Source organism: Cibotium barometz, chromosome 14 (genome assembly GCF_041138505.1).
Source record: "Cibotium barometz isolate CiBa-2024 chromosome 14, ASM4113850v1, whole genome shotgun sequence".
Taxonomy (NCBI): domain Eukaryota; kingdom Viridiplantae; phylum Streptophyta; class Polypodiopsida; order Cyatheales; family Cibotiaceae; genus Cibotium; species Cibotium barometz.
This window is the reverse complement of record NC_141059.1, coordinates 31,944,431-32,232,788: the sequence shown is the minus strand read 5'-3', so window position 1 is coordinate 32,232,788 and position 288,358 is coordinate 31,944,431. Positions and strand designations below refer to the sequence as shown.

The window sequence follows — 288,358 nt, the reverse complement described above, 5'->3', positions numbered from 1 at the left end:
ATCCAGATGCTTGCCTAGCCCCCCTTTTGCTAATGCATCTGTAGCTTGATTTAGCTCCGTCTTCACATACTGATTTTGTACTTCCTAGAATATATGTAACATCTTCCTTATCTCAAAATTCCATTCCTTCAATTTAGGATTTTTGGCTTTCCAAACAGCTTGAAGTTGCGTAATGACTAACAAGCTATCCCCTTTGATGATCAGCCTTCTGATTCCCGTCTTAATGCATTGCTGAAGCCCATACTCTAAGGTAGCATACTTAGCTTCATTGTTGGTTTTCACTTGCAATTTAATCCCTTCTTTAAATACTTCTTTACCCTCTAGATACAATAAGAGTATACCTCCACTTGCCACTTTTGAGATCCTCTTGAAAGCCCCATCAAAGAACAGAGTAAAATCATTTGACAGCCCTGCTTTCTGGTCCTATCTAGGCACTTTCTTCTCTACCACTGTTTCCTCCTTCAACACCACAGGATTCTACCTATATGTCAGAATATCAGCCATGTAGCTCTAGTGTTGTCCTCCACCATACAAGTAAACTCAAATTCTTGCAATTCCAGCAAATCACTTGGACAATATCTTGGGAGGAATGTTAGAAAGGTTCAGATGAGGAAGCAGGTAATAATGGGTTAGAATAGTAAAAGGCTTTGGGAGTAGGCAGCACCTAAATTTTCTAAGAGATACGACAGCCACCACCATCACCTACTCTGCCTTAGAATATGCCATCTCCCCTTGTCTATTTAGTTATGTTGACAAAATAAATAGGCCTCATATAAGTATGTTCCTTCCCTTGTTGCTAACAACATTGCACCCACAACGTCCTCACCCACACTAGGGTTCACAAAACATTATGTGCTCTATTTAGGAGAGGCATGACCACCGGTAAAGTGCTCAAAATTTATTTCACTCGCATGAAGGCCTCTTCCTCTTTGTCTTGCCAACTAAAAGGATCCCTTTGGGATGCCTGCTGCAATGGATATAAAGCCTAAGATAAAAGAAAGATAAATTTGGCAAGATATCTTACCTCGTGAGTAAAATTCAGCAAAGCAAAGCTTTCACCTTTTTAGGATCCATTTCAATCCATTTTCAAAAACCACATGACCAAGAAGAGTCACCTTGGCTTGAGCCAAATGACATTTATTTGGATTCAACTGACCACCCAAATCATCAGGTCTCTTTAAAGATAATCTAAGCTTCTCACAATGGATCCATCTACCACTATAGATACAAAATCATCAATAAACACTCTGATGAAGGACCCTAGATAGGGCTCAAACACCAGATTCATAAACCTTTGAAAGGTTACAGGGGCATTTATTAGCCCAAAGGGCATAAACCTATAAGAAAAACATCCCCAAGGGGTAATAAAAGTGGTTTTCCTCTAGTCCTCTAGAGCAATTAAGATAGGAAAATATCATGAATATCCATCACACACACTATATCTTTCATGTCCAGCCACACTATCCAAAATCTCATCGTAGGGAGGCAATCGGTAATGATCTCTTTTAGTTTACAACATTCAGGGGCTTAAAATCAACACATACTTTCCATTTACCATTCTTCTTTGGAGTGATCATCACCACTGGTGAAGCCCATTCAAAGTTATCAAAACTGGGAATATAAACCCTACTTTCAATAGTTTATCCACTTCCTCTCTCAACACCTGTTGTTGTACAATTCCCAATCTTCTCAACCTCTGTACAATTGGCTTAGCTCTTGGCTTCAATTAGATATGATGCTGCACTGCAAACACTCCCCTAACCTATGTGTAAGAAGAGATGAACATGTCTAGATATTTCTACAACAACATACCTTTATACTTCTTTCTCTCAGCCTCAGTAGAATCTTTGGCCAGCATCTTTTGTAAAACTTCTTCCCCACTTGGCTGTACTTCAACTTCATACTTCAGCTTCTTCCCTTCCTCTACGCATAGTTGTATAGACAAACACACAAGGTCAGAATCAAGCTCGAGTAGTTGAACCTCTTCCCCATCATCTTCTAAGCTAACTTCTTCTATATCTGAATCCTCTACAGAGTTGGTCTTCTCATCTTCTTCTATTGTGTACTACTCTCCAGAATCTATTCCCTTCCCTTAGCCATATCATATATGACTTGTCTTCTCACAGGCTGGTCTAGCCCCAAAATTAGATGTCCGTTGCACCAGTCTCTCCACTAGTCTTGTCTTGCCCTCATAGCAATCAGCCATGGTTTCCCAAGAATTAGTGGATATGCTTCAGACTTTGCCGGCATCACATGTACATCTATTTCTACTTCCAGTCCCAAAACATTCACCAACAGCTTCTTTACAATTCCCAAACATCTGACTTTTGCACTATTTGACATTCTGACTCTAAATTTAGATGGGGCTCCGACCTTCAGTCTCAAAGCTTCCATTGTCTACTGGGTCATTACGCATACCTATGCACCACCATCAATATATACTTTGGGGACTCTATGCTTGTTCACCCAGGCATCCATAATTGGAAAATAATCTTTATCTCCTTTTACCTGCACTACATTAATTTGACCTCCCTTCTTATCTTTCTTGGAGCTTCTTGTGCTGACCAGCTTACTCCATGTCCTCAGTCTAGGGCATAGCTGCAAGACTTGGGGGCAGACTAGGTCCCTTCTGGGCTGAAGGTCTTTCATTAGGTCATCTCTTCCTCATGGGGACACTTAAGGGAAAATCTTGCATGCCAATGTGTCTTCTGGTCCTGGTCTTCTTCTTACCTTCCTTGTGCTGGTCCTGGTCTTCTTCTTACCTTCCTTGTGCTGATCTTCCACCTGCTTTCCTTACTTCCTCTTGGATGGCCCTGGTTCATCCTCTACCTTTGTACCTCTAGTCCTTTTATTGGTTAAAATTTTTGCTTCTTCATTCACTCAAATCAAGTTTACCTCTCCTTGTATAGGCCTATTTCTCAGTTGTCTATTGAACCTGTGGCACCTGCCTACTGATTTGGCATCTCCTCTGCCCTCTTGACATCCTGCCTTTCTTCTGTCCTAGGTGCCAAAGGATAAACATCACCTCCCATCCTCCTAGGGTAAGGGCACTGAGAAGGTATATGACCCCTCTCCATATAGTTGAAACACTAAACATTCATGTTGGGTTCTACTCCCCTCCTCCTCTTCCCCTACCTCTAAAACCATCTCTGCCTCCTACAAAAGGTTCAGATTCAAATTTTCCATCTGCTGAGTCAGATGATTAATATCCTGCATGAGTTGATCAATAACCTTTGGGACTACTGGAGCAACTCCTTCTGCTCTTCTCTCCCCAGGCACAACTGGCCTTCCTTTACCTTGAAATTCCCTTTACTTCTAAGCCATTCTTTGTAGATTCCACTCCTCTCTAGCAATTCTCAAGGCTTCTTCAAAATTTCTAGGCCTCTTTATCTCCACTTTCTCCCTTAGATCTGCATGAAGGGACTGGATAAACATGTCCTTCTTGAAAAGAACATGCGGGTGCTCTGATCCCAAGGAAGTGTCCTATCTTCCTCATAGATCTTCAAAATGGTCCACAAATCTGTCAAACATATCAGATAGATTATGCTTTAAATTTTAAATCTCTTGCCATCATAGAGAATCTGGGGATTCACTTTTCTTATAATGTTTCACCAAAGACACTTTGATGTCTTCATATGCCTGACCCTGATTTAACTGGGTCTCCATGTCTGCAACCACCTTTTGGCATCTCCCTTCAACAACATAGACAACAATGTCAACTTATCTTCATCTCTATCCTTACCAAGGTAAAGGCTGCCAGTTCCATTCCTGCCACCACAAACTCCTCTGGATCTTCACTAGCATGACCATGGAACATCGGATATGTCATCATGGTCTCCATCTGCTCTACTAAAATCTTTCAGACCTGCAAATAGATTGAAGGGTGCTTCAAAGCCCTTCTCAGTGGGTGGGGGGAAAACTACCTCTATATCTTGTCCAAACACACCACCGTGAGGAGGGAACAACCACCTAGCACCACAATCCTAGTAAAACACCAAATCAAAGTGCCAATCCACTTAGCTGATGTCCTCAGTCCTCTAGCTACTGACACAGCCGGACACCTGAATACTCTCCAAACCCCTCAAGTTGATACAATTGACTCCCTCAGCTATCCTCCTAAGTTCGTCTCCAATGGCCCTAGTCACTGCATTTTAGCAAAAAATTGGTAGAATATTGATATCATCTTCACGGGAAAACCCACCAAAAATGCATAAAAAATACATTTTAACCATAAAAATGATTTAAAAATTTCTTAAAAATTAGAAAAAATTCTTAAAAATTATTAAAATTCAGGGAATTCACTCTACCACAAATATCCACAATAAAATGTGTGGTATTTTGGTAAAAATTCCATAAATGCTTATTTTAAACCAATTTGTTTAGGAAAAAACAGCATCGAACTCATGGAATTTTCCCACAACATTGATTCGTCCATTGAATAGAAGAAACACGCGTTCCAATCACCATATCGATGATCCACGTATTAATCATCAAAACAAATAAACAAAATAACATTTTTATTTAGTAAATATTAAAATTTACTTTAAAAAATGCTTAAATTTGGAATAAGAGAGGAAAAATAACAACAATTAACTAGAGATTTCTCTGATACCACTGTTAAAACCTAAGATCTCTCTAGATAATTGTCATGCATAAACACACATAAATCAAGCATAATCTCAGCCACACCCAACCACCCCCGCATCCAAGGAATGCACACATGAATTACAATGAAGTATCTCATACCTTTACCTTGATGTCCCATATTACCAAGAGGTATGACTCCAATCCAGCAGTCTGTAGCTGTAGTGTGAAATGGTATGAGAGCAGATGCAATCCTCTACATAACACAAGAGAACATAACATCACCTAGCCTCCCCCCTTGAGTGTGCCCCATGCCCCTATTATATAGAGGGCCCTCACGTGACTCTTGACTCTTCATTTCCCATGTGTGACCCTTGGATGCTTGACCCTAATCTCAACCCTTAAGGTTAGTCCTAACCCATGCTCCACTAGATCTTATTCCCATGCTCCCATGTTCACAAGCCTAATGTGGGTTAGTCTCCTAGTATATGCACATAACAAGCTAGCAATTGATGCCACCCTTTCTTGCAAAACTAGTACTATGCAAGAGAAACCACACCTAGTTTCACAAAAGTGGTTTTAGCAAATTTAGGATGGCTTGGAGATTCTTCTTTATGGATGTATGGAGCAAGGCATGAGAATCATTATCCTACTCTAAGATTTCAGGACAGAGGGCTAGAGGAGGAATTGTATAATGGAGGGTTCAAATTTTTTCTTCTTCTCCCCTTCTCCATAAATCGTTGTTGCGTTGGTGGATTTTCCCTTATTATTATTATTTTCCTAAATTAAATCATCCTCCAACTGCCGGTGGAAAATCGGGAGCACCCTTTCTTTCCTCTTTTTCCTCCACTACACGATGTGGCTGGTAGACCTTTTGTTACTCTTCGATTGCACTACGTGGGGGTGGACTTTTTTGTAGGGTGGATTCCCTTGAGTGCTGGTCGTCAGCTAGTTGTTTACTGCAAGTTACTAAGCTTTTTTCAAAACTTTAATAAGCTTTGGACAAGATTGGTTTGGATTTCGGTCTATGATGGTGTTTGTACGGATTTTGACCAATTATAAGGATCTCAAAATATTTAAAATAAAGGTTTTATATACCTTCCAAATGATCTCCAAGAGTAGATTGTGGGTTTGTTTTATAATTAAAAAAAGATTTCCAAGTTCCTCTTTGCAACACTATTTGTACAAGAGTTTTTGCAATCTTCATCAAAGCCTAAATCCCTCTTTAACCTACAAAAAGAAAAAGAAAGAAGAAGCTTTACCAATGCAAAAACTTAGCAATTGCCACAAGGGTGCCTTTACAAAGTTTTCAGAGACCCTTTTCAACATTTCTTCAACCCATTATTATTGGCATTATTTCGACATCAAGAAATTATTATCCTTCTTCTTCAATATTTTTGAACTCTTTTGAAAAATTCTTCAACGAGTTATTACTTTGAATGTTTCGGTGGCAAAAGGAGTTATCTTCTACATTGGATGTGTTTCTTGTGCAATATTCTCGAGCTTTTGAAGATTTTCGGATCAATGGTTATTAGTTGATTTTTCAACATCAAAAAATATTATTTTTTCCACTTACTCTTTGACATACGAGCTTCCAACTTCTTACAAATTGCGGGTGAAAGCTAAGTATTGTTATTATTTCAGCAAATTTTTCACTTCTACATTTAAAAATTTGCAACCTTTATCTTTCCACATCTCTCTTTCATCATGAATCCTCTACCCCCAACTATTCAAGAATAACTTTAGTCACTTCAAAATCATATTCTTGTTGAGAAGAAGTTGAGTATGGATCTAAAAGATAGGTTATCCTGTAGAAAGAGGCATAGACATGTCAGTGATACATCTTTTGACTCCGATGGTGATCAAATTCAGAGAACTGTACAAGCTACTCTTCGAGCTCAAGATTCTACAAAAGAAAAGATGATTAGCTGTAAATCTTTTACTTTTTAGAATTTTGATCGCAAGAAGAATGCTCGCACCATACTTGCTCGGCTCAGTCAACTAGATGATTATTTTTTGGGGGATAAATTCTCTGAGAGAAGGACAAAAGCAAATGTGCTACCAATCACTCGGTGGGCAATGCAACATTATAGTGGAATGTCATTAGAACTAACAAGTGCAAACCAAAATCTTGGAAGAGATTTCAGAAACTCATCAAGAAAGATTTCCTACGTTCACAATACAAAGTTAAGGCTCTACAACGATGGTCTATATTCAGTGAACTTATCGGAGAGAATATATCAGCTTATGTGGATAGGTTTTGGCAAACCTTCGCAATAAGGATCAAAGAAGGAAGTTCATAGTAGGTTTGAAACATACAATTCGATGAGAGGTGAATATGTTTCGATTACATTCCCTTAGCTTGGCTATTTCATTAGCCTTTAATTATGAAAAGAAAATGGTTTTCCCAAGAAACCAATGACACCCCAAACCTCGACATCAACTTTTTTGAAGCCTAAAACCTCTCCAAAATATTTTGATACATCTCTTAATGACCATAACACATGTATTGACACCAAGGCAGATGATTCACAAAAAGATAATAAACATGATTCAAAGAAGTTTTATAGGTGTAAAGATATTGGAAATGTTGCATAAAATTATCCACAAAAGTCAAAGTTTATTTCACTTGGACTCAATAGGATCGATGATGAAGAAGAAGAAGAATACCACCACGAAGACTACTTCAACCCTTGAGGTAATGTATTTATTTCATTTTATTATTCTTACAATAATTTTTATTTAAGACATTTTTGTAAGTTTCAAGGAGATTTTTTATGCATCAAAAGTAGAACTTCTTGAAGGAATTGGCCCTTCCATATTGAACTATACTTTATGAATTTTTTGTTATGTATTAGTCTTGTGGTATGGGACGACATGAGATTAATCCTATGTGAAGGATTCCGATGCATACTTATCTCTAGATTTATGTGGGATAATTTCTGGTGGTATGGGACACTAGAATTTATTACACATAGATGTGTATTTGTTATAATTAGAGAAGATACTTGAATTTATATATTATACAACAATTGATCTCCTTTGATCGCAATAAGAAAACACGCAACTAAGGTTAATTGCGTATCCAAGTAGGAGGGATGTTACATAATGTCCACCCTTTAGTTGTACGAGAATGCTTGGACACTAGTGTGCCATCCTAGTGAATTGGTATCGTGGGTGATCCACCATATTAAATTCTGGTTACCTAGTGTTAATGTTATAGCTTGAGGCCATGCTTGACGGGTGTATGTTGTTGAGGTGCAAAAACAAGTAGTGCCATGGTTGACAACTATATTGTGGTTAAAGTGAAACAAGTGGACTATGCTAGATAAGTGCACATTGTCGAAGTGAAATAAGTGGACTATGCTAGATAAGTGCACAAAACAAGTAGTGCCATGGTTGACAACTATATTGCGGTTAAACTGAAACAAGTGGAATATGCTAGATAAGTGCACATTGTCGAAGTGAAATAAGTGGACTATACTAGACTACTGCACATGGTCAAAGTGTAACAAGTGGTTTATGTGCCATGCTGATTGAAAGTGTAACAAGTGGAAATACACTCCAAGCTAGATGATGTGTATAATGATACTCTCATTGTAGTGAAACAAGTGGTAAGTGTATGTTGTGTTTGTGCCTATCAATGTTTCATATTGGGATTAATTGTAGAGAAGGGCAATTAATTGAAAACAACTAATGTGTTTGCGTTTGTGAGATAGGCGATGAACAATGCACGTGTGTTGCACATGGAGGATCTTGTCTATATCATGTCGTCAAAACAATATTATTTCGTATTATTTTATTTGGCCACATGCCAAATATTTTTACATAATATTTATACATGATTGTGCATATTCCTAGCACATATGTTATTAGAGTTTTGATTATTTACACTTAGTGTGTGAACAAGCTCTAGTACTTGAGCTATTTTTGTAAAAGTGGAAAAGCAATCCCAATTTTGTACACACAACTATTGATAGCTCCTTAGGTTATTTATTGAATAGAATTCTCAAAATACTCATGTCGTGGAAGCGCAGCTATATGCATGAGGGGGGAGATTTCACCCTTGATGGTGACGATCTATTTCTCTTGTTTATGCTATGCTATGCTCTATCATTTCAATTTGATTCAAGTCTATGCTTTAATCTTTGATGTATTTGTGAGTTTTTAACTATTTTATCAAGAAGTACATAAGGTCCCGTGGTTGTTGGTTGTTTGCGCTCAGCCACATTAGCTATCGTCTCCTCATCCATAAGGCTGCTTTATCTCCTTCCCACCCAACCTTTCATAGGTTGGCCTTGGGGTTCTAGCATGTTATAAAATAATCCTCCAACAAGACCTTCTTCTATGCTCGGTGCGGTTAAAACACCTAAGTTGTGGCATGTGCATTGTAACTAGCCATGGAGGTCATCATAAACGACATTGTAAAATGGTCATCGTAACTGGCATTGTAAACCCCTAAGTTGGCATCATAACATTGTCTAAAAGTTCACTTGTTAGGGAGGGTTTTGGAATGCTGGCTCATGGAAATTATTCCACATACAAGATAGAGTACCTTGGACCTCGCTACTATAAAGAGTAGTTCATCCTAAAATGCCTCCCCTAACCCTCCAACGCCCTTTATCATTGAGTGGATATGGGGATGGAGGTGAGGGGGGCTTGTTGGCTGCATGTCTGCCTGAGATTTCTCTTCCTTCAAGATTTTTTACTCGCTCTTGTGCTTGAGATAGTTTGATTGTTTATAGCATATTGTTGTTATTTGAGATTTATTTGTTCATTTTGAAGCATTATAAGTTCTTGTGTCAGTTGAGATGATTTTTTATGCTTTGTAAGATAGGCTTCTTGGGTGCACCCAAGTTGAACTTATATTTGTTAGAGACAATATTGCACATTCAAAAATTGAGCTTATAAGTTTTTCCATTCTAGAGTTCCAAGTCTTTTGTAATATCCCCCGCCTCTCCACCATCACCAATGTATCTTTTGTAATATCTTTTGGATGGAAGGGTTATATTTTCTTGAGAAAAAATGGATTTGTCCCATTAAAAGAGTAATTATGATTGTATTTACTATAAGAATGAGATATAAGCAATTTAAAATTGATTTTTAGTGATATGTAGGTTCAACACTAGTTTGGTTAATAGGTCATAAAAGTGTCCATGGACATAGTTATGTCCTCTTTACTGAACAACTTTATGGAATTATTTAGAACACATGGCTAGTGAAAATCTCATGAAAATAAAAGGTTTCCTGTCATCATATCATCAGGTACATAGTGAAGAAAAATTGGGATTTTCTAGGATCACATTGGTTACCTCTAGGATTTTCAATTCCATAAGAATTCATAGGCCAAATTACAATCATAATATAGAGCTGTTTGGAATATATTTGAATCAATGGATTTAATTAGCCGATTTTTCATTGCTTTCCATATGCATTGCTTCAAAAACATATATATGGTGTAAAACAATCCATCTTAGGCTCAAAAGTCACTTAGAACTCCAAATTTTAGGTCTTAATGAAAATTATAAGGTATTTAGATGTCTCAAAAAAATAAACTTTAAGGATTTTTATAGCTAGTAAAAAAATCATCGACTTGGGACCAAATCTTATACACATTTTCTGTAGAATGTTATGCTTTGCTTGTGCATTTTGTGAGAGCCAATCACATATATACCTATCCTTTTAGGCACTTTGTTTTAGATAAAAGCTTACAAATTTTGAACTATATTCATTACTATGGAATAAGAGACTACTTCATGCATTTTTAAATGTCATAAGGCTTTAGGTGGAATATCTAGTCATTTATTGTAGTGTAGGAGTGGTAGAGTAGGAAAGTGATCATGATTACACTTATAAAAGGTATAGTTGTAAATGGTTAGTCAATAGGAAAGAGATATAAGGAATATAAAATTGATTTTTGGTATTGTATGTAGTTAGAGAGTTCATTTTTTATTTTGAGATTTTTTGAAAAAGTGAAATTTTAAGGTTTAGGGTTACCTACGTGAGTGAGTTGGTTTGGTAGGAATGGTGGGGGTTGCTACTTCTACTAATGTGGAAAGGAGTTATGGAATTTATTGTAGTATAGAAATGGTGGAGTAGGAAAGTGTAGGGTCTAAAAGGTGGTGGAGTAGGAAAGTGTAGGGGCTAATCGGTGGTGGTGGAGTAGGAATTTGTAGGGTCTAATAAGTGGTGGAGTGGGAATGTGTAGGGGCTAAAGTGGAAGAATATAATAGTTTGGGGAAATAAAAAGTAAGCAATCATTAGGTTTTTCTATACATGTGTCCAAGTTTAATCACTTTATACACTAACCCATTTCTTAGAGGGGCCTTTTTGAGTCTAAATTTTTCCTAATGGCCTTCATCAACAAGCACATCATTGATGACATCTATATTGAATGTCTTTCTTTGTAAAATATTTTGTTATAGACTTGTTAAAAAACATGGCCAAATGAGCATGCATGAAATGAGAGTGTTAATGTGACAGCAAAGAAAGAGCTCTTAGGAAAGTAGGTCTAGGTACACAACCACTAAGTTCTTTTGTAAATAAGAAGAGAAAGCTCAAAGCATCTACGTCTAAATCAAAGAACAAGCAAATAAACCTAGCAAAGTAAATAGTATGTGAAGCATGATTTCTCACCCCTAGTTGTAACCCCATCCTCCCATGTATAAAGTGTCAAGTCAAAGCCAACATTGTAGCCTACAAGGCGAGCTGAGATGGACCACTCAAGCATATAGCTAGAAGTGTAGGTCAATGTAGCATGTTAGGTGATATAACCTCATCAAATTTAGGGGGAGTGTTGAAATGGAAATGTATGAGGGTGCAACAAGTGTAGAGAAAGGGGGAGAGAATGCACAAAGGAAGAAGGAAAACTAAGGGTCCTATCTCAAAGGTTGATTTGTATAGTCACTTGTAAAAGATGTAATCAATGGTGAAAAAGATAGCACATGGAAAGAACAAGGTGGTCACTTGTAAAAGATGAAGTCAATGGTCAAAAAGATAGCGCATGGAAAGAATAAGGTGGCACATGGAGTGTGAGCATTTATTGACACATGGATACCACAAAGGTGCATGTATCTTATGGATGAGAGATCCTTGAGAGCCATAAAATGTAATACTTAGATGAGTTTTAAGAGCTTGATTAATGCAATCATCTTGTTTTAGTTAATCCTTATTTAAGTGGTTTAATTAGTCTTAAATCATGGAGTTTATCGCTTGCTATGACCTTCCCTAGCAATGCTAAATTTCAATTAATAGTCTAGATAGTATATAAGTGAACTCTCACTATTATATTGGAGACTCTTAGCTCAACTCATGTGTGAAGGAGAGAGAGAGAGAGAACTTGAGTGTGATTAGGTTATGCATTGTGCCTCTTGCTTGAGAGTGAGAGCCTAGAGATTAACCATCTATTGAAGTAAAACAACCATGATGAGTGACACATCTTGCGGAGGAGAGGAGCGACCAAATAGAAGGAGCACTTTGCAGCTTAAGTCGAATGACAATTGTATAACTATTCTAGCCTAGATTAGGGTGGGGTGGGAAATAACATTATCTAAGTATTATCTACACCATATGGTCTCCTAGACCACATCCCATATGAGGATGTTGGGTGCTCAATTAGCTTAAGCGTGGCTACTTCTCATAATGGGGCCTTACAAAACATGAGCTAGCTAGTGCTTAGACATTCTTGGGGGGTTCACCTCAAAAAACTTTAGTGTACCACGTGCGATCAAAAGGAGGGGCATTTTAATTCAAACTTTAGAAAAAATTTAACAAGATTACAATAACAAGAGGGGTATTTTAATTCAACTTCAAAAAAGGTTCCGTTAGTTCATAAGTAAAGAGGGGTGGTTTTATTGGGGAGAAAATTTTAGTTAAGGGGTTTTTTAAATGCTCCTTGAACGCACATGATACATATGATTTTTTAGAAGTGCACCCCCCAAGTAGACATTACAATATAAGGGTGATACATTGATATCCAATAACATTTTAGCTTCATTTTATTTCTCACACCTACAAGAGTAGCTTGAATTAGGCTAGCCCTTAAGAATATATATCTTGCCCTTGAGAATGCTTTTAAGTAAGAATTAAACTATAATTAAATTTCTAACCAATTGGGATATCGAATCAAGGGTCATGGCAATAATGAGAAGCTCTAGAGTCCTTAAGATTTTGTTACAAAGTGGTCACATTGTCAAAGATGACCATGGCAATAAATTGCAATCTCTCTCTCTCTCTCTCTCTCTCTCTCTCTCTCTCTCTTTTCGTAATAGAAGATATATTACCAAAATTACTTTACAAATGGCCACATGGCCACCATGTGATGTACACAGGCCCTATCTCGGAGTACCCTCATCCAATTTATAGCCGTGTACATCACATGGCCACCATGTGATGTACACAGGCCCTATCTCGGAGTACCCTCATCCAATATATAGCCGTGTCATTCTCCACCAAATGAGCTGACCAAGAAAGAGGCTTGCCACAATAGTAGCCCTTACTTGAATTAGGCTAGCCCTTAAGAATATATATCTTGCCCTTAAGAATGCTTTTAAGTAAGAATTAAACTATAATTAAATTTCTAACCAATTGGGATATCGAATCAAGGGTCATGGCAATAATGAGAAGCTCTAGAGTCCTTAAGATTTTGTTGCAAAGTGGTCACATTGTCAAAGATGACCATGGAAATAAATTGCAATCTCTCTCTCTCTCTCTCTCTCTCTCTCTCTCTCTCTCTCTCTCTCACCCAATGTGTGGTAGATCGGTTAGCTCATGGAGTTGTTATTCAACACGTCTTGTGTTCGAATCTCACTCCTGTCGACGGATAGATCTTCTTGGGTCTCTTGGGATTGTTCCTACGACATTAAAACAACGTTCTCTCTCTCTCTCTCTCTCTCTCTCTTCGTAATAGAAGATATATTACCAAAATTACTTTACAAATGGCCACATGGCCACCATGTGATGTACACAGGCCCTATCTCGGAGTACCCTCATCCAATATATACCCGTGTCATTCTCCACCAAATGAGCTGACCAAGAAAGAGGCTTGCCACAATAGTAGCCCTTTTATACAACCTATGTGAGTTGTAATATTAACTTTTACATCAAATATGAAGGCATTCCTAGTTATCCAGATATGATATATTACCAAAATTACTTTACAAATGGCCACATGGCCACCATGTGATGTACTAGCTTTCCCTCACTCTGAACCACAGGTGTAGCTCGGAGTACCCGCATCCAATATATAGTCGTGTAATTCTCCACCAAATGCGCTGACCCTGCAAGGAAGAGGCTTGCCACAATAGTAGCCCTTTTATACAACCTATGTGAGCTGTAATACCAAATTTTGCATCAAATATGAAGGCATTCCTAGTTAACCAGATATGATATATTACCAAAATTATTTTACAAATGGCCACATGGCCGCCATGTGATGTACTAGCTTTCCTTCACTAATTACTCTAAACCATAGGTGTAGCTCGGAGTACCCTCATCTAATATATAGCCATGTCATTCTCCACCAAATGAGCTAACCGCGCAAGGAAGAGACTTGCCACAATAGTAGCCCTAGCCCTTTTATAGTACCTATGTGAGATGTAATACCAACTTTTGCATCAAATATGAAGCCATTCCTAGTTAACCAGATATGCCACAAACCTATCCTCCTGAAAAATAAAAGAAAATTGAATGTTCTAGGTTATTTGGCCCATTCGAAATCTTGTCGAAACTCCAATCTTTAACTTGTACTCTTTAACTTGTACAGGCCTATCTGTCAACGGAGTCCATATGTGAGAAAGGAAATATGACACCTTCTTTGCCAACCAAACATGAAATGAAAAGATGCGGGCATGTTTCCAAGCATGTTGCACAAAACACACAATTTTTAGAAGCAATCCGTTGCTTTCACCCCCAATGGTAGGCCTCGAACTACCATGTGCCATAGGAACACCTTCCCTTGATATGGAATTGTAGACCACCAACCCTATAAGATTACTTCCTTCCACCACCAGGCCCTACTCTTCCTGATGTTCCATACCCTATTAGCCTTCTCATTGATCCAATGCTTATTTTCTACCATCATATGGTACACTTGATTTATTATACGATGGAAAATTTCATGAGGCTTTCTAAATGCCCAATCTAACCAAGGTTGCTGATCCTCTAACTGAGGAATATCACCAAACGGTGTAAGTGTTGCCCTCACCTTCTCCCATAACTGTACATATCCATGTGGAACCCGAAAACATTAATGGATTTTTCAACTTGTACTCTTTAACTTGTACATATGTCGAAGTAGCCCATGGCTTCAGTTACAAAAATATATATACAACCACATCCTCAATATGGAATGTGATACTATAAGTCTGAGTACTACTCAGACCCAGATGATGACTCGCTGCTCCCTCCATGATCAGATGAGCTCACATCGGTCGGAATGTCCGATGAGTAGTGCTCACGTCCACCCTCTGCAGTGGCGGCAAGTGGATCATCAGTGGGACAAGATCATCAGCAGGTGCAGCAGCAGCTTGTGCCTGTTCAAGTAATATATAGTATATAAGTATATATATATGTAATTCAATAAACCAAAATCATTCGTTTAGAGTTTTCAAGTACACCTGTCGACCGTATGGTCTCATGGCCATCTCAAACTGCGCGTCCATAATACGTCCCTCGGCTCTGAAGAGGGCCCACGTGTCACGTCTGCTATGCCGGCGAGCATACCCCCAGTATCAGGGCTATGGGCTTCCTCCCCATAACCCGTCGCTGTATCATAATCAACACAATTTGTAAGATTAAAATAATCATAGAATCAATGAATTAAGTAAACAATCAAATAATCATAGAATCAATGAATTAAGTAAACAATCAAATAAAGTGGCAAGATACTTACGAACTCTGCCTCCCATGACTCGACGCCGCCAGATCCGAAATGCGAAGATCCAATGGTCTCCATCTTGGATCCGTCGTGCCTCCACATGCTGCCTGCTCTTCACGCCACCCTCTGCTCGTCTCTTTGCCTCCTTCCACTCGCGTTTGTGCACAGTGGCAGGTTTCTCGGCAGGATAGCCCGCAGCTACATTTAGCCCATCATCATACGCGAGTTTCATAAGGTGAGATCTTTTATTACTTAATATCTCCCTTATTCGCGTCCTTCCCCATACATCCGAGAATGTCGCATGTGGGGGATTGGGGTACCGACTATGTACAGCATCTATCACCTCCCCAACTAATCAGATATTTTGATCTTTAAATCTAATAAAATAATTTCTATACAAGTTTGAAACTACCCCACACATGTACTCCATTACCTCTTTCCCCTCGCATCCATCACTACCCTGCCCCTATCCATCACATCATAGCAGATCACTCCCTCCACCTCTCTCACCTCCTCCTCATCCTCACTGTCTCCTCTAACTCTTCTCCCTCTATCTCCTCTCTCACCGCGTGCCCTACTACCTCCCCCACCAAAGCGCTCACCGCATCCTCCACTCCCACTCTTCCTACTGCGGCGTTTGCTCTCCTCTGTACTGCGGGTGGAGTCACGATTGGGGGATTGTCTACGTGACTGTGGCTATGAGGGAGTACACGATGGTGGCTGTGAGCCCTGACGTGATGATGCCTAGGAGGGTGTGCGTGAGTGTGTCTGGGACGGGGTATGTCTCCTCGGTGGGCGTGGAAGAGGAGAAGCTGCATGCCGTCTCGTCGGACTCGCAAGCATAGACGGCAGTGGTGGAGTGACATGGATACTCGGGGACGGGGTATAGATACCAAGCAATCCAGGAGGGGGATGGGCATACATGTACTCTATAAGCTCAACTGGACCAGGATGGCTCCCAAAATGATTTAGCATCTCCATCATCCAAGTGCCATATGCAAATGGATCGGATGAAGAACTTGGATCCATGAAGAATCTGCAAAAATAAAAGTATATACATGATTGCATCAAAGCACAAATGCAAGCTAGCACAAATGCATAGTCGCGTGTATACACCCGTCCAAAAACGCGTGTATATGTGCGTGAACGATTGTGCAAACAGGATACACGCAGACATACACGCGTTCCTACAAGCGGCCTACGCAAAAAAAAATTTGAAAGCGACCGACCTTCGACAAATCGTCCTTATTATAAAAAAAGCCCACTGTCACAATCGTTCACAAAAGTACTACCAGAGAAGGACGGAGACAATCGCATAAAGAAAAGAGACAATAGCATAAACAAATGGAAGGAAAGAGACAGGACAAAGGACAAACTGACTCACCTCTGAAAAAGTGAGTCTTTTTTTTGGCTGGTTTCCTTCACCCGTGTGTGCTCCTTGTCTACTCCTTGCACTTAGGTTTAGTGCTCTGTTGGAAGAGGCGGCGATGAAGGAGAGGAAATCTTAGTTTGAAAATATTTATTTGGAGAAGGCGGGTTATTTTAGGTATAGACAGGTTGTCGCGTGTAACAACACGTGTATTTTTGTGTGTATAATAAATCAGCCGCATTTATACACGCAATTTTAAGGATGTAGCCGCGTTTATACACGCGATTTTTAGGATGTAGCCGCGTTTATACACGCAATTTTTAGGATATAGCCGCGTTTATACACGCAATTTTAAGGATGTAGACATGCTGATACACGCAATTTTAAGGATATAGACGCGCTGTTACACGCGATTTATAGAAATTCTGATACTTTCATTAAAAACTGATTATTATGATTTTGTGTTTGCTCTTTTGTACATAGGATGTCATCAACCTCCTCAAGCAGTTCTGGTGAGGATGAGACAATGCGTCATCATAATCGCGATGTGTGGTTGGGACAAAGGATCAAGTGTATGTGTAATCGATGTCAAGGATGCATTGTACGAGCACGTTGAATTACCTTGAATCACATCTCCATGTATGGAGAATGGAATCAAACAGGTTTAGAGGTGAGTAGATTCTGGTAGACACGTTTCTAAAACTTCAATACACGCAAATTTAGATGCCAATATACACGCGCCCGATACTACTCATATACATACGTGACCATACACGTGCCCGTTATCGCGTGTATTGAACGCGTGTATGGCAGCAGTGTCTTGTAGTGATCCAAAATTCTCAGTAGTCCCAACTGAGCCATTCTATTGAATTTTGGCCACTCAACAAGTTTGTCAAGCCACTCCAAAAGTCGTGAAGTAGCCAACACCTCACTTGCTAGAATTCAATTGCAACTACTGATCTGAAGGCTTCTATTTAGTGTGTGCCAACACCTCCTGCCATATTGTCCACAATGCTAGAAAGTAGTCCACGTGAAGAATAAATACCCGAAGGTGGTATATCATTGCAGAATCCAAGCAAAAATCCAGAATGTCTTTCCAAAAAATTGAGCTCCTGGGAATAGCATATGTAAAGATGCTCTGAGAGTCTGTCCAAGAGGGCACGAGAGAAATCACAATACCATAGCAAATGGGGTACTGTCTCATCGCGTGTAGCATGAAACAGAGACGTCTTGCCATAACAATGTGCCACTTTTTCAAGAATAACAGAGGTAGAACTCACGGCCGCAATGCATCTCCAAAGGGAACAATCTTTCTTTTAGTGGCAAACCATTTTTCCATATTCTCCTCAAACAACCACCCCACCATCTATCTCTTTTGTGTATTGTTCAAAGTGCATTAGCATGATCTGTGATCCAAGGAAGAGCAACCAATTTGATGTTGACCCTTTTCATGTAATTGTGTAGCTTGTGGTGGAGTGATCTTCTAGTCCTTCAAATGTTCCTCATGATTCAGTGGAGGTACTACTGAAGAGGCTACATGTAAGAGGGCACATCCACCACGAAACGTACACCATTTTGTGATAGGAAGAAAGCTTTCCATGGCTCAAGAAGGCTTAACAGAGCACGAAACAACCTACTCCAATGTATTCTTTCCAGCCACATGGTGTTTCCAACCGCGGGTGGTCTTCCATGCCATTCTAGTTTCTCTATGAGTAATTTCCAGTCCATGAGTAGCCTAGAGCTGTAGGGACAGCTTGGAATTCTCCCTCTAAAGTGCTTGAAACCACCTCCTAGTAATCTATAGTCCATGCACTAAATGTGGGGGATTGCAAAGTGTTGCACATGGCTGCTAAGATCTGTGCCGCGCCTAAGGCTATTTTTGAGCCACAAAATTAGTAAGCAAAGTGGCTTTCCTTGTAATAACATGGGTATGAAGGCTGAGGATGTTGACACCCCCATGATTTCTTCGCTTACATAGCTTTTTCTTTTGCAAAAATCTGAGGCCTTTAGTATTGTGCATAGCTTGTAATAACATGAGTATGAAGGTCTGACGCCTCCATGATTTCTTGGTGTACATAGCTTTTCTTTCGTAGCAATCTGAGGCCTTTAGTATTGTGCTTAGTTTTCCAAATTACTTTGTTATAGTAGACATGTCCTCATCCAAGTGCTTCTTTGTCCAAGTAAGCAACGGCAAGAAGAATTGTATATATGCAATGAGAATGGACTACACAATACAGAGTCGAACATCACGTAAGGCCATGTTCCAGTACTGCAATTTAGCATTTATTCTTTGCAAAAACCAATCAGCCTCGAGTTTGAATGACGTGTGCCATGCAAGTGGGTAACCCAAATGTCTAACTAGCTGATTAGGGAGAAACAAGGTCCCCTAGCCATAAGACATTGTGTTAAGCTTGTGGCTTGAGAGCAATAAGCTTGGATTTACGAAAATTAATTCGCAGTCCTACAGACAGTTGTACCAAACATATCCGAGGTATCCATTACAACTCGGAGATCATGAGGATTATCCTATGGTATGAAGAAGGAATCATATGCATAAGCCTGTGCCACAAAATGCTTGCCAAATGGCAATTGAAGACCACCAAATTCACCTTGTTGAGTAAGACAATCCATGTGTAGAACTCGAGGGGGTGGGGGTGGGAGGGGGGGGGTCACTCATAAATATGTAAGTGTAGCACGTGGGCTCAACATAAGGGATTTTTAAAATCTCCTTTTTATACATTTTTTACATTCAAAAAGGGTACCATTTAAAGGGGGTATTCACAGGTTAAATAGAAAAAGGGTGTGTTTTATTTATGAAAAATTCATAGACAAGGGATTTTATAAGTAGGCCTTGAATGCATGTGATACAAAGGGTTTACATATAGTGAACCCTTTGAGGTGTAGAAGAAGAGGATGAGTTGCTATGGCATATAACAAGGCACCCAAAGGGCATCCTTGTCACACCGACTTACCCAAAGACCACGAGTTAGAGAGTTCACCACCATCAAGAATACATGATGCCTTATTGCCCTGATACAACCAAAACACAAGATTGGACATCTAATTAGTTTCAAATCCCATCTTGCACATGGTCTCCACAATAAAGTCCCATTGCATTGTGTGAAAGGATTTCTCTATGTCCACTTGCAAAATAAGCACATCTTGTTTTGTATATTTGCATATTCAATCCCAATGTAGGCATTTGAAATGGTACCCGTTATGTGTGTGCGTGGAGCAAAACCATATTGTACCGTGTGTAAGCTTGCATAAAGTACCCCTTTTACCCTATTGACCAACATTTTGGTGGCCAATTTTTATACGATGGGCATTAGGATTATTGGCCCCGCCAATCAATGGTCTCACAAACGCTCTTTTTTGGGAGTATGCCAAGCATCATTAAGCATGAAAAACAACGCATGTTTGCGGTCATCCCAAAAGTGCAAGAATAATTCCATAGTTAAACCATCCCAACCTAGAGATTTCCAAGTGCCCAATTGTTTTATTGCCTCTTACAATTCTAGGCTCCGTGAAGCATTGTTCCATAGAGAGTGCCTCTTCTAGTGATACTATGCATGATACATGAGAGAGTATAGCTGATCCCTAGCTGCCTGAACTTGTGCATTTGCAGGACCTGAGCAGCCAAAACATGCACATACTGGGACACACATTCATTAGCCAATTGTTGTTTGGAACATGCCCAAGCTTGCGTCGAGGTCGTGATGCGTTTAATGGTGTCTTTTTGTCATTCAAAGTGTAAGATTTTGAATAAATCCTTGGAAAAGAATCCCTTCTCCTTGAATGGTCGTTGCCTAGCCTTGACTTGCCATTTTTCTAGCCTACGTCTGTCGTTTTCAGTAAGAACGTGTTTTGCATTGTACAAATCCTCCTCTTCAAATGCCGAAAGATTCCTCATGTAAGCAAGCTCCTTGAGAGACTAACGAGTTGCTTTGTCATCAATCATGGACCCTTTGTTTTTATTCATGCATCCATACACACATACACACTCACAGATTCAAATAGAAAACCAACGATCCAAACGGTCAATTTAAGATGGTAGTGAGTACTACAATTTATTAGTTTACTTTATTTTGATCTAGTAGTTCGATTTAGAGTTATAGTCTTTACAAAAACACAAATTTTAGTTTATAACATTTAGATTTTGAACCATGAAAATGAAAATAGTTGTCATTTTGAAAAATTGATGAAAATTTGGATTCTAGAATCCACTTTGTTGACAAAGTAGATTTTGGAATTCAAAAGATTGACGTTTCTATCATGATAGTGAAATTTCCATCTAAAAAAGAGAAATTTTGGTCCATTATGAACAAAAATTTCACTTTTATAAGACGAAATATTTAGTTCGTCAACGACGGTAAAAATTTTCATCGATGAAAAAAAGCTGTCGATGGGAAAAAAAATTCCGTCAATGAGAATTTGGATTCTAGAATCCAAATTTCTGTCGACAAAAACTTCAATTGGACGATGTAAATTTCAATTTGTTTACGAAAATTTGGATTCTAGAATCCAAATTCTCATTGACGGATTTTTTTTATCGACGATGGAAAAAATTTTCGTAATTTGGATTCTAGAATCCAAATTTTCATCGATGCAAATTTTTCCATCGATGAAATAAATTTCCATTGACGGAAATTTTTTCCAAAAAAAAATATCAATGAGAATTTGGATTTCCTCGACAGAATTTTTTTTCTCTCGACGGATTTTTTGACAAAATTTTTTTCGTTGATGGAATTTTTTTGTCAAAAAAAAATTCGTCAACAAAAATTTCAATCCATCGACGGAATTCAGATTCCACAATCCAAGTGGATTCTGGAATCCAAATTCTCATCGACTGAAATTTTTTCCATCAACGGAAAAAATTATGTCCATGAAAATGTTTTCCACCGACGGATTAAATTTTTCATCTAATAAAAATAAAATTATTATGGACCAAAATTTTTCTTTTTTTGGACGAAAATTTCACTATCACGATAGAAACGCCAGTTTGTCACGAATTTTGGATTCTAGAATCAACAAAGTGGATTCTAGAATCCAAATTTTTATCAATTTTTTAAAACAACAACTATTGTCATTTTCATGGCTCAAAATTCAATTGTTATAAACTAAAAACTGTGTTTTTGCAAAGACTATAACTCACAATCGAACTATTAGATCAAAATAAAGTAAAGTGATAAATTATAGTACTCACTACCGTCTAAAATTAGACCCTTTTCCCTTATCTGCCATGCTATCTACTGAGCCCTCAAAGGAATCCAATATCCAAAGAAAGATCTCGTAATCTTTCTCACCTGTAATCAGTTGTACCTCTCTGTGTGTGTCTCTTGTTCACCCAATGCAATCCGTGTCCAGGCTCTTGCAGAAAAGAGGACCCTGTCCCGGCAAAACGGAACCATGAAACCGGGCTATGGACACATAACGCAGTAATTCTTTCAATTAAATACCTGGACTTTATGACACACACACAAACATAATCCTCGCTCCCTCGCTCAACACCAGATTGGCCCCGAAGTCCGGCGCCCCTTTCGGTATTTATTTATCAATTAATTCAAGGGAAATTACAAGGGTATGGTATCTGTAGTTACAAGAGCAATTCACAGCCAAGAATCCCCTGTTTTAAGGGAATTTCGACAGCATTTCGGTACATAAACCTTCCCTGAACAAAATCCCAAGTCCCTGGTCCTCTTCCTTGGCCTTCTACCACTGAAATAAGCCCAAAACAGTGAATTTCAGCTTGCTGTATTTTCTGTGCAGACCTGTTTTCAGCTCTGTACAACCACCACACTGTCTTGGTAGACCCTAGCAAGGTCCCTCTGCAATCTGGCATCAACTGGGCCTTGGAACAGCCCCTGAACAGTTCAAAAACAGCACTGATCTAGTGCTGAATTGGTCACCTGCGTGGTGAGGTAACTACCCTCACCTGTTCCTGCTTTAGAGCAGCAGTTAGCTGCTCCTGTTCCTGTCAAAGGAGGCTCTTTCCTCGGCCAAAAAGCATATTCCCCACACAGCTGTACATAATTCATGAGAGTAGCCCACTACAGGGGCATTTCCATAGCTGAATATAGGTTAAGAGAGGCTGTGGGGAGCAAGCTCAACCCTCAGTGCATAGAGAACAGGGAAGGGGAAGCTCCAATAGCTCTTAACCTGCAACAATCCACCTACAAAAATGAGCCCAGAGGGCAGATAAGCAAGCGCCCAATTTCCTGTACTTAGAAACTGGCCTAAAAGCTGCCACATGGCAGTCATGCAGCTCATTTCCCGTTCCAGCCTTCCGGTCTAAAAATCTCCCAATCTGCTAACATTTTGACATCAGTCCTTTGGTGATTATTGATCCTTGCAACATTCCGGAGAGATTGACACAAAGAGATTTCAAATCTAATGATTGTCCAAAAATAGCAGTTTTCCTAAATTTTAGGAGATATGCCCAAAGCATTCCTTCAGGTCATCTGACCAACATTCTCTTTCGTGACCACATCAGAAAACGTAATGTGGTCATAACATAGTGACTTTTTCATTTCATGGACATTCACAAATGTGTATCTACATTTATGGCCAGGCACACTGTCCTGCACCATTCTCAGTGGCCAAGTACACTGTCCTAGTCCACTGTTCGTCAAGTCTTCAGTGCCCAATCTTCTGGGATTTCAGGGTCTCAAGGCTCAAGTAAACCATCAATCGCACGAAGTCCCAATGGTCCACCTTCTCTCGTCATGCAATGTCGAAGCTTGATCCAAGAGATATCTGAGGGTAGAAATCAACAGCAACTAAAGAACAAAAAAAAAAGAAAATATATGTATTTACTTAGGTAAATACAAGGAAAGCAACTGCAAAAGTTCACCACCTGGTGACATACCCCCCTCTTGAAAGAATCAAGCGACCTCGATTGCATACCACACATGCTAACGGATGACATAGGACGATAACAAGATTCCCCATGTTATTAATGCCATTGCATGTATCACTTGCTAGCGGATGACACAGGGCGATGATAGGAATTCCCCACTACCATTAGTGCCATCGCAAGTCGAGCCTTTCAATATACATGTTTCCGGATGCAACACAGGGCGATAGCACGTGTCCCCGCACTATTAGTGTCACAACACGTATAATCATTCATTGAAGTGTAACAGATACAACTTCAAAGCACTGAAAGTCCATTCATTCATTTATTGACAACAAATGTCAAAACTGTACATTGCCAAACATATGATACAAGTGTACAGGTCATTCAAAATTCAGGTTCAAACTCTCCTTTCAGCTTCACATCCAGAACATGAGTCTTGTCCCTATGTACAATTGTGATTTTCCTGTTGAAAGCATCCAACATTGCATGTTTCCTATGAGACCATGGAATTCCCAAGAGGACATCACATCCTTCCAAGGGCATGATATGAAACTCCCTGTGTCCACATAACTCTGTATATGCATGGGAAGTTTGCCAAGTATAGGAGTGACAAGAACTGAATGCCCAGGGCATGCCAAATCAGCCTGTCCAACTGGTTTATCCTCCGCATCTTTTGCTGGCTGTTGTGGACATTTTGCAGCCATATGCCCTTTCTGTTCACAGATGAAACATTTCCCAGCTTGCATCAATGCCTTTCTCTCTTCAAATGATTTCCATACAGTGGCCTCTTCTGTCCTTTGCCTTGTCAATGAGGTTCCTTCTTCACTGTGCTCTTGAAACCACCTGAACCTCCCTGAAGCAGTGCATTAGCCATGTTTGCATTCTCAATTAGTTGAGTCATGTTGGAAACATTGGTCTTATTACAGTAATCCCTGATCTCTTTGGGCAAACCACAGCAGTACTTCTCTATTTGCTCTGACAATGGCACTGTCCTGTAAGAAGTTACTGGCAAGAGTGCATCCCAAAACTTCTTATTGTACTCTTCCAGATTTGCACAATTAGCTGCATCCAGTTTGTGCCATGCTGTCATCACATCCACTTCAAAAGTGTTTGTCAGCCATGCAAAAGAGAACTGCTGCTTGAATTGGACCCATGTAGCAGGTGCCTGTCCTTGCATCAACAGTGAGGTCCACCACTACAATGCGTTAGCTTTCAAGAAAGTAGCAGCCTTCCGCACCTTAGAAGACTCTGTGAAGTTGCCTCCCAGTGAATGCTGTATCAAACTGCTGAATGAAAGTCAGCGCTTTCAATTTGTCCTGCATCCCACTGAAAGTCTCAAACTTCACTACTTGACCGCCTTCTTTGTAATCCTTTTGCTTACTGTTGTTGGGGGTCAAGTAATTATAGACTGGTGGCTGTAAGAATGGTAAATCCTTGTGCACTTTCTTTGCACCAATCCTTGCTTCCCTTTGTCCATGTGGCTGAGAAAATTCAGCCACACTAACAGGTGCTGCAGGCATCAAAACTGGGCTGAAATGTGTCTGAAGTCCAGGCTGCACACCTATGTTGGCATAAAGAGGGTTCACATATTCTGTAGGCATCAGCCCTGGTGACGCTCTTGGCATCAAACCTGGCAAAGCTGTGGGCGGTCTAGCCATGGCCTAGAAAACAGACCCACCACCAAAATAACCGGGCTGGGCAGCAACCAAAGGAGGAATGGTCGGCAGAACCATTTGTGCATTACTGCCCTGACCATTAACTGCCTGATCCTGTGCCTGTGTAACATGCCGCACTGGATTAGCAGCCACTGCTGGTGTCTGCTCTACATGCTGTGGCATCCTTGGCACTTGTTCCTGTGCCCTCTCAACTGCATGCTAAGATGATTCAGCCTGGGAATCCCTCGTCCTTGACTGCAAATATCTCTTCATTCTGGGATTCTTCACCAGCTATTCAAAGGTACCAACCATGCTCAGGAGCTGCGCATGAAATAAATCCTCTTGTTCCTGTTCTTCTAAATCCTGCACTCGGCATTGTCTTATTCTTGGGTGGCCCTTCTTTATCCTCCGCATCTTTTGCTGGCTGTTGTGGACATTTTGTAGCCATATGCCCTTTCTGTTCACAGATGAAACATTTCCCAGCTTGCATCAATGCCTTTCTCTCTTCAAATGACTTGCCATACAGTGGCCTCTTCTGTCCTTTGCCTTGAGGTTCCTTCTTCACTGTGCTCTTGAAACCACCTGAACCTCCCTGAAGTAGTGCATTAGCCATGTTTGCATTCTCAATTAGTTGAGTCATGTTGGAAACATTGGTCTTATTACAGTAATCCCTGATCTCTTTGGGCAAACCACAGCAGTACTTCTCTATTTGCTCTGACAATGGCACTGTCCTGTAAGAAGTTACTGGCAAGAGTGCATCCCAAAACTTCTTATTGTACTCTTCCAGATTTGCACAATTAGCTGCATCCAGTTTGTGCCATGCTGTCATCACATAAGTGTTTGTCAGCCATGCAAAAGAGAACTGCTGCTTGAATTGGACCCATGTAGCAGGTGCCTGTCCTTGCTTCAACAGTGAGGTCCACCACTACAATGCGTTAGCTTTCAAGAAAGTAGCATCCTTTCGCACCTTAGAAGACTCTGTGAAGTTGCCTCCAGTGAATGCTGCATCAAACTGCTGAATGAAAGTCAGCGCTTTCAATTTGTCCTCCATCCCACTGAAAGTCTCAAACTTCACTGCTTGACCGCCTTCTTTGTAATCCTTTTGCTTACTGCTGTTGGGGGTCAAGTAATTATAGACTGGCGGCTGTAAGAGTAGTAAATCCTTGTGCACTTTCTCTGCACCAATCCTTGCTTCCCTTTGTCCATGTGGCTGAGAAAATTCAGCCACACTAACAGGTGCTGCAGGCATCAAAACTGGGCTGAAATGTGTCTGAAGTCTAGGCTGCACACCTATGTTGGCATAAAGAGGGTTCACATATTCTGTAGGCATCAGCCTTGGTGACGCTCTTGGCATCAAACCTGGCAAAGCTGTGGATGGTCTAGCCATGGCCTGGAAAACAGACCCACCACCAAAATAACCGGGCTGGGCAGCAACTAAAGGAGGAATGGTCGGTAGAACCATTTGTGCATTACTGCCCTGACCCTGTGCCTGTGTAACATGCCGCACTGGATTAGCTGCCACTGCTGGTGTCTGCTCTACATGCTGTGGCATCCTTGGCGCTTGTTCCTGTGCCCTCTCAACTGCATGCTAAGATGATTCAGCCTGGGAATCCCTCGTCCTTGACTGCAAATATCTCTTCATTCTGGGATTCTTCACCAGCTATTCAAAGGTACCAACCATGCTCACGAGCTGCGCATGAAATAAATCCTCTTGTTCCTGTTCTTCTACTGACATGGCTGGCTGTGACAATGGCTGTGTCCGCTCAGATGCTGACACTCTAGCACCTGTCATCTCTCTACGGTGTCGGCGGGTAGAAGAGGAACTCTCTTTTGCCGGGAGCTTAATATCTGCCATGCTGTCTACGATTTCCATGCTGTCTACTTAATATCATGGACTCTATATACCTACCTACCTTAATATCAAAATATGCTTAAATTCAACCATTGGATCAACTTTGTATACAAAGAAAATTTATTTTCTTAGATAATGCACTAGTCCCATGTAAGAGAGTTTTATCAAATTATATTAGGTCTAAAAGTAACGTCAATTTTACCACCTATCAGTTTGTAGATAACACGCTACATACATGTAGTCTAGAAATGTGTATTGGTACAAAACTTATCCGTGCTCAAGAGAAAGTATGATCTAGAGATATGCTTAAACAAAGCAAAAAAAGGAAAGAAAAGCGTAATTTGTCAACATGTGGACATGCTTAATTTGTATGATATAGAAATTCTTGTGTATGGATTTAAGTTAAAAAATTATGGACACTTACGCTAGAAAACAATTGATTTTTTTAAGCAAAAGGTCCAATGGCTCTTCTAGTTTATTGGAAGAGTTTCTTCTCCTTTGTAATTCTTTTTTCAAATTGGACGTTTTTGGGTTTAGAGTAAAATGTAAGTAATGTTTTATGCATTTTTTTCCACAAAAGTAGTGGTTTTTCTAAAATGTTTGACATGAAAGTATGTCTTTTGTCTCCATAAATTTGAAAAAGCTACATTTTTTGGTTTTTTTTCCAAAAATGGAGTTGAGTGAATGTTTGCACAATTTTGTGAACATTTTTCATGACTCGCTTTTATCTTCATATTTGCGTTGAAGTGAATCTTCAGGCACGTCTTCAAGTATGCGAAGGAGTAAGAGGCATTGCCAAAAATGCTCAGTATATTGACTGACGTTTTCACCTTCAATCCATGAGAAATTTGACCATGCGCGACGCACGTGAAGATAAAACTAAGGTGGTAAGAATGATTCTTTGACCTTCTCTTGGAATGATACCTAAGTGGTAGGGAGATCAATACTATTACGGAGCACGTTCCATCAGAACGCAACTTTATAATTCATGGGGTTGGTTACGCACTTAATTTTGTCACGCTCGGAAAAACTTTCTTCGGCAAAGTAGTCAACAAATTGACTCAACCATGACAAAAAATGTTTTTCCATCTTTGCGACCATCGAAGCAAGAAAAAATAAAGGAGGGACGACTTAGCTTTTGTTCTTTGTGGGTTTGTTGAGCGTCGAACGCGGCTCATAAAATTTTAGCGATTCGATCATCCTCAGCATTCATGTCCCTTACTGGTCGTGGTGTTGTAATTGGCGTTTAGCATCATGAAGTTGCTGCAACAAATAAATTTATTGTTCCAGAGTGGCATCAGGAAAAAGGGTATCCATGTTAGAGTTGTGTTGCAATGATTTGTCGCGCTTGATGATAGCATGATGAAGTAAAGAAAATTGAAAGCAAAAAGCTTTTTAATTAAAGGCTTTAGATACCACACTTGAGCCTTGACAAGCCTTCTTTGGAAGAGGAAAGATGTTGGGAAAAGCCTCCTGTAACTATGGAGAAGAGCCCTTAATTCTCTGGATTGAATCCAACCAACCATTATAGAAATGTTGGATTGCAGACGAAACACTTCAAGACAGGTATACATTTAGATTTTTTGGACGAGCCGAGTTCATTCGTACGATCAGATTACTGTATGGTGTAGTAGATGAGGAGCAAGGTTGCTAGCAAAAGCCCATGCAAGAGGCGTACGTTGCTGTCTAAGAGAGAAAATAAAGCAAAGCTTTTTTTTTTGCTGCAGAGAGAACTTTGTCACCTGTATGCTACGTTGTTGCCAGTGTCGTGTACCGCCATCAAATCGCCTTGTGCACAAGAGAGAGAGAGAGCTCTCCTTGTTGCTTCTCACCTCCCTCCTCATCACGGGCATCATCGGCGCGAGCTTTGTGCATTGTTGTTCACTAATGGACTGCCGATTGTTTGTGTGATTGTACTTGGCGCACGGTGTTGCGCCTGTTATGCACTTACTCTCCTCACGCAGCTTTGTATTGCCGATCGTTGTTTGTGACTCTATGTTGATTGTTGATGGCCGCTGCACGCAGGGGTTGTGGATTGCCCACTGGTTAATAGTTTCTACTTGAGAGTAGAGGAAGAGACCACTCCATCAATTGACCTCCATGATGAGATGTGGGTGAAGATGCATGGGCATGAGGAGGCTTTGTACGATGTGACAAACTAGCCAATATAATCTAAGCTCTGATACCAATGCTGTTTAATTCACCTCCATAGCCTTAACATAACCTGGCAAATAAAAGCAAAGTATGTACGACCAAGAGAATGGGTTCAATCTCCGCCCATGTTTGAGTGAGCACGCTTCCCTCGGGAGGTTCACCTAAAAATATGAAAGCATACCATGTGAGTTCAAATGAAGGGGTTTCTTAATTCAAAATTTTAAGGTAAATTTACAGAAATACATTTATATAAGGGGTTTTTTGATCGATTTTGAAAAAAAACTCATAAGTCCATAAAAAAAAAGAGTCATTTTATTCATGGAAAATTCACAAGTAAGGGGTTTTTTGAATACCTCTTGAATGCACATGATACATAGAGTTTCTTAGTAGTGCATCCCCCGAGACGCTTTCTCATGCATGTATTTATTTATTAGCAAAAAGCAAGTGCTCAAAAATAGCCTGATCATTGGGCTATTAATATCAAAAAGTAACTTGGTCCCCAAGCTTGGCTATTTACATTAAATTTGTAGCAATTTAATTAAATGAAACTATGGGTGGGCGACCATCGGCGCACACCAAAATCTAACAGACGTGCACCGGCCAAAATCCATCTCGCCCACACTACTTCGTGCACTGATCTGCTCACCAAAAACACAACACATTAAATCTCCCTTATCTGCCACAATGCGACCATTGCTCCATGCTCTCATGCTTAGCCACTCACGACCGTGCGGCAAATGAGCGTACCATAAATATCACATAAAATATCAAATAATTCCATAATTAATTTCACAATTCACATTTCCATAATAGTTTCATGCTCATTCAATCATATAAAAAATAAACCTAATGATCTCATTTTCTAAATTGACAGCAAGCACATTCCCGACAGACAGACGAGGGACCTTCAGGCAGCGTCACTATCTTGGAAGATGGACAATTTGCAGGACGATTGTGTTGGATGTGGTTCATGGCAGACAAGACAAGGTGAATGTACACCAAGCATCGTATTAGCTACATCATGCAAAGGAAACCTTTTAAGAGCCATCCATACAAGCACACGACAAAGGAGAACGACACCATCGTTAATAAATAATGGCAGTCAAGACGCCTGAAAAAGAAACAGTAGATAGAAGGCTACCACACCTGCCTGTTGTAGGGCACATGATTGGCATGTTGTAAAACCCTCTACCGACCCTCTTCTGCTCCCTCTCTAACTGAACCTGTCCAAATTCTGCCTCAGACCTGAGACTGACTCAGAACTTTTATCGGACTCAGAATCTTCTCCAAAAGTCCTCAGGCCCTCAGACTCCTCCTGTTGTAGGGCACATGATTGGCATGTTGTAAAACATTCAACATCATTCACACAGCAGTAAAACGGGATAGCGATCCATATAGAATCAGATGGCCATCCTTGGGAAAGCGGTCACATACAACCCTTGAGAATCGGACGGCCTGTGCAGCATCGTGTAGAAGCTTCACATGGCCATTGCGTCACGGAGAGCAGCATCAAAACCGAAACCATGCAGCAGCACGTCATCCTTTGTGCAGCAAGGTAATAGAGTGGGGTAACAGTACACACCTTCTGAGAGAAGAAAGAGACAATGGGTGCATCGCATGACTTTCTTTCCGAAGCATGCTCATCCCTAAAGAATTGCATGACCACTGCAGGGAAGGCGGGACCGAAACCGAAACCGAAACCGAAACCCTGCTTATCAGGTTATCCTCTTTGCGTCAAGGTCCATCGTTGCAGAATCGCATGTTCCATAGCCAGGGAAAGGCGGGCACATGCAAAGCACCAAAAGCGAAACCATGTACAGCACGTTATCCTCTGTGTGTCAAGGTGACAGAGTGAGGCGAGAAAGTGTGCGCCTTCTTAGAGAAGATAGAGACGACACGTGCACATCGCATGCACTTACGTAGACACTTGATAACGTTAAATCTTCAATTCAAACCCAAAGGTTTGCGTTTTGACGTAATCATTTCAAAAAACGTTGGGGTGCCTTATTTTAGCACGCCGGCTTTGGACGCCCTCCAATTAGCTAAGCTTGCCTAATTTAGGCTATACACTAAGTTTTTAAAGGGAAACAAAAAAGCAGAACGCTTTTAAATTCTTAACAGAAGAACGCTATTGTTGTAATCGCACCTCTCACGAAGAAGAGAACATGAGTCAGCCACAGCGCCCCAATCAGGCTGCAAGTACCTTTCCAAACATGCAACGCGCAGGAGACGTTAAAGAGACTGAGCCTGCAGGTGGATCACGAGATCTGTTAACAGCCGAGAAGAGGGTTTCAGACATTCAAAACTATCTCCGTCAACGTGAGTGGCTTTCCTTTTTGCTTCTGCGTGCGTGCCTGTGTATATGTGTAATGGTGGGTGGGGGTGGTCTTGATAAGCAGGGGTGGGGGTGGCGGTGGGCGGTAGGTGGTGGGTGGCTTTCACAGACTGTAACATGGTTTGCTTTTCTTTTGACAGTTTGGAATGAAGCTCTTGAATCTCCGGATGTTGTCGACCTGGATACGTATGAGAGAATGCACAAATTAGATCCATCTCTTGAAAAAAAGAGCTAGCCCCCTTAGTTCCACTAAGGATAGATTTCAGGCTCTCACTTTGTCTTATTCACACATGTAGGGTTGGGTTGAGATCACTTTTAAAAATGCCCCTTGCAGGTGTCTTGGTCTCACCCTCACGTGTGTCAATAAGACAAAGTGACCTCAGGTTGTCTTTTTTGGAAAACAGGCTGTGTGTTGAAGAAGATTTATGGTTGAATAAGACAAACCAATGTTTTTTTGGCACCTTTAATAATTATAGATCTGATTTTTTTAAATTGTTGGCATACTCACACACCCCCCTCTTTTTTAATAAGAAAACGACCATCGCAAGGGCAATTCGAACCCTCATCACTTGTTGCTAGATACTCGACTGCTTTGTCTAACTGAGCTAGTGCTGGCATCAATCCGATTTTAGGGTTTTGGTATCAATTGATTTTAATACACTATATCTTTTGCTCTATCTGATTTTAGGGTTTTGGTATCAATTGATTTTAATACACTATATCTTTTGCTCTGGACTATGTGCCATGCAGTTTTGCTCTGGTCTATGTGCCATGCAGTTTTGACCATACAATAAACTAGGGTTTCAGCATCAGTTGATTTTAATAAAATGTATCTTCTATGTCAGTATATGTGCCACCATGCAGCCTAACATTGTACCTTAGAAAATTAATGGACAAACAAAATTAGAGATTGTTTAAGTGGGCTTTGAAGACGTTTGAGAGTAGTGATCCTTGCAATACCTTTGATTTATGAAAGAGGGCAGGATTGGCCTAGAGCTAGAAATAAGCTTTTTTCTGGTAATCGGGGAATACCCTTGCTCTAAAAATTGCAAAGGTAAAATCGTACCTTTGTTTTTAAATTTTGAAGATATTTCAAAAGTGAAATCACACTCTATATACAAAAAAGGACAATAACAAATTATTATTAATTTAATCTTGAGTTACTATTAACTTGATTTAATCTTGAGGCTATTTTTTATGTAAATGTTGAGAAAAACAATGTGTGAGGGTGCAACATGTGTTGAGCAAGAAGAGGAGCATGTACATTAGAAAAAGAAATAAGCTAAGGGTCCAATGTCAAAGGTTGATTTGTATAGTAATTTGTAAAAGGTGAAGTCAAAGGAAGCACATGGAAAGTACAAGGTGGCACATGGAGTATGCACATTTATTGACACATGGAAGGCACAACACACAAAGCATGGATTGGGGCTCCATGGAGAGCTATATAATGATATACTTGGATCATTATAAGAAAGGTGATTATGTTATTTGTTTATCTTCCTATTTTCTTTAATCCTTTGTTAATTACATCATTTATCAAGCCTTCTAGCTCTCTTAATCACTTGACTATGGGGTTGATTAGTTTTGATCCTCCATAGCCTAGCCTAGATCCATGTTTTCCAACATGGTATCAGAGCCATGGTGGCTAGGATGTAGTGTGGATCTAGTTTAGTCTAGGATTGATTAGGAGTGTTTTTTGTGTGTGTTAAGAGTGATAAATTAGAGAGAGAGAGAGAGAGATAGATAGAGAGAGAGAGAGAGAGAGAGAGAGAGAGAGAGAGCATAGCTAGGTGCAATAGCTTAGGAAGAAGGTAACACTTCCCAGCCCAGTATTGTATTCAACAATGAAGTAGACTTGAAACAACACTCCCATTATTGAGAAAAAGGAAGAGGCATATAGCCACAAAGAGCATATGTAGGTGATTGTCAAAATTATGGGGAGTATGTACAATGGAAACAATAGTTGATGGCAAGATAGAGCAACATATATGAGAGAGAGAAAGAACACAAGATGTATAGAAAGCTTCTATATTACGTTCTATTTCAGCCACACCAAAGTTGGCTTAACCAGGCCTTCACCTTTAAGTGTTATGTTACTTGTATTGTGTTACAAAAAGTGAGGCCTCCTGCCCTTTATATAGGATCCACCAAGGGTTGGGCCAACCCTAGATCCCTTTTCCACCCATATGCCCACTTTATTTGGGGTGTGTTCACACCTACATGACCTCTTTCTCTCACCCTTTACCACTTGTACATCATATATTTCAACACCCCCTCTCAATGCCACCATGAGACAATGCCAAACATGGACAAGGTAAGCATTGGACATACAAGAACAAAATGACCCCCTCTCAACCATAGGATAGATTACAAGGTAGGTAGCCTTTATAAATTAGGCTTTTATAAAAGTGATGAGTTATAGAGATATGTGGTTCACTCCTAGTTCTAGCAAACGTGCTTCACTCCTCAACTAGAAGAGTTGCTTATCTGGAACGTTTAAGGAATCTACATAATTCTCCTCAACTTTAGCAACATGTTTGGTACCATCTCTTCCATAGTGGCTTCATGCACCATTCTTGTTGATCCTTTGCTTTGATGAAACCATCTTCTTGCAAAAGATACATTTCAAGTTGGATTTGGATGTACCATGTTTCATCACAAAGGCTTGAGTTTTTGATGTAGATGTAGATCCACCCTTTGCTTTGACCTTTAGCATATATCTTACTTGAACTTTCCAAGTATGGAAGCCCTCGCCATCAAACTTCTCAATCAAGGCTCCCATCTCCTTCGTCATATTTGATAGGGGTAGGAGAGGTCTTACCACTTTGCAATAAACAAAGACAGTTTCTAACTCCATTTTTTACAAGGTGAAAATTAATTCAACTTTTGAAGAGTGATGTGCTTGAAGCAGGTTCAAAGATAAAAAAAATACCTCTTGATTTTTTATGAACAAGAGCAAGTGCATCCTTTGGCTTTGTAAGCCTTAGAGAAAAAGGGTTGAAAAACTTTAAAGATAAAGGTTTAAAGAAAAACTTATAGAAAGGTTTTTAAAGAACCTCCAAAGGGTTTATAAAACCTTAGAGAAAGGTTTTTTTTTTAACGTAAAGAAAAAAACCTTTGACCATTTTTATGATGATTTTTTTATTTTATTTTTTTGAAAAAACGTACATGGCGATTGTTGACGATTTGTTGCACTGTAGAAGCTTGAGTTTTCTGTGTTGCTCAACGTCGTTGCCGTTGTCGACATATGTTGCTTACAGAGATGGTGTTGGTTGTGCTTGTATGTAGAAGGGAATTGTTACCTGATGCTTGTTATGCAGAAGGGAATCGTTACCTGCTGATGCTTGCAAAAACAGACAAAGCAGTCGATGGAGCTGCCGTGGCTGCAAGTTACTTGCGCTGCAGAGCTGCTGTCCTTTTGGCCACACTCGTCAACCTTGAATGATGGTGGTGTTTTCTGTGCACAATGGGCATGAGGTTAGGCTTGCTGCAATGAGATGAGGTTGGACGACCGGAATGATGACACAACTGACAGAAATTCCGAGACGAATGGTGTGATAGAAAAAAACAAGGCTACAATTTCTTTTTCTTTTTCTCTGTTGAAAATCACCATTAGGAAATTTTGGAGGTCATTTCTAGGGCCTTGTAAGAAATTCACAAACATGTATTTTCTCTTTCTAGATTTTTTTTTAAAGATACCCTCATTAAATGTGTACTTGACAAGAAACTGTTGCAAGTTATAAAAAAATGGACCTGATAAGGTATTGAAATATGTGCACTAGCTACAAGTCGCTCTTAACTTTTTGGGCTTGCAAAAGGCACTTACGTAATCATATGGCACCTTTTCCAAAAATTTGACGCTACTCTCCTAAAAAAAATCTACACTTACTGGAAGTTTGGTGTAGAACTTGGTGCTTTTGGCATCACCATTGCGTCCAGAGTGGCCAAAAACCCCCTAAAGGACTTTTGAATCACTTAAATCGAACACTTGGAGAGGCAGAAACGACCAAAAGAAAGGGAGAAGAGGCTTATGCAATTTGGCGTGCATAGAGGCCTCCATTTGGAAGGGAGCTTCCAAATGGAGGCCTCTATATGCACCAAATTGCATAAGCCTCCATTTGGAAGGGAACTTCCAAATGGAGGCCTCTATGCATGCCAAATTGCATAAGCCTCTTCTCCCCTTCTTTTGGTTGTTTCTGCCTCTCCAAGTGTCCGATTTAAGTGATTCAAAAGTTATTTTGGGAGTTTTTGGCCGCTATGGATACAATGGTGATGTCAAAAGCACCAAATTCTACATCAAAATACCATCAAAAGAAATGTATAGACTCAAGTGTCTACAAATTTTAGCTTCGAAGTGTTTTTTCTTATCCAATGATGACGTAAGCCGTATTTAATAAAGTAACTCTACCTCATTTGAAAAAGATACCCACATTGAATGTGTACTCGATCATTCTTTAAAAAGATACCCTCATTGAATGTGAACGTGACTATTTTTTGAAATTTTTCAATGAATTAAGCTATTTTTCAACGTTACGTTTGCTTCTTCCTCATTGGTTGCGCTCTATTTTCTCTCTCCTCTAAAAGGCCCTCCAAATGACCTCTGAAATTTCCTAATGGTTGCAGAGCTTGGTTTTGATGTTTTGCTTTGCTTGTGGTATAGCAAGCAAGGCTTCCCATGACCTCATTGCTTTGCTTTGCTTGTGGTATAGCAAGCAAGGCTTCCCATGACCTCGTTGCTTTGCTTTGCTTGTGGTATAGCAAGCAAGGCTTGCCAAAGCACTTGGTTAGCCATCATACAAGGTGGCACTCACCATACTAGCCAACGATGGCAACGAAATGTTGGACGACGAGATGAAAAATGTTGCAGTTGACGGATGGCAAACAGACGAAAAACCAGGAAAACCTGAGATGGCATGATGCATTTTTTGGATGCGCCTTTTGATGATGTTGCCCTCTTTGATTAAGAGAACATATGTAGCACACCTTCCACTCCTTCAAATGATCACAAAAGAAACTCCCATGCACCTTTGAAGAAGATCCATGACGGAAAAATATTGATGGAATTTCTTGACGGAAAAAAACAAAAATTTACCAATTTGCTTGCATTTTCTTCTTCTTTCTCCTCTTCTTCTTCTTCTTCTTCTTGTTGATGATGAGGATCGTCTTCTTCTTCTTCCAAGCTTCAAAAACTTGTTTGATGATGGAAGCTCTTTTGTTGCCTTCCTTCTTGATGCCTTTTTACTTCTCACCTTCTTCTGCCACCGTCCTTCTTGATGAGGATGTGAATGGCTTATTATAGTGGGAGAGAAAGAAAAGGGGATAGAAGGGGAACTTAGCCTTTGCAAGGCTCTTATACCATGTCAAAATTATGGGGAGTATGCACAACGGAAGCAATTAGTTGGATGGCAAGATAGAGCAACATATATGAGAGAGAGCAAGAACACAAGATGTATAGAAAGCTTCTATATTACCTTCTATTTTAGCCACTCCAAAGTTGGCTTAACCTTCACCTTCAAGTGTTGTGTTACTTATGTTGCAATAAGTGAGGCCTCCTGTGCCCTTTATATGGGGTGGGTCCACCAAGGGTTAGGTTTGGGCCAACCCTAGATCCCTTTTCCACCCACATGCCCACTTTATTTGGGTTGTGTTCACACTTGCATGACCTTTTTCTCTCACCCGTTACCAATTGTATATCATATATTTCAATAGTGATCTCATCAGCACAAATAGCTGAACGACACCTTCAATAATAAGAATCATCCCTAGTCCGCATAACATCTTCACTGGGCAAACTCTCAAATAGGCGTCACACAGCAAGAGGCCTCCTTTGTGCAGCATAGTCAAGCCTAGCTAGCTCACAACAACAGAACCCGCCCAGCATAACACGAAAGTGAGAGGGCTTTGAGGTGGCACAAGCATAAGGTTTGTTTCTACCAGTCTTTTTTTAAATAGCGTTGTAAACAACTCAATAAACAAAACCACCAAACAAGTGACCTTAGCTAGCATTAGTAGAGGAGGAAATATGTTTACAACAGGCAACCTCAACGCAAAGAAAAATCAGAGAGCATAGTGCAGCATATGGCCATATGCAATAGTAACATCATCTCGAGCTGCTCCTAGAAAGATGCATCTCACAGAGTATGAACAATATCTTTGGCTTAGTACTAGTAGGTCATGGAAAGGTAACCGAGTATATCAAACAGTGGTGGCTCTTCCCTTCTAATCAAAAACAACAGCTAACAACCGACGCCATACACAACGCGAGTGAGAAAAAGAATCATAGGCACACGTTTGAGATAACGTGTTCTAAAACCTTTTGGTGTAAATATATTTTCATTCAGGAGTTCTTAGAGGCTATTCATGTGAGATTGATTATGGGCCTCCACACTAAATAAATTATCTACATAAGGAAATACATTTTTGTGCTCAAAGGGGTCACTCATGAATATGTAAACATAGCACGTGGGTTCAACAGAAGGGATTTTTAAAATCCCTTTTTTACACATTTTTACATACATAAGGGTACTATTTAAAGAGGGTATTCACAGGTTAAATAGAAAAAGGGTATGTTTTATTCATGAAAAATTCATAGATAAGGGATTTCTAAAATAGGCCTTGAACGCACGTGATATAGAGGGTTTACTTATAGTGAACCCCCCGAGTGTGTATGGGATTAATGTGTAAACTCTCATGGGTTTCTAGCCTGGGCAACATCATTGACATACACTTCATCAGCAGGATCTACATCATCAATGATATCATCGAATAAAATTTTTTCACCACCAATATGAGTAGGCAAAGCCTCGACTACCATTAATTTGAAAAAGATGTAACCTTTGAGGTAATGCAGCCAAACAAGCACGCAATGTGTATATGTGAGGGTAAAGAAAGAGCTCTGGGAACATTGTCATTTGCAAACAAGAAGACCAAGTTGAAAGCCTCTGAGCTTGAAGTGAAGAACAAGCCAATAAACCTAGCAATTGAAAGCTACTAAAGGAAGTAGAGAGTATGAGAGTCATGACTTCTCACCCCTTGTTATTGTGACCCCACTCTCCTGGTGTGTAAAGTGTCAAGACGAAGCCAACCTTCTAGCTCATTGAGCATCCTATATGGACTACTCCAACCATATGAGCATGGAGTGTACATAGGTCAAGACAACACATGTTAGAGGTTAGACCCTCGTCACATTGAGGGGAGGAGGTGTTGAGAAAAACAATGTGTGAGGGTGCAATGTGTGTGGAGCAAGGGCAGGAGCATGCACATTAGGGTCCAACATGACAAAGGTTGATTTATATGGTAATTTGTAAAAGGTGAAGTTAAAGGTCAAAAAGGTAGCACATGGAAAATACAAGGTGGCACATAGAGAGTGAGCATTTATTGACACATGGAAGGGACAAGGGTGCACACAAAGCATGGATTGGGGCTCCATGAAGAGCTAAATAATGAAGTACGTGGATCATTCTAAACAAGGTGATTATGTTATTTGTTTATCTTCTTGTTTTCTTTAATATTTTTTAAATTACATCATTTATCAAGCCTTCCAGCTCTCTTAATCACTTGATGGGGTTGATTAGTTTTGATCCTCCATAGTGTAGCCTAGATCCATGTTTTCCAACAAATTCAGCATCTTAAACCGTAGAATTTTAGAATAGTTGTTGTAGTTATTTTTTAATACTTTAACTAATTTTATTCATTTATTTATTCTAACTAATAGATTTAATTCTGTAAGTTTATTAAGGCATGGCATGATGCCATCTTCTAAAACTCCACAATAGTAGCTATGGAAATATCTCTAGATTGGTGTTTAATAGGACATTTCTCTATCTAGTATGGCATATATGTTCTTGACTTAAACTTAAGCTCTGTTTTTATCTTAGCTATAATTGACTTAAATTTTAGCTCTATTAATGGTTGGATGGGTCAAAAAACCGAGGTTGACAAAACAAGTTGATTGATTCAATGGTTTTTCCATTAAAATATTGTTACAAGATACACTTAACAATACATTATTAATTGGTTACATTTTTTTGCTTAATGAAATATAAGTTGAGAAGCCTTAATATTGATATTCTGTAATTATGCCCATACAATTAAATAAAGTAATATGATCATGGTAATAAGTTCACAATCTTATATTTGGTACTAAATGGAGTGCTTCTTTGTCAATGGGGTGAAGGTAGAGCTCTCTCTATGCCTAGATGGAGGCCAAAAGAGATAGCCTTCACAATGGTTCTCCCTCACAAAGGTGGGGGAAGAAAAAGAAGCTAATGTAAGAGAGAAACCTACAAACCAACCTATCCAGCAAGCATCCCATCAATGTAAGTTTCAATAGAGTACACTATCCAGCAAGCATCCATCAATGTAAGTTTCAATAGAGTACAGAGCAAGCAAGAAGGAGAGCTCACAAGTATTCTATTACAAGGGAGTGATTGTGTATTTCTTAGTGTCAAAAATAACTTATACACAAGTGACTAGTTTTTATACTAGGCCGACCGAACTTCAAAATGGTTCGATCACTATTACTAGCCTTAAGCAAGTATCTATACGAGGTCCCTAGACTTTTTCTATTTAAACATTAAGCACATGATAAGACTGATTCATATATTCTAGTGTTGTCTTACAAAAGATAAGTGCCTATTCGAATGGGTAAAGTGGCAAAGTGACTTATGGTAGGTCAGGTGGGTGAAACCATATCAACCTACAGAATGGTACCATACCCCCTTCCTAATGGTGATTGCATGTAAAGTTGATGTCAGGGTGGAAAGGTGTGGATGGTCCAAGATATGCCATATGTTGGCATGCGAGGTTAAGTGGTATGGTTTGTAATTGATCCCAATTGGATGTAAGAAATATTAATAATAAGCTTTGGATAGCCTTGGTGGTAGTAGGCAACTTGTTGAGGCAGCATGCAAGGTAGATGTGAAGTAGAAGTTTGTCATGTGTAAGGCCTCCATATATTGTGAATAATTTCTTGGGTCTTGCACAAATGCAGGCACTTGGTAGAAGTGGGACCCTGGAGGCACCCTGTAAGTGATGGAATGAGAGCCATGGAATGGTTTGCATGGGAAGATGATAGAGGTCCAAATTATCTTGCACGACATGATATTATGCCCCAATATCATAGCGTAACGCCTATAGATGGGGCTTCTTTGTGGCATAAATGTAGGCCAAGGCTGAGATTATGTGTTAAATTAGAGTCGAGAGGTTACATGTATTGAAGCTCTTAGAGAGGTGCAAGGTCGATGGTTCTCCAAGTGATGGGCCATATCATGGGCCAATCCTGTGCCCACCATGGTCCCCCCATCCAAAGATGTACCTTGAGGGTTAGCATTGATGAAATTGGTTACAGGTGCATGTGTGCATGCGTACCATTAGGTGCGAGAGATATAGTGAATTATGCAAGTGACGTGTATAAGAAATGGGTGAAAGGTGTGCCCCTTGAGTGTCTACTCCTCCTACCTTTCACATATTTCTCCAACTCATTGCTTTCTTTGACTCTCTTTACTGCTTTCTTCGACATCCCTTTTCTTGGGGAGTCAAGATCGCTAGATGTTGGTGCGTGAAAAATGAAGTCATCATAAGCTGAGATTTGGAATAATCATTATGTTGATTAACATGCAATTAGTAAGAAATCATGCATAATGCTAAGTGATTCAGCCTTTCACCAAAGGATGGAAACAACCTTCATAAGCCAAGGTTGAAAGCCATGAGGCTCTAAGAGTTATGATCACTAATGTCAAAAGATACAATAGTAGTCCATGAGCCCCCTTTTATACTTGAGCCCATGACCAAGGTCCTAACCTAATCTAAATTTGTTTCTTCATCACAAACCATCCCCTCCTATGATGATTTTGTCCTCAAGATCAAAGGATGGTCATGCACAAAAAAAAGGCATATACAAGTGGCTATGTAAAAAAACCAAAAATCACATCCATGGGGCTGAATGTCGATGTAGTGGAAAACCCATACATGAATCATATGACCCCCATGGTCAAATGGAAAGGATTAAGGTCTCCCGTGATGATGAGGCTATCTATGAAATCACCTGGATCGAAAATCACATCCATGGCTGAATGTCAATGTAGTGGAAAACCCATACATGAATCATATGACCCCCATGGTCAAATGGAAAGGATTAAGGTCTTCCGTGATGATGAGGCTATCTATGAAATCACCTGGATCGAAGGGAAATCCAAGGCATGAAAATTCCAAGGCAGTGGTCCCACGACAATTTGGTGTGCAAGTGGAGAGGACAAGGAACCACTGTTGATGACAAAGCTAGTCGAATATCCTCCAGGATCAAAAGAATATGTAGGATATATACCTCAAACTATCAAAGCTAAAATGGTAGTAGTTCCTGGGTTGAAAGGAAAGCCCAACTTTGAAGCTATAGTAATGATGGCTCCTGGATCAAAAGGAAATCTCGACTCCAAATAAATAGTAGCTCCAGGGTCGTCGAAAGGGAAACTCTTAATTCCATCCTCACATGACCACAGTGTGAATCTGGCACGAAAGGTATCCATCTACTGAAGAAGCTCAAAAATCTTGGCCAAAATGTCAAATGGTCCTAGCATGTAAAAGAACCATCATGTAGGCCAAGACTGAGATATGTCATAGGTGCATCTGAATGTCAAGCCACATATCCAAAAACTATGCTCCTCATGTGGCAAAGAATGCATCCAAAAGGAAATGTCGTGGTTCCAAAGAACATAGGCTCGTGTCGACACCCGTGGGAGCCAAATGAACATAGCTCGAGGTTGGCCTCATGTAGAGTCAAATGTGAACCCCTGCCATCGTCCCATGTAGCACCACTCGAAAAGTCAAAGGCATGATCCACCATATCAATGTATGTATAAGTATGATCCGACCCATGCACAATATCTCCATGTGGCAAGACACTATATGTGTGTGTCCCTCTAAGACAAAAGCTAGATCACCATCAGCACTGACAAGAAGGTATCTACACAAGAGAGATAAGTGGTATCAACCAACTCACTATCAATGGAATCTCCAAGGCCACTAAAGTCATCCCCAAAGGTATAGATAATCTCCATTAATGGTGTCCCTATATGACCTAAATCCCATGACAAATCAATCTCCAACAACACTTGATTTAAGAAAGTATCTAGATCAAATGTAAAGCTCTCGAGGTCCATGTCATAAGATATGCTAAAAATATGATCGATATGCATACTCCTACGATGTCTCACCTCCACGAACTCATCACTACTCTCATGAACTATCCCTGACAGCTCAATCACAACTCAATCCACACGAATGCTGCCCCAGGAATGCTAAGAAAACTAGGAGTAGTGGTCATATCCAAAATCTCTCCACATATGACAACTCTAGAGGAGCAGCCCAACACTCTAGAGGAGCAGCCCAACACATCTAATACTAAAACCTTGGGTCTATGCTCCTCATGGTCTATGATATGCTCATCAACATGTGAAGTGTCATCCCCACGTGTAACTAGGGATGTATGACTAACCGAATGATCATGGCTAGTCAAATTCCCATCAAGATCGTTGGATGCATCACTATGGTCATCTAATGTATCCCCATGGTCACTAGGAATAGAGATAGGTTGCTCTATTTGCTTGCCCACTTGCCTCTATCCGTTGCTTGCCTACTTGCCTCTGTCAAGCTCTCTTACTATTTTTATATTGTTTGTATGAGTGCTCGACTACATAGGCTTTGCAACGCTTGCAATAGAAACAACTGAGCGAAGTTGGCTTTGCACTTGCAATGGCGGGTGATGTGCTGTTGGCTTTGCTATGATTCCACCTTACTTGCAAAGAACACTATGCCAAGCCTCAGAGAGGCAATGACTTTCTGCATATGAAAGTTGCACTAAGTTGTATGAAGTAGCTGTTTTCCACAATGGATCAACTGCTCATACAAGAAGGCTAAGAGCTTTATGATGGTGTGCTGCTGAAGCTCGATGATGACCTTCAAAGTTCTTCCTGGTTTGCATGTAGAAGTTGTTGAGATATCGAGCTCATCTAGTGTGGTGGACGCTGGGGGATAGGCCCCACACTTACACCATTGGCATGGTTGGTGAGATCATGGGTGATATACGGCCAGTGGGATGACAGGCTGTATGACAGCCACCCACTGGCATAATTATAGTGCCAGCTCATTTAGTTGGGTTCACACTGTAGAGAACCCTAGTATGTATTTGGTTGAGTACCTTTTCATATTGTGTGTACTCTTATCTTTGTATATGGTGTGTTGAGTGTTGTGTGAAGAAGAAGAAGATTTTCAGCCTCTCACCTTGTGTGTTCTCTTTTAGGGTTTTGTGAGTGTGTGTGTGCTTGCAAGAGCTCAGGCTCTCTTCTCCCATGCATCTTTTCATGGTATCAGAGCCTGGTTCATGCTAAGCGCTAAGCTGCAAGCAAGAGAAGCACAGGAAGCGGTACGAGGAGGGTAAGAGCTTCATCTACTCTTCCCTATTTGTGTTGGCGACCACCCTTGTCGGGAGCTCTACGGGAGGCACCGGCAAACGATCTCTGATTGAGGAGCTTTCTTGGCGGGAGTAAAGCTATAGGGCAGCTCAAATGTCCTATCGGACCCTATTTTTCGTGTCGAAAACGCGTTTCGGGCGCGTTAGGACCTCCGTTTCAGAAAGCATGCGATTTCGAACCTGCGGGAGTAAGTCATCGTTTCTATGCAGAACTCTATTTTAAGAACTGCAGGAAGACAGATTGGTTGTGTAAACATTGTGTGTGCTGCAAGGAGTGCAACAGTTGCCATTGGGTGTATGTATGCACATTGAGGTCATGACATTTGAGTACCGCTGCAGAAAATACAGCAGTTTGTGCAGGACAAACCACAGAGTGCTGTTTCTGGTAAATTTGTGTGTCTGGCAAGATGCCAAATGATGGCATAAACCAGATTGTTACTGAGAAGCTTGACAAGAATAACTTCCATGCTTGGAGGTTCAGGTTGACAAATTTTCTGATGGGAAAAGGTTACTGGGACTACATAGAAGGTGAGCATGTAAAGGCACCAGAGATACTGGAGATCAATCCGACTGCTGCTGCAGATGTGAAAGACTTCAAGGATTGGAACCAAGGAGCCAGAAAAGTTATGTATTGGCTCTCTATCAGTATACAGGATACCATGATTAGGCATATACAGGATGCCAAGTCCCCCAAGGAGGCGTGGGACACCTTGGTAAAATTCTATGAAACAAATACCAAGGCACGAAAGATATAGTTAAAGAATGAACTTCATACTATGGAGAAAAAGAGTATGTCTGTGAATGACTATGCATTGAAGATCAAGGGTATTGTGGAATCCCTTGCATTAAAGATCAAGGGTATTGTGGAATCCCTTGCATATATTGGCGTTTCAATAGATGATGATGATAAGGTGGAAGTATGTCTACGTGGTCTCGGGCCACAATACAAGGCATTCAAGACGTCTATTTAGACTTGGGAAAACATTCCCAATTTCATAGATTTGGTGTCTATGTTGATTATAGAAGAGAAGAGCTTGGGTGAAGACCAACAGTCTTCACAAAACAAAAACAGTTCAGAGCAACAGGCCTTCTACACAAGTTCAGGAAGAGGACGAGGTAGAGGAGGTCGTGAACGCGGCGAAGGAGGTGGCCAAACAGGTAATCAGAATTATGGCCAGCAAGCAGCAATAACAACATTCCCAGAATTCATAACAACAACAACACGCAGGTGGAAGAGGCCAATTCAGAGGCAGGGGGAGTCAGGGAGGTCGTGAAAATTAGCAAAGGTAGTATAATGATACACGTGGATGCTTTTATTATGGTAAGCCTGGACATGTGCAGGCAGATTGTTATAAGAAGCAGGCTGATATGTAAAATGAAAAATTGTAGCAAAACAACTATGCATCCTCGAACAGAAAAAATGAGAATAATGAAAGGCTATTTGTTATGCAACATGTCGTTAATGCCATGTCTCAAAATGTTGAAGCAGCACATAAAGATGATGTATGGTACGTTGATTCAGGTGCTTCGAACCACATGACAAGTCATGGGGAGTGGTTCAAGGAGATGAAAAACCTTGAAAGACCAGGTTTTGTGGAAACAGGGAATGACACTGCTCATCCAATTGCCCATGTTGGAGATGTGCCATTGTCTATTTGTAGGGTGGCAAAAAGAAGTACCTTGCAGATGTACTTCATGTTCCGAACATAACAAAGAATCTAGTTTCAGTTGGCCAGATGATTGAGCAGCGTTGGCAGGTTCGGTTTAATCCTGATGTGGTTGTTATGTTGAAGACTTTAAAGACAAGTGCAGGTTGGTTGCAAAAGGCAACAGAGTGGGCAGAATGTTTACATTGAATGTAAACATACCTGAAGTGAATGTTTACATTGAATGTAAACATACCTGAAGTGAGTGTTGCGATATTTGTAAATGGTTTAGAAATTGTTGCAGACACAGACATTTGGCATAAAAGAATTGGACATGTGAATGTGCAGAGAATGAAGTCTATGCAGGCTAAAGGAATTGTGACAGGGCTGCCAAAGTTTAAAGTTGAAGGTATGCAGAAAATATGTGAAGCATCCTAATTTGGAAAGAAAACAAAGCATGTATTTCCACGTGATAGAAATGTGAGCAAAAATGCACTAGATGTTGTGCATTCAGATATATGGGGTCCTACAAAGACCATGTCTATGGGAGGCTGCAGGTATTATGTGACATTTATTGATGACCACACAAGGAAAGAGTGGGTATACTTCATGAAAGAAAAGGGTGAGGTGTTCACTCATTTTCAGAATTTCAGAGTTATGGTTGAAAAGCAAACAGGGAAACATGTAAAGTGCCTAAGGTCAGATGGAGGGGGGGAGTACTTCTCTAATGAGTTCTCTGAATTTTTGAAGAAGAATGGTATTCAGAGACAGTTTACATGCAGATACACTCCGCAGCAAAATGGAGTTACTGAGCGAAAAAACAGGCACATTGCTGAGATTACGCGAGCATTGATGGGAGAGAAGAATATGCCGCATATCTATTGGGCTGAGGCTGTTTCTATAACAGTTTACATCATGAACAAGACTCCAACTGCAACCATACATGATGTAACTCCAGAGGAGAGGTTTACTGGCAAAAAACCTGATTTGTCTCATCTGAAAGTCTTCGGATGCATTGTATATGTGCATGTGCCAGATGAGCTGAGAACTAAGCTGGATCCAAAAGCTGAAAAATGTGTGTTTATTGGGTATTCCCTTGAGTAAAAGGGATACAGGTGTTATAACCCTGCTACACGTGAGTTGAGGGTAAGCAAGGATGTTGTTTTTTATGAGATGAGCAGCTGCTAAAAAAGAAGCTGTTGGAGCTGATGTGAGTGGAAATGTGGTTGCACAGAATACAAGTCAGCATTCACAGTCTTTGAGTGGACTCTTTGAGTGGACTAGGAGAGTCCTCATCTAGTGGTTCACTTGATAGACCATGGAGTGGCAGGCTGCATCATAATACCAGTCCTGCAAATGTGATTAGTATATCACATAAAGGCAAAGAGAAAGTGATTGAGCCCCTTAGTATGCCTGACATTTCTACAAGGCATTCTCATGTTGATGGAGAGTCTAGTGGCTCAGAGATGAGCCTTGATGAGGATCTTGGGATACCAGCTATGAGAACACCTGGTGTAAAGAAGGCTATGGAAGCCATGAATGCAAAGCTGTGAAGATCTGGGAGAGTGAAGAATCCTGTGCAAAGGTTTATCTATGATGGTTATGTGGCATATCACTATGCATACATGGCAAAAGTTGTACAGGTTGTAGAGCCCACATGCATTGATGAGGCTGTTGGAAATGTGTGTTGGGAGAAAGCTATGGATGAGGAGATGGATGCACTATATGGAAATGAGACTTGGGATTTAGTGCAATTGCTTGAAGGCAAGAAAGCCATTGGATGCAAGTGGGTGTACAAAGTAAAACATAATAGTGATGGAAGCATAAGCAGGTACAAGGCTAGATTGGTAGCCAAAGGATATGCGCAGACATATGGCATTGATTATGAGGAAACTTTCAGCCCAGTTGCCAAGATGGCAACAGTGAGAGTAATGATAGTAGTGGCTGCGTCAAAGCAATGGTCTTTACATCAGATGGATGTAAAGAATGCATTCTTGCATGGGGATTTACAGGAAGAGGTGTATATGTTGCAGCCACCAGGTTATGAGGATGTGAGTCACCCCGAGCATGTTTGCAGGTTGAAGAAAGCCTTGTATGGCTTAAAACAAGTACCCAGAGCATGGTCGTCTGACAAGATTTTTGAATATCTTGTCACTATTGGATTTCATGTAGCCAATGCGAATTTCTCGTTGTATGTGAGACACAGTGATAGAGGGGTTGTGCTTGTTGTCATCTATGTAGATGACCTGATCATTACGGGGGACCATGATGCAGAGATCTTTGATGTAAAGATCTTGCTTAGACAGAAGTTTGAGATGAAGGATCTCGGGGAGCTCAGATATTTCTTGGGCATTGAGGTGATTAGGTCACCACATGGTATTGGATTACTGCAGAGATACTATGGCTTGGACATGTTGTCCAAGTATGGTATGACAGGCTGTAAGCCTATCTCAGTGCCATTGCATCAGAATGGCAAGTTGAGTGCAAATTCATGAGAGATTTTGGAGGATCCTACTATGTATAGACGCATAGTAGGAAGCTTGATCTACATGACAATCACCAGGCCAGATTTGAGCTATGCTATTGGGTTGGTGAGTCAGTTTATGGAGGTTCCTCTCAGAAGCTGCATTCGGATGCATTGAGATGCATACTGAGGTATGTGAGGTCTACTTTGCATTATGGACTATTTTATGAAACTGGGACAGAGATATGTGTACATGGGTACACAGATGCTGATTGGGCTAGTAGTATCTCAGATAGAAGATCTACTAGTGGCTTCATGTTTTCTTTGGGGAGTGCTGCTGTGACTTGGAGCAGCAAGAAGCAGCCTACAGTTGCTCTATCCAGTACAGAGGCTAAGTACAGAGGTGCTGCTATGGCATCATGTGAGGTAGCTTGGTTGAGAAAGCTACTTTTGCTTATTTGGGTCTATCAGTAGATAGACAAGTTGTCATTTTCTGTGACAAAATTAGCAGTATACAGTTGGCCAGGAACCCATTTTTCATGCTCGAAGCATATAGAGGTCCACTACCATTTTGTCAGAGAGAAGGTTTTGGCAGGAGACGTTGACCTTGTTTATGTCAGCACACATAGGATCAAGTCGCTGACATCTTCACCAAAGCATTGGGTACAGAGAAGCTCCGTAGATTCAGGGCTTCACTTGTTGGTGTACATGAGATGGAGTTGAGCTCGAGGGGGAGTGTTGAGATATCAAGCTCATCTAGTGAGGCAGTGGACACTGATGACCCGCCTGGGGGATAAGCCCCACACTTACACCACTGGCATGGTTGGTACGATCATGGGTGATATGCGGCCAGTGGGATGACAGGCTATGTGACAGCCACTCTAGAGACTGGCATAGTTATAGTGCCAGCTCATTTAGTTAGGTTCACACTATAGAGAACCCTAGTATATATTTGGTTGAGTATCTTTTCATATTGTATGTACTCTATCTTTGTATATGGTGTGTTGAGTGTTGTGTGAAGAAGAAGAAGATTTTCAGCCTCTCACCTTGTGTGTTCTCTTTTAGGGTTTTGTGAGTGTGTGTGTGCTTGTTGCAAGAGCTCAAGCTCTCTTCTCCCCTGCATCTTTTCAGAAGTAAACATCCGACTGAGTGAATGTAATGCTAAGGCTTAGCCACCATATCCACACACAGTCTTGGTGCTTGAGAGTATTGAAAACATCCATGGCAACAACACTCTGTTAGGACTAGATCCTTTAGTCTATTGCTTGTTGTCTCTTTCTTGAGTTGCTGAGCTATCTGTGATGCATTACCTATTGGCTCATTATGTTGAACAACAACAGCCAGTACATATGCCCAACACTCCGGCAACAACACATATAGAGATGTTTATGAATATGAGACCTAATTTGTCACCAAGGTGGTCATATCATCGGTGGTGTGAGTGGCCTATTCCAATATTCTTTGTAATGTAGGCCAAATCACATGTGCACTATGTAGAGAACAGGCTATCTCTTATGCCACAAAGGACTCTTCTTGTAGAGAAGCACCTACTTTGTGTGTTATTTCTGTATCACATCATTTGCATCCTGTACTTGATCCGTATTAGTTGAAATGACTAGCATGAATCTTACATTGCTTTGTGCACGATGATGTTCTGCAAAAAGCTAGAAATTCAAGGCTTAATGATGTCAAGATCCAAGTTGCAAATTGTTTGCCATCTCATCCAAACTCTACACTATTTCTTTGAGATCTTCACACTCAAGAAACCTTGTATGCAAATTAAGAGAACTGTGTGGTCAATTGACTGGGTTCAATTCCCAACAGGGCCATACTTGCAAACATAGTGTTAACCAACTAACTTTCTGAATTTATGCACTTGAAATTGTAAAGCTTGTACACTTTTGCATCAATTGTTCATCAACATGCTTTCTGAATAACATTGATGTGTAGATCTATAATATAATAGCATATTGTACAGTTCTTGATGAAAATGTACTTAAAATACTGTAATCCAGAATGTACTTACAACAATGTCTTTTCAACATTTTTTTTGCTGTCTGCAATACATCAAGATTTATACTCATTTGTGTAGATTTGTACTACTCCAACAAATTCGTAATCTTTGTCCAAATTCTTTGCAAGAAAGTGACAAGATTAGAAGGATTTTGATCAAGAATCACTTATTGTTGCTATTTGCATCAAGATTTGATTCAGCACAATAAACTTTGCATAATCTATAAACTTCTATGTTCTACACTGTAGATCTACAAAACAGAATTGTACTCTACACTATAATCTTTAACTTTATACTTGAGTCTACACAGCAACTGTATTTTGCACACTTCTTGAAACTACACCAAGATTCTGCACACTCTTGAAATTGTATCAAATTTTTGCACTTTCTTGAAACTGCACCAAGATCTATAACATTTGTAGTCTGCCTTCATTGTTTGGGACATCATAGCATAGCGGAGGCTACACTCCAACCCACACACTTTGTCAATCCGTGAATGCAACCCGGTTAGCGCATAGAGGCTATCCCGAATGGGAGAAGATTAGTTAACCACACACTAATGACTTCTAATCCTACTCAATCCTTCTTCAACAATCAAGCAATCAATCGTTGATTCCTTCTCAATCTAACATAATCAACGCATCAAGATTAGGCTACACTTAAGCATAAAAAAATACAACTTATGCAAAGAATCTAACATGCAAAGAGCTATCACACAAGCCTCAACTACACATCATTTCATGCACAAGCTTCATCACATGCACTCTACAATTCACAAGTCAGATTTTAGCATCAAAACATCATTAAGAAATCTAGATTAGCAAGTGTGTAGACCGCAACCTCAAATCATTGAATACGTAGAGAATAGAGAGTACAAGATTGAAGCAAGAATGGAGATGGAGAGCCTTGGGAGAGCACATGAGAAGGAGCTATGGAGCAAGCTCTCTCTATGAGCCTCTCAACCAAATGACCAAAGAGTCCCCCTAGCTCTCAAATGGGTCACTTTTTATACAAAAACTCTAAAACTCCCAAAAGTTCCCATGTGGGATTATTGTCAAGCCCACTCCCACATTCATCTACAACTTGGAACTCTTTACAAGAGCCCTAAGTGTCTTTTTTGTTGCATCCTTGCATTGATCTTCATTCGTCATGCAACACTCCCCCCTTTCTATTTTGTGCACGTCCTCGACCGCGGTAGGAGCACAAGCTGCAAAAAAAAACAATGGATACAAGTAAAGCCTTTTATTGAAAAAAAAAAAGAAAAGAAGAAAAGAAAAAAACAACAATGACAATTTCACATGTGAGCATACAAGTGAAAGGCTGATTAGAGTTTTAAAGAGTACTAAAATAGGTGAGTAAAGACTAGTCAAAGTGAGAATAAGTGGTAGATAGTGCTATGCAAAGGCAAGTGTGCTTGTACACCGCCGGTTATGACCGCAGTCTCAATGTCCTACAAGTATTTAAGTTATTCCTAAGTGGCAAACCTACTCCTAAATATGAGCAAAGGTGATTGGAACTCCTTTTTTTTTTTAATGTGTTTGTAGAAGGTGATAAAGATTAAGGTTCCATTCCAATGAGAGCCAAGCAATGGCAAAGAGACCTTCGCCAAGAGAATCTAAAAACCGCTAAGTATCTCAAGGGCGACAGACCCTTTTTCTTTCTTTTATGACATAAGGAGTACCCCATGAAGATGAGAGCATTGGTCTCGAGGGTCCATAATGTACCCCAGAGTCCTACCAACATCTATCAAGGCGATAGATTCCTTGAAGGTCTTTTTCTGAAGCTTTTAGACGTCAGTGTTCACCCCATGGAAACCAAGGCATCGTCCCCAAGGTGCTAAGACAACCCCAGGTCCTACCAAGCATTCCTCATGGCTGTAGACACGTCATGTCTCAATTCACTTTGTATATATATTTTTTCAGGGTATATTTTCATAAATTTTTATTACTCCTAGCACCTAGCTCATACCTAAGAGGTAGCTACCACTAGGAATAACTAATATACCTTGAAAGCATAAGAACTTGGCATACTCCATTGGTATATATCCTACACTGTCTTTAAATAGAAATATCTTTTACTAAGTCCTCTAAGAATCTAGAATTTACTCACCATATTTTAACAACTAATCGAAAACTTAAACCAGCCAATAGTGTGTGAACATGCAAACCATATATGCAAAAGATAAAAGCACATAAAGAATAGAAGATTAAGATTTGAATACACCTGTTGTAGTGCCCGTTGATGTTGTTCATTTGCATTGATGCATTACTGATTTTGTGCAGATTGCTCCTCCTTGGTCTTTGTAGGCGTAGCATGTCTCCCCCCTTCCTAATTTGTGTGCACGGTAGGTGGACTATTGGGGCGTGTTTGATGCTCTTGTTTAGCTGAGATCTCTGCAAAATGGTTATTAACAAACAAGAAAAGAAAAGAAAAGAATAAAATTTGCTATTGGTGTCAATCACCGAATATATCCGAGGGGAAAAACCCAATGGAAGAAAAGTGCCCTGGCTTGTCGATCTTATTGTGGAGTCGCTGAGCTTACCCTTGCGCTGGTGGTGGATCCGTGTCCACTTCTGCTGGAAAGATGGTATCAATTTCCTCAGGATGCAGGGACAACTGGGAAGGTTAAGCAGACAATTTCGATTTTGGAACTGCGCAATATAGGTACTCATATTGATCCAATATTGACATGTTGAGGCTTGGGGAAGGAGGGCTTGCAAGATCGGTGGTTACAAGTCATTTAAACTTGTATCCCTCCATTGTTGTGCTTGAACCTCCTCAGGTAATCTACGTTGATTTGGTCCTCTCTCTGGTATTCTCACATTAAGAAGATTATGGCGTTGGAGTGTAATTCCCACAATTTGTTTCATTAAGCCCGTGCCATATCGTCTAAAGTAAGAGCGGTATATCCAACAAATATGTGAAGCTTCTCCTAATACGAGTCGTGCACACTCTTGACAATGTGGAAATGGGTGATGCTGTTGATAGAATAACGTGACAAAGTGATGCCCACAGCAATTTTCACCTAAGGGAGCATAGAAGTACCTAGAATGTGTTTGAAACGGAGGAGCACTATAACCCCCACGATGATCAGGTCGAGTACTATCAGGGTCAATGCATGGTGGACATGTATCTCGCCAAATATCCATTAGGAGTTATCTGGACGTAGAACAATGAAATTTAGAACACTCATATCCATCATTACAATTCCAATCAAAAACAAGATTATCTCAAAAAGAGCACAATCCTATAAAGGCATAAGGAACCACATTATTCAAACATTGATTTACCGAAGAGCTTCAATTGTAGTGTTAATGCCTTATCTTTGGTTTTAGGTATATCCTTTTTAAGAGGTGGGAATTTTAGCAATTGTCTTGGAATTTGAGCAAGATAAGAGGATTTAGGTATTGAAATGCTAGAATCTATGCTCAAATGAGACTCATTTGGACTTGTCTTAGGTACACAAGTTGATGGTGGAATTGTGTAACAAGGAGAAATTGGGACAACCGGTGTTTCAATACATGTTTTAGGAAGATCAACATAAGTAGATTTGTAGGTGCTATCACAGCCACCTATCCTATCTTGAAGAGTTTGTGTTGATTTCTTTTGCACCCACTGATATGGAAAATCAAGGGTGGCTCTTGTAATCTTTCTGAAACACTCTTTTACCCCTAGCAAACCATGGCATTTTGGAAGCCAAATTGCTGTTGCCCCCTCATAATAGCCTTGTGCTTTAAGAACATGTTTTGGGACCCAACGAGTAACAATCTGAGGTTTAGGCTTGGAAAAGATGTGCTTCTTAGGAGGCTTAGCAACTGGGCTAGATGGTACAAGTTTGTACGCATCTTTGGGTAACCAAATTGATAATTCCTTCTTGCCTGGCCTTCTTTGAGCAACAACTAGAGTAGTTGGAACATGCCAGCCATGGCCCTCACTTGAGTACTCATCAACTATCCACATCATTTGTTTTGGAGCTTCAAGAGCAGATTTTGAGAGTGGGTTGTGTAAGGTAGAAACATTGCCCTTTTGACTCGATAAAGCTCGTGGAGTAGCAGATCCCAAGATGCAATCCGAATCAATTTGCAACTTATATTGTCTATTCTTCCAATCTAATGAGCAATTGGTAGCATTTAACCACGATCGACCGAGAACAGCCTCTACTACTGCCTTGGACTTACTTGCCACATAAAAGGGCACTGACATCTGGTGATCCTGAATGGACATCATAATGACACATTTTCCCTCTATAGGGTTATCTTCCCCTGAGAAGCTTCGTAAGTCAACAGGAATTTGCACAAGTGGTGGTTGTCCCAAGGCTTTCCATGTGTCAAACGAGAGAACATTAAAATCTGCACCAGAGTCAATTAAGGCAGAGACAAAGTAGGTAGTCTCATGAAGATGAAGGCACACTTGAATATTGAATGGATCGACATATGGTTCATCAGTAGCCAACTGTAGGGCCAACATAGAAGCTTTGCGATGCTCCTTGGCTTTTGCAACTCTAGCTTTAGCCTCTTCTTGAGCCTGACGTTTAAGTAGGTCAAGTGCTTCTTTCCGTGTTTGTGCGGCATGCATCTGTTGAAGCATGGCTTCAGTTAATGGTTCATTGTATTTCTTGAGACGACTTCCATTAATGAAGTTAGGCATTTGCTCACCTTCTAGTGTCTCTAAACACACTGCACCACTTGGAGTAAGCTCATTAATCACAAACGGTCCTAGGCCACGTTTCTTGAGCTTTCTCTTATGCTTCTTAAGTGTGTACAAGAGCACCAGGTCTCCTTTTTTGAATCGGCCAGTTGTTACATTTCTATCATACCATTGCTTTTGTCTCCTCTTCTCGGCATACATCCCCATTACCGCCAATAAGCGGGTCTCATCAAGCTTTTCCAATTCATCAATGTGTTGTGAAAGCTCATGACCAGTCCAACCCAATTGTTTAGCTACTCGTAGAGTAGGTACAAGAAATTCAATGGGAAGAATTGCATCTAGCCCAAAAGCAAGCTCAAATGGGGTTGTGCCCACAGATGTTTTATAGGCTGTCCTATATGCCCAAAGAACTGAGTGCAACTTTTGTTCCCAATCAGTCCTATGTCCCTCAACAATCTTTGTGAGTGCTGTGCAGAGAATCTTGTTAGTACTCTCAGCTTGTCCATTGGTCTGGGGATGATAGGGTGCAGAACGCTTGTGAATTACCATAAATTCTTGAAGCAAAAATTCTATGACCTCATTTACAAAGTGTACACCTTGATCACTAACGATCTCAATGGGTAAGCCATAGCGTGTAAACACGTACTCATACAAGAACTTGGCTGTGGTTCTGGCATCATTTTTTACTGTAGCCTTTGCCTCTACCCATTTGGTCAAATAGTCGGTTGCGACTATAATATATTCAGCATGCGTGTGACGAGCTGGAGGTTTAATGGGACCGACAAAATCAATACCCCATTTTGCAAAAGCACGTGTGCTTAACATAGGCCGCAATGGCATATTGTCCTTTGTGATGGGAGGTTTGGTCCTTTGACAATCGTCACAACGTTTTACATATTCTTCGGCATCCATTTGTAAGGTTGGCCACCAAAGCCCAGACCACCTAATCAACTTAGCTGTGGTATTGCCCGAAAAGTGTCCACCCCCAACACCTGCATGTGCATGAGTTAAGATTTTCAAATAGTCAGCTTCACATACACACATGCATAAGTTGCCATCCTTGCCCCTCTTGTAGAGTTGGCCCTCTATCAGCATATAGTTTGCCGCTTCAACTTTAATAGCACGCTTTCGATGTTTAGGAATTTTTTGATTCGTATGACCATGCTGAAGATAGTCCACAATATACTTACTCCAACTTGGTGTAGTTGAAATTTGGAATAATGTAACATTATGAATTGGCTTTTGAATTTGACATGAAGCACAGTTACGAACAAATGTTTCAGCATCTGCATGCATGGTAGGCCACCATTGCCCATCCTGAGATATACGTCGCACACAAGTAGTAGCTGATGCATGGATTCCATTGATACCTGCATGTGCCCATTCCAAGATTTCCTCATATTGGTCAGGGTTAGGTATAAGTCGCAACACTCCATCATTACCCTGACGATATAATCTCCCTGAGATTAACTTGAATAGTCGCCATAGGTCCACATTAGGACCCGCTAGTTGTATCTGCCCACTTGTCAAAATTTCTAAAATGGATTCAGACCATCTAGGAGCTATCTCTACAAGGAAAAGTGTTGAATCTAACATATCATCATCCACACCCACAGGAGCTTCGCCAGAGGTGATTCGAGACAAATGATCTGCCCTAAGATGAGTTGTTCCTTTTCGAACTGCCACTTCAAAATCAAACTCAAGAAGGATGATAAACCACCTCACAATCCTTCTAGTTGCACAAGGCTTATTTACCAAATATAGCAATGCTTGATGGTCCACAAAAAATATGAATTTGTTTGCCAAAAGATAATGGCAAAACTTTTTCACTGTATATATCATGGACAATCCTTCTCTTTCTGTTATGGTGTAATTCTTCTCAGCATTGTTCAACTGCTGTCGACTAGCATATGAGATTGGGAAATCCTTATTATGTTCTCCCGATTGAGCCAAAATACATCCAATTGTGCAAAGTTTGAAGCATCAATATGGACATGAAAGATTTGGTTCCAATCTGGTGCCCGTAAGATGGGTGCAGTCACTAATGCTTGCTTCAACTTTTCAAAGGATTCCTCACACTCATCAGTCCAATTAAACTTTACAAGAAGAGCATATAATGGTCTGGCTAGAACAGCGTACATGTAGATGAATCTACGGTAATAGCCACAATGTCCCATGAATGTTTGTACCCCTTTAGGGTTGATAGGCCGAGGTAATGAGACAATGACATCAATTTTATCCATATCTGTTGAAATCCCATTGCGAGAAACAATATGGCCCAAAATTTTTCCTTGTCTTACCATGAATTTGCACTTGTCAGGATTCAAGCATATACGATAAAGTTAACACTTTTGAAACACAAGTCTGAGGTGTTCTATATGATCATCACGCTCTTGTGAGTGAACACATAAATCATCCATGAAGATCTCAAGAAATTGCCGAAGGTACTCCTTGAATACATGACTCATTAACCGCTGAAAGGTTGCTGGTGCATTTGTTAGACCAAATGGCATAACACGATAGGCAAAGATGCCATCTTCAGTAGCAAAGGCTGTCTTGTGTTGATCCTTTGGATCAATTGACACTTGATTGTAACCGGAGAATCCATCCAAGAAACTATATGCCTTTTTCCCTGCAACTTGTTCCAGAACATGATCCGTGATTGGAAGTGGGTAATGATCACGCACAGTAGCTGCATTTACCTTCTTGAGGTTTACACATACTCGAAGTTTTCCATTTTTCTTGGGCACCACTACAATAGGGGAGACCCATTCAGTGTGTTCAATCTCATAGATAAATTCTGCCTCTAAGAGCTTGTCTATTTCTTCCTTTATCTTCCGTGCAAAATTTTCATTGTAAGTATAAGGACGTTGCTTGGAGGGCTTTGCATCCTCTCGCAATGGAATTGTATACTGACATATGCTTGGATCAACTCCTTTTAGGTCTTTATAACTCCAAGCAAAAACATCGCGATACTCCTTTATTGTTTGTATTAATAACTTCTCCTCATCTAAGGACAAGTCTGTGGCAATCCACACATAGCGAGGCTCTTCTCCTGGCTTAGCAATATCAATCTTTTTTGCATCTTCTGGACCATCGTATGAAACCCCTGGCATGCTTGGTTTTTGTTGCATGGGCTGTTGAAGAACAATCTTCCGATCTTGAAGAGTGTACTGTGTGAAATTGGGAGGAACATTGAGACCTTGTTCTTGTCCACTTGAGTCTTCACTCATTGAAGACCATGCGGTTTTGAGCTCTCCTTTGCCATCTTGCATCGGATTTTTTTGTTCAACCGTTGTCTTTGCACTTCCGACACTCTTTTTTGAATCGGTTTTAGACTTGAGTTTTGGTTTTTGTTTCTTCGTTTTTTTACGATTTTTGCTAACAGTTGTTAGCTTTTCTCCTACTTGGAATCCATCTGACCATTTTACTTGGTCTTTGATACTATCTTGTGCTTGGACATAGTATAGATATCCGTTCTTTCCTGAGAAGTGAGGTGGTGGTCGAGAGTTTTCACTCTTAGACTCCTCCTTTTCTTTTTGTAGTCTCTCACATCGTTCCCTCTCATCTTGTTTACGGATTCTTTTATGGCTCTTACAGCATTTACGCTTAGGTCGGCTTCGAGGGATCTCTACTTGAACCTCCCTTCCTCTCAAGAGTAGGCGTGCCTTTCCTAACTCTTCCTCAGGGATTGTCACATCATTATTAAAATCAGAGTCCCACCCATCTTCCTTATCAGCATCATTAGCAGATTCGAGTGTTAAATCCTCTACTGAGACTTCCTCAACATGCAGTGCTGTTGTGGATGCATTCCTATAGTACAAATCATCTAGAAGGTCACGTGGTTGTACCATTCGTATAGGAATAATATCATATCCATCTGAGTCACAAAATTGAATTGGCTTCGGTAAAGCACATGTCGATAATGTTGCAAGGACATGACTCCATTCTAATGGATCAATTAAATGCTCAGGGAAGGGTTGTGGAATGTATGCCTCATCTGATACACTTCGATTACCCTTAAGTCTCTCAGTGTTGAAATCCCTACATGAGGCTCCACACATCCATAGATCTTCTCGCCCATCTGACAATGTAACTCTTGAGCCCTCAGATGAAGCAGAATCAAACTCATCTATTGGAGACCTTGTTACATCACGATATGAGTGATTCCTTAGGTTGACTCTTGTGATGACAGAATCATGTCGGAGGTACAAATAATTGTATCCCCAATCTTGAATCATTTGAAATTGTCGCATGAATGGTCTACCCAATATCACTTCATAGTTTGGATGTTTTCTAAAATCCACTACTGCAAAGGTGTGCTCATATTCAATCCCACATGTGGTGACCAATATGTTCTCAAGTAGCCCAAGGGGATGTTCTAAGCTTCCATCTGCTAGCTGCAAGCGCATCCTGGTACTCCTAATAGCTGGTTTGCCCCACTTTTCCCAAATGGACCTTGTCACAATGCCCACTCCTGCACCACTATCAAGTATTACAGTTGAAACTACTTTTCGCACTTCTAATGGGAGGGTAGCATTTCCCTAATCGTCCTCACAAAATTTTCCTACTTTGTTGATAGGAACTGGCATAACATGCTTTGTCTCAGGGTGTATAGTATACTCATGGTGACCCTTTTGTAGCAATAACTGCTCTGACAAACATGTGGCAATATCATTCCACAACTCAGGTTGAATTTTTATCAAATCAAGCAAAGGTAAGGTACAAGCCACTGGTGCTGACAAAATAGCTTGCACGATACTCATATCCTTCTCCTTTGTCAACCTTTTATGCATGGAGGGTATCCTCAAGGTTTGAGAACAGTTCTCATATTCTCCCAGATATGATGGTAAGGTTTTCATTGTATGCTTACTTCTAGGAGAAACAATTGTTTGAACTTCCTCTTGGATGCTTGGGCGTCTAAAGTTGTTTTCCGTGCCCCTGGTAAAATCCACCTCAGAGAATGGAGGCGAACTAATAGAGGACATGTTCTCATTAACTTTCTCATGAACTGCACCCCACATCTCATTTGCCATGTCCTCATTAGCATCAATAACTTCATCATTGCATGGGAATACAAGGCTAGGTGGTGGCAGAATACCTCCTTTCAATTGGGTGTCAATTGGTGCAGACCTTTCGCTATGAGCTTGTGAAATGAGCTCACTTTTCATTTCCCGACTTGATGACACTTCTGGTATGGTTTCTAATGTTGGCTTAAGAGAGGTTGGACCCCGAGGAATAGGTGGTGGTGGTCCCTCAAGTATTGACTAAGCTTCCCTAATGAGTTGCTGATGTACAGCTAGATTGATCTTCTCCTCACGAGGGTTTGGGTATTCTTGAAGCTTCTTGGGTAGCTCAGATAAAGCTGCAATGCGACTTCTATGAGCATCAATGATGGCATCTAGAGTCTCATTCACTTTATCCACAAAAACAGAACCCCCAGAACTATCCTCGGTCATACTAGTCTCATCTTGTTTAGCACTAGTGAGTTTGATGTTCCTCATGCACTTCTTGGGATGTAAAATTTTTATCCCTCATGTTTTGTTTAGAGGCTTCTTGAGAACTAGTGGATGCACTTTTAGTTTGCTTGTTTCGGTTCTTCTTCCTCCTAATGGTCTTTTTTCTATTGGACTGTAGGGTCTTGTCCAGTAGATTTGTCTTTGCATCCCTAGTTCGAGGTGTCTCATCAGTCTGTATTTCGGCATTTCGTGTCTGTGATCTAGTCATGACTCTAAGTGGCACGACATCCTCATTCTCAGATGAAGGTGGTGATGGAACTGCCCCTACAAGGTTGAGTGAGACCTTTGGTTGAGAGGTGCCTTCCTCATGTGGTTTCAGCAAACAATCCTTTGGGAAGTGTTCTACACAACACCCTAGACAATATCTTTCAATTGGTGGAGACTGTTGTACTGTTGTATTGGATCGAGATGCTTACCTTGAGCGATGTGGACAATCCCAAGCCCAATGGGGTTCTCCGCACTCATAACAGGGGCCCATTAGTTTGGCCTCTACTTTCCTTGGCTGCCATTGACCTGAGGGGCCTGGAGTCCTAGGTTGGTAGCCGCCTAGCAACATTAAAGAGTTTTGTTCCCCTGGGGTTGAGTCTCCAGTGCTGGGCTTGGGTATGCGGGACTTTCAAAGAGATTTTCTTTGGATGAATATGATGCATATTCCTCCTCCACATAGCCTGGGTTTACCAATTCTCTACACATATTTGAATTGTCGTAGTCCACAACCCTTACAGGAGCAGTCCTAGGAGCAGGAGGTTGAGCACCAAGAACAGGTCGTGCTTGATCTTGTGCCATCGGTGGCTTACGTTCAAAATTAGTATACTGTTGATACATTTGTGAAGCCCCTCCACCCCTTGGCTGCTCACGCTCCTGTCTCATTCTTGCAATGCGAGTACATTCCTGTGTTGTATGGGTAAAGTTCCAAGCACAGGCTTGGCACCACTTTTTTGTGGGTTGGTTTGTGACTAGAGAAGAAAAGGTATTACATTCCTCTGTTTTATGGTAACCGCCACATGCTCCACAAAGATGAGGACCTGTAGGTAGTACACTCCTCATTCGTTGCTGCTGTTGTGGTGGCTGCATGGGTGGGCGATAGGTCTGTCCCAATCTCCTTAGTACTAGGTTAGCTATCTGGTCTGGATTTACTAGCGCGCTAGACCCTGAACTTTGGTCATCACCCCACTGATCTCTAGGTTTCATCTCAAGGCCAGAACCATCTTGGAATTTGAAGTTATCGGTGAAATCCATAGCATCATGGCAACACTCATTGAAATTTGTATGCTTCTCCGCATAGAGATGTGTATGCAGTGTTGAATTTTTGAGTCCTTTTAAGAAGAGAGAAATTAATCGACTTTGAGCGGGCTTCTCATCTTCTGGGCAACGATTAATGTACTGCTTCATTCTATTTACACAGTCTCTAACACTCTCATTCTCGCCTTGCTTGAAAGAGTAGATGTGTGCTACCGTGTCATGTTGAATTCCCATCAAGGAAAAAGCAGCAATGAATCTCTCTTCCAAAACTCGTAAAGAAGATTTGTCTGAAGCCTCTAATGCCTGAAACCAAGCAAGGGCTTTTCCTTCAAGAGTGAGTCCAAATCCTTCAATTTGAGTATGCTTGTTAGCCACTTGCTCAGCTCGAACTGCTTGCCTAAATGCTGCTACATGGTCATATGGATCTCCCGACCCTTCGTACTTCTTTACCAGTTTCTGAAGAGTTAATGGCCTTACTTGTCTTGAATACTCATCATAGGGCCTACGGCCTCTCACTCTCAGTGGGAATTGTTCCTCTCTTTGGTAAGATGGTCCACATGCATCCAAAATTGGTGTAGGTCCCCTATTACCAGCCTCACCAAACCCCTCCAAAGATCTTGTCACCCGCATTTCAGGAGGTGCATTTATGGGAGGCCGAGTTGGCTCCCCTCTCCTCCGATTGTCATAGTGAGAAAGATGTTGTTGTGGTGTGACCGGTGGTCGCACATTTGGTGTAGGACTATATCTTGGTGCTAGAGTTGGGCTACTAGCAGTGGTCCACTTTGATGTTGAGGGTCCCTCTCTAGTGAACTCTCGTAGGGGAGGAGCAACAGTTTCTCCAAGAAAGGCTGTCTCTCCTGGTTTGGCTGTATTTGTTGAGAACACTTCCATGAATAATGGTTGTCCTTTCCACGTGAGCTCCCAAATCTCTTTCCAATCTAAGGTTCGGTATTCATTGGCCCATTTATCAATTATTCGGTTCATGTGTCCTGCAAGCTTCTCAACTACCACCACCAGTGCTAGAGGAAGATCTAGCTCTGGCAATTTAGTTGTGGCATAATATCCCTCCAAAGAGTCCTTATAGACCTCTTGAAGTGGGTCATCCTGTAAGACCTTTGTCACTGGAATTTGTCGTACAAACTCCCATTGGTTCTCAGCCCCCTAATCCATTTTGCTCTTGCCTTTCCTATCCCTTTCCAAATTTAGATCTACAAGAAGTAAATCATCTATGGATGGTTTTAAGGACTGGGCATTGGATGGTCCAGGCATGTCCGGCTCAATGAGCCAATCATCTCTAGACTCCCTTGCTCTGGAAAGTTTTGATAAGTCTAAGAACTCGGTTTTAGTGAGCTCCCCTAATTTGTCTACATTCTCTGGATGGTAGGTGACTTCGTATAGCGAACACCATCTCCACCCATGTACATGTTACCCTGGTCATTGACTAGAGGTGCTCTATCAAGTTCTGAGAAAATGTCTGCGATCTTAACAAGATACCGTTGTTGTGGATCCCTAAAGATCTCAGCTCCTTGAGCATTCGTGTAGACATATTGGAGTCTCACATTGAGTGTTAACCCCATGGTGTCGGCTTCAAATGGATTAAAAGATCTTGTGGGTGTCCTATTTGGGGCTAAGGGATGACTATTTGACGGCCCTAGATTGTCCATGGACAATGAGCTAGTTGTTCTAGAGGAAAGGGTATCGGATTGGAATTCAGAAAGGGTTTCAGCAATATCTACCAAATTTCCTACCGATTGGGTCCCACTTTCCTGCGTAGGTACTCTAGAAGGTGCCCTAGGCGCTATGGCAGAATCTATAAGACGTACCGACCGCAAGTGTATAAGGTCAAATTTTTTTGGTTTTTTATGTGTTTTTTTTTCTTTTTTGTTTTGTTTTGTTTTTTTTTTGTTTTTTTTTGTTTAATATATATATATATATGTATATATATATATATATATTTTTACCCTACCTAACCACTAAATGCAACTAAAATGAATATGTGTATAAATACCTATCCTATTTTTTTTATTTTGATTTTTTTATTATTTATTTTATTTTTTTTAAATGATTTTATTTTTTTTTTCTTTTTTTCTCTAATTAAAAATATAAATCGCAGTAAAAAATACTAATTATGCACAAAATTACAAAAATTTTAAAACAATGCAAGTTACCCTAATTATGCAAAAAATCAAAAAATAAAAAATTACAAAATATGCAAAGAATATGGACTCCTAAAAAAAACACATAATTTATAGATTTTTTTAAAAAAAATTCTATTTCTTTTCTTTTGTTTTCTTCCTTTTTCTTTCTTTTGTTTTTTGTTTTTTATTAATAAACTAATAAATTTCGTACTAATTACACAAAAATATGAATTATGCTAAAAAAATACTAATTATGCACACAATTTAAAAAAAATGCAAGCTACTTTAATTATGCAAAGTTTTACAAAAAATTAAGAAATGAAAAATGGACTCAAAAATACAAAAATAATAATTGTTTCTTTTTTAAAAAAAATATTTTTTTAAAATTTTTCTTTCTTTCTTTCTATTCTCTCTTTTTTCGCTTTTCTCTCCTTTTTTTCTCTTTTTTTTCTTCTTCTTTTTTTAAAATATATATATATATTATTATTATTATTTTATTGTTTTTTATTATTATTATTATTATTTATTTAAAAAATACAAAAACATGAAAAATAAAAAATAAAAAATAAAAAATAAAAAATGTACCAACCTTATCCACTCGCCTCGCCGGATTCTTTGCCGCCGCACCCACTCGTCTTCAATGCGCCTCGCTCTCCCTCAGTCGCTTCTGCCAGCCGTCTGCTCCTCTTATGCTGCTGCGCTGCTTCTCTTGCAGCTACCCACACGGACTCTACTGCAAGCTGCGCCCGCGCCCAATGCAGACGCCCTCCACGCAACGCTTCGCCTTCGCTTTCAGCCGCTCTCCCTCAGCTTGACGCCTTCTGGCACCTTCTACCTCCCACTTCGCCTGTCTTCCACGCCGGCCTTCTACGCTTCTGCCCGCCTACACTCAGCCCATCGCCGTCGTTTTCTTCTGTTCGACGGCCTCTCCACCCCTTGTACTGACATGTCAGCTGCAGACGCCCCCTCCACAGCCCGCCTTCACTCCATGCTGCCGACGCCTTCCACTGCACAGCGCTTCGCAGCCCGCCTTCACTCCATGCTGCCGACGCCTTCCACTCCGCCTTCTGCCGGCCGCCCAACAGCCACGCTTTAACGAATATATATATATATTTATTTATTTCTTTGCTGCGCCTCCAGCAGCCTTCTTCTGTCAGCTGCAGCGACGACCTTCTCTTCTACTCCACGCTGCAGCGCATATATATATATAACTATATATATATGTATATATATATATATATACATATATATATATATATTTTCAGCAGCTTTCAACGTTTTTTGCTAGCGATCGGAAGAAGAGCTGAAGAGCATAGTCCTGTAGGGCTGCGAGCCCAAGGTGAAGAAGCCGACAGCGATGAGAGAAAGCATCCGGTCAGTGTGAAGCCCGCTCACCGCCGTTGATCCAGGAGTATTAGGAAAACCTTTCTTTATTTTTTGTATGGTTCAAAGGATCTTATGCTTATCCTCTCTTAAGGGTGTGTTCACACCAAGGTTCTCTTTAAGCATAATTGGCTCATTCACATGGGTTTAACAAAAATCACCACAATGCGCTTCCACGTTCGGATCTTCACCAACAACAAGATCACCAAGTACACCAAGAGCTACAACAACAAGACGGATCGCAATGACATCCCATCGTCAAAAAATCTCAAATATGTTGTATGCGGCCAAATGACCACGCAATAAAAAATCCTCTCACTACCCATTTCTTAAACAAAAATGTGTTGGTAAAAATTCTTACTTCCTACAAAAAGTGCTTATAACCAGCCTCTGGGACCAATGATGTATCCAAGCTAGACATTCATCCCTCACCTAAGAGACAAAGTAAGCATTAAGGGGGGGGAAGTGCCAAAGTAGCACATGGGCCAAAGTTGCTCACAGCACATAGGGGAATGTAGAAAGTAAAAAGTCAAAACAAGACTTTGTACCCGACATCCAACCACCTTGAGTAACCCAAAGATTTGGCACACCAAGGGGAGTATTGAGAAATGTGGTGCCAAAGAGCACAAGGAAAATATGGAGTGAGTGTGAGAACTTAGAAGCCATATCATCAAGTGAGAATTATCCCACATGCAAGAGAAATGCTAAAGTTGTACTCTCCTCATATAAAAGGAGGACATTTCAAGCAATGAAATATAAGCACAATATCTCAAGTCTTTTTATGAGTACATGTTTCCATCATGTAACCTAACTGAACTTGAGTCTAAGCTTAATTAGCACACACTCATCACAATGAGTCTTGTTCATTTTTTTCCACCTTAGATTAGTGTTGTCATTAGTTGTAGCATTAGTATACGATTAGATAAATGTCTTGTTATTAAGTTGTTTAGGAGAACTCGATCCATGTTTTCAACAAGAGGTCCAAGTAGCATTTTAGCTTGCTATCATTCAGGGTCTCTATCTTTACGACATCTTAAGGAGAAATTCCAATGACTTGGTAAAGACCTTGGACTCTATACTTGAGTTTCATTTGGTCTTATTGACACTATACATAAGTACCATGTCTCCTACCCTCATGCACTTATCCTTGAGTTGGTTTGTCAAACCAGTGTTTTGTATGGTAGTTTTTCAACCATTAATATGTACGCGGATCACAATATTTACTCGCTTGGTTTCTCTAAGGCAAGAGGATTTTGCTTGGTTTCTATACGCACTCCTTCACACTACTCGAGTAGTGAGATGCATACATGGCCGGTGGGAGGCAATCAGAGTCCGGCTGGAGGATTGCCGTAGGTAGGCTCGACTCCAGAGTCCATTACTCACGAGGGACCAGGGTGGCCAATGCAAGCGACCAGGTGGCAGTGTCACTCCCTACGGAGAGCAAAAAGGAGCATGGTTACTTGGGAGAATTGTAGGCGACCAGAGTTCAGACTGGGCAGTGGGGACTCGAGAGAATTGTCGTGGTTGGTTACTAGTTGGTGCAGTCGACTCGAGGCGAAAGTTGGAACTAATGACTGGGCAGGCCCGACTCCTGACTGGTGAGTGAATAGTGTCGGAGGCACGGCTCCATATTTGGTTTAGCTTTCTCATCAAACACAACATCTATAGAACCCTTCATTATTATATACCATCTACTCATCTCATCAAACACAACATCTATAAAATCCTTCACTGGCATATATCAACTAGGTAAGAAGTAACTTGGATCCCAAGGTAGAAAAATGTATATTTATTGGTAATATATTTCCTTAAGAAAAAAGATTATAGATGCTATAACCCCACCACACGTGAGATTATAGTGATCAAGGATGTTGTGTTATGAGATGAGTAGTAAACTTTTGTTTAAGAATCGTGCCATGAAATACTATAGTGGGCATCATGTTCATGATATAAACTGTAGTGCTAATGCTTCATCCTAAAAATATTTAGGCATGGGAGGATCAACATAACATCAACACATTATGTCGGTTGAACAATTAGTTCCACAAGCTTGAAGGTGACATCAAACTACAGACAACCACACATCGTGATCACAACAGGTCTCTCATCCTTTTGATCTTGGGCTATGGCCGCCTTGCTGCTGGCGATGTTGATTTTCTTTGCTATGTGTGCTTGACCCACTGCCATTCACATTTTGTGCTTCACTCTTTCGTTCGCAGGTGGTGATAGCAGGCAGATTTATGTCTCTTTGTGGACGATTTAGTTGGCCAGCTATTCTTTTGCTGATTCTGCAAGCATGAAAATGCAAGATCTTATGTGACATCCTTTTGTGAAGTTTAAAGAGATTCCACTATGGCAGCTCTCCTAAATGCATATGCTTGGGAGATTCCTACTTCTCTATGTTCACTGACTAGCACTTTGCTTCTCACACAATTTTACTTGAAGACTCACTCTCTTCTAATCTCAAAGACAACAAAGAGGGAGAGCTTATGGTGGGAATATACAAGGGTACTAATTCAAAAAACACTTAATCATACGAAAAAGAAGAAGAAGTCAGAACTCAAGCAAGGAAGCTTAGTCATGAGGTATGCTGGCCGTGTGGAGAAACGGCTAGATAAGAAGCTTCTTCGTCGCTCACGACGCTGGGAAGGCCCCTTCAGGATAAAGCAAAAGCTCAAAAATAACACCTATCTTCTAGAGAATGCAAGTGGCCGCCAGGAGGTTCACGGACGTGCCAATGAGTACCGACAAAAGATATTTTACCCTCGAGCACCATGGCCAGCAGACCCCCAAGATAAGCATGGAGGATCTGCTGGGGGGAGAAAGATGTGACATGAAAAATTGATATCTTTCATTTTTAATTTTGTACATAGTTAAATGGTTTCTCAATGGTAATAAGGAGGAAGCTTGTCCAAGGAGATTGCGGCGCCTACAATGGAATAACGGCGTGGTGATGCGGTGGCTTGGCGGCTACCCTGATAATAGCATTCTATCTTCAAATATAATGGTTTTACTTGATTTAGGGTGCACACATTGTAAATGCCACAAGTTGCTTGATAAATACTTTGGTATGGTAAATAGGCTAGTGATGTGGAAAATAAAAGTAGGCCTTCATGCTCACATGGATTTTAATTGTATTATTAATATAGTATTCACCATAAGGCTACAAGTTGGGGAGTGTGGAAGGCATGTGGAGGAGTGTGTGTAGGCATATAATTGGAAAAGATTCTTCTAGAATGCCTACATGGAAGAGGAGAATTCTGCCATGTGTAAGTGGGATCTCCATCTACATGCCACTTAGACTTGGCTATTATCTCATCACACTTTCAAAGTCAAAAAGTCTTCAATTTAATAATCAATAGAAGACTTAGCCTAAGAGGACAATCGATGGTGACATCTACCCTTATGTCACTGAAGGGTTGAAGATTTTTATGTTGTAATTTGTAACAATGGAAGAGAGGGTGATTCTCCACCTATAAAAGGAGCCCTCCTCTCCCTTTCAAATTAAGGAATGAAGCCTCCTCAATTGAGCATTTTGTGTCATTGCCATTCTCTTATCTTCAAACCCTTATTCAAACACTCTCTTTACATGTGAATGTCTCATTTAGCATTAGCTCCTCATGCTTAACCCAATTTTGGACCTCTTTGATGATTCATGTGGTAATAAGTGAGATAAGGAGTTATTGTCTTGGTGGGCCTGTGACTTCTCAAGATAGCCCTTGTCTTATTGCCAGCCTTCTTTGGAGGTACCAATGGTTAATAGTTTTAGCGGTAATGAGCATGTGGAAAGACTTTGGGGACCATAGGTAAATCTTTACGATTGTCCGCTGAGCAATGTTAACCCTTACCCTCTAACTTGAATCATGAAGGAGATGAAAGGCAAGAGGCTATGTGAAAATTGAGGTTTCATGCAAAGAGGGAAGTGGAGTTTTTGTGGTCTAATACCCAAATTTCAACAGATAATTACTCATCACTCGAGTATTGGTTTCTAAAATTGATCATATGGCTAGGAAGCTCTTTATATGTTCTTTCCACTCATGTAACTAATTTCTTAATCCTTTACTTCATTGATGATCAGAATTTCTCCCAAAGTTGCTAACTTTTAGGCGAATTTTGGCAGTTTTATAGTCTTGTAGTAAAATGCTCATAACTTTTCGCTTGGTTGCCCATTTTCGAAAGTTTTTATATAGGTGCAAAATTCTCTTCAAGCTCTACGTACCTATGTAATCCTCTTTTGTACAGCCTATATGGATTTAAAATTGCAATTCTCTGTGTATCTCTATTTTATAGACTTTTGGCCATTATTTCTTCTTAATAATGATTACTTTCTCTTAATCTCTTATCAAAAAGCAAATCCCATGTATTTTATCCTCTTATAAGTGTTTGCTATATTCTTTTACTTTAAGATGTTCCGTTCCAATCTCCCAATTCGAAACGGCGGATGAACCTTACCAACATTCCCCATATGTTTACATTCACATAATCCTGAGTCGGAAGATTTTCTTCCAACAAAGAATTGCGCTCTTGTTTGGAGCTGCAAGACTGGCAAAAATTCTTACTTCTCCTGAGCCTTTCATCTTTCCTTACATGAATTATGATCTCACCTCCTCTGATGTGTTTATCTTTATCTTAACCTAGGGAGAGAAAGGAGGTGAGGAGACTGTGAGGTTTCATACAAGTGTGTTTTGATTCTAAGAAGTGACCGAAGTCAAAACCCCAACTTTGTGTCACAGTACAAACAAGATTTTGTGTACTATCTTGACAGAAACATTAGAAGCAAGTCGAACGGATTGGGAACATAAGTTAACGGTAGCTTTATGGTCATATCGAACATCGTATGAGGTAGCAACGGGATATATTCCCTTCCAGCTAGCTTATGGTGTTGACGTGGTAATGCCTATGGAGTATCTAGTTCCAAGCCTGAGAATTGCAATGCAAGAATGATTGACTAAGAATGCATTAACTGAAAGGCTAATAGACTTAGAGAAACTTGATAAAACCAGACTAATTACATCACATGGTCTTATGGTCGAAAAATTACGAAGAAAACGTTGGTTTGACAATAACTTGAAACAAAAGGAACTAGAAACGAGGGGGCCTTGTCCTCATGTATGGTGTAGGAAGCAATAAAAAAAAGAAACTCAAGTATAGAGGATTAGGACCTTTCTGAGTGTTCGGAATCACACCTCAACGGTCGGTCAAAATTGAAAGAATTGAGAGCGTACAAATGGAGGATTAAGTCAATGGAAGCAAGCTTTAAAAATATTTTGGACCACTGACCCAAGAGATGCTCATGCAAGAGCATCTTTTAAAACAACGGAAGGAGCTTGCAAAAGAAAAAATCAAGCAAGATCAGGAAGGAGCTAAGACAAGAGAGGCCAAGGCTAGACAGATACTCCAGAAGAGGCTATTACATGTGAACATGGCTTCACTAACCCTCCTTGATGATGGGCATTAAGCCAGCACGGCTCAGGACTGAAGTCTCTACGACTAAAAGTCATATGATGAGCATTGCATTGATAGATACAAGATCAAGTCATAATCTAATCTCATATGAGACATGGGTAGCTCTAGACAAACCACACCTTGAAGCCACCAACACACAAGTACGAAGTGTGCACTTGACAACTAGGAAAGTTGAGGGATCCTGGGATAATCTTGGATTTGCACCAGTAACTGTAACATCCAATGGGAAAAGAGAATGGCACAACTAAACGAGGGCAATAATGTCATTTTCATGCCCTTATGGAGCCCAATAAACAAAGGGAAGCAAGCCATAATTGAGGATATGTAAACACCAAACACAGTAACAGCAGCTCATGTACCAAAAAAGGCATCAACCCCACAATCCATACGCAAAAACAGCCAAAGTCACCATGTACTCAGTAGGTAGTGGGTGCCTAAGGGTCAACTTGGAAACCAGCTCTACAATGATGAGAAGGGAGTAAATAAGGAATCAGGGAAAAAAGTTTAAAAATCAGATAAGGGATAGAGATGGCCTTCAAATGTAAACTCTGGCAGTATTCCAAACAAAATCTTACTCCACAAGGTTCTCATAATTAATGGGTTCGAAAGGAATTGCTAGCAGCACAAGGCTATTACTACGGCAATGCAACGATATAGGTGCCCAAATCCCACCCAAAGCCCATTGTTGCCAATACCTTCAGAAACAAAGAAAAGGACAGTAAGGGCAACCAAAGCCAAATCCCAGCTAAAATAAATACAAGGAATGCACAAACATTGGTGTGGAGAAAGAAGCCAATTCAGCAAGATGAACTAAAGATAACAAACCCACTACTTGTACCCACCACAATAGAGGAGCTGGGCAATGTTGTTGAGAAGAAGGAAAAGATGCAACAAATGAGCATAGATACAAATCCCAATCAACAGGATTCAATAGAAGCACTCTTCAGTTGGATGGAGGGAAATATCAAGCACTCTCAACCACGAAGTTAAAATGACTTTAACAACAAATTCCCAGAAGTGCCAAAGAACCCATGGCAATAAACAAATAGAAGTACAAAGGTATCCATTACTCAAAAATGGATACAAGGTAAAAACGGGGATCATTCACTTCATCTAACCTTTGAATACATGATTGAGTGTTTGAGCATGAAAGGAATGTAAGGTATCAAACCTTGCACACACGACACAAAATGGTTCACATCGTGAATTGGTACAAAATGGTTCACATCGTGAATGGGTTCAAAATGGTTCACGTCGTGCAACAGTCCAAACAATTTATGCCGTGAAGAACTGGTTCACGCCATGAAATGGTCACATTTTTTCGACCAATCATTGGAAGCCATGTGGAATTCTTCATTAAGGCAACCACCCAATCTAACGGCCGTGCCATAAAATCAAATTTCTTTCTCTTTTTATGCATTCTATGTTCGTCATCTCCATCGTGTGTGCGATCCCTGAGCTTGCATCTCCATGCTTTCGATTCCCGTCTAATCATCTTCCTACAAAATCGACATATCCAGGTTGAGGTGGGAGCTTGTACCTTGCCTACACATTTTCTTTTCGTTTTTTTAGTTCTTTTCTTCTTGAGCATAAATTACATGATTGGAAGTTCACACAAATACAAGAGTTTATTTAATTGCATAGGTGTGGTTGATTGCTCCCCGTATCTCCAAACACATACATCCTCATCATCTCACAAACACCGCAATCACGTTGGTAAATCACACCTTGCACTCTCACGGTATTATATTTTCACAAAATCTAATTGTTGCATAGGAATCCATTGTTCCCGTGACACTTCATAAACTACACTCACCAATTAACCCTTAAATAGGGTATAAGCAAAAAAAATATTTCACGAGACTTAACCTTACACTTTCATGGAAAAATGTTTCATGGGACTTAACCCTGCACTTTCAAAAAAAAATGTTTCACAGGATAGAACCGTGCACTTTCATGGAAATACCATTTCACGGGTTCAGAACATTTCATGATTTTAGGCACTTTCACGGTTTTAGCCCGTCTCATGGAAAGCCTGCACTTTCACGGTTTTAGACTAACTCATAGAAATACCATTTCATGATTTTAGGGACTTTCTTGGTTTTAGACTAACTCATGGAAATACCATTTCACGGTTTTAGGCACTTTCACGGTTTTAGCCCATCTCACAGAAAGCCTGCACTTTCACGGTTTTAGACTAACTCATGGAAATACCATTTCACAGTTTTAGGCACTTTCACGGTTTTAGCCCGTCTCACAGAAAGCTTGCAATTTTACGATTTTAGCTCGGCTCATGGAAAGACATCTCACGGCTTTACACCCTGCACTTTCACGGTGTTTACCCACCTCACGGGTTTTGTACCCTGTTATCTCACAGTACATTAACTTGCACTATCACGATGTGCACCTTCTCAATTAGAAATTTATACCTCCTTATTTTCTCATGCCACTAACACACTTCTCATCATCAAATATAACCTTGCACACACCCAAAAAGAAGAAGAAGAAGAGAAAACAACAAGGCATATCACATGCCCTCACTACTCATTAGACTAACCTTCTTCTCATTGTTACAAATGTCGACCTCAGCTACCTCTCTGACCCAGAAACTGAAGAGACTCTGGTAGTGACACAAGCTAGTGTAACTGGATCACTAGAAGGAAAAGACCCACACGGGACATGAGATTGAGCTATCTCGGTTAGTATGCACAGGCATTCCATGGCTCCATCATAAGGAAAGGAATTCCACACTGCTTATGGAAAGATAGCTTTGCAATACCACAATCCTGAGTGCTTGCAGATTTTGGAAGCTGTAAAAGTTAAGGAAAAACTAGAGAAAGTTGATCTAGGGTGGATGGTAGGATGTCTCCCCCGAACCACTGATAAGAACCATTGATAAAGAGTTGTGTGTGGAGTACCTCAAGTCATACGACAAGGCCACTAAGAGGGGAAAGGTAACTAAAGCAGATGGGACCACAAGACAGGTTTTAATCATAGAAGATTTAATCCAGGAGGCCCTACAGTTACCACCATCTCTTAAGATACACTCTCATAATTAAGAAAAGATGCCCCTGGACACCATGCTGAAAAAAAGTTCTTACAACTCTAGCGGGGCTAAGTATGACAACATCGGGGATGAGGTAACAGAAAAGACCTACAGAGCAATGTTACTCATAATGAAAGTATAGCCAATGGACAGGTACAACAGGGTTCCCCTTTAACAGGATAGCCAAAGTACATGAAGAAAGAGAAGATGACTGGGCAAATTACATCCATAAAGAAATGGAGAATTATCTAAAGGCACACCATTCAAAGGTATGCAATCCATACTTGATAACAAAGGTGCTGAATCACATAGCTCAGCGACCTCTTCCAGATCCAGAACTGGAAGAATGGATGCAACTGTTGGCAATACAAATAGCACCACCACCACTTACCTCTGAAGAAATGCAGGAAGGACAAGCCTTATTAATGGACACAAACGAAATCACGAAGGAGCTCAAGAAAGGCAAAAAGAAGAAAACTGAAAGGAAGATGCGAGGAATTATGCTTGACGTTGCAAAGGAAACATAAAGAATAGAGGCCAAGCTAGCCCAAGAAATAGCATCTTACCAGGAAGTAATGGGGCACTAGAAAGTAGCAAGTTTCAGCTTATCAACACCTCCAGAGGGGACAACAGCACAGACACATTATCAAACCCCCCCTCCGAGTCCGGCACAATTGATTTTCAAAAACCTTTCCTCTTAAGAATTCAACAATGTCAGATACACCTACTTTCGTTGAGTTGCATAAAGAGACTCAACAGGAAAAATCGCCAAAAGCAAAGCACCCAAGCCACAAAGAAGCCACATCACTCTAAGGACTCCCTGAAGAGCAACTGGATACAAGAAAGCAACAAAGAATTGAAAAGACACCAAGCCCCAACAAGAGGCACCGTTTGGATGATGCTAAGGGGATTACAGAGATGTCCCTCCTCCATAACATGGATTACGACAAATTCTTTCATGAGACTATGGAAGGCCTAGAAGGTCTCTTACAATTTCCACACTCTAGACTGGAAGGAGCAGCGAAAACAAGCGCTTCTCTTTGGGAATAAGAGCAGAGAGTGTGGCGATGCCATCTTCTGACAACTCATATGCTTCATGACAGAAATACAACGCTATGGAAGCAAGTCCAGAATGCAACCAATCAAGTTCAAACACTCCAAGAGCATCTAACAGCAGTAGAAGCAACACATAGAGATGTAATTCTAAAAAGCTTAAAGGTTGCCAAGGAGTAAGAAGTGAGATACCAAACACTTGAAAACAATAATCTTGCTCTTAGCCAAAACTTAGTACAAAGAATCAAGGAAAATATAGACTTGAAAGCACAACTGGAACAAGAAAAGGAGCAGATTCAAAGAGAAGTGGCACATAACAAGGAACAAGCAACCATCCAAGCTAAACAGGCATAGGAGCTCCATAATACCTCCTAGGCTAAGGAAGAAGAACTACAAGGTAACATGAATTCACTATCCGCCGTCACAATCCTTAAGGATGCTGAACAAAGAGTGCTCCAACTCTAACAAGAAAGAGAACAAAGCAATAAAGCAAATGCAGAAAAAGTAAATGAGACCATGAACACCAAAAACTTGGAAATGCAGAAGATGATGGATATACACAAAGAGGCAATGTTGTAGATTACATAACACCTCCAAGCTAGTCAAGCCTTGGCCGTGGAAAGACTTCAAAAGATTGCAGAGGCTCAAGGAGTGGAAGTTGCGACCAAACGAGCACAGAAGGTAGCAAAAACAAGACAATTTGAAGAATTGGATGTCGCAAGAATGGTGCGAAAACAAGTATATCAAATCTTCTCACCACCAAGGATTCTTGCATATAGGAATTGGAGCACCAGCTGGCACTCTAGGAACGCAGCCAAAGACAAGAGCCAACTGACGAGTTGTAACTACTCCTTAAGCGAGCCTCGGAGATAGGTTCGTTTTGCCAGTAACTCCTTGGGCCCCTCCTCAAACTTTGACTCTCTTAATGTCTACACTAACACTCTCTTTACTACAATATGATATCAATCTATCTGATGATCTGAGCCTAAGAGAATTAACACTTATTAAACAAAATATAGAGCGTGATGCTGACCTACTATAACCATGGGGATTTTTTGGAGGGGCCTAGTATTGGCTGGATCATAAGCCATGGGTGGTTAGAAGTATATAATATTCACCAACATTTAAATCTTTGTGAGTCTACACTATATCATCCTTTTGGCATTCTTAAACTATATCAAAATATCTACAAACATCTAGACGCCATGTTGACCACCATACTTTACAATTTTGATCAAATACATATTGAGTATCCTAACATATCTCTGGAGGATATCACCGAGCTACAATAATTTATGAAGCTCAACAAACCCAGCCACCTAGCTCCTAGTTCTAGAGAGGGTCAAGAAGAAGCATCAAGTTCATCACCTAATCCAACTTACCCTGTATATTCAAATGTTGCAAGTAAATTACTTAATCCATATCCAATTGCTCCTCCTACTGTAACAAATCTCAGGCCGACTGTATATTTTCTAGACTTCTTACTCAACCTCTAGTTTTTCCCACTAACACTCTCGCCCTCGAGGAGTTTTCGGCACTCGACCCGTCTCCACCACAACCAACTCAAGAGGTTAGTCACACTCTACTCCAAGATACTCTTGAGCCATTTACTAATAATTCTATTCTTGAGTCTTTGTCTACTGCAGAGTACGAGGGTTTAATCAAAGTAGGGAATCCTCTACTCAAGCCAAAGTTAATGTTCAAAGTGTAAATGCAAATAACACCTTTTGAACCTACTCGTCGCGGCAGATCCTGCCAGAAGCCTATTTGGATGTTACTCTAACGAAGCAGCCATATGTACCATACCCTCTCCGAGCACCAAATCTAGAATTAGAAAATTTATTGCCCTTGGTTGGAGAGGGCACATTATGGTCAAATGTGGCACGACATACAAAGCTGGCAAACCCACACTTGGCAGATCTCCTTGAAATCAGAATTGTTACATTCATGATTAGAGACTGCTTCCGCAGGTGAAAGGCTAATCCAGTCCATACATGAGGGGGATATACAACCATTGTCAGAGATGATGCCAACCCCAATTTGGAAGATTTTGGTATACAACCGGTGTGGAGGAAAGAGTACCTTACCATTCCAGAATATACTCATCAATATATGTGTGCACCACCAACACAGAGAGTGGACGCTTTGTATATGCCATTGAAAATAAAGTGGACACCATTAGAGTTCCAAGAGGCAAAGCAAAGGGATTTACATGTCTGCTACAACATTCCTATATTCTTGCTAGCAACATTTACAGGTATAGGAGAGCAAAGGAAGCAATTGCTGACTTGGATATATGCATGGAGCCACATTCTGGACCCAAAAATTGTCGCCAGTGTCTAATTCCTAAAATTGATTGTGGTCCTCATAGATCAACCTAAAGAAAGATATGATGGATATGATGCTGATCAGCTACAATTCGACATGAATCAAGGACCTAGTGATAGAGGCATAATGTTATATTATCATAGCCTAAGGTGTCTACCCACATACATGCATGTAACATTCGAAGATATGGTTGACACTAGGTTCTGGGGAGATCACACGATGCATTCTGAAGAACCCTCAAAAAGCTTCAATCACGCCGAAACTTCTATCATCACCAGGGTCGACGACCAAGTCTTTAGACCTCGGTGATAAGTTCTGAGGATAAAACCTACAGGTAGGGGGGATATTAATCCCATTTTGGATTAACAAACATGCTCCTCCATTTGAGGACATTAATAAGTGTCATACAAAGGAACTATAAAAGTTATACATTATGAGATATCGACCACCCAAGGACTAAGTTTTGGGCGCCCAAGTGTGAATAAGGGCCAGTTGTATATAAGACATTTTCTCATAATGAATGGATACAATCCCCCTTTGCGCTATGAGAGTTCTTGATTTTGTCTTGAGAGAGAGATTGAGAGAGTACTCTAGCACATGTGCCTTCTCTATACTTGTATGCTTGTGTGTGGAGGAGTGAGAGAGAGTGATTGCCTTGTGTGGTGGTGTGAGCGACTCTACAGTGACAGTGTGGAGGTGGAGCTTAGAGGATTGGAGCTTCTCAAGTGAGCTTGGAGACCTCAAGGGGCATGAGCTCAAAGCATTGGTAAGTACCCTACGACAGTTGTATTCTATTTCTCCCTTCTTGGAGGTGTGGTAGCCCATAACACAAACATCAAGGCACCTACCACTTCTACAATGTGCCTATTTTTTTCTTGATTCCTTGCTTTCTCAAGAAATCACTAAAGTCATTGGAGAAATACTCTCCCCCACCATTTGATCTCAAACATTTTATTTACATGCCTTTTTCTTCTCAACCAAGGCTAATAAGGCTTTAAATCACTGAAAGTGAGCAAACACGTCACTTTTCTCCTTTATAAAATAAGCCCACACTTTCCTAGTGTGATCATCAATAAATGTAACATAATACCGACAACTTGTAAATTGGTGCAGTCTTGGTTGGTCCCCATACATCCAAATGTATAACATCTAATGACCTTGAATTGGCATGATTTTCATATGAAAAAGCATGTTTGGCTTGCTTATTACCAAGCCAGTATGCTTCACATACTTTATGCATACCATCGACTTTAAACTTCGACAAAATGTGCCATAATATTTTAGACAAAACAACTGTATATTTACATGACCAATACGCTTGTACTATATGTCAATATCTTTAATGACACATGTCTCATGTGCAAACACTGTTACATTCACCTCATTCATGTTTACATCCAAAGTAAACATCAAGCCATTTCTATTACCCTTTGCATTCAAGCAACACTACATTGGTGTTTTGAAAAGATTCTCCAATAAGCCATGGAAGAATGATTGAGGAAATCAAGTATATATATAGGTATTTAAGTTCTCTCAAACTTTAATGGAGGTCTAAAACTGGCTGTATTCTTTGCAAATCAAGCCCTTTAACCTTCACTCAATAATCATTTACTCAACTTTCCTAGTCACATTATGCATCTCTTGCTTTAGCTACATCTTCCGAGCTTGGGTGTTTATGATGTACATCTTCACCAAGGTGTCCCAAGCCTCCTTCGGTGTTTGTGCATCCTACATATACACAATTATAGAATCTGTCACACTAATAGATTCATCATCTTTCTAACTCTTTCACGTCATGCTTTATATACCTGCACTTACTGAGATGTGGGTTTTTCATCTAACTAATCTCTGGCATGTTGCTCCAAAATCAAAGAGAAAAACATGCCCTTACTCGTATACTGCTTCCTTGCTTACCTTGTTCTCACCTCTTACTTCCCTCCTTAGCTCTCACATGAATCGGAGCTTGGATACCATAAAGAGAATACATAAGAGCGAGAAATTAAGTCCTCACAAACAAACACAAACACACGAGAGATAGCAAGACATAAGAGAGAGATGGATGGCTAATCTTTTTAAATCTTCTTCTCTTCTCTATAAGCATTAACACAAAGAGATAAGAGTACATACTATACAAAATACTCTCCTACTATAGCTTACAACTCTCCACAGTATGAACCCGACTATATAAGCTGACGCTACAACTATGCCATACTCTAATAATCCAAATGTGGTTATCACATAGCCTGTTATCTCCAATGGCAGCATATCAATGATAATCTCACCAACCATGCTAGTGACATAAGTGCAGAAGCTATCTCCCAAGTGGGTCATCAATGTCCACAATGCACTAGTTGAGCTCGATATCTCAATATGATACACCCATGATAAAAACTACCATATTAGTCACAGCATCTTTAAGTTTCACACTTACCTTGTTTGCCATCCATAAGGTAACACCAGACTATAACTATTCTTAAGCCCCAATGTTTCCATTAAACTTTCAGAAATTATATTAACTATAAAAATACCATTAACAAGAACATTCTTTACATGCAAACCATTATATATCACAGCAACTTGAGGAGAATAGATGTCCACTTTTGCCCTAGTAAGTTGCGTTTGCACATCCCTCTTTTTCTTTTTAGTATTGATGCCACTTCTTAACTCCCTCCTCAAAGAAGGAGCCAATGTAACAAGCTGTCCATAAGTGATGTTTGCTTTTTGTAACCCCATATCTTCTACAATGGAATAAGGCCCTCAACCCTTGGAGAGGCCAAAGTTGGCAACTCCTTAGTGCCTTCTTCTTTATAAAACTTTGTTGCTTTCACCCTTTTCCTTAATTTTCCACTTTCAAAGAGACTTTTCCTTCATTTTTCACTTTGAATAGATTTTCTCTCTTTTATATCCTTATCGTTCCTAGGTATCTTCTCTTGAGTATGCACATCAATAATACCTTTACCCTTATCTTCAACAACACATTCTTCCTTAGTGGCATCTATTAACTTTACAAGATTGGAGAAAAAAGAAGCTCTTCTAGGATAATCTCTTTGATAGTGCCCTTTCTGTTGCCATATGTATAGGCAGTGATGTGTGTGAACACACTTAGGACCGTCGGGGCACTTTTTCCCTCTTTAGGAGGTTTTTTCCCCCGGCTTGTATATACGCCCATCATTCTAGGGCTAACTCATCTTTTGCACATTGACACAATCTAATACACTTTGTGTTGTGTGTATTCTTGCTTCTTCTTCTCCAAGCTTTGTGTGCTTTCCTGCAACCCTAATTCCAACAATTGGTATCAGAGCAGGCATCGACTTCCAGGGCTACCCTCCAACTCACGTTCTCCGATTGAGGTGAGCTTTCACGAGCGCTTGTAGGTCCCTATACTCTGCAAATAAGCCCAAAGGGCTTGGCGTTCTCAGAATTTGCATCTGAGGTCGTTTCGGGCTCCGTTTTTGCATTTCAAGTTCTGCACATGTGTTTTCGTCATTTTTTACAGAAATTTTGACAGTACAGTTTTCTGCAAAAACAGGCATACGTATTCTATTGTGGACCGTGCTACATAGCACAAGTTGTTCTCTGTTCAGTCTTTGCTTCATTACAAGTAGCTTTTGCATCAGTTTCAGTCAGTGGCCACCATGGCTGATAACAACAATGATGTATTTCGTATGTTGTCTGCTGAAGACAAACTGGATGGAGACAGCAACTACCCACTTTGGGCATACATGATGCAGCATGTTTTGGTTGCAAAAGGAGTGTGGAACATTGTGCAGGGTATGGATGTACGTCCAGGTTCTGTGGATATAGGATCTGTTGAGGATGTTGCAGGTTCTAGCAGCTCTATTGTTGCTGCTATTTTACCCACTGCTGAACAAGCTCGTTGGAATAGTAAAGATGCGCAGGCTCATGCCTTGATTGCACTTTCTGTTAAACGTAACATCACCCCACATATTCGTTCAACTAAAACAGCAAAATAGGCTTGGGATATTCTAGCTGGTTCGTATGCACGTCGTAACGAGGTAAAAATCGCTTACCTGCGTAAAGAGCTAGAATTAAAGATTATGCAAGAAGATGATGACATGAATGTTTTTCTTGCTGAGATTAAAGATCTCAAAGAACAGTTGATTTCTGCAGGTGAGATTATTCTTGATCATTCTCTTGTGCAGACTGTTCTTGATGCTTTACCTGAGACATATCAGACTTTTGCTTCCACGTGGAGACTTCTTAATGAGGACAGACCTGATGCTGCCAAGTATGATACTTCAGTCAACAAGCTCTTGCAAGAAGCGCAGTCCAGGCAAAACAGGGCCAGGCAGCGTGCAGTTGATCAAGCATTTATTGCTGCCCAGCAGCAGAGAAGAAGTGGTAAGGTAGCCCCTTCCACTGTTTCTTCTCCTATTAGTAGGTCTGCAACTTCTTCTCCTTCCACAGGTAGCAACAATAAGTCTGAGAAGGCTCTTGATAAAGGCAAGAAAAAGACCACGTGCAACTATTGTAAGGCAAATGATCATGTCATTAAGAATTGCCCTAAGCTAAAGGCTAAAGAGGCAAAGAAGAAAGAGTCAAATGCAACCACAATAGCGGATGCTTCTACAAATGCAAATTCTGCAAATGTTGTGCAGGATACATAATGGGCGTTTAGCGTGTATTGCCAGTATGACCCATCTGTACATGATGCATGTTTGGCAGTTTCTATTGACTCTCATGTATGGTATTTTGACAGTGGTGCTACAAAGCACATTACCTCGCATCGTGATATGTTCACTTCTCTTGAGGCTGTCCCTAATGGGAATACTATCACATGTACCAATAATGCTTCTTACCCAGTGAAGGGCATTGGTAAAATTATACTTACTGCTGCAAATGGCAGTGCTTTCACACTTTCAGATGCTTCGTATGTGCCAGGGATAAAGAAGAATCTATTGTCTGTCTCTGCGCTTGCTAGACTTGGATTTGTAGTCAAATTTGTGGATGACAGATGTACTGTTCATGATTTGACTTCTGGTGATACGATTATTGCATCTGGCACCTTTGTTTTGTGGGCTGTATAGGCTCAATTCTTATGACAAGTGTGTGGAAGATTCAGCAAATGCAGTTTCAGATGAAAAGGCAGTTTCAGATGCAAAACTATGGCATGCTCGTTTTGGTCATCTGAACTTTGCTACTTTGCTGCGTTTACAGAAATTTGATATGGTTGCTTCATTGTCCCCTCTTGAGGCCCCATTGAAACATGTTTGTGAAGGCTGTATTTTGGGCAAAATGCAGCGTTCTGCGTTTCCAAAGGATGGTTCTGTGCATGCCACTCGTAAATTGCAACTTGTACATAGTGACGTATGTGGGCCTATGCAAACTCCGTCATTTGGTAAACACTTGTACTTCGTGACTTTCATTGATGATTACTCAAGGCATGCATGGGTATATCCGCTGAAGGCAAAGTCCGAAGTGTTTTTGTGCTTCAAACAGTTTTTTCTTATGGTTGAAAATGTATCCAATTGTACTGTGGGCACCCTTCGTTCTGATCGAGGGAGGGAGTACATGTCTAAAGAGTTTGATGCATTTCCGGCTAGTCGTGGGATAAAACACCAATGTACAGTGCCGTATACCCCTCAGCAAAATGGTATTGTTGAGAGAAAAAACAGGTCACTTATGGAGATGGCACGATGTATGGTCAAGAGCCAAGCTTTACCACATGAGTTTTGGCTTGAGGCTGTCATGTGTGCTGCATATGTACTCAACAGGTGTCCCACTAAGGCCTTGTAGTCTATTACTCCATACGAAGCTTGGCATGGCAGTAAGCCTTCTATTGGTCACTTTCGTGTCTTTGGTTGCTTGGCCTATGCTTTAGTGCCTGTGCATTTTTGTTGGCTACAGTGCTGAGAGCAAGGGTTACAGATTGTATCATCCGCAGTCTAGGCGTATCTTGATTAGTCGAGATATTGTTTTTGTGGAAGATGCTGTGCAGCCTTTGTTATCATGTACCAAAGAGACAGGTGTGAGCTCACGGGATGTATTTGATACATTGTTGCCTCTCTTTACAGGTGGGAATTCAAATGTAAGTCCTAATTAGGCAAATATTCAGCCTATGCAGATTTCAAATGACATCATAGATCAGTCTATTTCTGATGCAGATTTACAGGATGTAATTCATGAGGATAGGACTGAAAATGAGCAGGCTAGAGGTATGCCTAAATGGCTGGTGCAAACCTTACATGATAGTAAGATTGATGCACCTATGACTAGTCGTACTCGTTCAGGTTTTCAGCATGCCTCTTATGCATCAGATTGTTATGCTTTAGCTGTGTCTAGTATGTGTGAAGAGGAAGAACCTCTTTCATTTGATGAGGCACAAAATTCAGAAAATTGGTTGGCTGCAATGCAAAGTGAATATGATGCTATAATGAAGAATGGTACATGGTCTTTGTGTGATTTGCCTATTGGTAAAAAGGCCATTGGATGTAAGTGAGTTTTTAAGTTGAAACGAAAGCCAGATGGCAATGTTGATCGCTATAAGGCTAGACTTGTTGCAAAGGGTTATGCTCAAGAAAAGGGCATTGATTTTGATGAGACCTTTGCTCCCACTTGTCGTATGACTACCATTCGTAGCATTTGTGCATTGGCAGCTCATAATGGTTGGAATGTACATCAGTTGGACATAAAGACTGCTTTCTTAAATGGAGATTTGCATGAGGAGGTGTATGTATCGCAGCCTCGTGGTTTTGTTCAAAGAGGGCAGAAAAACAAAGTGTGCAGGTTAAAAAAGGCTTTATATGGTTTAAAGCAAGCTCCACGAGCTTGGTATGAAAAGATACATGCATATTTGACTGCACATGGTTTTCAGAATAGTCCAACAGAAAGCACTTTGTATGTTAAACGTGTGGATGGTGTACATCTAATCATTGCTCTCTATGTCAATGACATGCTGCTCACAGGACCAAATGAAAGTCATATTGTTGATTTTAAGGCTGATTTGAATGCCTCTTTTGAGATGTCAGATTTGGGGCATTTGCATCATTATTTAGGGATACAATTTAAGTAGTGTGATGGAGGTATTGCTTTGTGTCAGACAAAGTATATTGAGACATTGTTGCGGAGATTTGGCCTTGAAGACTGCAAGCCTATTGCTACTCCAATGGAGACAGGTTTGAAGTTGAGTCTTCATGATGCTGGAGATCACTTTGATGTCACACTCTATCAAACAGCTGTTGGTTGTCTCATTTATGTATGCATTACGAGGCCAGACATTCAGTTTGCAGTCTCACAGGTGAGCAGGTTTATGCATAGCCCAGGGTCTCAGCATTGGAAGGCAGTTAAACGCATCTTTCGCTACTTGAGTGGCACCATACATCTTGGGTTGTTTTATCCCAAGGGGGGATCGTTGCCGTCAGATTTACATGCTTTTTCGGACTCAGATTGGGCTGGTTGCTATGACACAAGAGTGTCCACAAGTGGTTTTTGTTTCATGCTCGGTAGCTCATGCATATCTTGGTTGAGCAAGAAGCAACCTACTGTGGCCACTTCTAGTTGTGAAGCTGAGTACAGGGCAGCTTTCACAGCTACGGTTTAGTGTGTGTGGCTCAGACTGCTTATGGCTGACTTGGGTGTTGGACAGGAGTCTGCCACCTCTATCTTCACTGACAATCAGAGCGCATTGACAGTTGCGAGAAACCCAGTTTTTCATGCTCGCACAAAGCACATTGAGGTGCATTATCACTATGTCAAGGAGAGACTCTCAGCAAGAGAGATCAGCTTGGCCTATGTGCCAACACAAGACAACCTCGCCGATCTTTTCACAAAGGCGCTTCCTCGTGAGAAGTTCGAAGCTTTCCGCAAAGCTTTGGGCTTGCTCCCCTTTGTGGATTGATCTACTTTGGGCATGGCACTCCCCTATACATGAGTGCCAGCTCTCGTTCACACCATCACTCCCAGGGGAGATTTGTTGCCATATGTATAGGCAGTGATGTGTGTGAACACACTTAGGACCGTCGGGGCACTTTTTCCCTCTTTAGGAGGTTTTTTCCCCCGGCTTGTATATATGCCCATCATTCTAGGGCTAACTCATCTTTTGTACATTGACACAATCTAATACACTTTGTGTTGTGTGCATTCTTGCTTCTTCTTCTCCAAGCTTTGTGTCCTTTCCTGCAACCCTAATTCCAACACTTTCTCTTGGCACCCATCGCATGTAATGTATGAAAGATCAGGAGGTCCATGATTTCTTACTATGTTTCTTGCATCTATTTACACTAGGGTTGGCCTTCTTTCATGAGCTTGTAAAAGGTCAAGCCATAGTTGATCCATCCTTGTCATGAGTTGAGACACTACCACATCTACATGCATTGGAAGTAGCCATACTTTTTTGTTGTAACCATTAGTGTAGGAAAAAGTGGCAATACCTGAGGCTTTGGTTGATCTATATCTTCCTCCTCAAAACTTGATTTGTGACATATAGGGCTATCTTTACAGCCCTAGCTCAATATTATAATTGACCATTTGCCATATCCTAGGCTTTAACCCATAGATGAACTGCTACAAGATCAACCCATCAATCCCTACTATGACTGATAAGGCTTTCTTGACCCCAACTCTGTGTAAATGACATTTAATACACTCAACTTAGCGGTATGTTCACCATAACCCTTCAAAGAATCATTACTTTGAGAAAGATATCAGAGCCCAATTAGCAGTTGATCATGCTTCTCTTCACGTAAGAATTCATACAACAAGGTTGCACTTAGCTTATCCCAATCACTCAACAGTTCTTTCCTCACTCTTCTACCCAGTTTAAGAGCACTTCTTTCGTAAAATGAAGGTAATAATTTTTCCCATTCTGTAGACTTCCTATCCCCATTCTAATGTAATCTCTTTTAAACTCATGAAGGTAAGCCTCTATATCTTCCCCATGAGTAAGCCTCTAGATCTTCCCCATGACTTCCATGAAGACGGGTAATTTTTCCCATGACTTCCTCTAGATCCTCCCATGACTTCCATGAAGACACGTATTTTTTCCATTATGACTTCCATGAAGACAGGTATTTTTTCCATTATGACTTAGATGGTGTAAAATAATAAGAAAAAGAAAAAGAGAAGCGACAAGATCCCCAAAATTAATTATCTCCTTCTATAACACACACCTTATATATATGGCAAGGACATAACACACCCCTTACTCACAAATCTATTTAGCATATCGAGCATACTATATGTTGTATCCATGTCGCACATCCATAAGGAAGGGTCCTCACTTTTGTGTCAAGCAAAAGGTTATTATGCTATTGGGCATAAGAGGTAATGGATGCAAAGAGGAAAACAACACATATTTTCCTTTCTTCTTGATTAAGGATCACAACCTTAAAACAAGATCAATACCTACACATCCCATGGTAATTCATATTCAAGCATAGGAAGGATAAGGGGTTGAGGTGATTCTAAGATTTCCCTTAATCTCTTGGCACCAAAAATAAAAACAATGCGTTGATAAAAAAATCTTTTGACTCACTATAAGATTCATAGACAAGGTAGGTGAGGGTTAGAAGTGTTAATAAGGTTGAATGGGAAGATTTGGATGAACCATAGAAATGAAATGGGTTTTATCTCCACTTCAAATAAGATTGAGAATGATCTTGATTGTTGTGATTTACCCTATGTAGTACTACTTAATCTCCCATAACAATTTGGAAGAAGTCTACTTCAATTGGTGACAATGAAGAACTTGATGACTATAAGGTTAAGCTCCTCTCCTTGCCCCTTAAATTTGATGAGGTCCCGGAAATGGAACCAAAATATGTACACTCTCGCTAATCTAAATGCTAGGGCTCCTCATTTGTAACCTTGTTGGGTGCACAATTATTGAACTACAATGAGAAAAGAGGAACAAGACTAAATTGAGCACATGCTAGAAAAGGTAATGAGGAGTCACAATAAGAGAGGACACAAACACAAGCATGAATTCCTTCACATATATATAAAGACAAGCTTGCTAAATTAGTACATCACCATCAAGACCCAAGGAGATGAGAATTTCATTACTAACGCACATCAAGTAGGAAAGTAATAAGCTACAAGAGTGAGATAGATCTAACATTTAGGGAAACTCTATGCCTCAATATTTCTAATGTGCTTTACAAGTGGGAAAGAGGGCTCCTTATATAGGATATTTCTCACACTCTTCTCCAGAATTACATTAAGAGATAGAAGAAGCATTCAACTTTGGATTGCCTAAGCACAGAAGTTATTATCACTTGTCCTTCTTGGCTACTTTTGACATATGTCTTACTGAGATGCTAAGGCCTATAACAACTTTGTCGAAATCATACAAGTTTGGTGTGTGTGATGCTAAGGCCTATAACAACTTTGTGCTTATTCCCGATGATGCCACATGGAAACCATGACACAACTCATTGGTACCAAAGGAAACCCATCAAGGTGGACTCTAAATCTCATGCCACGCCCTAAATGTAATTCCTTATGGAGGCACATGATATAAGTGTGCCAAACCCGGGCATAATTATTAATGGAGGAACCTACTATGAGTGCCAAAATCTAATATAATTCCTTATGGAGGGACATGCTATGAGTAGCAAAACCTAACGTAATTTCTTATGGAGGCATATGCTATAAGTGCGGATTCGACCATGCTTATAAGGATTGTCCCAACATAGTAGCAATCACCCCAACGAAGAGAAGCATCAACGAGCCTTAATTTGTTAAGTGTACAAGAAGGGCTTATACATATAGTCTCCCTTAATGATACCACAAGAAGGGCTTATCCATATAGCCTCCCCTAATGCCATCACAAGGCTCCAAGCTAAGATAAGGGAAACAATCAAGGGAACATCCAAGGCTGCTAATAACCGAAAGCTCAACTTTGGGCACGTAGCAAAAGATTATGAGGAGGAAGCCCAAAGGTTGTGGCCCCTAAAAAGGATAATGAACTAGAATTAGAGGTCTAAAAGAAGAAGACCTTGAAGAGCACACATAAACATAATAACACACAATCAGTTATCAAGGACAACGATGTCATGAATATCGCAAAAAGGTGGTTTGAATGAGAGCTCCGAAGCTACCTCCTTCTTGGAGACAACAAGTGCAATCTCCCACTCAAGCTTTTTCTTCCTAAAGAAAATAAGCCAATTGTGATGATAAAAACCTTCCAAAGAAAAAAAACCCCGTTGTTTATAAAAACCTTCCAAAGAAACTCAAGGAGTATCACAACGTCGTGTGTTGGAGAAAGAGAAATGAAACAAGCCCAAGAGCTTGCAAGAAAGTTGTGGGCTCTTTTAGAGCTAGTACTTGAGCAAGTGGTCAAGTACGAACCGCTGACCTTGCTTAAGCGTATTTGCCTGACCAAATGGTGGCAAGATTGTTTACCTAAGAACAAGGATCCAATGAGCCAATTTATTGCCTATTAATTGAGAAGGATCTCAAAAAGGCATTCTTGCTATCCCAAGACCTTGATCTTCTCAAGGACAAGTTTTGGGATCAATGGCAAGGCATGCAACCCATGCTCATTTTTGCCAACAAGGTCACCTAGTTGGCCTTGTAGTTGCTAAAAAAGGACAAGGATAATGGGTGACTTCATGTACGGCATTGACCATACTATCCAAGCCCAATGGTACATAAGAAGCTTCTGTTTCTAGACTTTTTTTAACCTTGTGGACATGCATAAAATATGGAGATGATGCACAATAATGGGAAGCCAAAAGCTGGCCTATCCAATGCATCAAAATTGTCATGCTTTAGGGACAAGATGGCACAAAACCAAGGACAATTCATAGCCCAACCCTAAGCACAAAGATCTTTTAGTTCCAAGTCTGTATATAGACAAGCCCAATCATGATCCTAGAACAAAAGGCACACTGTAAAAGTTTCTATCTAAAAAGTATCCCACGTCATCCATAGCCATAATAGTTGCTCAACCTTCTCCAATTTGACCCTCCACCAACTCCACTTATAGATACAATCATCAATAGTAGGGAGCAGAAAGATAAGTGAGGAGAGAACTTCATTAGAAGATAAGCAAAATGGGAGTTTCACTAAGGAAGATAACTTAGTAGAGTTAATCAATTGTCATGGCTTTGAAAAACTGCAAAAAGCTAATGTAGTTCATAGCAAATGATTAACTAAGATAATAATGCTCTTAAAACAAGGTTAGACACTAATTATTTAGCATAAGAAAGATCCTAATCTCATTGTAAATTCACTCACAAATGAGCTTAAGAATACATGAGCTTATAACCAATAAGCATCTAGGTTCACAATCACCTCAATGGATATCTCCATCAAGACTCCAAAACCCATTCCACCTCCCCATGATTCTCTTAATCACACCCATGAATCTCTCAATCAGTCCAAGTGGCTAGGAATCTACCTATCTCAACTTCCTCTCAAACACACAATGTCACCAACCAAAACGTGCATTCGAGGAGGCTTGCGCTCTTCCTCTCAAACACACAATGTCCACTAGAATTTTCAATACGTCCCCTTAGTGATGGATTCCTCTTGTAATCAACATGACTTGAGCTGACTCAATATGTTGACTCCGATTCTGAACTTTGTGATCACTCTCATCTCACGTGTGATAAGGTTATAACATCTGTACCCCATTTGCTCAAAGGAGTATACATCAGCATCGAATTGCCTTGCCTAACTGTCAATGCATCCAGAGCATGCTGGGATAGATAAGCTACATGAACATGCCATCACAAATAATAATACTTTTGTCAATGAAGAATTCAAGGTCAATGATGTGCCAATGATGAGGAATTTGATGATGATCTCGAAGCACATGATAAGAAGCTCGGTATTGAGAATACACTAGTGAAACCCATGATTTGCAAGTGAACTTATTTATACATGTGAAATGAAGAAATTAATTTAACTTCTAAAACCATGTGAATATGTCCAGTAGACATGTTCAGTCTACTAGATGTATTAATTAATTAGTGCCCCTTGAGGGGCACCAATCAATTAATAGTATTGAGGACCGAGGTTAAACCTAAATAGTACTAAGGCTGTCCCATTTCTCTCTACGCTACCCTACACCCTCCCTCCCTGTCTGCGTTTCTGTGCGCTTAGCCCCACACCCTCCCTCACTCTCTGCGCACAACCCCACACCCTCACTCCCTCCCCCCCCCTCCCCCCCAAAATGGCCTCGCAACTGTCTCTCTCCCCTCGTTCGCACAACTATTAGACTGAGAAGAACAAAAGAAAAAGAAAATAAAATATGTGCGAAGACCAAAAGAAAAAAAATAAAATATATTCGCACGAATCCTCCAAAAGTGTCCTTTTGTCTAAGGTCCCATCAATTTTTTTTGATCTTTTATCTAAGGTCCCATCACTTTCCTCCTTTGTGACTAATTAATTAAGGGTTTATACAAGTGATTGAATGTTTTAATGGTTGTTTTTTTGTTGAATTTATGTTCTCTAATGCTACCGAATGTGCAAACAATGCAAGAACCGAAAAATAAATAACTTCCACACTCTAATCCACAAAATTAAAGCTTGTAGCCAATGTTTTTAGAGTGGGTCTCTCACTCCTCATCGCAACTACTAATAAGCAGCCTCTTAGTCTAATGCAACAAAATCCAAGCCTCTTGGGCTTAAACCTCATGTGAATGGCTAAGAAAGTTAAGTTCCCCTTCCAAAACCTGCTCAAATAAACAAGATTCAAAACATCAAAATCAACACATTTAAGACTCCAAAAACTATGTCTTTTGGAGTGTGATAATCGACACCGAATGATATTGGTAAATAGCTTGACCTTATCAATTTGAGTAGATTGTTTTTGCCAACTCATTATGTCAACTCACCATGCTCATGTCCTTGAACCCCTTTTAGTAGTGGCCCAAGCTCCCTTAGCCATTGAGCCTTTGGATCATGTGTTCCCTATCTCTTCATTTGGGTGGATGACATCTACATCTTATCTTAATTCTATCTACTAGATGTGTGTAGTGTAGCTGCAGATGCTATGGAATCGTGCCTCTTCTTCTTCTATGTCATATGTATATCTAGTGGACTACTAGTACTTGGCCCTTTGTCCACTATTGATGAGATTTTGAGCTAGTGAGGTGCTGCTTTCTCTCTCTTTCTCTATCTATCTATCTATCTAATCAATCATGTGTAGAGGATAAGAGAGGAGAGGAAATGTTAGACTTGTCCTACCCTAGCCTAAGAGAACCAAGCTTGGAAGTCACAATGCACGACGAGCCAACATACAAAGTGAATATCCAATAAAACCTTAATCAAAACCTAAACTAGGCACTAAACACATGGCTAGAAGTCAAACCTAAAGGCTTTAATACCAACTTGCAATTCCTATGCAACATGCGAACGCTCTGGGAGTCTTTTTTCAGCCCTAAACACTACTAGAAACCATCTGATGCAAAATGCAAATATGGAGAGAGAGTAGAGAGAGAGAGAGATGCTGGAAATTCAGTGTATTGATATGGTACAAAAAGGTACCTCCACTACAGCCATAGGCTGCCTTATACAAAAAGGTGGTAAACACCCAAAATCTTGTCCTACTCTAGGACCCTAATGATCCACTCCCTAAAGGGGTGAATGACTAACACAATGTACCTTTGGTGCTTTTTATAGGCTCTTGATTCAAAGCTAGGCTGGCCGACTACTGTCGGACCAACCGACTAGCCCTGGACCTCCATAAACCTTGGTCGGGCTGCACCTCTCCAGGACTGGAAACGGATAATGCAGACAACGCTTTCTGGTACAATCAACGCCCTGTTTCTTGTAGCCGACTGAATCCCCTAAGTCCTTCAGGTCCTGCTCCAAGTCCATCCTACTGTCTCATCTGCACCTTGTGCTCCAAATCCTCGCCTTATCTGGTTCATACTCTTTATCTGGCTGCCTCTTCTGGACCAGCACCTGAGAATGTCCATGGCATCTTTCATGCACATGACATCCCCCTCTGCTAAACTTGATGACAGGATTCCAACCTGTTCTTGGATGACTGTCATCATCCCAATCCTTTCCCGAAGTCCCTCTATCATCCATCCATCCTTGGCCACCCTTTTCTCTGAAAGCCCGACCCGGTCTCCAAAACCACTCTGTCTCACAATAAGATCTATGCATCTGTTCCATCTAGTCAACAATCCATTCTTGCCCTGACTCTGAACACTATCTTGGTCTTTATTCCGGAGAAATGAGTCTGGCACTCTCACATCACCCCTTGGAGGATAAAACCTCCCTTGGGACTGTTGCCCGAGAACCTATCTGGCTCGCAGGACTACCATCCCCTCTGGCTCTGTGAAACACCACCAACAAACCTCCTGGGAGCTCTTCCCGATTCTGATTCTGTGTTCCTTGCCTTGGGCTTCGTATCCGTGTACTTTCCTGTACCTTGGACCTGTACACCATCATATGGGACTGATTCAGCGTTTAGCTTTGCTGAGCCTAATGCTCTGATACCAATGTAACATGCGGAAGCTCTAGGAGTCTTCTTTCAACCCTAAACACTACTGGAAACCATCTGATGCAAAACCCAGATATGGAGAGAGAGTAGAGAGAGAGATGCTGGAAATTCAGTATATTGATATGGTACAAAAAGGCACCTCCACTACAGCGATAGGCTGCCTTGTACAAAAAGGTGGTAAACACCCAAAATCTTGTCCTACTATAGGACCCTAATGATCCACTCCCTAAAGGGGTGAATGACTAACACAAAGTGCCTTTGGTGCTTTTTATAGGCTCTTGATTCAAAGCTGGACTGGCCGACTGCTGTCGGACCAACCGACTGGCCCTGGACCTCCATAAACCTTGGTCGGACTGCGCCTCTCCAGGACTGGAAACGCATAATGCAACCGACGCTTTCTTGTATAGCCGACGCCCTGTTTCTTGCAATCGACTGAATCCCCTAAGTCCGTCAGGTCCTGCTCCAAGTCCATCCTACTGTCTCATCTGCACCTTGTGCTCCAAATCCTAGCCTTATCTGGTTCGTACTCTTTATCTGGTTGCCTCTTCTCGACCAGCACCTGAGAATGTCCATGGCATCTTTCATGCACATGACATCCTAAAGACTTTATGCGAGCCTCAACTTCCAAGAAAATTCGTGTTCTTTATACGAGCCTCAACTTCTAAGAAAATTCGTGTTCTTTTTCAATTATTAAGGACTTATGCTCATCACCAACCCTTTTCTAGGTTTGCAACCTAGCTCACTAGATCTGTGTGAGCTTATTTAATCCAAACCCACGCGAGTCTATTTCATTCAAAATCATGTGAGCCCACTCAAATGTGACTTGTGAGCCTAGCTCAACAAACTGAACATCAACTCCAAACTCCATCTATGACCTTGCGTCTGATGCTTCTACAACAAGCAGGTCTCCTACACTACCCCTCCCCAAAACAAGAAGCTCGAAGAGATACCTATACCAAGGTGCGACTCTAGCCTATATATGGCTCATTAACTTTCGATGATTTTGCATATGGGATAATTCAACATACCTTCCAACCATGCATCAACCCAAGATCAAGCTACAGGATTTGCCACTCCATGGTTTTGGGACAAGTATAACTTTTAGGATCTAGTCAAGAGCACATAGTGCTAGGTTTAGTAAGATGTGGAATTCATGCACGATTTCACACTAAAATATTTGACAGTCACATACGTGATATTAGACATGAGATGGTTTCACAAGTTTCAACTCATAGTCTACTCTATTGACGCTAATGCAAAATATATCTCATCCACTCAATATCAAAGATAAAATAGTATCCTAAGTAGCCATATGGAATGTTAATGCACAGCTTGTAGGCGACCAATGGTTAGCAATTTGCAAGAGTGAACAATTTGCAACCTTGCAAACACAATTGTGTAGTAGTCATCTAAGCAAGGTTAATGCACCACACAAGGTGGCCAACATCAAGGCCATTGGATGACTATATAGACAACAAGCACACCTCTACAGGGTGGCCCATGTAGTACCAAATCAAGTCCCTGTAAGTCCATACAAGTGGATGGTAAGCAAGTTGTGTTGTACATTCATTTTCTTGCAATATAATCAAGGAAATACATTGACTAGCGGTCAAGGCTCTTAAGAGGGTGGATTGGAACCCAATTGGATGTTCTCTATGTATTTCTCTCAACCCTAAACTTGATTTTCAATTTTTAACATTGTGATTTGCATTGTTTTCTTGTCTTTGAAGCGTTTCTACTCATGGCGCATGTTACAATCTCATCTATTGCCATGATGAAGAATGCTGAAAATTGGAACTAAGCAAAGGGCACCCAAAGTAACTTTTCTCGAGCCCTAAACATGCTCTAATAATTTTATCAATCTATCCCTAATTAGGCGAATAACACACAAGGGATGCTAGAAAACATAATTTGGCAAAAGCCCTAGACTTTGATACCAAATATAGTCCTCTTGGTGCTATGAGAGTGTTGAAGAATGATGTACAACAAAAGACTTGCACAATGCAATCATACACTAGGGATCTACCCTAATCTTGTATAGATTATGTGATCCCAAGCCCACTCTCACTAGTTTGGCTAATTATCCACGGAAGTATTCACCAATATGCATAATTATGCATATGAATCCCATGTTTGGTCAATTAACCACATGATATAATCATAGTATGGATGATTGTGCATATAAATCTTATGAATATTGATTATGAGTCATCACACTCCTAGACGGGATTTCATACCCAAGGAGCTAGACTACACATATACAATGCTTGAAGATATTGGATTATCCCAAGTATAATTGGATTATGCATCATGTTAGCTTCACATATTTTCTTTGCACACGTGAACTTGTTTTCTAGCATGGACATACTTGGATTTAATGCATGTGAATGATGTGAGGGGTTGCCCTACCATTACAATGCATGGAAAAGTGGTAAATTCAACACATTCATTCATGCTTCAATTTTGAAAACTCACACGCGGTGTAACTTTTATTAAGCATCTCTCAATTTTTGCTTCACTTTTGAAGACTTTGACACAGTGGAACAACTTTCAAGGCTTATGGGAGAACCGAATTACCCTGTAACAGTGAGTATTCACCCCCAATGGTGGGTATGCCCATGATAGAATCTTTTGCGCAACAAATCATCCAGTACACCGAAACCGACACAATACTCTTTGAATGTTTACATCTCTCAATTTTAATCAGATAACACAAATGAGCCAGTGGAGGTAGCTCCTGATCATTCCAACCTTGGACAAGAGAGTCTTTTGGTTAAAAAAATACCGCAACAGGGGAGGTCAGCCAACTATTTATGGTCATGCGATGGTATGGTCTAATCTTCCATACTTGGTGAATTGTCTCACACCCCGTTACACCCACTCATACAACATAAAGAAGTACAATGGCTGTTGAGAGTTCCGTGAGATTAATGCTCAGATAGAAAATGACCAAGTTGGCGGAAGATGCTGCTATTCCTAAATGATGGTGAACGATGGTGGTCACCTTCAATTGCACAAATGGTGACAATAGGCCATCTCTGGCTGCTTGACAACTGAAGGAGTGTCACGTGCATGCCACGTGGACATGCTTCTGCACTGATCTGGACACGCAGTAGGACATAATCAGACACCTTTTAGGGCTGAGTGGGACCAAGAGAAGGCGTGGACAAGGCAGCAACCCGTCAGGAGGAATAAGCCAAGAATGTGCTGGTCGGCCAGTTTGGGTCCAGTCGGCCAGATTTGCAAGGGGCTATATAAAGAGGGCCAAGGTCTTTATGTCATTCATTCAAGTTCCCACTTGGGACTTGGGTCATAGGTAGGAGTACAAGTGACCTTTTTCACTTCCAACATGGCATTGTGACAGACAAGTATATGAATAAGATTTTGAGTAGGTTAGGTCACTGCTTTCTCTCTCGTGTTTTTATCCAGTTGTTTGTGCATCAAGCATCCAGTGGGAGTGCTGCGTTTTCCATTGGGTAATGATCTGGCCACAGAGGCTTCCGCATGTGGCCAGATCATCACTCAATGGAAAACGCAGCACTCCCACTGGATGCTTGATGCACAAACAACTGTATAAAAACACGAGAGAAAGCAGTGACCTAACCTACTCAAAGTCTTATTCATATACTTGTCTGTTACAATGCCATGTTGGAAGCTTAGCTTCCCTTGAAAAAGGCCACATGCGGAAGCCTCTGTGGCCAGATCATCACTCAATGGAAAACGCAGCATTCCCACTAGATGCTTGATGCACAAACAACCGGATAAAAACACAAGAGAGAAAGCAATGACCTAACCTACTCAAAATCTTATTCATATACTTGTCTATTACAATGCCATGTTGGAAGTGAAAAAGGTCACTTGTACTCCTACCTATGACCCAAGTCCCAAGTGGGAACTTGAATGAATGACATAAAGACCTTGGCCCTCTTTATATAGCCCCTTGCGAATCTGGCCGTGTAACACGCGGAAGCTCTGGGTAGTCTTCTTTCAGCCCTAAACACTCTTGGAAACCTTCTGATGCAAAAACGCACCATCTGATGCAAAAACGCAGGTAGAGAGAGAGGAGAGAGAGAGAGTGAGAAGTGCTGGAAATTCAGTATATACTATGGTACAAAAAGGTACATATCTTGCAGCCCTTGGCTGCCTTCTTGAAAAGGTGGTAAAACACCAAAACCTGTCCCTATGGGACCTCTAGTGATCCCAACCCCTAGTGGGTTTGAATGAATGAAACCTTGAGCAAGAGGGGCTATTTATAGCCCCTTGGACTACATGGGGAACTGGCCGACTGCTGGTCGGCCAGTTCATACTTCATTAATGCCTTTTTTAAGCCAGCCGACTGGATTTCCTCCTGCGCATGCTGCTGCCCCCTTATCTGCTGGTTCAGCCGACCCTGTTATGGGCAGCCGACACCTCCTGTCCTGCAGCCGACTCACTTCTGCAGCCAGCCTACTGCACTTATCTGGATCCTGCGCTTCAGCTGTCTGCTGCCTTCCATGATCCCACTTGTCCTACTCCACGTCCACTTCAGATGATACACCTGAAGCTCTGATCATTCTGGTTCTACCTATCTTCTACTGGTTCATGGTCTTTATCTGTTTGCCCCTTCTGGATTTAGCCTTGAGAAGGTCCATGGCATTGCTTATGCACATGACATCCCCCTCTGCTAAACTTGATGACGGGAATCCAACCTGCTCTTGGATGACTGTCATCATCCCAATCCTGTCCCGAAGTCCCTCTGTCATCTTCCATCCCTGGCAAACCTTTTTCTCTGAAAATCCGGTCTGTTCTCCAAACGACTCTGTCTCTGATGACCTATGAACCTACCTGGCTCACGGAACTGCCATCCCCATCTGGCACTGTGGAACACCACCAACAAACCTCCTGGGAGTTCTTCCCGCTTCTGTGCTCCTCGCCTTGGGCTTCGAATCCGTGTACTTTCCTGTACCTTGGACCTGTACACCATCATCTGGGACTGAATCAGTGTTTAGCTTTGCTGAGCCTCATGCTCTGATACCAATGTAACACACGGAAGCTCTGGGTAGTCTTCTTTCAGCCCTAAACACTCTTGGAAACCTTCTGATGCAAAAACGCACCATCTGATGCAAAAACGCAGGTAGAGAGAGAGTAGAGAGAGAGAGAGAGTGAGAAGTGCTGGAAATTCAGTATATACTATGGTACAAAAAGGTACATATCTTGCAGCCCTTGGCTGCCTTCTTGAAAAGGTGGTAAAACACCAAAACCTGTCCCCTATGGGACCTCTAGTGATCCCAACCCCTAGTGGGTTTGAATGAATGAAACCTTGAGCAAGAGGGGCTATTTATAGCCCCTTGGACTACATGGGGAACTGGCCGACTGCTGGTCGGCCAGTTCATTGCCTTTTTTAAGCCAGCCGACTGGATTTCCTCCTGCGCATGCTGCTGCCCCCTTATCTGCTGGTTCAGCCGACCCTGTTATGGGCAGCCGACACCTCCTGTCCTGCAGCCGACTCACTTCTGCAGCCAGCCTACTGCACTTATCTGGATCCTGCGCTTCAGCTGTCTGCTGCCTTCCATGATCCCACTTGTCCTGCTCCACGTCCACTTCAGATGATACACCTGAAGCTCTGATCATTCTGGTTCTACCTATCTTCTACTGGTTCATGGTCTTTATCTGTTTGCCCCTTCTAGATTTAGCCTTGAGAAGGTCCATGGCATTGCTTATGCACATGACATCCCCCTCTGCTAAACTTGATGACGGGAATCCAACTTGCTCTTGGATGACTGTCATCATCCCAATCCTGTCCCGAAGTCCCTCTGTCATCTTCCATCCCTGGCAAACCTTTTTCTCTGAAAATCCGGTCTGTTCTCCAAACGACTCTGTCTCTGATGACCTAAGAACCTACCTGGCTCACGGAACTGCCATCCCCATCTGGCACTGTGGAACACCACCAACAAACCTCCTGGGAGTTCTTCCCGCTTCTGTGCTCCTCGCCTTGGGCTTCGAATCCGTGTACTTTCCTGTACCTTGGACCTGTACACCATCATCTGGGACTGAATCAGTGTTTAGCTTTGCTGAGCCTCATGCTCTGATACCAATGTAACACGCGGAAGCTCTGGGTAGTCTTCTTTCAGTCCTAAACACTCTTGGAAACCTTCTGATGCAAAAACGCACCATCTGATGCAAAAACGCAGGTAGAGAGAGAGTAGAGAGAGTGAGAGTGAGAAGTGCTGGAAATTCAGTATATACTATGGTACAAAAAGGTACATATCTTGCAGCCCTTGGCTGCCTTCTTGAAAAGGTGGTAAAACACCAAAACGTGTCCCTATGGGACCTCTAGTGATCCCAACCCCTAGTGGGTTTGAATGAATGAAACCTTGAGCAAGAGGGGCTATTTATAGCCCCTTGGACTACATGGGGAACTGGCCGACTGCTGGTCGGCCAGTTCATACTTCATTAATGCCTTTTTTAAGCCAGCCGACTGGATTTCCTCCTGCGCATGCTGCTGCCCCCTTATCTGCTGGTTCAGCCGACCCTGTTATGGGCAGCCGACACCTCCTGTCCTGCAGCCGACTCACTTCTGCAGCCAGCCTACTGCACTTATCTGGATCCTGCGCTTCAGCTATCTGCTGCCTTCCATGATCCCACTTGTCCTGCTCCACGTCCACTTCAGATGATACACCTGAAGCTCTGATCATTCTGGTTCTACCTATCTTCTACTGGTTCATGGTCTTTATCTGTTTGCCCCTTCTGGATTTAGCCTTGAGAAGGTCCATGGCATTGCTTATGCACATGGCATCCCCCTCTGCTAAACTTGATGACGGGAATCCAACCTGCTCTTGGATGACTGTCATCATCCCAATCCTGTCCCGAAGTCCCTCTGTCATCTTCCATCCCTGGCAAACCTTTTTCTCTGAAAATCCGGTCTGTTCTCCAAACGACTCTGTCTCTGATGACCTATGAACCTACCTGGCTCACGGAACTGCCATCCCCATCTGGCACTGTGGAACACCACCAACAAACCTCCTGGGAGTTCTTCCCGCTTCTGTGCTCCTCGCCTTGGGCTTCGAATCCGTGTACTTTCCTGTACCTTGGACCTATACACCATCATCTGGGACTGAATCAGTGTTTAGCTTTGCTGAGCCTCATGCTCTGATACCAATGTAACACGCGGAAGCTCTGGGTAGTCTTCTTTCAGCCCTAAACACTCTTGGAAACCTTCTGATGCAAAAACGCACCATCTGATGCAAAAACGCAGGTAGAGAGAGAGTAGAGAGAGAGAGAGTGAGAAGTGCTGGAAATTCAGTATATACTATGGTACAAAAAGGTACATATCTTGCAGCCCTTGGCTGCCTTCTTGAAAAGGTGGTAAAACACCAAAACCTGTCCCCTATGGGACCTCTAGTGATCCCAACCCCTAGTGGGTTTGAATGAATGAAACCTTGAGCAAGAGGAGCTATTTATAGCCCCTTGGACTACATGGGGAACTGGCCGACTGCTGGTCGGCCAGTTCATTGCCTTTTTTAAGCCAGCCGACTGGATTTCCTCCTGCGCATGCTGCTGCCCCCTTATCTGCTGGTTCAGCCGACCCTGTTATGGGCAGCCGACACCTCCTGTCCTGCAGCCGACTCACTTCTGCAGCCAGCCTACTGCACTTATCTGGATCCTGCGCTTCAGCTGTCTGCTGCCTTCCATGATCCCACTTGTCCTGCTCCACGTCCACTTCAGATGATACACCTGAAGCTCTGATCATTCTGGTTCTACCTATCTTCTACTGGACCCAAACTGGCCGACCAGCATTTAATGCTGCCCACCAGCACATTCTTGGCGTATTCCTCCTGTTGGGTTGCTGCCTGGTCCACGCCTTCTCTTGGTCCCACTCAGCCCTAAAAGGTGTCTGATTATGTCCTGCTGCCTGTCCGGATCAGTGCGGAAGCATGTCCAGGTGGCATGCACGTGACACCCCCCCCCCGCTAGACTTGATGACGGGGATCCAACCTGCCACTTTGGATGACTGTCATCATCCCTCATTCCCTGTCGTGTCTCCTCACTGTCATCCTTGGACGTCTGGCAACTTGACTTGACCTGGAAACATTGCTATCCTCCGCGATTGCTCCACTTGAAGAACCTGCATCCTGATCCACTGAGTCCCCCTGCCTTCATGCCCTGTCCCTTGAACACGGGGTCTTGGTGTCCTTCCTATGGGCTCACTGGTATGCCCTTTGGCACCCACCCATGGACTGCCTTTTCCCAATGGCTTTGCTGAACACCGACCATCCTCCTTTGGAGATCTAACCTTAGCTGTGTTCCCTGCCTCGGACTGTGCACCTTCTCTTGGGACTGCTCTTGGAGCATTGGAAATCCTGCTGAGTGCTGGCACTCTGATACCAATGTCACATGCGGAAGCCTCTGTGGCCAGATCATCACTCAATGGAAAACGCAGCACTCCCACTGGATGCTTGATGCACAAACAACTGGATAAAAACGCAAGAGAGAAAGCAGTGACCTAACCTACTCAAAATCGTATTCATATACTTGTCTGACAATGCCATGTTGGAAGCTTAGCTTCCCTTGAAAAAGGTCACTTGTACTCCTACCTATGACCCAAGTCCCAAGTGGGAACCTGAATGAATGACAAAAAGACCTTGGCCCTCTTTATATAGCCCCTTGCAAATCTGGCAGACTCGCACGATCGTTCCAATACTGCAGGCCTGCTCCCTGCTGCTCAGCACCCAACCTGCCATCCGGCTGCCTGTTCGCCCTGCCCGACTACCTGTCTGTCATGGCCCTGTGAAAATAGAACAGCACAAGTGCGGGCATGGTGGTTGCAGAGTCAGAATATTTTATGGTTCACATGGGGGGTGCCCGGACAGAGTTTAAGATGTGTGGACATCCCTAGGTGTGAAGGGGGAAACTAGAACATTAAACTTTAATGTTTATTAAAGTTTGCCCCTAGGCCTTAGTGGCCCCTAGGGACTTTTAAAGTTTGGGACCCTAGGGATTATTTTGGGGAGGAGGGCCACTCCACTTTTGGAGTGAGTGCTTCTCTCTCCTCCCCCTCTCTCTAGCTTTTGGGGAAGAGAGTCGTGGAGCCTTCATGCACATGTACTCAAGCGTGGAAAGGAGGAAGAGAAGGGTCGTTGGAGAAGTCGTGCTGCTGCTGCTGTTTTTCTGAGTGCAAACCAGCCGTACAGCACTGTACGGCCAGATCTGCTGCAAGTACCCTCTTTCTCTTCTGTTGCTGGCTGCGCATAGGAGTTGCTGCAAGGATTTCTGCTGCACACAGGTTCTGGTCAGGCTGTACCAGCAGGTACAACAGCAGGTACAGCACTGTACGACTGCCGTACAGTGTACGGACAGTCAAGTACCGCAAGTACTGGCAGCGTTGCACAGGCGCTGGACAGGTTTGATTACGCAGATTCAGGCGTGTACAAGTGTGGACAGCAGGCTGCGTGTGCAAGTACAACTCCTGGCACATATCCCGAGGTAGTACAGACGGGTACGGGGCTGTTTTTCAGATCTGTACTTTCAAAGACAGCATAGAGGTGAACAAAAGGAGGAAGGTACAGGCAAGTACGTGCACATGTGTGAAGCAAGGTTGTGGAAACAAGTGCTTGCAAGTACAGTTTGGTACCGTTGCTTCCTCCAGTGCTGTTTCACGAGCTGGATTTGGTAAGCTCCGTTTCTGTTCATCAATCTCTCTTTCTACTGCTTGATGTCTGTTGCAGATATGAGCTATCTGGCCCCTTGTGAGAGGAGGGGTATGGCAGATTGACAAGAGTTGAGACAGAGTTTGGACAGCATATGTATGTATGAGCTGAGATGTTGTATCATGCACTTGAGATATGCCAGATGTATGCTCATGGCTGCCCTGCTTAGTGGTCTTGGCTGATCAGAGGGAGGCATAGTGTGTTATTGTGGAACACAGATCTGTGTGCATAGATCCTCTGTGCTAAGAAGGTTTGTGGGCCGTCAGATTGGACATACAGGTGTAATCTCTTGGCTGATTTTTGTTGTACTCAGCCATTCATATTATTTTAATTGAATGAAGAAATGCCGCAAGGGGCGCCAAGCTTTGGGGCCAACAGGTGTCGCCTTGTTTTCAGATTTGGGCACTCTAGCTCCAATCTGTTTTGTTTTCACATCTAGACTACAAGTGGACGGGTGACTGCTAGTCTACCGCACTCTCGTTTCTATCAGAGACCGGTTTCAAGGTTCCGTTGCCGGGACCAATCATCAACTTTCTGAAGGGGGTGAGCTCGTGTTTGCTTTGAAGAAAGCCATCGCTGAAAAATTCAGCAAACATGTCTGATACAGAGGATGAGTACTTCTATCATGAAGAAGAAGAGCAAGAGACTTCTCCTGAAAGAGATGTATCTGAGGATATTTTTGCAGGAGAACAGGCTGCAGATGTTGAGCCTTATGAGGATGTAACACAGCCAGAAGATGTACATGGTAAAGAGGATGATGATGCTCGATTCAAAGATCGTTTGGCTAGTGTTATGGATACTTTTATGCAGCTCATACAGAGTGAGAGATTTGCTGAATTTATGAGATCTCGCATAGAGCCCCGCACAGAGCCCAAGAAAAAGAAGGAGGAGGTTCGTTCAAAGAATCTTCCTCAGGGTCATAGTGGTGCCATCCCACAGGAACCATCTTTTGGCCAGCTTCCGAATATGCAGCATGCTTATGGTGCAAACTCTCAGAGTTTCTTCTATGGACAGCCACCCATTCCTCAGCAAAATATGCATCCAGGTTATTTTGGTGGTGGCTTGGTGTTCCAATCCATGACTGGGGGTTATCCTCAAGGAGGCATGGGTATGTACGGGCCTTTTGGAGCCAATTTTCAGCCTGGCATGCAAGGGAATATGTATGGTGGTATGCAGTCCGGTATGCAAGGAAATATGTTTGGAGGCATGCAACCTGGGATGCAAGGCAATATGTTTGGTGGCATGCAGCCAGGTATGCATAATGGAATGTTTGGAAACATGGCTGGAATGTATGGTATGCCTGGTGTGGGAATGGGAAATGTTGACCCAATGATGGGTATGAATGTTGGGGGCAGCAATCTTGCGAAACCACTTCCATATGATAATCCAACGCCTATGGGAAAGGCGAAGGATTGCAAGGAAGGGGGAGCTGCAGTGAAGTTTGACACATTCAATGGGGCCAAGGATAAACTTAAAGCACTTACCTTTTTACAGCAGTTTGATGCTGCTTTTTCTGGTGGGAATTACACAGAGTCCTCTAAGGTGAGGAAAGCTGCCACTTTTCTCAAGGGCAATGCTTTGCAGTGGTGGTCTACTCTTCTTTTGCAGGGCATAGCACCCACCACATGGGTCCAATTTAAACAGGTTTTCTCTTCCGTATGGCTCACATCTACATTTGAGGTGGATGTTATGACCGCATGGCACAAATTGGATGCTTCAAAGTGTGATAGTTTGGAGGATTATAACAAGAAGTTTTGAGAAGCTTTACTCCCAGTGACTTCTTACCGTGCCGTGCCATTATCTGAGCAGGTAGAGAAGTATTGTTGTGGGCTGCCCAAAGAGGTACGAGATTATTGTATAAAGACAAGAGTAACGAACATGTCGCAAATGATTGAAAATGCTATGACAGCTAATGCGTTACTCACAGGTGGTTCATCTGGCTTCAAAGGCAGTAAGAAATTGAGCAAGAAAGCTGAAAAATTTGGGCATGCTTCTCGTGATGCTAAAGGGTCTTCAGAGACAAAGTATAAGAAGTTGCCAATGCCCAAGAGGACTTCTGAGGAAAGACAGGCTTTGAGAGATGCTCAAAAGTGTTTTTACTGTACTGAAGAGGGACATATGTCATTCAATTGTCCCAAAAGGACTCTGACAATAAAGAAGAGCCCAAGCCAAAGAAACCAAAGCCTTTTGCAGGCTTAGTTCTTGATCTTGTGGGGGAGCAGCTAGGTGGTGAAGCTACAGAGTTGTGCAAGGCATGGGGAAAAGTGAGAGATCAGAATGCTTTGATCTTCTTTGATACAGGTGCTAGAGCCAACTTCATTTCACCAGATTTGGCTGGCCGATTGGGGATTCGCGCGGAGGAGATGGGGCCGTTACATGAGGCTAATATGGCTTGTCCAGGGTATACAGAATCCGTTACTCCTATCATTAGGAAGCTTCGGCTTCATTTGCAGGGTTATGTGGACAGCGAGGAGTTCTCCATCATGCCTTTGGATGGCTGTGATGTTTTGTTGGGGATGCCATGGTGCCACAGGGTACATGCGGTGGTGGATACTTACAATAGGACAATTACTCTGACTCATAGAGGGAAAGAGCATGTATTGGATGTAAAACTCAAAGGGGAATCTGTTCCTATTGTATCCGCTTCGGCGATTTCATCAGTAATGAAAAAGCATCTTTCCGCGTACTTGATTTATGTAAAGGATGCACAGGATGATGAGTCTAAGTCTAATTTGTCTATGTTAGATAAGGACAGGACTGATTTCTTAAGTGGGTTTCAAGACTGTTTTTCCGAGTCATTGCCAGGAGAATTACCTCCTGAGAGGCCAGAAGATCATGCCATAGATCTGATTCCTGGTAGTACTCCAGATCTGATTCCTGGTAGTACTCCACCGAATAGACCGCCGTACCGTGTTAGTGCAGCCCAACAGGAAGAGATTATGAGTCAGGTGCAGGAACTATTGAATAAGGGGTTGATACAGCCTAGCTCATCACCCTTTTGCTCACCTGTGCTCTTAGTACAGAAGAAGGATGGTTCTTGGCGCATGTGTATTGATTACAGAGCGCTGAACAAGAATACCATCAAGAATCGATTCCCCATACCGAGGATCGATGACATCTTGGACCGCTTACAGGCTCCACAATTTTTAGTCGTATTGACTTGAAAAGCGGGTATCATCAGATACGAATTAGACCCGAGGATGTGCATAAGACAGCATTCCGAACCACGTTTGGGTTGTATGAGTTCTTGGTTATGCCCTTTGGTTTGACAAATGCGCCTGCCACATTTAACAGAACGATGGACAGGATTTTCAGACCTCATAGAGAGTTTGTGGGCACATTCTTTGATGATATGATTGTGCATTCACGAATTGAGGAAGAGCATAGAAGGCATTTGGCCATTGTGTTTGCAGAACTCAGAAACCATAGGTTGGTGGTTAATGGCAAGAAGAGTGAGTTCTTTTTGCAAGAAATACATTTCTTGGGCATATTGTGTCTGGTCAAGGAGTCCGTATGGATCGACCAAAGGTGAAGCAATACTTAATTGGCCAACTTTGAGGACCGTGCATGATGTACGCAGTTTTCTAGGATTGTGTTCCTATTACAAGCGTTACATACGGCACTTTGCTGAAATTGCTTCGCCTCTTCATGCTTTGACGAAGAAAGCAACTCCGTTTAGATGGGCTGATCGGGAAATTACAGCATTCAAAAAGCTCAAAGAAAAGCTTACTTCGGACCCAGTATTGGTGTTACCGGACCTCCGAAAGGCTTTTGTTGTCCAATGTGATGCATGTGGAAGTAGCATTGGTGCAGTTCTCATGCAAGAGAGACATGTCATAGCCTATGAGAGTAGAGTTTTGCAAGATGCCGAGAAGCATTTACAAGTGTATGAGAAAGAGATGTTGGCTGTAATTCACGCTCTTTCTATTTGGAAACACTACTTGCTTGGGGCTGATTTCACTGTGCAGACAGATCATCAGACCTTGCGTTATTTCCTCACGCAGACTAAGCTTTCAGAGAAGCATATGCGTTGGGCAAACTTTTTGTCAATGTTTCACTTCCAGATTGTGCATGTGAAAGGCAAAAAGAATGTAGTGGCAGATGCTTTGTCACGCAAGCCACAGGTCTCTGCAGTTTCACTTGCTTATCATCATGAGCTTGATGAAATGAAAGAGCAGTATGCCCATGATGAGGATTTTGAAAGGTTGTATGATCAGATGTCTGAGGGTCAGCGGCATGAGCACTATACTCTCAGAGATGGGTTTTTATTGATGCATGGCAGACTGTGTGTTACCAGGCCATTGCGACTCAAGGTTATGATTGAAAGTCATGCTCCACCGTATGCAGGTCATAGAGGTATTTGAAACTCGCGATGGGTGCCCGAGGGACTAGGGCCTTTGACACACTTGTTGATACCATCAGTGCATATTAAAACATTTAAACATGGCCACAGCCTTAACACATATCCATCATCACTTTGCATAAAACATAAAGCTGGACAAAACATCCACAAACGCTGAAAATGGAGCTTGCACGTGTGACACTACATAGAGGCCGGAATGGGCCGACCCCCCCCTTGGAGTATTTTATTACCCAAGGAGAATAATATCATGTACAAGCTTTGAGGGCCTTACTCTCCCTACGGGAGATGCCGGATTATCCCTATACAAATGCCATAACACAGCCCAACACAAGGCTACCAAGCCGAAACATAGGCTGTAGAAATGCCGAGCCAACAATATAATCCATATACCTCCGTGTGGGTACTGATTCTTCCCCAAAAACCACGGGTCTTCATGCAATAGAGCTGGTACAGCAAGTACAACTCTCCATTCAGCCAGTACAGCAGGTACAATGGTTGGTACAGCCGGTACAGTGGCTGGTACAACAGGTACAATGGCTGGTACAACTGGTACGGTGGCTCGTACAGCAGGTACAACAAGTACAAAAGCTGGTACAATGGGTGGTACAACAAGTACAGAAGCTGGTACATCCAATACAAGGGCTGGTACAGCCGGTACGGTGGTTGGTACAGCAGATACAGCAAGTACAAAAGCTAGTACAGCCGGTACAATGGGTGGTACAACAAGTACAAAAGCTGGTACAGTCAATACAAGGGCTGGTACAACAAGTACAGCAAGTACAAATGCTGGTACAACAAGTACAATGGCTAGAAATCATAATAAATGATTAAATACCCTTGCCTTCAGTATTTCTTCGCGATGGAAGCCTCCAAAACAGTCCCCAACAGCCGGTATTCTTCATGGGCAGCCTTCAAGAGAGAGAGAAAGAGAGTAGCCATCATTAGGGCAGCCTGTAACGGTGGTAGAGGCTAGTGTGCAGCAAGAGAGCCTCTCTTAATGAAGAGAGAGGGCTCCAATTTACAGATTTGGGCCTCCCATGAGCTAAAATGGCAAGAGAAGGCTACAATGACAAGTGGAGAGCCACACAATAGCTGAAGTGACAAGTGTGAGGCCACTTGTCTCACTTTGATCCACTTTCTAACAAGTGTCGGGCCACTTGTCTCACTTTGGTCCACTTTCTTGCCACATGTCCCAATCTAAGAGATGGGTCCTTCCATAATCTTTACCTCTAAAAATATCCCAACTGGTAGACATTCTGTCATAGGCACTTTGCCAACTCTTGGTATCTGCTCAATTCCAGATGTAATGACGCGAACAGAATTTCCTTCGGAGTCGGGCCAAAAATAGCAACTCTCCTAAATTTTAGGAGTGTGGTCCTTTGTATTCTAGGATAATCCCCTATTCCCAAAGCGTGTACTTTCCAAATATTTAAACATCCTGGAGTCCACCAGACCCCTTTCAGACTGGGAAATGTCCAGTCTGGTGACATCCTCCCCAGCTTCTTAAAAGTTGTCCGCAATGTCCCAAAGAAATGGGCGAGACTAAATAAGTCTCCATAATACCAATATCAAAATCATGTCCCAAGATAAATGGGCGAGACAAAACAGTCCCGTAAGTCCAGATATCATAATCCATGTCCCAAGTAAATGGGCGAGACAAAACACTCCCATAAGTCCAGATATCATAATCCATGTCCCAAGTAAATGGGCGAGACAAAATAAGTCTCCTGCCAACAAGACATCGGTCCACATGACCCTTGGCATAGACATAAGTCCCGTCATGTCCACTTTACCACTTGCACTCCGTGTTGGTACTCTGACCACACACCTTGGATGAGAGGTGGGCTCAAGTAACAAGATAAAACAATCACTCGCAGGCATAGATAACCTGGAGTTCCATAAGCATTTCTGCTACTTAAAAATATTCCGCCTGCCATCATAACACACCATGTGTGCATGGCCGGAATCCACACGGGCACCGCCCAAAAGTCCACAAATGTCCTGCCATGTCCTTGGACTCATATGCATCCACTCATATGATCCATACACATGCCCAGGTATAATACATACATGCCTCCGCATGTTTCTAGGCCTGACACGCATCCGCATGTCCCTAGAATATAGGGGTTTGTGACAGTATTGACGCCACGGTCAAAGCAGTGGAGACTTTCTTTTATTGGCCAACCTTGAGAAGAGATGTTGATGCCTTTGTGAGGCAATGCATCGTATGTCAGAAGGTAAAATTTGACCGTCAGAAGACGCCAGGGTTATTACAACCTTTACCTATTCCGGATAGACCTTGGGAGAGCATTGCCATGGATTTTGTATTTGATCTTCCACGGACACAAACGGGAAATGATGGCATCTGGACTATCATATGCAGGTTCAGTAAGCACGCACATTTCATTCCCGTGCGGAAGACAATTAAAGTGGATCATATGGTGAAGTTGTTCATGGCGAACATCTTCAAGTATCATGGCTTGCCTACGTCTATCATTAGTGATCGTGATCCACGGATGACGAGTTTGTTTTGGAGAGGATTGTTTGACAACATGGGTACAACTCTCAAGTTTTCATCGTCATTTCATCCACAGACAGATTGTCAGTCAGAAGAGGCTAACTCGACAGTATTGGATCTTCTCAAGTGTTATGTGTCAGAGCACAAGCAACAATGGGAAAAGTATCTTCCTTTGGTGGAGTTTGCATATAACAACACTGTACATACCTCGCCAGGCAAGGCGCCTTTTGAGATTGTGGAAGGAGGGAAGAAGGTTCCACCCATTTTGCATACAAAGGATAAGATCTTTGAGGCTGATCAGTATGTGGAGAGCTTGGATGAAGCTTACCGGAGAGTTAAGTTGGCCCTCCAGAAAACTCAGCAGAAGCAAAAGAAAGCCGCAGACCGTCACAGACGTGATTTACAGTTTGCATTGGGTGATTGGGTTCTTTTGCGCTTTGAAAAGGCTAGACTCAAGAAGATGAAGGGTAAAGAGCGCTTATTCCCTAAGTTGAGCATGCGATATTATGGGCCTTTTCAGGTTTTGGAAAAGATTGGTGAGGTAACCTATCGTTTGAAGTTACCAGATCACTGGAGGATTCACAATGCTTTTCACGTGAGTCTTCTTAGACCTTTCCGTGGGGATGTGCCTGAGGATGTATCAGATGAGGCTCAACCGGAAGTTGAGGAACTTGATGAGGTTCTGATTCCAGAGCAGATACTGACACATAAAGAAAGGAAGGTACGAGGTAAAGTTTCCCGTCGCTATCTTGTGAAGTTCAAGAACTATTCACCGATGGATGCGAAGTGGATGGAGGAAGGTGACTTAACAGATTCACCTCAGGTTTTGCAGCTTTATCTCGATGCCTTTGAGTTAGAGCCGAATCTTGTTGTGGCTCATTCAGATTCAGCAGAGCATGGGTCTGGAGCATTACCTGATGCTCAAGAGGGGGGTAGCACCTCCACTCCCTTGATAAAGACAGGCTCAGATGACATCTAGAGGTCGCTTGGTGCAGATTTTCTCTCACCCGAAGATACTGAGACTGACAGTACATCTGTTTATGGGACTTCTATGATATATGTGTACTAGTCACATGAGATTTTTGTGGATATGTATGGTTCACAGTGGTATACAACTTGGACTATTACTATGCCATTGGCTTGCAGTGAATGTTGATACATGTGTATGGCTTAGAGAGATTGGGACGCTGATCTTGCCATATTGTATATTTCACTTTGAATATTTTGATGCATCACCAGAATGCAATCGAGGACGCTTGCCATTTTTCAAGAGGGGGGTATGTCATGGCCCTGTGAAAATGGAACAGCACAAGTGCGGGCATGGTGGTTGCAGAGTCAGAATATTTTATGTTCACATGGGGGGGTGCCCAGACAGAGTTTAAGATGTGTGGACATCCCTAGGTGTGAAGGGGGGAACTAGAACATTAAACTTTAATGTTTATTAAAGTTTGCCCCTAGGCCTTAGTGGCCCCTAGGGACTTTTAAAGTTTGGGACCCTAGGGATTATTTTGGGGAGGAGAGCCACTCCACTTTTGGAGTGAGTGCTTCTCTCTCCTCCCCCTCTCTCTAGCTTTTGGGGAAGAGAGTCGTGGAGCCTTCATGCGCATGTACTCAAGCGTGGAAAGGAGGAAGAGAAGGGTCGTTGGAGAAGTCGTGCTGCTGCTACTGTTTTTCTGAGTGCAAACCAGCCGTACAGCACTGTACGGCCAGATCTGCTGCAAGTACCCTCTTTCTCTTCTGTTGATGGCTGCGCATAGGAGTTGCTGCAAGGATTTCTGCTGCACACAGGTTCTGGTCAGGCTGTACCAGCAGGTACAACAGCAAGTACAGCACTGTACAACTGCCGTACAGTGTACGGACAGTCAAGTACCGCAAGTACTGCTGCAGGCGGCGTTGCACAGGTGCTGGACAGGTCTGATTACGCAGATTCAGGCGTGTACAAGTGTGGACAGCAGGCTGCGTGTGCAAGTACAACTCCTGGCACATATCCCGAGGTAGTCCAGACGGGTACGGGGCTGTTTTTCAGATCTGTACTTTCAAAGACAGCATAGAGGTGAACAAAAGGAGGAAGGTACAGGCAAGTACGTGCACATGTGTGAAGCAGGGTTGTGGAAACAAGTGCCTGCAAGTACAGTTTGGTACCGTTGCTTCCTCCAGTGCTGTTTCACGAGCTGAATTTGGTAAGCTCCATTTCTGTTCATCAATCTCTCTTTCTACTGCTTGATGTCTGTTGCAGATATGAGCTATCTAGCCCCTTGTGAGAGGAGGGGTATGGTAGATTGACAAGAGTTGAGACAGAGTTTGGACAACATATGTATGTATGAGCTGAGATGTTGTATCATGCACTTGAGATATGCCAGATGTATGCTCATGGCTGCCCTACTTAGTGGTCTTGGCTGATCAGAGGGAGGCACAGTGTGTTATTGTGGAACACAGATCTGAGTGCATAGATCCTTTGTGCTAAGAAGGTTTGTGGGCCGTCAGATTGGACATACAGGTGTAATCTCTTGGCTGATTTTTGTTGTACTCAGCCATTCATATTAGTTTAATTGAATAAAGAAATACCGCAAGGGGCGCCAAGCTTTGGGGCCAACAGGTGTCGCCTTGTTTTCAGATTTGGGCACTCTAGCTCCAATCTGTTTTGTTTTCACATCTAGACTACAAGTGGACGGGTGACTGCTAGTCTACCGCACTCTGGTTTCTATCAGAGGCCGGTTTCATGTGTCCACCCTATTCAGTCTGGTTGCTGCCGAGTCTGTCCATACAATGCAAGTGGATTCACACCGCACTTCATCCTTCTTCACGTGTGTCTAGTAATGCCAAGTCAAAGCATTCAAGAAGCCAATAGCTCTCTCTCTCTCTCTCTCATTCATTGTACATGTGGACAGTTGTCTATGTTATTTTTTCCTTCATGACCATGTTATCTCATGGTACCATTGTAGCATTTTGTTTGGTCTCATACACCCTTCGGGTCTCTCTCTCTCTCTCTCTCTCTCTCTCTCTCTCTCTCTCTCTCTATGCAACAATTGCAAGCAAGTCAGCAATATTCTGAGACAGAAGAGCTATCATCCACGAATTTTGTACCCCAAACAAGCAGACCCTCAGCCTTCAGGTCACAAAGGCTGACTAGTAGATCATTTTTTCTTTTCTGTTGTGTTTTTGAGGCGTTTGGGGCCCATTGCTTGTATTAAACAACCCATGGGTCATTTTTGGGCCTGCGTATGCTAATATAATCTCTCTCTCCCTCTCTCTCTCTCTCTCTCTCTCACACACACGCACGAAATCCAATAGTCTCTTTCTTTGGTAACACAAGATTCTAACCACTGTATTGCATACGCAAAGGCATGAAGCACTGTGACAAGTCACAAACCTGCATATTGGTCACTACACTTTCCATAGAACAAACCGGATAAAGTGCCACTATGACTTTCTTTCTTCCCAAACAATCTATTTATGCCTCATCACAACCTCTGGTGATTGCTCCTTAAAGATCCATTACACAACCTAGATAAAGGTTAGTTGTCTGCCAGTAGAAACTAGTGATTTATCAGAAGCAATTTGAGCCTGGCTAAAAGCATACAAGCAAAGGATTGTGCATATGAAGTTTTAAAAAAAAACTAGTTCGTATGTCTTCATGATGAAACTTCTTGCACATTCGAGTAAAAGGCCACCGAATCGAAGCCACAATGTCCAATAGAATAAAAGAAGCTATCAAAATGCTTTGCAGGCAAAGATATTCCTCCAATTCCAGCAATTCTTATAAAAGCGCAGAAAAGGCTCAACAGAAGCAGGAAAAAGGCCACCACATGACATAATGTTCAATTTGGCACACCATGTTATAGTCGGGTGTGATGTCTGTTTATTGAAACTAGTAAGTAGTGCATTGCTATGTTGATTCACAGATGGCGAGGACACCCTATGTGAAAAAGCAACCAGAGGGACACAGAAGCTAGCATCTCTGCATTTCCAGCATCCTAAAGAGCAGGCAAAAAAAAGAAGTCACTGGAGCGGTGAGAGGATGTTCTATGTGGCATACTGTGCTGCCGATGTGTTTTTTGCCCATTCATAGGTCAGGTTGGGGTGTGAGGCGAAGGTAACCTTTTCCAGAGGGAACAGGGATCCTTTCAAAGCCCTTGGGAAACTTGTTTCTGGCCGTCTCATCCGAGAGGGTGGGCAAGACCATGCAGGGATCACCGGGTTTCCAGTCGACAGGGGTAGCTACGCTATGGTGTGCAGTGAGCTGAAGTGAATCCACAACACGAAGGATCTCGGCAAAGTTCCTACCTGTGGATGCCGGGTAGAGGATGGAGGCCTTGAGCTTCTTGTCGGGGCCGATGATGAGGACGGCGCGGGCAGACAGAGGCGCGCCGCAGGAGTCCTTCTCGTCCGGGTCCAGCATGCCCATCTGCACAGCGATGGCGCGATCGGGATCGCAGAGAATGGGGTAGGAGACGATGGCGCCCTCCTTGCTCACGCTCTCGATGTCGTGTATCCATTCCAAGTGTGAGAGAAGATCGTTGCAGCTCACGGCCAGGACCTTCACCCCCCTCTTCATGAACTGCGGCATGTAGCCCGCCATCGACCCCAGCTCTGTGGTGCATACGGGGGTGAAGTCGTTGGGGTGCGAGAAGAGAATGGCCCAGTGCTTGTCGATGAAGTCGTGGAAGGCTATGGTGCCCTGCGTTGAGTCCGCTTTGAAATCAGGAACCACATCCCCGAGCTTCAACGCCATGGCCACGCTTCGACAAGCGTTTCGTTTCCACTTATACGGAAGTGCAATGAACCTACATTTTTCATCCTAAAAATTTATCTCATCCATTTTTGAAAAATCAGCAAAGTTTTGGCAATATAATTCTATTTTACCTCCACATTTTGCAAAATCTTAAGAACAGGTTTTATGCTCTTACGTTCGATGTGAATGTTTTATGTGGACACTCCACCTCTGTTGGGTACCACCTAGCAAATGCACGTCCCAACTTACCCTCGTCTGAGCATAAACATTTACAACATAGTAAATTTGCATGCAACCTCCAAGCTCCACATTAGGCCTTATAGTTGGAGGTTGCATACCTACCCATCCTATGGACAGCTGCCTTCCTGTCAACATGACCTTATGTACTTCTTGAAGAAATAATTAAAAACTCACAAATACATCAAAGATTAAAGCATAGACTTGAATCAAATTGATATGATAGAGCATATCATAGCATCAAATAAGAGAAAAATAGAACAACATCACCATCAAGACACTATTGGGTGCAATCTCCCCCCTCATACATGTTGGGCTTGCTTTTTCACTTTTACAAAAATGGCTCAAACACTAGAGCTTGTTCACACACTAAGTGTAAATAATCAAAACTCTTCTAACATATGAGCTATGAATATAGCAATGCCACACACAAGCATGCATAAATAATACGTACTAACATTTGGCACGTGACCAACAAAATAATATAGAACAATAATGTTCCGAGATGATATAGACAAGATCCTCCATATGTGACACATGCACTGCTCATCACCTATCTCACAAACTAAACACATTAGTTGTTTCAATTAATTGCCCTTCTCTACAATTAATCCCAATATGAAACATTGATAAGCACAAACACAACATACACTTACCATACGATGAGAGTATCATTATGCACATCATCTAGCATGGCGTGTATTGCCACTTATTACACTTTCAATTAGCATGGCATATCAATTGTATAAACCACTTGTTACACTTCGATCGTGTGCGGTTGTCTAGCATAATCCACGTGTTTCACTTTGACCACAATACAGTTGTCAAGCATGACACTACTTGTTACACCTCAACAACATACACTTGTCAAGGATGGCCTCAAGCTATACCAATAACACTAGGTAACCAGTATTTAATGTGGAGTCACTCACGATACCAATTCACTAGGATGGCACACTAGCATTCGGTGTCCCCGTTTACCTAAAGGGAGGACATTATGTAACATCCCTCCTGATTGGATAAGCAACTGACCTCAGTTTGCATGTTTTCTTATTGCAAGCAAAGGAGATCAATTGTTATATAGTATATAAATTCAAGTATCCTCTCTAATTATAACAAAGAGACATTGTATCAAGGACTTCTATGTGCAATAAATTCTAGTGTCCCATACCACCATAAATTATCCCACACAAATCTAGAGATAAGTATGTATCTAAATCCTTCACACATGATTAAACTCATGTCCCATACCACCAGACTAATACATAATGAAAAATCCATAAAGTATAGTTCAATATAAAAGGGCCAGTTTCTCCAAGAAGTTCTACTTTTAATGCATAAGAACTCTCCTTGGAATTTACAAAAAGTCTTAAATAAAATTTATTGTAAAAATAAAAAATAAAATGTATATATTATCTCAAGGGTCAGAGTAGTCATTGTGGTAATCTTGTTCTTCTTCGTCATCGATCATATTGAGTCCAAGTGAAATAAATTTTGACTTCCGTGGACAATTGGATGCGATATGTCCAATCTTGTTATACCTGTAACACTTCTTTGATTCATCTTTATAAGCTTTTTGTGAATCGTCTACCTTGGTGTCAATACCTATGTTATGGTCATTAACAGATGTATCAAATGATTTTGGAGAGGTTTTCGGCTCCAAAAATGTTGATGTCGAGGTTTGGGATGTCATTGGTTTCTTGGGAAAACCATTTTTCTTTTCACAAATCAAGGCTAATGAAATACCGAGCTAAGAGAATGCGGTTGAAATATATTCACCTCTGATTAAATTGTAGGTTTCAAACCTGCTTTCTTCTTTGATCTTTGGTGCTAACCTTCTCAATTACTTGTATTTGTATCAAAGTTTGCCAAAACCTATCCACATAAACCGATATATTCTCTCTGTCAAGTTGTCTGAATATAGACCATTGTTGTCTAGCCTTAGCTTTGTATTGTGAAGGCAAGAAATCACTAAGTGATTGGTAGCACATTTGATTTTGTCCTTCTCATAGAATTTCTCCCCCGAAAAATAATCAACCAATTGATTAAGCCAAGCAAGTATGGTGTGAGCGTCCTTCTTGCCATCAAAATTATGAAAAGTAAAAGCTTTGTGGCTAATCTTCTTTTCTTTTGTAGGCTCCTGAGCTCTAAGAGTGGCTTGTATGGTTCTTGGAATTTGATCACCACATCTGAGTTGGAAGATGTAGCACTGACATGTCTATGCCTCTTTTTGTGGGATAACCTGTCTTCTAGATCCATCCTCAACTTCTTCAAGAATTTGATTTTGAAGTGACTGAAGTTGTTCTTGAATGATTGGGGGTAGATAGATGTACGAACAAGTGATAAAGTGTTGCCAACGTATTTGAATTCAAGGAGTTGGCAAAATATTCAAAGTAGAGCTCGTATGCCAAAGAGAAGATGAAAAGAATAATTTTTGTTGATGTTGAAAAAACAACTAATAACCATGGATCCGAAAATATTCAAAAGCTCGAGAAAATTGCCCAAGAAAACATCCAATGTAGAAAATAACTCCTTGATGTCAAAATAAATCTAAATAATAGCTGGTTGAAGAAGTCTTCAAAAAAATAGTCAAAAAATATTGAAGGAGAAAACCGTCCACTTGCTGAATTTTTGGCTTTTGTAGAGCTTCCTATCTTTTTCTCTTCTTTAAAAAAAAAAACTTTGAGGGGGTTGAAGCTTAAAGAATTAGTTTAGTAAAATATATGCTTTTTAAGGTTATAAGCTTTTTTAGCAATAAGTCTTTAAACATTATAAAGCTTAATCGCTTAAGCTTTAAATGATGGCTATTTTTCCCCATGGTAGCTCGACTGTGACAAAAGGCCGCTGGTAGCGCAACGTGTAAACGAAGAAGAAGAAAAATAAAACTTGCCAGCACATAGCAAAAAAGAGACTGGTGATGGAAAAATTCAGGGAGAGAAAAAAAAACAACCCGGTAGAACGCAGTTTCTTTTTTTAATTTAAATTTTATATTTTGTTAGATAACAAATTTAAAGCCTTTGACAGCTAATATTTAAAAGCTAGCTTATTAACGAGGCTTGGCTTTGTCTAAGGCAAAACTAATTTTAAAAAAAAACAGCGTAGCTAAATTCAGGTAGCATAGAAGTGAAAAAAGAAGAAGGAAAAAAAATAGCGTAGCTAAATTCAGGCAGCATAGAAGTGAAAAAAGAAGAAGGAAAAAAGAGAAGAATATTTGGCTGCCATCAATTGCAAGGTTGAGAAATTATGCACATATGTTTGCTTTTTGAGAGTTTAACTCGGAGCTTCAAGGCATGGTGATTACATCCATGGATCCCGATCTGAGAGTGATGAACTAAGGAGAAAGGTGGTTTTGTAAAGAGAAGGGTGGTTTTCACTTATCTAGGATGGTCTTGGCAAAAAGGGTGACAATCTCTCTATGCCCTTCATTCAAATGCCATGAACCATTCAACCTTTATCCAAGAGTTCTTGAGCTTTTGTCTTCTTTATCCTTTGGATTTTTGTGTTATCCTTTGGTTATCCTTTGGATTTTTGTGAGCCTCCCTATTCTTCAATTGCAAGTACCCAGATCCAATACCACTGTCACAGAACCTTATGTACTTTTTGAAGAAATAATTAAAAACTCACAAATACATCGAAGATTAAAGCATAGACTTGAATCAAATTGATAGATTATAAGATAGCATAGCATAAAACAAGAGAAAACTAGAACATAAAGCAGAATGCCTAAAGGTAGGTGGATTATTAAGTCCACTAGAGATCCCAAATGGCAAGTGGGAGAGTATCTCAATGGACTTTATAGTTGGATTACCTAAAACAAAGAGAGGCCACGATTCGGTTTGGGTGGTCATAGATAGGCTAACTAAAATATGTCGATTTGTTTCCGACAAAAATGATAGTGACTATGCTTGAGTTCGTAAGGTTATTCATTGAAAATATCTATCAACTATATGGCTTACCAATATAGTTAGTAATAGAGATACAAAGTTTAACAGTCACTTTTGGTGTGCTGTGTTCAAGAGATTGGACACCATGCTAAGTATGAGTATGGCTAATCATCCTCAAAGTGATGGTCGAATCAAGAGAGTCAACCAAGTCTTGGAAGATATGCTACGAGCATATGTAATTAAATTTTTGAGCATATGTATGTTTTTGGCTATGTACTGGGTGGAGAAGAAGGAACTCTTAAAAACCATTGTGGTGAAGATGAAGTAGTGCAGTCGTAGGCTACCCCAACAAAGTGATGCCACGAATGAACTTTTTCCACTACTATCACACACACAAGCTAAACGTGCTTTATGTAAATGAGACAAGGTCTATATGATATATGTAAATGAAATAGAAGCAAATAACCACACTTTATCACCTAGTCAACAACTCCTTTTAGATAAGTTCAAATACTCTTTTGCTGATGATCTACCCCTAGGTCTACCTATATCTCGTTCAGAAGACCACACAATTAAGATCATCCCTAGTAGTCAACCACCACATGAAGCTTCCTATAAATAAAATAAAATTCAACAAAACGAGATTCAATGACAAATAGAAGAACTTTTAGATTGAGGACTCATAAGGTCTAGAAGTTCTCCTTTCGGTGCCCCAATACTATTAATATACAAAAAAAACCAGATCTATCATATGTGCATTGACTATAGAGCTTTGAATAAGATCATTATTAAAAATTGATATCCCATTCCTTGTGTTGATTGAAACACATTCTCATGCACTTGAGGTGTGGACAACTCATTGGAGAGACGACCTTACCCCCGAAAGATGACAGTGGATCAAATCACCCAGGTTCTTCTTGCCAAAAAAGTGTTGGCTTAGGCCGCTCGGCGAGCACTCAATTGAGTGTTTTAGCTTGGAGGAATCTGACCATAGAAACAAGTCATGAGGAATCCATGGAAGAAGGGCTAAGATTCTCTGGTGTTGGAAAGGAAGAAAAACCCTCTTCTCTTGTGAGATCCAGCGGAATCTTTGATATGGCCAGGGAATTTTTTGGTCTCCAGCACGGCACGAAAGATGAAGCACAATTTGTGGGCACTGGCCCATCAACAAGCATGGGACAATGTCTAAGACCAGATTTACCAACCCATCCTTCTGGCCCCTAGGAATGCTAACACAGGGAAATTTGAATTCGTTTTGACCGCGCGGCAAAGAACCAGAAACATCTAGAAATATAACCAATAACATGTGGATGGGAATAACAGAAGGAGTGATACCAAATCTAGAACCCATCAATGAGGAACTAAGGACTAGTGGAAAGACTTGAAACACAAGAAGAGGAGGACAATCCTCACCTGCAAGCAGGAGGTGAGGATCGTCTCTATACAACAAGAGAGGATATACAAGAAATGATCAATGATCCCATGTTCTTGTTTTGCAGAGCATGGAACTCCTAATCCAACAAAGGCGGGCTGAGGCTGCTTACAATGAGCTAAGCAATGGGGAATAACCCGGACCTAGCCATAGACCCAAACGAATAGAAGAACCTATCCAGGAAAAGGACATGATCTAGGTAGGGGGTAGCTCCTCGAAGGCCAATTGTGGATCCCAACGCAGATCTAAATGTAGTCACAAGGCGGATTTGCTGAATATGGCCACGGAAATGGGTCGATGTATGGTTAGGGAACTAGGCACTGCCCTAGAATCTAGACCATCCCAGATGAAGCCACATATATCATTTCAAAGCTTGTGCAAAAATTCTTAGGATATGGGGATTCGATCCAACATATAGAGGTCTGATATGGGGATCTGATCCAACATACAATATCAAGCAAAAGAAAAATGAGTCCATGCGGGATTATGTTTCTTTGCTCAAGCACTTGAATTCAAGATGCAAGTTGAGGTAAAGGCTAACTGATGATCACTTATTGCCTTGCTTCTCAAGAGGGGTCTGAGATCATAAGATGCATAATTATCTAGTGTTAGCCCAACCGGCTACTCTAGATACTTTTGTTGTAAGTTGGCAATTGAATATAAGGACAATATGCTTAAGTTGCAGTAGCCAGAAGATGCCAAGGCAGCTTTAGTAGTGACAACATCGCCAGTCTCTAGTTATCAAGACATAAGAACCAAGAGTAAGCAAGTTGGCAATATGACATTGGAAGAACTCAGTAATGCCATCTTAAAGAAATTAAAAGTTAGGGATGGGAGAGAAGCATCAGGGAATGCTCATCTCTACCCCTGGAGAGAATTGATTTAGTGCTCAATTTGTAGAAAAAATCACATGAGCATCAAATGCCCTCACTTAAGACCAAGGCATTTACTCTATTGTGCTCACTGTCAAAGATTGGGGAACCACGACACTGCCATGTGTAGATATCTGAGGGTCCAACCCTTGTTGGCACAACTTCTAGCACCCAGAGTGCCGCTAGCCTTACCAGCACCACCAGTGCAAACCAATGCAACTGCAGGGCAGCCAGATACATCCTACCTACCAAGAGGGATGTTTCAAATGCAAGACATGTCGCCTTTGCCGCCACCCGTTCTACCACCACATCCGGTGTTGATTGAGAAGCCCTTGGATAAGGGAGAAATCATGTGCGAGGCACGGAGATCACACTAGAGTATTATGTCTTATAGAATAACATGCCAGTACCAATGTTTCAAACCACTATATAATGGAAAGGAAAAGACGCCTAAACTCACTAAGGCAGGATGTAGAAAATAAAATAAAGCTCTAGCTGAAGTTGAGTGCAAGGCAAAGAAGGTGATGGCACGGACAAAAGATGAGGAGGATGACAAGCCAGACCTACTCTCAGTGCTAGACCATTTCAAAACATATACCATTGATGAACAAAAGGTGGTCCAATTAACATGCCAAAAGAGTAAAGGAAAATGGCCAATCTACGTCTTGCGAGACAAACCAGCGTAGAAGTTAAGGAGGTAGACATTGCAGAGCTAGGAGAGGATACCAAACCTGTCTACATTGCTAAAGACTTAAAATTGTGGGAAGAAGAAGAGCTCATTGCTCTTTTAAAAGAATTCAAAGACTATTTTGCTTGGAAATACACGAAAATGAAGGGTGTACCACCCAAGGTGGTTCAACACGCTATTCCGATCATGGAGGGATTGATACCATCCAGGCAAAAACCATACCAGATGAATTCGAAATATGTAGCGATTTGTAAAGGAGGAAATTGATAAGCTCATTGCGGTGGATTTCATCTATGATCCAAGCCTGTGAATTGTCGCAGGAAAGGCTCACAAAAAATGCATTGGGTGAGAGGTTGGTTGACTTGGAGAAACTCGATGAGACCCGATTGATTGCATCACATGTGCTTATGGTCAAAAAACACTCGTTTGGCACAGAGGGTTAGGGCCTTCTAGAGTGTCCAAAATCACCCCTTAAGGGTCTGTCCAAATTGAAACTATCAAAGAGGTGGAAATGGAAGGGTATATCAATGGAAGAAAACTCAAGAAATATTATGGAACCTTGACCCAGGAAATGCTCACACAAGAGCATCTCCTAAAACAAAAGAAAGAGCTAGTTAAGGAAAAGATCAACCAAGCTCAAGAGGAATCCAAAGCGAGGGAAGCCAAAGCAAAACAAAGACTCCAAGGGAGAACGCTACATGTAAACATGGCTCCACTCACCTTGCTTGACAAGGGTGACCTAGATATTGAAGCTGCATGACTTAATGTAAAAGTCTCTACAAAGGAGGGTCACGCAATAAGCATCGTATTATTGATATGGGGTCAAGGCATAACTTGATTTCCTATGAGACATGGGTAGCCTTAAACAAACCCCCCTAGAGGCAACTAATGCACACGTTCGTAGTGTGCACCCATATGTTACACAAACAATAGGACTTTTGAATATAAACATCTCAATCAGAAATAATCCCTTGGTCGGGAAGGTGTTTGTTATGCCTATAGGAACCATGGAAGAGGAGATGCTTCTTGGAGGATCCTGAATTTGCGCTAGCAACTGTCACATCCAATGGGAAAAATGGGAAGTACAACTCAATGATGATAAAGACACCATCACCATGCCATTATGGAGTCTATTGAATAAGGGAAAATAGACAGTGGCATGCGACATGGAGTCTCTAATGCCACAAAAAACAAAAGGCTTAACAGAACAAGCATCCACATCGACAGATCATCCTTCTTCAAGAGAACCAAAGGAAAGGCAGCAAAAGTATCTAGGCAAAAAACACTGGGTTCCCAAAGCCCAGCTTCAAGCACAAGGATACTATGAGACAGAAAAAACCTCATGGGTATCAAGGCAAAAAATCCATGCTACAAGTAAGAGACAAGGGAATCCAACCAAGGCCAGGAAGCTGTATTCCAAGTAAGCCCGCACATAACTCAACATTCAACAGCGGTGGGTCCGAAAAGACTTACTAGCAGCACATGGCTATTATTAAGGAAATGAAACAGTATGGGTACCAAAAACCAATCCAAAACCCAATTTTGCATGTACCTCCAGAAAACCAGAAGAGATCCATAAGCACAGCAGACAGGCCAAGTCTCAGCCAAGTCTCAGCTAAATTAAGTGCTAAGGAATCACCAAAGTTGGTATGGAGAAAGAAACAAGTTCAACCAAGTAAACAAGGGAGTGAAACACCACCAATGTCATCCACCAATGAGGAAAAGCTGAACCAAGCCGTGGACCAGGGTAAAGGAGACGTGCACTCACATGCACAGGAAGCAAAATAGGTTCACCAGGATTCGGTGGATGTACTCCTCCACTTGATGGAAGAAAAAATCAAAAGTTCTCATGCAGAAGTTTCAACAACACATACCAACAGGCTCCAAAGTACAACATTGGCTCCCGTGACAATAAAAGAAAGGAGGATGATGAGGGGTACCCAGCTCCAAGCAATTGGATACAAGGTAAAGGGGTATGCTTTTCATGCCGTGAAACATGTTCATTCATTTCACGTGTACACTTCTACTCCTCAGAATGCATAACATGTGGCCTTGAAGTGTGAGTATATAAGAAACCATAGGGAATCAATATTTGCATGCATAAGGGTACAAGTTATTTCATGTCGTGAATCGGTTCAAGCTAGTTCACATCGTGAAATGGTCAGGACTATTTCACATCGTGAAACACTTCAAGAATCATAGATGGACATGTAGCATACCCAACTAAGATGGCTGCAGAGGCCGATGACTAGATCATAAATACATCTTTTTTTCCTTTTTTGTGCATTTTTCATTGACCTGTTTACATCGCTCTTCTTGGCATCATCATCTTCATCGTCTTCTTTCTAGCATGCATGTCATTGGTGTTCATCCGCATTTGATTGCTTGTGACCATCGATTCTTAGGTAGGAGCTCCTCACACACTTTTGATTGTTTCATTCATTTGTATAAAAGCATAGTTTGAGCTCTTAGGTCACGTTCAAACACATTTCTGCATTTTACAGCTCTTATTTGATTGCATCTATCTTTTCCCTTCTTGTTTTCATCATCCGTCCACGTTAGAAGAAGATGCCTCCAATAAAATCCACTCACATGACAAGGAAGTTGACCTGTGAAATAGCAGTCTGCTATTTCATGGAGTCTGAAACTAAACTCTCGGTTTGGATAAAAATGCACCGTTCACTTAAAGTCATTTGCTTATACCAAGCGCTAACCGCTAACACTCATTCCACATTGATAATTGTGACACAACAATCTGCTATTTCATGAAAGTCATTTGCTCATACACCAAGCGCTAACTGCTAACACACTCATTCCACATTGATAATTGTGACACAACAATCTGCTATTTCATGAAATAACATACTGCTATCTTACGGGTTAAGCCCTTCACGGGTTAAGCCTTTCACGGTTAATCCCTTCATGAGTTAAGCCCTTCACGAGTTAAGACCTTCATGGGTTAAGCCCTTCACGGGTTAATCCTTTCATGAGTTAATCTTTCGTGAACTAACAGTTCACGGGTTAATCCTTTCATGAGTTAAGCTTTCAGGAACTAACAATTCATGGGTTAAGCCCTTAACACGTTAAGACCTTCACACTTTAAGCCCTTCACTCTTTAATCCCTTCACGTGTTAAGCCCTTCACACGTTAAGCATTTCACGAGTTAAGCCCTTCACGGGTTAACACCTCATGGAATAACCTTTCACGCACAGCTACTTCACGCTCGACCATTTCATGGCCTGCTACTTCACGGATTAGGACTAACCCTCGACAAACACTAATACGCTCTTCCCATCAAACATCACTGTACACAAACACACACACACACACACACACACACACACACACACACACACACACACACAAACACACACTAAAAAAAAGAGGAGAACTGTGAGCTCCTACCAGTCACAATGATTGATGTTCTTTTCAAATGTTACAGATGGCCTCCTCTGCTACTTCCAAACCAAAGGCTGAGGGGAACCCAACCATAACTCAAGACAACAGTAGAGTCACCAGCAAAAAAGAGGAAAAGAGCACCATGCGGGACCAAGCTCACTTACCTTGGGCCGTATGCATAGAAAGTACAAGGTATCGTGATCCACAAAGACATTCATACAGCTCACGAGAAGATTATATTCCAGTATCACATCTCGGAGTGTTTGAAGATCTTAGAAAAGATACCAATGTCAAGAATAAGTTAGAGAAGGTCAGACTTGGCGTAGAATGGCAGAGGTCCTTCCCCGCACCATCAACCCTGACTTATGTGTAGAATTTTTGAAGTCTTATGATAGAAATACCAAGCAAGGTATAGTCACAAAGTGGATGGCTCCACTGAGCAGGTCCTTATCACAGAGGAAATGTTATGGGAATCTCTATAGTTAACCCTATCGACACATGTCCATACAATTGATCAGAGATGACCATGGATGACATGATGAAGAGGGTTTCCTTTCACTTGAATGGGGCGAAATACGAGAATATAAAGGATCAAGCATATGAGAAATCTTGCAAAGCAATGTCAATTCTCATGTAAGTAAAGCCAGTGGACAGATATAACAGGGTCCCTCTCAATTGCATTAGCGAAGGTCCATGAGAAAAAACAGGAGGACTGGGCTTGGTATATCCACTGATAAATGGAGAATTACCTCAAGTCACACCAATCCAAGGTGTGTAATCCTTATCTCCACTAACCAAAGTACTTAGCCATGCAACTAATCTTCCCATTTCCCAAGGCACTCTGGAGGCGGAGGTACCTTAGTCTGAGGGATCCATGGAGCCATCTACCCTCATTCCAGAAGAGCTGCAGGCAGCAAGGACAAGTGGTCCTGAAGGAGACTAAGGAACTACTTCAAGAGCTTAAGGGTGGTAAGAAGACAAAGCAAAGTAAAAAGATGCGGGGCAACCTCCAAACAACAGGTTGAATCAGAGATGCAACAACTAGAAGAAGAGGTAGTCCAAGACATCGCATCCTTCCAACAAGTCCTAGAGAAATAGGAAGCAAAAGAAAAGGAACACATAATCTTGACAGAAAGTGTCATTCTAGAGTCAACACTACACACTGTGCCTTCAAGCCCTCCCAGTTAGTCTTCAAAAACCTCTCCCCTCTCCGCGATTCAGTAATTTCAGATCAGTCCACCTTAGCGGAGATTGGTGCAACACAGGCTCTAGTGGAATAATAGTTTGCCACAAACAAATGTGGGTGAGAGTCACCTCAACATAGCCATAGGCAGCTTAAGAAACTCAAGAATTAGAGAAGAGAAAGAGAGCTTACTAGTCCTAATAAGCGAAGGCGAATGGACACTGAGGACACAATAGGAGAAGGATCCTTCTTGCATAATCTCGATGCTGATCGCTTCTTCTTAGAAGAGACCATGGAAGGCCTCAACATGCTACTGGTGCACCAACAGAAGGCTCAGTCTCCATAAGTGCATATATGAGCAAAGGGTATGGAGATGTCATTTGCTTACGGCTTACATCATGCTGCATGATAGGAATGCTGAACTTTGGAGACATGTCCAGGATTCCACTGACCAGGTAAAGGCGCTTAAGGAGCAAATAGCCATGGCAGATGCCACCCATAAAGAAGTGATCCTAAAGAGTTTAAAGGTAGTCAAAGAACAAGAGGCAAGGCTCCAAACTTTGGAGGGAAATAACAGGTTAATTAACAAAACTATAGTTTGCACCACCAAAGAAAATGAGGAGCTCAAGGATAGATTAGAGCAAGCCAAGGTACAACTTTAAAAGGAAGTGGCATATAACAAGGAAAAATAAGAGCAACATACACAATAGTTAAAGGAAGCCCATGCCACGTTTTAAGCTACGAAAGAAGGACATACAGGGCAGCTCAACGTACTTAATGAAACCATTGCTAAAGCAGAAAAAAGTGGTAAGCCTCCAAATAGAAAGAAAACAACTGAACAAAGCACATGCTGAGAAACTAAAAGTCCCCTCAATGAGGTGATTGACTGCAAAGCGATGGAAATAGATCAAATGCTAGTCAGCCCCATCAACAGGTGCTTGAGCATGTACACCAACAATTAGCTAGCAACCAAAGCTTTGTAGAGGAGTGGGGGGCTAAAGTAGATTAAAGAGGCTAATGTTGAAGCCACAGCTTCCAGAATTGCAAGGAGGAAGCAGCAAGAAGATATGAAGAGCTGGCCATTGCTCGAGATGCGCGGGAAGCATCCATCTCCACACTACTCCACCAAAGACTCTAGAATACACGATCTAGAACACCAGCTTCCCTCCAACAAAGATATCAAAGAACCGATCAACTGGATGAATTCATCAGAACACAGAAAGGGACGCAAACCCAACCATAATAATTGGAATCCTACGGGGGGATATAATTCTAACTGACCCAGCTGATATTTTCTTTTTCCCCTTGCATCCCATAGTGCTAAACCTTTGTAGTTGGTGGGTGCTATAACAGTCAAACATCTTGGATGACAGTGTTGAGATAAACTTGACCTATTTCTACCAGATGATATTCCAATGATACTAGCCAACTACGAGGTTGTTGTATGTAGCTACCAATGGGATACTAGTCATGGCTAGTCTGAAGTTTATAATACCCATCAGCATCTAAACCTATAAAAACCCACATTATGTCATCCTTTTGGTATTATTAAACTTTATCAAAATATCCATAAGCATTTGGAGGCTATTCTCACTAACGTGGTTTATAATTTTGATAAGGAGCATATAGAATATCCTAATATAACCACCACTGTTAGCCTTGACACACACACATGCACTCGCCAACACACACACACTTCCTTTCTTTTGGTGCCTCCACTCTTGCAAGGATTATTGTGAAGAAAGACGTGAGTTACAAATTGCTGGAGTGTGATTGCTTTTTGGTGAGGGGATCACATGTTTATCTCTGGTCACTTTACCTCTGTTCTGAGACCTGCGAGCGACTGTGAAATGACTTTTGGCAATGAAGCAACTTATCTGTTCCCATAGGTCCACTCTCTATATCACCAATAGTAGGTTTCCATTCTAACAGCTTTGCAATGGCTTCAAACTTGAGAATAGTCTCTATTTTGTCCCGTATCAAAGCAAATCCCCCTGGTCTCAAGAGCCAATCCATTTCAAGCCCACCGAAACTTCTATAGACACACGAGTTCGGCCCGACTAGGTCTTTCGACCTAGGTAAAGGTTCTGAGGACAGAACCTACATCAGGTAGGGGGGATGTTAATCCCATTTTGGATTAACACAAAGATGCTCCTCCAATTGAGGACATTAAGTGTTATATAAAGGCATTATAAAAGATTTACATTTTGAGATACTGACCACCCAAGGCCTTAGTTGGTAAGTTTTGGGTGCCCAGGTGTGAATAAGGGCCAGATGTATAAAAGGCATTTTCTCATAATGAAAGAACACAACCCCCTTTGTGCTATGAGAGCTATTGGTTAGCCAATAACACTGTGTAAGGAGTGCGTATGTGTAAGTTTTTAGTTTTAGTTTTCTTTTAGGTTTTAAGACTTTTAATCATTCTTGGTAGATGTGATTATACATTTGGATGGGGGTATTATATTACAGATGTACATTGAGATTTAAGGTTATGGCTTACCATGTGGAGGAAATGAGAAAAGGCACATAATTGCTTGCCTATCCACCATGAAAAAAGCTTAGACACCACTGTTATTGGCTTTGTTGGTGCCTTTGTCTGACCTTTGACCTTCCATCAAGGGAATTGATGTTGTGGCATGGCACACATGGGTGTTGTGGGACCTTGGTGATCCCTCTAAGCATGGGGGGTTTGCTCTACTAGCATTAAGGGAGTGTGTATACGACTCTCTTTGGGGCTTGGAATCAAGGGTGGCTCTTTGATTTGGATGGGGGTGTGACACCGCATATGGACTTGGTGAAACATCCACAAATTCTTTTGGACTGCTTTCTTAATGGTGTTGGCATGCATGAGCGTCGTGTGATTTGATCTTTGGGTGGCATCAAAGGCATGGCTTTTGGCCACTACACCCACTTGGATTTGATATTTGAGGGTGTATTCACAGAGACTCGAGGCATGATTTCTTTGACCTTGGAGCCCAAATGTAGGGTTTGATACTTGAGGGTGTGTTCGTAGAGACCCGAGGAACAATTTCTTTAATCTTGGAACCTAAATGTAGGATTTTCATTCGTAGAAGCCTTGAGCTTCTAGTAGCTTTGTTGGTATCCCTCAAAGTGTTGACTCTTGGCCCTAGAATCATGGGTATTAGGTCCATTTATTGGGTCTTTTCTTGATTAGGATCAAGCAGTTTGGGCATTGTACCAGCCTTGGCTAGCCAGGATATTGTTGGTTACTCACTCCTTCTTGGTGACCTCCTCCCTGAAGGGATGTGGAGGTTCACATTTGGGGGGGTGGTCTTCTTCTTTGTCCATGAGGTTTTGGATTTTCATATTGGTTTGAGGGAGTGGAATCAATGCGGCAAGTTTAGGTTATCTATAATAATAATGTGTAATTAGATGACTAGGCTTTGGATGTTGAAGGATTCGGGATATCCTTACCATAACCATTCCATGGGGTTGCTCAATCATCATGGTTCTTCTTTGCCATATCTAACTACATAATCAGTGGTTGGGCCATTCCATCCCATTCCAAACAAGGGTAATGCATTCTTCCATTGTATCTGTAAGAGTACCTGTGTGCAGGGGTCACATAGAATCTATGTCTAATGAAAAACTCTACTTTAAAAAAAACCGACATTCATGGATTGGGAATTGTTCACCATGGTGTTGGCCACTGTGAATGGTACAAGGGGTGGGTGCCTTAACGAGGTCCACACATCTCCCAAGACAAGAAATTTTGACTAACTCTGATGTCACTAGCCAGGTAGTAAGGTTTCTTTTAGGGAAATTGTAGCTCCAAGCGAGCAAGTTCCACCATTTTTTTTGTCTCAATTGCATTAAGAAGGTTTGCTCCATGTATATAGATCTATATCCTTGGAGGTCTACATCCTCTTTGGTTCTTTTTTTGTAGGGAATTCACCTCATGGGTGACACAACCTCCATTTTTTGTTGTCAGCCTCTCGTTTCTCGCTATATTCATCTCATGGGTGATATAGCATGTCTTGGGTGAGAGGTGTTGAGAAATGTGGTGCCAAAGAGCACAAGGAAAATATGAAGCAAGTGTGAGAAGCCACATCACCAAGTGAGAATTATCTCACATGCAAAAGAAATGCTAAAGCTGTACTCTCCTCATATAAAAGGAGGACATTTCAAGCAATGGAATACAAGCACAACATCTCAAGTCTTTCTCTTAGTACATGTTTCCATCATGTATCCTAGCTGAACTTGAGACTAGACTTAAATAACACACATTCATCACAATGAATCTTGCTCATTTTCATCCACCTTAGATTAGTGTTGTCTCATTAGTTGTAGGATTAGTATATGATTAGATAAATGTCTTGTTATTAAGGTTGATACCCTATGCTTCCTACATACCGACACACTCAATTCCCCATATCGTACATTAAGAGAAGGGTTAAATGCACATCCCACTTTCTCTTCATAGTATCCACTAGCTTAGACAAAGATCCACAAAGCAGTCCATTAGTTTTTTCTACTAAACCATTACATTGGGGATAATAGGGAGTTGACATAGCATGCTTTATTTTTAATTTCTGCACCAAAGCTTCAATCAAGTCATTCCTGAAAGACCTCCCCCCATCCGTAAGGATTTCTAATGGACACCGAAATCAGGCACATATGTGTTCCCTAAGAAAGGATGCCACAACCACTGCTTTATTATTGACCATGGCCTTTGCTTCTGGCCACCTTGTTGTAGAATCTGTGGCCACCAATATGTAATACTTTCCATGTGAGGAACGAGGAAGTGGGTCCACAAAATCTAATCCCCACCTTTCAAATAGACCATATGCTGGGATAGGGTTTAAGGGTTTGGGAACCAATTGCTTATGCCCATATGCTTGGCATACTTCACAGCTTCTGCACCACTCATAGACATCTTTGCTGAGTCGAGGCCACAACTTTAAATCGGCATCTTTCTTCTTCTTTTTTCACTCATGACATTGATTGAGACACCTCCATCAATGTATGCATTAGAAATTGTTTGCCCCTTAATGATGAGATCAATCTCACTGGCACATTATCGCCTACATCAATATCCACCTTTTGAGCCATAGGACTCCCATTATCCCTCTTCTTCTTTTCTTAGATTCCCTTGTGCTAGCCAGCTTACCCCATTCCTTTCTGAGCTTTGGAGATAGTGCCAAAAGCTGCCGCTATTTTTTCTCTAAGATCTGTTAAGAGGTCATAATTAAGAGATCCTTGTCTAAGAGGAAAGTCAGATTGTCCAATTTTTCTCCTAGATGACTTCTTCTTCTTCTTATTTTTCTCCTCTTCTTCATATTTATCTTCTTGTTCTTCTTCTTGGCTCTTAGTTTTACGACCCCTTTTTGCCATTAATGGCATCAATGTTTCCTCTTCTTCTTCTGCTTCTGAGCATGTTTCCTCTAAAAGTGCTGAACTTTTATCCTCTCTTTTTCTCAATTTTGGACACTCAGTGCAATAGTGCCCCTTCTCTTGACATTCATAGCATGTGACACTACTTCTATCCCCTAGGTTTATCCTCAACTCGTGGAACCCTAGGTGGCCTTGCGTTGACTAAGTGTAACTTCAAATCAGCAAATTCTGCCACCATAAGTTGTGCAATGTTATGATCCAAGGATGGAGCTTGTACCTGAGATGTTGAGGCTATCTCTACTCGTGGTGGGCTCGGCACACTTAGAGAAGATTGGAATGTGCACTCAATATGAAGAGTGGCCTCCTTCTTCAAAGCAATACGAAGAGCCTCTTTAAAATTAGTGAGATCTTTGCTAAGAACTTTTCCATGCAAGCGGGGATCCAAAGCCATGATAAACTTACTCATCTTAAGGTGCTCCATTGCTAAAGAACTCTTTGAATCTCCCATAGAAGGTAAAAAAAAGAAGCAACAATATGTAAAGCAGCTTTGATATTTGATGAACACAGCTTCATACCTCACTGAAAAGGCAGAAACTAACTCTCCTTCCTTTTGGAAAATCTGATCCAATTGTAATAGTAAAGCATTTGGTGACTCCACTATCCCAAATCTCTCCTTAATTACTTTGGTCAACCTTTCCCAATCATTTTTGGAATCCTTTGGCAAAGTCTCATGCCAAGCTAAGGCCACACCCTCCAAGAAATCTGGAAGTATTTCTGCCCTCCTCTCCTTCATAGACCAACCCATCAAGCGGCATGCTCGGTAAACTCTCGGAGATAACTCCTCGAGTCTTCTCTTTCCGATCCTTGGAACACTGGAATGTTGAACATCTTGCACCAAAATATGAGTACTTATTTCAAAATAACTTTTCTTTAATCATGCAAGACCTTGAGGTTAAATAACAATAATTCTAAGTAAAACCTGCCCATCAACTCCACCAAAAGAGGACACAAAGTTAGGGTTTTAACTTCGGTCACTTCTTAGAATCAAAACACACTTGTATGGAACTTTACAGCCTCCTCACCTCCCTTTCTCTCCCTAGGTTAAGATAAAGATAAACACATAAGAGATGAGATCATAATTCATGGAAGAAAAGATGAAAGGCTTAGGAGAAGCAAGAATTTTTGCCAGTCTTGCAGCTCCAAACAAGAGGGCAATTCTTTGTTGGAAGAAAATCTTCCGACTCAGGAGTATGTGAACGGAAACATACAGGGAATGTTGGTAAGATTCATCCGTTCTTTTGAATTGGGTGATTGGGATGGAACATCTTAAAGTAAAAGAATATAGCAATCACTTATAATAAGAGGATAAGATACATGGGATTTGAAATAATGGCCAAGAGTCTAAAAATAGAGATATATAGAGAATTGCAATTTTGAATCCATATAGGCTGTATAAAAGAGGATTACATAACTATGTAGAGCTTGAAGAGAACTTCACGCCTATATAAAAACTTTCAAAAATGGGCAACCGAGCGAAAAGTTATGAGCATTTTACTACAAGACTATAAAACTGTCAAAATTCGCCTAAAAGTTAACAACTTTGGGAGAAATTCTGATCATCAATGAAGTAAAGAATTAAGAAATTAGTTACATGAGTGAAAAGAATATATAAAAAGCTTCCTAGCCATATAATCAATTTTAGAAACCAATACTCGAATGATGAGTAATTATCGGTTGAAATTTGGGTATAAGACCACAAAAACTGCACTTCCTCTCTTTGCATGAAACCTCAATTTTCACATAGCCTCTTACCTTTCATCTCCTTCATGATTCAAGTTAGAGGGTAAGGGTAAGGGTTAACATTGCTCAGCGGACAATCATAAAGATTTACCTATGGTCCCCAAAGTCTTTCCACATGCTCATTACCGCTAAAACCATTGGTACCTCCAAAGAAGGGCGGCAATAAGACAAGGGCTATCTTGAGAAGTCACACACCCACCAAGATAATAACTCCTTATCCCACTTATCACATGAATCATCAAAGAGGTCCAAAATTGGGTTAAGCATGAGGAGCTAATGCTAAATGAGACATTCACATGTAAGAGAGTGTTTGAATAAGGGTTTAAAGAGAGAGAATGGCAATGACACAAAATTCTCAATTGAGGAGGCTTCATTCCTTAATTTGAAAGGGAGAGGAGGGCTCCTTTTATAGGTGGAGAATCACCCTCTCTTCCATTGTTATAAATTACAACATAAAAATCTTCAACCCTTCAGTGACATAAGGGTAGATGTCACCATCAATTGTCCTCTTAGGCTAAGTCTTCTATTGATTATTAAATTGAAGACTTTTTTACTTTGAAAGTGTGATGAGATAATAGCCAAGTCTAAGTGGCATGTAGGTGGAGATCTTACTTACACATGGCAGAATTCTCCTCTTCCATGTAGGCATTCTAGAAGAATCTTTTCCAATTATGTGCCTACACACACTCCTCCACATGCCTTCCACACTCCCCAACTTGTAGCCTTATGGTGAATACTATATTAATAATACAATTAAAATCCATGTGAGCATGAAGGCCCACTTTTATTTTCCACATCACTAGCCTATCTACCATACCAAAGTATTTATCAAGCATACTTGTGGCATTTACAATGTGTGCACCCTAAATCAAGTAAAACCATTATATTTGAAGATAGAATGCTGTTATCAGGGTAGCCGCCAAGCCGCCGCATCACCACACCATTATTCCATTGTGGGCGCCGCAATCTTCTTGGACAAGTTTCCACCTTATTACCATTGAGAAACCATCAAATTATGTACAAAATTCAAAATAAAAGATATCAATTTTTCATGTCACAATACTCTCAACTTGACCATCAGCTTGTGGATAATAAGGGGCTGTGGACTACAAGGAATTCAACAAGTAAGTGATCAATCACCTCATTAATGAAGTGTGAACCGCGATCATTGACTAATTCTAATGGACAACTAAATCTTGAAATGATTTGTTCATATAAGAACTTAGTTGTTGTTCGTGCATCAGCGCGCTTAGAGGCTGTGGCCTCTACCCATTTCGTGAAATAGTCTGTGTCCATGATCACATATCGGGCTTGAGATGGATGTGCAACTGGACTAATAGGTAACAAAGTCGATTCCCCATTTCTCAAAAGGTTGTCTTACAATAACAAGGGTAAGTGGCATCCTATCTTGACATTCTTCGCACCTTTTAACAAACTCTATGGCATCCCCGAACAACATAGGCCACCATAGTCCTGCTTGAAGCACCTTGTGAGTTGTAATGTCCCCAACGAAATGTCCTCCGCTATCCCTGTGTGTGCTTCATCCAATATTGTGATGAATTTGTCTTCCCACATGGATCTCCTTAAGTTATTGTCCTTACCTAGCTTGTATAGTTCTCCAGTAATTAACTAATAAGGTGTAGCCAACTTAACAAGCTGATGCATTTTATCTTTATTCAAGGTTCCTTCTTTGCAAAAAACCATAAGCTAGATAATCAGATATTTCTTTGCTTCATTCGGGCACCATGTCGAGTTTGAACAAATAAGCATCAGGAAGGTCATCACATCAACACCAGTTGTGCCAGTTCCCCATTTGGAATTCTCAACATATGATCGACCAACACATGTTGTGTTCGCTTTCTTACTATAACCGTGAAGTCAAATTCTAATAGTAATAACAACCAACATGTGATTCTTCTCGTGGTGGGTGGAAGGCTTGTTCACCAAGTATAATAAAGCATGATGGTCTACAAAGAATACAAATTTGTTGGCTAATAAATAATGTCGATACTTCTTGACAGCATAAACCATGGCCAACCCTTCTCGTTCTGTGGTGGTAATTCACCTATGCATCATTCAATTGGTGACTAGTGAAGCGAACTGGGTAGTCCGATTTGAACTCACCAGGCTGTGCCAATACACATCCAATAACAAAGTTTGATGCATCGATGTGCACATGAAATATAAGGTCCCAATTAAATGGTCTCAGAATTGCCGCACTAGCGAGTGCTTGCTTCAATCTATCATAACGTAAAGAGTTTGAGTCGCACATTCTCTAAAAGCCCAATGGGTCTTGAAGATGTTCCGTCTGCCATTTTAATGATAAGATCTACTATTTTCAGATCGAATTTTTTCCCATTTTCCCAACATCGTTTTGTGATGATGCTGACCCCCCGCCCCACCATCCAGGATAGCCGGTGCTTGTGGGTATCGTTATTATGAATTGGGATTATAGCATTAGTGTCGTCACTTTCGTAATAATGCCCCAATTGATTAACCATTATTTTGATGACTCTGGTTGTTTTGTCCCTTGTGGGTTTTAAGATTCTTTCTGCTAGAGGTGACTGAATCTCCTCTGTAGTGTCGGCTGGCCTTAGTCCGCGCCCTCTACCCATTCTTTTATGTCTACCCACAATGTTGGTGAACTGGAAATTGTAGCATTAGTGTCGTCACTTTCGTAATAATGCCCATTGACGACTCTGGTTGTTCTTTCCCTTGCGTGTTTTAAGGTTCTTTCTGCTACAGGTGACTGAATCTCCTTTGCAATGTCGGTTGGCCTTAGTCCGCCTTCTACCCATTCTTTTATGTCTGCCCACAATGTTGGTGAACTGTGTAGCAGTTGTCTCTCAATGGCATTTGCACAGAAGTGGGCAGTACAGCTGCGAGACTACCTATGTCTCTGGGCTCTCTGACAATTGAGGGTTCCTTCCATGTGTGTATCTCATATCCATCCCTAGTAGGGAATGAATGAATGGACTCATCTTGTGCAACCTCCTCAAACATTCTTGACATCATGTTTCCTTGAGATCCCTCTTCCAACTCTTCTAGAATTGGAGTAGGCACGTCCAATTCCCTTTCCCTTGTTGGTTTGTTTCTTGGATACATTGTATCCTTGGATACATTGTTGGTTTGTTTCTTGGATGCATTGTATCCTTGGCCCGATTAGCTCGTAATTTAGCTTTGTGAAGTCATTGACACTCCTTTACTAGGGCCCTGGCTTCTTCAAGCTTCCTTATCTCTTCTTTAGAATTTGGGTATTCACCGACTCCTTTAGGGGTTGATGGCCTTTTCCCTTGTGCTTCTTGGTCAGGTTCATTTGGTTTGAGTGCTTGATCCCTCTCTTCTCTTGATTGAGTGGATCCGGTGTGTCAATCGTATCTTCTTCAGATCCATCTTGAATTGTGACTCTGGTGTCATCTTTATCCACTTTTTTTACCCTCCTTCTCCTGCCAGTTCTAGAAGTGGTTGCATCTACTGGGTTCTTCCCTTTGTTCCCTAATTGGGCTTGGGCTCGTGTGGCATGATGTTTCCAGGTTGCACACCTATGGTCTAGACGGTGGCCTAGTTAGAGTGGAAGCCGAACCACTTACGCAGTATGGACAATATTTGATCAAATGATCAATCCCACATTTAGTACAAGTAAGTATTGGCATGTCATTGGGTGGTGCAGTCAATTGTTGAGGTTAACGCGTATGAACCACATGGACATTCAACGATTTGATGTGGTCCACCGTAACCAAAACATTGTAGTGGTCCTCTCCTCATATTTGTGTTTGTCTTTACCTTTCCACTTTCTCGTGGTTTGAAACATAGGTACTAGTGTGTTATTCTGTAAGACATAAAATTCTGGTGCAATCTTTACAGTTTCCTCATAGTAATCACCACACTGATTTCTACTTCACGCACCATATCCATATCCTTTGATGGCTCCTCAATCAATACTTGGTTGATTTTAGCCTGTGGTGGTTGTGGTGGTAGAATAGGTGGTGGCAGAGGTGAAGTGTCATGTACTCGAAACATCCCCCTAGGTAAATAGGAAGGGTTTGTCTATCCTGTAGCTGTAATTATTTGTACAGGTGGTGCTGGTAAGGCCAGTGGTGCTCTAGGTGCCGGTACCTGTTTGACAGCTGTGCTACGGTTTGGAACCTTGAATACCTACACATGGAGGTGTCATGATTCCCTAATTTTACATAGTGCACACAATAGAGTAATAGCCTTGTTCTTAACTGTGGGCATTTAGTGGTATTATGATTCAATCTACACATAGAACACCACACCAAATCTCTACGAGGGTAAAGATGGGTATATCCATGTGCCCATATGTTTCTCTTCCATCCTTCACCTTCAATTTTTCCACTATGGCATTACAGAGTTCATCCACAGTCATGTTCCCAACTTTCTTGCTTCGAGTTCCAATCTCTTGGTGACTCGAAACTCACGAAGTCATTGCTATAGAAGATATTTTGACATCTTGTGGTTGTGGCAATTTTCAGCATATTGTCTTCATATTTAATTGCCAGCTTACAACATGCACCCAGAGTAGCCGGTCAGGCTAATACTAGATAATCATGCATCTTGTGTCTCAGACTCCTCTTCGGAAGCATGGAAATAACTGATCATCAGTTAGCCTCTCCCGTATATTACATCTTGAATTTAAGTGCTTTAGTCAGGACACGTAGTCTCGCATCAACTTAATTTCTTTCTGTTTGATGTTATGTAGTTGTGCCACCAGGACTCCATCTATTCTCACCACTTCTGGCAAAGCTTAGCACAAACACATTCTTGAGCCGCATGAAATTGATCTTATCTTCTGGCTTGAGGGTTCGGAACCATTGAAGAGCTTTTCCTTCTAGGGTTAGTGAAAAGGCATGAATCATGGTCACATCATTTACTGGCCCACAGGTTTCGCATGTGGACTCAAAGATCTCTACATGTTGAATCGGATCCCCATCCCCATAGAACTTTTGTATGATCTTTGAAATGATGTGTGGCTTCATTCGGGATGGTCTAGATTCTAGAGCAGTGCCTAGTTCCTTGACCATTCCTTGGCTCATTTCTATAGCCATATTCAACAAATCTGTCCTTATGGCCGCATTAAGATCTATATTTGGATTTGCCCTTGGTCTTTGAGGAGCTACTCTCCCCCTACCTAGACCTCGTCCTCTTCCAACATTGGCTCTTCTAGGCATTTTTGGTCTATAGGACGGTTCGGCCACTTCATTCTGGATTGGCTTATCATTAGCAGCCTCCGTACGCCTTTCTAGAATCAAGAGCTCCATGTCTTGTAAGAACATGGGATGATTGATCATTTGCTTGATGTCTTTCTTGGTGTACAGGCGGTCTTCTACTTCACCCATTTCCCGCGGTAGATTATCCCCTTCATCTTGGGTTACAAACCCTTCATGAACTCTTGGCTCTTCATTAATGGGCTCTAAGTTTGGAATTTCTCACTCACTCCTGTGCCGATGACCATTTTTGGTTCTTTGCCACATGATTGAAATAGGTTCACATTTCCCATCTCCTTTTATTCTACTTCCTTTGAGAGGTTGGGAAGAATACTTGACCTGTCCTAGCTGTGCTTTCCAAGTCTCTTCTCATTCGGGAGGTGCCAGTGTAGACAACCTAGAATTTGAAGGTTGGATTGGTAATTCTTGCCTTGGACCAAGTCCAGTGCACTGGTTGACGGTCTCATGCCTGCAAATTGCGCTTCCTCATCGTTGTTGCTGGTTTGGAGACCAAAAAATCCCCAAGCTATATTAATGATACCACTAGATCTGGTAGGGGAGGGTGGTTTCTCCTCTTCCCAAACCCAGATAATTGTAGCCCTTCTTCCACGAATTCTTCACTACTAGTCTCGATGGTTGGTTAGATTCCTTAAGACGACACTCAATTGAGTAATCGAGTGGCTTGAACAACCACTCTTTTGATAGGAAGATCATCGTTGATTTGATACACTATCGTCGGGAGTGAGGTCATCTCCGATGAGCTTTCTAGACCTCAAGTGCATGTGAATATGATTTGATAAGCTAATTTGCTACCCCAATCGAATTTTGGTAAGATACTGTCAATTTATTTTTTGAGGCCGTGAGAATGCAAATAACAGTTCACGGCGTGAGAAGTTAGAGAACCATTCACGTCGTGAAATGGCAAACCGTTCACATTGTGAACTAATTTTTGTACTTTCACGTGCTCCAAATTTTACTTCGGATTCAGAAATCTATTACCTTGTTATAATTTTTACTAGTCTCAAGCACTTCCCTAACCTTAATTTGACAATACCAGGTTCATGAGCTAGATTTGGTTAAGTCGAGAAACTGTAGAAACAGTTCACGTCGTGAAGTGGAAATCGTTCACGTCGTGAGTTCCTATGTAGTTCATGCTATGAAATGTAAATCGTTCATGTCGTGAATTATTTAATGTTTCACGTCGTGAAGCATTTTTTGCTAGTTTACGGATTAAAATTTTGTTAGACCCGTGTTGTAAGAGGTGTTAGGATAAGACGACCTAATTTTAGCAAGGTAATCTCGTGAATTACCGCGGTTATTTTGGGAATGTTTCATGCCGAGAGATTGCAAGAATTAGTTCACGTCATGAACTGTTTTCCCTACAGTTTCACGTGGAAAATTCTCGCATGACAGAGAGGAGTTTGGGTGCAAATTACCTATCCAAATGCTTCCAAAATGATTGTGCCAGGAATAAAGAATGTAATACAAGTTGCCAATGGCTTCTTATTTTTATGAATTTTGTGGATTTTTTCAAAGAAAGAAAAACAAAGTATCACACTGCTCGTTCACGTTCACGATTTTGGTGATACCAACATCAAAATTGAAAGGAAAAAAATAACGGATCTTTCCTCCAAGGCCACTCCAATACACAACCACATGTTAATCATATTTTGTATCAACAAATATGATCCTCCATTTGAGGACATTAATAAGTGTCATGCAAAGGCACTATAAAAGTTATACATTATGAGATATTGGCCACCCAAGGCCTTAGTTAAGTAAGTTTTAGACGCCCAAGGGTGAATAAGGGCCAACCATATATAAGGCATTTTCTCATAAATGAATGGACATATTCCCCCTTTGTGCTATTGAGAGCTCTTGTTTGTGTCTTGAGAGAGAGAGATTGAGAGAGAGCATTCTAGCACTTGTCCCTCTTCTCTATACTTGTATGTTGCATGCTTGTGTTGAAGAGTGAGAGAGAGTGATTGCCTTATGTGATGGTGCGAGCGACTCTATGGTGATAGCATAGAGGTGGAGCTTGGCCCGATTGGAACTTCACAAGTGAGCTTGGAGGCCTTAAGGGACACAAGTTCAAAGCATTAGTAAGTTTCCTCTATGACAGTTATGTTTTATTGCTCTTCCCTTAAGTGAATGCATTGAATTCCCTCTTGGAGGTGTGGTAGCCCATAACAGATTTGGTGCCACTCTATCGAAGGGGAAACACCTTTGTTTCTTGCATCCTCTTTCAAATTGAGTTTTAGCTCCCATTACATAAGATTCATAATTGCCTTTGCATTCTGGTAGTGCATTGTTTAGGAAATGAATGGATAAGATTTGAGTGCAAGTGAAAAATCGTGAGAAATTGGTTGTGTATGTTGTGTATTTGTATGGTGGAGTGGTCTGGGAAGAAGAATCGTCAATGTGAACGAGCAGGGTGGGGTTATGTTTTTCTTTCTTTTTAAAAATTTATAAAATTTTCAAAAATAAGAAGCCACTTGTCAGGCTAAAATCTGAAAGGTGTTTTTGATCAATGTACATATGGTGCGTGTGGCGTGTGAATAAAATTTGCCGGTGGCTGGTGGTGCCCCGTTCGTGGTAGTTTTTCCAATTTTGGGAGGTGGAAGAGCTATAGAGGCAGGTTCTTTCTTCTTTTTTTCACCTCACACCACTGATTGTGACTTGAGCTTGTATTACATTCCTTAGGCATGGCACAATCATTTTGGAAGCAATTGGATAAGGATTTTGCACCCAAAACCACCTCAGCCGACGTGGGAAGTTTCCATGTGAAACTACATGAAAATAGTTCACGAGATGAACCGTTTTCTGCAACTTCACGCTGTGAAATTTTCCCAGCATCAACACCGTGATTAACGCTACAAATCATGGGATTACCTTGCCAAAAATAGGTAGCCTTATCCTGACACCTCTGACACAACGAGGTCTGACAAAATTAAGAACCGTGAGTGCAGAAAATCGTTCACGACATGAACTATTTCAGAGCACTTCACGGCATGAAACATTTTCATTTCACTACGAGAACCAATTGCTTTTCACGACATGAAACCTTTTCCCTTCATGGCATGAACTGTTTTTGTAATTTTACGATTTAATCAAATCCAACTCATGAACCTGGTATTGTCGGATTAAGGCTAAGGAAGTCTTGAGAACATTGAAAATCATAACAAGGTAATGTGGAATTCTAAGTCCAAAGAAAAAAAAATTAAATACCTGAAAGTGCAGAAAATCGTTCACGATGTGAACTATTTTCTGACACTTCACGCCGTGAACTGTTCTCTGCAATCTCACTGCCTCAAAAATCAGTCAAAATTTAATTGGGGCATCAAAATAGCTTATTAAATCATATTCACATGCACTTGAGGTCTGGAAAGCTCATCAAAGATGACCTCACTCCTGACGATAGTGCATCAAATCATCCAAGATCTTCCTATCAAAAGAGTGTGGGTTCAAGCCACTCAGTAAGCACTCAATTGAGTGTCTTAAGGAATTTGACCACCGTCAAAACTCGTAAGTGAATAATCCATACTCTAGGTTTGGGGAAGAGGAGAAACCACCCTCCCCTACCACATCCAATGGTATCATTGACATAGCCTAAGGATTTTTTAGTCTCCAAACCAACAATGATGAGAAACGCAATCTGCGAGCATGGGTCCGTCAATCAGTTCTAGACTTGGTCCAAGACAAGAAGTACCTATCATCCAAACTTCAAATTCGAGGCTGTCAAACACTGGCACCCCCCGAATGAGAAGAGACATGGAAAGTGCAGCCAAGATTGGTCAAGTATTCCTCCCAACCTTAGAGGACGTAGAATTAGATCTAAAAATAATTAAGGTAGAATGGTAGCTCTACGAGAATTGAGCTTAAGGAAATAAGAGCTCAATACTCAAAGGGCTAGAGCCGAACAAAAGAAGATGGGAAGTGTAAACTTACTTCAATTATGGAGTAAAGAGTCAAAAATAGTCATGGGCAGAAGTGAGGGAGAAATTCCAAACTTAGAACCCATTACTGAAGAGTCCAGAGTAGCGGAGGAAGGGTTTGTAACCCTAGATGAAGAGGGTAATCTACCAAGAGAAGTGAGTGAAGTGGAAGACCTCCTGTACAGCAAAAAGGACATCGAGCAAATAATCAATCATCCCACGTTCTTATAGGACATGGAACTCTTAATTCTGCAAAGGCGTATATAGGCAGCTAATGATGAGCCATTCCAAAATGAAGTGGCTGGACCATCCCATAGATCGGAAATGCCTAGAAGAGCCAACATAGGAAGAGGATGAGATCTAGGTAGGGGGGAGCAGTTCCTCAATGACCAAGGATGGATCCAACCATAGATCTAAATGCAGCCAAAAGGACGGATCTATTGCATATGGCTGTAAAAATGGGCCGGGGAATGGTCAGGGAACTAGGCAGTGCTCTAGAATCTCAACCCTCCCAAATGAAGCCACACATCATTTCAAATCTCATTATAAAAAATCTTTGGGGATGGGGATCCTATTTAACATGTAGAGATCTTTGAGTCCACATGTAAAACCTGCGGGCCAGTCTCATCAGTGATGTAAAATGTAGAGATTCTATTTAACATGTAGAGATCTTTGAGTCCACATGTAAAACCTGTAGGCCAGTCAGTGATGTAACAATGATTCATGCTTTCTCACTTACCCTAGAAGGAAAAGCGCATCAATGGTTCCGAACCCTCAAACCCGAGGATAAGGTTAACTTCACACATGACTCAAGAATGTGTTTGTACCCAGCTTTGCCACAGAAGTGGTAATAGATAGAGTCATGTGGCACAGCTGCACAACATCAAACACAAGGAAATGGAGTCGATGTGAGACTATGTGTCTTAGCTAAAGCACTTAAATTCAAGGTGCAAACTACGGGAAAGGCTAAGGGATGATAAGTTATTACTGCCTTGCTTCCTCCAGAAAGGAGTTAGAGACCACAAGATGCATGATTATCTGGTATTAGCCCAACCGGCTACTCTAGATGCATGTTGTAAACTAGCAATTTAATATGAAGATAATATACTAGAATTGCCACAACCAGAAGATGTTAAATATCTTCGGTAGCAGCAAACGACTTCGTGTGTTTCGAGTCACCAAGAGATTGAAACTCGGAGCAAGCAAGCCGAAAACCCGTGGATGTTAATCCAATTCTAGGATTAACAAGATCTACTGCCATTATCTTACATCAAGGAGTCACGGTAGATACACCAAAGGGTCATACATTCAAGATATGAAGTAATAGTGTCCAAAGCTGTTGACAACTTGGACGGGCGCCCGTAATGGTGTGACGAAGTATTTATGGCAATTCCCGCTTCAAGAGCATGTGGTAGCAAATAGGATGAAGTCCTAAGTGATATACTTCATGGATATATTATGAGAGTAGTCATTGTAATACCATTAGGTCTTTTATAAGCCTAAAGTGCCTGGTCGACCACAGTTTAAGTGAGTGTGAACACTTATGGCCATGTATGTAAGTGAATTTCTCTCATAATACAACATAGTCTCCCATTGTGTAATTGAATCTTGCTCTTGCTAATCACTCTCCCTAATGTTTGCTAGTGAGTGTGTGTGAGTGAAGTGAGGTGAAAGAAGGGACAAGGACCCATAGTGCAACACAGCGGTGTGACAACGCTCACGGGAGACGCGGTGGAATTGCTTCTCAAGGAGTTGTAGAGCTTGGAGACCTCAAGGGTTACGAGCTTGGCCATTGGAAAGATCCTCACGAGAGTTGTTGCGGTTCACTAGGAAATCTCTTTTTGGATGTGTTTCAAGGAGGGTTAGGGTGAGCCATAACATTTTGGTGCCGCTATCAGGGAGCCATCCCTAGGCTTTTTTCATCAATTTGCCTCTAATCTACGCATAACCCATTTCCCATTATCTTGATTAATGATTTGCCATGAAAAAGATGTGGATTTGATGGTGATTTGTGTGAGATTTGGTGTAGAATAGCTCTCTTTTATTTTTTTGAAAAGAATGCTTTTTGCTTAATTTTTAGATTAATTTGTTATTTTGTGGTTTTTCATGTTCTTAGGGCTTGCACATAGTTTATATTAGGCTTAGTTTGCATTCATTGCATTAAAGAATGCAAGAGAATACATTTCTTAATGAATGTTGGCTCTCTTTAGTTTAAACATAGATCTAAGATCATTAATTTTAGTTTAACTGTGTGTTTGTTGTTGAAATTGTTTAGATTAGAGTGTTAGCAAGCATTAGGAGTAGCTTAATCTTTTAAAAAACCTCTTAAAAATATCAAAAAACCCTTGAATTTGACTAATTTCTCTTAATGGACTGGTTTTTTTTATAAAGGGTAATTAATCTTGTTCAAGAGGCCAAAAAATCAGAAAATATGTTAATTAGGGTTTAAATTGATCATATGAGTAGTCGAAATTAGTGTTTTTGATTATTTTGAGAGTATCTAGATGCATCAAAACACCTAATCACATCAAATTTTTCATCAATTGGAGAAATTTGACTCTCTTTGCTTAAATTTGTCTTAAAAGAGGAGACTATAATTAAGAGTCTAATTAATCTCCTAATTTAGATTAATTTACACAATTGTTGATGCATAAAGATTAGCATTTCCTTGCTCTATCCAATGATGTGCTCAATTGTGTGAATTAATTAGGGATTAATGGTTAATTAGAGTATTTGATAAGTGTAAAAGAGGGAAAGATTAGTGAAAGGATTAATCTTAGATTAATACTTAATCACTTTTTTACATAACTCATTAAAGCTACTGAGCATTCAGTGAGTAGATATTCATGAGTTGTCAAAATTATCCATTTTGGGAGTTATTTATGAAGGGTGTAAGGGGTGTCATTAAAAGGTTGACTTTTTTTAATTCCCACTTACTTTTTTGAAAAAATTCTCGTACCCCTTTCATTTTAAATTTAAAAATATCTCCCCTCCCAAAAAGGAAAATTCGAATTTCTCACTAGACTAAAAAAAAGATCAAATTTAATATTCCGTAAAGTCTGGTTCACGGTGTGAAACACTCAGTGTTTCACGACGTGAAAGCCTAAGGTTTTATACGAAGAAAAAAATGAATTTAATATTCCATGAAGCAGATCCGGTTCACGGTGTGAAACACTCAGTGTTTCATGGCGTGAAAACCTAAGGTTTCACATGAAGAAAAAAATTTCAAATTTAATATTCCGTGAAGTCCAATTCATAGCGTGAAACACTCAGTGTTTCATGGTGTGAAAGCTTAAGGTTTCATGTGAAAAAATAAAAAAAATAATAGCTCACCCTGAGTTATACAAGGACATAATGAACTCTATAAAATAGGACTTTAAGGATTTGCAAGTTTCTAAACAACCCTCATTAAGAATTGTTAGAGGACCAAGTGTGCCAGTGTATGCATTGGGTACTCTTGAAAAAGCTGAGACCCAAAACAAAGGATGAAAGTGAATGGGAATATAAAACAAACACAGGATCTGAAGCTGAAAAAATAACCGAAACACCCATGGTTCCTTTGGAAGATTCTATCATGGTATGGTTGCTAGCTGAGAAGAGGACAAAGCAGCACCCATAGCCAGTAACTGGTCTTGGCCTTCATGATGAAAGAGATGAAGACCAAGAGTAAGCAGCTCTCATTCCTCATGGGCTCAAGACACAGATGAGTTTGGCCTTCTTCAAAACTCTTTGTCAAAGTTCTATGTTTTACGAGGGGGATAGATACACCTCTAATTCCATTGTGTTGTTTGGTTGTGAATGAAGCTATTAGGATGGCACAAGTGGATGTGACCGATCTTGTGGATAGATTTGATAGAGCCAGCTATATATTGAGGCTATACTACTGCACCATTTCTTGTTGTTAGTTTGAAAAGGCCTAGGGAGGGCTTTATTCAAGTGGACGATGATGATAGGCATGAGTGGGGTCTAATGCGAACAAGAATCAACACTGTTTTTGAAGAAGAGCTCCCTAATAATGAGTGGTCATATTTAAGAGGATTTTTTTTTTTTGTATGGGGGATGGTAATCATTGCCCTCAAAGCTTGGTTATCTCATATCCTCAAACGAGGGTAAGTGTTAAGATCTTCCCTCTATAAACTATAGAGGATAATTTCTTGATACTATGTATCCTCAATTTTATATAACATTAATGGATTGTATGCAGCTTATGCAAACGAGGGTGTGTTAAGGTCTTCACTTTATGAACTATAGAGTACAATTTCTTGGTACTATCTATCCTCAATTTTGTATAACATTAATGGATTGTATGTAGCTTATACAAATGAGAGATCAAGATACATAAGAGCTAGGTCCAATGGCCCCCATGGTCAAGAGGGAGAGCTATTACTAGGACTCAATGGAGTAAATTTGTAAGCACTCATTGTGGTTTGGAGCTAAGTAAATGAACAGTAAAGTTTTATCTATGCACCAACTAACAAGGATTCATGTTCCTTTTACTCTTGGCATATATCAACATATAGTACTTTGTATATGCAACATTAGGAGAACTCATGCACCTTTGACTCTTGGGCATGAGATCTGTATGTTCCCAAATTTTGGATTGGCAAATAAAGAGAGCATAATGGTGGCAGCTCTCCCACTAGTAATTTAAAGAGAAACAATTCTAGAGATAAGAAGTGCACTTATGAAGCCTTGGTATAATAGCCTGACTTGTGTGATGGCCCAGTTGGTCTTCAATTATAGCAGGCAATGATGTTCAGCCGTGCAAACGCGCATTGATTAGCCCTCGAGCTAGTCATAACATCATGAGACAATAGACACTTGGGTGTCATTGGGACAACCTAAACTCATCCTTGCAAGCAATAGTCTTGCAAGAGGAGCCAATGGACAAAACATTGAAGTTCCAGGTTACTTTAGGTACACTACTCAAACAATCGATGGCGATATGGAATTTACATTTCATGTTACCCTAGATTCCCTTGAGTATGATGTCGTCTTTGGTGGACCTTGGATAAGTGAATCGTTGTATTTACTAGATGAATCCATGCAAATAGTCACCTTGAACACTCCTGCAGGCAATGTACAATTGCTATTACGAGAGAAAGAAACCTTGCAAGAGATGGAACTTCCAACATATCTTACTCAAAAGATCCTTAGGATTTTCGTTGGATTGGAAATTTCAAATAAAATCACCATAGCTCAAGCACAACTTTATCCAACACAAGAACACAATCTCATGACCCTCGAGCTATGCAATTTGTTAGGTCAACCAACACTCACGGCACATCCTGAAAAAATATACTTTACACAAGACTTGAACATGCCATGCATGGGGTACTTTGAACATACAATGTATATTGAAACTAACCCCCTTACTTTGTAAGTGTGGTTGAGTATGTGTTGGAAGCAGATTTAATCTCGGGGCATAAATGGACTGTTGCTGCCTAAGCACCATTGTGCTTTGCTAGCGATAGAGTCATCATGATGGTCAACGACAAAAAGTTTGCAATACCATATTGCAAGGAAGAGGATCCAACCTTAATGGATATCTATGATGCTGAACATAAAAGGATACAAGCTCTTCCACAAAAGCCCCTTTACACAATGACCTATCATCTGCATCAACAACCGACTCCGATAAAGCATCTACTCCTTTAACCCCATCCTCACCTACGAAATTCGATGCCAAAACCTCGCAAAAAGCAGCTATTCCTGAAGAAGTTCCCAGAGCCAAACCATCTATCTCTAATAGGGAACTCAAAGAAAAGATTGCGGAGCTTATGCATCTTCATTGACAAACTTCAACAAAGGAGACAACCACATGCTCAAGGGCCTCGTCTTATCGACAGCCACTCCACAAGAGACTCTAAACTCATCATCAACAACAATACCCATGAGTCTCAAACCTGCAATCTCAACACCAGCTAAAGTCAAGGAGGGAGGGCCCCAAACCTTCCACATCAACCCTAAAGAAAACTCCACCAAGACTCCCACAATCACGATATCTTAATAGTATCAAAATGTGGGTGGAGAAGCAGCTACTTGTAGCTCAAGGCTACTATGAAGGTGCCAATCAAATTTGGGTGCATCGATAGTCAAAACCTCTTCCTCACAACGCAGCACTAGGAGGCCAAGGAAGAAGAAGAGTACTCCACAACACTATCCACAAAAGCCTATGCGAGTTCCTCAACGAACTCCACCAATGCAACAAGTGAGGGTACCAAAAACACTGTTGTAAGCACAATGGGTACTACCAAAGAAAGACCAAAGCTTGGGTCCCCAAGTGCATAACAAAGTCCCCTAAGCTTGCACAAAGAAAAAAGCCTCAACACTAAGCACATCGGCCACTAAATTACAGTGTTCGTCAAAGATGGGTGCTTGTGCATGTACTTCAACAACAAGGATACTATGATGGTAATTCCATCATATGGTTGCCAAAATCGAACAATGTAAAGAAAACCTCACCACCTTCAACCCCAACAACTTCACCTAAAGTTTGATAAGAATGGAGGCCCAAGAAACAGCAAGTAAATCACTCAACCACTCTCATGCATTTAGTACCAACACAAGAGCTTGTCTATTTAGTACCACTCTCATGCATTCAGTACCAACACAAGAGCTTGTCTATTCAAGCAAACAATCAGCAGTCTTCCCTACTGCCGCAATATCATTTCAGCAACGAATTCAAGAAGCAATATGGAGACTTAGGAGCACATCAAGGACAGAATAACAATGCTCTTGTCACCCCTCTGGAAGTGAGAAATGAGCGCACAAGAAGCTGTTGCTTGCAAATCATGACCCAGAAGACCCATTTCTTTTAAAAAAAACCCTCAAGGTCAAAACCTGTAAGTTCACAAAATTCCATCTCATGGAATTACAATTCGCGGTGTTTCATCTCACAGCTTAAGAACTCGCACTTTCAAGATTTAAGCCCCGTCACGGATTAAGCCATATCACGCAATAGCCACTATATATTTGTTAAGCTTATTGCTTACTATTCTTTTGGCTAAATTAAGGTAGCAACTACTCCATGAGTACATATCCATACTCATGCACTGGAGAACATTTGCACCAAAGCCTCACCATCGACAACTTCTAAGTACATCTTTGGATGGGGGGGCCATGGTGGGTGAAAGCCTGATCAATGGTACAACCCATTGCCTGGAATTTTCCTTCAAATTACAAACCTCTCCAAACGACGCCACAATCTTCACAACTCAATGATTTTCAATCCCTAGTGAAGATCTCTATATTAGCCTCATAAGTCGACGTAATTCTTTCAATCCTCTCATCAACAAATGGCTACTTCAACACAGAGCAGTTCCATAAGAGTCTATATGACTCACTTCTTGTTTTTCATGAAAATTTGCTTCTAAGAGCATTTAAATATACATAAAAACATAAAAACATATTTAAATCTGCTTCTAAGAGCATTTAAATATTCATAAAAACATAAAAAGCACATGGGAAAAAGAAGACAGGATCAGGTCCTACTCAACAACATTTGACAAGAATCCTACCACACACAAAGGGACATCATCACAAGCCAATTACTTCAAATGATGAATGTCGCTTCAATGAATCAAATGAGGAACCGAGAATCACCATCTAGTTTTGATGATTAAAGTCTATGTTCCTCCGGATTCTTCTCTCTCTTCTCTCCCATTATTAACTTCTCTTAGTGTCCCCACAAAAAAAAATCACATGTAACCTTGCTGATGATTGCCAAAAACAAAGTGAGCCAAAAAAAGGGGGCTCACACAAATATAAAAATGCAATCATTCGCAAACCCTCCACCCCATTGGGAATTCCCAATACACCACTAACCTCTTCATTCAATACCTAGCTTTTCTTATTTCTTTCGGAGGAACAAAGACCATTGAATGTCATTCAACATCAAAGCCATCAACACAACTTGTTCATTCTCCCCACACAAAGGTCTTCAATACAATCATGAGGACGTGATCGCCATCAGGAAGAAGGGAATGTTAATCCAATTCTAGGATTAACAAGATCTACCACCATTATCTTACATCAAGAAGTCACGGTAGAAACACCAAAGGGTCATACATTCAAGATATGAAGCAATAGTGTCCAAAGCTACAACTTGGACGGGTGCCCGTAATGGTGTGACGACGAAGTATTTATGGCAATTCCCGCTTCAAGAGTGTGTGGTAGCAAGCTAGGATGAATTCCTAAGTGATGTACTTCATGGATATATTATGAGAGTAGTCATTGTAATAGCATTAGGCCTTTTATGATCCGAAAGTGCCCGGTCGGCCATAGTTTAAGTGAGTATGAATACTTATGGCCATGTATATAAGTGAATTTCTCTCATAATACAACATACTCTCCCATTGTGTAATTGAATCTTTCTCTTGCTAGTCCTCTTGCTAATCTCTCTCCCTAATGCATGCTAGTGAGTGAAGGGAGGTGAGAGGAGGAATGAGGAACAACCCGTAGTGCAACGCAGTGGTGTGACAATGCTCCTCGCGGGCCCGACGTGGTGAAATTGCTTCTCAAGGAGTTGTAGAGCTTGGAGACCTCAAGGGTTACGCGCTCGGTCATTGAAAAGATCCACGACAGTTTTGCGGTTCACCAAGTAATCTCTTTTTGGATGTGTTTCAAGGAGGGTTAGGGTGAGCCATAACAGTGGACGAACTCAGTAATGCTATACTGGAAAAATTGAAGGTAAAGGAGGGAAGATAAACATCTGGGCATGGGTATACCCATCTTTACCCCCGTAGAGAATTGATGTGGTGCTCTATGTGTAGATTGAATAACATTACCACCGAATTCCCATAATTAAGAGCAAGGCCACTACACTATGTAAAATTAGGGAATCATGACACCTCCATGTGCAGATATCCAAGGTTCAAAAAGTTGCACAGCTCCATTGACTGTACTAGCACCACCTGTGTAAATCATTACAAATCATTACAGCTACAGGATAACCAAGCTCTTCCTATTTACCTAGGGGGATGTTTCGCGTACATGACACTTCACCTCTGTCTCGCAACTTGTTCTATCGCCACAACCACCACAAGCTAAAAGCAACCAAGTATTAATTGAAGAACCATCAGAAGATATGGATATGGTGTGTGAAGTAGAACTCAATGCAGATTACTAATAGGCTCATGTCATGTCTAGTAGGATGCATGCAGCCATGTGTAGTAGGATGCATACAGTCATGTCTAGTAGGACGCATGTCATAGGATGCATGCAGGTTTGGTGATCTTGGCTCAAGTAGTAGTTTGGATGGAATAGATTCATGCGAGTTTGGATGAAATAGATTGATGCATTTTTTGGATGAAATTGGTGAGCTAGGCTCACGTCACATTTGATTGGGCTCACATGATTTTGGATGAAATAGACTCATGTGGGTTTGGATGAAATAAGCTCACACAGATCTAGTGAGCTAGGGTGCAAGCCTAGAAAAGGGTTGGTGATGAGCATAAGTCCTTAATAATTGAAAAGAACATGAATTTTCTTAGCAGTTGAGGCTCGTACAAATGATAAGAAAACCTTATGTGACATTGGTAGATATGATCTTACAAGTCTTTAAGGGAATTTTAATCACTCGGTATAATATGAGGTATGATTACCACACTAGGCTTACATCTAGGCTTACATCTAAAACCAAGCTCATGTCACATATATAGCTTGTCTCACATCACATCTAGTTATGTTGCTCATGTCATGTCCCTGTAGGCTCACATCACGTTTGTTAGGACTCGTATTACATCTGATTCTCACACGACTGTGGGGCTTACATCCCCAACACAAGAGTTGGTTAGGCTTCATTTTTGGTTTTTCTTGGTCTCTAGCTCTTGTATAGGGCTGGCTTAATGTTTCTAATCTTGATTAAGGGGGTTCATAACAAGCTACACTCTAATCCACAAAATTAGAGCTTGTAGCCAATGTTTTTGGAGTGGATCTCTCATTCCTTATCAAAACTACTAATAAGTAGCCTCTTAGTCGAATGCAACAAAATCCAAGCCTCTTGGTCTTAAACCTCATGTAAATGGCTAAGAAAGTTAGGTTGTTGCCATTGTGGGGGTTGGAAGTAGTATTTGGGATGGGTTCTTTTTCTTTTACTAGATTCCTTGTTCCGCATCCGAATGGAAAGGAATTGGAACATGGTTCATAGTGGAAAAAGCTTCCAAATTTGGCTCCTTTAAAGAGTTTATACTCTCACTTGCATTGCGTGTGTTTATGGACTAGTTTTGTGGGGATTACCCTTTGGGTTGTCTGGGCCCTAATGGTGTTGCAAAAGAGACATGTCTCTACCAAACAAAATGAGGTTACATGGCCAGCTAGAGGCATTACCAACTCGCTATCAATTCCTAGAGTTTGAAAAAGTGTGGTGTTTGGGTGTGATTTTTTCATGAGCTTGCTTGGCAAGTTTTTTGCTAGCCTCCAAAAATGCTTGGCAAGCTTTTAGATCATTTATGTCTCTTGTGTGGTTAAAAATCTCATCACACCCAATACATTGTATACAAAAAAATATAGAAGTGAACTAGCATTTGAGACAAAAAAATATAATGAAGAGCAAAAGGCATACAAGGTACCATGACAAGAAGACTATTTATCATCATTAAATTTGCAAGCTAGATAAATGGCTAGTGCATTTCAACTTCATATTTAATTGCCCACCCTTAAAAACAATGTTCCATAAATGTAATATGATCATTAATGGTCCCTAAATGTAATATAATCAACCATAAATCATAATACTAGTCTTATAACATAGAATTCTCATAACATGCATGATAAGGACATTTAAGATGATGTGTGTTCCAATAGATATTGATAACACAACATATCAATTCTTAATTCAACAAAAATCTTAATCCAAAAATAGCAATCCCATATCGTAAATCTAAACAAAAGGATATTTCCCACATGACTAACAATCCCGAAAAGACATTGTCCACATGACTACTATTTGCTTGTGCTAGGACTTGGATGATTCTTCTCTTAGATTATGTGTGTCACCACTTTGAATATCCCTCTTGAGATAGTTATAAATTTCCTTGTGTTTTTCAACACATACATAGAAGTGCATGATAAGTTCACATACTCTTGCTATGCATCTCTATATCAACCACTATGTCATCCTTCTTTGGAAAGGTTGCCAATAACCGTCTATAAAAAATGGTCACAAGATACAGATACAAGTCACACACAAGTGAGTACTCTCCCATACATAGAATATCACAAACATATACTCTCTAGATTACACATACAATCTCCCACATATATACAATGATGTTAATACTATTGATTCATCATAAATAAGTGATTGAAAAAACAATGTTAAGAGAATACGTACTTATAAAAGAATGATGCCACCACCTACATGAGAAACATACCACCAAAGTAAACTTACTTATTATATATATGATTATCTATGTACACACACACACACACACACATATATATATATATATATATATATATATATATATATATATATATATATAAAATCTTACTATGTGCTTACATATGTACATATATGCTTACTATACTATGTGCGTACTGACATATAAGGTTAGTCTCTTGTATAAGATTAGTCTCTTATATGCTTACTAACATATAATATTAGTCTCTTATATAATGTTATCTCAAGCATTAACTTCAACTTAAATTTTGAGGAAAATCCTTGTGATTATATCCAAGTTGCAAGCTAAGGAACAAGCAATGGCATCCAAATGATGCATCCCCCCATGAATAGGGCATACAAAAGTAAATGGTGCTCTGAGGTCTTCTGCCATAGAACGACATGATGAGAATTTTGGAACAAGCTAGCTATGATCCTAGAAGTGACCATAAATCAAATCCTACCATCAACATTTTCAGCTTCCTCTCCAATGTTGAAGCCTAATATAAGCATTAATTAGAGTTAACAAACCATCTCAAAATCCTACCATCAACATTTTCAACTTCCTTTCCAATGTCGAAGCCTAATGCAACTAATTGGAGTTAGCTATAATCCATCTCAAAATTTTCTAATGAAAACACAACATGAACACGAGTTAGCTACTACCTCCATTATTATCAGGTATACTTGAATCCATGCTTCTGTGTCTAGCATCACCACCTCTGTGGTCCACACCACCACCTTGTGATCCATCACCACCATGCAATCTACCAACTCTAGCTCCAAACAAGTCTCGACCCAATTTCATTTTTTATTTTGTGCCTCTATCCACATCAGGTGGTGATAAGATGCAGACCCATGTGAAGGGTTCATAGCAGCAAAGGGTATGCTAAATGTAAATATAACTGAATTCAAGTACACTCAATATGAACGATCAATCATACATGGGAATGAGTTCACGTGTTTCCATGCATACCTTGATTGGGAGGGTACTCAATCCACCATGGGAAATGTACACTCTCCTAATCTACCAAACCCTCATCCTTCCATGTACAAGATACATGCAAGATGGACTCTCCCATGGTGTTGTACGAGTTTCCCACTCTTAATGAGATGTGAGAGCTACCTTTGAAACGCCACATGACACACAATCATCTCGTTTTTAAACTAATTGTAAGAGTAAAAGTGACATAATGCATGTATCATACACTTAAGCTTTACATGTACACCAAGAGATTTTTCTAATTTTTGGTTGTTTATCCATAGGCTCACCATTCTTCATTGTATCCTCTAAGTATGTAAAGGCCTTTTGGAAATGATGCATCCTCATGTCCTTGAAATATGCTTTAGCACCCTCTCGCAACAATGGCTCACCACTAATGTCTAGATCTTGAATAATCTCTGAAGCCCTCATACAAGCATGGTAACAATATGTCTCCTTCTTCATGTGAGCACAGAAAGGAATATTATCTATTGGCATTCCAACTATCTTGCACTTCTTTAGGCCCTGCTAAGATTTGCAAGATCTCCTTCTTCATGTGAGCACAAAAAGGCATATTATCTATTGGCATTCCCTAACTATCTCGCACTTCTTTAGGCCCTCCTAAGATTTGCAAGATCTCCTTTTTCCTACATGCAACTCAAAGTTTTTTACATGCACTACAACAAACAAAGGTGAAAACAAGGATAAGAAACTATGTGAAATTATAAGACATATACCTTGTAGAATTAATTGTTGAAGCCGTTATCCACATTGTAAGTTGTTTTGAAGCTGTTATCCATTGTGAGTTGTCCTTCTTAATTGCCTTACTATTAATCCAATCAATGTTTAAAAAAATACTTAAAGAAACTAGGGCCATTAGAGTAACAATAATAACATTTTTATATGTCCTATTGATGAATCTCTTTAAGCCAATCATGTAGAATCTTATACAACCTCTTACAATTATTCACATACATAATCAAAAGCTAATATTGCTATACATACCTTTTCCACTTCTCTTAACGCAAGCATGTTCTACCTTTTCATATTCTTCATCTCCAAGTACTTGTCAATTTAAGCACATAAGTTTTGGCCACTAAGGCCTCATGAAAATCATCCTACGTTTGCTGTAATTAGTAGCATTTTGTGTTAACTCTAGTGCATCACTTGGTTCCACCACATCTTCTTGAACTTGAGAGGTGGACTATTGATGATTCCACTTGTGAAGTGGTAGGGATGAGGACTATTGTTGATTCCTCAACCACTTAATGTTGTGTATTGCTTAATTCCAGCTCACTTGACAATCTTCTTGTTTATGACTAAAGGTTGTATTGTGACATATACCTAGAAATATGTAATTCACATAATTAGTAATCACATATTACCTAGTCTTGCATAGACAATTAGCAACAACCTATACAATTAGCAACAACCTATACATAAGAAACTGTCTCACTACATGTGCCAAAATATCACTTTCATGTGCCATTCCTTCAAAATATCACAATTAGCAAACAAAATATACATAAGAAATTATCCCACTACATGTGCCAAGATATCACTTTCATGTGCCATCTCTTCAAAATGGATGCTTCTTTTGGCAACTTAAAAACGTTCAAGAACCTCTTGAAGGTTGTTTTTCCTAAAAGTTTTGAACTATTTTAAAATCCTATATTTGCTTAGATATCATAGAAAATAAGAGAAAAACATTATTTAAACCATGACTCTACAAATATACAAGCAAACACCAACAATTTGTACAATTGTTAGCACACCTGCTAATGAGCTTTAGTCTAAGAGGTAATGGGTTTAAGTTGATCGCTATCTAAAAATCAAAAGGAATATAAACGAGATGAAACAACAAATGCCACAATTAAAATTTAGATTATTAATCTCACCTTACTCAAGATCGAGTTCATCTTACCAATAGATATTCAAGATTTCTTACATCTATGATTTACAAACGTGAAAAATCTTTACAAATCAATTACATATTGCCTTCATAACCAGCTCTAAAAATCAATTTAAACCTGATCTTCACATCTTGGAACCATCAAAACAAACAACTCGAGAGAGAATTACCAAGGGGGATTTCGTCCATGCTTGTGTCACTAGATATCACGGCCTTCTTAATTACGACACACATTCTTGACCATGGGCCGAATCACAATTTCTATATTTCTTCTCTCTTCTTGTTGAGGGAAGAGTTCATGTCCTTATACGAAGAACAAAGACCACGATAAACTTTTTATTCTCACGCAACCGCAATGTTCAGCAAGCCACAACTTAATTACTTACAGAATTGAAAAAAATAGATTTTTCAAAATATGTAGGAATCATTGTGGCATGGTAAGTTTTCACGTGTGGGACGTGTGCTTTCTAAGTTATCTTATAGTTCTCTTACTAATGGAGAAAAGGACCTAAGGTGCCTACTAGTTGTGTTTCATAGATGTGGAGTTGGTCATGATTATACTGGATGTGCAGGCCTTCCCAAAACACAAAAAAAGGGCAATGTACCCTTTGGTGGAAGCCAGCATTGGCTTCCAAGGGGCACATTTACCCTTTTTTTAATGGGCTTCATCATGGTTATCATACTTCTCTATGTGACCTAGGTGATGCAAGCTAGATGCCCCAATAATAGCCTCACAAAACTACTAAAGCATGGTTATAGCTCATGACATTTACACGATGGGCATATACTCCTCCATAATATCAAACCATTGACATGTCACCTTTTAATTATACCAGACGTGAAGACCTTCCCAACCTTAAAAAAGAGAGGAGAAGTCCCCTCCAAAATCCAAGGCGTGCGGTGGCTTCCGGAGGGCACTTTGCCCCTTTTTGGGCTTATGTTGTATGTTGTATGGACACTCTGAAGGGAACTTTTCCCCTTTTCTTTGGGGCTTGTGTTGTATGGACAACACCATAGAGATATTCCAACACCCGATATATTTACCTCCTGTATGACAGTAGTAGCAGTAGCACGTTTAAGGACATTGGATAATGTTTATCAGAGTAGCTCTGCAAGTCATTAGATGGCATTTGATGGAGCAACTCTGCAAGTCATTTAATGAAATAGCTTTGCAAGCCGTTGGGATAGCGACGCAAGCTGTGGATGGTGAGGTAGGTTATGACAAAGGCAAGGAGGAGTAAAGAGAATGCGGGGGGAGAGAGAGAGAGAGAGAGAGAGAGAGAGAGAGAGAGAGAGAGAGAGAGAGAGAGAGAGAGAGAGAGAGAGAGAGAGAGAGAGAGCTTAAGTTCCTTACAAGCAAACACACACACAGACACACACACACACACACACACACACACACACACACACACAAGAGAGAGCAAGACACACAAGAGAGATGAGTGGATGAATTTTCTTCTATCTTCTTCTCTTCTCTACAACCATATAACTAAAAGATAAGAATACATACTATAAGGGAAAGTACTCTCCTACAATAACATATGAACTCGACTATATGAGCTCACACTATAACTATGACATAACTCTAGTACTCCAAAGTGGTTGTCATACAGCCTGTCATCCACTTACACCATATCGACCAAAATCTCACCAACCATGCCAATGGCATAAGTGTGGAAGCTATCACCAAGGTGGGTCATCAATGTTTGTTTCTCTGTGTCCAATGTGTTTGTGTGAAGATGTTAGCCACCTGATCCTTTGTGCTAACATATACCAGATTTACATCACAGATTTACATCACATGTTAGGACCTTCTCCCTCACAAAGTGATAATGCACCTTAATGTGCTTCGTTTCTAGCATGGTATACACGGGTACTGGCCAACTGTATGCTATTCATATTGTCCAAATAAATGACAATAGCCCTATCCCACGGACTCATCCATATCACCAAGTAACTTCTGAAACCCAGCTACCTCCTCACAAGCTACCATAGAAGAACCCATGTACTCTACCTCTGTACTCAACAAAGCAACTGTTCGTTGTTTCTTACTCCAACTCACTCACAATATCACTCCCAAACGAAACCATAAAGCCACTGGTAGAACTCTTGTCTATGACACTAATAGCCCAATCATACCCATGTAGCTCTATCTTTGTTCCAGCCTCATAGAAAATCCCATAACCAATTGTGGACTTTATGTACTTGAGAATCTGTCTAGCCACATCTAAGTGTGGCTTCCTAGGGGCTTGCATAAACTGACTCACAAGTCCAATAGCATACCTCAAGTTTGATCTAGTAATGGTCATGTAGATCAAACTACCCACTATGCGCCTATACATAGTGGGGTCCTCCAAAAGCTCACCTATATCTATGGAAATATTTGTGTTCTTCTCCAATGTCACTGAAATAGGCTTGTAGTCCCATCATACCATACTTGGATAACATGTCCAAGCCATACTACCTCTGTAATAACAAAATGCCATGAGGTGATCTCAGCATCTCTATGCCCAAGAAATACTATAGCTCACCCAAATCCTTTATCTCAAATTTTTGCTTCAAAATCCTCCTGACATAATGTATGTCAGCATCACCATCACCAGTGAGATGATCAAGTCATCCACATAAATGACTAATAGCATGATCCCTCTATCTATCTTATTCACATAAAGTAAAAAATATGCATTGGATATACAAAATCCAATGGTAACAAGAAAATCCCCGATCTTGTTTGACTATGCTCTGGGTCCCTCCTTCAAGCCATACAAAGCTTTTATAACCTGCACACAAAATCTGGTGGGTATGCATCACTCTCATAACCTGGTGGTTGTATCATGTATACTTCTTCTTGCAAATCACCATGCAAGAAGGCATTCTTTACATCCATCCAATGTAAAGACCAACCCTTTACTCTAGCCATAGCAATGACAGCTCTCTTGGTTGCCATTCTCACAAAGCCGGGCGGAATGTCTCCTCATAGTCAATGCCATAGATCTATGCATAGCCCTTGGCAACCAATCTTGCCTTGTACCTACTCACTAAACCATCTGTGTTATGCTTGACCTTATACACCTAATTGTCTTCTTTTCGTTAGGCAAAGGCACTAACTTCCATGTTGCATTTGCATCCAATGCTGCCATCTCCTCATTCATGGCATCTTTCCATTTTTTGTATTTCCAAGTGCTTGCTCAAAACAAGTGGTCTCCAACTCTTGTATTGATTTAGCCATGTAAGCATAATGATGGGCTCTATATCCATCATATCTCAACATTTCAATAGAGTACCTAGCCCTCATAGACCTATGTACACTTCGATCACTACCATGTGTCCTTAAAACATCCGTAGTTCTCCTTACACTAGGAGTAACCACAGACGAAATGCCAAGCTCCTCATCAAGGCTCTACTCAATGCCACCAAAGTCACCATCCACATATGAGTGTACTACTCATAGATCATGCACAAAAGGTTGATCTACCTTTTCCTTCCCTTTACATGATACATGTGTACCTTCTACATCTATCCTCAATCTGCTTGACCATGGACTAACACGGGATCCTCTACTAGAGGACTCTCTAGATCCACTAAGCACCTGTGTGATTGCTGCTCTGCATGTGGTGCAGCATTAGCACTTCTTACATATGCATCTTGTGTTGCCTTCACTGCTGCTGGTGCATACCAGCTACTCATCTCATCAAAGACACCATCTCTACTTACTTCCATCTCACGACGAGTAGTAGGGTTATAACATCTATAATCTTTTTCCTCCAAAAGCATAACCAATAAAGATGCATTTCTTTGCCTTTGGATCCAACTTTGTTCTCACTTCATCAGGAACGCAATACACCTGAAAACTTTCAAGTGAGACATATCTAGTTTTATACCTATAAACTTCTATTCAAGCGTCATACCATGAACAGTTGTAGTGGGGATCATGTTCATAATGTACACACACAGTTGCTAGTTCTTCTACCCAAAAATAATGTGGCATATTCTTTTCAGACATTAAGGCACGTACCACTTTCTACAATGTGTATTTTTTCTTTCCGCAACACTATTCTGTTTCAAAGTGTACCTAAATGTAAACTGTCTCTTGATTCCCTACTTTCTCAAGAAATCATTGAACTCATTATAGAAATACTCTCCCCCACCATATCTAGTATGCATCCACATCAAGCAGCATACATGTAAGCAAGAATAGAGAAGAGAAGAGCTTACAAATATTCTATTGTAATAAGGGATTGTGTATTGCTTAGTGTCAAAAATGACTTATATACAAGTGACTAGTTTCACATTAGGCCAACCAAACTTAAAATTGGTCCAACCTCTACTACTTGTCTTAAGCAAGTATATACACAAAGTTCTTACACTTTTCTTATTTAATATTAAGCTTCAAGTAAGGCCGCTTTATATATTCTAGTGCCATCTTAAAAAAGATAAGTGCATGTTTGAAGGCAAAAAGCCTTATAGAAGGTAGGTCGGGCAAGTGAAACTATGTTAACCTAAAACAAAACCTAAGGAAATGAGATGAGATCAACGAGGAGGATGGTCAAGAGGAGTTTATAAAATGAAAAACACCACTATGTTGAATTTCATAGTAGTGGATCAAAGCTTAGGATGCTAAACATACTTAAGGCTCCTAATTTAAAATAAGTTGGTTGTGCCTAAAGTATCAATTTAAGTAGCCTTAAACATACACTTTGTCCATGCATATAACGTTAGTATCAAAGCTTTAAGGTGGATCTTTGCATGTGACATTGGTATATAAGCAAAGGTTCTTTCCAAGGCAAGTCCAATGTCTGTATGTAACATTGGAAATAGGGAAAAGGCTCATCAAATCATAGGAAATGTTCTTCCCAAGGCAAGGCCAATGTTAAAATGTTACTTTGGTATGAGAGATTAGGCTTTGATAAGGTTGTTGGAGGAATTGTTTTTTAGTGGCTGAAATATTCTACCTCCACAACTATCTGCAATAAAAAAAGGTTATTAAGTTCATAATGGTTTTTTTTCAAAGTATAAAGAACTAAATGACCATCATTTCAAGTTCATAATAGAAATGTAGGCAAACAAATATCCAATGTTGCAATGTGCTAGGAGAGAGTGTGGAGAAGAATAGGGATTTAGTTTTTAGGGGTTTAGAGGACTTTGGTGAGCTAGGAGGGGTTTTGCTCATAGTCATACAAGAGGAGATTCTTAAGAAAAACAAATATTCAAAGGTATAGTAACTTCAAAGTTCCTTTATCACCTTCTACATTATGCAAACTACATGACAAGGTTTTTCATGTGTTTAAGCTTGGCATGATAAGTTATAAAGAATAAGCAAATGAAGCTAAGAAGTGGTCCAAATTCTATCACTACCGTGAGAAGTCCTAGGTAAAGCCATAAGCAAGCATATTTCACCACTTATTTCTTGCAAATGTTGTTTTAGAACTTTCACACCAAGCTGAATTTTTCCATCCCCAAACTCATGGCCTGATTGAGACAACCAACTCTATTATACTTAACTTAGTAAAATATCATGCATCAATGGGCAAAAGATAAGGTGGTGGAAGTGTCTGCCTCTTATGGAGTGAGCATACAACACAATGCATTAACGAGATTGTGTTTTCCCCTCCACTTTCAAATACAAAAGATAATGTGTTTCTCCTTATGCACTTGGTCTTCCACCCATGATTGTTGAGTTTCAAGTTGCTTTAAGAGCTCCTTCCCCTCCACTTTCAAATACAAAAGATAATGTGTTTCTCCTTATGCACTTGGTTTCCACCCATGATTGTTGAGTTTCAAGTTGCTTTAAGAGCTCCTTCCAAGCCTTTTAGTAGCGTTTCAACCCCCCTCTTGATGTGGGGTATTTCATCTGGCTAGCTCAAAGCTTTGTGATTTATTCTCTTTTTAAAAACATGTATCTTTAGCCTTCTTTGTTCCTTTTTGCATGTTTTTCTTCCACCTAATCTTGGAATTTGCATCTGCACTTGGTCGGTGTCTTCATTTGAAACTCTCACCTCTTCTTGCACTTTATTAAACCATATTGACGTTTGTTACTACAATGATGTTGAGACAGGAACATGTCAATTAGTTTATGTATCCCACACTCTTAACAATACACTTGAAAAAAGCAATGGATAGAACAATTAGTGAAGAAGAATGATGTCTTGAAGAAACACACAAATTTCAAACATTAAATTTATTGCACTTTTTTCAAAGAGAACATGATGACATTCCTGAAATATGATTAGTCAACTTTCCCTATCTGTTGCATTTTGTAGAAAAGATACAAAGGCTTGAGTGTAGGGCAATTTGATTGTCCAAATTTTTGCATTATCAATATCATCATATCATTATGAATTATTGCTTTTCTTTGTGTAAAACTTTAAGCCAAAGCTAAGAAGAACATTCAGCACTACTCCCTTTAATCACTCGGTAAAATAAAATTGAGAATAATTTAAAATGACAAAATTGGTAAGACATACTTAATAGAATATGATAGTAGACGTAGTGGCAAGAATATCACTACTTTGACAAAACAAACATTGTGATCAAACAGGACGTTTTTTGTAAGGAGAGATTATTTTCTTTGTAGACATTTAAAGATTAAAGTTTCATCAAATCAAAGCCTTCCTGCTTGTCAGGCCAAGGCTAATCTCCAAATCACATTCAGTAGCATCTATAGAACATATCTAACCATACAGAACACCCAGGCCACCCAATCCTTGAAGATCAACCAAGAAAGGCTTTCTCACCATTCTTTGGACTCATGTTAATACCAAAGTTTGTGTGTGTGTGTGTGTGTGTGCGCGCGCGCGCGCGCGCGCACGCACGCACGCACGGATTGATGAGACTGGAGTTTGTGTGTGTGTGTGTGTGTGTGTGTGTGTGTTGGGGGGGGCGGGGGGGGGGGGGGGGGGGGGGGGTTGGGGGGTGGATTGTTTTTACTCTACATGTATCATGGTTTCTTAATGGCACGAAAATTTCACAACTTTTCCAAACAAGATAATTTTGACAAACATTGTACAATCACTACAAGAAAGAACATTCAAATCCATAAATGTTTCTAGATTGTTCTAAAGTTGCTTGTTTACACCCATTTCTGGTTTCTCTATGTGACGAACTTTACTTGCAATCAAGTACAAACCAAGCTTGCCATGGATGACTAACCGTAGTCCTAGTTAGAATCCACTATGTAACTTCAACGTTGCTTCACAAAGCTTCTTTTTTTTAATACTATCATTATGATTAGAGAAACTATGTATACCATCATATGAAACATGAGAAAATTTTCCTCCTTATTACCATGCCATCTCCAAACCCCCTTTTCTTGAAAGCATCTACATGCTTTGAGTTATTTCTTTATGAAATGAATAGGTGCTGATAAGAACCAACATTTTATACTTGTAATCAAAATTCCAATGCAACCACTTCATATCTAGGATTCCATATGTTAACAGGCAACTAGGAGAGGGTTAGGAATCAAGATTTTGGGCGTATAGTAAAGACGAGGTTTTTCTTTGTTTTTTTAACCGGTAGTGTGAGAAAAAACAGCATTCCTGCTCTTTCCTTCCTTGTCAAAATAAGTCCAAAAAAACACAGCTGGCTATTATTCCAAGTCAGCACAAGCATGGAGTGAGAACTTAAATATCAGCTGAAAGTCTTGTGTGATTCACCAACTTTAAAAGGGTTTGACATACATAATCCCTGCCTGTTAAAAGGGAAGATGTTACCCACCCCTCTCTGATGGACCTCGCCCATCCAATGGACTCATGAGACGTCTGTAAAAATACTAAGGAAACCTGTGAAAAAGGAGAGCAGGCAAACCTTACCTTAATATTTTTGCTTTGTATGAAACATCTTCATGCTCCTTAAGGCATCTTTACGGGACCTCTTTACAATTTCTTTGACAGCCTGTCTCGACTCTAGCCATTCTTGCTCCGACTTATCTGATTTCATAAAGGTACAAACCTTGTCATCGCCATTCCCCAAACTAGGTAGTGATAGATGTTTTTGTTGTACCACCTGTGTCGAATCATGGCTTTGTCTGTGAAGCTTTGAGATTTGAAAGGTTTGAAGAACCCCTTTCGGACTACCTTGGACCATGGGATCTTCTACAGACACTGTTGGTTGGTGGTTCATTGATCCTGAATCATTCTGGACATCAGCCTTGTTGATTAACTTTGATGTGTTCTTGGCAGGCGAAACCTTGGACTGGTGAGTTGATGAGCCAGACTGATCAATTGAAGGGACAGAAGAAGACCCATCTATCCATGAACTCACAACATTGCTTGACTTTGTGTACCTGGGCAGCTGCCCAAGACTTGAATTCACATCAGTGGTTGACTTCGCGCTCCCACTAGGCAGTGAACCAAGGTTTTGGCCCAGCAGACTGCCCAAACTGAAAGAGATGCGCCCCGTTTCTCCAACCAGGGACCTCCAAGAGGCTTTCTGGACCCAGTTTGTGCCAATTGAATTGTTCAGTTCCTGTATTTCACTTGCCGCATCCACATGCACCATTTGGTCCTTGATTTCTTCACTTGTGACTGATTCTTTGTTTTCCCCACTCAAAAACGTGATGTTAGATTTCAAATCAAATTTTACCCGCTTCCTCGGCACATCACCTGTTTCTTGTGTGTTCCCTTGTGTCGCCTCTCCAGTTGCCTGTACCAGCTGCTTCACATCAGACTTCTCTGTTTTGTGGCTATCCTTCACCGATGTTCTTGTAATGCTGTATTTCAAATCTGAGCAAAAATAAGATGTCAATGAGTGCAAAATATAACATCTCAACATCATACTTCTATCAAAAAACACATGTTTGTGCATGCGTGCGCGAGTGTGTGTGTGTGTGTGTGTGTGTGAGAGAGAGAGAGAGAGAGAGAGAGAGAGAGAGAGGGAGAGAGAGAGAGAGAGAAAGAAAGGTATATTAACGTCTACAGAAGACCCCAAAGGCCTATGAGACCAAAAGTAATACAATGGTACCATGGATATACTGAGCCATGGAAAACTGAAAGAAAAAGTAAAATGAAAACATGTGACGGTACATGTGATCAGCTAATGTCGATACCCGCCTCGGCCAAAACCGATCTGATGGAGTGAATGTCAGGCCTCTGTGATGGGAGTGTGACATGTCGGCAGAGAACCTCACGAATCCGTCCCTGTGTGATTGAGGGTCCTGATGCTTTGGGTCGGGGACGTCTAGCTCGCAGAATGGATCGAGCTCTCTCACTAAGAACTCCTCTGGGGCGTGGAGCTAGAGCGTGGGTACGGGTGGTGGGCTCTGATGTTGTAACTGTTGTGGGCGGTAGATTCTGATGTGGATGTATGTACCACAAAGAAATCTATGATGGCTCTCTGTGAGGTGTCCTATTGGAGCCGGGGTTGTCTCTCAGCATGCTACCTCAACACTACATCCCTATATCGTCTGAGCTCCATAAAGTACATGCCCAAGCACCTCTGATCCTCAATTTGTATCACCCATGTGAGTGGTCTGAATCCCTCTCGGAAGAGGCAATGGAATCTCCCCCGTATCTCATAGTAAGCCGGGCAACTGAGCATATAAAGGGCCTCATCCTTTACTGCTCCTGTGATGCATATTGTGCATGTCCTCTCCTCATGTGGGATATCCTCAGCTCTGCCAGTCTCTACTCTGAGGCGGTGGGAAGATACCCTGACCTCGCCGATCTTGATATGCATGGCATGTGACATGGGTATCTGTATGTATCCCGAGATCTCAAAGAATCCATCCACGGAGAGTCTCATTGCTCAAGAAGTGATCTCTGTAGAACTCACACTTCTTACTAATCTCTGACGGAGACACCCATGTCTAGTGTTATGTGTAGTCCGAGTAGATCTAACCGGATGATCCGGTTGATCTCCTGACGTGAGAGATCAAGGTATGGGGAATCCAAGCTATACTGAAACGGGGGGAGACGGTCCATCTGTATGCCATGTGCATGAAACCACTTGACTACCTCAGAGTACCATGCATGTGTCGGTAATGGTGGTGGCCGTGTTGCGGAGGAGGAGGGCAGTCCAGCTCGTCTCAATCGCTTCCTCTCCCTCTCGCCATATAGTTGCATAGAGGACTCTAGTGCTAGTCGTGGGAGGCAATCTTTGTCAAGCGTGTATACATGCTGAATATAAGTGACAGTCTGAAAAAGGGCATCTGTAACCAGTGGGGCCACCCCAAACTCTGCATGTAGAATGTCATGTGGTACGGATGGCTTACTCATGATCATGCGTGACAACATCATCACCATACATAGCCGCTGTCGTACTAGAGTATCAAAGAGCCAGCACTTCATGCGGAGTTCTTGGAACTGTGCTTGGAAACATTCTCTCTCCATACGGGCTAGGGAGGCGTGCCCCCTCGCAAGTCGGTCAGTGGCAGCATTGGTCATGCAAAACAAAGGGCTTGTAAAAGTGACTCTAGATACACATACTCCACTGGGGTATCTCTGTATATGAAAGAAAATCGTGAGGCGACTGCATAAGATGTGTTGAAGACCATAACCTTGGTTTTGCCCAAATTGACCGTAAGGTCTCTCCTTGCAAAATCTGTCCAATGCATTTAAGTGTTTTTGTAAACCCTCGACTGAATCCGAGATCAAGACAATGTCGTCAACATATAGCAATATGGGCACTACTGTCTGAGCCAATGGTGAACCTCTACCTCCAAAACTATCCACAAATACTGCGATCTCATCAATGTATAGGACAAAGAGTGTAGGTGAGAGTGGGCAGCCCTGCTTAACCCCAATAGTGCTACATATATCTCCCGAGGTCCGACCGGGTGCACGTATTCGGCCGAGTATTGCCTCATATAGTGCCATCACACCCCATATCATCTCATGTGAGAACTGGAGCTCCTGCAAGCATCCTATCAGATGAGATCGAGGGACGGAGTCAAAGGCTTTGCGGAAATCCACAGAGCAACAATACACGTCTCTTTGAGGACCTCCCTCCTCTATGATAACCCGTAAAGTATAGATATGGTCCAGCGTAGAGAAGTTTCTCTTGAAGCCTGCCTGGCCTGATGCTCTATTTCCCATCCTCTCTACCATAGAGCTCATCATGTCCTCTAGTACTGCCCCATAGATTTTGGCCATTGTGTGACCAATCATGATAGTCTTGTAGTTACATGGGTCCGTGGGATCTCCTGCTTTGTGGATGGGGACAATGGTGTTGGTAGTCCACGAGGGTGGGAAGCCTTCACAGAGTGCTCTGTTAAAAAGACTGGCAAGAATGGGAGCCAATACGTGGTGCCCGTGGGCGAAATGTTCTGCGCGTAGATCCTCATGATCTTTTGCTCTCCCATTATGCAGCTTTTTAAGAGCCCTAGTGACATTGGGAAAATCAAAGAGATAAGATGATGAAGGCCTAGGGATGTGTGACATTTGTGGTATAGGCAGGTTTGGCACATCATACAGTTGTCGTGCATAGGCTTCCCAAAGCAAGGTTGTTAGAGGCGTTTGGTACAAGGCGGTATGGTACGCGCCTCGAAAGACTCGTATTTTTTAGAGACGTTAGAGAGGCGTCTACATACATACATACATACATACATACATACATACATATATATATATATATATATATATATAAAGTTGAGAGAGAGAGAGAGACTAGAGTGTGTATGTATGAGCCTTGAGGGAGGGAGAGAGAGTGTGTGTGTGTGTGTGTGTGAAAGAAAGAAAGCTGTATTAAACATATGCGAAAGGCCAAAATGACCTATGAGACCAAAATAGTCCATCCTCATCATCTGAATACATCATCAAGATTCAAGGTCTCTGATCCTCATACTATATCACCCGTGTGAGTATGCCGAATTCCTCCCATAAAAGGCAACATGTAGTGTGCCTCATCCTCTACCTCTCCCATGGTACATACTCTACATATCCTCTTCTCTTGTGAGATATCCTCGGCTCAGCCAGCCTCTACCCTGAGACGGTGGGAGAATACTGTTGGGTTTTATGCTGTGTATGCACCCAGGGGAGTGCTAGTGATCATCAGTAGGTTACTGGGGCACTTTTTACTTCAGTTAGTGGAGGTTTTTTCCCCCAGTTTTAGCTTAGTTTCACTTACAATGGTTTATAAGTGATTTGGTCCACCTGGCACACTTTATGGCCGGACCATGTGAACACACCTTTTAGGTCACATCTTTTATGTGGCTATTGTACTTCATTTTTATCAACAATCAATACATGAGCAGTCGTGTTCCTCTCTCACACTCTCACGCCTCCTGCTGAAGTGCCTTTCAAACCCTAACCCTAACAGCTGAATCCCTTCATTTGGTATCAGAGCAGGTTGGCCTGTCCTGCCCGTATAGTTCCACGCCATCAGCTGCCTTCGCCTGCAACAGCCCGTACAATCCCTCCAGCGCAGACAGCCGTACACTCCTGCGCAGCCAGTTGTCGTACACTGCTCCTGACAGTCAGTTCCGTACAGTACCTGCCCGTACTGGTTCGCCTAACACTGTCTGTACATTCGCCGTCAGCTGCACGTACAGTCGCACACGCGCCTGCTTTGCTCCGTACACAGTCGCCTAGTACCTGCAGCTCCCGTACAGTACCTACAAGCGACCTGTTCTGTTCCGTACCCTGCAACTGTCCGTACACTCGCCGTCAGCTGCACGCCCAGCTCCGTACAGTACCTGCAGCGACCAGCAGCACCTGCTGCGCATACCTGCAGCAAACCTGTCGCGACAGCTGTTTCCATATAGCACTTGTCGACTGTTTTCGTACAGCAGTCGATTAGTACCTGCAGCCTCGTACAGCCGCTTCTCCTCCGTACAGTATCCTGCGAAATCACATTTTGGTAAGCCTTACATGTTTTGAAATTTGGGCATTTTCTCTATGAAAATTTTCTGGCAGATACAGGGAGGTTTTCTTGCAAAGAAATCTCTACAGGTTTTTTGCAAGGTTTTGGGTGCAATAATTTTGGGCATTTTGGCACTGTGTGAGCCATTTTCATTGCTCTACTCAGTCAGTGGTGCATTGTGTTGCACATTCAGAGGATTGAGAGTGCAGGCATATTTGGGTAAGCTGTATTCAGTGGAGTACAGTTGCTTTCAAGGTTGTTGCTATTGGGTTTTTTGATACACAGGTACAGCATTGTGCACTTGCATAATGGCAAATCAACAGCAAAGTGATGTGTTCACATACTTGTCTAAAGAAGACAAGTTGGATGGCATGAATTACTCCTTGTGGAGTTTTATGCTGAGAAATGTGCTCGTGGCAAAAGGTCTTTGGGATTTTGTTAGTGGTGATGAACCTCGTCCAGGTCCATTGGCTCCAGAGACTCCTCCCCAAGGGGGTGCTCGTGGAAGAGGACAACAGGCACAGGCACCAAGTCAGCCACTACCTGTTCAAAGAACAAATGCTCAGAAGACATGGGATGCCAGACCTTATCACTTATTGCATTGTCAGTACAGAGGTCTATTATACCTCATATTCGTTCAGCTGGCTCTTCACGGAATGCATGGGTGACTTTGGAGCAAATGTATGCTGCTCGTAATGAGGCACGGATCTCATTTTTGAAAAGAGAGCTGGAAAATCAGAAGATGCATGAGGGAGATGATATGTCTAGCCACTTGAACAAGCTGCAGGATTTGAGAGAGCAACTCATCAATGTGGATGAGATTATTCCTGAGACACAGCTTGTGTCCACCATCTTAAACTCTTTGCCAAGATCCTACTTGGCTTTTCATACTTCTTTGAACCTCAGCATGAGGAATGCTGTTGAGCCCCTTAAGTATTCAGGAACTTGTTGCTCTCTTGTTACAGGAAGAGCAAATCAGGAAGAACATGAACGCGAACACAAGTGCTGAACAAGCATTTACGACAGGTCACAAAGGGAAAGGCAAGGTTCAGCCAAAGAGTTCAAATCAAAATTCAGGTGATGGTGGTTCATCTCAGGATACCAAGAAAGGTGATGGACAGCCCAGGAAGAAGGGCAAATGCCATTACTGTAAGAAGCCAGGTCACTACATCACAGAGTGTAGGAAGAGGATTGCCAAAGAGAAGGCAAAGGAATTTGGGATGTCTGTAAATATTGCCTACAAAGCTCCTCCGGAGACTGCTTCAGTTGTTGAAGACAGGGATTACTATTTCTACACATGCAGTTATGATGCCTCTTGGTCTTCACAGGCACTCAGTGTGACTGAGCATGCATGGACTTGGTATTTTGATAGTGGTGCTTCAAAGCATATCACATCTCGCAGGGATTTGTTTGTAATGTATGCCCTGCCTCTGTTGGCAAAACTGTTCAATGTGCCAATAATGCTTCATATCCAGTTCGTGGCATTGGGGAGATTCAGCTCACAGTCATTGATGGCTCTATTCTTCACCTTACAGATGCCTTATATGTACCAAGGATAAAGAAGAATCTGTTGTCCATTTCTTCTTTAGCACAGTGTGGTATGCAAGTCAACTTTGATGATGACAAATGCATGGTCAGAGACAAAGCTAATGCCTTGACCTTGATGCTTACTGGTACATTATGTCATGGACTCTATCAGTTGGATGCATTTCAGCCAGTGGATCAGTCTACTTATAATGCATTCACTCTTACTCCAGCTATGGTTGATGCGGAGTTATGGCATGCTCGCATGGGGGATGTAAATTTTGGTAGTCTTATGCTTATGCAGCGACATAACATGTTGACAGACCTACCTCTTATGGAGAAGCCTCCAAATCACATATGTGAAGGATGTATTTTGGGAAAAATGCATCGGTTTTCCTTTCCACGTGATCAGGCTCTACGAGCAACTGCAAAGTTGCAGCTTATACACAGTGATCTTTGTGGTCCCATGCAGACGAAGTCATTAGGAGGTTGCTTCTATTTTGCTACATTTATTGATGACTTCTCTCGTATATGCTGGGTCTATCCGTTGACATAGAAATCACAGGTATATGATGCATTTTTGGCCTTTGTAGCACTTACTGAAACAGAGTCAGGATGCAAGGTTAAGACTCTCCGTTCTGACTGAGGGGGGGAATATATGTCACACATGTTGAATTCCTTTCTTGAGAGTAGAGGTATCAAACATCAGTATACTACTTCTTATACTCCACAGCAGAATGGGGTTACAGAAAGGAAGAATCGGTCACTCATGGAGATGGCCAGATGTATGTTAAAGGCAAAGAAGCTACCACATATCTTTTGGGTGGAAGCTGTTATGTGTGCTTGTCATATTTTGAATCGATGTCCCACAAAGGCATTGGTTTCCATTACTCCTTTTGAGGCTTGGCATGGCCGCAAGCCTTCGGTATCACATTTTCATACTTTTGGGTGTCTTGCATATGCACACATACCCAAAGAGTTGAGGAAGTTGGATGATAAAGCCACAAAATGTATTTTTGTTGGGTATAGCCGTGAGAGCAAGGGCTACCGGTTATATGACCCACTGTCCAAGAAGATATTTACTAGTCGGGATGTGATTTTTGATGAAAAATCAGAAATATCCATGGCTGGTTATAATGCAAATCAGGCTGAAAATGATATGTTTGAAGGTCTACTACCTATGGAGTTTCATTCCACAGTTGGTGATCCAACCCATGAGGGTGCAGGACAGCCAGCCAATCATGAAGGTGGTGCAGAAATTAGTAGGAGATTGAGCCAGAAGTTGAACCAAATATGGGGCAACAGGCTCCACAGGTCAGACATATACCTAGATGGTATTTGAGGACATTACAGGACAGCCATCTAGAGACTCCTCTTGCTGGTCGTACTCGTAGGGAGACACGGACCAATGAGCATGCACACATCATGGATTTAAATATGGTTATGGCAGCCAGTTTAAAGGATGATGATGAGCCTGATCCATTTGTGGATGCACGAGACAATGTGCATTGGAACAAAGCCATGCAGGATGAACTTGATTCTATTAAAAAGAATCAAACATGGTATTTGGTTGATCTGCCCAAAGGCAAGAAAGCCATTGCTACTAAGTGGGTCTATAAGTTGAAAAGACATGCAGATGGATCCATTGACAGGTACAAAGCCCGTCTAGTTGCAAATGGCTATGCACAGAAGAAGGGCATTGATTATGAGGAGACATTTGCTCCTACATCCCGTATGTCGACACTTAGGTGTGTCATTGCATTGGCTGCACATCGTGGTTGGGTTTTCATCAGTTGGACATCAAGACTACTTTCCTACATGGGGACCTCGAGGAGGAAGTTTATGTACATCAGCCCATAGGTTTTGCAGAACATGGTCATGAAGGGAAAGTATGCAAGCTGAAAAAGGCTTTGTATGGTTTGAAACAAGCTCCACGAGCTTGGTATGCAAAGATAGATGCTTTCGTGCTCACTCAAGGCTTTGTGAACAGTCCATCAGAAGCCACTTTGTATGTAAAGAAAGATCTGCTGGTCATCAGTCTTTATGTAGATGATCTTTTGCTCATGGATGATGGGATCAAATGATGACAAAATTGCAGCTTTTAAAGAGATACTGCAACAGACATTTGCCATGTCTGATTTGGGGCTCGTACACTACTATTTGGGCATACAGTTTGTGCAGGATAACAGAAGCATTGGGTTGTTGCAATCTCAGTATGTTGCTAAACTTTTGGAGAAGTTTAAATTTCAGGATTGCAAGCCTATTAGCACTCCTATGGAGTCTGGGATGAAACTGTCACTACAGGATGACAGTATTTTATTTGATGCAACTACATATGCTTAGGCGAGTACAGAGCAGCTTACACTACTACCGTTGAGTGTCTCGCTGCGTCGTCTTACGACTGATATGGATATTTCAGTGGAGGAGCCTACACCTATCTATACTGATAGTCAGAGTGCCATTGCCGTGGCCAGGAATCCTGTGTTTCATGCTCGCACGAAACACATCGAGATTCACTATCATTTTGTTCGGGAGAGACTCCAGGCAGGTGATATCAATCTGATCTACTGCCCTACAGATCAGAATGTGGCAGACATCTTCACCAAGGCATTACCACGTCCAAAATTCGAAGCATTCCACACTGCTTTGAATTTGTTTCCTTTTGGTGGATGATGTACAGTGATCACATATCACTCCAGGGGGGTTTGTTGGGTTTTATGCTGTGTATGCACCAAGGGGAGTGCTAGTGATCATCAGTAGGTTACTGGGGCACTTTTTACTTCAGTTAGTGGAGGTTTTTTCCCCCAGTTTTAGCTTAGTTTCACTTATAATGGTTTATAAGTGATTTGGTCCACCTGGCACACTTTATGGCCGGGCCATGTGAACACACCTTTTAGGTCACATCTTTTATGTGGCTATTGTACTTCATTTTTATCAACAATCAATACATGAGCAATCGTGTTCCTCTCTCACACTCACGCCTCCTGCTGAAGTGCCTTTCAAACCCTAACCCTAACAGCTGAATCCCTTCAAATACCCTCACTTGGCCAATCGCGATACGCATAGCATGTGACGCGTATCTATATGTACTCAGGATCTCAAAGAATCCATCCTCAGATAGGATCCAAGGACACCCACATCCGATGTATGTGTAGTCCAAATAGATCTGACCAGATGATCCAGTTGATCTCCTGTTGTGAGAGGCGGAGGTTGGGGGAATCCCAGCTGTATGAAATGGGGGGAGACGGTCCATCTATGCCATGTGCATGAAACCACTGAACTACCTCCAAATACCATGCACGTGTAGGTAATGATGGTGGCCGTGTTGATGAGGAGGGCAATTTAACCCATTTGACCCGATCCCTCTCCCTCTCCTAATGTAACTGCATAGAAGACTCCAATGCCAAGCACAGGAGGCGGTCTCTATTGAGAGTGTAGACATGTTGAATTGAAGTGACAATATGAAAGAGGGCATCTGTAACCAGTCAGGCCACCCCAAACTCTGCACATATAATGTCATGTCCTCTTGCTAGCTTACTCTTGACCATGCATGACTCCACTCATCCTTACCTAGGCCTAGTTCGAGCACCATATATAGCTATTGTTCATACTATAAAGTCAAAGAGCCAACACTTAGTAGGGAGGGCTCCTAGAAATGTGCCATACAACAATCTCTCCATATGGCCTAGAGAGGCATGCCCCTTTGCTAGTTGGTCACTGGGGCAGCTGTGGTCATGCAAAACTTGGGACCCGTAAAAGTAACTCCAAGGCATGCGTACTTTTGCACAATTTCCAATGTGGGAGAGAGAGAGAGAGAGAGAGAGAGAGAGAGAGAGAGAGAGATTTTACTAACGCCTATGAGAACAACATGTGTTACAAAAGTTCCATGTGTAGACTCTGATCATGGAAACAACAAATCAAAAAGTACTGAAAATGAAATGAAAAGAAGACCCACATACTATGCGGGCCTCAATTGCTAGCTTCTCTCTCCGAAGCTCTGTAGTACGCAAGGCCTCATATGAGGGGCCATTCCACTCACAACCTATGCGTGAGATTGCTCTAATTGTTGTCCTCCATCGAGAAGTCCGCAAAATATTGAATGACAATGCACACTGCACAAAAAGCTTGGTTGTCTCCCTTGTTGTCTCCTTCATGGCATCCTTTTGAAACCCTGCCTTCACATGCCATTTCTTCAACAAAGGTAAAGCTGTCCTCTTTACTCGAGGTTGTGAGCTAGAGCTACCCCCAACAGTAAAAGTCCCATGATGCTGACTTTGCATGTCACCTACTGTAGAATCTTGCTCTTCCACAATCATGGCAGGCTCTCTTAAATGCTCAGGATCCACGATCTCCTCAACAGGAAGGCCTAGTTCCTTAACCTTTCAAGCCTTAAGGCTTTCATAAATGTGCCTTGGTACGGCCTTACAAGGTCCCACCCCATGGCCCTTTGTATGTGTGAAGTGTGCCTTCAACCGTGTAATGCTGCCAGGATGCACTTTTGCAAAAAAGTTGAACCTCCATTTTCCAGAGCCTGAGCTTACATACTTGCTCTCCCATGTGACATTGCTCCACAAGGGATCCTGTGTGCAAGGCATCTTGCAAAGTTGCAAACAGCAAGAGAAATACCCTATCACATGTTCCCTGAATAGGATAAAATCCACATTTTAGTTGTGGGAAAAAAAGCCTGATATAGGCTGCAGGCAAAGGCTAGAGCAACCTGTATAGCATAGTCACAGGGGACGGAGGGGACGGACCCTTGGAACAGGGGGACGCCGTCCCAGGAACACTGGGACGGGGACGGACGGGGACGGACGGACGTCCCCAGCTGGGCGTCCCTCACAAGGGACGGCATTCCGGGGACGGATCCAAGAGGGGACGGTTGTGGGGGGCGGCTGCATGGGAACGGCTGCAGGTTACTGTTTGGGCAATGGTCACATTTTTAACCCTTTTTTTGGCCGTTTGGGAGGGGCTTTTCATGGGCCTTTAGCCTTGGCCCATAGGCCTTGAACCTTTGAGGCTTTGGGCCTTGGCCTCTCTCTTGCCTCCCTCCCTATAAGAAGACACACACACACACTCCTCACACTTCAAGCCACACTCTCCCTCAAGGGCCAAGGTCTCAAGTTTCAAGCTCTCACAAGCAAGCTGTAGCCTCTCAAGACACACTCTCTCCCTCACACACACTCTCTCTCAAGCTTCACACACACACACCCATCCTCACACTCAAGTTCTCCCTCAACTTTCAAGGCTCAAGCCTCACTCACACTCTCTCTCTCTCTCTCTCTCTCAAGCTATCAAGTGACAAGGAGGCATCCATCATCCATGGCATCCTCATCGTGGTAGTGACTCTTCAAGTTCCAACTACCCGTAGAAGGACGACGGGATGGACATGGTGGGATGAGGTCAATCACACCCCATCCCCTCATGGAGGTGGTGCACAGCCATGGACATGCAAGCTTTGCCCGTATAGGCGAGTGTGTGGTACTGACAAAGTAGTTTTGAAGTGTCGTTCCTACCCCTGTCCCCGTTCCCTACATATGGCCGTCCCGTCCCCGTCCCCCGTTACCGTCCCCCGTCCCTTGTGACTATGCTGTATAGTTAATAGTATAGAAACATAACACACCTAGGCAGCTAGGCTTACCTTGACTCTTGAGACTTTGCACCAAGCTTGGAGTCTGGATAGCAGTCGTGACTCGTGAAGGTGGGTGGTGGACAGGTCACAGCAGTCGGCCAGTAGTCGTGAAGGTGAACACGTCACAACAATTGGCCACAGCAGTCGGCTATGAATGGACAGGTCACAGCAGTTGTCAGCTAGCAGTTGTGAACAACAGGACAGACAGGTCATAGCAGTCGGGACTCGCCCAACAGTCGAGTGGAGTCGTGGACAACAGTCTTCAGTCGGCGCGCAGGCAGTGGCAGCGAGAGTCGGGAGTCAGGACAGGTACAGAATCACTCGAAACATGTGCGGCTGTGAAAGTACAATGAAACAAGCATAAAGTCGGCATTGGGCGAATATGTGATAAGATGTTTTTTTTTTGGAAAACATATTGGATAGATAAAAAACACGTTTCACTGAATGAAACATTTCAGTCCATTTCAAATGGTCTGAAACGGGTTTCGTTGCTACATTATTTGCCACCTCAAATGCTGGTATGGCCCTCTAGACTCCCTAAATCGCACCTGTTCCTAGGGAATCCCGTCAATCTAGACAACACTTCCCTCCCCTTGGAAATGTTTACGTCCTCGAAAATAATATCAAGAAATCTCTTCATTAAATTGCTTATCTTCTCCAGGTTGAGCTTTCCTGTAGCTTATTCCTCAACTCTTATCAATTTTTTTTATGTACTTCAAATGTCAAGTATGTTTGGTCCTCACATTAAAAGAAAATTTATAGCTCTATGATCTAAACAAGGGCTTTATTTTCTACAAGATTATCCTTAATACTTACTTTTCTACTTAAGCAACTTGATTGAAATGTTGGATGAACACCATCTCTCTGGTAGCTTTAATTCATAAGTAGCCTCATCTATCTATCTAGGCATTGAGAATATACACAATGCCTAGGAGAGAGCTTAGGAGGACACTTGCATGTCTTTGGGATTGGTGAAGATGAGGTACATTTTCAAAGACTTATCAACCGAACATATTGCAAACGAATGCTCCACCCTCCTCATTGTCACTGTGCGGGTGACGCGTTGCTCTATTTTGTAAGGCCCCCTGTGTGAGGAGTAACCGTCGTGCTGAGTTTAGACATTGGGGATGTTGGCCATGTGTAGTCGGATGATTAGGAGATAGCTTATGTACGCTTGGCACCATGCCAGTAGATGCATGCAAGTGCGGGTCAATGGACCATACTCTAGGGTAGAAAGATACCTTCCCGCGCGACACCTTGTCCTTGGGTTGCCGGGTCAGTTCACGTACCCATGTGCCCAGTTGAGGTATGGCTGGCTGTGGTATGGTCGGCCGTGATTTGTTGGTCTAATAATAGTAGGATGGTACATTGCCGCCAAGTGGTAGCTCCTATCTTGCATATCTTATCTTGTAGATATTGAGATCTATCCTCACTGTAGTAGTGCACCCTTGTATGTGCAAGACATACTCTGTCTAGAGTCTACCTAGATTGCCATCAAAGTTCCTCGCCTGGGGCAAATGCCATCAGTTTGTAACTTTGGTTTGCAATTTAAATTGAGCGTCATTCTCCATATCTCTTGCTTCAAGTACTTGGTCGTAAGATCAAAGTTCCACGTAGTGTATTTTTCTTACATGGAAGCAGTATGCTCAGGCTCAAGACAAGCTTGGGGACAAGTGGTTCTTTGTGAGCAAATTTGGAGAAATGTCACAACCTGCACGAGTCGCAAGAGCTCAACCACCACCGTTCATCGATGGGAAGTTGGATGGCACCAACTATATGCTCTAGAAGTTTAAGATAAAGTCCATTCTGGATTCTTATGAGTTGTGGGAGACAACTACTAGGATTGATGTTAAGCCACGTCCTATGGATCCGATAGATCCACTATGGATAATACCGCCAAATCCTTTGGCGTGGAGGAGAAGGCACGCAGATACTCTATGTGCCATCGTCACCAGCATCACTGATTTTGTGATAACTCTAATTCAACATACGACTATCGCGGCAATGGCCTGGGTGGTTCTACAGGGCTATTGTGAATCAAACAAGGATACAAAACCTTGAGAATCAGCTAACAGCAAAGAGGCTCTCTAATGGAGAGGAAGCCGAGCATTTCATTACGCGGATCAAGGATCTATGAGATCAGATGGCAACACTTCAGATCAACAAATCAAGTAAAAATCTAACACAACAATGCATCAAGATCAGTGTTGCCAGGTGTTTCTGAAACGACAGATATGAAACGGGTTTCATACGTTTTGAAACGTTTCATAAAAGTTTCAAACAAAATAGAAAAAACATGTAAATTTTTAACTTGAAATATACAAAAAAATATGTATTTAGCCCTATGACATGTCACATAACTTATAAGAGACCACATTGAATTCATTTCAATAAAAACAAAATACATGTAAGATATGATGATATCACAAATCACGATTGATCATTGGGCCACTGCCCACTACCAAGAAAAAGCTTCATACTTCATTCATAGTGATCACTAAACATAAATCAAATGAATCACCACGTGGGTGATGAGTCATGACTCAAAATCCACGATCAAAATAAATCACATGTCCAAACTAAATAACATGTCCAAATAAAATGATGCTACTAGCTGCTATCTGCATCCTCATGCTCATCCTCATCTGCATCCTCTGCCTCTGCAGCCTCACTCTTAGGATCACTGCCGGTAGCTGAGTCCTCAAATGCCTCATCCTCGGGTGCAGCACTAGTACTAGCCTCTCAACGAGATCGTGTAGTGCGAGCTAGAGCCATGATCTCCTCATAGAGCATGGAATAGATATCTCTCTCCTCCTAAGGAATGTCAGAAATCTCCTTGCACTTCATGATATCAATCTTATCTGGATTCATTGGGCTAATACGGGCGCTGATTTATTGGCGAGCTAGTACACAAAACAGCGAGCAACGTGCAGGCGGCCACCACTAGAAAACGTGCACGAAAAAAAAGGTACGAAACGATGGTGATGGGTTGTAGGATATTATTATATTCGGGCAAGTAAAACGTGTTTCGTACAACACGAAATGTTTCGCATGTTTCGAACTAATACGAAACGCGTTTCTATGCAACCATGATCAAGATCTTTGCCCCAGAAATATGATAGCCTGGTCACCTCATTGAACACTCAGCTAAGGAATCCTACTCTTTTAAAGGGTTTAGTTCTATGCTCATGGAGGAATTCGTGGATCATCGATAGTGGAGTGCATTCCCTGACATATACCACTCAGAAGGACTGGTATAGCTCCCCACAACCAGTAGGGAAGTCCATCTTGGTAGAGGTTCGGAATGATGCCCAAATGTCCAACAAAACGCACACGTACTACTATCTTTTTGGTGTCAAGTAATAGTGATACTAAGAAGTTGATAGATGTCCTCTATGTACCAAATCTCAAGAGGAACCTACTCTCTTTTACGGCCATAATGGATCGTAACATGAGGGATCAATTTGATCGGGTTGGTACAATCATCTTGAATGCCAATGGCAATGACGTTGGGAGAGATGCAACAATCTGTATGGAGTTATCAGGTTTTTCTGCACAGGCCGATATGTGAGCACTGGCAAGTTGTGGCACGACACATTTGGGCACTTGAATTACGTGGTCTTGAAAGAGATGCAAAAGTCCCGGATTGTGGCACACCTACCTGCTTTCTCAAAGATGTCAGGTGTCAGGTTTTTTTCTGTAAAGGTGTTTTGAGTCCGTGTACATATGGGATGTGTGGTGTGCAATAAAACTTTGCCCTGAATGCCCTGGCAAATGTACAGGCCGAGTGGTTTTGTTGTGAGCTGGTATATGCACGTGTTTTTTTCCGGAGAAAATGCTGGAGATCTCAAGTTTTTATTGCAACTGTGTGATGTGCGGGTGGTTTTATGTTTTTTTTACGAGCTGATGCTGATGCTTGCACGTGAAGGTGTTATGGGAACCCCAATGTGATAATTCTGGATGCAGAGATGGTGCTCCATTTTTAGCAAGCGTGTGCTGAGGTTGGCAAAGTATGGGCAAATGTCGTGTTTGGTAAGTGTTGATGCTGCTGTGATAACGAGCTTATGGGCAACATGTTTAGAAAAAGTTATGGGCTGGGTGTGATAACCCGAAGTACAAGGAAAAGAAGAGAGGAGTAGCATGGCTAACCATCATTTTAATGCTCAAAAAAAATTAATTTAAATGTAATACAAGTGGCCAATAAAACCAATGGCCACTTGGAAGTCTTTATGGGCCGCCACCTCAACCTCTAGAAGGCGTGAAAGAAGGGGCCGCTTCGAGGAGTAGGAGCCGGGGGTCAGGAAAAAAAGTGGAAGGAGGCGCTGCAAAAAAGGGGAGGCCGACTGTGTACGTGAAGAGTGCTGAGGCTGAGGCGGAGACGTGTATTAACCGGTGGTACTGCAGACAGGCGCTTTGGTGAGAAGGGCGCAAGGGACGGTTCTGGGCATCTGCAGAGACCAGAGGAAAGGCTGGCTAAGAAGCACTGGAGTGGCCGCCTGGTAGTAGAAGGAGGGATGCTGTGCAGACAGAGGCGTGAAGAAAAGAAGAGAGCGCTTGCTGTAGAGAAGTCCCTGGGGTGATCGTGAGACAGGGGAGAGCGAGGCTCAGTGGCAGCAGACGGGCTGGTGAAGCCGTTGTAGTGAAGGCCGCCTTGCAGTCAAGAGAAGCTGGCGGTGAGTATGCAAAAGCCAGGGGTGTTATGGAGGCGCAGAGAAGGAGAAAGAGCCTGAGAAGAAAAGAAAAGAGGGGGACGCTTGTGTGGCCATCGCATAGAGGAGAAGGGCTCTGGATGCAGCTAGCGCAGGTGACTGGGAGCTGCTGAGTTAGTCGCTGTGAAGAGAGTGATAACGTGCGAAGGAAGCTGAACCGCCGTGTGTAAATAAGAGTGGGCTGGCGGACAGCGTGAGTGGGGGCCCCCCCTTGTCAAGTGCAGACAGTGCAAGTAACTGGATGCAGCTGGCGTGGAGATGGGAGTGAAGACCAGGGGGTCGAGTGAAAGGACAGTGTGAAGTAAGCGCAGCCGCAAGAGAAGGTGGTAAGCGCTCGAAAGCCAAAGGTAACCGCCGTGTGGAAGGCCAAGTGATCCAGTGAAGCAGCTCCGACCAGCGGGTAGAGGACAAACGTCAATGTGAGAGCTGGGCTGTCTGTGAGACTAGGTGTTGGTGCAGCTGCTGGCTTTCTACCGGGAGGTGGCCGTTTGTTTCGAGGCCTCTGGTGTGAGACCAAGAGAAGCTTGGGCAGTGTGTGTGTGAGTTGTTTGCTGTGAATGTGTGATAAAAGGAGAGTGCGAGGAAGAGTGGGTTGAAGTTTGTCAATTAATAAAATCTATGGTGATGGATCACCCCTTGTAGATGGACAAACAGGGTTTGTGTTGATGATATGTGAGTGGCTTAGCCTTGCTGACGAATAAAAGGCTTTTATAATAAGATATGTGAGCTGTTGAAATTGCCTTTCTTTGGGTATCTCTGGGTGGTAGAGAGAGAGAGAGAGAGAGATTTTTCTTTCCAGCTAGAGAGGCTGGTGGTGCCCCTTGTGCTTGTGAGTGTTCTGAAGGTGGTGAGTCGGCGAGCTATAGGAGCCTTCCTATATTCCTGAGCTGCCTCACATCTTTCTGGTGCCCCCACTGAGGAGTTGCTCTGGCATTTCCTTCAGTTTATCAGGGTGTAGGCCCTAGGTGTTGAGAGTTTCAGGGAAGGTTTTCTTGGATCTGAGGTGAAGTTTGGGGGTTAAAATGATGTCTTATCCAGAGTTTTATGGTAGCCCTAATGAGGATGTGGCAGATTTCTTGGAAAGAATGGAGGTTGCATGCATAAGCAACCATATTAATGAGTCGGTACAGGTGTTGCGGCTACTGAGCATCTGTTTGAAAGGGGATGCAAGGACCTGGTACAGGACTTATGAGGAGTCATTGAGGGTTGCTGTTCCACATCTTGATATGACTGAGAATGGATTAAAGACAGCACTAAGCAACAGGTTCAAGAAGGTAGAAGACCCCGACAAGGTTTGGCATGAGGTACAAGCTCTGACACAAGGTGAGTTTGAATCTATTGATGATTATGTCAAGAAATTTTCTTTGCTATGGGAGACTCTATGCAAGGCTTTAGGGGAAGACCAGGTACCGCCTGACATGATGAAGAAAAACAAGTTTGTAGCCGGGCTTAAGAGGAGTATTCGCTGGAAAGTGGAATTGAAGAAGCCCAGGTCTTTTGAGGATGCGGTGGAAATTGCTAAGTCAATAGATTGGAAGCTGCAGCGGATGAATCAGCTAGGGATGATTCCAGTTGTAGCACAGCCGGAGATTCGTAGAGTGGAGGCTACACCCATGAATGCAGTGATCGAGAGGATGAAGCCCACTGAAGCCCAAGCTATGCAGATGGTGCCACAAGCTAGTCAAGGAGTACCTATGGTTCCTGCAGGTTCTGATGAGGGATTGCGACAGGATATGAAACAGATGGTTGATCTTATGAAGAATTTGAGCTTAAATTTAATGGGAAGTACAGGTGGTGGACGTGGTAGAGGCAGAGGCAATAATCATGAAGGGGGAGATGGACAAGCAGGATATGGACGTGGTCGTGGTAGGGGCCGTCGTTTCATCCCTACATGTTGGAACTGTGGTGAGCTTGGTCATCCGAGTACAGATTGTGATAAGCCTCAGCGAATGGGTGGTGATATGTACCCACTACCTTCACAGCTACCTGATAGGTCAAATGATTATGGTATTGATATCAGGGATCAAGCAGGCCCCAGTGGAATCACCGCTGAGGAGAAGGGGAAGGCAAAGGTCATGAATGTTGTTACTCTAGAGAATGTTCAAGTTAGAGAAGAAGGGGATGTGATGCCTGTTGGCAAGCGCACAACGGATGAAAGAGAAGGAAAAGGAGTGGCAGGACCCAGCCGTAAGAAGGGGAAGCAGCAGGAAGGAGAAGATGTGAAAGCTAAAAGGAAACGGAAGCCTCGTAGAAGGTTCCAGGTGTCAGATTTTCCACTGGGGGATGGGCAAACCAGCTATGACTTGAAATCTGATTTGGTGAACAGGAAGGCCAACATCACCTTTGGGCAGTTGGTGGAGATGGTGCCAAAATTGAGAAGGCAATGGAAGGGACTTGTGAATCCAATGGAAAAGAAGTCAGAGAAGAGGTCAGTCAAAGTACTATCTTTAGAAGAGCTTCCAGATATTTGCCCTATTGTGGAGGTATGGAGTAAAGGTAGGAACCTTGGTCAGGCCTATATAGATGGAGGAGCTCAAATCTGTGTGATTACCCAATCATGTGTGGAGCAGTCAGGCTTGAGGGTGTCTGGGGTTTCTGGTTTTCGAATCAGGATGGCTAATCATCAAAAGGTAAAATGTCTTGGTATGATAAAGGAATTGGAAATTGAAGTTTTTAATGTCAAAGCTACTGTAGATTTTCATGTGATGCCTGCGGGTCTTGGTGCTTTTCCAATTATTCTTGGACGACCCTGGTTGCGAGTGGTGGGTGCAGTACAGGACTGGAGGTATGGGACCATTTCTTTGCATAATAAGCAGGGTAATAAAAAATCTTTTGAGATGCATAGTAGGAGATCTTTGAATGATGTGTGGGAGAGGCCACAGGATTCAAGTGAAGAGGAAACTACCACCACTACTTCTGAATGAGAGATGGATTCATCGACCACTGCTTCTAGTGGAGAAGAGGCAGATATGGCTTTCCTAATATCAAGCAACAAGGTTATGAAGATAAAGAAGTGCATGAAGTGGGTGCTGAGGGAGCAGATACTTTGGGGTCGTATGAAGTGATCGAGGAATTATTGCAGCCAAAGATAAAAGTGAAGAAGAAGCAGGAGCTGATTGAGGGAATGCTGAGTTGGGAATGCTGAGTTCAGATCTCTCGAGTGGAGAAAAGGTTAGATATGTTAATATGCTGTCTCATTTTCCAGAATTGTTCATCACTTCTTATAGGGAGATTCAAGGGTTTAAAGGGCCAGATTTGAGGATTGAATTGAAAGAAGGTGTAAAAACAGTTAGGCAAAAGCTTCGCAGGATGGGACGAGAACAAATGCAGGCCCTGAGAGAGGAAGTTGATAAGCTGTTGAGTGCAGGTTTCATTACACCAGTGGATACAGCTGAGTGGGTAAGTCCTACAGTGGTGAGTCCAAAGAAGGATGGCAGGTGGCGTATATGTGTGGATTTCAAGCCTTTGAAGGCTGCTACAAAGAAGGATTCTTACCCCCTACCTTTTTTGGATGAGATCTTGGATACTGTAGCTGGATATGAAAGGTATAGTGTTTGTGATGGGTATTCAGGTTATTTTCAGTTAAAGATTGCAGAAGAAGATCAGCGCAAGACGACTTTCATTACACCGTGGGAGTGTTTCTGCTACAAAGTTCTTCCTTTTGGATTGATGAATGGACCAGCCTACTATCAGAGAAGGGCAAATTGGGTATTATCTCCTTTTTTGAACAAGTTTGTGAAGGATTTTATTGATGATTTTTATATATACAGCTCCAGGCAAGAGCATTGTGATAAGCTGGCTATAGTTTTTCAGCGTTATGATGAGTGTGGTGGTCAATTAAATCCAAAAAAGTGTTTTTTAGCTCAACCGAGGGTGAAGCTCTTGGGCCATGTTATTTCAGAGAATGGTATTGATCCAGATCATGATAAAGTCAAGTCTCTTCTTCTTCTTCCTACACCAAAGAATACAAGACAATTGGCTACTTTTGTGCAAAAGGTGAAGTATATGGCTCGATTTATCTCTCTATCTTCACAGTTGTTATATCCTTTGCAGCAAGCAGCAAAGCATGATCCTTTGCATTGGACGGAGGAGTGTGAGGTAGTTTTCCAAAAAGTGAAAGAGGTGTTGGGAGCTATTCCTACAATGCAGGTGCCTAACTGGGAACAGGTATTTTATGTCAATCCTTCAGTAGGTGAAGATGCAGTTGGAGCCATGTTGTTACAGAAGAGGAAAGAATCACATTATATGCAACCAGTCTACTGTGCTAGCAGAGTAAAACTTCCTAGAGAAAGGTTGTTATCAGAGGTGGAACTTGTTATGGTTAGTGTGATGTATACATGTAGGCGGTTTCGCCATTACTTGTTGCCTCGCCCCTTTGTGTTTTTGACGAGCTACACTTTTTTGCCTCGGTTGATAAATGGTACAAATTTATCTGAGGCTATGATGAAGTGGGTGATTGAGTTGCAGGAATTTACTTTCTCATTCTTGGTGGAAGAGAGTACCAGGGCTACCTTAGCTGATCTACTGACATATAAGAAGGGTTCTCTTCTTATAAAGGAGGAAACCATCAAGAAGCCAATTGAGGATGCGGCTGAATTGGTGAATGCACACTTATTATATTTTGATGGTTCTTACAGGAAAAGCCATGATGCAGCCTCAGGAGGTTTGGTGCTTTATGATCCACATGGTTGCCTTGTTTTTAAAAAGGGTGTTAAGGTGGATGCACATAGCAACAATGAAGCGGAGTATCTGACTCTGGAAGTTGGATTGCAAATATGTTTGAAGCATGGTGTACACAGGATTCGCATTCGAGGAGATGCATTGCTTGTGGTAAAACAGGTATTGGGAATTTGGAAGTCAAAGAATATGTTACTCAAGGAAATGTGTTTCAAGATTAAGGGTTTGCTAAAGGAATTTGAAGCTTGGAGTCTTAAGCATGTGGATCAAGGCCATAATGAGGAGGCTCATGAAGCAGCCCAGGAAATGATTGGTGAAGTTTTTGTTCTTAAAGCTCATGCATCATTTTATTGTGGCAGGGAGAATTTACAAGATGTTGAGGAGTTTTTGTTAACAGGGATGATTCCTAATGATATTGACAGATCAAAAAAATATGGTTTCATCAGGAAAGCTGCAAGGTATGTGATGGTTGGTGATGCTTTGTATTTGAAGGGAATTGATTTGATAATGCGACGGGTACCTTGGAAGGAAGAAATTTACAAAATTCTTAAGGAAAACCATGAAGGAGCATGCGGTGGACATTTTGCCTCAAAGATTACCTTGCATAAGGTATTGCAGGAAGGTTATGTATGGCCAAGTGTACATAAGGATGTTAATCATTGGTGCATGTCATGCAAACAATGCCAAGCTCACAGTAGACGGATATTAAGGTCTGAAATGAGGAAGACAATTCTTGCTTATGATGTTTTTGAAAAATGGGGAATTGATGCTGTGGGACCATTGCCTATTACTAGCCGAGGGAAGTGTTACATCTTGATTGCAGTTGATTACCTTTCTAGATGGGCAGAAGCAAAGGCACTGAAACAAATTACTGCTAAGGAGGTGGCAAAGTTTGTATATCAGGATATTTGCTATAAGTTTGGTGTGCCATTGGAATTGCTTTCTGATCAAGGTCCAGGTTTCAGAGCAGAGCTTATGGACTATTTGTGTACAAAAATGAAGATCAGTCGTAGTTTTAACTTTTACCACACCTTACTATCCACAGTGTAATGGCCTGAATGAGCGTTTCAATGGTGAATTGATCAAGATTTTATCCAAGGTGACAGAGCAACAAGGCAAGAATTGGGATCTGGAGTTGCCTGCTGCCTTGTGGGCATACAGGACAGCAATTAGAACTGGTACGGGTTTCACTCCATTTCATCTTGTTTATGGGAAAGAAGCCTTATTGCCTATTGAGGTGGAGATACCAGCTGTTAAAATGTTGGAAAAGCTTTTGGAAGAGCCTAAAGATGTCTTTAAAGAGCGGCTGTTATATTTACAAGAAGCACAGCTGAACAGGGATAATGCTTTTAAGCATTATGAAGATATGCAGGCAAGAACGCTGGAGAAGTTCAACAAGAAAATTAAAAGCAAAGGAATTATGAAGGATGATTTGGTATTACGTTATAATAGCAGGCTGGATAATGCCTTCCATAAGAAATTTCAAATTAAGTGGGAAGGACCCTTCTTGGTGATGCAAGGATTTGCAAATGGCACCTATCAATTGGCAGATTTAGATGGGACTTTACATGCTTCCAGGGTAAATGGATACAGGCTGAAGAAGTATTATGCACGCTTGATGGTGATTGTGCAGGATGCAGTGTCTGAAGATGTGATTCCAGATGAAAGGCAGTTTTTAGATATGGATTTAGGTCTTGAAATGCTTTTTACTGCTGATCATGAATGATTCAGCAGGCTGGGGGTTGGGCAAAGTATGTCAGGTTTTTTTCTGTAAAGGTGTTTTGAGTCCGTGTACATATGGGATGTGTGGTGTGCAATAAAACTTTGCCCTAAATGCCCTGGCAAATGTACAGGCCGAGTGGTTTTGTTGTGAGCTGGTATATGCACGTGTTTTTTTCCGGAGAAAATGCTGGAGATCTCAAGTTTTTATTGCAACTGTGTGATGTGCGGGTGGTTTTATGTTTTTTTTACGAGCTGATGCTGATGCCTGCACGTGAAGGTGTTATGGGAACCCCGATGTGATAATTCTGGATGCAGAGATGGTGCTCCATTTTTAGCAAGCGTGTGCTGAGGTTGGCAAAGTATGGGCAAATGTCGTGTTTGGTAAGTGTTGATGCTGCTGTGATCACGAGCTTATGGATAACATGTTTAGAAAAAGTAATGGGCTCGGTGTGATAACCCGAAGTACAAGGAAAAGAAGAGAGGAGTAGCATGGCTAACCATCATTTTAATGCTCAAAAAAAATTAATTTAAATGTAATACAAGTGGCCAATAAAACCAATGGCCACTTGGAAGTCTTTATGGGCCGCCACCTCAACCTCTAGAAGGCGTGAAAGAAGGGGCCGCTTCGAGGAGTAGGAGCCGGGGGTCAGGAAAAAAAGTGGAAGGAGGCGCTGCAAAAAAGGGGAGGCCGACTGTGTACGTGAAGAGTGCTGAGGCTGAGGCGGAGACGTGTATGAGCTGGTGGTACTGCAGACAGGCGCTTTGGTGAGAAGGGCGCAAGGGACGGTTCTGGGCATCTGCAGAGACCAGAGGAAAGGCTGGCGAAGAAGCACTGGAGTGGCCGCCTGGTAGTAGAAGGAGGGATGCTGTGCAGACAGAGGCGTGAAGAAAAGAAGAGAGCGCTTGCTGTAGAGAAGTCCCTGGGGTGATCGTGAGACAGGGGAGAGCGAGGCTCAGTGGCAGCAGACGGGCTGGTGAAGCCGTTGTAGTGAAGGCCGCCTTGCAGTCAAGAGAAGCTGGCTGTGAGTATGCAAAAGCCAGGGGTGTTCTGGAGGCGCAGAGAAGGAGAAAGAGCCTGAGAAGAAAGGAAAAGAGGGGGACGCTTGTGTGGCCATCGCATAGAGGAGAAGGGCTCTGGATGCAGCTAGTGCAGGTGACTCGGAGCTGCTGAGTTAGTCGCTGTGAAGAGAGTGATAACGTGCGAAGGAAGCTGAACCGCCGTGTGTAAATAGGAGTGGGCTGGCAGACAGCGTGAGTGGGGGCCCCCCCTTGTCAAGTGCAGACAGTGCAAGTAACTGGATGCAGCTGGCGTGGAGATGGGAGTGAAGACCAGGGGGTCGAGTGAAAGGACAGTGTGAAGTAAGCGCAGCCGCAAGAGAAGGTGGTAAGCGCTCGAAAGCCAAAGGTAACCGCCGTGTGGAAGGCCAGGTGATCCAGTGAAGCAGCTCCGACCAGCGGGTAGAGGACAAACGTCAATGTGAGAGCTGGGCTGTCTGTGAGACTAGGTGTTGGTGCAACTGCTGGCTTTCTACCGGGAGGTGGCCGTTTGTTTCGAGGCCTCTGGTGTGAGACCAAGAGAAGCTTGGGCAGTGTGTGTGTGAGTTGTTTGCTGTGAATGTGTGATAAAAGGAGAGTGCGAGGAAGAGTGGGTTGAAGTTTGTCAATTAATAAAATCTATGGTGATGGATCACCCCTTGTAGATGGACAAACAGGGTTTGTGTTGATGATATGTGAGTGGCTTAGCCTTGCTGACGAATAAAAGGCTTTTATAATAAGATATGTGAGCTGTTGAAATTGCCTTTCTTTGGGTATCTCTGGGTGGTAGAGAGAGAGAGAGAGAGATTTTTCTTTCCAGCTAGAGAAGCTGGTGGTGCCCCTTGTGCTTGTGAGTGTTCTGAAGGTGGTGAGTCGGCGAGCTATAGTGGCCTTCCTGTATTCCTGAGCTGCCTCACATCAGGTGCATGTGAAGCTTGTATGATGGGCAAGCAACATCAACAACCTTTTCCACAAGAGAGCAACAACAGAGCTAAGTCTCCTCTAGAGCTTGTACATGCTTGTTTTTGTGGTAAGATGCCCACCATTCCACTGGGTGGTTCTTCCTATTTTATGTTACTGATCAATGACTTTAGTAGGAAGATGTCGGTGTATTTTCTTCCGAATAAGGCAGATATCTTTGAAAACTTTAAATTATGGCATAAGTTGGTTGAGAATGAGAGAGGAAAGAAGGATGTTCCATGCTCATTAAGGACTGAGTGGGATGCCAAAAGTAGAAAGTGTATCTTCCTAGGGTACACTAGGGAGTCAAAGGGTTACAAACTATATGAACCTGAGGCAAGCAAGATCATGGTAAGCCGTGATGTGGTTGGTGTTCATGGAACAACCCCATCAGGCGGAGGAGGAGGAGGATCCATCCACTTTATCCATCAACAAAGATGTAGCCCAATAGATAGCCACCAACTGCAAGACCACAAACTCTAGCTTCAATGGCGAAGGGGAGGCCCGCACCCGTTCCATACAAGGTGGAATCTGAAAACGAAGATGGCAAGCCTGCTGATGCACAAAAGAAAGTGCCACATCCGAAGTAGGTGAAGCAACTTTTTGACACGAACGCTCCCACGGCTCTTGATGATGGACCAACACTTGTTCTTCACCAGTCAAAGAGCTTAGAGGAGCAGAAGAGAGTATAGGCACATATTGTTAATATGGTTGAGTGAGATAATGAAGGTGCAAGAGCCAACAAGTTTGGAAGAAGTGGCAAAACCAAACTGGAAGGGGACCATGCAGAATGAGTATGATTCCATCATGCGCAACCGCACTTGGGATCTAGTGGATCGTCTAGAGAGATGCAAGGTCATTTGAACCAAATGGGTTTAGAAGGCCAAGTACAAATCTGATGGAACATTGGAAAAGTACACGGCAAAGCTAGTGAAGAAGGACTTTGCACATGTCAAGGGGTTCAACTTTCGAGAGACATTCGCCCCCACAGCTAGATTGACCACCATTCACACAATATTAGCTTTGGCTCCTCACAAGAAGTGGCCACTAATATAGATGAGTGTGAAGTCCGCCTTTTTGAATGTACATCTCAAGGAGGAGGTGTATATTGAACAGCCCCCAGGATTTGTGATGCTAGGTGCAAAAGGCAAAGTATGTAGACTCCGGAAGGCATTGTAGGGGTTGGAATCCACCCGTTGAGCGGATCGACATATTTTTGAGTATTGGTCTTTCTAAAAGCCCGCCAAATGTCGTCAGGGCCTGCTATGGGCTATGAGATGGAGCAGGGCAGTCAGGCCATCAGATTTATTAGGGGCCAGCCTCGCCTGGTTCCGGCACCGGATTTCTCGTCCGACAGCTGGACACAGGAGAGGGATTTACGATGGGAGCTCCTCAGCAGCCTCACCATCTGGTTCACCTGGAGGGCCCGGTGCTTCACGGCCTTTGAGGGGAGATTAGAGCCACCAGCAGAGACTGTTCGGGGGATTTGGCAGGAGTTGATCCACACCCTGCGAGGACAGTACGACCGCATCCGGGGAGACTCGGATGAGGCGATTTTACGACGCCAGGCCTTTCATACCACTTGGCGCTGCGGCCCGTTCTACACCCTACACACGGGATCCCCCCGTTGGCACTACAGGCCACCTGTTTGGCTCTTCCCCCCCCCATTGTATGATTTAGCCGCTCAGTCCTTTAGACTGATGCTTGTATTTTGCAGCACCTAGGGAGAGTCTCCCGGGCTGCCATGATGTATTCACTGCTCTTCTCTCTGTTAGGAGCAGGAGAGATCTCTTTTGTAGCCCTACGGGCGTTTTTTTTACATAACTAATGAAAGGATCTTTTCTCGGAAAAAAAAAAAAGCCCGCCAAATGAAAATTTGTGCATTTTCTCTCCGTAGGGCAAGTACATGATCATAGTCCTTCATGTGGACCACCTCATTTTGATGGGAAAAGATCTGGCAAACTATAGAGATGCTGAGTTAAGAGTTTGAGATGACAGACCTTGGGCTTACACATTTTTATTTAGGGATTGAGGTCGGATTACATCTTCATTTCTCGGCAAAAGTATGCAGAAGAAATACTAGCAGACATTTGGTATGGCCAATGCAAGTTAGTTGGCACCCCTATGAAGGTTGATGTGAAGTTGTCAACAGAAGACACTTCTCCACTTGTGGATATGAAGGAGTACAGGAGGTTGGTGAGGAGTTTGATTTTCTTGTGCAATACACGGCCAAACATTAGCTTTGCAGTTGGTGTATTGAGTAGGTTCTTAAATTAACCCCGAAAGAACCATTGGAAAGCAAGGATGCGGGTGTTGAATACATCCAAGGTACACTTGGTACGATGTACCCATGTATCCATGTACAGAGTTGGAGTATGATGGGGCACGCTTTGTTGGTCTAATAATAGATAGCAGGCTGGTACATTGCCGCCATTAGGAGACTATATATAGTCTAGTGGTAGCTCCTATCTTGCATATCTTATCTTGTAGATATTGAGATCTATCTTCACTGCAATAGTGCACCCTTATATGTGCATGACATCCTCTGTTTAGAATCTACCTAGATCACCATCAAAGCTCCTTGCCGGAGCGCACGGATGGGCAAACGCCATCAGTTTGTAACTTTGGTTTGCAACAATAATTGAGCATTATTCTCCATTTCCCACTAATGCTAATTAAAGGAGTTACTTTCTGCCCCCCTCACTCCGGACCCTTCTGCTTAAACCAATCCGTGTATCTCTTGCTTCAAGTCCTTTGTCTTACAATCAAGTTCTGCTTAGTGTATTTTTCTTACAAAACAAACATACCATCGAGACAGTTATGCCTCTACATCTTTTTCTTACAGAACAAACATACCATCAAGACAGAGGTATGCCCTCTACATCTTTTTCTTCGCAAGGTTTGGTACCTGCTCGTCTTCCCACCCAAAGTGTTACAACTTGTGGTCGCAAAGCAGCCATAATACCACCGGTGATGACCTACCGGGATTCAAACTCCCTCTCCAAGATAAAACCCATGGAAATTACCCTCCCATGTGCCAACTAAAATCTCCCATGGATTTAACAGAAAGCCTTCCTTCAGACCTTTCTGTCTTCATTACTAGGACATTTTTGGCACTTCATATCATGAACTTGAATGTCCTTAGCCAAAATATTGTTCTTGCAGAAGAACATAAATCTTCTAAACCCTCATTGTCTCAAAGAAAGAAAGGCATTTTCATAAGACTCAAATGGTCTATGAGACCAAAAAGTAACTCAATGAATCCATGATAATACTGAGTCATGGAAAAAAGTGAAAAAAAAAAGAAGAAAAAACTGGCTACCTATGCTGTGAATATTTGTAAATGAAATTGTTGTACAAGGTAGTCGTGTGGCTAAAAACTTGTGATGTGGTACAAGTGCCATACAAAGTGGGAGAGAGCGATTATATTTACGTCTAGTCTACAAAAGAGTTTCGGTCTAAGACACCGGTGTGTGGGTGTGGGTGTGCACGTGCGTGGATGTGGATGTGGGTGTGGAGGTGGTGTGTTTTGTGCAACATTGACCTTCAACAAAAAATTTATTCCTGCAACCATGTCATGTTGAGTAGGAAAAGATATTAGGGAGTTGGTAAACCCTTGCCCAAATGGTTATCATACCACACTGCCCACAAGGGAGCGTGAGTTCAAACCTCGACATCTAAATATATAATGTAGACCACAACAGGAAAAAAAAAGTAGTCAATGTACACAAAATCTATGGGACTTACTCTGCTCCTCTCTCTGATCAGTTGTAACAGATTGCTCTCTTGTCATACTGTCTTGGTTGATCAAGGTGGCCATGCAATGGCTGCAATTGCAGAGCTGTAAAAGGGAACACGGAAGTGCATCCACACGCTCAAAGCTGCGCTTGTGCTTTCCCTGGCCCCTCTCTGGAATTTTCTTTACCTGAAAACACACAAGAGCCACAGAGCATAAACTTTTAGCTCATACAAACTTTATCTACTCGTGAGCTTGGCAACCCACAAGGAGGGCCATCTAAGCCCTAGTCACCCAGCGGCTTTAAGTCCACATAAATTCCTGTTATTGAAAATTACAATATCTAAGCAAGCATGTATGGAACATTCATATGAAGTGACAATGTTGGCAAGTATGCTGAACAATGGAGTGTGGCATGTTGCTTAAGCTCCTCCTGTGTAATACATACCATGCATCTTTGGAGCTCTCTGCACTCCCATGTGACATCCACCTTTTAACCTGCCTCTACATGCAGCTCATATGAAGAAGCTACCCCGTAGAAAGATCCCCAATGTCATGCGCATCCGGCACTTAGATGCCATGGACATACTACAACTCAAGTGCAAGGCCCTAAGTCCGGACAATAAACATTTTGTGAGCCCTTGTTTAAGGACAAGTCGCCAATGTACTCCAAGGGATAGTCAAGGTCATTGTCATGCACGTCTTGCATATGTCAGTGACGTGCCCATCCCACACTGTTGTCACCTTAGTGTATGATGTAATGTGTCGTGTCATCCCAAGCACTTATTAGGCCATTGGTCAGGCACCTGTCATCGGGTCACAAGTCAAATGAATCATCCCAGTGCATGCAAATCTTCATTCAAAGTACTAGCAACACCACACATTTAGGGACACAGGGATAAATCCATGTGTTGGGACCAGTAGATGATGAAAGGTCTACTTCATCCATATCTGATAAAGTTTATTGTGGTATTCTTGGATGATATAATGATTTATAGTAAAACATTGCAAGGGCACATAGAGCATCTCAGGACCGTCTTACAAATTTTAAAGCTCTATGCCAAGGAATCCAAGTGTGATTTCTTTAAAACGGAAAGTATCTATCTAGATCATGTTATTAGCCGTGATCGAATTCGCATAGACCCAGAGAAGGTACGCAAAGTTCATGAATGGTCTATTCTGAAGCCTGTACAGCACATGAAGTCTTTTTTTGGATTTACCAGAGTTTTCTAGAAGTTTATTCATGATTTTGCCAAGGTATCGGCACCACTCACTCCACCCTGAAAGGAGTGGTGAGGAAAAAGCAGGGTAAGCACAGTCCTTTGGTGGTGTGGAATGATATCGTCAATGCAAGCTTTAAAGCATTGAAAGAATTGGTGACTACAACACCAATGCTGCATTTAGTAGATCATTCGTGGTTGAGACTGATGCTAGTGATTTTGTCATTGGGACACCTCTCTATCAAGGCACAAGACCGGTTGCTTTTGAGAGTTAAAAGCTCCTAGCTGCCGGAATGCAGTATCCAAATCGGGAAAAAGAGTTACTAGCAGTTGTTCACACTTTGAAGAAGTGGCAACAATATCTCTATGGCTCCAAGTTTGTTGCTTGGATAGATCATCATTCCTTGAGGTACGTTTGTGATCAAGGAGATCCTAGAGATCGCAAAGTGAGATGGGTTGAACTCATGCAAGAGTTCAATTTTGAGATTCAATTCTAGCAACTGGGTTGCAGATGCACTTAGGAGGATACCTGAAGTTGATGCTCTCTCCCCATTAGCTGAGATCTTGACTAATCTCTATCTTTCTCTTCAAGGGCTTTGCCAAGGAGATCGCTTCTTTGGAAAGATCTAGCAGCTAGTTCAAACCGCAAGAGATCTAGGAAGTCCGGAATTCCAAAAAAGTCATGCCGACGAGAAGATAATCCGGCAGTATTCTATTCGGAATTGGTTACTGATATGAAGTACCAAAGTTTGTGTGCCGGACATTGATGAAATTTGAGAAAGGATACTTTTCGAATGTCATGATGTTCCTAATACAAGGCACCCAAGAATTCAATGAACTCTTGCATTAGTCGAGATAAACTTTTATTGGCCACAGATGAGGACCTATATTGAAGATTACGTTAGAAAGTGTAGCCAATGTCACATGAATAAGGTTGAATGCCTTAGGCAAGGTGACTTCATAGTGGTTGAGTACTTTAGGTACGGTGCGGTACGCGTACGAGTATGTAAAGTACACATCAGGATGAGTACTTTAAGTACGTTCACTTTCTAAAAATAATGTGTATATATATATATAAAAAACACATATTATAAATCATTCATACTTTAGCAACACTGGTACACAAAGATACACACAAAACAATTGAAATGCAAACATGTATGCTATATAAATGTCAAATGAGCTGCATTGCATACAACATGAAGTCCTACTGAAGCTAAAATCCCAGTACATACTACTAAGTACAAATGCCAATAGCCATATGGCCACCTCTAACTCATCATCATCCAAGCCTGAAGATAAGGATGATGAGTAGTCTCCATCTGTGAGGAGATTCCCATCAGAATCATATAGTGACTCCCACTCCTCCACATCACCTGGTACATCAGTACACCTGATATTTCCTCAACAATCGTAGAGGTCCCAGGTATCTCCTCTCGAAGAGTCTGCATTTGGTGCTCTGGACCACCGTACTAATCGCTCTGGCGGCTTTCCCTCTAGAATGTGCACCACGAGTATACACCCTGGTGCATCTCGAGGTGGAAGGACGACTCTACTGAAGAAGTGAGGAAGCCGTCGATTGTCACCGATTGGCCGACCATTTGGTCCATCTCCAGTTTTTGCGTCTCGTTCACTTGAGGACAGGCCGGTGTCTCATGTGAAGAGGCCAGTATTTTGCTGACATGGACGGGAGCCAGACTGGTGCCACCCGTGTGTTAGCAGGATGGTGTCGTATGGACGGGAGCCAGACTGGTGCCACCCGTGTATGACCTGGACTGTGTTCGACCCATGGGATTGTCACACCATGGAAGAGCCAGTATTCGTACCGTGTTTTGCCTATGGGACTGTCACACCATAGGAAAACTCGGGCCTGGAACTGTGTCTTACCTATGGGACTGTCACACCATAGGAAGACCAGGTTTTTATGTTTTACGTCGTGCCAGTTTTGTGCCGACAGATATTTTGTACTTGTTCCATGAACGAGAGATATGTCCATGTTACTATTTGCACATGCACACATGATTTGCATGTTTGAAACTGTTTTCGCATGACATGTATTTTTGTGTTTGCCTGTTTGACGTGTTACTTACTGAGCGGGGACGCCTGCCAGTGAGTCGTGAAGTCTGCTCTGTCTTCTGACAAGTTTTGGTGCATGTGAACAGGTGGTAAGTATAATTAACATGTTAGTTTAATACTTTTATTCCTAACCTTTTGATTTATAAGGTCACAGGTTCACACCCACTTAAAAGTGGGCACCCCCTTTGGGCACCCACTTAGGGGCCAAGGTGGGGAGCCCCACTTAAGTTAGTGTGGGAGTGGGTATGGTCACCTACCACACCCCTTTGGAACTGGCCACCCACATGCAAGCGTGGGGGGGCCAGCCAAATCACTAGTTGTATCACTCCCTCTCCCACCTTAATAAAAAGGAATCCCACGACCACCTTGGATATACGATTATTTTGTGCGCCTCCATCACCCGCTTCCACCATCTTCGTGAAGATCAAGAACCGGCGTCTTACGCTTCTGCTCCCAAGCGGCTGAAGCTTGTTGCGCATGCTCTTCTAGTAGGCTGTGAGCTCCATCTGCAGCAAGACTGCTGCGCATGCTGCCTCTCCCACTGTGCATGCTACCTCTCCCATACAGACGGCGCATGCTTTTACCTCTACAACAGGCGACTGCATCTAAGGCTGCTGGCTGCCCTATCCTCTGCACTACAGGCTGCAGCCAAAGCACCTCCCCATGCTCCCCTGCAGGCGACTGGCTGCTACTCCTTACATGCTACACAGGCTGCCGTGTATCCTCCTCCAACCGGCAGCTGTACTCCCTGCACTACAGGCTGCTTGACTCTCTTCCAAGCGGCTACAAACCTCACGTGTTGCGGCTGTCATTCAGCAAGGCTGCCCACCATCTACAGGCGGCTGCCTCTTCAAATCCGCCGGTTCCTCCACGCTGCAGTCAGGCATCTCCTCCTTTGCAAGAGGGTACTCCTTTTCTCACAGCAGGCGGCTGTGGTCTTTGCGATTGTACTTATCTTGGTGGCTGCACTCAGTTCTCTACGAGGGGCTGTGCCACCCCAACAAGGTGGCTTCTTCTTCAACAAGGTGTTATCTCTCCTAAGGCTGCCTCTCTATTTCCTACTTTGAAAGAGGTTGCACATCTTCTCCACTAGCGACTACAAGAGGACTTCACATCTCCTGGGTGGCTACATCTTCTACACAAATACCACGGGTAATGGTCCTCTATCTGCCATCCACAAGTGAATTTCAGATTTAAGTAAAGTATTTCGTGTTAAATCTGATAAGGGATTCCCAACTCCCTATACGGCCAACACCCGTTCGGTGCCGGGTAGTCCAGGCTCTATTGGCGAACCTCGGTCCAAAGGTGCTGAGATCGGGAGAGCCAGGCGTTAGTACGAGAGCGCCTGTTTGTGCGTGGTCTCGGAACACCAGTGAGGCGCTCTCCGCGGAGTCCAGTGAAAGCACAGGACCGTACAGACTGGACCGCACTAATGGTCGTTCTGCTTCGAGTATCTACTTCGAACATCGACTTCGAGCCTATTTGTTTGTGGTACTGTTTTCATATGTACATGGACATCATCTGGTTCTTGGAACCCATGGAGCATTGTATTTATTAAATACTCCCAATAAATATATCATATATTGAGGGGGGGGTCGGCCCGTTCCGGCCCCAGTGCTGGTGTCCATCTTTCCATTTCATTTCATTTCAATTTCAAGTTATATTAAGTTGTCCATTTCAAATTGTGGTTTTAAAGTTGTGCTATTATGCGTGTGGGTGTCCAACGGAGTCTTTCCCACTTGACGGGATCGGCTTCATTGGTATCAGAGCACGGTTGTTTCCCTCTTTCTAGTGGGAAACGAACCTGTGTACTAGACATCCCGCTTTTAGCACACTTTAAACACAATGGACAGCCAAGGCAACCCTTTGGAAGTGCCAAATTCGAGGGGTCCATCTAGTGCCTCTCGTGGGTCTGATGCCCTGCGAGGAAGACACAAGCCCCTTGAAAGAGTTAATGATAGTGAATCAAAGGGTCAACTGTCTCTAGGAAAGACAGTCATGCTTGAACAAGAGCCTGATGCTATGAGGGCTGAAATGGAACATATGAGAAAACTTCTGCAGGCTCAAGAGCAAGAGTTAAAGTTTTTGCATGAAGATCCCCATGTGCAAAGTGCCTGATGCAATGGTAGATGTAACTTTTGAATCAATGGCACGGGAAGTGGGCAAGAAACCAAGGGAGTTGGCACTTGCCTACCTTCTCCGCAAAGGTGATATTAAAGAGGGGGATGACGGAGAGCTGAAATTCAGAAATCCACCTCGTTTGAAGCATGGAGATCCCGCATCTCAAAGGCTGAAATCTTTAATGCAAAAGGAAGAGGTGACAGTCACCTCTCGACATGCGTCTTCTCCACAAGGCACTAAGCCTGACAGATATATGTATGCCAGTGCTCATGGAGGGCATGAAAGTCACATGCATGCAAGACATGAATTCCATGGTAAGGGTGACAGGTCTGCTTCCAAAAAAAATTTGCCTTCTGAGTTGTCTCGTGGAGAGACATTGCCATATGCAGGTAAGTCACATGCATCTGAGTTTCAAGTTCGTGGAGCACATGCCACCGTGCCTCATGAAACTTCTATGATGGCCCATGGAGCCCATGCAGATAGGGCTGCCCCGTTGGATAAGGGGAAAAGAAAAAGAGGAGACCATGAGCCTCATGCCAGAAAGCTCAAGGAATTCAAAGCAGGTGACAAATCTGTCAAGTTTGATGTCTTTCATGGTGAACATGATGCTTCTAAAGTGTTAGCATTTGTGGCATAGTTCGACATTGCTTTTAGCGATGAGGACTTACTGAAAAGTCAAAGGTACGCCATGCTAGCATGTTTTTGAAAGGGACTGCTGCTCATTGGTGGATCACTGAAAAGATCACCAAGGATCCCATTTCCACTTGGAAGGAATTTAAAGACAGATTCTATGCTCAGTTTTTGCCACCAAATGCGGAGCAAACTCTTACTCAAAAGTGGGACAGGCTGGAACAAAGAGACAATGAAAGCATGCAACAGTATGTTAACAAGTTCTGGAAAGTGTTGCTGGAAGTGACTCCCTTTATGCAAATCACTGAGGATGAAAGAAAGAGGAAGTTTCGTTCTGGAATTCGTGATAGCCTTGTGCCAAATCATCAGAATGTGGATGCTATGTCTAATGATAGGCTGAATTTTCTTTATGCATTCAATGACTGTTTTGTTGATTCATTGCCAGGTGAATTACCTCCCCAAAGGCCCGAAGATCATCGCATAGATCTTGTGCCAACAAACCCGCACAAACCCGAGTGAGTGCGGCACAACAAGAAGAAATCATGAAGCAGGTAAATGAGCTTTTAGAGAAAGGTTTGGTTCAGCCCAGTTCCTCACCTTACTGCTCCCCTGTGCTTCTTGTTCAAAAGAAGGACGGATCATTCCGTATGTGTGTGGACTATAGAGCATTAAACAAGCTTACCATCAAGAACAGATTCCCAATTCCGCGTATTGATGATATCTTGGATAAGCTTGATGGTTCGGCTTGCTTTAGCAGACTTGATTTAAAGAGTGGTTATCACCAGATACGCGTGGTGCCACAAGATGTCCATAAGACTGCATTCAGGACAGCCTTCGGATTATATGAATTTTTGGTAATGCCTATTGGTCTTACCAATGCTCCTGCTACGTTTAATCGTATGATGGATAGGATATTCCGACCCCATCGCAAATTCACAGGAGTATTCTTTGATGATATCTTGGTTTTCTCCAAGAATGAGCAGGAACACAGAACTCATTTGGTCACAGTATTTGAAGAGTTGCGGAAGCATAAACTTTTCATTAATGCCAAGAAAAGTGAGTTTTTCCTTTCAGAGATTCATTATTTGGGTCATATTGTATCCAAAGATGGAGTTACAATGGATCCTGCAAAGATAGAGACCATTCGTAATTGGCCCGAATTGCAAAACGTACATCAAGTACGTAGTTTTCTGGGATTATGTTCGTATTACAGGCGTTTCATTAAGGCATTTCGCCATGATTGCCACTCCTCTACATGATCTCACAAAGAAGAAAATCACTTTCAAATGGACTTCAAAGGAACAGGATGCTTTCTTGCAGCTCAAGCATGCTATTATATGTGGTCCAGTATTGATTGTTCCTGACTTGCACAAGTCATTCGTCGTTGAATGTGATGCTTGTGGTGATTGTATTGGAGCTGTCCTAAATCAAGAAGGGCATGCAGTTGCATACGAGAGCCGTCGTTTGCATGATGCCGAGCTTCATATGGATATCTATGAGAAAGAGCTCTTGGCTGTAATTCATGCCTTAAAGATATGGAAACATTATCTTCTTGGGGCTGAATTTGTAGTCAAGACAGATCATCAAAGCTTGAGATACTTTCTATCTCAAACAAAGCTTTCAGAGAAGCAGATGAGAATGGCAAACTTTCTTTCCATGTTTCATTTTCAAATTGTGCATACTCCAGGAAAGAAAAATGTGGTGGCCGATGCACTATCCAGGAGGCCTTATGTAGCTGTAGTCTCAGTGGCCTCTCATGGAGACTTATCTGCTATGAGAGATTTGTATCATTTAGATGCTCATTTTTGCCATATATGGACTGATTTGATGGCTGGTCATTCACATGCCTCTTATGTTATCAACGAGGATTATCTTATGAAGGATAATTGCCTATGTGTGGTGAAGGATTTGCGTCCAAAGGTTATGGACGAATGTCACGCTCCACCATATGCTAGTCATAGAGGTATTAAGCCCACTACTCGCATGATTCAGAGATATTTCTTTTGGCCAAGCATGCGTAAAGACATTGAGGCTTATGTGCGTGCATGTATTACTTGCCAAAAGGTGAAATTTGATAGGCAAAAACCTCCAGGTTTGCTTCAACCATTGCCTATTCTCTCGTAACCTTGGGAAAGTATTACTATGGATTTTATTATGGATTTGCCTAGATCCCAGCATGGGAATGATGCTATTTGGACCATTGTGGACAGGTTTAGCAAGCAAGCTCATTTCTTGCCCGTCAAGAAAACCATTGAAGCTGATCATATGGTAAAGCTTTTTCTTGCTAATATTTTCAAGCATCATGGTATGCCTAAATCCATTGTTGGGGATAGAGATCCCAAGACTACAAGCCTCTTTTGGAGGGCTTTATTTGATAATATGGGTACTAAGCTTGAGTTTTCATCAGCTTATCATCCCCAAACGGATGGCCAAAGTGAAGCTGCAAATTCAGCCGTGTTGGATTTATTGAAGTGTTATATGGCAGATCAAAAGAGTGCATGGGAGAAGTATCTTCCACTTGTTGAGTTTGCCTACAACAATACGATCCATGCTTCCACGGGAAAGGCTCCGTTTGAGATTATCTATGGCAGAGTGGTATTGCCACCCATCCTTCGTACCAAGGATGAGATTTTTGCAGCTGATGAATATGTTCGTGACTTGGATGTTGCCTTTGGTCAGGTCCGGACAGCCATTGCAAGATCTCAGGATAAGCATAAAATGGCTGCTGACAAGCACAGAAGGGACATGGAAGTCAAAGAAGGTGATTGGGTTTTGCTGAAATTTGAGAAGGCTAGGCTTCGGAAGAGGCCAAGACGAGAAGGATCATATCCTAAGCTTTCTCCTCGCTATTATGGACCCTTCAAGGTGATTCACAAGATCAATGAAGTGTCATACAGGCTTGCTTTACCTAGTCACTGGAAGATTCACAATGCTTTTCATGTGAGTCTATTTCGGAAATATGTGGGGCCAGATCCTGATGAGCCTGTCACAGAAGATCCGCCAGAGATTGAAGAAATTGAGGAGATCCTCCAGCCAGAACAGATTGTTTTTCACAAGGAGCGAAAGCTACCTGCTAGGAAGCTTTCCAGAAGATACCTTGTGAAGTTTAAGAATTATCTGCCTATTGATGCCAAGTGGGTAAATGAGGATTATTTTGTTGATTACCCACAATTGTTGCAGGCATATCTTGAGGCTTTTCAGTTGAGGACAACTCTTTAGAAGCCCGGGGGAATGTCACCAATTGGCCAACCATTTGGTCCATCTCCAGTTTTTGCGTCTCGTTCACTTGAGGACAGGCCGGTGTCTCATGTGAAGAGACCAATATTTTGCTGACATGGACGGGAGCCAGACTGGTGCCACCCGTGTGTTAGCAAGATGGTGTCGTATGGACGGGAGCCAGACTGGTGCCACCAATGTATGACCTAGACTGTGTTCGGCCCATGGGATTGTCACGCCATGGAAGAGCCAGTATTCATGCCGTGTTTTGCCTATGGGACTGTCACACCATAGGGAAACTCGTGCCTGGAACCGTGTCTTACCTATGGGACTGTCGCTCCATAGGAAGACCAGGTTTTTATGTTTTACGTCGTGCCAGTTTTGTGCCGACAGATATTTTGTACTTGTTCCATGAACGAGCGATATGTCCATGTTACTATTTGCACATGCACACATGATTTGCATGTTTGAAACTGTTTTCGCATGACATGTATTTTTGTGTTTGCCTGTTTGACGTGTTACTGAGCGGGGACGCCTGCCAGTGAGTCGTGAAGTCTGCTTTGTCTTCTGACAAGTTTTGGTGCATGTGAACAGGTGGTAAGTATAATTAACATGTTAGTTTAATACTTTTATTCCTAACCTTTTGATTTATAAGGTCACAGGTTCACACCCACTTAAAAGTGGGCACCCCCTTTGGGCACCCACTTAGGGGCCAAGGTGGGGAGCCCCACTTAAGTGAGTGTGGGAGTGGGCATGGTCACCTACCACACCCCTTTGGAACTAGCCACCCACATGCAAGCGTGGGGGGGCCAGCCAAATCACTAGTTGTATCACTCCCTCTCCCACCTTAATAAAAAGGAATCCCACGACCACCTTGGATATACAATTATTTTGTGCGCCTCCATCACCCGCTTCCACCATCTTCGTGAAGATCAAGAACCGGCGTCTTACGCTTCTGCTCCCAGGCGGCTGAAGCTTGTTGCGCATGCTCTTCTAGTAGGCTGTGCGCTCCATCTGCAGCAAGACTGCTGCGCATGCTGCCTCTCCCACTGTGCATGCTACCTCTCCCATACAGACAGCGCATGCTTTTACCTCTACAACAGGCGACTGCATCTAAGGCTGCTGGCTGCCCTATCCTCTGCACTACAGGCTGCAGCCAAAGCACCTCCCCATGCTCCCCTGCAGGTGACTGGCTGCTACTCCTTACATGCTGCGCAGGCTGCTGTGTATCCTCCTCCAACCGGCAGCTGTACTCCCTGCACTACAGGCTGCTTGACTCTCTTCCACGCGGCTACAAACTTCACGTGTTGCGCCTGTCATTCAGCAAGGCTGCCCACCATCTACAGGCGGCTGCCTCTTCAAATCAGCCGGTTCCTCCACGCTGCAGCCAGGCATCTCCTCCTTTGCAAGAGGGTACTCCTTCTCTCACAACAGGCGGCTGTGGTCTTTGCGATTGTACTTATCTTGGTGGCTGCACTAAGTTCTCTACGAGGGGCTGTGCCACCCCAACAAGGTGGCTGCTTCTTCAACAAGGTGTTCTCTCCTAAGGCTGCCTCTCTATTTCCTACTTTGAAAGAGGTTGCACATCTTCTCCACTGGCGACTACAAGAGGACTTCACATCTCCTGGGTGGCTACATCTTCTACACAAATACCACGGGTATTGGTCTTCTATCTGCCATCCACAAGTAAGTGAATTTCAGATTTAAGTAAAGTATTTCGTGTTAAATCTGATAAGGGATTCCCAACTCCCTATACGGCCAACACCCGTTCGGTGCCGGGTAGTCCAAGCTCTATTGGCGAACCTCGGTCCAAAGGTGCTGAGATCGGGAGAGCCAGGCGTTAGTACGAGAGCGCCTGTTTGTGCATGGTCTCGGAACACCAGTGAGGCGCTCTCCACGGAGTCCAGTGAAAGCACAGGACCGTAGAGACTGGACCACGCTAATGGTCGTTCTGCTTTGAGTATCTACTTCGAGCCTATTTGTTTGGTACTGTTTCATATGTACATGGACATCATCTGGTTCTTGGAACCCATGGAGCATTGTATTTATTAAATACTCCCGATAAATGTATCATATATTGAGGGGGGGTCGGCCCGTTCCGACCCCAGTGGTGGTGTCCATCTTTCCATTTCATTTCATTTCAATTTCAAGTTATATTAAGTTGTCCATTTCAAATTGTGGTTTTAAAGTTGTGCTATTATGCGTGTGGGTGTCCAACGGAGTCTTTCCCACTTGACGAGATCGGTTTCATCGATAGAGCTCAAGATCGAGCTCGAGTAACTCGTCTATCAATGGCCTCGAGCTCTCTGTGAATCAGTCTGTATATCTCCTCCGGCTCATCACGTACTATGTCGCTCTCCTCGGCATGTTGCTGGCTACGACGCTCTAACTCCTCAACATCAACCTATGGAGCATGTATTCACTAGTAGTTATTAGTGACTAATCACTTTAAGCTTACCATGAACTTTGAAGTATATATCGTAATTTTTTTTACCTGTTTTGTTATATACATCTTTCAAAGATTCCAAATTAGTCGAAGGTTGGCTCTGCAAAACACCAACCTCTCTAGTTGCGCCGTGCTCAGGCGGTTTAGGATCTGCATGTGGATAAGAGTAGGAACTCCAGTTCCTCTCACAAGCTCTAGAGGAACAATCCTTAAATCCACGAAGATTCAAGTCAAATCTTAAAGCATGTACCCTACACTCCAGAGCCGAATTTTTTATCAATATATATTTTGTATTATTACCTTGGATAATAGACGAAGTGCAAGGGCTTTTAGTTGAGGCTGATGGTATTCATGTATCTCCCACAAATCAAGAGGCATCTTACATACCTCTAGCAGCATAGAAACACTGCGACTAGAGAATTCTCCAAGGTTATTGGAGTATCCTATCATCTCTCGATCAATGTGTGCCAGCTGCTCATCGATCAGTACATGACTCATGTACTAATCTCTCATGGATGGAAGCGCGGTGTCCATGAAAAGATCTACACTCTTGTAGAGAGAATGTAATAGTACTGCCAGACCATGAATTGGACGACGCATCCAATCCCATCTCCTCTCTACAAGGCGCATAATTTCATGCACCCTGTGAATGCCAACAACCATAAGTACATACTACAAAATATTAAATAGACATTGCAATTTACAATTCAATATTTAGTGTTCACCTAGCTCTGGAGATGACTCTGCATGCTGCAAGCTCTCTCTTCATCTTGTGGAAAAGATGGTAGATCCCTCGATCTCTATGACACGCAAGAGGATAAAGAGGGGTTTCAAGACTATGGTGATGCTATGTGCTTCGGTCTAGAACTCCTCATCTAGCACCTTTCTTTGGATGGCCCTTGTGGCTTCACGATTTGCATTATGCATTTGCCTCCAAGGTGCATGAACCATTGATCGGCGAAGAGCATCTCGAACATCATACAAACGCTCCAAGACCAAATACATATAAGCGAGCCTGGTCTTGGAGGGTCGTATGATATCCTTCACACTATGGGAGCGAAAAATAGCCAATGCCTGGTGCTTCTTTCTAAAGAAAGAAGCTGTGTGTGTCGCATCCTCGATGATGGGCTTCACCCAACTCAAGCTCCCAATATCCTCCATAAGAAGATCCAAGGAGTGTGCAGCACAAGGAGTCCACAATATAATTGAAAACTCTTCCTTGATCAGCTCACCCATCCTCTTGCAGTTAGAGGCATTGTCTGTTACCACTCGCACCACATTCTCTACCCCCACCTCCACAATAGCCTAACAAATGTGGTGGTAGATAAAATCAGCTGTGATTCGCTCCCTGCCTTGCTTGCATCAATTGCACACAAAAAATAGGTGCCAAGACATGAAGAGACCAAGATATTTATTATGTAGTGTTGCCTTGTGTCACTCCAACCATTTGAAATGATGGTGCAACCAAGCTTCTTTGATAGGTTGGAGAGAAGTCTCAATCCTCTCCTCCTCTTCCTCCAACACGGTAGTCCTCATCTTGTTGTACTCTAAACCTATCCACCCATCCACATTGCCTACAGCTGCAACTACAGCAATCACCCTGTTCCACTGGTCCATGCGTAGCACATTGAAAGAGATATTGCACTCAATGAGAGTGCGCTTGTCACTATTTGGGCATTCTCTGCGCTTCAGGCCTATGGACGAGTTCTGTAGGATGGACTGGCATCTTATGGTTGGGGACTTATGTCTACACCGAGAGCCAGTAGGCTGGATATATGGGTTGGGATTGTGTATCTGCGCCCAAATCCAGAGTGTGGTACCACGGACTACAAGCTAAATGAATAGGGAGACTGTTCAATGCATCCTTGCATAACATGTTTGCAAGTTAAAAATCCTGTCTTTGCATGAACTATTTGATTGCATGCAAGATTTGTTTGTGTAGTTCACATGTAGGGGACGCCCTCTTGTGAACCGTGCGAGTGAAACTGTATTCTGACCTCGTTTGTGGGCTGTAGACAGGTGGTAAGTACACCACTTTACTTTTTTTTATGAGTTAAAGCAATGTATTCTTTGTTTTGCAGGTCCACACTTTAATAAGTGTGTCCGCCCAAGTTATAAGTGAGATTGGGCGTCCACACTTCATTAAAGCTCGGGCGGACAAACTATAAGTAAGAATAGACTAGAATTTCCTTCCGGTCGGCTAGGCGAGTGTCCAGGCACCCTTCCCACTAAATTTGTGTGGAAAAGGGATGGTTATGGACTGGGTGGCAGTATGAGGACCTGCCACCATGCTATTACTCATTTTGAAAATTACCTCTCTCTACACTCTCTCTCTAGAAATAGGCGCCCCCCTTCAAGAGAGCCTATTTTTGTTATTCTCTCTAACTTTTTGCTTGGTGAGAGTGCTGATTTTCATTCCCTCTTGCTCCCAACTCCAATGGAAAGCTTGAAGATTCTTCCTTTCACAGTTAAGCCTCCAGTTGCTCACCTTTTCACTCTATCTCTCTCTTCTAAATGAATATGGAGTCTCCTAACCATTCTACCGCCCCCAAATTCTGCTGAAACCCTAATTTTCAGAAACCTTAATTCTGCAGAAACCCTAATTTCAGAAACCCTAATTTTGGAGGAAACCATACCAAGCTGTGCCCCTTACTCATAGGCATCTAAAGAGCCCAAAATGCCCAATTTTGGACTCATATAACCTGCTTAAAACCCTAAAAATCAGAAACCCTAATTTCAGCCGGAAGTGGAAAACGGTCACATTCAAGCTGTAGTTCGTCCGCACGGAGGTGGAGCTCGACATTGATCGTCCAATACTTGGTAAGAGCATTTTGCAAGCAATTTTCAATTTGAGATTCGAATGCTTTGTCAATATGGTCTCCTATGTCTCGGTCCTGGCACACACATGTGTATGTGTATGGATGCCAGTGGAGCATAGCTGCATTTGACAAGCTTCAAGGAATCAAGGAACGAAGCTACTCTCAAGTGAAGCTATGGATTCCATCGTCTACGACAAATTTGTTTGCAATGCTGTTTTCATGATCATGGATGCACTTGAACAGTTTGGCATGTGAATGCCCGTGAGGCTTGTAACAGTTTTCCTTGATAATAAAATCTATTACAAGGGGGGTCGGCCCTTTCCGGCCCTAGTGCAGTGTGCAAAAATAAAATTCAGCTTCTTACTCTATTGTGTTGCGCCATTTAAAATTGTTTAATTATGTTAACAGCTTAAGTGTTTGCCAAGATTATGCTCAACCCCGACCGGGGGAATCTCATTGGTATCAGAGCCTAGGATCTTCCTCCTTTCTGTGTGGAAGACGGTCCTAATCTAGCTTACACTAGCTGTTAGCATTCTTAAGCATTATGGCGAGCCAAACAGGTACTTCACGGGATGTAAATCCAAGGAAGAGTACATATGTGAAGCCAAGAGGAGACAATGTGCATGATGATACTCAAATGCATGAACAATACACTGCTGAAAATGTTTTTCTTGGGTCACATGATGGTATTGCACATGCCGGACAGCCATCTTATGTTAGAAGGGAAGGAAATGCAACTCATGTATATATGGGACAGCCATCCCGAGGTAAGGAGAAGGCTATACAGAGTGATGCACATGATGCTATGCAGGCTGAAATTGCAGACCTCAAAAGGCAATTATGTATGATGCAAAAACAACTCAAGGATATGCATGAAGACTCACAGTCAAGGCATGTATCTCGTGTGTCAAAGCATTCTCCTTTTGTGAATGATGCATTGGAAAATGTTGCCATGGAATTGGGGGTTCAACCAAGAGATATGGCTGTCTCTTACCTCATGGGACAAGGTGATGTAGTTACTCGAAAGGAAGGAGGGCTTAGGTTTAAAAAGCCTCCTCTTATGAATCAACATGCAGCTGAAACATCAAAGCTTAAATCTATTGTGCGACAGGAAAGAGAAGAGGCGTCTGCTACCTCTCATCATGCCTCTACCGCACATGTTTCTCCTCCCCACAGGTCATCTATTAAAGCTCATGAAAGTCTTCTCAAGGAACCGACTCATAAATCAGCCCCTCCTCATGATGGAATTGAGCGATATGTTCCTACTAATGAAGCAAATAAGCAACCAATCGAGAGAGATGAAGAGGAAACGCATCAACATAAGAAGAAGAAGACTAAAGAGTTTACTGCAGGTGACAAAACAGTTAAGTTTGAGTATTTTCATGGAGAATATGATTCTACCAAAGCTCTATCTTTTATCTCCCAATTTGAAATTGCTTTTCATGAGGGAGAATTTTCAGAATCATCAAAACTCAGACATGTGGGCATGTACATGAAAGGCACTGCTGCTCATTGGTGGTTGGCCGAGAAGCTTTCCGGCAACACCATTTCTACATGGGCTGAATTCAAACAAAAGTTTTATGATCAATTTTTGCCTCCAAATTTTACTCAGGATATATGCAGGAAGTGGGACAGGTTGGAGCAAAAAGAAGGGCAATCCATTACCTCTTACGTCTCCAAATTTTGGGAGGTATTAATGGAAGTGTTACCCTTCATGACCGTTACTGAAGAAGAAAAGAAGAGGAAATTTGAGTCAGGATTGCAACCCATCTTCCAAAGAGGACTACAAATCTATCCAAACCAAACTCTTCGTCAACTCATAAACTCGGTCTTGGCTTCCGAAGAGCTTAATGTCAAATGGGTGCAATCTAGAATTGACCAAAGCTTGGACAAGGGTAAGGAGAAAGCTGGTTTTAATGTACAAAAGGGTGGACAGCCCTTTAGAAGAGATTTCAAAGCCATGCACAAAGCTGAAAATTCAGATTTGAAGGATGTAAAGCCCCCTCAAAGAGCTGAAAATGCAAAAGAAAAGAAACCGTGGCAGAAAAAGGGTGTTTATGGCTTGACTCCTCAACAAAGGGTACAATACATTCGTGAAGGCAAATGCTTTAAATGTGGTAGTAAAGGTCACATCTCTCCACAATGCCCTAACAAGAATAAGAAGCCAGAAGAGCCTAAAGTGCATGTCAATATGGTATATGATGTACAGGGCAACACGGGACATGCAAACATGCATAGAATGGTATGCAAAGCATGGGGACAACTAAAAGACCAGCCAGCTTTATTCATGTTTGATGACTGCTCCACTGACAACTTCATCTCCACTGATATGGCTGCTGCCTTGGGGATTGAAGTAGGTGACATGGGACCCGAAATTCATGCATGTTCAGCTTTTCTGGGAAAAGATGTGAAGGTTACACCCCTTATTGGAAAGCTGCGAATGCATATCCAAGGATACCTCGACCACGAGAACTTTCTCGTTGCCCCTCTTAGTGGATGTGATGTATTACTGGGAAAACCTTGGCATGCACGCCTTGAGCCTACCAAGAATTACAAGACCAACAAAATCACCTTTATGTATAAAGGTAGAGAGCATCATTTAGATGCAGGTGTGTCGGGTGATACTATCCCCGTTGTATCTCATATACAAATCAATAAAGCAATGAAAAAGAGTGTTTCTTCGTACTTGGTTTTTGTACGTGATAACGTGGAACACAGTAATGTACATGTGGACACTCTTACTAAAGAGAGGCTGAAATTTTTAAGCGAATTCGGGGATTGTTTTGCTGACTCTTTACCTAATGTAATGCCTCCTTCACGGCCAGAAGATCACCGCATTGAATTAGTTCCAGGGAATTCACCTCCAAATAGGCCAGCATATCGTGTTAGTGCTTGCCAACAAGAAGAGATTATGAAACAAGTGGGTGAACTACTTGAGAAAGGCTTGGTGCGGCCTAGTTCTTCACCATTTTGTTCACCCGTTCTTCTTGTACAAAAGAAAGACGGTTCATTCCGTATGTGTGTGGATTACAGGGCATTAAATAAGATTACCATCAAGAATCGGTTTCCCATACCGAGGATTGATGATATCTTGGACAAGCTGGATGGATCATCTTGTTTTAGTCGCATTGATCTTAAAAGCGGCTATCATCAAGTGCGAGTGATGCCACAGGATGTACATAAGACAGCATTTCGCACTTCTTTTGGTCTCTATGAGTATTTGGTTATGCCATTCGGTCTTACAAATGCCCCGGCTACTTTCAATCGCATGATGGACCGAATTTTCAGAAACCATAGAACTTTTACAGGTGTGTTCTTTGATGACATTCTTGTATTCTCCAAGAATGAGGAGGATCACAAAAAGCACTTAAGAGTGGTCTTTGAAGAACTAAGGCAGCATAAGCTTATGATCAACGCCAAAAAGAGTGAATTTTTCCTTTCAGAGATTCACTACTTGGGACACATAGTATCAAAGGATGGTGTACGAATGGATCCTGCAAAGATCCAAACCATCAAAGATTGGCCAAAACTTAAATCTATTCATGAAGTCCGAAGCTTTCTTGGTCTATGTTCATATTACAGGAGATTTATCTTTCACTTTGCAATGATTGCTTCGCCATTGCATGAACTCACCAAGAAACGTCCTATGTTTAAATGGACAGAGGTTGAGATTAATGCTTTCAATAAGCTCAAAAATGCCATTATCACAGGGCCAGTCTTAATCATTCCAGACTTGCAAAAGCCATTTGTGGTAGAATGTGATGCTTGTGGCAATTGCATTGGAGCCGTCTTAAATCAAGAAGGACATGTCATTGCATTTGAAAGCAGGAGATTGCAAAATGCTGAACTTACTCTTGATGTTTATCAGAAGGAATTATTGGCCGTCATTCATGCTCTCACAGTATGGAAACATTACTTATTGGGAGCTGAATTTGTTGTCAAAACTGATCACCAAAGTTTGCGGTACTTTCTTACGCAAACTAAACTCTCTGAGAAACAAATGAGAATGGCCAATTTTCTCTCAATGTTTCATTTTCAGATTTTGCATACTCCTGGCAAGAAAAATGTGGTAGCAGATGCATTGTCCAGAAAACCATATGTGGCTGCAATTTCGGTTGCTTCTCATCAAGACTTGTCTACTATGCGAGAAATGTACCATTTGGATGCTGATTTTTCAGATTTATGGGCTGATTTAATGACTGGTCATACACATGCTTCTTATGTGGTCAAAGATGGTTATATCATGAAGGATAACTGCTTATGTGTGGTTTCAAACATGAGACAAAAAGTTTTGGATGAATGTCATGCACCACCTTATGCAGGGCATAGAGGGATACTCCCTACTACTCAAATGATTGAGAGATACTTCTTTTGGCCAGGTATGAGGAAAGATATAGAAGCCTATGTACGTGCATGTGTCACCTGCCAAAAGGTAAAATTTGATAGGCAAAAGACTCCTGGTTTGCTTCAGCCTTTGCCTATTCCGGACCAGCCATGGGAAAGCATTGCAATGGATTTTATTATGGATTTGCCCCGCACCCCAAATGGAAATGATGCAATATGGACAATTGTGGACAGGTTTAGTAAACAAGCACATTTTCTACCTGTCAAAAAGACCATAAAACCAGAACATATGGTCAAAATTTTTGTGTCACAGGTATTTAAACACCATGGTATGCCCAAATCAATTGTGGGAGACAGGGATCCCCGAACAACAAGCCTCTTTTGGAGAGCTCTTTTTGATAACATGGGCACAAAGCTGAATTTTTCTTCAGCTTATCATCCTCAAACGGATGGACAAAGTGAAGCTGCAAATTCAGCTGTGTTGGATTTGCTTAAATGCTATGTGACAGATCAGAAATCTTCTTGGGAAAAGTATCTACCGCTTGTAGAATTTGCATACAATAATACGGTACATGCTTCTACAGGCAAGGCCCCATTTGAGATCATTTATGGCAAAGTGGTATTGCCACCTATCTTACGCACAAAAGATGAGATATTTGCTGCTGATGACTTTGTCAGGGACCTTGATATTGCCTTTTCACAAGTTCGGACAGCCATTGCACGCTCTCAAGCAAAGCATAAGAAAGCTGCCGACAAGCATAGAAGGCAATTGGACATTAAAGAGAATGACTTGGTATTGCTAAAATTTGAGAAAGCTAGACTCAGGAAGAGGTCTGGCAAGGAGAGAGCATGCCCAAAACTCTCTACCAGGTATTATGGACCCTTCAAGGTGATCAAGAAGATCAATGATGTGGCTTTTCGACTTGCTTTACCGGATCATTGGAAGATTCATAATGCATTCCATGTGAGCCTCTTGCGCAAATATGTGGGACCGGAACCTTTGGAACCGGTTATGGAAGATCCACCAGAGGTGGAAGAGCTGGAAGAGGTATTGCAGCCAGAGCAAATTGTGTTTCATAAGGAGCGAAAGTTTGCAGGTGGCAAACTCCAGAGGCGCTACCTTGTGAAATTCAAGAACTATTCTCCTATGGATGCAAAATGGATGGATGAAACATACTTCCAGGAGTATCCGCAGCTCCTTCAAGCATATTTGGAAGCATTTCAGTTGCGGTCAACTGTTTAGAAGCAGGGGAGGATGTCACTATTTGGGCATTCTCTGCGCTTCAGGCCTATGGACGAGTTCTGTAGGATGGACTGGCATCTTATGGTTGGGGACTTATGTCTACACCGAGAGCCAGTAGGCTGGATATATGGGTTGGGATTGTGTATCTGCGCCCAAATCCAGAGTGTGGTACCACGGACTACAAGCTAAATGAATAGGGAGACTGTTCAATGCATCCTTGCATAACATGTTTGCAAGTTAAAAATCCTGTCTTTGCATGAACTATTTGATTGCATGCAAGATTTGTTTGTGTAGTTCACATGTAGGGGACGCCCTCTTGTGAACCGTGCGAGTGAAACTGTATTCTGACCTCGTTTGTGGGCTGTAGACAGGTGGTAAGTACACCACTTTACTTTTTTTTATGAGTTAAAGCAATGTATTCTTTGTTTTGCAGGTCCACACTTTAATAAGTGTGTCCGCCCAAGTTATAAGTGAGATTGGGCGTCCACACTTCATTAAAGCTCGGGCGGACAAACTATAAGTAAGAATAGACTAGAATTTCCTTCCGGTCGGCTAGGCGAGTGTCCAGGCACCCTTCCCACTAAATTTGTGTGGAAAAGGGATGGTTATGGACTGGGTGGCAGTATGAGGACCTGCCACCATGCTATTACTCATTTTGAAAATTACCTCTCTCTACACTCTCTCTCTAGAAATAGGCGCCCCCCTTCAAGAGAGCCTATTTTTGTTATTCTCTCTAACTTTTTGCTTGGTGAGAGTGCTGATTTTCATTCCCTCTTGCTCCCAACTCCAATGGAAAGCTTGAAGATTCTTCCTTTCACAGTTAAGCCTCCAGTTGCTCACCTTTTCACTCTATCTCTCTCTTCTAAATGAATATGGAGTCTCCTAACCATTCTACCACCCCCAAATTCTGCTGAAACCCTAATTTTCAGAAACCTTAATTCTGCAGAAACCCTAATTTCAGAAACCCTAATTTTGGAGGAAACCATACCAAGCTGTGCCCCTTACTCATAGGCATCTAAAGAGCCCAAAATGCCCAATTTTGGACTCATATAACCTGCTTAAAACCCTAAAAATCAGAAACCCTAATTTCAGCCGGAAGTGGAAAACGGTCACATTCAAGCTGTAGTTCGTCCGCACGGAGGTGGAGCTCGACATTGATCGTCCAATACTTGGTAAGAGCATTTTGCAAGCAATTTTCAATTTGAGATTCGAATGCTTTGTCAATATGGTCTCCTATGTCTCGGTCCTGGCACACACATGTGTATGTGTATGGATGCCAGTGGAGCATAGCTGCGTTTGACAAGCTTCAAGGAATCAAGGAACGAAGCTACTCTCAAGTGAAGCTATGGATTCCATCGTCTACGACAAATTTGTTTGCAATGCTGTTTTCATGATCATGGATGCACTTGAACAGTTTGGCATGTGAATGCCCGTGAGGCTTGTAACAGTTTTCCTTGATAATAAAATCTATTACAAGGGGGGTCGGCCCTTTCCGGCCCTAGTGCAGTGTGCAAAAATAAAATTCAGCTTCTTACTCTATTGTGTTGCGCCATTTAAAATTGTTTAATTATGTTAACAGCTTAAGTGTTTGCCAAGATTGTGCTCAACCCCGACCGGGGGAATCTCAGCGCTCTATCTCAATCTCTGCCCTACATTGTCTCTCCTTGATCCATGACATGGAGTGCAAGGAGAAATCAATGTCGTGTTGCCTAGAAGGCTACCCAATAGATGCAGAAGAAGCAAGCACTTCCTCATCCTCAGAAACCCTAGCCCTCTTCCTACTAGGTGCTGCAGCTGTAGGCAAAGGATCCAACAACACATCATCATCAACGATAGTGCTACAAATCTCTCTGCCATGTGGAAACTCCTTAGGGTTCTCTCTTAATAGCATCAACCATCTCCTGTGGAATGCTTGGGCACCCACCAATTCCCTTGCCCCCCCATCTTTGACATGTGGCGAATGACCCACGTGAACGAGCCAGACTGCTGCAAGGAACAATAACGGCACTTCCAATGACGGGTGCCTGAACTTGCTGATGATGTGCTGTTAAGAATCATGGTGTGGGTATCCCAGTAAGGATTCGGTGCCTTAGGCATCTTGGACAAGCTGAAATTTACAAAAATCAATATTAGAAGTGTCAATATGCACAGCGAAAATGAAGACTACTACTGTAGAGAGCAAGACACATATGACAGAGAGAGAGAAGCTGTGTAACTCTGCTATATACACCAAAGAAAATCCCAAAAATATACAATGTGGAGTGTGGGGGCAAGGGGCCATTTTATATGGCCCCAGGCTGCTAGTCGGCCAGCCCATAAACAACCGACAGTAGCCCTGACTACTCACGACCAGCAAAAAGGTCAGTCAGCCAGAGAACATGCAGTCGGCCAGCATTGAGGAACAGGTCGGGCAACACCTGAAGGCAACCGACATCCCAAACACACCTCCAAAAAATAGGGAAAAAATACACAGAGAGTGAAGAAAAATGGGAAGACACTAAAAACGGACAGGCACACCCACAACAGAGGCCCTCACATAGTGTACAGACAGGAGATGACTGCTAACACCCCCTCTCAGCTCCTCGATGTGGAACCAGCCCCAGTGAGTTGGAGTGCCGCCGAAGCATAGCCTGAGGTAGAGACTTCGTGAAGAGGTCTGCCGCATTGTCCTCCGTCGAACAATAAAGAAGCAAGATGTCACCAGCCAAGATCTTCTCACGAACAAAGTGATATTGTATCTCTATGTGCTTGGTTCGAGCATGGAAGAACGGGTTCCGAGCAATAGCGATACAGATCTGGTTATCGCACTGGATGACCGTGGGCTCCTTCTGTGGAAACCCAATCTCGCCAAGCAACCTCCGCAGCCACAACCTCGCAAGCAGCACCACAAGCAGCCTAGTACTCTGCCTCTGTAGACGACAAGGCAATAGTTGGCTACCTCTTGCTGCTCCATGAAACAACTCTTGAGCCAAGGGTAAAACTGTAGCCTGATGTAGATCTCCTCCCCAATCTGAGTCACTCCGACCTCGGAGTCAAACTCGGCCCTTTGTTTCACCTCCAGTGGCATAGAAGAGTCCAAGATCCTTCATACCTTGCAGATACCGCAAGATCCGCAATCCTGTGTCCCAGTGAGACTTCAACGGCGTCCACATAAACGAGCTCAACAACCCCGCAGGAAAGCTCAAGTCCAATCTGGTGTTCAGCAACCAAATTAATGAACCAACCAGCTTCCGGTGTACAGAGAGGCATCAACTGGCTCACAAGGATCATTAACTGTAAGTTTTTTGTTCGGGTCCATCGGTGACGTAATAGGCTTGCAGTTCTCCATCCCAAAGGCCTCAAGCAACTCATGGACATACCACTGCTGAGTGACAAAGAACCCCCTCTGGGTCTACAAGATCTCCAATCCCAAGAGGAAGTGGAGTAAGCCTAAATCGGTCATCTCAAACTCCTTTGACAAGGTAGCCTTCGTCACTACAATGTGCTCCACATGACCGCCAGTGAGAATGAGGTCATCCACATAAAGGATGATCAACATGACCATGTCGCATTGCCGAAAGAGATACAAGTTAGGATCTGCAACTGATCTCTAAAATCCAGTCCGTAGAAAGAAGGAATCAATCTTCTGATTCCAAGTCCTAGGAGCCTGCTTAGGACTATACAAGACCTTCCGCAACCTATAAACCATCCCCTTTGATCCTAGAACCTCAAAGCCTGAAGACTCCTCAACATACACCTCTTCTTGCAGGTCACCGTTAAGGAACGCACATTTCACATCCATCTGAAATACGAGCCACCGCTGAGAAGAAGCAAGGGCAAAAACGGTCCGAATCATGCTCATCCTCGTTGTCAGTGTAAAGGTATCCTCATAGTCGATGCCTAGCCGTTGAGCATAATCCTTAGCCACAAGTCTGGTTTTGTGTTTGTCCACCGACCCATCTGACGTATACTTGGTCTTAAAGACCCACTTGACACTAATGACAGACCGTTTCCACGGCCTTGGAACCAACTCCCAAGTTTTATTCTTCTCTATGGCATCAAGTTCCACCTACATGGCGTTCCTCAAAGTATCCTGTGCAAGGGCTTCCTTGACAGAAGTGGGCTCTTTGTCCCGCATGATACGAGAAATCAAAGCATAGTTTACCTGTAAGAGCTCCGTTGAATGACTTTTGTCTCGAACTCTATGCAATCTTCGAGGTCCGTCCTCTGTGGTCCATTCAGAAGGAAGCTTCGTAACACCTGACTCCCGAAGAGTGTCTAACAACTACCTCGATACTCCAACAAAACACGGAGCCATCTCCAGCCACGGGCTCAACCTCCTCAACTGACTAAGGCTATCCAGCTGGAACAATTGACTGGGAATCATCATCAGAATCATCTCGGTCTCCAAGAAGTGGCGGCTCATCGACAGTGGAAACTGGAACATGCTCATCAAAAACCACATCTCTGCTGACGACGACCTCATTCCTCCCTGGATCATACAACCTGCATCCCTTGGAAAGAGAGTTATATCCCACAAAAAAAAACTTTTGGGACTTTGAGTCAAGCTTCCCCCTCCGCTTCTTTGGAATGTGAACATATGCATCACTCCCAAACACACGGAAATGGGAGACATCTGGTTTCCTGCCAAAATACATCTCAAAGGGAGTCATGTTCGGTACTAAAGTCGTCGAAGAACGGTTGAGGATATGGACAGCCGTAGCCACAGCCTCTCCCCAGAGTGGATGAGGAAGATCACGATGCTCTAGCATCGTCCTCGCCATCTCCACCACAGTCCTGTTCTTACACTCAACTACTCCCCCGCTTGATGCCATGTTCCACACAAATGCATTGGAAGAAAACTCTCCTCCTTTGTCAACCCGAAGAGTCTTTATCTGCAAGCCAAACTCTTTCTCCACCATCACATGCCAATCCTTGAACTGAGCAAAAGCATGGTTCTTCGGAGAAAGAAAAGTGAATCTACTACAATCATCAACAAGCAGTATGAAATACAAAGAACCTCCCAAGGATGACGTCTACATAGGTCCACACAAGTCAGTGTGTACCAATCCAAAGGTTTCGAAGCCCACCTAGAAGCCTACTTCCGAAAAGATTCCCTGTGCTGCTTACCACGAATGCAAGAACTACGTCGTCCCTGCCTGCTATTGCCAACATCTGGCAAGCCAGCCACCATCTGGTCTCGGAAAGCTCGTTGCAGCACATCCACATTCAAGTGGCCAAACCGAAAGTGCTACAAGTCACCAATCTAAGAGCCTGTCATCAATGAAGAGAGTACTGAGAGTTTGTATATACCATTCTCCACTCCGCTTCCCAAACAACCTGGCCAGTCTCTCGATCCCATACAGCTATAGAATGCTCCTCAAACTCCACCCGAAAGCCAGTCTTGCAAACCTCATGCACTGACAACAGATGAAAACCAAGTGCGGAGACGTAAAGAACACGAGAGGAATGCTTCCCCCCTCTGCCATCAGGATGATCTCCATCCAGCCCTCACTGTGAATCGGTATGGTGGAATTGTCGCCAATGAAAATGCGACCTGATTGCCGTTTAAGATCCTGAAAGAAGTCACAGGAAGGAGTCATGTGCCTAGAAGCACCACTATCAAGAATCCACTCCCGAGTATCCTTGGCGGTGAAGCCAACTTTCGCTTGAAGAAGATGAAGCACTGTGTCCAACATCTCCAAGTGCACAAAGGCTGGAGTCTTTGCAGCTGAAGCTGAAGAATCAGCACTCTTTTCAGACCGCTTGGGATACTTCCTCCAATAGTGTCCTTTCTCGCCACAATCGTTACAGGTCCTCTCGGCCTTTAGTTTCTCACAGTCTGAATCGGGCTTCTTCTCAGAAGACTTCTCCGATGAAGACTTCCCTTGCCCTTGTTGTTGTTGTTACGGCCTTTCGACCGCTGGCCAATCATTGCATCAGAACCTCCGCCCTGTGGAGGGTTCGTAAATCTCTCTTCTTGGTCCAAGACCATTGGCACAAGCTCCTCCTATGTGATGGTGCTGAGCTTGCCATTGGTGATCAAAGAGGAGTAAAATGCTGAGTACTGAGAGGGCAAATGGGACAACAACGTGATGGCCATATCCTCTAACGATATCTCTTTCCCCGCCTGGAGAACCTCTTGCTGAAGAGCTTGCAACTTGTTGATGTGCTTCCACATTGTCCACGACTTTGCAGGATTCATCACCTCCATCTGAACTTCCAAGGAGATCCTCTTCATGGGTGATACCCTATTATACAGAGAAGCCAAATGCTGCCAAATCTCTCTGGCCAACGTCATATGCTTTATATGATTGATCACCTGTGGTGTGCAATTTAGAAAGATGAAAGAATGGACGCAGGCATTGACACAATCCCATATCTGTGCCTTAGACCCCCCGTTCCTTCCGTATAGAGAGTAAATCCCCGTCTTCCAACTCCGGCCGTGGAACCCCAACAACAATGAAATCAGCCAAGTCATAAGACTCCCAAACAAACTCCATCATTACCTTCCATATGCCGTAGTTGTTCCCGTCCAACTGTCGGTCCACCGGGAACGTGGGGAGTGTTGGGATCTTCACGTGCTTCTCAGCCATCTCAAGCAAGTCTGCCATCTCAAGGGTTCACAAGATCTTGTGAAGGGAGGGTGGGTGGGAAAAAACAAGAAGAAGAAGCTACAAATAATATGCAAGGTGGCTGTCCAACAGTGATGGCCGCCTTCTACCTGTCTCATACAGCCCAAATAGTCTCCAATCAACACCTCAAATCAGCAAACCCTCGACGTCCCACTGTCTCCAAGTTTCAAGCCACTGGGGCTCTGATACCATGTTAGAATGCACAGCGGAAATGAAGACAACTGCTGTAGAGAGCAAGACACAGATGAAAGAGAGAGAGAATTTGTGTAATTTTGCTATATACACACCAAAGAAAATCCCGGAAATATACAATGTGGAGTGTGGGGGCAAGGGGCCATTTTATATGGCCCCAGGCTGCTGGTCGGCCAGCCCATAAACAGCCGACAGCAGCCCTGACTGCTCACAACCAGCAAAAAGGTCAATCGGCCAGAGAACATGCAGTCGGCAAGCACTAAGGGACAGGTCGGGTAGCACCAAAACAGTCGGGCAGCACCTGAAGGCAGCCGACAGCCCAAACACACCTCCAAAAAATAGGGAAAAAAATACACGAAGAGTGAGGAAAAATGGGAAGACACTAAAAACGGGCAGGCACACCCACAACAGAGGCCCTGACATAGTGTACAGACAAGAGATGACTGCTAACAAGAAGCCACATTAGCGGCTGGATTTCTGAAAATAGAGAGAATGAAATTGGGGAAAATACATAAAATTAGAGGGATTTGAATTGGGGATTAAATTAGGCCCTAGGGATGTTCAAGGGGCTGAATTTCTGAAAATAAATCATGAAATTGAGGGAACTTTTTAAAAAATTGGGTTTAAATTAGGGGGATTTGAATTGGGGATTAAAGTAGGGATGTTCAAGGGGCTGAATTTTTTAAAATGAATCATGAAATGGCAGAAAATTTTTTAAAAATAGGTTTAAATTGGGGATAACTAGTTTAATTAAGGGTATTAAAATTAAAATTAATTTAATTAAGGATAGAATTAGTTTAATTAAGGGTTAAGAGAGGAGCGAGAGAGAGAGAGAGAGAGAGAGAGAGAGAGAGAGCCATGGCTGCACCTTGGGGCAAGGAATCCAATAGCAGGCTGCAGCAGGTATGGGTATGACAAGAGCAGCCGCCAGCAACAATACAATGCGTGCAAGTACGAGATACGTGAAGGCAGCAAAAAAAACGAGGTGAAATGGAAAAAAACGGTATGGAACCCTATCGCACAAGAAAGCAACCCGTTTGGGAACAATTTTTAGAAAATCCATGTAATCTGATCAGTACGTCGTACGGATCCGGACTGTACGAATCCGTACCAATACGGAATGCAATTATGGGTGGCTTACTTCATCCACCTGAGACACCCGAATCTAAATGGCAGTGTAATCCATAAGCTAAGCAAATAGTGGGACTTGTTGAAGCACCTTTGATAGAAGGTCTACAAGTTAAGATATTTTTAGAGATGAAGTTTATAGGGGGCACCATCTCTTAATCGGGATGTGTGGCAGGATTGTGGATCAAAGTGAGATAAGTCTTGTCATTATAGCTTTTACTTGTCATCCTAGCTCATGAGAGTTCAAAATCTATGAACTGGAGCCCTCTCTCTTCATTTGACCAAACTCTATTGCTCTGCAAACTAGCCTCTACCATGTTGGCTTCTCACATTCTTGCCTACAACACTCTATGGAGCATGGTTTTTTTCATACACGTCTGTTTCAAATTCTGTACAGCCGCCCACGTCAGCGTCCGCTCACGTCCGAGAGGGTAAACCATACGGTGCCCTAAATTTTGGGGCTTTTTTGGTTTTTGGTCCACCGACGCTAATTTGACGTTTCCCCCTGTGCCGCTACTGTCGCCTGTACCGGACGGTCGACTGTTGAGGCTCCGGACTTCCAAGCAAAGTAAGACAAGTCACAACTCACAAGCCTCAAGGCTCGCCTTCAAGACCCGTCACCTAGGTACACCGTATGAATCTCAAGGTCTCCTTTAGGCTTTATGCTTTTTCTGCCTGCACGACTGCAACCTGTGCCCCCTTCTACAACCTGCGCCTCCCACTTTTCTACCTGCACCCACCTTTTTTCTACCTTCGCCCCCCCTTCCCCCTCTCGTGAGACTTTGTCACGAGTCACATGTGCAGTGTGCACTCAACATTGAGCAATGTTGCTGCCTGCTGGACCACTGGCATGTGCAATGTGCATTGTGTGTGGCATCATGCATGTACAGTGACAACTTACAAGTTCACAGAATCACAACTTTGAACTTACAAAGTTACATCTTACAAAGTTACAAGCGTGCATTGTGCACTGTGTGCCTTCCCCCTGAGCCCTCTTCAAAGTTCAAGAGTCAAGTTCGTTCAAACATTAATTTTGTGCCCAATGTCGCCTCTTCAACCTCGTAACAAAGCTGTGTCAAAATCACCCTTTTTACAGATGGAGCAATCCAAGCGTCCGAAGTAGCAATATGTTTTCCAGTCCAGTCGGCCAGCTCCAAAATGAGAACATAAGCATGCTGATGCAGTCGGCCAGCAACTGGGTCCTCCTACCATCACAGGGCAGCCACGGTCCAAGGTTGATGTGTACGTACTGTACGTTGTGTATATGTACGTACTGTACGGTGTTCCGTACAGTAAAATTTTTTATGTACGTAAAAATACGTACCATTGGCAAACAATAGGACATTCAACACCTTTCTACGTTTAAGGTATATAAAACATTCAAGAATCAAAATAAACCACTTTGCATGTACTAATTTCAAAACACACATCATATACTTGACACAATGGCACATTGTATATCTGTCAAGACAAAATAGACGTAGAAAGGCTCATACTAGAGCATACAAATAACAAATGTCTGATGTCAACCTAAAAGGCTCATACTAGAGCATACAAATAACAAATCATAAATGTCTGATGTCAAGACTCAAAAGTAAAAAACACTAAGCAATAACAAAGAGTCTCGACTCGACTCTCGAGACTCTACTCTCTCAATCTCAAAACTCCTCATCGGATGAGGATGATGACACTCCTGAAGAGAGCAAGTCCCCATCTGTCAGGACGTTGCCCTCTTCATCATACTCTGGCTCTGCCATCATACTCTATTGTCCTGGATCATCATCCTCCATAGGCTGAATGAGAGGAACAGCCTCATTTGCCCGTCTCCGAGGAGTACGGACAGGAAGCTTTCTTCGCCGAATGGTCTCTCGTCGTGAAACTTCTGGATCTGCATCTCGCCCAACGGGAGACTGAGAACTCGCGCACATGACCTCGTCACACGTCGATCCACACTCTCCAGCTCTCTGTGCAGCATGCAAATAATCTCCTCCTGCTCGTTTCTCACAAGCTGCTGCTGCTGCTGCTCAGTCTCCTCTGCAAGTGCACTCCCCTCCGAGACCAACTTCAATTTTGATGGATCTGTATGTTAAATAACAAAATGCAATTCAGCGTTCACATTATTAACAGCGTAGAAAGTAGTAATTAGTAATTACAAATATTCGCTTGTAATATGTATAAACGCTAGCCCAAAGTTTCAACTTTCAAACCTGCTTGGGTGTCCCCAAAGCGTGGTAATCTCGCACAAGCTTCATATTTGCTCGACAGTAGACTAATCTCTCTAGCTGTGCAGTGCTGAGCCGATTTTTACGGATCTTCGTGTGAATTAGCGAATAAGCGCTCCAATTGCGCTCGCATCCACCAGCAGAGCAATCCTGCATGTCACATGTGACATGTCAATGGTGACAAATTACAATGGACATTGGACATGGTCATAGACAATAGACATTGGACAATGAACCATGGTCCCAGGTCCATAACACATGTATGGAAAATGTAATGATAGAAAACTTTACCTGTGAGAGGACATGTAAAGCGATACGAGTGAGCTTTGGAAGACCTTGTCTTCCATAACTCTGCCACCATGTAAGAGAGAACTTCGTTGCCTCCGGCCTCAACGCCACAGCTCTAGTAAAGGATGACCCTAAATTATTTTCATAGCTAGCGATCTCTGCATCAATGTCCAACTACTCATCCTCCTCGCAAATCAAGCCAATGTACGCATCCTTGCCCTTTAGTAGACTCCTGTCATTAAAAAGATTGGCTTCTTGTAGAAAGGATGAAGCAATGCAGCCATCGCATGAGTGGGCCTACTCATAAATGTCCATCTCTTGTCTACAATAGCCAAGATCTCTTCCCGACTGTAAAAGCATTGACGCAACATTAGTTAACATGCTGAATTTTGATTATAGTATTATACTAAATATTTAATAGATTAATCATTACAGAAGCAAGTACATACCGATCAAGCGCCAATGATCTGCAGCCTCTGATGTGTGTCTTCATCTCTGAGAAGAGATGATAGACTAGGCCCATGGTGGAGCCCTCCATGTCTGTGAAACGCAGCAACACATAAATTGGCTGCAATGCTGCTATCATAACCTGCACCTCGGACCAAAAGGACTCATCAAGCACCCGCCGCTGTATGTATCTAGTGGACTCCTCCTGTGCGTGATGCATCTCTCTCCACTTCGGGTCCACTACTGTCTGTAGAAGTGGATCCCTCACTGCATAGAGTCGCTGCAACACAAGATACATATATGCAAATCTGGTCTTCAAGGGCCGCACCATGTCAAGTGTACTGTGACTCCTAAAGATAGCCAATGCCTGATGCTTTTTGCGAAAAAAAGTAGTCATTTTTGTGGCATCGGAAACAATAGGCAACACCCATGTTAACTTCCCAATGTCCTCCATCAACATGTCAAGACAGTGAGCTGCACATGGAGTCCAAACAATGTTCTTAAACTCTGCCTCAATCATCTCACCCATAGCCTTGCAATTGGAGGCGTTGTCAGTAATAACCTGCACCACATTCTCTGGGCCAACCTCAAGTATAGCCTGCCGGATGTGCTCATACATAAAGTCACCTGTAATCTGCTCTCCAGCCTTTCCTGCATCAACAGCACGCAAGAAGTACGTGCCAAGGCAAGACGACACAAGAATATTAATGATGTGTCGCCTACGAATGTCATTCCGGCCATCTGAAATGATGGTGCACCCAAACTGCCCCCAACCTGCCTTCACTGGTACCAATGCCTTATCTATCGATGCTTTCTGCTCCTCAAGCATAGTGGTCCGCATCTTATTGTATTCCAACCCCGACCAATCCTCTGTGTGTCCAACCTGGGCTATGGCTCTAACCATCGTCTGCCACTGCTCAGTCCTCAAGACATGAAAGGAGATGTTGCACTCAATGAGAGTGCGAGCAATCTCCATCTCAGCCACTTTCTGGTGCTCCTTCACCCAAGAAAGAGAGGCCACTCGAGAAGGCAAAGTAGTCTGCCTTGGTGCATGCATCTCTCCATCATCCTCCACATAGTCCTGCTGCTCATGCATGGTACGAGCCCTCTTCCTACTGCCAGAGGGCTGCTCCTCCTGAACCTGTGAAGAACCACCCAAGAGTGCATCATGGAGAGCATCATGTGTCTATTGACTACCTTTCACCTTTTTCCCTGCACCCATTGCTGGAAAATTCTCAGCAATCAACTTATCCCTAATGTCCTTTGGTACTGCCTTGCACCCTGCACAGTTATTGGTTGTGCCAATGCCTGTCAAGTGCATAATGACGCGAGAAACGGTACTGGTGAGCTGAAAGTTGCAATACTTGCATTGCCATCGTCGCATGCCAAATCCACCTTGCCCTGGCGTGTTGACAATGCGGATGACATTGGTGTGCTCTTGCCAATACAAGTTAGTTGGCTTAGGCATGATGGCTCTTGAGACTTTTGTCTGCACCTGCCAAGTGCGCAGCACATATGCAAAGGACTCAGGAATAACTTATAAGCGGCAAGCCAGAGGTCTTGCGTGACGCGGAGAAAGAGATAAGACTCAAGAGGGAGAGAAAGAGAGAGAGAGGAAGATGCTTAGTTTACCTACAGGCACGCCAAAGTTCCAACGCTGTGCAAATGTTTTCGCCTGGTCTTTTTCGATAATTTTTTGCTCTCTGTAACGCACGCTCTCTGCAATAAGTGTATACAATACAATGTACATTAATCAAAGGCCTAGTATGTACCCAAAGGCCAGGCGGGCGCCCAATCAGACAACGCACGACGATTTTTAGCCCGCAAAAAAAAACCTCACGTACGGATCGATCCGTACACATACGGATCCGTACAGTACGGCCGTACGGTACGGATCGGATCCGTACGTACGTATATGTCAACCTAACAGTCACCCACGCCAAGAAAAAATGGGGAAAAAAATACAGAGTGGGGAAAAATGAGAAAACACCTAATAAGGACGGGCACACCCACAACAAAGGCCCTGGTGTATATGTATAGACAGGAGATGACTTCTAACACCCCCTCTCAGCTCCTGGCTGTGAAACCAACCATAGGGAGCTGGGGTGCCGCTTGAGCAAATCCTGAGATAGCGACTTCATGAAGAGGTCCACCGTACTGCCCTCTGTCGAACAGAACTCTAGCAAGATGTCATCAACAACGATCTGTTCCCGAACAAAGTGCCTCTGGATGACCATGGGTTCCTTCAGTGGAAGCCCAAACCTGCAATGCAACCTCTGCATCCTCAGCACCTCACAAGCAGCATCACAAGCAGCCCGGTACTCTGCCTCTGATCTCGACAAGGCAAAAGATGATTGCCTCTTACTACTCCAAAAAAACTGCTCCTGGGCCTGAAGTAGATCTCCTCGTGTCCGGATCTCCTCCCCAAACTGAGTCATTCCAACCGTGGAGTCGGACTCCATCAGTCAATCCCCCTCCTGTGTACAAGAGTCCATGATCCTTCGCATGCCACAAAAACCACAGAAAACGCAATCCTGTCTCCCAAAGAGTCATCTGCAACCATGAGCTCAACTGCCTCATCAGGAAGCTCCCGTCCAAACTGGTGTCCATCAACCAGATCAATGAACCATTCTGCTTCTGAGTCAAAGAGGCATCACACTGCTCACAAGGATCAACACTTGTTACGGTGCAAAACCAAGTCCTGGAAACCTGCTGAAGACCACCCAAGGCCTTCTGAAATCTGTCAACTACCCCCTCTGAAGAACCACAAAGCCGGGAGAAACCAACTCCTTCCGCAAGTAATTAACTGCCACCTGCCTGGCTTTCCAAAAGGTCCCCGTGGAAAGAACATCCTCATCTACAGGAGGTTCTTTGTCCCGAATACTACGAGACATCAAAGCATAAGTTACCTCTTCAGTTTCCTCTGACTGACGAACACAAGAACTACCAACATCAATACTAGAAAGTTCCAACCAACTGCTGCCATCTACTGGCAAGCTATCCACCATCTGGTCTCGGAAAGCCTGCACCTTCAGCGTGTACACACTTAAGTGGCCATTGTGGCCATTACCAGACTGCCACTCATCACAGACCTGAGGACCTGGGAGAGAGAGTGCTGAAAGCTTGTAAACTCCATTCTTCACTCCGCCTTCCCAAACTACCTAGCCTGTTGCCTTGTCCCGGAAAGCAACAAAATGCTCATCAAACTCCACCCGTACGCCAGTCTTGCAAACCTAATGCACTGACAACAGATGAAAACCAAGTGACAGAACATACAACACCTGGGAGGAATGCTTCCCCCCTCTACCATCGGGAACTATCTCCATCCTACCCTCACTGTGAACTGGGATAGTGGACGTATCCCCAGTAAGAATGTGACCAGAACACCTGCAGAGATCCCGTAAATCAGAACGGGAAGGAGTCATGTGCCTCGAAGCACCACTGTCTAGAATCCACTCCCGAGTATCCGTTGCGGAGAGTCCAATCTCCTCCCTGCCTGAAGAAAATGGAACATTGGTGTCCACCACCTCCAGGTGCACAAAAGCCGGAGTCTTCATGATTGCTGCAGAGGAATCTTCACACTTCTCAGTCTTCCGCTTGAAACACTGCCTCCAATAGTGGCCTCTCTCGCCACAATCATTACAGGTCCTCTCTGCCTTTAGTTTCTCGCGGTCAGTATAACGGACTTCTTCTCAGAAGACTTCTCTGCTAAAGCCTTCCCTTTGCCCGTGTTACGGCCTTTCGACCGTTGGCCAGTTAAGGCCTCCGAACCTCCACCCTGAGGAGGGTTTGTGAATCGTTCCTCTTGGTCCAAGACCATGGGCACAAGCTCCTCCCACGTGATGGTGCTGAGCCTGCCACTGGTAATCAAAGACGAGTAAAATGCTGAGTACTGAGAGGGCAAGTGTGACAGCAACGTTATGGCCATGTCTTCTGACAATATCTCCTTCCCAACCTGAAGAACTTCTTGCTGAAGAGCCTGCAGCTTGTTAATATGCTCCCGCATCGTCGACGACTTTGTAGGGCTCATAACCCGCATCTGTACTTCCAAGGAAATCCTCTTCATGGGTGATACCCTGTTGTAAAGAGAGGCCAAATGCTGCCATATACCTCTGGCCAGCGTCATATGCTTTACATGATTGATTACCTGCGGTGTGCAGTTGAGAAAGATAAACGAACGGACCCTGGCATTGACACGATCCCACATCTGTGTCTGAGCCTCCTGGTCCTTTCGGATCGACGGTAACTCCCCTTCCTCTACTTCCGGCCGTGGAACCCCAACAACAATGAAATCAGCGAGGTCGTAAGACTCCAGAACAGATTCCATCATCACCTTCCATATGCCGTAGTTGTTCCCGTCCAACTGACGGTCCACCGGGAACGTGGGGAGTGTCGGGATCTTCACATCTTCACACGTCTCTCGGCCATCTCGAACAGATCTGCCATTGCAAGGATGTACTCTGAAAAGGGTGGGTGGGTGGGAACAAAGAAGAACTAACCCGTGCAAGTGGCTGTCCAGCAAATCAGCCCGCCGTCCTCTTGCTTCTCCTCTTCCCGAATAGTCCCATACAGTCCACCAATCAGCAACACAACAGTCCCCCTCTTGTTCACACAAATCCCAAGAACTGTCTAGAGCCTAGGCTCTGATACCATGTCAGAATACGCAACGGAGATGATGACCAGATCTGGGAACACGAGCAAAACGCAATGCAAAAAAAAATAACAGCACAAGAGAGAGAATGGTAGAGGCGTGTAACTATGCTCTATATACACAAGAAGTGTCATGTGCATCATAGATGCCATGGACATTCTCAGGGCTAGATCCAGAAGAGGCAGCCAGATAAAGCGAAGAACCAAAATTTAGGAACCTCAGGTGTAGCATCTGTGGTTGACTTGGAGCAGGACAAATTGGGATCATGGAGGGGTGATGCAGGTGGCTCGCTGCCAAGAAATACTGTCGGCTGACATCAGCAGTGCCAGAAGTGTGTCGGCTGCAGGACAGGAGGTGTCGGCTGCCCATAGACGTGGTCGGCTGAACCAGCAGATAAGGGCAGCAACAGGCGCAAGGAGGAGGACCAATTTAATAAGCATTTAAGGCATTATGACTGGCCGACCAGCAGTCGGCCAGTTCTCCATGTATTCCAAGGGCTATAAATAGGCCCCCTTGCTCATTGTGTTAATCATTCACTCCCTCTAGGGGTGTGAGTCATTAGGGGTCCCATAGGGGACTGTTTTGGTGAGTTACCACCTTTTTATGTAAGGCATCCCATGGCTACAGATTTAGGTACCTTTTTGTACCACAGAATATACTGAATTTTCCACCACTTCTCTCTCTCTCTACTCTCTCTCTATATCTACGTTTTGCATCAGACGGTTTCCAAGAGTGTTTAGGGCTGAAAGAAGACTCCCAGAGCTTCCCCGTGTTACAAGAAGATCCCGGGAATGATACCACAATGACAAGGGGGCTGGGGGCCATTTTATATGGCCCACCAACAGCAGTCGGCCTGCTGTAGGGCAGCCGACAGGACACCCACGACTTGCAAACAGCAGTCGGCCAACATAGAAGGTCCACAACCTGTCCAGTCCAGTCGGCCAGCTCCAAAATGAGAACATAAACATGCTGATGCAGTCGGCCAGCAACTGGGTCCTCCTGCCATCACAGGGCAGCCGCCCATGCCAAGGAAAAATACGGAGAGTGGGGAAAAAATACGGAGAGTGGGGAAAAATACGGAGAATGGGGAAAAAATACGGAGAGTGGGGAAAAAAAAGAAAACACCTAATAAGGGCGGGCACACCCACAACAAAGGCCCTGGTGTATATGTATAGACAGGAGATGACTTCTAACAAAAGATCCTCCATGACTAGGGAAAAAAGCCCAAGACTCCATAAAATGGGGAATAATATGGGAAAACATATGTGGGATGACCAGCCCCTCTAGCTAACATGGTCAGCCCTAAAGGCTAAAATAGGACACCAAACAGGAAGCCAGCAACAAGGGGGTGATGTCTAACATTATGACTACTTTGCATTCTATTCTGGAAGGGATGGTATCACTTGTATGACCATACATTGTCACCATGTGACATCACATGAATACTTTTGCTTATGTAGCTAGTTTTCACAAATTTTTTTCTTTTCCATGGTTCAATATTCATCATGGATCAGCATCAATCTCAGCAAGGATGCAGAATGTATTCAGCAATCACCATTGCACTATCGTATCTTAGTTGGTACAGCATCTGCCCACGTGATTGTGTTTCACTTCCCCTTGCCTTGAATAATGGGAGAGTGTGGATCGCCAGGTACTACTAGGTACTAGGCAGGAGAAGCAACAATATGAGCAGATTTGGGCAGCTGACCCACCAGCAAGCTGTGGGCCACTTTGCTGGCCAACCAACCTAGCCGATCACATCATTAAACGAGTGACCCCTCAGCTCAACCAACTTAGGTTGACATATACGTACGTACGGATCCGATCCGTACCGTACGGCCGTACATGTACGGATCGATCCGTACGTGAGGTCTTTTTTGGGGCTGAAAATCGTCGTGCGTTGTCTGATTGGGCGCCCGCATGGCCTTTGGGTACATACTAGGCCTTTGATTAATGTACATTGTATTGTATACACTTATTGCAAAGAGTGTGCGTTACAGAGAGCAGAAAATTATCGAAAAAGACCAGGCGAAAACATTTGCACAGCGTTGGAACTTTGGCGTGCCTGTAGGTAAACTAAGCATCTTCCTCTCTCTCTCTCTCTCTCCCTCTTGAGTCTTATCTCTTTCTCCTCGTCACGCAAGACCTCTGGCTTGCAGCTTATAAGTTATTCCTGAGTCCTTTGCATATGTGCTGCGCACTTGGCAGGTGCAGACAAAAGTCTCAAGAGCCATCATGCCTAAGCGAACTAACCCATATTGGCAAGAGCACACCAATGTCATCCGCATTGCCAACACGCCAGGGCAAGGTGGATCTGGCACGCGACGATGGCAATGCAAGTATTGCAACTTTCAGCTCACCAGTACCATTTCTCGCGTCGTTATGCACTTGACAGGCATTGGCACAACCAATAACTGTGCAGGGTGCAAGGCAGTACCAAAGGACATTAGGGATAAGTTGATTGCTGAGAATTTTCCAGCAATGGGTGCAGGGAAAAAGATGAAAGGTAGTCAACAGACACATGATGCTCTCCATGATGCACTCTTGGGAGACTTGGGTGGTTCTTCACAGGTTCAGGAGGAGCAGCCCTCTGGCAGTAGGAAGAGGGCTCGTACCATGCATGAGCAGCAGGACTATGTGGAGGATGATGGAGAGATGCATGCACCAAGGCAGACTACCTTGCCTTCTCGAGTGGCCTCTCTTTCTTGGGTGAAGGAGCGCCAGAAAGTGGCTGAGATGGAGATTGCTCGCACTCTCATTGAGTGCAACATCTCCTTTCATGTCTTGAGGACTGAGCAGTGGCAGAGGATGGTCAGAGCCATAGCCCAGGTTGGACACACAGAGGATTGGTCGGGGTTGGAATACAATAAGATGCGGACCACTATGCTTGAGGAGCAGAAAGCATTGATAGATAAGGCATTGGTACCAGTGAAGGCAGGTTGGGGGCAGTTTGGGTGCACCATCATTTCAGATGGCTGGAGTGACATTCGTAGGCGACACATCATTAATATTCTTGTGTCGTCTTGCCTTGGCACGTACTTCTTGCGTGCTGTTGATGCAGGAAAGGCTGGAGAGCGGATTACAGGTGACTTTATCTATGAGCACATCCGGCAGGCTATACTTGAGGTTGGCCCAGAGAATGTGGTGCAGGTTATTACTGACAACGCCTCCAATTGCAAGGCTATGGGTGAGATGATTGAGGCAGAGTTTAAGAACATTGTTTGGACTCCATGTGCAGCTCACTGTCTTGACTTGTTGATGGAGGACATTGGGAAGTTAACATGGGTGTTGCCTATTGTTTCCGATGCCACAAAAATGACTACTTTTTTCTGCAAAAAGCACCAGGCATTGGCTATCTTTAGGAGTCACAGTACACTTGACATGGTGCGGCCCTTGAAGACCAGATTTGCATATATGTATCTTGTGTTGCATCGACTCTATGCAGTGAGGGATCCACTTCTACAGACAGTAGTGGACCCGAAGTGGAGAGAGATGCATCACGCACAGGAGGAGTCCACTAGATACATACAGCGGCGGGTGCTTGATGAGTCCTTTTGGTCCGAGGTGCAGGCTATGATAGCAGCATTGCAGCCAATTTATGTGTTGCTGCGTTTCACAGACATGGAGGGCTCCACCATGGGCCTAGTCTATCATCTCTTCTCAGAGATGAAGACACACATCAGAGGCTGTAGATCATTGGCGCTTGATCGGTATGTACTTGCTTCTGTAATGATTAATCTATTAAATATTTACTATAATACTATAATCAAAATTCAGCCTGTTAACTAATGTTGCGTCAATGCTTTTACAGTCGGGAAGAGATCTTGGCTATTGTAGACAAGAGATGGACATTTATGAGTCGGCCCATTCATGCGATGGCTGCATTGCTTCATCCTTTCTACAAGAAGCCAACTCTTTTTAATGACAGGAGTCTACTAAAGGGCAAGGATGCGTACATTGGCTTGATTTGCAAGGAGGATGAGCAGTTGGACATTGATGCAGAGATCGCTAGCTATGAAAATAATTTAGGGTCATCCTTTACTAGAGCTGTGGCGTTGAGGCCGGAGGCAACGAAGTTCTCTCTTACATGGTGGCAGAGTTATGGAAGACAAGGTCTTCCAAAACTCACTCGTATCGCTTTACATGTCCTCTCACAGGTAAAGTTTTCTATCTTTACATTTTCCATACATGTGTTATGGACCTGGGACCATGGTTCATTGTCCAATGTCTATTGTCTATGACCATGTCCAATGTCCATTGTAATTTGTCACCATTGACACGTCACATGTGACATGCAGGATTGCTCTGCTGGTGGATGCGAGCGCAATTGGAGCGCTTATTCGCTAATTCACACGAAGATCCGTAATCGGCTCAGCACTGCACAGCTAGAGAGATTAGTCTACTGCCGAGCAAATATGAAGCTTGTGCGAGATTACCACGCTTTGGGGACACCCAAGCATGTTTGAAAGTTGAAACTTTGGGCTAGCGTTTATACATATTACAAGCGAATATTTGTAATTACTAATTACTACTTTCTACGCTGTTAATAATGTGAACGCTGAATTGCATTTTGTTATTTAACATACAGATCCATCAAAATTGAAGTTGATCTTGGAGGGGAGTGCACTTGCAGAGGAGACTGAGCAGTAGCAGCAGCAGCTTGTGAGAAACGAGCAGGAGGAGATTATTCGCATGCTGCACAGAGAGCTGGAGAGTGTGGATCAACGTGTGACGAGGTCATGTGTGCGAGTTCTCAGTCTCCCGTTAGTCGGGCGAGATGCAGATCATTCCTGTCCGTACTCCTCGGAGACGGGCAAATGAGGCTGTTCCTCTCATTCAGCCTATGGAGGATGATGATCCAGGACAATAGAGTATGATGGCAGAGCCAGAGTATGATGAAGAGGGCAACGTCCTGACAGATGGGGACTTGCTCTCTTCAGGAGTGTCATCATCCTCATCCGATGAGGAGTTTTGAGATTCAGAGAGTAGAGTCTCGAGAGTCGAGTCGAGACTCTTTGTTATTGCTTAGTGTTTTTTACTTTTGAGTCTTGACATCAGACATTTATGATTTGTTATTTGTATGCTCTAGTATGAGCCTTTTAGGTTGACATCAGACATTTGTTATTTGTATACTCTAGTATGAGCCTTTCTACGTCTATTTTGTCTTGACAGATATACAATGTGCCATTGTGTCAAGTATATGATGTGTGTTTTGAAATTAGTACATGCAAAGTGGTTTATTTTGATTCTTGAATGTTTTATATACCTTAAACGTAGAAAGGTGTTGAATGTCCTATTGTTTGCCAATGGTACGTATTTTTACATACATAAAAAAATTTTACTGTACGGAACACCTTACAGTACGTACATATACACAACGTACAGTACGTACACATCAACCTTGCAACCAAGCAGCATTGTACCTCCTATTTCCAACCTTCAGCCCATCAAATCCAGCAGCAGTATGTAAAGGTAAAATGTTTGATTGAATTCTGCTGGTGGCACTTTCTTCTGGCATGGGTGTGCACTCCAAGCTCATCAAGAGTCTATGCTTTAGCATGGGCGATTAGCAGCATCTGAAAACAATTGCCTATTTTACTTTGGAATCTTTTAACAATATAGGGTCCTTTCATGTGTGCACGTGTTGAGGAAGGGGGATTTCTAACAACAATGTCATTCAAGTGTTTTACAATACCATATAGAAATGAAATATTGGCATAATACCTTTCTCAACCTTGGAAAATAAATGCTGAAGCCTGTAGAACTTTCTGGCACTTGAATGCTTTTCGTTGGGCTTGTGCATTCAGATTTGGAGGTTTGTGTCTCTGACTGTTCTTGCAAGCAATCACGTTCTGTCCATTCACGATGCAGCTTATCCAAATAAAACTCTTTGGCCTTCTCCAACTTGAGGCGTCCTCCCTTCCACATACAACCATTGTACTGTAATGACAAGAAAACATAGTTTAACTAACATTTTTTGGGGGTTATAAAGCAGTAAAATTGGTATAGCAAGTTGCATACATAGCAAGATAAATTGAACAAGTCTATAGCCTTGGACAATCCACAGCTTAGAGTTCAGAGTTGCTCTTCAAGCACCCCACAAGGTATGACTGTCTCCTAGCCACCAAACTTTCAATAAAAGCTGACAGCTAGCATGTCATCAGAGTGCTTACATTCTGCCAACACAGTAAGAGAGCAAGTCATGGATAGATAAAGGAACAATCACGTCGAGTGCACACCTTAATCTGGTGCAACGTAGACATGCATCTTACTTGCAGCTGCCTAAAAGGCAAAGTTAGAGGCTGTATCTGGGCAGATTGGAGCAGTTTTAGCAGCCCAATAGGCAGCCAGAGGTGCCCAAGACATTAATCAATGATCAGGACATACTTTGGACATAATATAAACATGATCAATGAAATTTTTTAAGCTGTTTTGGGACCTCAAAGGGGCTGTCCGACCAACATACAACCTACCATAGCTGCATCCAAACTATGTTTAGATGTAATCCAAACGTTCATAACGTTTGGAAACGTTAGTGAACGTGCACTTTTGATTTTACAAGTTAAAAAAAACGAACGCAAGTCAACGTCGTTTTTTTTTCGCTTTTCCTTACGTGCGTGTGGCAGCCTTTGTACGGTGCTCAAGTCTTCTCTTGCTGGCATCTCTATGCGGCGCTCAACTCTCTCTCTCTCTCTCTCTCTCCCCCCTGCACACGCTCAAGTCTCTCTCTCTCTCTCCCTCCCGCAAAATTGAAACTAAAGGTTGTATAGTATTAGTAAGTGCTTTAATGTTCATTGATGAATCCTCAAACTTCATATTTCAAAATTTTATAAGTAAACTATAAATTAATTTTATATATATATATATATATGAGGCAGCGTTCACAACGTTTGGAATCTTTTCAGCACGTTTTCCAAACATACTAAACGTATCATTCACTACGTTTGGAACCACCTTGGTCTAGGGTCATTCTTCATTCATTCAAGCACCGGAAAGGCAAGCCCAAACATGCATCACCAGTACGCAGCCCCAACACAGCAAGTTTCAGCCATGTAAAGCTTTGAAACAGCAAGTAGAACCAAATACAGTTAGTGTTGTGCATTGTAGCCATAACACACAAGTGTCCAAATCTATCATGAAAATGAATTTAATGTACAATGTATTGCTAAAAAAACAAGTTAGCAAGCCTAGCTCACACACTCCTCAGGGTGTGCAAGCATACATGTATTGATACCACTATTTTTAAATTTCCGCATTTATTAACACATCACCCCTTATTATAAGTATGTACCCCATTAAAATATGGAGTATATATCATTTATTAAACTTGAACCCATAGAATTATGGAGTGTGTGCATATAATAGATAGATCCTTTTACATTTTCTATTGAAACTCCATAAACAGGAGACATCAGGTCATACCCAAAGAAATACTAGGATGGACGACCACAGCTCCCTCACTTATGAGACTATTTCTGTCTCTTGCTTGGGACTGTATCACTTCAGTATATTCAGCATAGTTGCTCCATATCTCTCTCTCTCTCTCTCTTGCACTCTCTACTCAACACACTCTAGTGCTTATTTGCTTCCGCTCTGTGCACTCTTTCACGGTATCATCGCTCCCGGTCAGCGATGTTAGAAGTCATCTCCTATCTTTATCGGACACCACGGCCTCTGTTGTGGGTGTGCCCGCCCTTTGTAGGTGTTTTCTCATTTTTCCCCACTCTCCATATTTTTCCCCTATTTTTCCATGGTGTGGGAGGCAGTATTGGACCTATCGGCTGTACCAGATGCTGGCCGACTGGTCACTGGCAGTCCCAGCTTCTCTCTGTTGCTAGCCAACTCCACACGTGTGAGGGCCGACCGTGAGAAGCTGGCCGACTCGTGATATTTACTGGTCGTGGACATTTTGTCCTGTCGACTGTCCCTATTGCAGGCCGACTGCATATATGGAGCCATATAAAATGGCCCCATGGCTCCCCACTTCATTGTATCTTGTTTTCATCTTCGGGATCTTGTGTATAGAGAAGAGTTACACGTCTGTCTATCTCCTTCTCTTGTGCTGTCTATTTTCTGCACTCTACTTGCTCTTGTGGTCTCAGATTTGGTTATCATCTCCGCGGCGTATTTTGACATGGTATCAAAGCCCTAGGCTCTTGAAAGATCTTGGGAGTTTTCTGAGCAAGAGGGGGATTGTTGCGTTGCTAATTGGTGGACTGTTAGGGATTGTTCGGGAAGAGAAGAAGCAAGAGGAAGGCGGGCAGAGTTGCTGGACAGCCACTTGTAGGTTTAAAGTTTTTTTTCCCCACCCACCCACCCTTTTTTCAGTTACATCCCCACGATGGCAGATTTGCTAGAGATGGCTGATGGAGTCTGTGCTGGAGTCAAATGACCTTGCTAATTTCATCGTTATCTGGGTTCCACGGCCGGAAGCAGAGGAAGGGGAGTTACTGTCAACGAGGAAGGACCGCGAGGCACACGCATAGATGTGGGATCGTGTCAACGCCAAGGTCCGTTCATTTATCTTCCTCAACTCCACACCGCAAGTAATCAATCACGTAAAGCATATGACGCTGGCCAGAGGCATATGGCAGCACTTGGCTTCTCTTTATAACAAGGTATCGCCCATGAAGAGGATTTCCTTGGAAGTACGGATGCGGGTTATGAACCCTGCAAAGTCGTCGACAATGCGGGAGCACATTAACAAGCTGCAGGCCCTTCAGCAGGAAGTCCTCCAGGCTGGGAAGGAGATATCATCAGAAGATATGGGCATTACTTTGCTGTCTCACTTGCCTGCTCAGTATTCCGCTTTCTACTCCTCTTTGATTACTAGAGGCAGGCTCAGCACCATTACCTAGGAGGAGCTTGTGCCCATGGTCTTGGACCAGGAGAAACGATTCACGAACCCTCCTCACAACGGAGGTTCCGAGGCCTTAACTGGCCAACGGCCGAAAGGCCGGGATAACAACAAGGGCAAAGGGAAGGCTTCACCGGAGAAGTCTTCTGAGAAGAAGCTTGACACGGAACGAGAGAAACTGAAGGCCAAGAGGTCCTACAATGATTGTGGCAAGAAAGGCCACTATTGGAGGAAGTGTCCTAAGCGGACTGGGAAAAGTGCTAATTCTTCAGCCTCAGCTGCAAAGACTTCTGCATTTGTGCACTTAAAGATGATGGACTCAGATGCTTTATCGTCTTCGAGCGAGGAGGCAGTTGGCTTCACCGCAAAGGATACCTGGGAATGGATTCTTGACAGTGGTGCTTCCAAGCACATGACTCCATCCCGAGACTTCTTTTTGGATCTGAAATGGCAGTCAGGTCGCATTTTCATTGGCGACAACTCCACCATTCCGATACACAGTAAGGGCCGGATGGAGATTATTCCGGACGGCAAGGGAGGCAAGCATGCCTCCCGTGTTCTTTACGTCCCTGCTCTTGGTTTTCATCTTTTGTCAGTGCATGAAGTATGCAAGACCGGCTTTCGGGTGGAATTTGAGGAGCATTCAGTTGCTCTACGGGACCGTGAGACTGGCCAGGTTGTTTGGGAAGGCCGTGTGGAGAATGGTATCTACAAGCTCTCTGCACTCTCCTCATTGACAGGTTCTCAGCTCGGAAATCTATGGCACTTTCGTTTTGGCCACTTAAATGTGGATGCACTGCGGCGAGCTTTCCGGGACCAGATGTTGGTAGCAGGCAAGGACGTTGCAGTTCTTGCATACGTGGTAAGCAGCACATGGAATCCTTTCCGAAGCAGGCTTCTAGGCGGGCTTCAAAAACATTGGAGTTGATTCACACTGGAGGATCTCTCTATTTTATGCTGCTTGTTGATGACTGTACCAGATTCACGTGGGTCTACTTTCTTTCACAGAAGGACCAAGCAATTGCACGGTTCAAGGATTGGCACATGATGGTGGAAAAAGAGTCTAGATTGCAGGTAAAGACCTCAGGGCTGACAAAGGGGGTGAATTCTCCTCGAATGTTTTTTTTCAGATTTTGTGCAGACCATGGCATCAAGAGGGAACTGGCCAATACAGGATCGCCTTTAGAGAATGGAGTTGTAGAACGCAAAAACAAGCCTGTGGTGGAGATGGCGAGGACCATGCTGGAGCATCGTGATCTTCCTCGTCCACTTTGAGGAGAGGCTGTGGCAACGGTTGTCCATACCCTCAACCGGTCTCCAACGACTTCAAAACCTAATATGACTCCGTTTGAGGCATACTTTGGCAAGAAACCTGATATCTCCCACTTTCGTGTTTTTGGGAGTGACGCGTATGTACATATTCCGAAGAAGCAGAGGGGGAAGCTTGACTCCAAATCCCGCAAGCTTATATTTGTGGGGTATAATTCTCTTTCCAAGGAATACAGATTGTATGATCCAGAGAGGAATGAGATTGTTGTCAGCCGGGATGTGGTCTCTGACGAGCATGTTCCAGTATCCACTGTCGAGGAGCCGCCACTTCTTGGAGATCCAGAGGAGTCTGATGATGATTCCCGGACCATTGTTCCAGTTGATCAACCTCAGCCAGTACAAGAGGTTGAGCCCGCAGCTGGAGTAGAGCCCCCGCAACGGCAGGAGGCTCCACGATCTGTTCAAGTACCCAGGTGGTTGATGGACACCCTTCGGGAGTCAAGTGTCACGGAGCTACCCTCCGAGTGGACCACAGAGGACGGCCCTCGAAGATCACACAGAGTCCGCGACAAAAGCAATACAGCGGAGCTTCTTCAGGTAAACTATGCTTTGATGTCTCGTATTATGCGGGACAAGGAGCTTGATGCCATCGAGATACTTAGGGGAAAGCCATGCAGGTGGAACTTGATGCCATCAAGAAGAACAACACATGGGAGTTGGTACCGAGGCCGTCGAAACAGTCAGTCATTGGTGTCAAATGGGTCTTTAAGACCAAATATGCGTCAGATGGGTCGGTAGACAAACACAAAGCCAGACTCGTGGCTAAAGGTTACGCTCAACGGCCAAGCATCGACTACGAGGATACCTTTGCACCAACAGCACGGATGACCACGATTCGGACCGTTCTTGCCCTTGCTTCTTCTCAGAGGTGGCCCGTGTATCAAATGGATGTAAAATCTGCGTTCCTTAATGGTGACCTGCAGGAGAAGGTGTATGTTGAGCAGCCTCCAGGCTTTGTTGTTCCAAGATCAGAAGGGATGGTTTACAAGTTACGTAAGGCCTTGTATGGTCTTCAGCAGGCTCCCAGGGCTTGGAATCAAAAGATTGATTCCTTCTTTGTTCGGACTGGTTTTCAGAGATCGGTTGCAGATCCCAACCTGTATCTCTTTCGAGAACGCGGCATGGTTACGATTATCATCCTTTATGTGGATGATCTCATTCTCACCGACGGTCATATGGAGCACATTGGCGTGACGAAGGCTACCTTGTCAAAGGAGTTTGAGATGACCGACCTAGGCTTACTCCACTTCTTTTTGGGATTGAAGATCTGGCAAACCCAGAGGGGATTTTTTGTCGCTCAGCAGTGGTATGTTCATGAGTTGCTTGAGGCCTTTGGGATGGAGAACTGCAAGCCTATTACTTCGCCGATGAACCCAAATACAAAGTTAACTGTTAATGATCCTTGTGAGCCAGTTGATGCCTCGCAGTATCGGAAGTTGGTTGGTTCATTGATCTGGTTGCTAAACACCAAATTGGACTTGAGCTTCTCCGTGGGGCTGTTGAGCTCTTTTATGCAAACGCCATTGAAGTCTCATTGGGATGCACGATTGCGGTATCTGCAGAGTACGAAGGATCTAGGACTCTTTTACACAGGAGGGCATGGAGTCCAACTCCAAGGTTGGAGTGACTCAGATCCAGACACGAGGAGATCTACTTCAGGTTACAGTTTTACCCTTGGCTCAGGAGCAGTTTCTTGGAGCAGTAAGAGGCAGCCAACTATTGCCCTATCTTCGATAGAGGTAGAGTACCAAGCTGCTTGTGGTGTTGCTTGCGAGGTTGTGTGGCTGCAGAGGCTGCTAGGCGAGATTGGGTTTCCACAGAAGGAGCCCACAGTCATTCAGTGTGATAACCAGAGTTGTATAGCTATTGCTCGAAACCCGGTCTTCCATGCCCGGACCAAGCACATAGAGATACAGTATCACTTTGTACGTGAGAAGATCTTGGCTGGTGACATCTTGCTACTTTATTGTTCGACGGAGGACAATGCGGCGGACCTCTTCACGAAGTCTCTACCTCAGGCTACGCTCAGGCGGCACTCCAGCTCCCTAGGGTTGATTTCACAACCAGGAGCTGAGAGGGGGGTGTTAGAAGTCATCTCCTGTCTTTATCAGACACCAGGGCCTCTGTTGTGGTGTGCCCGCCCTTTGTAGGTGTTTTCTCATTTTTCCCCACTCTCCATATTTTTTCCCTATTTTTCCATGGTGTGGGAGGCAGTATTGGACCTATCGGCTGTACCAGATGCTGGCCGACTGGTCACTAGCAATCCCAGCTTCTCTCTGCTGCTAGCCGACTCCACACGTGTGAGGGCCGACCCTGAGAAGCTGGCCAACTGGTGATATTGGGCTCCCCACTTCATTGTATCTTGCATCTTCAGGATCTTGTGTATAGAGAAGAGTTACGCATCTATCTCTCTCCTTGTCTTGTGCTATCTATTTTCTGCACTCTACTTGCTCTTGTGGTCTCAGATTTGGTTATCATCTTCACTGCGTATTTTGACAAGTGATTCCCTCTGCTGCCCCAGATTCAGCCCTATCTACAGCCCCTTCACCTCTGCGTTTTTCTCACATTTGCAGCCCTCTGGATGCTGCATTTTCTGCACAGCTGTTGCTGATTGCTTTCCCTTCACTTTGGTTTCATCGCTTACAGTCTGAAGGTAATTTCTCATCAGCGCTTTTCTACTTGGAGTTTGGAACTAGGCGGCCTGTTTTTTCAGGACAGCAGCCCCTCTTTGGCTGCGTTTTCCTCTCCAGTGAACATTCCCTTTTGCAGAGGGGGTATTGTGGTGGTTCGGGCTTTGGTGGCAACCTTGGTACCTGTGGTGGACAATCCTTCCGAGATTGTGCATATTTCTAAGATTGAGCCCAAGCTTTTGTGATGGCTGCCCCGACTACACTTCATATGTTCTCTAAGTCTGCAAAGTTGGATGGTTCCAATTACACCTTGTGGAAGGTGAAGGTGAAATCAGCCTTGCGTGGCGTGGATCTCTGGGATTGGCTTGTTACGCCTGCCAATGCCACCCCTCCCACCCTTGCTTCCAGTGGTGTGACTCAAGCACAAATTGATATTTGGCAAGTGAATGATCGACATGTTTTCTCCTTTCTGATGTTGAACTATCAGGATTCTATGCTCTCTCATGTGCGTACAGCGGATGCTGCACATGAAGTTTGGAAGGCATTTGCAGATCTCTATGAGATTAAGTCTCCGGGTCGGATTTTGGTGTTGGAAAAGCAGCTTACGAGCTTATCAGTTTCTGCCTTTCCATCTTTATCTGCTTTCATCTCGAAGATGAAAGATCTCCGGGACGAGCTTGTTGTTTGTGGCAAGGATATCTCTGTTGAGTAGGAGGGAAGCTGCCTTGCACACACACACACACACACACAACCTCAAGCACAAAGAAACGTGAGTGCTGGAAAAGATGTACTCAATAACGATATGAAAATGAAAGTACAAGTGAGTACTAAAAGGCCTAGGGCTAAGTGCCCAACACACATAAGTGTGTTCACACGGGGAAAAAACCTGTGTCCAGTCACAGGGAAAAAGTGCACGTGGGTAAGCTGGGTTCACACCTGAACTAGCCGGGAGTGGACATGACCAACAAACTCCCCTCAAGTGAATGGTGTGAATGGGTAGCAGCAGGGTGATAAAGTTGTGAATGCTACCCTGGACTATGCTCCAATTGCAGTGTCAATGGAAAAAGCAAGCACTATATGACGGGGGAAAAGGAGAATCCCCAATGTCAATAGTGCTAATGCTAGAGCACTGTAGTACAAAAATGCATCACCAAAAATGCATGGCAAAGATCATGTGGACATCAACTGCATCAAATCAAGAGGCATCGCATAATACCCCCATGAAGGCAAGCATCGACATGCCAAGCTAAACTGCATGTAATCCACATCAATGCTCTGTAACTGTACCAGTGATAAGCATAAGAAGAGGTAGCAGATATACGCATGTATAAAGGCAACAGGATCCAGAAGTCATGCCTGTGAGACATGCAATGTAAGCTGCAAAAGTGAAACTCATCAATGGAGGATCCAATGAGGAAAAAAATCAGCAATGGTAGGGCGGATAAAAGTAAAAATTCAGCAATGGGAAAAGCTGAAAATGGGGAGAAAAAGTGGGGGCTCGAGGTGGGTATCAACCAATGCTATGAGAGAATAGGTAAATTCTCAGCGATGCCATGATCAGTGGCATGTATGGCAAGTGTAAAGATGCATAATCCCACAATGAATAATATACATGTGACATGTCAAAACCATGAGAGCAAGCCAACACTGGCCAAGTGTGTAAAAGGCACTCCCAATAAACATCACATGTGAGAAAGTGACAATGTCAACCCTGTAGAAACAATCCCGCTGCAAGGGAAAACAGCATAAAAGGCATCTCCAGTAGACATCACATCAGAGAAAGCGTCTAGCATAGACCAGCATAAGGGTCAACAAGCATAAGTGACTATCAGGCATCACCAACTGCATGTGGGCAAGTAACCCCCCCCCCCTCCCCCCCAAAATGCATCTGCCAGACAATGCATACCATGGAGTAAAGACTATATAGCATAGTCATCAAAAGCAATGGCATCAGAAGACATCTTTGCAGGCGATGAAGATGTAAGGGTCAAGGCTAACACATGCGTAGCCAAATTGACCTGATCTGTACCTAAATTGACCTGATCTGCACCTGTGGAAGAAGATGCCAACTTCTTCTTTTTTTCACTCTCAATACGCTTCCTGCATTCCTCTATGGTGTGCCCTGTTTTCCTGCAATAGTTACGATGCTTTTTCTTTTCAGGCTTGTCCTCTGTCTTGGGAGGATCCGATGGGCTAGGTTTAGGCCCACATCTATTCCCACACGAAAGGGAGCAGCCATTGCTGACTCAACAGACATCATGTTGTTTCTGCTAGAACGAGATTGCTCTTCACCGAGCAAGAGAGTCACAAGGTTGTCAAAAGTGACCGCATTAGGTGCATTGCCAGAGCCAACAACCACAAAGTGGTACCAAATGTCTGATAAGAGTCAGGCAAATTACGCAAAATTGTCTGAACAAGATAGCCATCTATCAAGACCTCATCAATATTAATGAGCTGCTCTCGTAGGTCTTTCACATGCGTAAGGTACTGATCGATAGAGTCACCTACAAGCATGCGGTCAGTCTCAAGCTTGACCCGAAGGTAAGCTACACGAGCCTCATTGCGACCTGAATAAAACGCCGTCAAGGTATCCCAAGCACCCTTTGCAGTGGTGCAAGAGCGAATGTGCGGAATGATATGCCTGTGGCACGAGAGAGCAATCAATGCATGGGCCTGCGCATCCCTAACATCCCAAGTACGCTGCTACTAAGTAGGAAGTGGACCTACAAGAGGATGAGCGTGAATCACTTCACCTTCCGCTCGACGAGGTGCAAGAGGACGCTCCTTAGTGCCATCCACATATAGCCATACATTCTTGGCAACCAAAACATGATTCATCATATAAGCCCACATAGGGTAGTTATCCCCATTGAGCTTGTCCTCTTGAGATAGCATTCCAAAGAGGTCATTGTTACTGTTGGCCATGATAGCACAGCAAATCTGTCACAAGTCACCACGAGTAGGCAATGCCCAACAAAACCGTAAGAATGCGGGAGATAAATAGTAGGATAACCAATGGACTGAAAGGGAACTCCTTCACTACGAGAAATACATATGCATGTCCCAAATCTACAAGTGTACTGCACGATGATGCAAATCTATCAAAGTGTCCACAATGGCATACATATACTACAGCAAACCACAAATGTATACATGTGCCGTGAAAGACACAATCAGCTGACACCTGTAAAAGCTGCAAGTGCTCAAATCTTGGCAAATCAAAGGTAAATTGGTCGAATGCTCCAAAAATGGACTGAATGTAGAAAAGCCCTAATCTTTAGGCAGCCAATTAGACCAAATCTACACCGGATCTCGATTGTCACATGTACCAAATGTCCAAAAATTGGGAGAAATGCCCAAATCCCAACCAAATGTGCCTATAATACCCAAAAAATTGGGATAAATTCCCCAATGCCAACCAAATGGGCCTGTAATACCCAAAATTGCCTGCAAATAGTGCCAATTTCTGCAAAATTCCCAAATTTCTAGTACAATTATGCACCAAATCTACTGAAATCAATGCCAATGTTGCAATTGCAGGCTCAATGGTGAAAAGCCCCAAATTTCAACAGGCAATTTGTGCAATTTCAGGTCAAAATTTTGCACTTTTGAGCTCAATGTTGAAAAGTCCCAAAAATAATGCAATGTATTTAGCAATTTCTGAGTATTTGAAAAACAAATTGCAAAAATACCCCAAATTGTGAGTAGCTTCAATCGTACAGGTACAAAAGCACGATCGACAGGTACAGCAGTACAGGCAAGTACAGGGGCGGAGCAAGTCAGCGACGCAATACGGGCAGCACAGGGACGGAGCAAGTCGGCGCACTATGGGCAATACAGGGGAGGGACGACAGGGCGTCGTACGGCGGCGCAGGCAAAGGCTGCCCGTGAGGGCGACGGCAGAGGCGGCGGCGCACAGATCTGAGGCGACGAACTCAGATCTGGAGGCGGCAAGGACAGATCTGTCGACGACGACGGGGACGGCGAAGACGCAGGCGGTGCGCAGTCAGCAAGGAGCGCACCAATCTGAGGCGCAAGGGGCAACGGCGGATCTGAGAGGCGGCGTCAGAAGTCGTACAATGTAGGGCCAGATCTGAGCAGCAAACGGCGGCGGCGGCGCACAAGAGCTGCGGCGGATCTGAAGGCGACTGCAGAGGCGTCTGACGGCGGCGACCTACAGAGGCGGCTGGCGGTGGCGGCGGGCAGCTGAGGGTCGCGGCAAGGCGGCTGAGGGCAAAACCCTAATGCCAATAGGCTAAAGCTCAATGGTTGAAGAGCAGCAGCGAGCAAACCCTAACCCTAACCAGGCTCTGATACCAATGTTGGGTAGGAGGGAAGCTAGCCTGCACACACACACACACACACACACAACCTCAAGCACAGAGAAACGTGAGTGCTGGAAAAGATGTACTCAATGATGATATGAAAATGAAAGTACAAGTGAGTACTAAAAGGCCTAGGGCTAAGTGCCCAACACACATAAGTGTGTTCACACAGGGAAAAAACCTGTGTCCAGTCACAGGGAAAAAGTGCCCGTGAGTAATTTGGTTCACACCTGAACTAGCGAGAGTGGACATGACCAACAATCTCTACAAAGGATATGGCTATTCGGCTTCTCTCCAAGCTTCCAAAGAGGTTTGATGCTTATTTTCAGTCTCTTGTTTCTTCTCCTAATCTACTCCTCAAAGCAAGACTCAATCTGCATAATGGAGGGGAGAACTTCCTCCCAAGTACCGGCACCTCTGGTGGTTCTGATGGAGCTTTGGCTACGCGAGATAAAGGGAAGAATCAACAGAAGAAAGGGAAAGGGGGTTTCGACAAGAACTCCAAGGATAACAACAAGGATAAAGACAAAAGCAAATCTTCTAAAAACAAGGACATTGAGTGTCATTATTGTGGCAAGAAGGGTCATAAATCGCCTCAATGTCACAAGAAGAAGCGGGATGAAGAAGCAAAGAACTCTTCCTCTACAACGGTGTCTCAGACCAAGAAGGATGATGGTATTCTTCTATTAGCAGGTACTCGTCGTATACTTGCTCTTGTGACTTCTCAGTCACGGTCGTGGATTGTGGATAGCGGAGCTACTGCTCACATAACACCCCATCGAGATTGGTTCGAGGACTTCACTGCCAGGTAAGGCGAGATCACTTTGGGTGATTCTTCTTCCGTGCCAGTGCCTGGACATGGCATCATCCCCATCTTATCCCCATCTTCCGCTCTTCCGAGGACGAGGTACTTCTCTGACGTTCTGTACATTCCAGATTTGGCATTTAACCTTTTGTCAGTGAGTGCTCTTACAGCTCAGGGTGCGGAGGTGATCTTCTCTCGTTATGAGATTACCATTCGTGATAAGGGGACTGGTAGCATCTTGGCTCAGGGAGTCCAAGATAGTGGTCTGTACAAGTTGACCGCTCTGCTTTCTTCTGGTTCTTCTTCTGCTCTTTGGCATGCTCGGTTTGGCCATTTGAGCTATCAGCTTCTACGGTCAGATTGCGTTTCAGAAAGGAATTGCATTTTCCTGCCTCCAAAGATCTTGTCACCCGCATTTCAGGAGGTGCATTAATGGGAGGCCGAGTTGGCTCCCCTACCCTCCGATTGTTATAATGAGAAAAATGTTGTTGTGTGACCTGTGGTCGCACATTTGGTGTAGGTCGATATCTTGGTGCTAGAGTTGGGCTACTAGCAGTGGTCCACTTGGATGTTGAAGGTCCCTCGCTAGTGAACTCTCGTAAGGGAGGAGCAACAGTTTCTCCAAGAAAGGCTGTCTCTCCTGGTTTGGCAGTATTTGTTGAGAACACTTCCATGAATAATGGTTGTCCTTTCCACGTGAGTTCCCGAATCTCTTTCCAATCTAAGGTTCGGTATTCATTGGCCCATTTATCAATTATTCTGTTCATGTGTCCTGCAAGCTTCTCAACTACCACCACATGAGCTAGAGGAAGATCCAGCTGTGGCAATCTCGTGGTGGCATAATATCCCTCTAACGAGTCCTTATAGACCTCTTGAAGTGGGTCATCCTGTAAGACCTTTGTCACTGGAATTTGTCGTACAAACTCCCATTGGCTTTCAGCCCCCTGATCCATTTTACTCTTGCCTTTCCTATCCCTTTCCAAATTTAGATCTACAAGAAGTAAATCATCTATGGATGGCTTTGAGGACTGGGCATTGGATGGTCCAGGCATGTCCGGCTCAATGAGCCAGTCATCTCTAGACTCCCTTGCTCTGGAAAGTTCTGATAAGTCTAAGAACTCGGTTTTAGAGAGCTCCCCTAATTTGTCTACCTTTTCTGGATGGTAGGTGACTTCGTAGCGAACACCATCTCCACCCATGTACATGTTACCCTGGTCATTGACTAGAGGTGCTCTATCAAGTTCTGAGAAAATGTCTGCGATCTTAACAAGATACCGTTGTTGTGGATCCCTAAAGATCTCAGCTCCTTGAGCATTTGTGTAGACATATTGGAGTCTCACATTGAGTGTTAACCCCATGGTGTCGGCTTCAAATGGATTAAAGGATCTTGAGGGTGTCCTATTTGGGGCTACGGGATGACTATTTGTCGGCCCTAGATTGTCCATGGACAATGAACTAGTTGTTCTGGAGGAAAGGGTATCGGATTCTTCGGCAACGAGGGAGACCCAGAACCATGGAACCAGAGTGCACCAAGCAACCCAGCTAGGGCAGCCGGCTTGAGTGTCACAGACATGTTCCAGCAGATGATGCGAGCACTCGCAGAACAAACAGCCAAGTTGGATGAGCAGAAGGCGCGGATCTTGGCTTTGGAGGAACGTATCCGCTCTCCAGCGTCGCGTTTTCCATCTCCTCCTCCCTCTCCTTCCGTATCCCAGATACCAGATCTCGTCACAGGGACCCTCTCACGAGGTCACAGCCGCAACCAAGCTCCTTGCTTGAGTTGCAGATGCGTGCATTGGAGATCCGACAACGAGAAGACGACGCCATGCGACGCGTGGAACACGAGCGTTACCTCAGAGCTTTGGACGCCAGATTGACACCGGCAGCGCCCTCGAATCATTTTCCCGTGAAAATGAATTTCAGTAAGTATAATGGTAAACTCGATCCCACAACTCTTTATTCATGGTTACATCAATTTGAAGCTTACTTTGCCGCATTGAGGAAAACAGATACTAACAGAGTGATCTTAGCTAGTTGGTACTTGGAAGGTGAGGCCATTCCTTGGTGGACTCAGTGGGCTCATGCCCACACCAGAGCAGGTATGGCAGCTTATATGTGGGACGAGTTCGTCCACGACCTTAAGCAGTGGTTTCTACCGCACCACTACCTTGAGCGACTCGAAGACGAGTTCAGGGCTGCGCGTCAGAACACGCAACCAGTCCTTCAGTTTGCCAATAAAATTTCGACCTTATGTCTGCAATTAGGCTTATCTGATACGGACAAGAAAGGGCAGTTTTTGTATGGCCTGGACACGCAAATCCAATGGGAGGTGCGTATGTTTAGGCCAGCCACCTTTGAGGACGCACTCTCGCTTGCGCAGAGTGCAGAAATGAAACACAATGGTGGCAAGCCCAAGACTTCCCAGCCGGCTTCTCCCAGGGCTAACACCTCGGGGGGCAAAAGCCAGAACGAGACGGGGTCTTCCCCAGGACAGAGCCCGGGAGCCTCTGACTCCAAGAATTCGAACAATGCGTCTAAGCTTACTCCAGAGCAGAAAGCGAAGGCAAGCAAGATAGGTGGCAAGTTGAGTGCTGAGGAGCTTTCTCAGTACAAGAAGGAGGGTAGATGTTTCTTTTGTCATACAAAAGGACATACTTCTCGGGATTGTCCGAAGAAGCCTCCAAAGGCCGCCGCCACCTCCACAGCTTCCGTGGTGAGCTCAGCTCCCAGCGGCTAACCCTAGTTCTTCAAACCCCGGTGCTTCAGTTGGAGCAATTATTAGCCGGGAGCTCAAAGATAAGCAGAAGGGCGCCCTTGACCAAGAGTATGAGCGCAACGAATTGCTCAAGTCCTTTGGCTACATAGGTGGCCAGAGAGTCGGTGTCTTGTTTGACAGCGGCAGCACGGAGAACGTGGTCACGGAACAGGCTGCTAGGCGTGCCCGTTTCGAGCTGACTCCGGTGGACAAACAGGTTGAGGGTTTTAGCACAGGTATGACAACGAGCGTCAAGTATGAAGCTCTAGGTGCTAAGTTAGTGATTCAGGGCATAGAGTTTGTGCGTGACTTTATGGTTGCCCCTCTTGTAGGAGCAGACATAATTCTGGGTATCCAGAGGTTTCACGAGTTTCTTCTTGATGTCAAGTGGGACAAGCACACGTTCCAGATCAATCGGAATGTGTCAAACACCCCGGTGACCATTAAGTGTGAGCCAGGTATTCCGAACTTTCCGCTCATAAGCCACTTGCAGGCTAAGCGAGCAGTCAGGAAAGGCGCACAGTGTGCGATGATTTACATCTAGACACCCAGACGGTGGCCAGTGCTTCCGAAAAGTACTCGGTTCTCCATGAAAAGTTCCAGAAGATTTTTCTTCGAGACAGCCTCCCTCCCCAACTCCCCCCGTCCAGACCGGAGGATCACAGGATTGACCTCCTCCCAGGCTCGGAACCCCCGAGCAAGTTTTCATATCGCCTTTCTAAGGCAATGGAATCGGAGTTGGACCGCCAACTCCAAGAATTGTTGCAAGCTGGCTTCATCCGCCCCAGCGTGTCGCCATTCGCAACACCGATCTTGTTTGTCAAGAAGAAAGATGGGTCTTTCCGGTTGTGTGTCGATTATCGTGCACTCAACAAGCTAACTATCAAGAGCAGATTCCCGATGCCTCGAATTGACTATATTCTCGAGAGGCTGAATGGAGCAAAGGTGTTCTCAAAACTGGATTTAAAGAGTGGGTACCACCAGGTACGGATTGTAGAGGGGGACATCCCCAAGACAGCCTTTCGGACAGAACGGGCCCACTATGAATTTGTGGTTATGCCATTTGGTTTGACGAACGTCCCAGCTACATTTAACCGCATGATGATGCATATTTAAGGGATTTGATTGGAAAGTGTGTGTTCATATTTCTGGATGACATACTCATATTTTCAGCTACAGTTGAGCAGCATGACATTGATGTGGAGAAAGTCCTTAAGTTGCTGGAAAGCAACGAGCTCTATGTCAATGAAAAGAAGTCAAGAATTTTATCTGTTCCAGGTGCATTACTTGGGATATATAATTAGTGCTGAAGGCATTCGACTTGATTCGGCTAAAGTGGCCGAGATTGTTAACTGGGAAGTACCTCAGACAGCTTATGACATTAGATCATTTGTGGGTATATGCTAGGCATATTCCACCCACATCGACAAGTTTTCGGATCTCTCGGCAGATCTCACCGATCTGCTAAAGGGAGTGAAAACAAGAAGGCAAAAGATTCGAATGACTCCACGAGCGTTAGAGGCATTCCAGAACCTTAAGGTGGCTTTATCAGAAGCGCCTTGTTTAGCCCTTGCCTCGTGGGACGAACCATTTCAAGTGATCACCGATGCAAGTAACATCGCAATTAGAGGTGTATTGCAACAGAATGGTCATCCAGTAGCTTACATGTCTCGTAAGTTACTGCCCGCCGAAAAGAACTACTCAGTCTATGATCGTGAACTCCTAGCAGTTATACAGGCCTTGAAACATTGGAAACATTTTCTGTATGGCCGTGACTTCGAGATTCGCACTGACCATCAGGCATTGCGCTGGATTCAGACGATGCCAAGTGCACAGTGGAGTGATCTGACAACACTGCTGGAGTCAAATATTCCAGCAGTTCGGTGGTATGATTGAGTACCTTCTAGGAAAGGCCAATCCAGTGGCCGATGCTTTGAGCAAGAAGGGACAAGTGTCTACGATTCAGACCACTAGATTTGACCTTGTTGGTACACGACTAGAGGACATGACGCACACGTACGCGGATTCCGAGGAATTCAGTACTCAGTGGGAACAAGCATTGGATGCCATAGGACCATGCCATTTTCTGATACGCGATGGTTGGCTTTTCTACAAAAGCCGACTATGTGTCATGAAGTCATTCCGGGCAACTCTTCTCCATGATGCCCATGACGCCATTACAAGTGGTCATAGGGCCATTACAAGTGGTCATAGGGGCACGAATTCGACTTTGGAGAAATTAGAACGGCAATACTATTGGCCAAAGATGAGGCGTGATGTGTTTACATATGTACAACGCTGTGACATTTGTCAAAAGGTGAAAGCTCGTCGTGGAAAGAAAATAGGGTTGTTAGAGCCCTTGCCAATTCCTGAGGGTCCTTATGGACTGTGTCACAAATCTGCCTCCCAGTCCGAGTAAGCGTAATACGCAGTGCTTAACTATTGTTGATAGGTTTAGCAAATTTGTTATGCTTATTCCTTGCAGGGCCAATGTAACCGCCGAGGATGTTGCCCAGTTGTTCATTCGGCATTGGTACCCAATTGGCGGGATTCCTAGAACCATAGTGTCAGACCGAGATGCCAAGTTTACCAGTCATTTTTGGAAGGCATTGTTTCATAATTTTGGTACTAAGCTGAATTTTTCCAGAGCATTCCACCCACAGACAAACGGCCAGACAAAGATATACAACCAGTCGGCCTTTGATGTGCTGAAGTGTTATGTCCACGATCAGCAAGGTAAGTGGGAATCGTTTTTGCCGTTAGTTCAAGCTGTTTTGAATGACTCTTTTTCTTCAGCTATTGGCAGGACTCCATATGAGGCAGCGTTTGGAAGACCTTTCCAGTCGTTGTTAACCAGGACTTCATCTTTAGTACCAGAGGCGAACAGAGTGACGGAGTCTTACCAGGAGATTTTAGAGTCAGTAAAGGACAGATTGGCTAAAGCACAAGAGGCCTACACTCGACAGGCCAATAACGACCGAAGGGATATGAAGTTTTCAGAAGGAGATTGGGTTTATCTTCGGATTATGAAGCAAAGATTGAAACAGGTGGGCAAGCGATGCCCAAAGTTGTCTTTCAGGAGCTTCGGACCTTTTCCCATCCGGAAAAAGATTAATGAGGTGTCTATGCAGTTAAAGCTACCTCCAAGTTGGACTATGCACGATATATTTCATGTCAGTTGGTTAAAGCCATATGCAGGTCCACCCCCTTCAGAGGTCAAAGACGAAGCGGAACCAGACATTGTTGATGAAGCAAAAGTAATGGTTCCACAACAGATCCTTCTGCACTGTTTCAAGCATGGCTCAGGCCAAAGACTACAACAGTTCCTCACGAAGTTTCAAGACACCGAGAAACCCATGAAGCGGTATGGCTCAACAAAGAGTTCTTCGAAGACTATCCAGCGTTATTGACGGATTATTTGGAGGCTATGCAACTTCCGTCAAGTTAAGCAGAAGGGGATGTCACGTGCATCCCGCACTTGGATGCCACGTAGACATTTCTATGCAGAAGGTGCAGGACCTAGGATGGTGAACTGGTCCCATGTGAGCCCAGTCTGGGACGAGTCAGCCAGGGATCCATCTCAATCGTCCGAGGTCAAGTGTGCATTGTCCTGCACATGAGTCCAAGGTCAGATGTGCACTGTCCTGCACATGAAATAGTGCCAGTCCGCGCTGTGAGTCTCCCTCTAGAATGATGACAGGGTTCTGTGTATCTGGTATGGTACCGGATGCCAGATCACTCAATAGATAGTGGTTAGGACAAGGGGCTAGCCCATAGGGCTACCCCGGGTCTGAGTGGGGGCATGGGAATGGTGTAGAACCACCCCCATGAGGGCCAGGAAGGCCCAGGCTGAACCCACCGGCCATGGAGGGGCTGTAGGACAGTCCTAGGGCAAAGATAAGGCTTTTTCCAGGAGCTTACAGCCTTTATATGGCTGTAGGGCAAGTATGGGGCACCCCATACAGGCTGCCCAGCCCTTGGATTGCGGGCAAAAGTGGTGTCCAACCAATCAGAAGTAGGTGCCTGATGACCAATCAGCCAAGAAGAGATGCGCAGAATTTATGGGAATTTTTCCAGCATTTAATGGGATTTTTCAGTATTAAATGCTGAATTTCCAGTCGTGGGACATTTCTGGGCTGGCCGATTGCCTTTATGCTGGCTGACTGCTCCTGATGGGGTAGTATAAATAGAAGTGCCCATAATCCCAATCATCCATCTCATTATTCACCAAGTGCTCAAGCAAATCAAGGGCTAGACAAGCCAAGGGACTTGCTAAGCAAAGGGGTGGAGAACTGAAGGTCAAGGGCAGGATTTTCCAGCCAAGAAAAGGTCCAAGATTGCTGTATTTTGTTTCACATTTTCTCATCATTGTAATAAAGCAAATACAACATCCGTGGTGGGGACCCTACAAAGGGTAATTGGGACCCAATACTGTGTCCTCTCCATCTCTCTCTCTCTCTATTTTCTGCACTTCTCCTTTTAAGTGTTGTGCGTTAATTTCCGTCGCGAAAAGAGTGCTGAATTCTGAGTTTTGAAGTTACCGATCTTTCTCCAAAGCTTCCGCATATTACACTTATTCTGTGAGGATCCATTCAGCCATGGGTGCTTTGGAGACAGAGTTTGAGATGATGGATCTTGGCCTTCTGCATTATTTTCTTGGCTTTGAGATTTGACAGACCCCGAAGGGCATTTTCTTCTCTTAGTAGAAGTACAAACGGGAGATTCTTGACAGGTTTCAGATAACTGGATGCAAACTAGTATCTTCTCCTATGGATACTAGTGAGAAGCTTTCTCTTCTTAATGCATCTCCAGGGATTGATCAGGGACAGTATCGGGTTCTCGTCGGTTGTTTGGTTTGGTTGACCTACTATCGATTGGACATATGTTTCGCAGTCACCTTATTGAGTTCTTTCTCATCCAAACCCCATCAACAACATTGGCGGTGTGCTCTCAGAGTTCTTCGGTACTTGCGTGGCACTCTAGACTTTGGCATCTTCTATGGCCAAGGATGCACTCTTGTTGGATGGTTTGATTCAAATTGGGTTGGAGATCCAGATACTCGGCGTTCGACCACTGGTTGTGTTTTTCCACTCGGGCCTGGAGCCATTTCATGGAGCAGTAAAAAGCAACCTATTGTGGCGCTTTCCTCTACAGAGGCAGAGTATCGTGCGGTTTGTTATGCTGCATGTGAGGCGATTTGGTTGCGGAGATTATTGGAGGAGCTTGGTTGTCCTCCTACCGATAACCGGATCTACTCTTCTTTGGTGTGACAATCAGAGTTACATCGCCATTGACAAGAACCCTATGTTTCATGCTCGTACGAAACACATTGAGATAGAGTATCACTATGTTCGTGAACCGGTTCTTGCTGGAGATTTGCGTTTGGAGTATTGTCCTTCAGTTTTCTCAGGTTTCTTTGGCTCCTCATCTTCGGCTTCTCGGAGTACATTCAGCATCTGGTGCTGAGAGGGGATGTTAGCACATTCATCCCCAGTTTCTGCCCATGTTTGGTGTCCTTTTGGTCCCTTTTCCATGGCCCTTGATTGTGGGCTGGCCACCCCTTATTTATATATTTTTTTGGGATTTTTTCCAACCTGGATGTATTTTCCCAGTCGGCCAGCTTTATCATGTCCAATCGGCCAGTAGTAGCATGTCCAGTCGGCCAACCCTTCCGACCTATAAATAGGTGGACTGGCCTCTCACCTTTTCATCTTGCCTTGTCTTTCTTTTGCTTCCTCACTTATGAGACTATTTCTGTCTCTTGCTTGGAACTGGATCACTTCAATATATTCAGCATAGTTGCTCCATATCTCTCTCTCTTGCACTCTCTACTCAGCACACTATAGTGCTTATTTGCTTCTGCTCTGTGCACTCTTTCATGCTGTCGGCCTGCTGCAGCTGGCCGACTTGCTCATTGAGATATATAAGGGCCCACACCCTTCTCCTCGTATCTCATCTCATTCTTGCATATTTGCCGGGGGTCATTGGCTGTTGTAACAGTCTCTTATGCTTGTAAGAACCTATGGGCTTCCCTCGTCCTCATTTTCAGCAATAATCAACTATCCAGTTTCTCTCATCCTGTAAGCCCAACGGAGCATGCAGTGACAAACTCAACCACGTGTCCAAGAGATAAAGATATACAAAGAGAGGGGAGAGAGAGAAGGGAATAGGGATCTTCCACAGTACACCACACTGAGCGGGGAACAAACTCCACCCCCTTTCAGGAATTTATTAATGAACAATCCACGGACACGCTGGCTAGGATCAATACAATCAACGAATACAAAACAAACAGATATACCGATGTAGGATATCCAAGTCCATGTCAATGTCGATGTCTATGTCTAGGCACAAGATCTCTCATGCCGAGTACACCAAAGAGATGACCCACAAGTATCTCTCACCGGACTAGTGCCAGACTTTACTCTTGTGTTCCCAGATCTGGTCATCATCTCCGCTGCGTATTCTGACAGTACCGTGTTGTTTTAGGCAAACTCACAGATAGATGGCCAAACAGAAATCTACAATGAGTTGAATGATTCATTTTCTTCAGCTATTGGTAGGACTCCTTATGAAGCAGCGTTGGAAGACCATTCCACTCGCTGTTGACCAGAATCTTGTCTTCAATACCTGAAGCGAACAGATTGATGGAGTCTTAATAGGAGATCTTGGAATCAGTCAAAAACAGGTTGGCTAAAGCGCAGGAGGCCTACACTCAACAGGCCAATAAAGACCGAAGGGATGCGAAGTTCTCATAAGAAGATTGGATATATCTTCGGATTATGAAGCAACGACTGAAACAAGTGGGCAAGTGATGTCCAAAGTTATTGTTTTGGAGCTTTGAATCTTTTCGTATCCGGAGAAAGATCAACGAGGTGTCAATGAAGTTAAAGCTACCTTCAAGTTGGATTATGCACGATGCGTTTCATGTTAGTTGGCTGAAACCATGTACAGGTCTAGTCCCTTTAGTAGTTAAAGACGAAGCAGAACTAGACATAGTTGATGAAGTTTAAGTGATGATTTTGGAGCACTGCTTCAAGCATGGTTTCAGTCCAAGACAAAGATAGTTCCTCACTAACCACAACCAGCCCTAGATGGAGACAACCAATTGAGGACAACCATAGTAGTCAACAGTCGCCTTGCAAGCACCAAGCTCTTTTTATGAACAAATCAGCTCTTAAACTACCTTTTCATAGGAAATTGATCCTACTTTTGATGTTGCTTTCTTTTGAAGTTTTAAAAACTTTTCCTTGAATGCATGTCGGTTGAAGATTATTCTGCTTATATAATGGTTACTTGGACATGCTCTAGTTTAGGTGACAATGATGCCCGATAGTCCAAGGAGCAAGATTTATTGAATCTCCACGACCAGTAAAACAGCCAGTCGGCCAGCTACAGTGAGTCGACCAGAATAGATTCAGTCGACAGCATAAATGCCCCCCTGTCACCATACGGAGGCCACCCAAGCCATAGAAAAATGGAAAAAAATAGGGGGAAAATGCGGGGAGTGAGGAAAAATGATAAAACAACTGATAAGAGCGGGCACACCCACAACAAAGGCCCTGGTATACAAATCTAGACAGGAGATGACTTCTAACACCCCCTCTCAGCTCCTGGCTGTGTAACCAACCACTGGGAGCTAGGGTCCCGCCTGAGCAAATCCTGAGATAGCGACTGCGTGAAGAGGTCCACCGTACTGTCCTCCGTCGAACAGAACTCCAGCAAGATGTCATCAGCAACGATCTATTCACGAACAAAGTGCCTTTGGAAGACCATGGGTTCCTCCAGTGGAAGCCCAAACCTGCCATGCAACCTCTGCATCTTCACCACCTCACAAGCAGCATCACAAACAGCCCGGTACTCTGCCTCTGATCTCGACAAGGCAAAAGATGACTGTCTCCAACTGCTCCGTAAAACTGCTCCTGGGCCTGAAGTAGATCCCCTCGTGTCTGGATCTCCTCCCCAAACTGAGTCACTCCAACCGTTGAGTCGGACTCCATCCAGCAATCCCCCTCCTGTGTACAAGAGTCCATGATCCTTCGCATGCCGCAGAAACCACAGGAAACGCAATCCTGCCTCCCAAAGAGACATCTGCAACCATGAGCTCAACTGCCTCATCAAGAAGCTCCCGTCCAATCTGGTGTCCATCAACCAGATCAATGAACCATACAGCTTCTGAGTCACAGAGACATCACACTGCTCACAAGGATCAACACCTGTTACGGTGCACAAATAAGTCCTGTCAACCACCCCCTCTGAATCCGGAACCACAAAGCCTGGAGAAAACACCTCCTTCTGCAAGTAAGCACCTGCCACCTACCTGGCTTTCCGAAAGGTCCCCGTGGAAAGAACATCCTCAACTACTGGAAGTTCTATGTCCCGAACACTACGAGACATCAGAGCATAAGTGACCTGTTCAGCTTCCTCTGACTGACGAACACAAGAACTACCACCATCAGTACTGGAAAGTTCTTGCCAACTGCTGCCATCTTCTGGCAAGCTATCCACCACCTGATCTCGGAAAGCCCGCTCCTGCAGCGTATCCACACACAAGTGGCCATTACCAGACTTCCACTCATTACAAACCTGAGGACCTGGGAGAGAGAGTGCTGAAAGCTTATAAACTCCATTCTCCACTCCGCCTTCCCAAACCACTTGGCCTGTTGCTTTGTCCCGGAGAGCAACAAAATGCTCATCAAACTCCACCCGTACGCTAGTCTTGCAAACCTGATGCACTGACAACAGATGAAAACCAAGTGCCGGAACATACAACACCTGGGAGGAATGCTTCCCCCCTCTGCCATCGGGAACTATCTCCATCTTGCCCTCACTGTGAACTGGGATAGTGGACGTATCCCCAGTAAGAATATGACCAAAAAGCCTGCAGAGATCTTGTAAACCGGAACGGGAAGGAGTCATGTGCCTGGAAGCACCACTATCGAGAATCCACTCCCGAGTATCCGTTGCGGAGAGTCCTCCAATCTCCTCCCTGCCTGAAGAAAATGAAACATCGGTGTCCACCACCTCCAGGTGCACAAAAGCCGGAGTCTTCATGATTGCTGCCGAGAAATCTTCACCCTTCTCGGTCTTTCGCTTGGGACATTGCCTCCAATAGTGGCCTTTCTCGCCACAATCATTAAAGGTCTTCTCTGCCTTCAGTTTCTCGCGGTCAGCGTCAGACTTCTTCTCAGAAGACTTCTCCGATGAAGCCTTCCCTTTGCCCGAGTTACGGCCTTTCGACCGTTGGCCAGTAAAGGCCTCCGAACCTCCACCCTGAGGAGGGTTTGTGAATCGTTCCTCCTGGTCCAGGACCATGGGCACAAGCTCCTCCCACGTGATGGTGCTGAGCCTGCCACTGGTAATCAAAGAGGAGTAAAATGCTGAGTACGAAGAGGGTAAATGTGACAGCAACGTGATGGCCATGTCCTCTGACGATATCTCCTTCCCAGCCTGAAGAACTTCCTACTGAAGAGCCTGCAGCTTGTTAATATGCTCCCGCATCATCGACGACTTTGCAGGGCTCATAACCCGCATCTGTACTTCCAAGGAAATCCTCTTCATGGGCGATACCCTGTTGTAAAGTGAGGCCAAATGCTGCCATATACCTCTGGCCAACATCATATGCTTTACATGATTGATTACCTGTGGTGTGCAGTTGAGAAAGATAAACGAACGGACCCTAGCATAGACACGATCCCACATCTGTGTCTGGGCCTGCCGGTCCTTTCGGATCGACGGTACTCCCCTTCCTCTACTTCCGGCCGTGGAACACCAACAACGATGAAATCGGCGAGGTCGTAAGACTCCAGAACAGATTCCATCATCACCTTTCATATGCCGTAGTTGCTCCCGTCCAATTGACGGTCCACCGGGAACGTGAGGAGTGTCGGGATCTTCACATGTCTCTCGGCCATCTCAAACAGATCTGCCATTGCGGGGATATACTCTGAATAGGGTGGGTGGGTGGAAACAAAGAAGAACTAAAACCTGCAAGTGGCTGTCCAGCAAATCAGCCTGCCTTCCTCTTGCTTCTCCTCTTCTCGAACAGTCCAAAACAGTCCACCAATCAGCCACAAAATAGCCCCCCCTCTTGCTTACACAAATCCCAAGAACTATCTAGAGCCTAGGCTCTGATACCGTGTCAGAATACGCAGCGGAGATGATGACCAGATCTGGGAACACAAGAGCAAAAACGCAAGCAGAAAAACATCACAAGAGAGAGAGAGATGTAGGCGTGTAACTCTGCTCTGATATACACAAGAAGATCCCGAATATGATACACAATGGAATGGGGGGCTGGGGGCCTATTTATATGGCCCCATAGACCAGTCGGCCTGTGCTACAGGTAGCCGACTGGTCCTGAATCTCCACGACCAGTAAAACAGCCAGTCGGCCAGCTACAGTGAGTCGGCCAGAACAGATTCAGTCGGCCAGCATAAATGCCCCCCTGTCACTATACGGAGGCCACCCAAGCCATAGAAAAATGTGAAAAAATAGGAAAAAAATGCGGGGAGTGAGGAAAAATGATAAAACACCTGATAAGGACGGGCACCAACAAAGGCCCTGGTGTATAAATCTAGACAGGAGATGACTTCTAACAGGTACATGCTTCTACAGCTTTTGCCTCTTACGAGGTTATTTATAGAAAATTATTCTACCTCCAATCTTTGGAAAAACTAAAACAAGGGAGAGCCATGCTATGTGCAAGATTTGGAGCCAGTGTATGTGTAAGTCTGAATAGATATCAAACAATCTCAAGAAAAGCATATAAGAAAGTTGTTGACCTACATTGTCAATACATTGCTTTTCATGAAGGTGATTGACCCGTGAAAAAACAGTACAATATTGTTTTGGGCAAGTGATGTCCAAAACAATAACTTTGGACATCACTTGCCCACTTGTTTCAGTCGTTGCTTCATAATCCGAAGATATATCCAATCTTCTTATGAGAACTTCGCATCCCTTCGGTCTTTATTGGCCTATTGAGTGTAGGCCTCCTGCGCTTTAGCCAACCTGTCTTTGACTGATTCCAAGATCTCCCGTTAAGACTCCGTCAATCTGTTCGCTTCACGTACTGAATACAAGATTCTGGTCAACAGCGAGTGGAATGGTATTCCAACGCTGCTTCATAAGGAGTCCTGCCAATAGCTGAAGAAAATGAATCATTCAAAACTACTTAAACTAAAGACAAATATGATTCCCACTTACCTTGCTCATTGTGGACATAATACTTCAGCACGTCAAAGGCCAACTCATTGTAGATTTCTGTTTGGCCATCTATTTGTGAGTTTGCCTAAAACAACACGGTACATGCTTCTACAGCTTTTGCCTCTTACGAGGTTATTTATAGAAAATTATTCTACCTCCAATCTTCGGAAAAACTAAAACAAGGGAGAGCCATGCTATGTGCAAGATTTGGAGCCAGTGTATGTGTAAGTCTGAATAGATATCAAACAATCTCAAGAAAAGCATATAAGAAAGTTGTTGACCTACATTGTCAATACATTGCTTTTCATGAAGGTGATTGACCCGTGAAAAAACAGTACATATCACGATGCATGCATGGTTTCCTGTAAGGACACTCCACCCATGAAAAATGGTCAATAATACGACACATGCACATAATGGTAATTGCCCGTCAAAACCATATCAAACATCAGCAGACTCATCTTGAAAGATTATTGGCAGCTTTGGACAGTACACACAGACCCATCTAGTCTCATACAGCTCACACCCCTTCTCCTACTTGAAGTGGTATCCAAGGCAGGTCTAGGTCAGCAAAGGCCAGGAGGACAGCTTTCATGGCTATACCCTTTCCATATAGGATGCCCTTTCTCATTGTGGCAAAATGATTATGTTATAGAAAACATTAATGATGCCTGTTGTAGAGATAGACTTAATGAAAGTTAAGGAGATTACCAGGCTAAAAAGGCGCTTGATGTCTTGCGGGGAAGCGGCCTGGAAGGTGATGTAAGCGAAGTTACGGCCTTTGGTGCGCACAAAATCCACAGAGGAGACTTTGCCCAGGCTGGAGAAGGTCTGCACCAAGTCACTGCTGATGACCGATGGCCCAAGGCCGCCCACGTGTAGCCGCACCGAACAAGGGCCATCTGCTTCGTGCAATGGGTCGTTTGGGTCCATCACACTGATTGAGCTTGCTGCTGGAGTTCTTGTGTGTGTATATGCTGGAACGTGGGTATTGACCGACTTTCATTCAAACTTGTCCCATGGGCAGGAAATGTTGCGGTGTTTCGGAAATGTTACGGGGTTCACATCTACTGCCCTCGTGTGTGAGCGCTATTCTCAAAAAATGTCTCTAAAACTTCACTGTGCAAAGGACAGGTTGAATTGCTTGTTTAAGTGTAAGTTATGGCTTAGATTTAAAGACCCGTGCAATGCTTTACACATGTGACACACACTCATCATCACACCCAATTACAATTTTGCTACAGGGGATTTTTTGGTGAGCATTTTCTAGCGAGCGCTTTTTAGGAATCGGGCAAGATATTAAACATGGTTTGTAAGAATTGCAAGTTCCTTGGATGAAGCTCTCTTTTTTTTCCATCTTCTCTTTTCGTCTCTGATGAGAAGATGTATTAATTGTATCAAATTACTTCATGCCTTAATAAATCATCAAAATACTCATATGTGAGACCTCGGATCTCACATATGGGGGGGCAAATTAGACCCAATGTTTTTGTCTTGTGTTGATAAATATTTTTTCGTTTAATTCTACTTCTAAGGTTAATGTATAAACTTATAGTTAACTTATTTAAAGCAATTGTAAAATTTGTTGAAAGCTTGTACTTGGAGAAAAGGTCATGTAACATCGAACCACTTGGACTGGGCTTGTAAACAACCGTTCTTGTAGTTTCTCCAAGCTTGGTCCTCTCCCTATGTGCTTGCCTTGAGACTAAGAGACTACCTTAGTGCTTTGCGAAATTGCATTTTTCATATTGGTAGTACATGCATTGTAAAGAGAAATCTTGCGTCGATATCCTTTCCCTGCAAGCCAACTTCCATGCGTGCTTTCTGCTAGGTTGTTCTTGGGGTATTTGGACCATCATTACTTCTCTCTATTGTTATCATGACTAAACCCCACTGTTGTATGTGCACATTCCACCAGCTCAACCAAGAATCCATTTACTGGCATATTCCTATCTATCACAGGACCATTGCGCCACCATTGACGTATCTATCGCGCCTCCATTGATGTAGCTTCACTAAGCCATGCACCACTTTTCGCACAATGCTTTGTGCTCTCCTTGAGATGTAGCGCACACATACTTTGTTGTGTGGAAAACCATGCTCTGCTCCCAATGAAATAGGCAAAACCTCTCCCTATCTATTAGGACGTTATTTTTCCCACCATTTAACACATGTCAAACTACATTTCAAATAGCATGAGCCTCATTTGCCATGAAATCAAAGAAATATGCCCTTTCACAACCATGGTTTGTCATCACTTCATTAATACATTCCAAGAACAGACATTGGCCTCCATATCCTCCTCTTTCATTTCACACATCGCAATTGTTAGAAGATCCTACATGCTATGTGAAAACTCTAGTCATTTATGATGTAACACACTTGACCAGCTCTGACTACTTTTATACTCTACATTCTTAATATGCTACCTTGGATCATACACATGGCAAGCCATGGTTACCCAATCTGATGCTCGTCGGGTGTGGTCAAACTATATCCATGCATATCGCAAGTCGCCAAAGCCGTTCTGTTACATTCGATTCACCAAATCCAACCCTAAAGCGGGTCCAATGGTGGACATCTTGAAAACAAAGCACTTTTCACCTGAGGACCCTTGTACCAAAGAAGAAGGGTCCTAAGTCATAAGTGCACTCTCGCTTCAGGTTTAGAAGTGCATCGAAGCCAAAGCTCTCCTTTAATGGCCTGTGTGTTAGGCTGTAGTGACTTACCTTTTCGAAACCTAAAAATCAAATTATTCAAATTTCACACTTTACTTATCTAGATTTTAATAACTTTTTTTATAAAAACATAATTGCCCAACCAAATTAGCCTACTAATTGTCTTCCACCCAGTGGTCCCATCTCCTCTGTAATGTTGATGAACTCTTGTTCCCTAGTGAAATGTGAGAAACCACCATCTTGCACTAGTGCTGCCATTACGATTTCTTTGGCCACACATATTTGTACCTTCCTTGCCTTGGCATTGCAATCTACTCCTAGAACCCTGGACACCATTTGCTTTGTCCTATCAGTTAGTGCCTTTGATGTGCTTGCCCGTACATTATGTTAATGGAAACCGATGTGTATCATTAATTGACTCATCATCTTATCGAAAGGCATCACATAATAGATGTAGTAATGCACATTGCCGGCGTTGAGCATGTTATGGCTCACCCTAACCCCCCTTGAAACACATCCAACAAAAGATTACCTGGTGAACCACAACTGTCGTGAGGATCTTTCCAATGGCCGAGCTCGTAACCCTTGAGGTCTCCAAGCTCTACAACTCCTTGAGAAGCAATTCCACCATGCCCTCCGTGAGCATTATCACACCGCCGCGTTGCACTACAGGTACTCATCCCTCCTCTCACCTCACTTCACTCACACACACTCACTAGTATGCATTAGGAAGAGAGATTAGCAAGAGTAAGACTCAATTGCACAATGGGAGGGTATGTTGTATTATGAGAGATATTCACTTATATACATGGCCATAAGTGTTCACACTTACTTAAACTGTGGTCGACCGGGCACTTTAGACTCATAAGAGGCCTAATGCTATTGCAATGACTACTCTCATAATATATCCATGAAGTACGTCACTTAGAACTTCATCCTAACTTGCTACCACACACTCTTGAAGTGGGAATCGCCATAAATACTCCATCACACCATTACGGGTGCTCCTCCAAGTTGTAGCTTTGGACACTATTGCTTCATATCTTGAATGTATGACCCTTTGGTGTATCTATCACTCCTTGATGTAAGATAATGGTGGTAGATCTTGTTAACCCTAGGAATGGGTTAACATCCCCCCCCCTTTCTTCTTGATGGTGATCGCGTCCTCGTGATCACGTTGAAGACCTTTGTGTGGGGAGAATGGACAAGCTTTGTCGATGGCTTTGATGTTGAGTGACCTTCAATGGTCTTAGTTCCTCCAGAAGGAATAAGGAAAGCTAGTTAATGAATGAAAAGATTAGTGGTTTATTGGGAATTCCTAATGGGGTGGGGTGGTGGGGTTTTTTGCAAGTCATTGCCTTTTTATATTTGTGTGTGAGAAAAGCTAGTTAATGAATGAAAAGATTAATGGTTTATTGGGAATTCGTAAAGGGTGGGGTGGTGGGGTTTTTTGCAAGTCATTGCCTTTTTATATTTGTGTGTGAGCATGTTTTTTTTTGTTTTTTTGCTTATTTTATTTTTGGCAATCATAAGCAAGGTTACATGCGATTTGTGTTAGTGGGGATGCTAAGAGATGTTAATAATGGGAGAGAAGAGAGGGGAGGATCCGAAGGAATGTAGACATAATCATCAGAACGAGATGGTGATTCTCAGTTCCTCATTTGATTCATTGAAGTGACATTCATCATTTGAAGAAATTGGCCTTCGATGATGCCCCTTTGTGTGGTAGGATTCTTGTCAAATGTTGTTGAGTAGGACATATTCTTGTATGCTTCTTCCCATGTACTTTTTTTATGTTTTTATGTATATTTAAGTGCTCTTATGAAGTAGATATACATGAAGTACAAGAAGTGAGTCATGTAGACTCTTATTGAACTGCTCTGTGTTGAAGTAGCCACTTGTTAGCGAGGATTGAAAGAATTACGTCGACTTGCGAGGCTAATATATATATCTTCACTAAGAATTGAATATCATTGATTTGTGAAGATGGTAGCGTCATTTGGAGAGGTTTGCAATTTGAAGGAAAATTCCTGGCGATGGGTTGTACCATTGACCAGGCTTTCGCCCACCATGGCCCCCCCCATGCAAAGATATACCTAGAAGTTGTGATGGTGAGGCTTTGGTGCAAATGTTCTCCAGTGCATGAGTATGGATATGTCCTCATGAAGTAGCCGCTACATTGTCATAGCCAAAAGAAAAGTAAGCTATAAGCAAGAATGGAATGGCTATTTAAGATCCTTGGGAGTTGTTTAATAGACCATATGTGTGACTCCCTTGTGTTTGTGTGTGTTTTTAAATTTTTGTGTTACCACCTTGCGAGCAATAGGTTCGTGTGGCTATTCTCCTTTTTGAGAGAATAGGTTCTTATGTCTACCGCCGCCGCGTAGCTTCTGCACTTACACTTCACATCCAAAAGGGTGAAAAGAGCATTGTGAGTTTGTCTTTGATGCGCTCATAAATCTTCATTACAGAACGTGGGAATTGTTCTTGAATTTTTGGCTCAAATGTTGTCGAGGCGGTAGGTGAGACTACTGGTTGGTTACCATTGCTGTTGTTCGAACACACAAGCTCTTGTGTAGGTGAATGCACGAGAGTGGTTGAGTGACTTGCTTGTTGGTGTTGCTTAGGCCTCCATTTTTATTGAACTTTAGGTGAAGGTGTTAGGGTTGAAGTCGGTGGTGAGGCTTTCTTCACGTTGTTTGATTTTGGCAATCATATGATGGGATAACTATCATAGTATCCTTGTTGTTGAAGCACATGCACAGGCACCCATCTTTGATGAACCTTATAAATTGGTGGGGCTGATACATTTGGTGCTAAGGTTTCCTTCTTTGTGCAAGCTTAGGGGGCTTTGTGATATGCTTGGAAATCTAAGTGTTGGTATTTCCTTGTTGGTAATACCTTTATGCTTGCAGTAATCCTTTTGGTACCCACACTTGTTGACTTGGTGGAGTTCTTTGAGGAACGCACATAGGCTTTTGTGGACGGTGTTGTGGAGTACTTTTCTTTTTTCTTAGTCTTTGAGTATTATGTTGGGGAAGAGGTTTTGACTATCGAGGCACCCAGATTTGATGGGCACCTTCGTAGTAGCCTTGAGCAACAAGTAGCTGCTTTTCCACCCACGTTTTTGTTGAAATATACAAGTGAATAGGGTGTGTGCGGGAACAAGCCCTTGGGCAAGAGGCTGTAAAAGAGAATCTGTAAATGTGAGAGAACCTATGAAACGGTGAGAAGTATCTACTGGGAGAGAATAAAGGGTAGCATGAGGAGATTTAGGAGGTGTGGAGATATTCTAGGAGAGGTGGAGAGAATCAAGCAAAAGAGGTGGAGAGAATCAAGCAAAAGAGGTGGAGTGAATCAAGGAGAAATCAGTGGGATTGGATGCTTGGATGTAAACTCTATAAATTAAGGCATTGGCCTAATGAGAATTTGCTAGTTTTTTATTATCCATGCCTACATTAAGCTATCAGCACTAATCACATCTTAATTATTATCTAATCTCTTTGTTAATGATGTTGATTCTAGCATTTGATCCACCATAGCTCATCACATTGCTGCAAATTTAACATGGTATCAGAGCCTAGCCTAGAATCCATCAAGTTTATGAGCCCATTATCTTGCTAATCACTTGGCTAATTAGGATTAGTAGATAATTAGATTTTTACTTCTTTTTCAACAAACCCTCTGTACCCCCAGTTGGTGGAGGAGATCTATCTCCCTACATACATCAAATTAGCCCAAACCACTTTAGCCACACATAGCTATCACCCTTGTGCTTCATCCCATCAAGACAAACCTACAAACTGCCAATGCAAGCTGCTGAAAATTGCGAATCTATAGGCGCTTTTTTTCCTAAGAAAAAATGAGATCTTGTCTAATCTAGATCAAATTGCTCTAATTCCTCTTGGCCCTAGGGATTTTCATGCTCTACAAGCTGGTGAAGACAGATTTTGATTTGATCAAGTCTATAGTGAGATCCAAGCTCTTCATCAAATCTGTAGGTGACTTTGGTAAAACAAAGATTAAGCATTCAATTTTTGGTCAAATCTTATATTTCTTGGCTTAATCCTCTACTAGACTAAATGCTATTGATGGCCTTAAAAGGATGTGAGCTCATTTGAACTCTAAGGCCTTAGATCTGGACTCCTTGCATAATCTGTTTTTTGCACACAAAATAGAGGATTAATTTGCTAATCAATGATTAATCAGTATTAATCACCGTATTTTGATATAATTGAGGGCTCAAATTAACCATTAGGTATCTGATACATATCCCTATAACTTTAGATTGCAATTCAAAGATGGTTTGATACTCCAACCATTCCGTATAGATTTGTTACCTTTGGTTTAATGTAATTTCTGGTGATTTTAGGCTGATAAATTTGTTGTAATCATCACCTAAACACCAGATTGAGTTGTAAAAGGGTAGACACTGCCCTTGAATCTTGAAATTGGATCAAGAGGTGTCATGAGAATATATTTTAAGTCCTCTAGAAAAATATTATTTATCCCCTCTTGAGTAATTTGGGGACGCCTAGGTTACTCTTGCGTCATATCGTGGGTGACACCACTATAAATATTAATACGTGCGGTATAGTGACGTATGTTTGGGGCCATCTATGATTATTTCAGTTAGGTTCGTATGGCAAGGTGATTCCTGGGGTACTTACGCCTGGTAGTCATGAGCTGGTTATGATTTGTGCCTGTTTAATATTTGTGGGATTAATTTAATTATTAATTAGGCTTATATTTTCAGGTGATGAAGACTATGGAAAATGAAGAGTTTACTTTGGAAGAAATGTCTTGGTTCATCATATTTAATTTTTGGCAAGCATAGTAGCTTGCAACCTTAGCAAATGATTTTTCCATTTTGAACTTTAGGAAAGATACATTTATAATGTGGAATTTATTAAAGCCTATGGCTTTACCCTAGTCCCAATATTAGACACTCTATTTTTGTAAAAGAAGAGTGCCGTGCTCTCTAAAAGCACATTTTGTATATTTTGGGAGCTATGGCCTATTTTTGAAAAGCTAATTAAATACCCTTGTGTGGGGAAGGCCACACAAGGGAGGGAAAGATTGCACCCAGCATGGTCTATTGAGCTAAATATTTTAATTTTGTTGTGTTTGAATTTCAATTAATTTGACTTAGTTGAAGCTTGCAAAGCATTGGTTTTTATGGTTGAAACAATTCTTGTGAATTCTCTACTCTTCCACAATCTATCCTAGAGTAAGATTCCGGTTACAATGGTATCATAGCTTGGGCTAGGAGATTTGTGGAGAAGGTAGGAAAGGGCTTCATCTTCTCAAAAATCAAGAAAGTGCAGGAATTTATCCATTGGACAGAAGGGTGCTTTGTAGGTCTTTACCCAAAGGTCGAAAAATTCAAAACTAGATCTACTCACAAACCCACTCACCACCCTGCAAAACCATACTTCTCTATCAAAAAGTGGTTTTTCTAAATACTCAGAGAAATCAAAATATGACCGCATGGATGAAATCCCCATAGCTAGAAACCTCACATGATTTTCTCAGAAATCAGAAAGCTTCAAGCACTAGCAAATCTATAATGGACGGAGCATGTTTATCTGTGGAAAAGCGATTAAAAAAAATTTCACAAAATCCATGAGGAAATAGGCGCAACGCGGGCAACCTGCCGGGCGTAAATCGTCATTTTCTTTGATTTTAAAAAAAATTTCCAAAGCCTTAATCCCCATAAGCCTAATCAAGACCCTAAACCAAAAGCTAATCAAAACCTACTTTTCCCAAGCCCCATGCAAGTCACATCACCTTTTTGAGCTTTTACTCCTCCTATTTTCAAATTTGAAGAGAAATTCAAAAAGGTTTCCTATTTTGAAATTTTTGGGTGCAGAAAAGTGATTTACAGAAATTGCCTAGAAAAGGCCAGAAAATTTCAAAATCATTTCTGAAAAATTTTGAAAAATTTCAGAAAATATTACAGTCTACTGCAATATCTTTGGCAACTAATTCCGAATGCAAAAATAGTTTTCCTAAAGAGATTAAAGCACATGAGGGTACTTCTTCTAAACCATTTACTAAATCTTTTTATGTTCCAAAGAAGATGTATAAACCAGGTTATGACAGGCAAGGACGAGGTTAAAGGCAACATGAGTACCAATAAGAAAGTCAATGGTGGAAAACCGAAGGCACCTCCTATCAAATGTTTCAAGTGCCACAAAGAAGGACACATAGCCCCGAATTGTCCGGAGCGTACCAAGAGTTCGATACCAGCAGCAGCCGCTCGAGTCAATATGATTGAAGAAGACGACCATGAAGAAGAATCATTCAAGCAAGAGGGTAATTCCGATCTAGACTACTCAGAACAAGAAGGTAAACCTCATGTTCATTCTTTGCTTAAAATAAATAGTAGCTTGCAACCTTAGCAAATGATTTTTCCATTTTGAACTTTAGGAAAGATACATTTATAATGTGGAATTTATTAAAGCCTATGGCTTTACCCTAGTCCCAATATTAGACACTATATTTTTGTAAAAGAAGAGTGCCATGCTCTCTAAAAGCACAATTTGTATATTTTAAGGGCTATGGCCTATTTTTGAAAAGCTAATTAAATACCCTTGTGTGGGGAAGGCCACGCACAAGGGGGGGAAGATTGCACCCAGCATGGTCTATTGAGCTAAGTATTTTAATTTTGTTAAGTGTTTGAATTTCAATTAATTTGATTTAGTTGAAGCTTGCAAAGCATTGGTTTTTATGGTTGAATCAATTCTTGTGAATTCTCTACTCTTCCACAATCTATCCTAGAGTAAGATTTCGGTTGCAGTAGTACCCAGGTAAGACCCCCTTCACATCATCATTAGTACGGCACAGAGATAGCCAAATTTAATGGGGAGCAATTTTACACATGGCAGACAAAAACCATGTATTTGCTCATGAGGAAAAATCTATGGGGGCTAGTTGAGGGAAGAGATGAATGCCCAGAGGTGAGATGGAAAAATGAGTGGAAGAGCAGGAATAAAAAAGCATTGGGACTTATCACACTCCGTTGTTTAAATGATGAAATCATTCATCACATCACAGGGATACAGTGGGCAAAAGATGCATGGGATGAACTCAATAATAAATTATTTGGCACACAAGCTAAAAATTCAAAGATAAATCTGTTAATGCAATTCTACAAATTGGATATGAAGGAATGTGAACCTTTAATCACACACTTGAATAGATATAAAAGCATGCTAATGTGCTAAAGTGTAGCAGAGAGAGTTGTTGTCCCATGAGCTGGTGTAAAATGATGGTATGCTCTACTGTATAGCAGAGAGGGTTGCTGTCCCATGAGCTGATGTGAAATGATGGTATGCTCTACTATAGCAGAGAGGGCTGTTGTCCCATAAAACACGTGTGTGGAGTGTAAAAGTGTAGGGTTAGGATTTTTTGCCAGTGAGACACTCTTGTGGTCCAATCGATTTTTCATTGAGACACTATCAACCAAGTCCATCCAAGAATGACATGTTCTTTTAAATTTCCTACAGGCATGACCAAAAGTTACCAACCAAGTGCTTGTTATCACCAATAGATGATAGTTTTAAAGCAAACCAAGTACTTTGGTATTTTTGGTACTTATACCCTCTATTCTCATGTTAGACTTTTCAAGTTGAGGTTTACCTAACCGATTCTACGTAGAAAAGGAGAGTAGCACCCGTGTCAAGCATAGCATTATAGAACACTTACCATAGGGGCTAGGTAATTCAATGGGTATTCTGAGAGGTGGAATGTGATCATCCGTGTTGTCGAATACCTCTCCACAACATATGCTTATGAAGTAGGTCTAATGTTTGCTTCTCAATGTTGTTAACGTTTTTCCTGTCTTTTCCTTGCCTCCTCTTGGACTTGGATCTTCTTTTGAGCGGCCCTTTCCTTGGTGGCTTATTTTTCATGAGAAGCATGTAAGGATTCTTCGGTAAGAGATCCATAATATTTCTTAAACTTACTACCATTAAGGAAATCGGTAGGCTCAACTCTGATAAGAGTCTTAACACGTATATTACCTTGTGGTGTAGCTCCACAAACCCTAAATGGTCCCTTACCAATGTATTTGATCTTTTTCTTTTTACTATGGACCCCATACATAAGTACAAGATCTCCTACCTTGATCTCTTTTTCTTTGAGGTTTTGGTCAAACCACCATTTTTTTTTGGTCCTTCTTAATATTCTACATGGTGAGTTATCTTTCTTCCTCGAATTGTTCCAAAACAAACAACTGGTCAACCAATGCATTACTATCAAGATTTTTAGTTAGTTGGGAATCATGAACTCCCAAGGTATTACTACCTCAAGTCCACACACCATGAACTCCCAAGGTATTACTACCTCAAGTCCATACACCATATGATGTGCAATAAGCCCATATAGCTGCTATTGTAAGCAGTGAGTGCATCGAGTATCAACAATATTTATCAATACCAAAATAAGAACCTTGTTGGTGCTCTCTGCTTAGCCATTTGCTTGTCATAGTAATATGGTATTGACTTGCATTGTGTGATCATGAATGTGGTAGTGAGATTTTTTATAATATCATTAATGAAATGCTTACCTTGTTCATTCACTATATCAAATGGACATCCAAAGTGGGTAATGATGTTCTCATAGAGAAACTTAACAGTCACCATGGCATTCGCTTTTCATAAAGCTCTTGCTTTCAGCCCATTCAGTTATATAATCTATGGCAAAAATGATGAAGCGTGCTTGTGTGCCATGTTTAGTAGGACTAATAGGGCCAATGAAATCCAAGCCCCACTTTTTAAAAGGTTGGCCAACTCTAACAGGATAGAGTGGCATCATGTCTTTCTTTTGTGGCTTGGCACAATGTTTCATCACAACCTTTTACAAATAGTGCACAGTCCTTAAAAAGTTGGGGCCACCACTACCCCGATTGGAATATTTTCTTGGCAAGGATCTCTGCCGCAAAATGTCCACCATTACCTTGATTAGAGTATTTTCTTCGTAGTGATCTCTACCGCAAAATGTCCACCTGCTGCGCTACCCCCAGGTGTGCTTGTTCCATGATCATGAGATATTCATCCTCTTGTGGGCAGCATCTAAGAATATCATTCTTACCTCATCTATAAAAAGTTTTGGTAATTAGTTGGTAAGGCTCGCTTTCTTTTAGCAACTTTCTTGCTAAATCTTTCCTTAGCTCCTTTCCTTCTAGAAAACCATTAGCTAAAAAGTTAACGATTTTCTCTCTTCACTCTGGAATAGCCTCTACTTTGAATAGTGTAGCATCCAGTAAATCATCGAAAACTACGATTGGTCCTTCACCATTAGGTATGTAGGGGATAGATGATCAACCATGCCATGTTTTTTGCCAAGCCTCACAACTTAAACACAGGCTGACTGACATAGTTCAGGTTCAACCAAAGTCAACTCTTCACTCATCACAATTGTCTTCACTCCTCAACAAAAACTCTATCCAAACAACACTGATAGGACCAAAACAAGAACTCATCAAAGCCACACAACTAGGCCCTTTGTGCAAAAACAAAGAACTCATCAAACCCACATAAATAGGCCCTTTGTGCAAAAACAAGCTGAGCCAAACTTAAAACAATTTAGATTTGGGGAATGAACAAACAAAAGAGAACACTATAAAACGAAGGGATTTCCACACAATTATCCCCAACAAAAGAGAACACTATAAAATGAAGGGATTTCCACACAATAATTTCCAACAAGAATCATGTATTCTTAACTTCACAAAGATCAACAACAATAACAAAAAAACTGCAGCTATACTATGTAGACTACAACCAATAGATATTGCAGAGGATTGTTGAGAAAAGCTTGAGCCAGTCCAAGTTCCAACAGTGTTACTATTTAGAGGTGCTAGGGAACCCACTTCCTACTACAAGACCCTCTACCAATAGTGCAACCCCTACTCTGGGCAAGCCCAATCTCCTTAAAACAATCTTGCATAGCTACCTTCTCAAAAATAAATAGATTCCAAAATAGCAAGCTATCACCAAGGCTGTTTCACCACACAAGTGTGTCTCTCTCTATGATTCTCCTTCACAACTCTCCTCTTTGCAATTCCCTCACATAAAAAAAAATGATTTTTCAACCATGCGAAATCTCGACTCTCTTCACAGCTTCCCACCACCATGCGCTGTTCTCCTACCTCCTTCTATACATGCAAGTACTCTCCCTTTAGTTTATTGGAGTCACAACATCTACTTTTCATTTTTTTTAAATGACCATGCAACAGCCCCTAGTTTCTAAGGTTTCCAACCATATTCTATGCTTTCTTTCTCATTCCTGGGGTCAGAGTGGATATCTTTATTGGGCATATTCCCTGAGAACAAAAAATCCTATCATAGTTTGTAGAAACCCCCTGGTTAGAGCATTTATGCTCAACCACTTATTTGGCAAAACCTTATGTAAACCCTATAGATGAGTCAAGTTCCTTTTGGTTGATTCTCCACTTGGATCAAATGGGAACAACATCATCCTCCATAGTCTTCTAACTGAATTGATCCACCCACCTGGATCAAAAATCTACGAATACCCCCTTAGTTTGGCCCCTATCAAATAGCTACATCATCCATGGAAACTTACTATCCAGTCTCCTTTCAATCTCTTCACTCCTGTCAACTTCCGGCAAGCCTTTATCCCATTGCTCAAAAGGATTCTCACCATCACACAAAAATACTGAGAGGACCAAAACAAAAGAACTCATCAAACCCACACAACCAGTCCCTCTGTGCAAAAACAAACTGAGCCAAACTCAAAATCTTTGAGATTTGGGGAATGAACAAACAAAAGAGAACATTGTAAAGCCAAGGGATTTTCACACAATTATCACCAACAAGAATCCTCTATTCTCAACTTCACAAAGATCAACAACAATAACATAAAACTGCAGGTATACTTTATAGATTACCACCAATAGATATTGCAAAGGATTGTTGAGAAAAGATTGATCTAGTCCAAGTTTAATATTTAGAGGTCCTAGGGAACCCACTTCCTACAAGACCCTCTACCACAACAGTGCAACCCCTGCTTTGGGCAAGCCTCTCATCAAAACAAACCTACGTCACCGCCTTCTCAAAAACAAATAGATTCCAAAATAGCAAGCTATAACCAAGGCTATTTCACAACACAAGCATGTCTCTCTCCATGAGTCTCCTTCACAAATCTCCTCTTTAAAATTCCCTCACACACAAAAAAAACCCAATTTTTGAACCATGCAAAATCTTGACTCTCTTCACAGCTTCCCGTCACCATGCCTTGTTCTCCTACCTCCTTCTGTACATGCAAGTACTCTCCCTTCAATTTACTGGAGTCGCAATGGCTAGTTTTCATTGTTTAGAAAATGACCATGCAGAAAGCAGTCCCTAGTTTCTAAGGTTTCCAACCATATATTCTATGCTTTATTTCTCATTCTTGGGTCGGGGTGGACATCTTTATTAGGCATATTCCCTGAGCACAAAAAATCCTATCAGCGTTGTGACAAGATTTCCTTGCCCATGTACAGCCAGGATCTAAACACAAGCAAAGGGGTTTGAGTATGTGAACACTAAATGTTAGGGTTTTAAATGGTGTTGGGATGATATTTGATATTGGATATGGATGATATGAGAGAAAGGGCATGGTGATGGGGATACCCATAGGCCTATTGTGGGTATGAGTCTAAGAGGGGATGGCTTTAGATGATCACAAGATGTTCATGATGCAAGGGATGGTGGGGGATGTATGTGGGAAGGTGTTAGAGATGAGCTATGATTCATGATGCCCATAGTGATGATATATGGTCATGTGCATTTAGTACCCATAAATAGTAAACATGCCACTTGTTAGCATGGGAAGGTGTCACACTAGTCGAGGGAGAGCCCAAAAGAAGTAGGAGTAGAGAATAGTAGTTGGGTTAGTTCCTAATTTTTGTGTGCATGCAGGAGAGGAAAAAATGACAAATTTTAAAAAATTGGGTGGAATGAGAGAGCTTGTAAATAGGGGTGAATTGAGGATCATTCATTTGTAGCAAATGGTATGTGAGAAGGTACAAGGGGATTTGGTCATCTTAGACCTGGAGGATCAAAGGCTTGAGTAGAGTGGACTAAGTAGGTAAGGTGTCAATTGGGATTGGACATATCCCACGACCTTAGACAGTGGCTCTGTTGGAATTTGAAGGAACTTGGATTTCTCTCCAGACTCCAGTGTGATTGGAGCTTGTATCAATTAAGGACTTGTGATTTGCTGTGAGAATTCATTCACCGAGTGCTTCTTCTTCTATGTTTGAGTCAAGTTGTTTAGAATTGAAAGTGTAACAATTACCATCATTTTTCATCTTATTCATGAGAGCTCAATTGAGAATGAATTGATGTTAAATTAGTCATTAGGAGGGTGTAGTCTGTCTAAAGCCTTTCATGTTTGAGAGATTAAGGTATGAGCAATTGATGACTTGTGGTGAGCTTTGAAGGTTGAGCTTGTGTGTGTATGTATCAAAAGGAATGAGTACTCTGAATATATAGGTTTATTTTCATTAATTGTCTGGGTGTGAGAGGAATTCAAAAGTTGTGCTATGGTTGCTAATTGTGAGTGGGATTTTGATTTGCTTGAGCCATTGGAGGACCGTGAGAAGGAGAAGCTGATATAATTGGCTTAATTTTGAACTTGATAGGACCAGTTGTGGTTGCATAGGAGCTTGCAGATCTATTTGAGTTTTGGATCCAAGTAGCATAAGGAACACATAAGCATTAACTTCTCTAGGTTGTTGTGTAGGGAAAGCATTTGGGAAAAATGTGATGTTGTGATAGTTATGAAATAGGACAATTTGGATCTAAATTGAGGGATTGCATAAGATCAGAGATCGCCCAGTTGGGGAACAATTGGTCTGGGTTGTTCTAAGACTAGAGGTGAGAGAGAGGAACTACAACTCCTAGGAGACAAGTGAGGAACACTTGACTGGATCAATTATCTTAGCAACATAACAATTTGGATCTGAGTAGGGGGTGGTATAGGATTAAAGTTGATTAAGGGATGTACTATTAGGATGGTGTTCTTCTGAGGATTGAAGAGGGAGAGGGGCTATGAGTTAAGTGAATTAATGAAAGGTAGTTGCTTGGATCAAACACATCAGAAGGATAACCTTAGATGATTTGGATATGTTTTGATCAACAAAGGTTCATAGGGTATCACTTGAGTTGATAGGTGCTTTGGAGCAAGTGATTTGGGAGCCCCCGGTTCTAGTTTCAGTATATCTCACCCTTGTGTGGTGTTTGGTGGTGTCATAGAGGCCATTAATCAGAGCCCTCACATGTTTTGGTGCCCCAATTGAGGATTAGAGAGTTCTTGCTAAGGGCTCAGGACCATGGGAGGTATGGGATATGAAGTGTTTAGAGGGAAAATGATTGAAGATGTCAACCAATTTCTCAGGAGGATTGAGCTGGCAGCTTTGAGTAGCAAAAACAGGGATGAGGATGCATACAAGCTAAGGATGGTGATTTTGCTTTTGGAAGGTCCAGCCAAGGAATGGTATGAGGATGTTGTTTTTGATGCTGGAAAAGGGGATTGGGATAGGTTGAAAGAGACATTGAGAAGGAAACATGGGAAAGCAGATACTCTTGAGGACTTGTGGAGAGAGCTAAACAGATTGAGCCATGGAGAGGAGATGAGGATATGCCAGCCTTTGAGGGTAGGTTTGAAGCTATTGGAGAAGGATTCTGGGAGCTTTGGGAGAAAACCAAGAAGCCCTTGATTTTCTAAAGAAGGACAAGTTTATTGGTGTGTTGCATGAAAGTATCAAGGAGAAAGTGGAGCTGAAAGACCCACACACATTTGTTGAAGCTGTAAGGATGACAACTGAGCAATGGAGGAAGAAATTGAGGAAGCAAAAGCTAGCAAGGAAAGACAGGGAAGTAAGTAGACATGTGGAGGCTACCCTACCTATGTAGAGGGCAGAATGGGCTACTTCAAGAGGTTCAAAGTTGACTTAGCAGGTTGGAGGTCTGAATCTTGCTATGCTAGGGATTCTTGGAGTCAGTGAGAGTCAAGTATCTAGATAGATGAAACTCCAGGGTCAGTTTGGTGATGTAAATATGTTGGCATACATGAGAGGAGAGCTGATGTTTTGCTAGTAGGATGGTGCTAACCTTCCTAGATCTTTAAATGGGGCTACTGGTTTAACTAGTGATGAGAAGATAAGCCTTGATGCTTGTGTGATAGGGTCTTCAGATGGATCAATGATGAAATAGATTTGGATCAAAGTTTATTGGAAATAGAGGTGAAAGACCCATGCCATGATATTCAGGGTGTTGTGAAGCTGAATGCTGGGATGCTTTCTAAGGAAGCTAATACAGATCTAGAGGATGATAGTATTGTGAAGTAGAAGCTTGGGATGTGTATAAGATGAGACACAAAATTCATTAAAAGTGGGAGATGGATATGATCAGGATGAGCTGAATGATGCTCTTCCATTCTTTGTTGATCTATTTCTTGATGACATTGATGCTACCTATTTTGATGACATTGATGCTACCTATTTTGATGACATTGATGCTACCTATTTTGATGTGATTGATGAGTATTGATGAGTATGGTGCTGCAAGTGATGTTGAACCATTGGATGTAGGTGGTTTGAACATCCATCCAGATGGCTATGTTGAGCTAGATAAGGGTTGTTGTTTACAAGATGTAGACTATTTGAAGAGCATTCAGAGTCTGGATGATGTAACAAGTGGTCATGCCGATGGTATCCGTGTTGATTCTGCTTTACAGGAAGAGGAATGGCATGAGGAGACATGGCATTATGCTAGGAGATGATCATCTTACCCACCCATGAAAATGTTTTTGATGGGATATTTGTGCACACAAGGATCTTGAAGATGGTCTAGATGGACATATCTCTATGATGATAGGTCTCCATTCAAATGGCTATCAATGATATTGAACCCTTGCATGTGAGTTATATAGGTATCCATTCAGATGGCTATGATGATGTGATAGAAAGTTGTGACCTACATGATATGCAAAGAGTTTGAAGAACATCTAAGACATGGTTGATATGGAGAGCTCTATTTTGCAGGAAGAGGAATGCTATCAGAAGATCTCTATGGATGATGAGAATGTTGTTTGTAAATGAAATTGAGCCTTTGGAGATGGGTGATGAGGAGATTTAGTTAGCTGGCTGTGGAGATGCGATTGAATAAGGTTGTGACTTGTTGATGCAAAGAGTTTGAAAAAGACCCAAGGCTTAGATGATGACTTGGATGCTGTGAAGAGTAGGCAGGATGACGTTTATGCAAAATTTATTTTGCAAGAGGATGAGTGCTTGAAGAAGACTTGTAGTCTTGTGCTTGGAGATGTTCACCTTGGTTGATGGATGTATTTGGTGGTATACCTGAGGATGATGTGAATGGAAAGCTTTATGGTGATAATATTGTATTTGAGAAGAGGGGTGAGGGCATAACGGAAGAGTCCAGAATTGGAAAAAATTATAAGTCTTATGATAAGACTAGGGTGTCTATCGATGGAGGAACTGAGACGAGAGTTGACATAATGGCTACTTGGAGAGAGTAAGCTTTTGATAGAGCACAACATTGATGTTGTTTGTAGGTTGTTTGGAGGTGTTTGATCCAGGTGGATGGATCAATTCAGTTGAAAGGCTTTGGAGAATACTATTTTACCCATTTGATCCAGGTGGATGTGTTGTACAAATGCTTAATGAGGCCAGTGATCCAGAAGGGTTATGGGCTATGGGATCTAAATGGAATGAAAGTTTGATAAAGGCACACAATATGTCAAGGAGTTCTAAGTTGTGTGTAAAGAGCTCAAGTTTGACATGAATGGAGGGATTAGAAAGAGAGCTGACAGTGTGTATGCTTTGATGGTGCAGTCCTTTGGTAGAGGTGGATATTGGATGGTGATTATGTTGCTAATGGAGTTGTATAAAGGATTTTTTTGGGGAAAAAAGTACAGTTATAGAACAAGAATTGGATGAAACACCTAAAAGTGTTTCACTAGGGGGGTTGGGCAATATGTGAGAAGAATTTTTGACCCATGTATAGCCAATATCTAAACACAAGCAAAGGGGTTTGAGCATGTGAACTCTAAATGTCAGGGTTTTAAATGGTGTTGGGATGATATTTAATATTGGATATGGATGATATGAGAGAAAGGACATGGTGATGGGGATACCCATAGGTCTATTGTGGGTATGAGTCTAAGAGAGGATGGCTTTAGATGATCACAGGATGTTCATGATGCAAGGGATGTTGGGGGGGGTGTGATTGTATGTGGGATGGTGTTAAAGATAGTGATGATACAATGTGCATTTAGTACCCATACATAGTAAACATGTACACTTTGCAGCATGGGAAGGTGTCACCAATTGAGCAAGAGCCCAAAAGAAGTAGGAATAGAGAATAGTAGTTGGGTTGGTTCCTAATTTTGGTGTCCATGTAGGAGAGAATTTTTTTTTTTTGGTGTCCATGTAGTAGATAATAGTAGTTGGGTTAGTTCCTAATTTTGGTGTCCATGCAGTAGAGAATAGTAGTTGGGTTAGTTCCCAATTTTGGTGTCCATACAGGAGAGAAAAAAATGATAAATTTTTAAAAATTGGGGGGAATTAGAGAGCCTGCTAAACAGGGGTGAATTGAGGATCTATAAAGGGATTTGGTCATCATGGACCTAGAAGATCAAAGGCTAGAGCAGAGTGGACTAAGTAGGTAAGTTGTCTATCGGATTTGCGCATATCCCAAGACCTTAGATAGTGGCTCTGTTGGAACTTAGCTTTCTCTCTAGACTCCAGTGTGATTGGAGCTTGTATCAACTAAGGACTCGTGATCTCTTGTTGAGAATTCATCACCGGAGTGCTTTTTCTTCTACGTTTGAGTTAAGTTCTTCAGAATTTAAAGTGTAACAGTTGCCATCATTTTTCATCTTATTCATGAGAGCTCAACTGAAAATGAATTGATGTTAAATCAATCATTAGGAGGGTGTAGTTTGGTTGGCTAAAGCTTTTTATGTCTGAGAGATCAAGGTATGAGCAAGTGACGATTTGTGGTGAGCTTTGAAGGTTGAGCTTGTGTGTGTATGGATCAAAAGGAATGAGTAATATGATTATATAGGTTTATTTTCATTAATTTTTTGGGTGTGATAGGAATTCAAAAGTTGTGCTCTAGCGGGGCGGCTTCTAATATTGTGAGAGGAATTTTGATTTGCTTGAACCATTGGAGAGGGACCAACTGTGAGTAGGAGAAACTGATATGATTGTCTCAGGTTTAAATCTGTGATAGTTATGAAATAGGATTATTTAGATCTTAATTGAGGGATTGTACAGGATCAAACATTTTCCAATTGTTGGGAAAAAAATGGTCTGGTTTGTTCGGAGATTGGAGGTGAGAGAGGAACTACAAGTCCTTGGAAACAAGTGAGGAACACTTGATTGGATCAACCATCTCAACAACATAATAGTTTGGATATGAGTAGGGAGGTGGTATAGGATCAAAGTTGATCAAGGGATGGACTATTAAGATGGTGTTCTTCTGTGAGGATTGAAGAGAGAGAGGGACTTTGAGTTAAATGAATCAATGAAGGGTAGTTCTTGGATCAAACACCTTAAAAGGATAACCTTAGATGATTTGGATATGTTTTGATCAGCAAAGGTTCGGAGGGTATCACTCGAGCTGATAGGTGCTTTAGAACAGGTGGTTTGGGTGCCCCCAGTTTTGGTTTTAGTATATCTCACCTTTATGTGGTGTCTAGTGGTGTTTTAGAGGCCATCACTCCCCTCACAATGTGTCGTAAGCTTGTTGACACTCATTAGTCCATACAAATAGAATCAATAGCTTGTACAAAGGACGAACTATCTTTGCGTAGAAAAGAATAAACGGATGAAAGAATAAACGAACGGTAGTTGTTGACATGGCCCATGAATGTTTGGAATTCCTTGTAGTTTTTTGGTGGGGGTAATTCCAAGATGACCTTGATTTGTCTCTCATCAGTGGAAATCCCACTTTTGGACACTATATATGCAAGAACAACTCCGTAGCATTGTAAGGGTTTAAGAATATGTGATAAGATTGACACCTTTCAAACACCCTTTTTAGGCATGCTAGGTGCTCTTTCTAAGACAAATAAATGAACAAATAATCCAAGAAAGATTCAAGAAACTTTCTTAAGAAGTCCTTAAAAGTAGTATCCATAAGTCTTTAGAATGTGGCTGGTGGTGTGTGTCAAGTCAAATGGCATAACTCTATAAGCATAAACTCCGTGTTCCGTAATAAAAGCAATTTTAGCTTCTCGATCCTTCGGAGCAATGGAAATTTGTTTATATTTTGAATATCCATCTAAGAAGCTATATGCTTCATTGCCAGCTACTTGTTTGAGTATGTGTTTTGAATACGACAAGGGGTAATAATCTCATCTTGTTATATTGCATTGACCTTTCTGAGATCAACACATACTTGTAATTTTCCATTCTTTTTCAGGTGACACCTAGTTTGAATGTTCAATCTCATAGATGAATCCACATTTGATTAGCTTGTCATTGTCCTCTTTCACAATGCTTGCATATTTGGGATTCATCGGATAGGGTCACTGCTGGATAAGCTTAACATTGGGTACCATGGGATGGTGTGCTATACCACCTCTACAACAATGGTGTGTTGTACCACCTCTGCAGGAACTCCTTTCATGTCATGGTATGTCCATGCAAAGAAATCCCTAAAATCCTTAAGGAGAGCAATGAGCTCAACCTCCTCTTCCTTAATGAGGTCTTTAATGATGTAGACTAGCTTAGAATCTTCACCAAATTCTGCATCTACCTCCTTCACTTTAGTAGGTTCATCATAGACTTTGCTCTCCTCACTCATAGGTCCTCGTTTTGCATTGTTAAACACTAACTTATGATCCCCTATGGTGTATGATTTGTAATGCTTTGATATCTAGCATAAGTCAGGTTCTTGTTCTTTCTCTTCCTCAGCTACTTTGACAGCCTTAGCCTCAGCCTCTTGTTCCTTTTAGGCTAGTGCACAGTTTTGGTTCCTTCGGGCCGAACAATTAAGTTTGGGTTAGCTAGAGACTTCCACTTGGGCTATATCAGTTGGGGGTGGTCCACAATACATGACTCTTTGTAACTCTTCTCCCTAATTATTGATAAAATTTTAATAAACATCTACAGTACTAATGTACTATAGCCATTGGGCCTTGGTTGTTCTTTCTTGCAAACTGCTAGTGCATGTTTATCTTATAACTCTTTTGTTTATTTTGTTTCTTCATTGTTATTTTGTTTTGGTGAGAAGCTTCTTCATCCAATTTTGTTTCTATTTCACTTGTCTCAATTTTGCTAGGTTAAATTCCACTCACATGTGTTTGCTTTAGTTCTATTTTGTCTCATTTCTAGACTCCTCATCACAAGAGGTGTAAGAGTTAGAAGTGTACGAATAGAGTCTTCTTCCCATGTGGATTCAAGATCACTATACTCCCTAATTCCCTCGTTGTCTAAGTACATGACACTCATCATCACTAGAGGTGTAAGAGTTAGAAGTGTATGAATAGAGTCTTCTTCCCATGTGGATTCAAGATCACTATACTCCCTAATTCCCTTGTTGTCTAAGTACATGACACTCATCATTTGCAATGGTACAACTTTGGGAAGTTCCTCGCCATCTAGTGTTACCCATGTTGACCACCCTGGCCTTCCCCAAATGTCTATAGTAGCCATCATTTGAGTCCAATTTAAATCATCACCTTCATTTGTGACCTTCAATTGGGATGGTCATGGAAGACAATTGATGGTGGTATCCAATTGATTGCCAAAAAGTCCATAACTACCCATAGGATGTACATGTCTAGTCACAAGGTCTACTTGAATCATAGAACTACAAGTAGACATGGTTCCTTACCCAATCATGAACCATTTTATCTTCACCCATAAACGGTCTTCCTGGGATGATCTCATAAGAGTCGGGTTGTTTAGAGAAATCCATCACCGTGAAGGTATACATCACCCAATGTTTCAGTACCTTGATCCTAATGTAAACATCCCAATAGGTTTGGCAATTGTTACATCCGCCATCTTCACAATGACGTCAGGCACTTTAAGAAAAGGTTTACCCATCTTTCCCCAATACTTCTTGGTGATTAAACTCACTCCCAAACCACCATCTAGGACTCCCAGTACTGTGATTCCCTTAGCAGTGAGAGGGCTGCATTAGTCTCATCACTGTCAAAGTATTATCCCAGTTTGTTTAATGGTATTTTGACCATAGAATTGGTGGTCCTCATCCATTTTAGGCTCTGGTGTAGTATCAAATAGGAAGGATATTATTTATACATGTCTGTAGGGCAGTAGTAAAGAGTTCCCCATTAAGAAGCGATTTCAATGCAGCAGGTCTCCACATAAACATGTAATGATTATCGTCACAATTTTTGAAGCCATGAAATCCATCAACTTAGGGATGTTCAATGGAGTACCCGTCACCTCTCTACCATATGAGGGTGCTGGTGAGATTGGAATCTCCAACTCTTGAATGGGTTCAAGGTTCTCATACTCAAACATTCTCCTAAAGAGTTCAAAATCCATGCTTGGGATAGGTGAGTTCTCATTGACCTCAAGGATGAAACTAGGTATATCTAATGGTTCGTGGGTTGTTTTTTGCGACAGGCTTTAGGTTGTTTGGATGAACAATCTCAGAGATGTTTACTTGTTTTGGTCTTGGTTCTAACTGTGTGATCATATCCCTGAGCTCATGAAGTTGTTCCAATTATTTTAAAGGGTCAGGGTATGAACCAAGTTTTGTTTGGTTTCTTGATGGTGGCTGCATCCTTTCCTCTTTGGTCTCCTTGGTTTTTGTTTGTCTTTGGTTTTCTCAAAACCATCTTGTGTGTCCATTAAATTGGAATCCTCATCAATATTATTCATGTAGACTAGTTTGTTAGGTGTTCCCAAGTTCACCCGTTCCGTTTCCTCAAATTTTCCCCCCTTTATGGATTTATTTCATCTTTGGCCCCTCTTGTTTTTGGATCCTCCTATTGAAGTAGCCTAGTTTTCTATTTTATTTTCCATAATAGGTATGTTTTGAGCCATGAGTCTTGTTATTGCGTTCCCAAGGGGTTAGGATTTTTCAAAATTGATCTCTGAGTTTGACCACCCCCTCCAATAATGTTGAGAGCTATGATGGTAGGACAATTTTGCTGATTTGCAACTACAACTTTCATTGGGAAATATTTGATCCGATGATTCATGCCCATAATGATTACAAGTTGTAGGTGGCATGCTAGAAGATGCAGCTTGGGTGACTAGTTAGTTTCTTATGGGACACTACGAGACTCGGTGTGGTCCTTGACAATGATAGCATTGAAGATGAATTTTCTTGATAGTAGAGTTGTTGATGTCTCAACCTCTTGCTATTTGCAGCTGGCTGGTATACTGGTTTGACTCTGCCTCTTCCATCAACAACATAGTAGGTCGGATAAAGTTCAGTGGAGTCAACAACATGTGATGCACTGTCCAAGTCAACCTTGTATTATGGACACTTAAAAGATTATTTGATTTAATGGTGTTATCCTTGGAGGTGGGGGTTGAGGTCCCAAAACTAATGGAGGTAATGACACATTTTGTGTATTGTAAATCCCCTTTGCAATAGGTTTCTATGCCATTTGGGTTAAGGTGTGGCAGTAGGCATTATGGCTGGTAAAGCCAATTGCTTAGGTCTAGAAGCGTTAGCAAGGGTTTGTAAATGTGAGTAGCATTGTGAATCCGCATGACCATAACATCTATAAAAAGTACAATTTCCATTATAGTGTGCCCTTAGGATTGGACACTCATTGGTTGAATGCCCTTGTCAGCCAGCAGATTGAGCACCATTGAAGCTCTCTCCTTGGGTATATATGTACATTTTTAGGAGCTTTATTTGTCTTCATCCCCTACTTGAGTGCTTTCATGAAGTCTATGAATTTTATCTCCGCTAGTTTAACGGTAGAAGTGTTATGTCTAGTGACTCTTGAAGCAATTTAGAATCCGATGCTTTGGCTACCTTGACCATCATATTATCTTCTAATTGGATGGCATTTGTTGTGACTTCATCCCATGAAGTAATCCCTCTAATGACTAAGCCATTATAGATCGCTGCATGTTTAATCCCATGGATATATCAAGCAGTTGATTATTTGAATATCATTCATGTGGAAGGCAATGAGAGTTCAAATGCTTGAGCCAGCTAATGAGATCTTGTATTGACTCCTCTTCTTCTCTCTCTGCTTTGTGTAGCTATGAGGCTAAACCCCATAAGACTCCTTTATGCACAAATTGCTTCAAGAACAATCTCCTAAGAGCGGTGAAGTTCAAGCGTTCCTTGACCTTGAGAGTTCTATACAAATCACCAGCCTTACCATCGAATGTTAGACTAAAGACATTTTCATTCTCCTAGGGCTTCACACACTTGATTAAATACCTCCACATGTCTCCTAGGACTACCATCTCCAGTGAATCTCTCAGTTACCTTGGCTATTTGGGCTACCTTTCCATAGCTATGTTGATCCCCTATATCTCATAATAGGCGATATGCTCTCAGCTATACTGCTCTTTCCAGGGCTAGTGTGCAAAAGAAATTGGGTCTCTGGGCAGAGCTAGTGCTGGCACATGACAGGTACAATAGGTGTAGGTGCAACACATGGCATTGTAGGAGGACACATTAGTCTAAATCCAGGTGGAGCTGGATGTACAACATAAGGTGTGTGTCCTATTGGTGCCCCAATAGGTGCTACAGTCATGTGGGCATTAAGTGCAGTCAATCTCACAACAGGAATTGGTAGCACACTCACTCTATGAAATGGATGTGTCATGGGTGCACTAGAATGAGATGTGATGAATGGTGGATGTGAAGCTAATGATCCTCTCAAAATGGTGGTAGTAGACGTGCTAGGCCAGGCAGGGAGGAATGTGTTAAAATTAGGGATGGCTTCTACCGTGGTGGTGGGCTTGTGGATCAAAGATAATAATGATGTGTCAGTTACCACTCGATCAGGCAGTGCGTTAGCAGTGACTTGGGTAGGGATAACTCTAGGATCTAAGAATGTGAAACTCATGCTAGCATGCTCTTGAGTCCCTACATGGCTTTTTGGGATAGAAGATGTGGGTGGGTCCATGGTATAATTAGGTGATACTACAAAAGTAGGATTTGCAGGGCACACAAGGGGTGTTACCATTTCACTCATTGTGGGCACTCTTGCTTTGGAGTTCTGATTTGCATCATAAGTCTTTGGATTTTTTCATATTCGATGATATTATGCATGCAATTGTTGCAGATGCCCTGCAAGTGTTTGTCCTCCCAGAGATTGATTGACAACACCAAAGAATTTGAGCTGTGCATAAATCCACAAGGGTTTTATGTGTCATCATACTCCCAATCTTCTGTAAGAGGACATTGGTCCAAAGCTTGCATGCCTAGTTCTTTCCTTGAGGTAGATGCAGTGTTATTGCATGTGTTTAGGCTATTGGGCACTACTTGTGTGGTCCTGACTTGGGACTCCTAGCTTTGGGTATAGTGAGCTATTTGGGCTGCTAAAATCATTGTTGTGCTGATTGCAAAGTCTCTTCTTCTTTGGCTCTAGCAGCCTTAAATTCTTCCTCTACTTCTTACACTTCTTTAAATTTTCTACCATCAAACATAAGCACTTGTTTTACAGGGGGTGGGTCAATGGTCACAGTTGCTGAAGGTGCATAGATGGAGATATAAACATGAACGCTCCCTGCTTTTGTAAACGATTACATCAGGTGTCTCTCTGGAGTTTACCTCATCTCCTCCATCATGTGGTTGGTATGTACTAAGGTTCGGCTTAGCAGAGGTAGCAGTTGAAGCTGAACCTCTGAGCTAACTATGCGGTTAAAAAGACTGGTAGTTAGCCGAGCTAGTGAGGCCTGATTAGGGTTCACTTCTTGGGACTAGCGATCCTTCCATTGACTTGAAGTCAGATAAAGTATCACTCTCCCCTATTATAGGTCCTTGTATAATACTAAAGTGGGTTTTGACGAATGAAGGTCCAGGGGAACAGGGCCTAGCATAGGCTGGTACGCACCTAGCTCAATAGATGCATTATCGTCTAAATCGGCCTCTAATACACGTCTAGACCGTAAGTGTGAGTTAAGGCTAGTTAGGGTTAAGATGGGTCCCTTAACTATAGAAAATTGTAAATTTTTTGCGTCTTGTATTTAAAATGATCGTAAAACAGCCTAAAATCTATAATAGGCAAGTTTGTGCGTGTGTTTTCTCTCTCTCTCTCTCTCTCTCTCTCTCTCTCTCTCTCTCTCTCTCTCCCTCTCTCTCTCTCTCTCTCTCTCTCTCTCTCTATATATATATATATATATATATATATATATATATATATATATATTCCTAATCTTCCTTTTCCCTTTTACCTTCTCTATTTTTTAACTTTTAACCTTTTTTTCATAGTTGCGATTTGCAATTTCTGGTTTCACCACTACTCGAAAAGGGGTATTGTCAGGATTTTGAAATTTTTCCTTTTCCCAATTTATCTCCTTTGACTTGTGGCCTAAAAGCCTACCAAAAAGCTCACCCACATTAAATGTGGCTAGCTAATCAAGGCTAATAGCTACTAATGGCCCAAATTATAAGGAGATTAAGCCCAATTGATCCACGTTATTAGCACTAATGTAAAAACATAGAAAAGGGGCAAAATGCTAAAATTAATCTGGTTCATTAATAAGTCCGCCCTAAGTAGTTGTTTTCTCTCCAATTTCTTCATATAATGAGTTGAAATTGGGATAAATCCTATGCCCAAAACCTAAATTTGAGGTACCCAAATAAAAAACATTCATTCCCTAAGCTAAACAAAAATTACAATAGAAATTAATAAGAAATTATAATAATAGAAAGTAACCACAATGCAATAAAATATACCATTTGTTGGGGGTTTCCTTCTTGCTTCATTCTTGAACCGAAAACAAAAATCTCATGAGATTAAACCATTCACAAGCATTCAAAATACATTGTGGCTATGCGGTGGGACTATTCCCACCAGTAGTAACACCACTTATGGGAAGCCCTGGCGCCATGGAAAGAAGGCATGGAACAACCCAATGGCGTGGGGCTTTGGCCAACCGCACTCTAAAGCACAATATCTCAACCAAGAAACCAACGAGACTTGGCCTGGCACACAATATAATATTTGTGGTGTGTCACTCATCTCATGAATGCAGGTCACCTGGGATTCTCATAT

General features: G+C 42.5%; 2 protein-coding genes across 4 annotated transcripts; both read right to left on the bottom strand.

Annotated features, from left to right (window-relative positions):
• Window positions 1–112,745: 112,745 nt before the first annotated feature.
• On the bottom strand, window positions 112,746–113,894 carry PER1 (1-cysteine peroxiredoxin 1). The gene has a single exon (XM_086808474.1). The coding sequence runs from the start codon at window positions 113,817–113,819 to the stop codon at window positions 113,151–113,153; it is 669 nt and encodes a 222-aa protein (XP_086664600.1). The 5' UTR covers window positions 113,820–113,894; the 3' UTR covers window positions 112,746–113,150.
• Window positions 113,895–163,363: 49,469 nt separating this feature from the next.
• ROS3 (RNA-binding (RRM/RBD/RNP motifs) family protein) lies at window positions 163,364–261,512 on the bottom strand. Of its 3 annotated transcripts, XM_086808472.1 has the most exons (5): window positions 261,174–261,312; window positions 234,575–234,729; window positions 234,278–234,493; window positions 192,908–193,085; window positions 163,364–164,829 (listed from the first exon to the last, which is right to left on the bottom strand). In XM_086808472.1, the coding sequence occupies exons 3-5, from the start codon at window positions 234,479–234,481 to the stop codon at window positions 163,919–163,921; spliced, it is 1,293 nt and encodes a 430-aa protein (XP_086664598.1). In that variant the 5' UTR covers window positions 234,482–234,493; window positions 234,575–234,729; window positions 261,174–261,312; the 3' UTR covers window positions 163,364–163,918. The 3 variants fall into 3 exon arrangements, with proteins under 3 accessions (XP_086664598.1, XP_086664596.1, XP_086664597.1); XM_086808470.1 differs by lacking the exon at window positions 234,575–234,729 and having other exon boundaries at window positions 261,174–261,511; XM_086808471.1 differs by lacking the exons at window positions 234,278–234,493; window positions 234,575–234,729 and having other exon boundaries at window positions 261,174–261,512.
• Between the last annotated feature and the right edge of the window lie 26,846 nt (window positions 261,513–288,358).

Excerpts from the sequence above, each read along its gene's own strand:
- PER1 (XM_086808474.1), bottom strand. The coding sequence starts at position 113,819 with ATGGCGTTGAAGCTCGGGGATGTGGTTCCTGATTTCAAAGCGGACTCA.
- ROS3 (XM_086808470.1), bottom strand. The coding sequence starts at position 261,395 with ATGGACCCAAACGACCCATTGCACGAAGCAGATGGCCCTTGTTCGGTG. Across the intron at positions 193,086-234,277 it reads ATTTTCCAAGGTTGAGAAAG|GTAAAGAAAATTCCAGAGAG; the intron begins GTATTATGCCAA and ends GTGTGTTTTCAG. Across the intron at positions 164,830-192,907 it reads TGATCAGAGAGAGGAGCAGA|ATTTGAAATACAGCATTACA; the intron begins GTAAGTCCCATA and ends ATTTTTGCTCAG.